Source organism: Hoplias malabaricus, chromosome 7, assembly GCF_029633855.1.
Source record: "Hoplias malabaricus isolate fHopMal1 chromosome 7, fHopMal1.hap1, whole genome shotgun sequence".
In the NCBI taxonomy this organism is placed as follows: domain Eukaryota; kingdom Metazoa; phylum Chordata; class Actinopteri; order Characiformes; family Erythrinidae; genus Hoplias; species Hoplias malabaricus.
This window is the reverse complement of record NC_089806.1, coordinates 2,152,829-2,413,063: the sequence shown is the minus strand read 5'-3', so window position 1 is coordinate 2,413,063 and position 260,235 is coordinate 2,152,829. Positions and strand designations below refer to the sequence as shown.

Below are 260,235 nucleotides of genomic sequence, written 5' to 3'. Positions count from 1 at the left end.
TTTGGATCTTTTCACCAAGTCTGTCATTTCCTACGCCATGTTCCTTGACGGTGACCAACAGGAGGACAGCGCACTGTCTGGTGCGCATCTGTAAATACAGTGAAGTGAAGGGGGGAGGGTCTGCTGCAGCTGACAGGTGGAAAATCCAAACTGAGGAAATGCTCTTGACATTAACACATTACCTCAAGTTCTCTTTGTAGGAGACAGTGTATTCTCTCCTCCTCGAAACACACAGGGACGGGTTCACAATGGTGTTTTCTTCTTCTTCTTTTTGGAACACAAAACAACCAGCAGCACACACAGTGCTTCTCTAGCCATGACTAACCATTTCTTGACACGCCTCACAGAGAAAATCTGAACTACCACAATGATGTGAACGAAGAATTGTCCGTGTCAAACGTGTAGTGTCATCAGTCTCCCAAAGAAACGGCACGAATTTATAGAATCTGACATAGTGAACATTGTGAAAAACAAAAATATCATGTAGTCTGATCTAGGCATTAGGATTTATTTGGAAACAAAGCCAAATAATGGTGAAATGAGCTCCAATAGACAACCAATTCAAGGAGTGCAAACGTGCCTACAAAACGTTAACAACAAAGCTAATGACGGGATATCAGTGCCATCACCAGTAACCCTAGGTAAAACCTCTTAGAAGAAATTAGTAAAATGACTTATTATCACTTGTTACCCCATGACTTTGCAAGGGGTAACAAGTGATGTTACTGCTATAAAATCAACAACTACTGAACTAGTTCAGATTTTTTTGATTGTGATTGTACATTTTTAACCTGTCTAGATCCACACGGCAGGGTTGACCTTTAAGTCTATTTTTGTTTACTCATGCCTTGAAACCACTTGTAATTAAAATCAGAGAGGATACAGGAATTGAGGGTGTGAATGCTGGTGGGAGGGAGCAAAGGCTTCTTCTGTATGCAGACGACATATTATTAATAGTTAGAGATCCTGCCAGTTCATTACAATTACTCCTCCAAACTATAGATGTGTACTCTAATCTAGGGGGATATAAAATAAACTGGCATAAATCAGAGGCTATGCCCATATCTAAATGTTGTTTTCGTAGCTCGGTTAGTGTTTTCAGTTTTAAATGTATACCTGGTGGTAAGAAGTATTTAGGAATACGACTAAGGTCAAATTTACAAGTATTACGTCAATACAGTTTGAACTTATTACAAAAAACAAAGATTAAACTGGAGATCTAAATTGGCAATTGACCGGCGCCCCTCCAGGGTGTATTCCCGCCTTGCGCCCAATGATTCCAGGTAGGCGCTGGACCCACCGTGACCCTGAACTAGATAAGAGTTACCGATAATGAATGAATGAATGAAAAATTGGCAATTATAAACATGGGGAAGAATGGGAAGACCTTTGTAAAAAGCTCGTTGTGGGAAAGGAAGCAACACCCACCCCCCTCAAATATTCATTTTTCTCTTGTTATTCTTTGTAAGTTAGATTAGTAAACCATTTTAATCGAGCACACTTTTTTAAAACATTTTCAGCATAATTATTTTATATGAGGCCTACTCATTATTACCCATCATAGTAATACCTTGTTCCAAGAGGTCTGATGGTGGACCAGCAGTGGCCCACATTCAGTGGGGTACAGACCTTTTTAAAACAAGTGGACTGATTTTTGCTGTCTAATGTTATATATATATACATATATAGGCTCTCTGTTGTGTGACATCTGTTTTGACACAGTAACTAGATCTATTTCTTCGTTGTGTGACTTTTATTTTGACACAGTGAGTGGCTCAGCCGGTCCTGTTTGTTGTTGTGGAGGAGCAGAAGGAGAGCTGTGAGCTGGAGATAAATCAGGAGGTGTTTTACTGAAGGTAAAGATCTGTGTAAGACTTTTCCACACTGTTTACACTGGGTTTGAACTCACTCTCACAGAAACGGGGGACACATGTTCTCTCTCTGAAAAGGAAGATGGAGAATGGGGGAAATGTGGGAGCTGCTCCACACTCAGCTCAGGAGGCTAATGCTAGCTCTTAGCTGGGACTGTGGAGTGGTCGGGTGTCCTCATACTTTTGACCTCATTGTGTAAAGCTCTACTTCTGAAAATACACTGGGTTTATGAGGTAAAAAGGTTGTTGTCCACCATCACTGCTCAGACTCATTGTAAAGAACACAGTTCCACTGCTCCACAGCCCAATACTGAGGGGTTTATACCTCTCTAGCTCACACTTAGCATTGGGCATGGGACTCTTACCCTCATGTGTGTCTCCTCCAGAGCGTCCCATTGGAGCGGCTGTGCTATGGACCCCTGCAGTTCCAGTGGGAACTTCTGAAATGTCTCAGAGAGCTTCATTTTTCTCAGTCCATTCACAGCTGTTGTAGTTCCTGTGTGCTGTTCCACCATTTGATGGACCTCCATCTTCCTCCACCTCAAGTACTTCTTTTAAAAATGAGGTCTGAGATGATCTCACCCTGAGGAATCTGTCTGGACTCACAGAGGATTTACTAGGGTCTCATCAATGGGTGGCATTTGGGGAAATCAGGTGGGAAACAAAATAAAAAATCTCTCTGGCTGAAATGAAGAATTGGACATAGAAATATTTTATTTGTTATATTTATTGAATTAAATAAATAGGGAGATATTTAAATCTGTTTATATTTATATATTACATTTATTAATTAAATTTAATATATTAATCTTATAAAATACCTGTACATTTCTCTGTATAAATACTTATCCATTAAAATTATACTGTATAACAATAATAATTAAGTAATATAAATAATAATAAAAATATAAATAATAATAATTAGGGTTGTCAATCAATTAAAAAAGAATGACTGGCTGTAATCAATAGTGGTTAATCACATTTTCTATTTCAGAAACTGAACATTTTAATAATAGGTATTTAAGTGTAAAATAATTTTATCGATATAAGGTCCATGATGTCATCACAAAAAAAGTCATTTTTAAACTTAATTCTCTTTCTCTGAGTTTTGAAGATTTCTGAATTAGAATCTCAAATCAAATAATTTTCTTGGTCACGTAGCCATACCCTGTACAACTAGCAGTCAAATTATTTAGTGACTGCTCATTCACATGAAAAGAAAAGAAAGTCAAATAAAGATCTGTAAGACAAGGAAATTCAATATATTTAAGGTATAAAAATGTTATGGTATAAAAAACATAAAATAGAGATATAAACAATATATTAAAAATAAAATGATAATGTACAACAGTATGTTAACAGTAGTGTGTAATACAGAGGTGGATTGTAGACTGTAGTGATAATGTGCAAGAATGTCTCTGTCTGTGTGTGTGTTTGTGTGCGGAGGCTGATTTGGGTGCAGTCCTACTTTTTTTGTCCTGATTTTAGAGCATGGGTGGCTATTTCTTAATTTGCTGAGTAAAAGTTTCAGGGAGAGCTTTAGCATTGGACATAGAAGCCTTAGCTGAGAAAACTAATGCTACAGCGCAGCTCCTGGCTCTAAGAAAAAACACCTTCAATGTCCAGCTTTAGTGCAGGGATTAAGCCAGGTAGAAGATGAAACAGGAGCTGTGTGTGTGAGACAGAGAGAGAGAGAGAAAGAACGAAGAGGAAGAAAGTAAGAGTGAGTTGCCCAGCTAACAAGTTTTGGTTCCTAGAAAGTTATGAGAACATTCATTTTTGGTTCCTGAAATGATTTGAGAATGGATTGGTTCTCCAGGAAAATTTTGTTTACAGAAATGGTATATTCTCTTTTGTTTGTGCAGTATGATACTGGGAATTATTGAGAGAAGATTAGTCTCAAAATACTTTACAAATGTGCAAATGTTAATCCACAAATTAAACACAAGTCGAATATGTTTCACTGTTCACAACTGAATACATCACACTGTGTCTCACAGTCTGCAATTTGTACAAATACAGTTACATTCATAAATACATGTTTGCTTTTCATAGATATATCATCATCATAAAAATATAGACAGCATCTCAAAATGAGGTTTGTATTTATGGTGTGTCAAATTTCTGGTTTGTATCTTTTAAGGATGCAGCTAAAATGTTAATTTGCATTTAAGAGCGCCACAGGGAGGGGGCGCTTTTGGAGCGCAATGACTGCTGATGTCATAGTCTGAAAATGGGTGCAGAAAAGCACAAGCCCTGTAGCCCACCGCAGTTGTAGGTTTAGCAGTGAGTTTGGGTTAAAAGAGAGAGGAAGAGACAAAATACTCAAAAATCCTTCACTCACTTTGTGCTCACAGGTATATAGCTTTATGCTCTAAATATGTGTGTTTTGAGTATTAGTTCGCGGAAAAATCTGCTGTGATGTGCTAAATCACAAGTGTCTGTTAGCACCAGCTGTGCTTCTAAACAGTGTACACCGTCTTATTTCACTTATGTTCAAACTTTTCCGTTCCTTCAGCACCAGTTGCTGAAATTTGCTCTCTCAGAAACAGGTTTTTATCGTCAACACATGTGTCGGCGTGCACTATCGGGCTGTGTTTAGCTAAATTCACTTGACCTTGTGCTCACAGATATAAGGCTCAGCACAGCCCAACATAGCACCCAGTCCCCATGGTGATAATGTATACCATGATAATATTTTGAGACGGTATGACGATATGAAAAATATGGATACTGCCCATCCCTAGCCACATGAAGGGTTGTGGTGATAGTATTGTCTGTGGGGCAGTTGGGATAGTATGCAATTTGAAGGTGGTACAGTGAAGGCACCATCTGTGCCTCAATACAAGTTTCTCAAAGCACTTCATGGTAGTAATGGAGGCAGGACTCTTTCCACTTCTTTGGCATAGGGACGATAGTGATGGCCTTGAACCATACTGGGAGAGTGCTACTGTTCAAGAGATGTTGAAGATGTCTGTGAGAACATCTGATAGTTGGTCTGTACATTTCCTGAGCACTCGGCCTGTAATGTTGTCAGGTCCAGCAGTTTTCTGTGAGTTCATAGAAATTCCATTCATAGAAATCATTCAGGGCACCAGGAAGGGAGACGTCAGGATTACAGCATGGTAGGAATATGATTTCTAGAACGTCATCACTGACAACACCTCTCTGTCTGAGGCAGAAGTAGATCATCTCCAATCAAGCGAAATAATTCAGTCACAGAGGTTTACACTACAAATACAGTGTCTGGCTTTGTTGGGCACTTCAGACATATGCAGCCTAGTCAAATAGTGTTACAACCTCACAGCTTCTTAAATTTGACTTCTTTTTATTTATTTATTTATTTTCTTTTTTGCTTACAGGCAAGAAAAACATCCCTCTGAGTCTCCTCCTCCTACTGTCCAAGAAGTACTCACTTCCACAAACACACCAGGAAATATCTCCAAGAGGAACATATCACAATGTTGAAATCAGGAGAGTTTAAATGTGACGATACGATGAGTGGAAGCTCCAGATCTCCAGAAACATCCTTGTCTGCTCTGCAAACAAACACGTCTGCTGAAAAAACACAGAAAACTACAGACAAACAGAGATCATACGACTGCTCACAGTGTGGAAAGAGTTTTAGTTACCTGAGTAATCTTCGAAAACACCATCTCATTCACACAGGAGAGAAACCGTATCACTGCTTGGAGTGTGGGAAGAGTTTTAATCAGCTGCACCATCTCCAAAGACACCAGCGCACTCACACAGGAGAGAAACCGTATTCCTGTTCAGAGTGTGGGAACAGGTTTAATCAACAAAGTTCTCTAAAAGAGCATCAAGGCATTCACACAGGAGAGAGACCCTATCAGTGCTCAGAGTGTGGGAAGAGTTTTTATAAACCAAGCCGTCTCAGATTACACCAGCACTGTCACACGGGCCAGAAACCGTACTCCTGTTCAGAGTGTGGCAAGAGTTATTCCCAACAAAGAAATCTGAAAGATCACCAGCGCATTCACACAGGAGAGAGACCGTATTCCTGTTCAGAGTGTGATATGAATTTTATTAGACTCCTGAATCTTCAAATCCACCAACGCACTCACACAGGAGAGAAACCGTATCTGTGCTCAGATTGTGGAAAGAGTTTTCATTGTCTGTCTCATCTCCAAAGACACCATCGCACTCACACAGGAGAGAAACCGTATCAGTGTTCAGAGTGTGGGAAGTGTTATGCTGAACAGAGTACGCTAAAAAGACACCTGTGCACTCCTGTCTAGAGTGTTGAAGTATTTTATTTCAATAGTTTTCTAAAGTAAACTCTCAGTGTTCTGAGTGTGGGAAGAGTTTCCATTAACTGAGTTATATACAGCATTGCACCCACCCAGGAGAGAGACCTGGTCAGTTCTCAGTGTGGGAAGACTTTTACTGAACAGATGGAGTTCACCCTTCACCCAGAATAAGATTAAGAATAACTTCATTATACCTCAAGGGTAAAATTTTCTTGGGCCACCCACAAAAACTGCATTACATAGGAATATTAGAAGCAGGACCACTGCACTGATTAAGGGATTGCTGATCATGTGATTCTGTATGGGTGTTATTAGTGATTTTTAGACATTGCTCTTTTAAAAACTAATGTGGTATTACACACTATTTTTACTTAAAGCTGAAATTTGGGGATTTGGAGACCAATGTGATGGAACATTTGAAACATGAACATGTGAAAGAACAACTTGTACCATGGGTTCTTTAGACTTTTCCCCAAGCAGATGTGTCTGATGACTCTGAATGAACCTGGTGATGATTAATTACCCTGAGGACTATAGAAGAAATAACGATTTCTATCTGACGATTGTGGATGAACCTAATGTTTGCGGATGTATCCTATGATTGTGGATTAATCTGATGAAAACACCTGTGTACATATGCACTAGTGAGCCACTGCAGGCTGTTAGGGTACTGCCCTCACTGGATACATTCTTATTTTTAGTATGATTATATTATCACTATAAAATAACTTGTAACACATGAAATAAACTTCCTTTATTTAAAGAGCTTCCTTTATCCTTTTTTGTTGCTACAGGGAAGTGTTTCTCTGTTAGCCGTGTTTCTATCACTGGGTGATATTTCTAAATCCCAGGGATGGCAGCTCCACCGACAATTGCTAATAGTTTGAGACAAAATGTGCACATAGCAATATACATTTAGCCTCTGACTCTTCAGAGGTGCTTCAATCTTCAACCCAATCAGAATCATTTAGTGGTGGAGTAAGGCACCTTTAGGTTATTGCCAATTGTTATGTGCCTTGGTATGTTCTTTCTGTGTGTGTCTATGTACGTGCGTGTGTTTTGTTTTGTTTGTTCCGCTTGTCCCTGCTTCACTTCGTTTTCCTTCCAGTGCCCTATGCCGTGCTTTGGTTCTTCAAACGTTCAAAATGGTGCTGCTTTGGAACTTAACCTCAGGAAAGAAATCCTCGAATTTGTAGCTTGTGCTTATTTTTGTGTGTCATGTCGTCTACCTGACTTTATCTTGTTTCTATGACGCTGATTTACCTGTTCCTTTTTATTTGTTTGCTGATTGTACATATTTTACACGTATGAAGTGTGAGGTGAAGGGACTGGCTTCTGTTTAGATTGGGAACAAGGATTTTCTCTGTTTATATGCAAGTCAGGGAGTTAGGGAAGTACATTTGTCTTCACTGCTAAGTAAGGTATTTATTTATTTGTTTGTGTGTTAGTTTAGCTGAGTTTTTGTTTATTATTTTGGCCTGGGTCACTCCTGAAATTAGTCTTGTCCATTTATATGAAAATTAATACAATCACTTTCATTGTCGTTTTAAGTATTTTTTAATTTTCCATTTAATCTCATCATATATTTACTGTCAGTTAATCACCTTCTACACTGTCATGAACCCTTTCTCCTAGACGAGGTCCTAAAACAGTGGTGGATGTGATTACACAGGGCACAGGTTTACACACACACACACACACACACACACACACCACACAGGTTTATTTGTATCTGAACCAAGTATGATCCAGTACTGTGAGTGATGTACTAGAACTCTAGTCTGAGGTGTTGAGTACAAAGGACACCTACCACTGGAGGTATACCAGGCATGGACAGGCACGGACACTGTTAAGCTTTGATTCGACTCTCACATTTGATACCCACATATCCAATACAGTAAAAACCGCCTTCTTCCACCTAAGCAATATTGGCAAAATTCGGCATATTTTAACCTTAAAAGATTTGGATAAATTAGTGCATGCTTTTATAACTTCACGTCTAGACTACTGCAATGCACTCCTGGCAGGGAGCTCGTGCAAAGCTTTACACAAGCTTCAGTTAGTTCAAAATGCAGCAGCCAGGGTGCTCACTAGAGCCAGAAAATTCAACCATATCACCCCAGTTCTCTCGTCCCTACACTGGCTACCCGTAAAATTTCACATTGATTATAAAATACTCCTCTTAGCTTATAAATCTCTAAATGGTTTAGGCCCGCAGTATCTTACTGAACTTCTCATACCTTATCGCCCGTCACGTACACTTCGTTCACAGGATGCCCATCTACTCTTTGTTCCTCGCATTAAGAAAAACACAGCAGGAGGAAGAGCCTTTTCTCACAAAGCTCCTCAACTCTGGAATAGCCTCCGGTTACTGTTCGGGGCTCAGACACACTCTCAATCTTTAAATCTAGAATAAAAACCTACCTTTTCAAACAAGCTTTTGGTTAATCACTCACTTTCAGGTTACTCCTCTATTGGTGTTCGAGGTGGTTTTCATATTATCACTGTTCTGTATTAACCATGCTACAATAACTTGGGGTGACCAGATCTGAGATGGTGAAAAAGAGGACATGTCTCAGGGGGGTCATGAGCTCTCTCCCCTTGCTGCCGTTGTATGCTTAGCTGAACCTATGTGTGCTTTTAGGTCCTTTACACCTTTATTTGCTACACAAAACATGGGAATTACTTTTTTAATTCACCCGAGAACTTACATTTACGTTTCGGCACAGCTGCTCGAGATGAGGGTGGGTACATGAGCTTTGCCTGACGTAAACAAGGACTACTGACGTACAGACTGACCAATTAAATGTTTACAGAGAAGGTTATCGACTAATAACGGTAGCGCTACAGTCAGACCGTCCAATCAGAAGATTTTAGGCTACTTCACCACGCCCACTTCTCACTCAAGCGAACCAATCGGAGTAGGGGAGGGCGGGACTAGTTTGTGAACGAAACGCTTCTAGAAATTCTATGTAAGCTCTAGAAAAACAACATCCTGGACGTTTGTGGAATTTCGCCTGGACATTTTTTTTTAATATAAAAAAGAGGACCCTAACATAGACACAGCTTTTTTAGTAACCGCCAACACGCTGTCGCTGGGTTCTCTTGCCTGACCCGTGGAAGCTTTTTTCGCAGGACAATTTTGCCCGTTCTTTACCATGACCTTACTAATCTCTGTATTTTTATTTGTTCCCTTTGTCTGGTTTTGTTTCTCCTGTCTCTCTCATGCTTTGAGATGTCCTGCTGCTCTCCAGGTGTTGCCCTGATCCAGCCCCTATGAGCAAGCCAGGGGCAACAGTGATTTTAACAAGAGTTAAAAGTAGGTGCAGAGATAATTTGAGAGAAAACAGCATGGCCAAGCATGATAGTGTAGATGAGACAAGGCCAGGATCTTGTACAAAATCACTGTTGCCCCAGGCTTGCTCATAGGAGGCTTGGACCCGGATCTCTGTAAAGCTGCTTTGTGACGACTTTTTGTTGTGAAAAGCGCTATATAAATAAAATTTGATTGATTGATTGATTTACGTCACATATTGTAAACTCGTGTATCATCTAGAATCCCGAGTTTACCAGTTGTAAATACGACTTGTTTTATTTTTTGACACTGTGTGTGGCTCAGACCAGTGTCACTTTTGTGAGACGTCTATTTTGAAAATGTTCATGGCTCAACAGCTCCTATTACTTGTTTTTGGGGACTTTTATTGTATGTTGCTGGGTGCTGCAGGCCAATGAGAGCGTAGGGGGAGGTGCTGTGGGCGGGGACTCTGAGTGAGGAGCAGAAGGAGAGCTGTGAGCTGGAGCTAAATCAGGAGGTGTTTTACTGAAGGTAAAGATCTGTGTAAGACTTTTCCACACTGTTTACACTGGGTTTGAACTCACTCTCACAGAAACGGGGGACACATGTTCTCTCTCTGTAAAGGAAGATGGAGAATGGGGGAAATGTGGGAGCTGCTCCACACTCAGCTCAGGAGGCTAATGCTAGCTCTTAGCTGGGACTGTGGGGTTGTCGGGTGTGGAATAAAATAGTTTGAGCTTGAGAAAATAATGCATACACGATTCTGAAAGCGTAAACGTTAGTATAACGTTATATATTCTCAGAAATCCGAGTTTGTGAATGTGTAATAAAGATTTGCAGATGTAGATATTTTGTGAATATGTAAAAACGTTTTGTGCTAAATGTGCTAACTTGAACAAATTCAGCACTTGATGATGTTTTCATCTACACTTCACTCCTAATCTTAACATAAAACAGACCACCTTCCACCTCAAACTCTTTTTAAAAATAAAGTCTAAGATTATTTCACCCTGGGAGTCTGTCTGAACTCACAGAGGCTTTAATTGGATCTCATCTTTCGCTGGGCATTTGAAGTATTTGGGCGGAGAACATCAGTAATGTAGTTCTCTCTCTGTCCCTTTTGGAGTACTATGTGAATGTGGACAAAGAAGATGTTTTCACTGAGAGTTTATAAAGGTAGTTTATACGTCATAAGCATAAGATAATCACTCTAAGTTTCTGCAAGCTTAGTTTCCTTAGAGACGTCCCGGTTTCATAAACAAGATGAGGAACAGAATGTGTGTTCTGATAAAGCACTGACCTCGAACTGACCTGACATTCACTTAGTTTGTGGGTTCTGTTGACGGTTAGAAATGAATATACAGACAAAACAAGCAGACAGGGTCTTTCATCAGAGACATATAAAAATTACCATTACACTTTTAAAGTTCACACTTTTACTTTTCTGTAGTTCTTGATTCAACAAAGTACGTGACTGTTCTGATCATTTGAAGAAGGGGTCCTCAAACTTTTAATCAAAAGTCCAGCTCACAGTTTTTCAGTCTTTCGAAGGGCCAGACTGGATCCATGGAAGAACACATCTAGAAAAAAACATGTAAAGTCACTGTGGAGTATGGGATGGCAGGTGGTTCAGCTTGAACATCTTCATTGAGTTTTACAGCAACTGAGTGTGAGCACAACGTGAAAATTTCTCACTGAAAAGGACATTCTCACATATCAGGGAGAAATGGCAAAGCCAGTTGTGTTAGTGGTGAGAGTTCGGGAGGCGGCACTCGGAGTAGAAAATGAGATCTTAACTGTTTGTATGAAATACATTGACTAGACACCGACGGAGCATTGTAATGTATGTGAAGCTGCTTTGTGACAACGTCAGTTGTAAAAGGCGCTATATAAATAAATTTGATTAGATTTGATGATGTAGTTGTCACCCAAAATGATTGCGAGGGACAATTCAGAAGTCTCTGGATTCGTTTAGAGACAGCCATTCTGTCACGCCCCAGATCTATGCCCTTGGCCAGACATTCTTTGCTGCTGTAGTTAAAGGAGCCAGTCAAATGAAAGCAGCGGCCTGAATGTGGGCCACAAGCCGTAGTTTGAAGACCTTTGATTTAAAGTGACCACATGTTAGAAAAATTCAAACCTAAACCAGTTCAGCGACCACTTTCTGAATGTAGTCATGGTAAGAATTGTCCTGCAACCCCCAGCAAAGTCTAATACAGTTACCCCTTTACAACTTTAACTGAATTTGATTTTAACTGATTTATTTTTCTTCTAGAACAGAACAAAGTCCCTTTGGTGTCATCCTCTGTCACTAGTGTCCAAGACATCCCAGCCAAACTCCCACAGACAGACCTGAGGTCCTCACAGAGAGGACTATATCACAATGTTGAAATCAGGAGAGATTAAATTAGAGGACACGGTGTGTGAAATCTCCATTTCTCCAGAAATAGCATCAACTCCTGTCCACAATGACACGCCTGTTGGAAAAACTCAGAACACTACAGACAAACGAAAAACCTTCGACTGCCCAGTGTGTGGAAAGAGTTTTAATCAACGGAGTAATTTCCGAAAACACCATCGCATTCACACAGGAGAGAAACCTTACTGCTGCTCAGAGTGTGGAAAACGTTTTAATCAGCAGACTCATCTCCAAAGTCATCTGCGCACTCACACAGGAGAGAAACCATATTCCTGTTCAGAGTGTGGGAAGAGTTTTTCTCAAAACAAACATCTGAAAGATCACATGCGCATTCACACAGGAGAGAGGCCGTTTTCCTGTTCAGAGTGTGGGAAGAGTTTTTCCCAACACAAACATCTGAAAGATCACCAGCGCATTCACACAGGAGAGAGACCGTATCAGTGCTCAGAGTGTGGGAAATGTTTTAATCAGCAGACTCATCTCCAAACTCACCAGCGCACTCACACAGGAGAGAAACCGTACTCCTGCTCAGAGTGTGGAAAAAAGTTTTCCCACAACAAACATTTGAAAGATCACCAGAACATTCACACAGGAGAGAGGCCATATTCCTGTTCGAAGTGTGATATGAATTTTATGAGACTGCTGAATCTCCGAATCCACCAGCGAATTCACACAGGAGAGAAACCGTATCTGTGCTCCAAGTGTGGGAAGAGTTTTCATCGACTTTGTAATCTCCAAAGACACCATCGCACTCACACAGGGGAGAAACCCTATTCCTGTCCAGAGTGTGGGAAGTGTTTTACACAGCGCAGTTCTCTAAAGGAACACCAGAGCATCCACACAGGAGAGAGACCCTATCGGTGCTTAGTGTGTGGGAAGGGTTTTTTTATACCAAGCCGTCTTCAAATACACCAGCACATCCACACAGGAGAGAAACCGTATCAGTGTTCAATGTGTGGGAAGGGTTTTCAAGTACCAAGTCGTCTTCAAATACACCAGGGCGTTCACACAGGAGAGAAACCGTATCAGTGTGCCGAGTGTGAGAAGAGTTTTTCTCAACACAGTTCACTAAAGCAACACCAGGGTGTTCACACAGAAGAGAAACTGTATCAGTGCTCAGAGTGTGGAAAGAGTTTTCATGTACTGAGACTTTTCCAAATCCACCAGCGCATTCACACAGGAGAGAAACCATATCAGTGCTCAGAGTGTGGAATGAGTTTTTATAGTTTTTTTAATCTCCAAAGACACTATCGCACTCACACAGGAGAGAAACCATATAAGTGCTCAGAGTGTGGGAAAAGTTATGCTCAAATGGGTACTTTAAAAAAACACCAGCGCATTCACACAGGAGAAAAACCATATTCCTGTCAGGAGTGTGGGAAGTGTTTTTCACAACGCAGTTCACTAAAGGAACACCAGCGCACTCACACAGGAGAGAAACCGTATCTGTGCTCAGAGTGTGGGAAGGGTTTTCCTAAACCAAGTCTTCTCCAAATACACCAACGCATTCACACAGGAGAGAAACCGTATCAGTGCTCAGAGTGTGGGAAGAGTTTTACTGAAAAGAGACAACTCAAGAATCATCAGCGCCTTCACCCAGAACAGAAGCAGGACACCTGCAGCGAGTGTGGGATTACCTTCAGTCATGTGGAGTCAAAAATGCATAAATGCATTAAGAAAGAGGTGGAGACTTGGTGATAATGATGTGCCTTTGGCTGGGGAACTTTTGAGTTTCAGGTTTGACCATGTGATTTTTGTGATTAAAAAAACATTAATATTGCTCTGTCAAATACGAAGATGTGGTACATCATTCGAATGGTTATTTTTCGTTAAAGATGTGTTGTGTAACATTTGGGCATTTGGAGACAAATGTGGTGAAACAATGTCTTTTTCTTAAACGTGAAAATACTAAGGTTTATTGATTTTTAGACTTTCCCCAAGCAGATGGATCTGATGACTACACGAACCTGATGTTCACCAATGAACCTTAGGACTTTGGAAGAATTGTCACTTGCATCTGTATCTGATGATTGTGGATGAATCTGATGACTGTGAATTTAACAGACAGTTGGGACAAATCTGATGATTGTCGGTGAACTTGATGATAATGGATATATCAAATGATTGTGGAAGAATAGGACAAGTGAGAATATTTTTTATGGAAACAGCTGTGTACTTATACGATAGGCAGCCACTGCTGGCCTACAGAGGGCAATCACGGAATAATTACTTTTTTGAAGTATGATTGTTGCCACTGTAAAATAACATGTAATGTATTAAATACATTTGGGGAAAAAAAGGAGCTTAATTTAAATCTATGTTGCAAAAGGGCAATGTTCCCATTGGCTGCGTTTCTATCACTGGGTGATATGTCCCAGTGACGGCACCAGCTCAGTTAACTGCTAACCACTGCTGAGACATTCTCACACACACACAAATCTAGCCCATTGGCATCCTCATATCTGATGTCTCAGAAGTGCTTCACCCCAGCTGGTGTCAGTGGTGGAGTAAGGACCCTCCTCTGTTTATTAATTATCCTGAATGCGACTACACAAGGCATATGATTACACACACACACTGAGAGGGGGAAAAGTTTTATTTGTAAATAGATACAGCATGATCTAGTAATTATACAGCACTCTGCATATTCCTTTTGTCTTATTAGTGTTTTTTCTAATGTTTCTTGGTGTTTCTGAATCAGTCTGTAATGTAACGACTCATATTGTACCTCCTACATGAGCATATTACTGCTGAAATTTATAATCATCCTGAGAACTGTTAATCTGCTTAATTGTTTTTAATGTCAATAAATGTCATTGATTTTAACAGAGCTTTGGTTCCATGCAGTTTGTGTTAAATTTTATTAGGATAATTACCCTGTGTTTCACCTGTAAAAAAAAGTTTTTCATAAGACGTAGGCCTGTATGTAGTGATATTTTGTAGCAAGCAGTGCTCAGAGTGTGGGAAGTGTTTCACTGAAAAGAGACAACTCAAGGATCATCACTGCTGCTGTTGATTTATCGCCCTCACAAAACCTCTGTCAACAACTTTCTCTGATTTGAGCAAACTACTCCCTAATGATTTATCAATGTCATCTGTAATTATATTGTTGGGTGATTTCAATATTAATGTTGATTCAAACACTGCATTCTCCACTAAACATTGCAATTTTTTCAAAGTTTTTGAATGTTTTGGATTGTTGACTTTTCTACACATGCTCATGGACAATACAGTTGACTTGCTTTGCACTCATGGTCTAAACAATGTCTCAGTCTCTGGTTCTGTTGTCAGTTTTCCCGAACATAAACTCATTGAGTCTGCTCTAGGTTTACCCTCTCCTAAAACCTATGTAAAATCTCTAGTTTCCTTTTGAAGTCTTTCCTCTGTTTCCACCCAAACTTATTCTAATCTTCTTCTTATCCTTCTAATTTGTCCTCTCCTGAAGATTTAGCCATAAACTACATTAGCACTGTTTCTGAAACACAGTTCTGAGTTAACAATTCCATTTGAGGATGCAGTAGATGAAGCATTCGAAAGGAAGAAGCTGAAGTACGCGGACTTGGCGGCTGAGGTGAGGATACGTGGGTGGCAGGCACATGTAAGACTGGTGAAGATAGCCAAGTCTGCCACATCCATGCTTGTGCAGTTCAGCATCAGGGGTTGGGCAGCTGTGAAGGAGTCATCAGAAACAGCTGAAAGGTTTAGTCAGTGGTTATGGATAAGGAGAACACAGACTAGTTGGGGAAATGCAGTGTAGAGATGCTATTGTGATTGTTAGTGAGGTAGCATGTGAGGTTCACAGGGAACTGGAGTGACTGAGCATACATTGCTCATGGGCTGGCTAACCATATGAGTACTACAAGTAACTGTAGATGTTAAGGATAGCTGGTTGCTGATTGGATCATAAACGGCCACAACAACCTTAGTGCTGAAGTGCAGGATTCAACAGGAATTTTGGTGGCTACAGGTAGGAATATTCTTAGTTCTGAAGTGCACAAAGCTCTTATGCAACTAGGTGCAAATAAATCAGCAGGATTTTTCCTTAGATATATTATTGTTCCTGTGTAGAGTCCATGATAATACCAAGATTATGGACCTGATTCACAGAGGATATGATGAAACCCGGGATAGATAAAATAGGTTTGGGAGTGGAAGTGTATGCTATGAGAATGGCTTCAGATGTTTTGCTATTTAGTTGTAGGAAATTCAGAGCTATCCAGCTTTTAATATCAGTCAGGCAGCTGATAAGTGATTCAGGGGGTAGTGTATCAGAGGGTCTTGCGCAGATGTAGATTTGAGCATCCTCTGCATAACAGTGAAACTGAGACCATGCTGTCAGATACTGTCAGTAAGTGGGAACAAGTAGATTATGAATAGAAGGGGACCAAGAACTGAACCCTGGGCTTGGCAGAGGGTCTAAAATACAGCTAGTTGCTTTAGGACCATTCATAAGCTTAGTTACAAAACTGCTATCAACTGGGTGTAAAGTGAATAAGTGATTAAAAAGAAAGCAAGAAAAAAGTGAAAGAGAATTTTAATCAATTTTGCTAAGAAAGCCAAGAAGTCATTACAGAGGGCTGTTGAAGGAGTTAAAGTGAAACTGCAGTCTGTAGCAATGTATTAATTACAGTAAACAGGGCTCTTGGATTACCAGAGCAGTTAGTAATATTAGTGAAGTGAAAATGAGCAAATATTTTTATCTCTGGTATTTGTTTTTACCTTTTAATTTCTTTATGTTGATTCCTATTTCATCGAAGGAGTAGTTATCAAAGAGTTTCACTGGTAGTTATACCATGTATGATTATGTATGTGACAAAATAAACCTTTACTTGTTTTGGTTTGAACATGCCCACACTACAGCGAAATATTTTTTTCTCAATCTGTTCATTTTTCTGCTCTGTTTTTATGTTCTTGAGCAGTAGGCTACAGGATCATCCCCATCAATCTGTAACATCTGACATTATATATGGGCTTCTGCACATTGTAGTTGTAGTTGACTGAGGCTGGTTTTGAACTTTGTCAAACACTTGTCTCAGGTGGGCTTTAGCCTTGAATAATATGTAAATCAGTTTCCAGGTTCTTGTAATCGCCTGCTTGGCCCTTGCCTTATACTAGAACGCCATACATTAAAACCACATCACCGCCATGGCTTTTTAGTAGGTTACTCATTTCCCTGTGGAAAATGTTGGGTGCTGAGGTAAATCAGAAAACCTGGTCCTTTTACCTGGAACCATGTTCTTTTTTTAGGCCCTGCTCGTGCCTGGTACAAAGCGAGTCGACTGAGTACTACTTGATTTTCCACTGCGTGGGATCAGATCAACTCGGCACAGCTTTCTACATGGTCGCTTTTCCACTAGGACATCTCCCCCAGTCAGAATTCTGCAGTTTACACGTCAGATTCAGTACCTACTCGGCTCACATCTTACCAGATGCAAGCAGGCACTAAAGTATCCGGTTCCAGTGACCAGGTACCAGATTTGACTAGTGGGAAAGTAAATGAACTGAGCCTGATCGATTCAAGTAGGTTCCTTGCAGTGGTAAAGCAACATAAATGTGACGTGTAAACATTATAGAGCTCTTATTGGCCAAAGAGCCCTGTCAATCATCATGAAATGCAGACCTCCAGCACAAACTCCTACTTGTAAAATCTCTCAAGTCACAGTAGGTTTCATATTGTTTTTTTCCCAACTCACAACAGCAGTTTGTAACATTACCCCGTGAATAGGTTCAAATGCTCCTTGGGTCGGTGACCAACAAAACACGCCAGTGAAAGCCAGACGTGCAACAAGGAAAATCTGCTGATCAGTGAGAGCTGAGGCAAGGAGACAAGTTCAGTACAAAAAGCCAAAAACAACAACCAAACACACAAGTAAATATCGGCTAATGTTAACCCTGCCATTGTGGATTTTCAGACCCACAGTTCCCATTCGTGGCGGGGTTTTGCAATGTCACCTGCTCCATTTCATGGGGGAGCTGTGCTAGTGGAAAAGTGACCAAGTGCACTGAGCCGTATCAAGTTGTGTCGAGCAACTTACCTCAGTGGCAAGCTTCACCTCAGCATTTCAGCACAATGAATTCCACTCTTCCTGTTTTTATCATGCCGTTAATTATTTTTGCTCTGGGAGAAGGGTGAATTGGACAGGAGTTGTGCTTACGTTGCACCATGGGGTTGCCCTCACAGCTGGGTCATGGTTCGATGCTGCATTAAAATTTTTAGATTAAGGAAACTTCTAGGCAGCATAATGAGGTGTCTATGATATAATGTCCATCATTATATTATCATTATGATATCGAAGTCAGGTTTGATGCTGCCTTAGTTTAAGGTACCTCAGAAGGCAGCAGTGGGTCGACCTTTTCTGAATGCATACTCCACTCTGTTTAGATTAATAAATATTGGCCATATCAGGATAGATTTTAATCATTTATTGTTCCTGGCAAATTTTATCTTCCTTTCAATTAGCACTGCACTTCGACACATCCTTCTAGGTGCAACTGCTTTTTTTATGTTGAATGTATGAATTAAACCTGTTAGGATACTCTCAAACCCAACCTGGTATCTTAGTGAAAATGTATTAATATGCTGTTTCCTGTATTCATTAAAAGAGACATGAATACCTGACAACCCCAAGTGAAAAAGCAGCCTTAACTCTTGGGCTAACACTAACTCTAAACCAATCCCTAACTCAATGGCACTGTAACTGGATCATTTTACTGCCCTTTTCCTAGTACAAAAGGCACTTTAATTTTGACAGAGAATATTGAGTTTGGACACTTTTGAAAAAAATAAGTGAATTAGATTAAATTTATTTCTTATTTAAATTACTTTTAGTTTGACACAGTGAGAGGCTCAGCTGATCCTGTTACTTGATGGAGGGGACTTTTATTTTATACTTTAGTGATACTGAGGCCCAATCAGAGCACTGCTGTGGGGAGATGCACCCAATGACAGCATAGAGGGAGGTGCTGTGGGCAGGGACTGTGTGAGTGAGGAGCAGAAGGAGCGCTGTGAGCTGGAGATAAATCAGGAGGTGTTTTACTGAAGGTAAAGATCTGTGTAAGACTTTTCCACACTGTTTACACTGGGTTTGAACTCACTCTCACAGAAACGGGGGACACATGTTCTCTCTCTGTAAAGGAAGATGGAGAATGAGGGAAATGTGGGAGCTGCTCCACACTCAGCTCAGGAGGCTAATGCTAGCTCTTAGCTGGGACTGTGGGGTGGTAGGCTGTCCTCATACTTTTGACCTCATTCTGTAAATCTCTGTTTCTGAAAATACACTGGGTTTATGAGGTAAAAAGGTGGTCCTCCACCAGCACTGCTCAGACTCATTGTAAAGAACACAGTTCCACTGCTCCACAGCCCAATGCTGAGGGTTTTATTCCTCTCTAGCCCACACTTAGCATTGAGCATGGGGCCCTTATCCTCATGTGTGTCTCCTCCAGAGCGATCCCACTGGAAATGAAATGGGAATGTGAATATTGTAGGATTTCTTCCTGATTGCGATCAGTGCTCTGAGCTTTTGTCTTTAGTACATTCACTGTGGGGCTGGAGCTTCCAGATGTTCTGATAGTACTGCTCCAGCAAGTCCAGGTGCTGCTGTAATTCTCGGGGTCCAGGTCATCTACGTAGAGCAGGAACCTCACCTCCATATCCTGCAGAGCAAGACCAGGGGCTGCAGACTGCTCCAGCTGTGCCACTAACTCGTTAATGTAGATGTTAGGTGGGAATACACCCTGCAGGGGGCGCCAGTCCTTTACAGGGCCACACACACTCACACATTCACACCTACGGACACTTTTGAGTCGCCAATCCACCTACCAACGTGTGTTTTTGGGCCGTGGGAGGAAACCCACGCGGATATGGGGAGAACACAAAACTATTCCATAATTCCCTAAACTAATTTGTTTAATAGAATTTTAAATTTCTCTGAGTTTTGTTAGTATAGTTTAGTTTTCATGTGGACTGATCATTTATATTGTTTTAGGATTTTAAAGTATATTTTTCTTAACTCTGGATTGTTTTGTGTTTGAGGTTTGACAGTTTTCTAACTTTTTTTCAGAGAGATTTTCATTCATTATCCAACCATTTCTCTTTCCCCAAAGTTTTTGGATTTATTTATTTTATTTATTTATTTTTTTGTTGTACTTTGAAGGTCAGCCATGTGTGCTGCTTTCTGGAAGATTTTTGTGACTGCTCAGTTAACACTGATCTTGCTTTTTTTTCAAAGTTGGTGTTAGTGCCTGTGTGATTTATTTTAATTTTTTTAATTCTCCTGGCTGATGGTGTCCATCTGTACGTCCTGTGGAGCGAGTACTGTTTACTGGATTCTCTTGCTGTTGGTTTGTGGTGGTTTGATAGTTTTAGGGGTAAAGTGTATGATGTCATCAAATCGATGTATATCTGAACCCACTGCAACCCCGAACTGTAGAAGGGTTATAGATAATGAATAAATAAATATTTAAACTGGAATCTCACCAGCCCTGAGTTCAATCTAATTTGAAAATAGATGGCTACTATCTATTTGTGTGTCATTAAATCGTACACACAATGATGTCCACTCTCTGTATGTGGATGATTTTCCATGGTGTTTAAAAACATAAAACATCTCACAGTGCACTGTTATTAACTAGTATCACTAACAATTTTAACAGGGGCATAATGTTTTCTGAAAGTTTAACTGGAACATGGTCAGCTCTAACATCTTACGATGTAAATGGAAAGCAGCATTAATAAGAATAAGGTGAATTTCCAGCGCTGGACTGTGTGATTAAAACATAGAGAAATAATGGTTTCTCCTGCATTGAGCACAAATAGTAAGAATTTATCTAACAATTTTTTCCTCCTAAACAACCAATCAGAGACTAGACATTCACATCCCAAGGAACACGTGCACAGAGCTTGTTTTCTGTGAAGATCTGTTCTACTTTGTTTACAGGGAATTGGAGGGAAAGATGCTCTCACTGGGGCCTGAGTTTATTTCCTCATTCTGAAGTGTGTCTTTGGAATAAAAAGCATGTTTGGAACGACACAATTTGGAAACAGAGACACCATTTTATGTGGAAATGAATAAACAAGTAATTATATCAACATTGGAAAATGGATAAACATCATTGTGGAAATTATTTATTGCAATTGTAAATTTAAATATCATAGCATTGTGAAATACACTGGTATTAATTTCATTCTAGTTATAAATATGTAAAAATCCTTTGTACTGCTAACTATCCCTAGCTTAGAGTACTTTTACTTTGTATCTTATTGTTGATTACTCTTATTGATTACACTAAGAACACGACTATTCTGATCAGTTTAATGTGACACATGTTAGAATCATCCCCAACCTGCACCAGTCCAGTGACAGGTCTCTGTATTTTCTGGAATGTAGTCACTGAATAGAACTGTCCATCTGAGGTAGAAGTAGATCATCTCCCCTCAGGTGAAATAATTCAGTCACAGACCAGTGTTTACACTTCCACCCAACCCTACCCCGTCTTCACTGGGCTTTTAAAACACAGTAGTGTCAAAGTCATATTTGCAGCACAGTCTACTACTGTTACCCCTTTATAACTTTTGTTACATTTGACATTGTAAATTTTCCTTTTTCTTTTTCACTTCCAGAAAAAAACATCACTTTTGGTGTGGTCTCCTGCTCCTGGTGTCTAAGAAATTCCCACCTATCTTCCACAAACTCATCCAAAGGATTATAACACAATGTGGAAATCAGAGGAGATTACATCTGAAAATACGGAGTGTGAAAGTGCTATTTCTCCAGAAACCACGTCAAGTACTCTCCACAGGGACACATCTGCTGGAACAACAAAGAAAGCTACAAACAAACGTAAAACATACAAATGCTCATTGTGTGGAAAGGGGTTTCATTTGCCGAGTCATCTCCAAATGCACCAGCGCATTCACACAGGAGAGAAACCATATCAGTGCTCACTGTGTGGAAAGAGTTTTAATCAACAGATTCACTTTCAAATACACCAGCGCATTCACACAGGAGTGAAACCATATCAGTGCTCAGAGTGTGAAAAGAGTTTTATTCAACAGAGTCACCTCCAATCACACTATCGCACTCACACAGGCGAGAAACCATATCAATGCTCAGAGTGTGGAAAGAGTTTTTCTCAAAGTGGGTCTCTGAAAGAACACCGGAGAATTCACACAGGAGAGAAACCGTATCAGTGCTCAGAGTGTGGGAAGGGTTTTAATCAACAGAGTCACCTTCGAATACACCAGCGCACTCACACAGGAGAGAAACCGTATTACTGTTCAGAGTGTGGGAAAAGTTTCACTCACCTGAGTAGTCTAAAATGTCACCAGCGCACTCACACAGGAGAGAAACCATATCAGTGCTCAGAGTGTGGGAAGAGTTTTACTGAACAGAATTCTCTAAAATGTCACAAACGCATCCACACAGGAGAAAAACCATTTCAGTGCCCAGAGTGTGGGAAGAGTTTTACTGAACAGAGTTCTCTAAAATACCACAAGCGCACTCACACAGGAGAGAAACCTTATCAGTGCTCAGAGTGTGGCAAGAGTTATACTCACTTGAGTACTCTAAAAAGCCACCAGCGCATTCACACAGGACAGAAACCTTTTTCCTGTTCAGAGTGTGGGAAGAAGTGTGGGAGTACCTTGAGCCATCAAGATTATAAAATTCATGAATGCGTTAAGAAGGAGGTGGAGACATGCTGATATTGTCATACTGCTGGTTGGGGAACTTTGAGTTTCAGAACTAATTAATTGTTTTACTGGTTTATAAACATTGATATTCATTTATTCATTGTCTGTAAGCGTTTATCCATTTCAGGGTCATGGTGAGTTTGGATTCTACTTGGAAGTAGAATTAGTCAATCTCAATGTGACACACACATTCACCCACGGACACTTGAGTATCCAATCCACGGTTTTTGGACATGTGAGGAATCCTGCGCCCCCAAAGGAAACCCACACAGACACGGAACATTAATTTTGCTCTGTTAGTTACTACATTCACTGTTTAATTATTTCTTCAATGTGTGAAGAAAATAAAGTGTTATGGAAGAATTGTTGCATCTGATGCAGATGAACCTGATGTTTGTGGATAAATTAGACGGTTGAGGTTAATTCTTAGGAAAATAGCTGTGTACATAGGCACTAGGCCACTGCTGGCCTATAGAGGGCAATAAGGCACTGTCCTCTCTGAATAACTACCTACTTGAAGTATGATTATGTAATGTCTTTAATGTAATGATTCATCCTGTACCTTCAATCTGAGAACATTAAAGCTGCACTTTATGATCATTTTGATAAATGTTTATCTGCTGAATTGTTTTTAATATCAATTAAAAATTTACTGATTTTCACAGATATTTGGTGTGCTGCAGTTTGTATTCAATTATTTGGATGATTCTTTTCCACTTTCAGCTCCTGTTTCTCACAATCTCTGAAATCCACCATCAGGAATTCTGAATATTTGTTCCCCCCTTCAAGAAGAACATTGGAGGGAGCTCTTATGTGAAACACACTTTATAAAATAGAGGAACTTTATATTAATTTTAAATATTTTAAATTAAAATTCTGCTCTAAATCAGAATGATGTAATGAAACAAAGCAAAGTATTCTCTTGTAAAATAACATTTAAATGTACAGTTCCATGAATCAATTCTCAGAGAATTTACAGAGGCCTATCAAGCCTTTATTGTCATCAAAATGTAGCTGTTTCTTGCATCTTCAGTAAGGCCAGTTCATGGTTAATGAGAGTATGCTGCAGCCTAATAAAGTGCCCTAAGCTGTTGTGAGCATTTATGCATGGATGTGTGTTGTTCTGCAATTACACTGTGGAAACACAAGGGCTGAATTATAAATATCTTCATCCACCATGTGTTGTGCGTAATATAATGGAATAGTAGTAATACTTTTATAATGTGTGAGGGGAACTATGTAGGGAGTATGGCACTACTTGAAGTATATATTGGAATAATACACAGGTGCTGGTCATAAAAAACATGAAAAAGTTGATTTATTTAATTAATTCCATTCAAAAAGTGACACTTATATAATATACTCTTTCATTACACACAAACTGATATATTTCAAGTGTTTATTTCTTTTAATTTGATGATTATAACTGACAACTAATGAAAACCCCAAATTCAGTATCTCAGAAAATTAGAATATTGTAAAAAGGTTCAATATTGAAGACACCTGGTGCCACACTCTTATCAGCTAATTAACTCAAAAAACCTGCAAATGCCTTTAAATGGTCTCGCAGTCTAGTTCTGTAGGCTTCACAATCATGGAGGAGTCCCCTGTCTTGACAGTTGTCCGACCATTATCACCTTACACAAGCAGGGCAAGACACAAAAGGTAATTGCTAAACAGGCTGGCTGTTAAGAAAGCTCTGTGTCCAAGCTCATTAATAGAGAGGCAAAGGAAATAAAAAGATGTGGTAGAAAAAGTGTACAAGCAATAGGGATAACCACACTCTGGAGAGGATTGTGAAACAAAACCCATTCAAAAATGTGGGGGGGATTCATAAAGACTGCAGCTGGAGTCAGTGCTTCAAGAACCACCACACACAGACGTATACAAGACATGGGTTTCAGCGTCGCATTCCTTGTGTCAAGCCACTCTTGAACAAGAGACAGCGTCAGAAGCGTCTCGCCTGGGCTAAAGACAAAAAGGACTGCACTGCTGCTGCGTGGTCCACGGTTATGTCTCTGATGAAAGTATATTTTGCATTTCCTTTGAAAATCAAGGTCCCAGAGTCTGGAGGAAGAGAGCAGAGGCACAGAATCCACATTGCTTGAGGTCCAGTGTAAAGCTTCCACAGTCAGTGATGGTTTGGGGTGCCATGTCATCTGCTGGTGTTGGTCCGCTTTGTTTTCTGAGGTCCAAGGTAAACTATGCCGTCTACCAGGAAGTTTTAGAGCACTTCATGCTTCCTGCTCCTGACCAACTTTATGGAGATGGAGATTTCATTTTCCAACAGGTCTTGGCACCTGCACACAGTGCCAAAGCTACCAGTACCTGGTTTAAGGACCATGGTCTCCCTGTTCTTAATTTGCCAGCAGACTCGCCTGACCTTAACCCCATAGAAAATCTATGGGTTGTTGTGAAGAGAAAGATGCAATACGCCAGACCCAACAGTGCAGAAGAGCTGAAGGCCACTAACAAAGCATTCTGGGCTCTCATAACACCTGAGCAGTGCCACAGACTGATCGACTCCATGTCACACTGCATTGCTGCAGTAATTCAGGCAAAAGGAACCCCAACTAAGTATTGAGTGCTGTACATGCTCATACTTTTCATGTTCATACTTTTCAGTTGGTCAGCATTTCTAAAAATCCTTATTTTGTATTGGTAATTAAGTAATATTCCAATTTTCTCAGATACTGAAATTGGGGTTTTCATTAATTGTCAGTTATAACAAACAAATAAATAAATAAATAAAAACTTGAAATATATCAGGCTATGCACTCAGGGAGTCAGAGGTAAATGCAGGGAGGATACTTTATTATAACTAAGGAAACCAACAACTAGAAAACAAGGAATTAACAAACAAAAACTTAAAGACCAAACACTAAACCTGAACAGAACTACCCAGAAAACTAAAGAGTAAGCTAAGGCTAAACCAAATCAAGGAGCTAATGCTAAACACAGAACTAACGCTGAACCTAAATACTGAGCTACAAAGAAACAGAGGGACCTGGAGTGACAGATATCAAGACACAAAGGGATACGTCGAATGCAATGGTCGACATAAACTGAGAGTTAAGACAGGGCTTATAAACTAGAGGACAACATAAAACACCTGGGAACAACAATCACAAGAGGAGACACTGATGTGAAGGTGGAGCTACAAACCAAAGAGGGGCTAAGGAGGAGACAAGGGAGACAGGAACAAAACAAAACAAAGAGCCATGTGCTAAGTAAGCACATGATGGGAACAACAGGCCAGGCCAGGATGTGACAGTAATGAATGAGTATAATATCCCTCCTGTTGTGTTTAACCTCCCGCCCCTTACTTTAGTGTTCCCGGTCAAAATTGACCGGTCTGTTTTAGCACAAAAATTTTTATTCAGCTTTCTTTTTAGCTGTGATGTGAACAATGTCTCAAAGTAGTGTTTAACATGAATTTATAGAATTAGACATAAAATAACTGCAGTGAAATTACAAATAGGCAGTGAAAATGTACTATAAAATGAACATGTAATGTGGGCGGCATGGTGGAGCAGCATGTAGTGTCTCTGTCACAGCTCCAGGGTCCTGGAGGTTGTGGGTTTGAGTCCCGCTCCGGGTGACTGCCTGTCAGGAGTTTGGTGTGTTCTCCCTGTGTCTGTGTGGGTTTCCTCGGGGTGCTCCTGTTTCCTCCCATGTTCCAAACTCACATTGGTAGGTGGATTGGCGACTCTAAAGTGTCCATAGGTGTGAGTGTTTGAGTGAATGTGTGTGTGTTACCCTGTGAAGTACTGGCGCCCCCTCCAGGGTGTGTTCCTGCCTTGCCCCCAATGACTCCGGGTGGACTCCGGACCCATCGCAACCCTGAACTGGATGAGGATTACAGTCTACATATGTGTTGTCTCTAGGGACACAGAGCTCACAGCGCTTCCTTTTCTGCCTATGTCCTTTTTGGGGGAGAGCAGCCAGGGCAGCGGCTGGGGCTTTGGCTTGCACACTCCTAACCAGACTGGCAGAGGCTGGTGTGTGGGGAATTTGCTGGTGCTGTTGAATAAGAGGAGTCACCAAAGCTTTTCCCAGCTCTGCTATGAACCTCTTGGAACTCTTCCCGGTCAATGTCTGTCCACACCACATATGGGTTGAAAGCATCAAGGATATTGTGGAACAGTGCCACAGGCCAGGTCTTCCACTTCCGAGACATCCTCCTCTATCTTAGCGCCCTCTTCATCATGTCTAAAAACCTGGGCCAGAACCTCTTCGATAGATAACCGCTTGGTCAGTCATCTACTCATTGTTCTCAGAGTAAAAGGAGTGCAAGGCAAACATCAAGCTATATATATGAGGTCTGTGTGAAGATGATACACTGATTAATTTGGAAGTTGTGGAAGGGGGCACAAAAGCATGGGAAACATCTGTACCCGCAGCAAAAGACATTGTTCAGTCTGATATGTGTGTGTGTGTGAGTGAGTGAGTGAGTGTGTGAGTGAGTGAGAGAGAGAGTGATTTGGAGTGGTGTGTATGGGATGTTTTCTATCTGATGGATGAATATAGTCTGGATACCCATTCATTTCCTATGGCAGTTAGTTTTGACCAGGAACACCACGGGTGTTACAACGTTGATTAAAACACTCAAAATTCAATGAAAGAGGTGATCATCACTTTTATATGTTCAATTGCATAGTGTGGAGGATCTCATAAGGCCTTGAGGCAATCAGATGTAAAACACAATATTTATGAGTGTTTTAAGTTGTAAATCGGTCAGATTTGACCTGAACATGACAGGGGGGATATACAAGTTTCATGTTTTGAATGGAATTACTGAAATAAATAAACGTTTTCATTGATATTTTCCATATTGCTGTCTCCAATTTTATTAATCTTTCTCTTATTCTGGCCATGTTCTTAGTACTGTGAAAATGGCTTCACACCTGTTCTTAAAAAAAAGGCCTTGATTGTACAGTAATGGGAAATTTTTAGACCAATTTCTATGCCGTTCATGCCATTCATTTATAAAGTTCTACAAAAGGTTGTTCACAATTTCAAAATGATCTGGGTACCAATAACCTTTGGAAGTGTTGCAGTCTTTCTGCCATCATTGCAGAGAGAAAGTGCTTGTTCGTGTCTTTAATGATTTACTTCTGTCCTCAGACTCTGTGCTGTGCTTCTCTTTTCCTTCTACTAGATCTAACTGCTGCGTTTGATACAGTCAGTCATAATGTGCCCATTTCTTGTCCCTCCTCTTTTGGTATTTCTGGTGTTGTGCTATATTGTTTCACATCCTACTTGACAGAGAGATCACAGTTTGTGTCTATTCAAGTACTGTTCCAGTCACTTAGGGAGTTCCCCAGGGCTCTGTCCTTGGTCCCTTGCTATTTAACATTTACATATTGCCTATTGGTAAATTTTGTGGCATGGTGTCATAGAAACAACTGAAGATAAACACTTCCAAGACAAATGAGATGGTGGTGGACATTCTCAGGGTTGCTCCAACCCCACAGCCAGTCTCTATTGAGGGTGTTGTACTGGAGGTTGTTAGGTCTTACAAGTATCCCAGGCTGCAGACAAACTGGACTGATCTGAGAACACAGACATCCTTTACAGGAAGGGGCAGAGCTGGCTGTATTTTGTAAGAAGGCTGGGGTTCTTCAACATCTGTAGGAAGCTACTACAGATATTCTATAAGTCTGTGGTTGCCAGCTGTCCTTTTTATGCTGTTGGGTGCTGTGGAGGCAGTATAAACAAAAAAGACAAGAGGCATATGGACAAGCTGGTCAGGCAAGTGGGATCAGTGGTCAGATTGGAGCTGGACCCTGTGGTAACGGTGGCTGAGAGAAGGACATTACACAAAGTGCTCTTCATCATGGGTGTTGATGGTCTTCCACTACACACCTTCATCACAGGGAAGAGGAGCAAGTTCTACTCTACGGACAAGACTCCAGTGCTCAACTCATATTACCACATTAAATTCTTCCAAAAACTTATTAACTCTATAAAAATGTATACCCCATCAGTATATCACAGTAATGAATCTTTAGCATCATAATGAATAGGCAAAATTTAGTGCACAAGCTACAAATATTGGTAGATCTGGTGTAGCACAAGGTTGGACATTGCTGGTGGATGTAGGAAAAAAGCTGCAGGTCCCAGAGTGCATTGTGGTAACTACACTGAGGCCAGATACAGTGCTGTACTCTGAAAGTAAACGGATAGTTTATTTCATAGAGTTAAAAGTTCCATTTGAGGATGTAGTAGATGAAGGATTTATAGCCAAATGAGCCACATCCCTGCTTGTGCAGTTCAGTATCAGGGGCCAGAAACTAAGGGCAGCTGTGAAGAAGTTATCAGAAACAGCTAAAAAGTCTAGTCAGTGGTTGTGGATAAGGAGAGCACAGACAACTTGGGGAAATGCACTGTAGAGGTGCTGTTTTGGTGGTTGGTGATGGAACTGATGGCACTGAGCATCCATTAACGGTGCCAGTGGGCCTAGGTACAGTTTTAATCACCAGGGAGGCCAGTATAATAATTACATTTAATACATCTTCTAATCTATTATAATAATATTGTTATTATGTATATTCATTAAGGTCAAATGCCTGTAATTATCAATATTAAATTTATCAACTTTTTTCTGCAAAAGTGTGAGTACTCATTCATAGAAGAAATCATGCAAACATCATTTTTGAAGTCCTTCATTATATACCTGTGTTAATATTGGAGAAATTTCTTTAATAAATAAGTTAAATAAGATTCTGTCAGCAGACCGACAGAATCTAAAATGTCTCAAAAATTTCACCTTCCAAACAATTGAAGGTTACAATATTTGGGGTTTGCACACTTTTATTATCAACTCATCAATGATTCATTCTTTATCTGTTTCTTCACATAAAGTTCTAATTGTTTTTTTATTTATGTCATTAGGATTTTTTATAATTTCTTTCCTAATTTGATAGACTCTATTTGTGACATTTGTTTTCTCTTTGAAAACAGTCATCATAGGGTTCAACATAGGGTTGATGAAGATATTTGTAATTCAGCCCTTGTGTTTCCACAGTGTAATTGCAGAACAACACAGACACCCATGCATAAATACTCACAACAGCATAGGGCACTTTAGTAGTGTGATGAGGTCAGTGAATTGGACCCATCACCAAGTCTGGAATATACATTAAGGAATGTATATTGGTATTATTGCTTACCTTGTTTCAGTTCCTGTCCTAGGGGAATGGCAGCGAATTTCCTGTCTCTCATTGTGCTAGCCGAAGGGCCCACAGTGAGGTATAGAGAGGGGGAGGGAAGAGCTGGATTGTGAAAGGGAAAAAGCAAATGAGTAAAACTATTAAACTATGTACATTGATAAATACTCACCAGTGAAGCTGGAATGAGATGTGCGGGGGATGTCTGTTAATGGTCATATTGAAGGGAATAAATATCTTCCTGGGAGCAACTTTCTTACCCCTTTGCTAGAGTTGGGTTAGTCCAATTAAGAGAGGGGTGGGGCTAAGTTCCTAAAAGGAGGGGGATTTGGCTGCAGTAGGAGGTAAAGGTAGAGGGAACTGCAGTATGGACAAACTTTGTCTGTTTAGTTCCAACGTGCTCTTTTTATTTTCTTTTCATTTCTTTTCTTTTCTTTTCATTTCTCTTCGGGTACCTCTCTTCTTGTGACGTCATCACGTGTGCTTCGTTTGAATAAATTCTCACGGAAAGAGTTATTTTGAGTCCTGCCTACTCCTTGCTGAGTGAACCCACATTTCTTCATCCGTACCCTCCACACTACAATTTTAACATCCATCCCACAAGTAGGCTAACAGCATACACTCATAACCATAAACTGGCCTTACTGCATATGCAAGAATCAGCTAAATATCTGAGTCAATGAGACTATACATACCTCTGTAAATTCTCTGAAAATTGATTCATGAAACTGTACATTTAAGAATTGTTTTACAAGAGAATACTTTGTTTTTTTGTCCATTACATCATTCTGATTTAGAGCAGAATTTTAAAATTTAAATTAAAAATATTTTAAATGAATATACAATTTCCATATTTAATGTGGGGTTCCCATATGAGCTTCCTCAAGTGTTCCTCCTGAAGGTGGGAACAAATAATTAGAATTCCTCACGGTTGATTACATAGATTTAGCAACTGGATCTAAAAGTGGAAAAGTATGTACGTTATAGTCTACACTTATTTGTAACTTTTTTTAGTCTAAACACCCTCCCCTTCACATTCTTAATGTGTAGGGTGACCAGACGTCCTCTTTTTTAGATGTAAAAAAATGCCCGTGCGGAATTTCACAAACGTCCGGGATTTTGTTTTTCTAGAGCTTACATAGAATTTCGAGAAGCGTTTCGTTCACAAACTAGTCCCGCCCTCCCCTACTCCGTTTGGTTCGCTTGAGTGAGAAGGGGGAGTGGTGAAGTAGCCTAAAATCTTCGGATTGGACGGTCTGACTGTAGAGCTACCGTACCCCCCCCAAACAAATATTGTTGTATGTGGAACAATATTTGAACATATATATAGTCCCAAGTTTTCAGTGCTTACTTGTCTGGTGTTGTGAGTACAGGTTTACTTACAGGTTTTGTTTTCTGTCTCTCCTGCTCGTGTTTATTTTCAGATTGTACTTTATTATGAATGATAAAACCAATGTAAATTTTAAACAGTAGAGGGCCAAGAAATGATCCTTGTGGAACACCTCATGTCAATGATGTTTAGTTTTGATTTGACATGATTGACTTTCTATCCTCCAGATATGATCTTAACAGGCTGAGGACTGTTCCTGAAAGCCCCGCATTGTTCTGTAGTCTGTTTAAAAGGATGCTGTGATTGACAGTATCAAATGCAGCACTAAGATCAAGACCATTGACAAGCTGGAGTGGTCTTGTTACGTTCCTCAGGGTGAAATAGCTAGGGATAATGAGGAGGCAACACCTATAAATTAACCTGTGTATGGCGAGCATGAGGGAAAAAAACACCACAGCAGTAAATGAATATAAAGAAACCACTAGTTCACTTAATTACAGGAAGTCACCAAATGCTGCATGCTTGCATTGAAATATATTTTTAAACAGGGCGGCTATTCCAACACCTTTTCGTTTTTCTCTACATACACTACAAAAACTGTAGCCTGGGGGAGCGGATTCTAAAAAGACAGCAGCATTGGTGTTGTTTTCTAGACAGGTTTCTATTAAAAGTAAAATCGTCTAAATTGTGTGTGATAAGTTCACTGTCTAAAATAATTTATTTTAAATTACCTGATATTATAGGCCAGCAGTGGCTGCCTAATGCCTATGTACACAGCTGTTTTCCTAAGAGTAATCCTCAACTGTCAAACCGTGAATGTCAACAATCATCAGATACATCCGCAAACATTAGGTTCATCCCAGATGCAACCAACACTTCTTCCATAAATTCACCCGTAACCATCAGATACATCTGTTTGGGAAAAATATAAAGAACAATTCATGTAACTGTAACATGGGAACTATATTTGAAATATTTATAATTAATTATGATTATTTATTATTAACCCTCTAGTGGCTGGGATTTTCAGATCTTTTATGAGTAAATTTAAAAACTCAACACATTGAAATCATAAAGGATTATTTATTTGGATAAACAATGGTCACTCATCACCATAGTACAATTATTAAAGCGTCATAGGCAGGTTAACACATGTGAAACCCCTCTTATGAGTCTTAATAATAATAATATTAACGTGATATACAGGGGGTCTTCGACTTCGTCGCGTCGTAAACCAATTTTTGGTGTAAGTCGGAACATACGTACATACTGTATGTAAATAAAATACTGTAAGCACTGATCCTATCCTAACACCTATCCTCCTCGGTCCCGAGCCGCGTAGTGTATTCTTCCACCGTGCACACCAAACACGAAGTTCACGTTACACCGTTTACGACGCAAAACCACTTAAGTCGAAACAAGGCTTTATACAGTAAATGGGAGATGTGTTTTAACCACAAAACATCGTAACTAGGGACTGACGTAACCTGAGGACCTCCTGTATGGTTTATTTGACAAAATGTAATCTTACTCCAAGGCAGGTTAACCTATAACTAAAGTTTAAATTATATCAAAGGGACTATTAGGCATCAAAGTCCGTTGTCCCATCCAACTGAAGGACACCACTTGTCTGCATTGGTTGAAAAAGTGGGTCCAGGCTGGGCCTTGCCACTCTGCACTGGCAGTTGCATCCATTGGGTTGTTCAGGTGTTCTCCAAGCAGGAGTGAAAGGGTCAGGGTTTCCACACCCAGATGAGCAAACAATGTGGCAGTTCTGGCTTTGAGGATAGACCGAAGCCAGCAAATGGCTGATAATGGCCTCTTTGACTAATTTCAGAATTGATACCAAATGTCCGTTTATTCCTCTCTAATCTGTTGACTAGTCTCAGACCTGACTTGACTTATTCGAGCCAAAAATAAGTTTCATATGCTTTAAACAGCAAATGATTCACTGGGAAATTAAGAACAAATAAACAAAACTTGCAACTAACTTTAACGACTTAACTTTCTGTAGAAGGCTTTAGCTTAACCCTCTGAGGTCGGCTATGCCGCCGGCGGGTTTTTGAAATTTTATTTCAATAAAATTGAAATTCCACATAAACACGTATATAACTCTGCGAGATTTTATCCTAAAAAAAAAATACAACATACCTCGGAAACCTTGAAGGGTCTACTTTCCAACTATATATAGGATGAAACGATATATATATTTATATTCTTGTGAGAGAAGCGTAAACAACAACCGGCACATTTTTGAGGCACAAGCTTTTTTGTTCCGCCCATAGACGCGTTCTGCCATTCATATGTTAACACTATGGTAATTCGGCAGCTACTAGTGGAGGATCATTGGCTGATAATTTGCATGAAAACGCCCAAACACAGAGCCACATGTCGCGGAATTGTTTACGTGGAGCTTCGTCATGTCGCACTCACGGGAGCTGGAGCCACTGCGGAGGAGAGCTTTGTTCTGGAAAATGAAGAGGATTTCAGCTCATCTGACGAAAGCGGGGAGGACAGTGACGAAGAAAGATTTATTTTGAGATGCGGATTGATCCGAAGGAGGATTTTTGTGAAGGGTAAGTGAAATATTTCCTTTCAAATGAAACAAACCCACGCTTCGCGCTCACTGTGTACACTCCGCGAATTCCGGATAAATTAAAATAAAGAATAAATTAAATAAGTATTCCTTTGTATATGAAAGCATAAATTAATGTAAAAAAAACCTGCTGTTGTGTAAACGGGACATTCAAGTGTAGCCTGTTGCTAATCTGAGTGCATGCTGAGAGTGCTAACATTAGCATGCGAGGCTCCAGTACCATAAGTGTGGCTTATGGCTGTATATGTTTAGCCTAGTGTGGTAATGTCATGTGTAAATGGCCTGTGTGAATGTAATAGTGTCATCCTATGTAGCTTGTTATGCTATGTACTGCTATACATAGGTCATATACAAGTACTGTATTTGAAATACAAGAAATTATTAGTTGTAGTGACTGTTGGCATGAATAGCTAATCTTTGTAACTGCTCAGAAGCTCACATTTCTTATTATTTTTCTTTCAGAAATGTGGAAAATACTCCACCTCCAAGCAAAGACGACGGCGTCAACCAAGTCTGCAACCACCAACGTGTAAACACATGGTCCTTCCACATCTGCTCTGTAAGTTTAGCATTTTGCAGTACACAACTCAGCACAAAACTTTGAAGTGGTACAGAAAACTGTTTCTTCACTTCTTGGACATTGCTGCTACCAATGCCTACATTCTCCACAACAACTTATGCAACAGGACAGCCTGACCCACAAGGCATTCATGGAAGAGCTTGTTGAACAGCTGTGTGGTATGCAAAAACCCCATGGAAATGTGAACAGGGTGATGTCTACCTTTGCATGCAGCCAGACAGAAACTGTTTTAGAGACTGGCATCTTTTGTTGAACTGACTCAAATATATATACACACACAAGGATATACAGTATGACTATCTTTAGTATATTATCACTATGTTTACATGTGAACACATTTTCCATTTATTTTAATTCATGCCAGTTATTTATTTTTTTGTTTTTATTGCTTGTTTAGTTCTCTTTTTTTGAAATAAACTGTGATAAACTCTGCCTCTGGTCTCTTCTCTTTTGACAGCTGTGGCAGTGACAGCTAATGGGCCATTCATTAGGCAGTGGGGTGGGGACCTCGCACCTCGGTTTTCGCACCTATCTTCATACATATGCAATGTAGGAGCCAGTGACTGAGAAAAACAGAGTGTCACCTCACATTTGTTATGTCCTAAGTATAAAATTACATACAATTTATGAAAAGTAGAATCAGCAGTGTGTTGCCAAGACCCGTGTTCACAAAGTTTTGACCTCAAAGGTCCCGGTGAGAAATGTTTAGAAGGTGTTTTTTCACAGTATATCAGCACTTCTGAAAACAGGTTTTTGGAAAGTCTAAGTTTAGAGTAAATTTAATCAAAATGTAGATGTATGACACTCTTACTGATTCAACATTGTTGTTGCAGAGATAGTTCTGAAAAATGCATGTGTAACACTTTGAGAAAAAATAATTTCAGATGCGTACAATTTGTAAAACAATCAAGGCATGTCAGACTACACCAGAGTGTCTGAAAACCCCTCAGACTCCAGACTATACATAGAGCTCAGTATTGCTAAATTGTTGCTATTCAGCTTTGAGTCTCTGGGTTGCACAGTTTATCAACACTCTGTGTGCTGTTTCCACAACATAGTTTTCTCCTTTTCTTTGAAAACTTGCTCTTTTTTTCCTATTTCTTCTATCCCTTTTGGAACTCCTGCACTGGCATCTTATGGGCAGTTCTTTCTCCACCTCTATGAGAAGGATTTGATGTTCTGGTTGTACCTTGGGCTTGGAAGGAACATTACATCCCTCGTCATTGGCCAAAGGCATTGTTAGAGCAGGATTCTCAACACAAAGAAATTACTAATTTGACATGTGACTATCCTGTGATTAGGGTCCTGACCTCAACGTGAATTTCTTAATTTACGTAATTTAACTTGGGATGATAATTGTGACAAAACGAATTTCTTTTTCTTTTCCTAGATGACTCACTGCAGTGTGTTAGTGTACGTATACTGATGACATCCAAGATTAGTATAAATGAAATATATGAGGGTTAAACAAGATCATACATATTTAAATTGAGGAATGAATCCCTTCCTGGTTACAAGCACACACTCATGCATATATATCTTATATGAGAGTATATAAACAAAATAAAAACAATAAAAATTGTGGTAGTGTGGTGTCATCCTTCTGCGTGTCTACTTGAGAGCGCTGATGGTGTGTGCTCGTTCCTTCAATTCTCAGTTTTAAACCATTGACTTCATTAAGCTAAGGATCCTTACCCACAAGTATGATATGAGTCTGTTGTTACACACAGTTCTGTTGTTTGGTGGATGTGTTTGTTTAATGCTATCAGTAGGAAGCAAGAATTTTAATATAGAAATCTTCTAAAAGCCTCTCTTTAGACTTTGGGGTGAGAAAGAGGTCAGCCCGTATGGAGAGAGATTAATCTCAAAATACTTTACAAATGTGTAAATGTTAATCCACAAATTAAACAAAAGTCACAAATATGTTTCACTGTTCGCAAATGAACACATCCCAATCTTTGTCTCACTAATTTGTACAAATACAGTCACATTCATAAATGTTTTTGGTTTTCATAGATATATCTATTTTATGCGAAAATAAATACATTTGTTTAAATTTACATTACAAATTGTTGTAAAGTCAAAGTTCCAAATTTAAATGTATTTCTAAATCACTCAATCTGCGTTTGTGGGTCAAGTCACTCGCCTGTTTTCCGTGACGTGCATTTGTTCATTTCCTCTCACGGGTTTTTGGATTTTGAGACTTTCCTTTCACATTTCACGGGATGATTTTAACGTATTTTATTTGACAACCCTAGTTTGTAGAGAAATTAGGTAAGTTCCTCTGGACTTTAACATCGTTAACTTTAGGGCACCTTCAAAAGTATTCCACAGTGATCACCTGCTCCTAACTGTTTTTGATATGAAGCTGAATTCAGCAGCGTTTTGTTTGAACTTCCACATTAAATGTTGAGCAAATGCGTCTCCATTTAAAGTTGGCCCCACACGTCCTAACACAAATGTGACCCCTAGCGGTGGCTTGTTCGCCTGCTGGCCACATTTGTGGATCAGGCTGCATTTGTTTTTGGATCGGGTGAAATGCGAAAGGAAGGTCTCAAAATCCAAAAACCCGTGAGAGGAAATGAACAAATGCACGTCACGGAAAACACGTGAGTGACTTGATCCACAAACGCAGATTCAACAATTTACAAATACATTTTAAATATGAGACTTAGATTTTACAAATATATACAATGTACATTTAAACAAATGTATTTATCTTTGCATAAAATTATGATATAGATGTGAAACCCAAACAAATGTATTTATGAATGTAACTGTATTTGTACAAATCGTAGTCTGTGAGACACAGATTGGGATGTATTCATTTGTGAACAGTGAAACATATTTGTGATTGTGTTTGATTTGTGGATTAACATTTACGCATTTGTCAAGTATTTTGAGACTAATCTCTTTCCATAAGCCTGGACCTAGCTTGGCAGCTAGGAATGAGCCATCTGCTGATTCCCAAAGACTAGGCCTGACCTTTAGGATGATGGACAGCTCCTGTTAAATACGTTATGGGATTATAAGAGCCATTGTTTTTAAGAATCTGGGGTGATTGCCCACAGAGTAGATGGGGGTATTTATCTGTAGTCATATTCCATGGTCCGAGGCAAGAGGTTGTTTTATGACTGCCCATCCTCCAAAACTGGTAACTATGAAAATTCAGCATGAGGTTAGAGAGAGTTTCAGATCCTATTTCACCCATCGGAGTTGGATTAATCCAAAATCATAAAAATAATCTGCCTATTACATCCTTACAGCACTACATTACCATGTTTTTTCACACATTGGAGAAAATTACGTTTCCACTGCAGTGATCTCCAGATCCAAAAATGTTAAACAATAATATAAAAATAAAAATTTTTAATAAAATTGTTCTTTGAAAGATGTGCCACAACTTAGTAACTAACAGAACAATATCAATATCCCGTGTTCACGTGGCTTTCCTCTGTTATCTTGGAATTCTTTGCATGGTGAAAAACACACGTGGATAGACTCCTCAATAGTGAGTGTGTGTGTGTTGGACTGGTGCCCCTCCAGGGTGTGTTCCCACCTTGCGTCAAGTAATTCCAGACCCACTACGACCCTGAACAGGATACACGGCTACAGATAATGAACTAATGAATATTAACACTTGGTCATTTCTGAAGCTCAAAGTTCCCCAGACATCAGTATGACAATAACAGCAGGCATCCGGCTCTTTCTTAATGTATTTATGAATATTTGAATCCAGCTGTCCCAAGATACTCCCACACTAGGTACAGTGGTCCTGCTTCGGTTCTGGGTGAAGGCACTGATGTTGTTTTAGAGAACTGTGTCGAGAAAAACTCTTGCCACACTCTGAACAGGAATAAGGTTTCTTTCCTGTGTGACTGCGATGGTGTCTTTGGACATTAGACAGACTACTAAAACTTCTCCCACACTCTGAACACTTATACGGTTTCTCTCCTGTGTGAACGCGCTGGTGTTTTTGGAGAAGGCTCTGTGAATGAAAACTCTTGCCACACTCTGAGCACTCATATGGTTTCTCTCCTGTGTGAATGTGCCGATGACTTTTTAGAGAATTCAAATGACTATAACACTTTCCACACTCCGAGCACTGATATGGCTTCTCTCCTGTGTGAATGCGCTGGTGTTGATTTAGAGAACTATGTTCATAAAAACTCTTCCCACACTCTGAACAGGAATAAGTTTTTTCTCCTGTGTGAGTGAGATGGTGTCTTTGAACACTAGACAGTCTATTAAAACTTTTCCCACACTCAGAGCAGTAATACGGTTTCTCTCCTGTGTGAATGCGCTGGTGTTTTTTGAGAAGACTTGGTCCATGAAAACCTTTCCCACACACTGAGCACTGATACGGTTTCTCTCCTGTGTGAATGCGCTGGTGCACTTCGAGACGACTCTGTCCATGAAAACCTTTCCCACACACTGAGCACTGATAAGGTTTCTCTCCTGTGTGAGTGCTCTGGTGTTCCTTTAGAGAACTGGGTTGAGAAAAACTCTTCCCACACTCTGAACAGGAATAAGGTTTCTCTCCTGTGTGAGTGTGCTGGTGATATTTTAGATGACTCAGTTTAATAAAACTCTTCCCACATTCTGAACAGGAAAAAGGTTTCTCTCCTGTGTGAGTGTGCTGGTGACTTTTTAGAGAACTCATTTCAATAAAACTCTTTCCACACTCAGAGCACTGATACGGTTTCTCTCCTGTGTGAAGGAGTTGGTGTCTTTGGACATTAGACAAACTATTAAAACTTTTCCCACACTCTGAGCACTGATACAGTTTCACACCTGTGTGAATGTGTTGGTGTCTGTGGAGATGAGACAGACTATTAAAACTTTTTTCACACTCTGAGCACTGATATGGTTTCTCTCCTGTGTGAATGCGCCGGTGACTTTTTAGAGAACGCATTTCAGTAAAACGTTTTCCACACTCTGAGCACTGATATGGTTTGTCTTCTGTGTGAGTAAATCTGTGTCTTTGGACACTAGACAATCTATTAAAACTTTTCCCACACTCTGAGCACTGAAACAGTTTCTCTCCTGTGTGAATGCTCTGGTGTTCTTGGAGGTGACTCTTTTGAAAAAAACTCTTTCCACACTCTGAGCACTGATATGGTTTCTCTCCTGTGTGAATGCTCTGGTGTTTTTGGAGATTACTCTTTTGATTAAAACTCTTTCCACACAGTGAGCAGTCATATGTTTTCTGTTTGTCTGTAGTTTTCTCTGTTGTTCCAGCAGATGTATCACTACGGAGAGTAGATGTTGTTGTTTCTGGAGAAATGGTGCCTCCACACTCTGTATTTTCACATGTAATCTCTCCCGATTTCCACATTGTGTTATATTCATTTGATGAGTTTTTGGAAGATAGGTAGGAATGTCTTAGACACCAGGAGCAGGAGACCACACCAAAAGAGATGTTTTTCTTTTCTGGAAGTGAATAAGGAAAAGGAAAATTAAAAATCAAATTCAACAAAAGTTATAAAGTGGTAACAGTAGTAGACTGTGCTGCAAATATGATTTTGACACTCCAGTGTTTTAAAAGCCCAGTGAAGACAGGGTGGGGGTGGGTGGAAGTGTAAACACTGGTCTGTGACTGAATTATTTCACCTGAGGGGAGATGATCTACTTCTATCTCAGATGGACAGTTCTAATCAGTGACTACATTCCAGAAAATACAGAGACCTGTCACTGGACTGGTGCAGGTTGGGGATATTTCTCACGTGTGTCACATTAACTGATCAGAATAGTCGTGTTCTTAGTGTAATCAACAAGAATAAGCAATAATAAGATAAAAAGGTACCCTAAGCTGGGGATAGTTAGCAGTAGAAAGGGTGTTTGCATATGTATAACTATTGTAGGAGCCTAACTACATTTATTTGTATTATTTTGTTTTTTGAGGGGTGGGGGGGGTAAATACACTTGTGAAAGACAAACTCACGAGAGCTCACAAGAAAGAGATTTGGTAGAAGGAGAGTTGGAGTGATAGGTGTTTGATCTCAAGCTTTTTTTTAATGGAAACTCTGTAAAAAGCTGTATTTCTCTTCTTGTATCAATGATCCTTGAAGAGAGGTAAATTGTTAAAAGCTTAATGATCACTTCTGCAGATATTCTTTCTCAAATCTTTTATTGTAGAAGTGAATTAAAAGACAAAAAGAGTGTTTAGAGCATCAAAAAAAGGCTTTATACTCAGTGAAAACATATATTAAAGTCAAAAACCTGCTCTGCATGGATTAAATTCTACAGTACTGTAATTTTTTTACTTAAAGTGGGGAAATTATACTAGATATGGAACTCAACAAAGTGAAAAATGGATATCAAAAAATGTGTTCACTTCAATCATTTGCACAAAGAATTTTCTGACTTGAATTTTATATATGTCTGAGAAAGAATTTTTGGATGATCAAAGAAGTTGGTTTGATTCCAAAAATAAATCAATCATTTTATGAAATGTTTTGAGCAGGCTGAAGAGTGTGATAGACAAATAACACATGGATAGAAGGTCGACGTTATCAGAATGAGAGGTTTGCCATAGAAAAGGAAGAAGCTGATTGGTATGTACACAAAAGACTAAGGGCTGAAAGAGTTTTTTGCCTATGACTACAACATAGCTGAAGCTTACATAAAGGAGGCTTTGGACTGGCAGATTTTAAGCTCGAATTTAAGCCAGAGGATGGACTACAACCTTTCACATTATTTCTTACTGTTTGTTCCAGTAAGCCCTGTATTTATTGCAAGGGTGAACAACGTGGACTCGTAGTTTACAGAAAACCTAAGAGCAAGTCACATAATGAAAAGATTGAATTTCTGAGAAACACAGGTCTGTGTTTTGCATGTTTGAAACATGGTCACGTGAGTAGTAGCTGCAGAGAAAATGTTCAATACCAAGAATGCTCTCGCATGCATCCCACACTGCTGCACATGAAAACTAGAACTACGAAGGATGAAGCTGCAGCGGAAGGCAGTGAGCAGCAAAAGTGGAGTCAGAGGTAAAGGGTATAATATCATCAAATCAGTGTATTTAGAAAAAAAAATGTGCTATAAAAATTGCTGGAAAATGTATTTTCACTCAGAAAAGGAGTAAGGCAGGGCTGCAGCCTGATTCCAACACTGTTTCACATCTACATTAATGAGTTAGTGGCACAGCTGGAGCAGTCTGCAGCTCCCGGTCTTGCTCTGCAGGATATGGTGGTGAAGTTCCTGCTCATTCCCATCTCATTCTGGTGTAAATTATTTGTGAAAGGCATCTGCATATTTGTGAGAAGCCCTGCATGCTGAATTCTGTAGATTAATCCAGATTATCTCTGACAGTAAAAAAGTAGCTCAAACTGGAACTGCAGGGGTCCATAGCACAGCTGCTCCAATGGGACGCTCGGGAAGAGACACACATGAGGGTAAGGGCCCCACGCCCAGTGCTAAGTGTGGGCCAAAGAAGTATAAACCCCTCAGCATTGGGCTGTGGAGCAGTGGAACTGTGTTCTTTACAATAAGTCTCAGCAATGCTGGTGGAGGACCACCTTTTTACCTCATAAACCCAGTGTATTTTTTAAGATAAAAACAAAATGGCGCCAACGATAGTGGCAGCATCTTGAGGTAGCTCCGTCTCTTTGTATTTTTGTATAAGTCTTTGTTTACTTTTTTTTTATCTTGCAACTTTTTAGTTACACACCTTGAGGAGTGTTTTATTCTATCCTATGGATATAATGGACAGCAAACTTGTGTACACAAGGAATCAGCTGATCGCACTACGGAAGAATGCTGGTAGACTTGCCGTGCGGGAATAAAAGTGAAGACAAGGCGGTGGGAGAAGAAGTGGAGATACAGTTCCTTCGATGGTGATGGGAAACATGAACTCTCTGGCTAACAAGTCTGATGAACTGGCTGCCTTGGTAAGAAACCAGAAGTTATACAGAGAGTGTAGCCTGCTATGCTTTACGGAGACATGTCTAACTAGCCAAATCCCCACTGTTAACGTTGAGCTGCCCGGCTTCAGTGTAGCTTGCTTGGACAGACTGTAAACTTTCTGGCAAGAAGAAAGGAAGTGGACTGGTGATGTACATTAACAACAGATGGTGCAATCCCGGACATGTTACAGTGAAGGAGACTGTATGCTGTAAGGATGTGGAGTTACTGGCGGTCAGTCTTCGACCGTACTACATGCCGAGAGAATTCTCGCACGCCATTGTGGTGTGTGTTTATGTTCCGCCACGTGCTCTTCCGGACAGAGCGTGTGACGTCATCTACTCAACAATCGCAAGGCGGTAAACTCAACACACTGATGCCTTTTTTGCGATCTCGGGCAATTTTAATCACATAACATTGGACTCCACTCTCACAAATTTCTACCAGTCTGTCAACTGCCCTACTAGAAAAAACAGAACAATAGACCTCATGTATCCAAACTTGAGGGATGCATACAGAGCCACGCCCCTCCCCCCGCTAAAAAGTCTCTAAAAAGTCAGACCACAACCTCATTCATCTACAGCCAGTGTACCAGCCCAAAGTACAGAAGCTACCAGCCACCACACGCACTTTCAGGAAATGGACACCTGAAACAGGTGAGGCTCTGAGAGACTGCTTCGGACCCACAGACTGGAGCGTGTTACAGAGTGGTGAGGACCTAGAGGAGGTCACACATTGCACTACTGACTACCTGAACTTCTGTATGGACATTGTTGTTCCCACGAGAACTGTACGCTGCTTTCCCAACAACAAGCCTTGGATAACCAATATGTCGATTTTGATATTTGTTTTAGGTTATAAATTATTTTTAGCATTTAGTATTTTAGTATCATGTTCTATCTTCTACTGTCTCTTATGCACAGTGGAATTTTTTTGCTTTATAGTAGTCCATTGCTGTTAGTGCTTGTTGTATGTGATGTCTGTAAGCTACTGAGACTTTGAATTTCCCCTGGGGATCAATAAAGTATCTATCTATCTATCTATTTTCAGAAACAGAGATTTACACAACGAGGACAAATAGTATGATGACAGTCGACCACCCCACAGTCCCAGCTAAGAGCTAGCATTAGCCTCCTGAGCTGAGTGTGGAGCAGCTCCCACATTTCCCCCATTCTCCATCTTCCTTTTCAGAGAGAGAACATGTGTCCCCCGTTTCTGTGAGAGTGAGTTCAAACCCAGTGTAAACAGTGTGGAAAAGTCTTACAGAGATCTTTACCTTCAATAAAACACCTCCTGATTTATCTCCAGCTCACAGCTCTCCTTCTGCTCCTCACTCACACAGTCCCCGCCCACAGCACTGCCCCCTACGCTCTCATTAGCTACAGCTCCACATAGCAGTGCTCTGATTGGCCCTCAGCACCACTACAATATAAAATAAAAGTCCCCTCCAACAAGTAACAGGACTGGCTGAGCCAGTCACGGTGTCAAACTAAAAGTCATTTAGGAATAAATCTCATCTGATTCACTCGTTTTTTCAAACGTGTCCAAACTCTGACAATATTTTTGTCACAATAATGTTAGGCCAAGAGTTAAGGCTGCTTTTTTACTTGGAATTGCTAGATATTCATGTGTACATACATTTCTTTATATGCCTAAGGTATGTGGGAAAAAATAAGTTCCCCTTCTATTCTATGTATTCTATATTCTATGGTCTGAGTGTCAACAGTTTCTCTTGGGTTCTTGATTTTAAGCTTAATTAAATACTCTGAGCAAATAGCAGTTGTCAATTTCATGTTTTTGCTGGATGTCCACCAAAGCTTTGAGCAACATCACTTAATTACGGGTGTTAAATTAATAATTGATAGGACATATGTTTAACCATCTGGAGTCTGCACTCCTGGCTGTGTTAATCATAAAAATTCAGAGAAAATCTGTAACAATTGTTTGTTGCAATGTATTTAATTAACATTTCTGTAAATGTTTAATCTTTATTTGAAATAGAATATTTTACCTTAATGCAAGTTTCAGTGACTTGGACATTTTTTTTACTAGTGCATATACATATATATCATGTTTTATGTAATATATATAGTAACTGTACAGTATCATACATGTTGTAATGTAAAATATTACCTAAAAACCCGCCAGAATAGGGTGTCAGACATTCATTTCTCATTGTAAAACAAGCTACAAACATGTTTCATATCAAAACCATATGTCCTCACATATAATTATATAAGGTTTACCCAAAGGTTTTATAGTTTTCTTATAGGAGTTCCTTATATGTCATGATTTTTTTTCTTTTGTACAAATGTGGCCATAATCATACACAAAATAAATCTGACTTATAGGGAACATATATAATGTGTGCCTTATAAGAAACAGTGATTTTTTAAATATGGGCAGTCTGTCTTTCAGAAATATCATTTTACTTAAACAGATCTGCTTCTTCTGACTGACAAAGTTACCTCTGCACTTGAAGACAATACATTTGCTTGTAGTATTTTTATAGACTTTCAAATGATTTTAATACCTTTAATGATCATAAATTTACATTAATTTAGTCTTCATGATTTAACGAATAACTTATTAGAAGGTATTTTTCAAATAAAAGGCAGTTTGGCTCCATTAAGGTTTGTTATTCTAATAAACCTAGATTTCTTTGTGGGGTCCCACAGGGATCTATTTTTGGACCAGTATTATTCTATATTTATATTAAAGATTTGTCTTATATTTTAAGTATTCTGTTTCCAATAATGTCTGCAGATTACACCACTCTATTTCTTTCACATTCAAATTTCAATTTCCTGATTAAGAACGTAAATTTTAGATTCCCTTCCTGGATCCGAGTAGAATCCAGACCCAACACGACCCTGAACTGGATAAACTCTTACAGACAATGAATGAATATTAATGTTTATTAACCTGTAAAAACTCAGAAAAAAAATCTGAAACCCAATAAAGTTTCCCAAAGTTTCCCAATATCAGTGTCTTCACCTTTTTCTTAATGCATTTATGAGTCTTTGAATGCTGATGTCTCAAGGTAATCCCACACCCTGTGCAGGTTTCCTGCCTTTGTTATGGGTGAAGACGCTGATGTTTCTTGAGGCTCTTCTGTTTAGTGAAACTCTTCCCACACACTGAGCACTGATCTGCTTTCTTTCCTGCGTGAATGCGCTGGTGTTTTCGGACATTAGACAGAACATTAAAACTTTTCCCACACTCTGAGCACTGATACGGTTTCTCTCCTGTGTGAAGGCTCCAGTGTTCTTTTAGAGACTTGTGGTGAGTAAAACTCTTTACACACAGCAGCATGACAATATCAGTGTGTCTTCGCCACTTTCTTAATGCATTTATGAGTCTTTGAACCCTGATGTCTCAAGGTAATCCCACATTCGTTGCAGGTTTTCTGCTTCTGTTTTGGGTGAAGGCGCTGATGTTTCTTGAGGCTCCTCTGTTTAGAAAAAGTCTTCCCACACTCTGAATTGGAACAGGATTTTTGTCTTGTGTGAGTGTGCTGGTGAGTTTGGGCATAAGACAGACTACTAAAATTATTCCCACACTCAGAGCAATAATATGGTTTCTCGCCTGTGTGAATGCACTGGTGTACTTTTGGAGAACTGTGTAGAGAAAAACTCCTCCCACAATCTGAACAGGAATAAGGTTTTTCTCCTGTGTGAACGCATTTGTGTATTCGGAGATTACTCTTTCGAATAAAATCCTTTCCACACTTTGAGCACTGAAACGGTTTCTCTCCTGTGTGAATGCGATGGTGTATTTGGAGGTGACTCTGTTGAATAAAACTATTCCCACACAGTGAGCAGTCATATGTTCTCCTTTTGTCTGTAGTTTGCTCTGTTTTTCCAGCAGATTTATCACTGTGGAGAGTAGTTGTTGTTTCTGGAGTAATGGCACTTCCATACTCCGTATTTTCATATTTAATCTCCTCTGATTTCCACATGGGGTGCCATGGTGGCGCAGCAGGTAGTGTCACAGTCACACAGCTCCAGGGACCTGGAGGTTGTGGGTTCGTTTCCCGCTCCGGGTGACTGTCTGTGAGGAGTTGGTGTGTTCTCCTCGTGGCCACGTGGGTTTCCTCCGGGTGCTCCGGTTTCCTCCCACAGTCCAAAAACACACGTTGGTAGGTGGATTGGTGACTCCAATGTGTCCGTGTGAGTGAATGTGTGTGTGTGTCTGTGTTGCCCTGTGAAGGACTGGCGCCCCCTCCAGGGTGTGTTCCCGCCTTGCGCCCAATGATTCCAGGTAGGCTCTGGATCCACAGCAACCCTGAACTGGTTAAGGGTTACAGATAATGAATAAATTAATGAATGACACCAGGAGCAGGAGTCAACACCAAAAGTGATGGGTTTCTTCTCTGGAAGGGAAAAAGAAAAAAGAAAATTAAAAATGAAACATCAAATTCAACAAAAGTTATAAAGTGGTAACAGTAGTAGACTGTGCTGCAAATATGACTTTGACACTACTGTGTTTTAAAAGCCCAGTGAAGACAGGGTGGGGTTGGGTGGAAGTGTAAACACTGGTCTGTGACTGAATTATTTCACCTGAGGGGAGATGATCTACTTCTACCTCAGATGGACAGTTCTAATCAGTGACTACATTCCAGAAAATACAGAGACCTGTCAATGGACTGGTGCAGGTTGGGGATGATTCTAACATGTGTCACATTAACTGATCAGAATAGTCAGGTTCTTAGTGTAATCAATAATAAGATAAAATGTAAAGACACTCTGAGCTGAGGATAGATAGCAGTACAAAGGGTGTTTACATATTTATAACTGTATTGAAATAAATACCAGTGGATTTCACAATGCTATGATAATTACATTTTACAATTTCAACAAATCTTTTCCAGAATGATGTTTATCCATTTTCCAATATTGACATAATTACTTGTTTATTCACTTCCACATTAAACGGTGGCTATGTTTCCAAATTGTGTTTATACACATGCTTTATATTCCAAAGACACACTTCAGAATGAGTAAATAAACTCAGGACCCAGTGAGAGCATCTTTCCCTCCAGTTCCCTGTAAACAAAGTAGAAAAGATCTTCACAGAAAACAAGCTCTGTGCACGTGTTCTGTGGGATGTGAATGTCTAGTCTCTGATTGGTTGTTTATGAGGATACAAATTGTAAGATAAATTCTTACTATCCGTGTTCAATGCAGGAGAAACCATTATTTCTCTATGTTTTAATCAAACAGTCCAGCGCTGGAAATTCACCCTATTCTTATTAATGCTGCTTTCCATTTACATCGTGCTGGGAGCTGGGAATGACATCACACCAAAGTTGACCATATTCCAGTTAAATTTCAGAAAACACTATGCCTCTGTTAGAATGCTAGTTGGTAACAGCGCATTGTGAGATGTTTTATGTTTTTAAACACCATGGAAAATCATTCACACACAGAGAGTGGACATCATCGTGTGTACGATTTAAAGACACAAAGCGATAGTAGCCATCCTTTTTTAAATTAGATTGAATTCAGGGCTTGTAAATCTCCAATTTAAATATCCTACTTGTAACTCAGAAAATCTGAAATCCGAGAGAGAGAGAGAGAGAGAGAGAGAGAGAGAGAGAGAAATTGTTGTTTCCCACCTGAATTCCACAAATGCACACCCAGTGATGAGATACTAATAAAGCCTCTGTGAGTTCAGACAGATTGTTCAGGGTGAGATCATCTCAGACTTCATTTTTAAAAGAAGTACTTGAGGTGGAGCTCCATCAAACGGTGGAACACCACACAGGTATGGCAAGCTGTTTTAGACTAAAATGATGCCTGCGTCCTAACTCCATTTTTACTGTTAAGAACTCTAATTCAAGATCTCTCTACATATCCATTATTAAATTCAGACTAGTCACATTGCCAGGACATATCTTTAATGTAATTCTGACTAGCCATATTTCTGTATTGACTTACATTGAATTCCACCCTTTCATATCTGTAATTACATGTTTACTAGTAAAAAATACTAGTCCACATATCCATAATTGAATTCTGACTAGTAAAAATGCTAATTCAATATCTCTCTAATTTAGTTTTTACTAGTAAAAATATGCATTAGAAATAGAGATCACGTATGGAGAGTGTCAGTTCAGAAGGATGTCTGGGGAGGAACTTTCTGACACTTTCAGCAGGTTTCTAAATAAACAAGTATATTTTTACTAGTAAAAACTCAATTAGTATTTGTATCACTGGTGTAACTTGTATGTTACGGTATGATAAGCTGTTTTAGCCCAAAATGACACCAGTGATACAAGTCCTTTTTACTAGTAGAATTCTAAGTAGAGGTATCTGCAATTATATTTGTACTAGCAAAAAATGTTATTTCAGATATCTACAATGCAATTCTTACTGGTAAAAAGTCCTGGTCCACATATCCATAATTAAATACAGACTAGTAAAAATGCTAATGCAAGAGCTCTCCGATTAAGTTTTTACGAGTAAAAATATACATTAGAGACATGTAAGAGTTCAGATCTGTAAAATATTATTTTAGATATCTACAATTCAGTTTTGACTAGTAAGAATTACATTATTGATATCTTTAAAAATATAGTATTTTTGTAAGGTAAGGTATGAATCACATATAAAATATTACACCTGGGCTAATATGTCATAAAACAACAAAAAACTAAACCTATTCAGAAATTTCAGTATTTAAACATACGATAATACTGTTTGCATTTAAGTTGAATATAAATTGAATTAATATGCAAATTTTGATTCTGATTACCAATATACATATATTTTATGTTCAAGAAAATACGTAGAGACATCACAACAGGCAAACTGAAGTCCTGCAGGATGTATCTTCATATGTACCTTAAATTTTCCTTACGTTTGAAGAGCCAATTATCAGAGAGTATCTCAATTTTTGATGAAAATCATGTAAATGTTTAGCTAAATCAAAACTGATTTATTGGTCAGTGTATCATTTCATTAAATCATTACAATGTCATACAATGTATTATTTGTAATGTAACAAGCAACATGCTTTACGTTTTTGAAAACAGACAGAGGCTATAATAGAAAGAATTTATGAAGTCACACATTGGGACAGAGCCGACCTAAACAGAACATCTTACATTTTCGAGGTTTTAACACTTGAGGTAAGACATCTGTGATGGGAAAATGCAATCTAACATTGTAACGAGATAATAATGATGGTAATCCACCAATATACCCTATTAATGTCACACACCGATACATCATGATTGAAGTGTGGAAGTATAGAACTTGTTGTGCTTTAGCTCATGACCATAAAGTACTTTTAGTACATAAATGTACTCAGGACATGACCCTGGAGTGGGGAGGGAAAGTGCTTAACATTGCATTTCTGTATTTAAATTAGAGAGGTAAAATATCTAGATAGATGAGAGAAGTCTAATAAATATGTTCAAGAACATCCTGAGTGGAAAGCTTGACCTAGCCGTCTGCAAACATTATGCTGATGAGAGAAAACAAGATAACAGAAATTTGTATAGCACAAGATGCCAGTTTGGGAGTGTCTGGGATTTGAGCAATGAGAGATGATGTAATAATGAAAATTGGTGTACGTGCAACAAATGTTTGAATAAACTAGAGATTGGAGTGAACAATTGACTATGTGTCTTTATTCCTCTGATTTCTCCTCGGGCCTGAGAATCATTTTAAAACTTGGTCTTCTTTCCTGGTGGCGCTTGGGCAATTGCCATAACAACATCTATTTTAAAATTGTTTCAGTACATATATACACTGAAGAGCCACAAAAACAAAATGTTTGATTTAATTTAGCATCTTTTTATGTGTCATGCAGATAGCCATCTTGATCCTACAGAAGACAGAGGGCTTCAACAGGTTCCAGGCCCAAATGGCCTTTATTACAAAGGGAAATTTAGAATAATGATTTCCCAACAGTGTAATAAGTCTCTTCCATTTACACTTTATTCAATATTTTACACTCCCTTTTTTACACCTATTTTTATAATTGGAGATTTTAGATCACTTTTATCATACATTGTCACGATTCTCAGGGCAGACTGACGGAGGCGGACGCACTTCCTAAAACACAGTGAACTTTATTTAGGAAAGAATAACAAAACAGAGAGATAACCTAGACATAGCCAAAAGGAGCTAAGCGAACTAAACTAGGAGGTAAAGTAAAATAGACGAAGCCTAAACACGGAGTACTAAACAGACTAAATCTAAACACTGAGTGCTAAACAGACAGAGAAACAGACTCAACATAGACATATAACTAAATAGACAAACCTGGACACAGAGCTTAAACAGAGACCTAAACCTGAACACGGAGAGCTAAACAAGAGGAAGTTATACAAGGGGACTTAAATACTTAACACAGACGAGACACACCTGAGACAGATAACGAGGGGGCGGAAGAAAGGCGGGACATGGGCAGAGACATGAACAACAACAAACAGATCCATGTGCTGAGAGAGCACATGGCAGGTAAAACACATGACAGGACGAAGGCGTGACATACATTTACAATTTATATACATATATTTTACGCTATTTCACATTTGATTGGAAGTTTTAGAACAACCTTTCATATATATTTCATATATAAATGTTCCCAAAACACCAATACATCATTTTATAAATTAATTATTTTATAAATAATCACAATCTCTTTTTCTTTATAATTTCACCACAATAAATACAATTTATTAATTTAAATATATATTTTGTGTCTTTCAAACAATCCCAAAACAAGAAATAAAGCAAAAACACAGAATTCTTAGCAGAAATTGCTCATCCGGGTTTACGTTGGTACAACCACACCACGCATCTCAAACAGATAACAAGAATTTTCTGTGGACAGGATGGAAACAAATATTACATACAGGAACATTTCATGGACTTTAATTTTGACAGAGAATATAGTCAGATTTTGGAAACTTTTGAAAAAAATATATTATTTTTAGATGAGGTTTATTTCTTATTTAAACGACTTTTAGTTTGACACAGAGTAGCTCAGCTGGTCCTGTTACGTGTTGAAGGGGACTTTTATTGTATGTTGTGGTGGTTCTGTGGGCCAATCAGAGCACTACTGTGTGGCGCTTCAGCCAATGACAGCGTAGGAGGCGGTGCTGTGGGCGGGGACTGTATGTGAGTGAAGAGAAGGAGAGCTGTGAGCTGAAGCTAAATCAGGAGGTGTTTTACTGAAGGTAAAGGTCTGTGTAAGACATTTCCACACTGTTTACACTGGGTTTGAACTCACTCTCACAGAAACGGGGGACACATGTTCTCTCTCTGAAAAGGAAGATGGAGAATGGGGGAAATGTGGGAGCTGCTCCACACTCAGCTCAGGGGACTAATGCTCATAGCTGGGACTGTGTGGTGGTTGGGTGTCCTCATACTTTTGACCTCGTTGTGTAAATCTCTGTTTCTGAAAATACACTGGGTTTATGAGGTAAAAGATGGTCCTCCACCAGCACTGCTCAGACTCATTATAAAGAACACAGTTCCACAGCCCGATACTAAGCTTCGTTGTTCTCAGTTATAGTGAGAGGCAGCAGTAAAATGAAATGGCATATTAGGTACGGGTGCCAGTGGTATATACCAAAGGCATTACATTTTTTTTTGTATTTGTGAGAGTGACATAAAGTAGTGTGAAAAACTGTTTGCTCCCTTCATAATTTTTTTATTCATTTATTTTTCATGTTTGTCATTCTTAAATGTTCCAGTTCATCAAACAAATTTAAGCATCAGTCACGGCCAACACAAGTAAATACAAAATGCAGTTTTTAAATGATGGATTTTATCATTAAGGGAGAAAAAAAAATCCCAACCTTCATGACCCTTTGTGAAAAAGTGCCCCTAAACCTAATAACTGGTTGGGCCAGCTTTAGCAGCAACAACTGCAATCAAGCGTATATGGTAACTGAGTCTTTCACAGCGCTGTGGAGGAATTTTCTTTGCAGAATTGTTGTAATTCAGACACATTGGAGGGTTTTTGAGCACGAACCGCCTTTTTAAAGTCATGCCACAGCATCTCAATAGGATTCAGGTCAGGACTTTGAGTAGGTCACTCCAAAGTCTTCACTTTGTTTTTCTTCAGCCATTCAGAGGTGATTTTGCTGGTGTGTTTTAGATCATTGTCCTACTGCAGAACCCAAGTTCATTTCAGCATGAGGTCACGAACAGATGGCCAGACATTCTCCTTCAGGATTTTTGTGGTAAACCGTGGAATTCATGGTTCCATTTATCACAGAAAGTTTTTCCCAAAACCTTTTTTTTCCATTTTTCACTGAAAGTATTTTCCCAAAATGTTGGTGATCATTAAGCTGTTTTCTGGCAAAATTGAGATGAGCCTTAATGTTCTTTTTGCGCGGCAGTGGTTTTCATCCATGCAGGCCATTTTTGCCCAGTCTCTTTCTTCTGGTAGAGTCAGTTGCTGACCTTAACTGAAGCAAGTGAGGCCTGCAGATCTTTGGATGTTGTTGTGGGGTTTCCTGTGACTTTTGGATGAGTCCTCACTGCGCTCAAGTTAATTTTTGTGGCCGGCCACTCCTGGGCGAAGGTACACCACTGTTCCATGTTTTCACCATTTGTGGATAATGGCCCTCACTGTGGTTCACTGGAGTCCCAAAACTTTAGAAATAGCTTTATAACCTTTTCCAGATTGATAGAGCTCAATTACTTTCTTTCTCATTTGTTCCTGAAATTCTCTGGATCTTAGCATGATGTCTAGTTTTTGAGGATCTTTTTTTCTACTTTGCATTGTTAGGCAGGTCCTATTTAAGTGATTTCTTGATTGAGAACAGGTGTGGCAGAAATCTCAGGTGTGATAAACCACAGTTATGTTTTTCCTTTTTTTCATGTTTAACACTTTTTCACACAGGGCCATGGATTTAGGTTTGGATTTTTTTTCTCCCTTAATAATAAATACCTTCATTTAAAAACTGCATTTTGTGTTTGCTTGCATTGCCTTTCACAAATATTTAAATTTATTTGATGATCTGAAACATTTAAGAGTGATAAACATGCAAAAAAAATAATCAAGGGGGCAAACATTTTTTCACATCACTGTATATTCCATTGTGGAACATCTGCCAGTAGCCTACATTTAACAAGCACTTTGATGTTTAAATAGACACTTAGCTAACAGTTGGTGCCAAATCCATATTACTAGTAAATATGTATCAATGGTGTCATTTTAGTCTAAAACAGCTTGCAATACCTGTGTGGCATTCCGCCGTTTGATGAAGCTGCACCTCAAGTACTTATTTTAAAAATGAGGTCTGAGATGATCTCACCCTGAGGAATCTGTCTGAACTCCAAGAGGCTCATATACTAACACTGTAGTGCTGGTTTCAGTTGAACTCGGATGTCAGGTTTTCCGAGTTACCAGTAAAATATTTAAACTGGAATCTCACCAGCCCCTGAATTCAATCAAATTTGAAAATAGATGGCTACTATCTATTTGTGTCTTTAAATCGTACACACAATGATGTCCACTCTCTGTATCTGGACGATTTTCCATGGTGTTTAAAAACATAAAACATCTCACAATACACTGTTATCAACTAGCATCTCTAACAGTTCTAACAGGAGCATAGTGTTTTCTGAAATTTAACTGGAATATGGTCAACTTTGGTGTGATGTCATTCCCAGTTCCAGCATCTTACGATGTAAATGGAAAGCAGCATTAATAAGAATAGGGTGAATTTCCAGCGCTGGACTGTGTGATTAAAACATAGAGAAATAATGGTTTCTCCTGCATTGAATATGAACAGTAAGAATTTATCTAACAATTTTTTTCCTCATAAACAACCAATCAGAGGCTAGACATTCACATCCCACGGAACACGTGCACAGAGCTTGTTTTCTGTGAAGATCTGTTCTACTTTGTTTACAGGGAATTGGAGGGAAAGATGCTCTCACTGGGTCCTGAGTTTATTTCCTCATTCTGAAGTGTGTCTTTGGAATATAAAGCATGTTTGGAACGACACAATTTGGAAACACAGACACCGTTTAATGTGGAAATGAATAAACAAGTAATTATATCAACATTGGAAAATGGGTAAACATCATTCTGGAAAAGATTTGTTGAAATTGTAAAATGTAATTATCATAGCATTGTGAAATACACTGGTATTTATTTCAGAAGTACAGAATACTTTTACTACTTTATACCTTTTGTTGAAATTGACATTTCATTTTTTTCATTATTCGTTTACACTTCCAGAAAAAAAACATCACTTTTGGTGTTGTCTCCTGCTCCTGGTGTCTAATTTCTACCTATCTTCCTCAATCCCACCAAAAGAAATATAATACAATGTGGAAATCAGAGGAGATTAAATGTGAAAATACAGAGTGTGGAAGCGTCATTTCTCCAGAATCTACGTCAACTACTCTCTACAGTGACACGTCTGCTGTAAAAACAGAAAGAACCACTGGCAAATGGAAAACATATGACTGCGCACTGTGTGGAAAGAGTTTTATTCAACAGCTTCACCTCCAAATACACCATCGCATTCACACAGGAGAGAAACCCTATTCCTGTCCAGAGTGTGGAAAGAGATTTAATCAAAAGAGTAATCTCAATATGCACCAACGCATTCACACAGGAGAGAAACCGTTTCGGTGCTTAAAGTGTGGAAAGGATTTTATTCAAAAGGGTAATCTCCAAATACACAAACGCGTTCACACAGGAGAAAAACCTTATTCCTGTTCAGACTGTGGGAAGAGATTTGCTCGAAACAGTTATCTAAAAGAACACCGGAGAGTTCACACAGAAGAGAAACCATATCACTGTCCAGAGTGTGGGAAAAGTTTTTATAAACAAGGTCATTTCCAATTGCACCAGCGCGTTCACACAGGAGAGAGACCGTATTACTGCGCTGAGTGTGGGAAAAGTTTTACTTGTCTATCTAATGCCCGAATACACCAGCGCACTCACACAAGACAAAAATCCTGTTCCAGTTCAGAGAGTGGGAAGAGTATTTCTAAACAGAAGAGCCTCAAGAAACAGCAGCACCTTCAACCAAAACAGAAGCAGAAAACCTGCACCAAGTGTGGGATTACCTTGAGACCTAAGGATTCAAAGACTCATAAATGCATCAAGAAAGAGAAGAAGAAACGCTGATATTGTCCTGCTGATGGCTGGGGAACTGTATTGAGTTTCAGAATTGACCAAGTGTTTTACTGGTTCATAAACATTTATATTCATTCATTCATTCATTTATTGTCTGTAACTGTTTATCTAGTTCAGGGTTGTGGTGGTTCTGGATTCTACTTGGAATCAGTTGGCACAAAGTGGGAACAAACCCTGGAAAGGGCGCCAGTCCATCATAGTCACACATTGACTCACACTCACACCTATGGACGCTTTTGAGTAGCCAATCCACATGCGTTTGTGGACCTTGAGAGGTATTCTAACAAACCCACGCAGACACAGATAACATTAATATTGCTCTGTTAGTCACTAAGTTGTGGCACATCATTTAAAGAACAATTCTATTTAAAACAGCATTGTTTAACATTTTCAGATCTGGAGATCACTGCTGTGGAAACGTCATTTTCTTCAATGTGTGAAAGAACATACTGTAACACGGGCTGTTCTTTAGACTTTTCCCCAAGTGGAAGGATCTGATGGTTACAGATGAACCCGAGTGTTTTGGAAGAAGAGGCAGATGAATCTGTTGTTCGTGGATGTATCTGGTGATTGTGGATAAAATTGACAATTGAGGATAATTCTTAGGAAAATAGCTGTGTATATATACATTAGGCAGCCACTGCTGGCCTATAGAAGGCAATAGGGCACTGTCCTCCCTGAATAACTACCTACTTAAAGTATGATTATGTAATGATTCATCCTGTACCTTCAATCTGAGAACATTAAAGCCAGTTATCTGCTGAAATATTAAATTGTTTTTAATATCGATTAAAAATTACTGATTTTCACAGAGATTTAGTGTGCTGCAGTTTGTATTCAGTTATTGGGATGGTTCTTTTAAGTGGAAGTGTGGTACAAACAGCCCCACAGCCACCACTGGTACTAAGCCTTTATGCAGTACTATTTTCTTGTGTAGTGATCGGTGGAGTTATCAAGGACTGTACTCAATTACAGTAATTATTCCTGTAAAACAAACCTTACACAAGAATTAACATTTAGCTTTGAAGTATCAAAGCAATGTTTGCTGTTGTGTTTCTTGTGCTTTTATATTGACCCTCTCTAGCACACTGTTCAGTTGCTGGAAAGATTGTGTTGAGTTTTAGTGACTTTATGTTCAAACATTGTTCCATCTTAAGCATTTGGAGGGGAGGGTGTTTAGAGTAAAAATAGTTACAAATAGGTGAAGACTGTAAAGTACAAAGTTTTTGTTTTCCACTTTCAGCTCCTTTTGCTCACAATCTCTTCAATCAACCATCAGGAATTCTGAATATTTGTTCCCACCTTCAGGAGGAACATTGCAGGAAGCTCATATGTGAACCCCACATTATAAAATATGTGAACTGTATATTAATTTAAAAATTTTTAAATGAAAGTTCAACTTTAAATCTGACAGATGAAATGGATGCATGGGTGTGTGTGTTGTTCTGCAGTTACACCGTGGGAACACAAGGGCTGAATTACAAATATCTTCATTAACCCTGTGTAGTGCATAATATAGTGGTGTAGTAATACTATTAAAATCTGAGAGGGGCAGTATGTAGGGAGTAGGGCACTAATTGGAGTATATATATATATATATATATATATATATATACTACATTACAATGTACTAATATATATATTATATATATATATATATATATATATATATATATATATATATATATTAGTACATTGTAATGTAGTTTACATGTGGTGCCAGGAAGAGAGACACAAATACAGAGCAGACACCATTTATCCCACCTGTGTCCCCATGCCTCAACATTTTTTTTTTGTTTTCCTCAGAGTATATTTCAGTAATGTGAGTTTTTTTCTGTCCCTGTTCCTGTCTTTTTTCTTTTGTGTAGGTACTTAAGAAAGGTAGGAAGGTAGTTCTAAGGCTCGTCTCTGTTGTGATGAGAGAATTGGGTCATTTTGCCCCTGGATGTAGTCTTCACTCTTGGATGTAACTAGATTCTGCTGATGTTATTGGAAGAGCAACTGTTCTCTGAACAGGTGAAGGGTTTATAGGTATGCAGATATTCTCCTGCTGATGCGGCAAGTGATCTGTTCCTTGTTCATGTTCCAGCACTTCTGAAGGAAATGACTGTAGGCTCTGTGTCATTGGATCTCCAACTTCCTGCCAGACAGACCACAAACAGTGCGGTCACAAGCAATGTGGATTACCAGATGATGATAAGGTGGCCTACCTGGAGAAGATCAAATTGGTGTCAGGAAAATAATCTCATCCTTAACATCAGCAAAACAAAGAGGCTGATAAAGGACTGAGGTAAGGAGCTGCAGAACTTCTACACCTGTACCATATAATCATCCTCACAGTGAACATCACAGAGAGGAGGGCTCTCCAGAAGGTGGTGTGTTCAGATGAGCATATTGGAATTCCTCACCTGTAGCCCATTTACAACAGTTGGTGCTGGACCAAGGCCAGGAGGTCATGAAGGACCTTAGATATCCCAACAATGGACTATTTTCTCTGTTGCAGCCAGAGGACTGCTTTCACTCTCCTAAGGAATATACCCAGAGGATGGTAAATCAGTATGGAGGCCTCTGGAAACTGAATCTGTCTCTAGGATTAATTCATATGGTGAAAGTATCACCCTTGGGATTTAACCAAATTTACCATAATCCAAAGCAAGCATTGAGGGTTAAGAACAAACTAGCCCCAGCCAGCTATGGTGTTATATCCTCTAATGACACTTTTCCACTGCATGGAACCTACTTGACTCAGCTTGGTTTGGATATTTTGCTTTTCCACTAGCCAAATCTGGTCCTGTTCCCCAGAACCAGGAACCTACTGACTTGAGTAGTTTCATTTTTGCAGAGTGCTGATTGACCAGAGAGACCTGTCAATCACCACAAACTTCAGACCAACACAAACTAGGCACTTGTAAAATCTCCAATGATCTGCAATGTGTTTACAGCATTACAGTATGTAATAAACACAGCCCATGAGAATTTTAAACGGTATATTGAATGAACCATTAAACTGCCCATCACTAAATGATCTGGTGGCACCTTGAAATAATTAAGAAAACCTCTGACAAACAGATACCTACATGGAGAGTTGCAGAAAGAGTAAATACCTTAACAAGACATTGTAGAAAAGCAGAACAAAATTGGAGAAAACATCTTCCTGTCCATTACCACATTTAGAGTCAAGTATTATAATCTACGGATGAAAATGTTAGACAATTTGCCAGTGTAATTCACATAATTGGTGGCACTATGACAATATATGTAGTGCTGAGGTGTAATTTGTTTACAAAGCCACTTTAATACACAAACTGATACTCTTTTAAAAGACACAAATGAATACCTTTATGGCCAGAAGATCTTATTCATTTTCGATATTTGGCACTAAAATAGTAATGTAAAATGTAGATAAATAATGAAACTACTTTAGCTTGTCAGTCCCTGGCAGTTTATGATTATTGAAAACTTTTTAATTACAGTTAATACCAAGCTAAAAAACTGAAATTAAATGAAGAAATAAAACTCCTGATCTTGACTGAAACAGATGAAATTAACAGAGTAACTGTGAAATTGAGTGTTTTTAAAAACAAGAACCTGTATATTTTTTTTCAATTAGAAGTAACATATACTTCATAAATAAACAGAGCATTAGTTATGTATAAATACTTACATTTCTATATAAAGATTTGACTGATAAAGCCCTGTGTAATGTAATACACAGCCTTGTTTACAGTGAGTAATTCAGCACAGAGATGAATGGTTCATTGTCACACGTCACATGTCCAGAAGGCCTGGTGTCATGGCATGCAGGCTAATTTCGTACAATGCTTGATTACCTTTGGTCTTCGTTACAGGCTCTTGGACATCCCAACGTTACGTTAATGAGGCCCTGCCACCAGTGGCTCAAGCTTTTCTGAATGCACACTCCACTCTGTGTAGATTAATAAATATTGACCCTATCAGGAAACACTTTAAGTAAGTAATTGTTCCTGGCAAATTTGATCTTTTTTCAAATATCATTGCACTCCAGTTTTTATGTTGTATGAATTAAACCTGTTAGAATATTCTCAAATACAAACTGGTATCTTTGTGAAAGAATACCTGGAAACCCCAAGTGAAAAAGCAGCCTTAACACTTGACTAATTCAAACTCAGACTTAATGGCACCTTAATTGGATCATTTTACTGCAGATTTCTTATTTAAAAGGGACTTTAATTTTCACAGAGAATATAATCAGAGTTTGAACACTTTTGAAAAAGTGAGTGAATTACATGAGACAACTTTTATTTTGACACAGTGAGTGGCTCAGCCAGTCCTATTACTTGTTGGAGGGGACTTTTATTGTATGTTGTTGCTATGCCACAGGCCAATCAGAGCGCTGCTGTGTGGAGCTGCAGCCAATGAAATCACAGGGGGTGGTGCTTTGGGTGAGGACTCTGTGAGGGAGGAGCAGAAGGAGAGCTTTGAGCTGGAGATAAATCAGGAGGTGTTTTATTGAAGGTAAAGATCTGTGTAAGACTTTTCCACACTGTTTACACTGGGTTTGAACTCACTCAGAAACGGGGGACACATGTTCTCTCTCTGAAAAGGAAGATGGAGAATGGGGGAAATGTAGGAGCTGCTCCACACTCAGCTCAGGAGGCTAATGCTAGCTCTTAGCTTGGACTGTGGGGTTGTCAGGTGTCCTCATACTTTTGACCTCAGTGTGTAAATCTGTTTCTGAATATACACTGGGTTTATGAGGTAAAAAGGTGGTCCTCCACCAACACTGCTCAGACTCATTGTAAAGAACACAGTTCCACTGCTCCACAGCCCAATGCTGAGGGGTTTATTCCTCTCTAGCCCACACTTAGCATTAAACATGGGGCCCTTGCCCTTATGTTTCTCTCCTCCAGAGCGTCCCATTGGAGCGGCTGTGTTAGGGGCCCCTGCAGTTCCAGTGTGAACTTCTGAAATGTCTCAGAGAGAACTTCATTGTTCTCAGTCCATTCACAGCAGTTGTAGTTCCTGTGTGCTGTTCCACCATTTGATGGACCTCCATCTTCCTCCACCTCAAGTACTTCTTTTAAAAAGGAGGTCTGAGGTGAGCTCACCCTGAGGAATCTGTCTGAACTCCAAGAGGCTCATACACCAACACTGTAATGATGGTTCAAGTTGAACTCGGATGTCAGTGTTACAAGTAAAATGTTTAAACTGGAGTCTCACCAGCCCTGAATTCAATCTAATTTGAAAATACATGGCTACTATCTATTTGTGTGTCATTAAATCGTACACACAATGATGTCCACTCTCTGTATGTGGATGATTTTCCATGATGTTTAAAAATGTAAACATCTCACAGTGCACTGTTTTCAACTAGCATCTCTAATAATGCTAATAACTGCATAGCATTTTCTGAACATTTAACTGGAACGTGGTAAACGAAAAGCAGCATTAATCAGTATAGGGTGACTTTCCAGCGCTGGACTGTGTGATTAAAACATAGAGAAATAATGGTTTCTTCTGCATTGAACATGAACAGTAAGAATTGATTCAACAATTTTTATGCTCATCAACAACTAATCAGAAACTAGACATTCACATCCCACGGAACAAGTGCACAGAGCTTGTTTTCTGTGAAGATATTTTCTGATTTGTTTACAAGGATAATATGCTCTCTCTGTGGCCTGAGTTTATTTAGAGTACATTACCACAGTGCAAGGAACCTAACTGTAATTGTTAAGATTATTATTATTCCTCCTGAAAATGTTTCTGCTTTAAAATGAATTGCACAGCCCAAACTGTAAGGCCTACAGACTTGATACTTGATCAACAGGTAGTAGTCAATGGAGAAAGATTAGTCTCAAAATACTTGACAAATGCATAAACGTTAATCTACAAATTACACACATGTCACATTTATTTCACTATTCACAATTAAAGTTCCTAATTTAAACTATAAAGTGTTGAATCTGCATTTGTGGATCAAGTAACTCACCTTTCCCAAGACATATCTATGTTCATTTTCTTTCAAGGGGTTTTTGGATTTTGAGACTGTCCATTTGCATTTCACTTGATCCAAATCCATATGGTCATGTAAAGCATATAACTTCATCCAAGTATGAATATGCAATTTCTCTAGGTTAAAAGGTGAGTTCTTGGACCTGGGTTTACACTTGACCTTTATGACCTTTATAAAAACACAGAACACTTGTATAATATAGAAAAGTTATTTATTTGGATAGCAATAAATTTCACAACATGGAATTAATTATTAAAGATTCATAGGCAGGCTAATTAGTGAACCAACCCCTTTCATGGCGTTCAATAATGTGCGTTGAAAGGAAATGAATATGTATAGTGTGTTAACTGAGACTATTAAATTAATTATCACTGTTAACTAAAGGAGGTGTTTAGTCGTTAAAGTTAAATTGGATTTGGCATTCACCCTGAGAGCAAGTATGAAAGCATACCGGACCACCAAAGAACTTTTCACAGCGGTTTGCTTCAGATGAAGTGCCGGTCTGAAGTTGGGATCCCGGCGTTACCGACCTTCTGCTGTGTAGTCAGGGAATCTGAGAGCTGTCTCTGGTGGGGCCCTGGGAAGCGGTGACTCCTGGTTGGAGGTCTCAAGCCTTTTCGAGTACGCCAGCAGTTCTTGATCTGGGGTGGCTGGTTCTTCTGCACTCTGGACGGCGGATTCGGCGGCTCGGTGAAGCAATTCGTCCTGCGTGAATGCCGACATCTGGGGATTATACTTCTATTCTATAAACTAATCTCAGACGTGCTCACTTCTTTGGCCAAACCAAGCTTTTGTGGAGCAATAAAGAATGAGTAAAGGAAACAAAAGAAACAAGTATTTTATTAACAGTTAAATATAATTAATAATTAAATATATTACCTTTCTGCAGAAGGATTGATACTTAAAATGGAGTCAGTTCTTTTCGAAGATGTTCTTGGGGTATTCAGGTATTTCTGGGAGGATTGCTGTTGTAGATCGATAATGCTTTGTTGAGGTTATGCCTTTGTAGTTGCTCTCTCGCTCGCTGATCTCACTGATTCAAAGTAGGAACTTGACTCGACTTCCGACTGTGACTCCGACTTTGTCTCTTACACTGACTGTAACTCTCACTGTAACTGACCTACTCCATCCACACACGGGCTTTTCACGGGTTACTTAGCTCCCTTCTCAGGGGAGGAGCCTGTGCTCTGATTGGACTCTGAGGGTTTGGCAGAGCCACAGTGTTTCAGTCAGTTTAGTCCTGAGGCTCCACCTTCTGGATTTAGCAGGAGTGGAGACAAAGGACCTTAGACCAAGTCACTAAGATTTGTGGATAAAACGATTTTAGTAGCTTGATATATAGTCTGTCGATGTGTTATTACACAGAGCATTATACATAACATATACACAAAACAGCAATGTAATTTTCATTTCTCAATAGTAGCCATAACAGAACAATGGAACAGACATAAAAAATAGATTATAAATCACTCATTAGCACTGTGTATTGTCATGGCAATGCAAAATGAAAAAATTAACTACATTAACATACTGAGATGTTGGGGTTTTTTTGGCTCGGACTGCCTAAGAGTCCTGACTTTGCTGAGTTATGCTTGGATCTGGTACATGACAGTCACACTTATATATTTTTCTTTTTCACTTCCAGAAAAGAAAAACATCACTTTTGGTGTTGTCTCCTGCTCCTGGTGTCTAAGAAATTCCTACATAACTTTCTCAAACTCACCAAAAGGAATATAACATGATGTGGAGATCAGGAGAGATTAAATGTGAAAATACAGAGTGTGGAAGCGCCATTTCTCCAGAAACAACATCATCTACCCTCCACAGTGACACATCTGCTGGAAGAACAGAGAAAATAACAGATAAACAGAAAACATACGACTGCTCATTGTGTGGAAAGAGTTTTAATCAAAAGAGTAATCTCAGAGCACACCATCACATTCACACAGGAGAGAAACCATATCAGTGCTCAGAGTGTGGAAAGAGTTTTATCCAGCAGAGTAATTTTCACAGACACCAGCGCATTCACACAGGAGAGAAACCTTATTCCTGTTCAGAGTGTGGGAAAAGTTTTTCTCGACACAGGTCTCTAAAAGAACACCGGAGCATTCACACAGGAGAGAAACCATATCAGTGCTCAGAGTGTGGCAAGAGTTTTCATGTACCAAGTCATCTCCTAATGCACAAGAACATTCACACAGGAGAGAAACCATATTACTGCTCTGAGTGTGGGAAAAGTTTCAACAGTCTGTCTAGTGTTCAAAGACACAATCTCACTCACACAGGAGAGAAACCACATCAGTGCTCAGAGTGTGGAAAGAGTTTTACTCAGTTGAGTTCTCTAAAAAGCCACAAGATAATTCACACAGGAGAAAAACCTTATACCTGCTCAGAGTGTGGGAAGAGTTTTGCTCGACGCAGTTCTCTAAAAGAACACCGGAGAATTCACACAGGAGCGAAACCGTATCAGTGCTCAGAGTGTGGGAAGGGTTTTCATGTACTGAGTCATCTCCAAATGCACCAGCGCATTCACACAGGAGAGAAACCATATCAGTGCTCAGAGTGTGGGAAAGGTTTTCACAGACAGAGACTTCTCCAAAAACACCAGCGCATTCACACAGGAGAGAAACCGTATCAGTGCTCAGACTGTGGGAAGAGTTTTAATAGACCATGTCATCTCCAAAGACACCATCTCACTCACACAGGAGAGAAAGCACATCAGTGCTCAGAGTGTGGTAAAAGTTTTACAGACTTGAGTACTCTAAAATGTCACCAGCGCACTCACACAGGAGAAAAACCTTATTCCTGTTCAGAGTGTGGGAAGAGTTTTTCTCAACACAGTTCTCTAAAGCAACACCAGCGCATTCACACAGGAGAGAAACCGTATCAGTGCTCAGAATGTGGGAAGGGTTTTCACAGACGGAGTCATCTCCAAGAACACCAGCACATTCACACAGGAGAAAAAATGTATCAGTGCTCAGAGTGTGGGAAAAGTTTTAATAGACTGTCTCATCTCCAAAAGCACGAGCGCACTCACACAGGAGAGAAACCGTATCAGTGCTCAGAGTGTGGGAAGAGTTTTACTGTATTGGGTACTCTAAAATGTCACCAGCGCACTCACACAGGAGAAAAACCTTATTCTTGTTCAGAGTGTGGGAAGAGTTTTTCTCTACGCAAGTCTCTAAAGCAACACCAGCACACTCACACAGGAGAGAAACCGTATCAGTGCTCATTGTGTGGGAAAAGTTTTAATAGACTGTCAAATGTCCAAAGACACCATCGCACTCACACAGGAGAAAAGCCGCATCAGTGCTCAGAGTGTGGGAAAAGTTTTACTGAACAGAGTAGCCTCAAGAAACATCAATGCCTTCACCCAGATCAGAAGCAGGACCACTGCACCTAGTGTGGGAGTACCTTCTGACATCAGGATTCAAAGATTCATAAATGCATTAAGGAAGAGGTGGAGATTTGCTGATATGGTCATGCTTCTGGCTGGGGAACTTTATTGAGTTTCATAGCTGAACAAGTGTTTTTACTGGTTTATAAACATTAAATATGCATTGTTTTCTTTCATTGTCTGTAAGTGCTTATCCAGTTCAGGCAGTAAGGATTCTACCTGGAATTGCTGGGGGCAAAGGACATCCTGGAGGGGGCGCAAGTCCATCTTAATGTGACACACTCTCACACACACATTCACACACTTATAGACACTTTTGAGTAGCCAATCCACATGGGTTTTTGGACCGTGGGAGGAATCTCGAGAATCCGGAAGAAACCCACATGGACACATTAATGTTTCTCTGACTTTCACCAAGTTCTGGCACATAATCTAAAGAACAATTGTAATTAAAACAGCAATGTTTAACACAATGATTCCTAAAGCTTTTCTGCCATGCCCCCCATTTGAAGATGAGAATACCTCCCCCCATATTGACATATGTACACATCTTTTACTTCCATGTTCCATTGGAGTTTATTTATACATTCATACACAACTGCAACTACAGGGTGGGCTATTTATATGGATACACCTTAATAAAATGGGAATGGTTGATGATATTAGCTTCCTGTTTGTGGCACATTAATATATGGGAGGGGGAAAACTTTTCAAAATGGGTACAAGAGCTTCTTTTTTAGTAGTTCTATATCAGTTTTCTATTATTCATGCCGGTATGAAGTTGCATAAATGTGGCTCATGAATATATTAAACTTATTATGTCATCTAATTCTCTTTGGAGGCTTAATGTTCCTGAGAGTGAAAGTTGCGCTTAGAGTGAAAGAAAAATCCATTCATGTTTTAATATTCTTTACAGTCTTTATGTTTTTATCATAGACCTAATTTGGAATAATGGAATGGGAGGTTTTGTGATTATAGCACTGCAGTAAAGCACCAGACAGGACACATTCCTTCAGTTAAAAAAATGAAAGTGCTGAATGAAACTGACAATTCCTTCTGGGCAGCATATGAAGCATTGTTCTTAGCACGTGCGGGTCAGTTCAGGAGTGCAATCTGTTCGGATTTATGTCAGATATAGGTCATATTATATAGTATGAAGAGCAGGAAAAAAACTGATTTGGTTCAATTTTACCTGTTGTGTGAACGCAGCCTAAAAAACTCGCCTGAGAGCCTCTGGAAGAATCTGTTGATGCCATTGTCTTCCTAAGTTCGGCGAACAGGGGTGGTGGATCTGCAGATGAGGCACCTATGACCACCACCATTTTTTAGGAAATTTGAATTTTCTGACGAGTTGTGCTACCTTGTTGAAATGTGCCACATAGTGTACTTTTAAACTTAGAGTTGCTTAAATAAAACATAAATGTAGTGTATCGAAATGCTGTTAAGAGAATTATAAGCAAGAGATATGCATAGCCTAAATCTCCTTACACTATTTGTCTCAACTTATTTGTTTAAAAAAATACACGTAATTAAAAAAAAAATTTTGTTGGATTTGAAATAAAGATAATAATCCTGATCACATGATCACGACAAGTCTAGCTTAGAGTGCTAAAATTAGGTGATTTTCCATATTCAAAAAAAAAAAAATTTAACCAAGCAATAAATGTTTAACATGATTTCTAGCTATGTTTACATAAAGAGACACAACTTCACTCACCTTTTAAACTACACAGATTGTCGCTGCTTTCAAAGTGCTCTAGCTATCCCAGAGACGTTATAAACACTGCCTACGAGACTTCTCCCCTCAGAGAAAAATTACCTCATGAAATGGGCCTGGATGGTCCACAAATCAGTGATGTAAACAGTTTTAGTTCAGCAGTATCACGTATCAGAACAGCTGATAAACCCACCCTGAAGAAAAGACAATTACCATCCAACCCTACATCCCGACTGACTGTGTACCCTGACCCATCTCATTTGTGTTTTATTTTGTAATCTGAACCAAAATTATTGATATTGATTGAAGTCCAGCGCCAGGTTACTGACCACAGTTCACAGGATATCAACATCTATGTTACTACTGAGGAGAATAGCAACACAAGTGTACAGGAGGGTGAATCTGATGTTAACCAGAGGAATGGTAGTTTAGGTATAGCTATGAATATGGAATGGCATGGTTTGGTGGGTTGCAGAAGAAGCAAAGGGGACAAGATATAGTGAAGTGAAGACGGCAAGTAGAAATAAATAAACTAATACAGGAGTTGAAGGGCTCTTAGGTGAGTAGGGGAAAAGGAAAGAGGGCATTAAGATACTACAGAAAGAGCTTAAGGGTAGGCAAGCAGTGTTGAGAAGAGCAGAGAATTGAGGAAAAAGAAGGACCATCTTAGGGCAGCATTCTTAAGGAATCTTTTTAATTTTGTGAAGACCTTATTTGGTTAAGAGACATCTGTGAGTTTAAAAGTTGGAAAGAGGGAATTAGAGGAGCATTTGAATGAAGAAAGGGATCATTCCAAAAGAGTAGGCAGTATCCTTATCCATAAGGAGAAAGATGCTGTGGGTATAGAAAAGTTTCAGCCCATAAGTCTTCTTAATGTGGAGGGTAAGATTTTCTTTAAGGCAAGGCAAGTTTATTTATAGAGCACCTTTCATACAAGAGCAATTCAAAGAGCTTTACAGAAAATCTGTTAAATTAAAAGCAAGAATAAAATTTATAAAAGTCCATTAAAACAATTTAAATAGTGCAATAAAAGGAAATGCATAAAAACATGATGAAATTATTCAAACAATTTAAAATGATACAATAAAAGAAAAGAACTAAAGTGCTGTTACAGAATAAAAAGTGAAGAGTATTTTAAACTGAAATGTAAGCCTGCTCAAACAGGAAGGTCTTGATTTAAAAGTAAGTAAAGTCAGGGATCTTCTAATGTTCTCAATCAGCTGGTTCCATTTAAGAGCAGCACAGGAGCTAAACGCTGGTTCTCCCTGTTTAGTTTTCACCTGACACAGGACTAACTGATTAGTTCCTAAAGATCTAAGAGCTCTGCTCGGTTCATATATCTGTAGCAAATCTAACAAATATGCTGGTCCTACAACATTAAGACATTTATAGACCAGTAACAACACCTTAAAGTCTATTCTGTAACTGATTTTGCATCCAGTGTAAGCAATTAAGAACAGGGGTGATGTGATATCTTATTTTGCTCCTTGGACGCTGGCAGCTGTTATTTGAATCCACTGAAGCTGTTTAATTGTTTTTTTTTTGGAAGTCCAGTTAAGAAATCATTACAGTAATCAATCCTGCTAGAAATAAAGGAACGGATAAGTCTCTCCAGGTCTGTTTTAGTCAGAAAATCTCAATCTTACTGATGTTCTTAAGATGTCAAAATGCTGACCTAGTAACCACTTTAGCATGAGACTAAAATGGAGATCTGAGTCCATTAATACACCAAGGTTGCGAGCCAGTTCTTTAGATTTGAGGGCTCTCGAGCCCAGATAAGCAGCCAATCTGTGTCTTTCATTGCTGTTCCCAAATAGTATAATCTTAGTTTTATCTTTATTCAACTGCAGAAAGTTGAGTTAGTGATGTTAGTCACATAGTTAGTCTATGTTCAAAGCACTTGCATAATGAGTCAACTGGAGTCATTTGGGGACAGGGCAAAGTAAATCTGAGTATAATCTGCATGTGATAGGACAGCCTATGGGCTGACACATATATGACTCTCTGACACAGACCTTCAGGCACAAATTTGGGGCCAGTTCTTTCTGAAAAACTTCTCAAATTCCAATCTTGGCTTGGTGTGGCTTGGGGATGTCTCTGAAAACCAGCTAAAGTTTGGGTATTTAAAATCACATCTCAGAACGTCAAATTTCTTATTAGGAATTAATACACATTCATCATATCACACTACAGATCCCCCTTTTTGGTTTGATGTTTTCCCCCAGAAAACATCGGACCAACAAATATGAAGATGAATGGTGATGTAAGGTCAGTGGAGACATTCATTCATACACTCAGGGTTGATACCTTTCTGGGATCATTTAATATGGCAATAAACCTTTATTGGACTTGATCCAATATGCTGGTATAAGTGTTCACCTTACTTTAAAAATGTCTGTTAACTAGAAAATATTATTGTTATCAAAAGAAATTTTCAGGGGTAGTTACCCATGCAAATGCTTTAAAAAAAAATCCTGAAGCTGAAGTATGAGGCTGAGCTGAGGGAACGCAGGTGACAGGCATATATATGACTGGTGGAGATAGGTGTTAGGGAATTTGTAGCCAAGTCTGCCACATCCCTGCTTTTGCAGTTCAGCATCAGGAGCCAGAAACTAAGGTCAGCTGTGAAGGAGTTATCAGAAACAGCTGAAAAGTCTAGTCAGTGGTTTCTGTATAAGGAGAACACAGACTACTTGGGGAAATGCACTGTAGAGGTGCTGTTGTGGTGGTTGGTGATGTAGCACTTAAAGATCACATGAAACTGGTGGCACTGAGCATGCATTAACAGTGCCAGTGGGGCTCAGTACAGCCTTAGTCACCAGGGAGGTCAGTGTGGATTTACTTTTGTTGATACTTAAGGGTAAGGTAGGACTGCACAACTAGCTTGGAGGGATGGTGGGTCTGGAATGCCAGAGATATGGGATGCCAAACTAGAGTAATGGAGAGATGAATAGAGAGATGAATGGAATTGTCTGATTCTCTCCCAGCCCTTATGGCTGGTAAGATGCTGTTCTTTTTAGAAATAAAAATGTATTTAAAACTCTAGACAGTGTCTGGCAGAGATTTGTCTTCTCAACACAACACAACGGAAGAAAGAACACAACACCAGACTTCACTGTTGAGCCTTGTGGAGATTTTGGGGGCTTAATTCAGCGAAACACTGACAAGGGGAGGTGCCTATCTGATGACCCCTGTGAAGAGCTAGTGATGCAATGAGTGGTTTGTGTCATGTGATGGGTTGCTGATTGAATCTTAAATGATTACAGCAACCGTAGGGTGTAGCTGTAGTACTGGACCAATAGAATTTTTTTGAAGCTCTAATAACTTGGCATAGAATATTTTACATCTTATCTTATGATTATATTCCTGATTTGAAACTGCAACAATCAGCACTTCCTCCATGTTGGCTCAGGCAGAAAAGAGACAGTAATTATTAGAGCTACATATTACAGCTGCACAACTACAGTGCAATTTTTATGTTGTTAAGATGTCCAGTTACTAGACTAAATTGGACCAACCATTTTTCAACCAATTCTGAACGCCTGTGGACGTCTGAAATAGAGCCCGACTGACTGACCTGATATCAACTAGTATTGAAAGTCTGTGGACATTGCTTGCTCACTGGGTAATTTTGTACAATGCCACGTCATGTTTTTTCTTCATTACAGGCAGTCGGACAGTCCAACATTCCATTAACCCTCCTGTTAATGGAATATTATATAATAAATAATAATCCCAAACAGTGTTTCTCCAAATATTCTGACTATATTCTCGGAATTATACTGATTTTTAAATCAGTTATTCTGAGATTTTTCTCAGAATAATTCAGAAATTATTCATCAGAATTCTGAATTTATTTTCGGAATCTTGGGTTTATTTGTTTTTCAATGCGATGGCAAGTTTTTATTTTATTTTATTGTGTTGTTTCATCTCACTAGTCCTTATTTGTATATTCTAATAAATTATCTTTAATAATTAACAATATTCTAGTGGTTTTCATATACTCCCTGGAAAACTGGTTACACATGAAATGAGAAAAGCTCTGCTTGTCACGCTCTTGTGTCCTCACCTCTGTTTTCCCCGGTCATGTGCTCTTTTAAGCACATGGCTATGTTTTGTTTATGTTCTTGTCTCCGCCCTTGTCCCGCCTTTGTTCCGCCTCCTCGTCTGTCATTTGTTAACCCGTCCTCCTCGTTATCTGTCCAGGTGTGTCTCGTTTATGTCTTGTATTTTAGTTCCCTTGTGTCTCTCCTGTTTGTCGAACATTTTACCTTGTTCTATGTCAAGTCGGTCATGTTTTCTGTCTGTCTCCGAAGTTTCCCCCGTCGTCGTTTCATTTCCTTTGTCGTCCGTCTGACCCATTTACCCTGTTTATTTCTTTGTGTCCAGTCTAGCTTGTTTACCTTCTGTCAAAAGTCTCTTTGTTTTGTTATTTTTCCTTTAATAAACGTTTATTGTGTTTTAGCGAATGCGTCCGCCCTCAGTCAGTCCGCTCCGTATTCCTGACACTGCTGATCTGTGAGAACTGATGCACGGAGCCAAGTTGAGTCCAAAAAACATTTATCTATTTTTCTTCATGTTAGTGATTTTCATATAAAATTCCTATGGACTGCAGTCTCTGCAGCTCCTCCTCAATCTATTCCATAAGTGAAAATGGCATTTTACATTATATACCTAAGGTTTTTCCCAAACTTAGTGAGCTGGCTAAGTAGAAAACAGAAAAGGCAAGAGTAGGTACTGAGTACGTAGACGGCTGTTTAGTCAGCAGCATTCTAATGGATGTCTGTCCTCATGAGACAGATTCCTGAGAGTGATTGTTTTATAGCTTGTTCCCACCCAGTGCACACAACTGGTGTTTACTTACCTCAGTGGAAAGCGTCACCTTAGCATTTCAGACTTCAATCTTCCCATTTTTATCATGGTTTTACATATATTTTCTCTGGGATAAGAATGATATAGTTGTGCTTGCGATGCATCATGAGATTGCCCTGGCAAATGAATCACAGTTTGATGCTGCCTTAAAATTTTAAGATTAAGGTACCTCAGTAGGCAGCATAATGAGTTGTCTAACAATTAGGACTGATCTATATGTAGACTGGTCACTAGACAGTATGGCTCCACAATAGATTTTAATTTTCACAGGGCTGCAATTCAGAATACCTACTTCTCCTTGAACACTGACTTGGTAGGACACTTGTATCTTTCTTGCTTAGATGACAATAGGTATATGGTCACCAATGGCCATTATCTTCACTATTTCACCACTTTTGTATAATTAATAAAAATGCATTTAAACTAAACCATGACCAGTTAAACCAACATTTACTTTCTTAATCAAAAAATGTAACTTTGAATGTTAAAGAAATAGAGTGGTGCCATCTGCAGACATTACTGGAAAAAAGAATATGTGAAACATTAGACAAATCATTGATATAAATAAATAATACTGGTCCAAATACTGATACATGTAGGACCCCGTGAAATAATTTAGGTTTATTGGAATAACAAACCCTAATGCAGCCAAACTGCCTTTTATTTGAAAAATAGCTTTAAGTAAATTATACATAGTATTATGAAAACCATATTAATGTAAACGTATGATGATTAACTTTATCAAAAGCATTTGAAAGTCTATAAAAATACTACACGCAATGTATTGTCTTCAAGTTCAGAGGTAACTTTGTCAGTCAGATGAAGCATATCTGAATAAGTAGAATGAGGTTTTCAATGAGGTGTCTCTGTTAGACATTATTTGGGTTTTCATGACATGTAAATAAGCCCACACATAATAGGGGTCATAAACTCTTAAATAATAGCAAGAATATCAGTATTTAGAGCAGGCTGTGTCAGATCATTTTTGTATTCTATTTGATATTCAGTTATTTGCAGAAACAATTAGTGTGTATTAAAAAGAGATATTTTAATGACAGCAATAAAGATAAATTCACAAACGCCTTGTGCTCTTTGCCAAACTTGGAATTGATGTCTCTATACACGCTTTTAGAAAGCTTCAATAACTGGATCAGAAATATAATTACTCCTAGGGCTGGGCAGTATGGCCACAAATATGTATCACAGTATTTTTTTTAAACTCTTGTGGTTTCATGAGAGTAGTAAGCAGAGGGAGCTGAATTTAATGCAACTTTATAATTAACCATGTGATCAGAGTAGGCCAGGGAGTGCACATTTAAACAAGTTTTTTTAGTAGAGACACTCAAAACATTTACAAGTAGAAGGCACAATCCTGGTCGTAAGAGGAGCTAAACGATCAAGGACAGCAGAGATAGACTAGTTATAAAGGGAAAGTATCATCAATAGTGGACAGCATGCAAACTGAAGAATTTTCTGTATGCACACTCCACTCTGTGTAGATTAATAAATATTGGTCACATAAAGATACATTTTTAATCATTTATTGTTCCTGGGAATCTTTATCTTTCTTTCAAATATCATTGCACTCCAACGCATCTTTCTGGGTGCAACAAATTTTTTAACATTGAATGTATGAATTAAGCCTGTTACTCTCAAACCCAATGTGGTATCATAGTAAAAATTTACTAAACTGCAGTTTCCACTGTTCATAAAAAGAAATGAATGAATGACATGAGTATCCTAAATATGACATGAATATACCCAAGTGAAAAAGCAGCTTAACCCTAATCCTAAACCGAACCCTACCTTAATTGCATTGTAACTGGATCATTTAACTACCTTTTACTTAGGAAAAATGGACTTTAATTTGGACAAAGAATATAGTCAGAGTTTGGAGACTTTTGAAAGAGAAAGTGAATTAGATGGGATTTATTTTTTTATTTACACGACTTTTAGTTTGACACCGATAGCCAGTCCTGTTACTTGTTGAAGAGGACTTTTATTGTATGTTGTGGTGGTGCTGTGGGCCAATCAGAGCACTGCTGTGTGGAGCTGCAGTCAATGTGAGCACAGGGGGCGGTGCTGTGGGAGGAGACTGTGTGTCGGCGAGGAGCATAAAGACTGGAGCAGGAGATAAATCAGGAGGTGTTTTGCTGAAGGTAAAGATCTCTGTAAGACTTTTACACACTGTTTACACTGGGTTTGAACTCACTCTCACAGAAACGGGGGACACATGTTCTCTCTCTGAAAAGGAAGATGGAGAATGGGGGAAATGTGGGAGCTGCTCCACACTCAGCTCAGGAGGCTAATGCTAGCTCTTAGCTGGGACTGTGGGGTGGTCGGGTGTCCTCATACATTTGACCTCGATGTGTAAATCTCTGTTTCTGAAAATACACTTTGTTTATGAGGTAAAAAGGTGGTCCTCCACCAGCACCGCTCAGACTCGTTTTAAAGAACACAGTTATCGCTCCACAGCCCGATGCTACGCTTCATTGTTCTCAGTCTATTCACAGCAGTAATAACATGAAGTGGCTTAGGCATCTTACATATGAGTGACGGTGGCATAGGCCGATGTGTTTGCCCATTTCATGATTCCTTATTTTTTTGCATGTTTGTCACTCTTAAATGTTTCAGATAATCAAATAAATGTAAATATTTGGCAACACAAGTCAACTCAAAATGCAGTTTTTAAATTAAGGTTATTATTATCTATTATCATCAAATCCACACCTACATGGCCCTGTGTTAAAAGTGTTTGCCCCTAAAACTAATAGTTGGTTGGGCCAGCTTTAGCAGCAACAACTGCAATCAAACATTTGCAGCTCATTGCAAGCAGTAACTTGTAATGAGTCTTTCACAGTGCATTGGATAAATTGTGCCCCACTCATCTTTGCAGAATTATTGTAATTCAGCCACATTGGAGGGTTTTTGAGCATGAACCGCCTTTTTAAGGACGTGCCACAGCATCTCAATAGGATTCAGGTCAGGACTGTGACTATGTCACTCCAAAGTCTTAGTTTTTCTTCAGCCATGCAGAGGTGCACTTGCTGGTGTGTTTTGGATCATAGTCTTGCTGCAGAACACAAGTTAGTTTCCGCTTGAGGTCACAACCATATGTTTGGATATTCTCCTTCAGGATTTTTGTGGAATTCATGGTTCCATTTATCACAGCAAGTCCTCCAGGTCCTGAAGCATCAAAACAGCCCCAGACCATCACACTACCACAACCATATTTTGCTGTAGATATGATGCTCTTTTTCTGAAATTCTGTGTTACTTTTACGCCAGATGTAATGAAAAACACACATCAGAGTATTTTCACAAAAGTCTTGGTGCCAGCGTCACCTGAAAGTAAGGAGCCAAAGCCTTTCCATGTTATTACCGCTACAGCTTGTAGCGCTGGTTCCTGTGTATGGCAAGCCGTTTTAGTTTTTACTAGTAAAAATATGCTTGTTACTATTCATTCATTATCTGTAACAGCTTATCCAATTCAGGGTTGCGGTGGGTCCAGAGCCTACCTGGAATCATTGGGTGCAAGGCGGGGAATACAGCCTGGAGGGGGTGCCAGTCCTTCACAGGGCAACACAGACACACACACACACATTCACTCACACACTCGCACCTACGGACACTTTGGAGTCACCAATCCACCTACCAACAGGTGTTTTAGACCGTGGGAGGAAACCGGAGAATCCGGAGGAAACCCACACACACGGGGAGAACACACCGACTCTTCACAGGCAGTCACTCGGAGCGGGAATCAAACCCACAACCTCCAGGTCCCTGGAGCTGTGTGACTGCGACACTACCTGCTGCGCCACCGTGCCGCCTATACTTGTTACTAATAAAAATTAAATTCTGACTAGTAAAAATGAAAATTACAGATTTCTATAGTTCAGTTCTCTCTAGTAAAAATTGTATTTTCACTAGTAAAAAGATATTTTTACTAGTAATAATTGAATTAGAGAGTTCTCTAATGTAATTAGAGATATAAAAAAGACATTCTTACTAGTAAAAATTAACATTATGATTATGAAATCGCATCGTTTAAAAATAATTATTACTAGTAAAAATCATGTTGTGACAAGTAATAAATGTAGTTTGAGAGCTCTACAACTCAATTCTTACCAGTAAAAACTCATATTCAACACATGCTAATTTACACCGGCTAGCATGCTTCTTCATCCTATCAGGCACTTTCCTTAGAGTACATTTCAATTCAAGAGTTGCTCACGGTGTGCCTAAAATTTAGTACGCAGCATGTACTGGCTCAGTTTTTAAAATTATTTTTGTATTATATAGTTTAGTTTCTGAGCTGCTCTGTGTAGCAGCCTGTTGCTGCATCAGCCTGTTGCTGCATCAGTATTAACTTTCTTGGCACTGACAAAAAAGTTCCCAGAGCATTCTAGCCATTCTCGTACAACAGTAAAAGCATTTAGAAACCTGCCGGAAGGGTCAGAAATTTCCTCCCCATAGATCCTTCTAAACTGACACTCTCCATCCATGATCTTTCACCCTGTACTTGTCTCACACGGACACCACCTGCCTTTAACTATGCGTAAGATGCAAATACATAATGAATCCTCCATGAATAGAGAGCTCTAAAACATAATACTGACTAGTAAGAATCCAAATTGTAGACTAAACTATATTTTAGAGCTTCTTAAAATAGAGATATCTGTAAAACTATTATGACTAGTCAGAAATATAACTGTATCACAATCTAAATGATTAATTCTATTTAAATTTTTACTAGTAGGAATATAATTACAGACATCTGCAATTTCATTTTTACTAGTACAGATGGCATTTCAGATATCTAGAATGTAATTCTTACTAGTAAGTATTCTAGTTTTAGAAATCAGTAATGTAATTCTTACTATTCAAAACTGAACTGTAGATACATATAGATTCATATCTCTAATGCATATTTTTACTAATAAATTTTATGAGTGAATTTCAAATGTAAGTCAATGGAGAATTGTATTCTTACTATCAAAAATCGTAATTGATATCTGAAATTGCTGTTACCGGTAAAAACTACATTAGGAAGCTCTTGAATCAGAGTTCAGTAAAAATGGAGTTAGGACTTGTATCGCCAGTGTCATTTTAGTCTAAAACAGCTTGCCATACCTGTGTGGTGTTCCGCCGTTTGATGGAGCTCCACCTCAAGTACTTCTTTTAAAAATGAAGTCTGTGATGATCTCACCCTGAACAATCTGTCTGAACTTTATTAGTATCTTATCACTGGGTGGGCATTTGTGGAATTCAGGTGGGAAACAACATTCTATCTCTCTCTCTCTCTCTCTCTCTCTTTCTCTCGTGCTACTTTCCAGTTAAACTCAGATGTCATATTTTCCGAGTTACAAGTAAAATATTTAAACTGGAGTCTCACCAGCCCTGAATTCAATCTAATTTGAAAATAGATGGCTACTATCTATTTGTGTGTCATTAAATCGTACACACAATGATGTCCACTCTCTGTATGTGGATGATTTTCCATGGTGCTTAAAAACATAAAACATCTCACAATGCGCTGTTATTAACTAGCATCTCTAATAATGCTAATAGCTGCATATTGTTTTCTGAAAGTTTAACTGGAATATGGTCAGCTTTGGTGTGATGTCATTCCCAGCTCCCAGCACGATGTAAATGGAAAGCAGCATTAATCAGTATAGGGTGAATTTCCAGTGCTGGACTGTGTGATTAAAACATAGAGAAATAATGGTTTCTCCTGCATTGAGCACAAATAGTAAGAATTTATCTAACAATTTTTATCCTCCTAAACAACCAATCAGAGACTAGACATTCACATCCTACAGAACACGTGCACAGAGCTTGTTTTCTGTGAAGATCTGTTCTGCTTTGTTTACAGGGAATTGGAGGGAAAGATGCTCTCACTGGGGCCTGGGTTTATTTCCTCATTCTGAAATGTGTCTTTGGAATATAAAGCATATTTGGAACGACACAATTTGGAAACATAGCCACCGTTTAATGTGGAAATCAATAAACAAGTAATTATATCAACATTGGAAAATGGATAAACATCATTCTGGAAGAGATTTATTGAAATTGTAAAATGTAATTATCATAGTATTGTGAAATCCACTGGTATTAATTTCAATACAGTTATAAATCTGTAAACACTCATTGTACTGCTAACTATCCCCAGCTCAGAGTGCCTTTACTTTTTATCTTATTATTGATTACTCTTATTGATTACACTAAGAACCTGACTATTCTGATCAGTTTAATGTGACACGTGTTAGAATCATCCCCAACCTGCACCAGTCCAGTGACAGGTCTCTGTATTTTCTGGAATGTAGTCACTGAATAGAACTGTCCATCAGAGGTAGAAGTAGATCATCTCCCCTCAGGTGAAATAATTCAGTCACAGACCAGTGTTTACACTGCCACCCACCCCCACCCTGTCTTCACTGGGCTTTTAAAACACAGTAGTGTCAAAGTCATATTTGCAGCACAGTCTACTACTGTTACCACTTTATAACTTTTGATGTTTTTTATTTTTATTTTCCTTTTTTTTTCTTCCAGAAAAGAAAAACATCACATTTGGTGTTGTCTCCTGCTCCTGGTGTCTAAGACATTCCTACCTATCTTCCACAAACTCACCCAAAGGAATATAACACAATGTGGAAATCAGAGGAGATTAAATGTGAAAATACGGAGTGTGGAAGTGCCATTTCTCCAGAAACATCATCAACTACTCTCCACAGTGATACATCTGCTGTAAAAACAGAGACAACCACAAAGAGACAGAAAACTTACGACTGCTCATTTTGTGGAAAGAGTTTTATTCAACAGCTTCACCTCCAGATACACCATCGCATTCACACAGGAGAGAAACCGTATCAGTGCTCAGAGTGTGGAAAGAGATTTAATCATAAGAGTAATCTCAATATGCACAAACGCATTCACACAGGAGAGAAACCGTTTCAGTGCTCAAAGTGTGGAAAGGGTTTTATTCGAAGGAGTAATCTCCGAATACACAAACGCGTTCACACAGGAGAAAAACCTTATTCCTGTTCAGACTGTGGGAGGAGTTTTTCTCGACTCGGTTCTCTAAAAGAACACCGGAGCATTCACACAGGAGAGAAACCGCATCAGTGCTCAGAGTGTGGGAGGAGGTTTTTTTTACATAGTCGTCTTCAAATGCACCAGCGCGTTCACACAGGAGAGAAACAGCATCACTGCTCTGAGTGTGGGAAAAGTTTTTTTAAACAAAGTCTACTCCTTGTGCACCAGCGCGTTCACACAGGAGAGAGACCGTATTACTGCGCTGAGTGTGGGAAAAGTTTTACTTGTCTGTCTAATGCCCGAACACACCAGCGCACTCACACAGGAGAAAAATCCTGTTCCAGTTCAGAGAGTGGGAAGAGTATTTCTAAACAGAAGAGCCTCAAGAAACATCAGCGCCTTCAACCAAAACAGAAGCAGAAAACCTGCACCAAGTGTGGGATTACCTTGAGACCTAAGTATTCAAAGACTCATAAATGCATCAAGAAAGAGAAGAAGATATGCTGATATTGTCGTGCTGCTGGCTGGGGAACTTTATTGAGGTTCAGAATTTACCAGGGGTTTTTACTGATTTATAAACATTAATATTTATTCATTCATACACTGTAAGCCAATCCAAGTGTGTTTTTGAACCATGCGAGAAACCCACACAGACACACAGAACATTATAATTGGCCTGTTAGTCACTAAGTTGTGGCACATTATTTAAAGAACAATTTTACTTAAAACAGCATTGTTTAACATTTTCTGATCTGGAGATCACAGCTGTGGAAATGTAATTTTCTTCAATGTTTGAAAAAACATACTGTAACATGGGATGTTCTTTAGACTTTTCCCAAGTGGAAGGATCTGATGATGAACCTGGATTATGGAAAAATTGTTGGTTGCATCTGATGCAGATGAAACTATTTTTTTGTGGCTGTATCTAATGATTATTGAATAAATTTGACAGTTGAGGATACAGTGGTATGAAAAATTTGGGCATGATTATTATGATTTTCTTTTATAAATCATTGGTTGTTCGGATCAGCAATTTCAGTTAAATATATCATATAGCAAATGAACACAGTGATGTTCAAGAAATAAAATGAAGTTTATAGAATTGAAAGAAAACATGCACTAATTATCTAAACAAAATCAGACAGGTGCATACATTTGGGCACCCTTGTCATTTTATTGATCTGAATATGTCTAGCACTAATTATTGGAACACAAATGAGAGCCTCAAAACAACTCTCAAATGACCTGAAAACAAAGATTGTTCAACATCATGGTTTTGGGGAAGGATGCAAAAAACTGTCTCAGAGATTTCAGCTGTCAGTTTCCACTGTGAGGAACATAATGAGGAAATGGAAGACTGTAGGCACAGATATAGTTAAGGCCCGAAGTGGCAGGCCAAGAAAAATCTCAGATAAGCAGAGTCAAAGTATCGTGAGAACAGTCATAATCAATCCACAGACCAGCTCCAAAGACCTACAACATCACCTTGCTGCAGATGGTGTCACTGTGCATAGTTCAACTATTCAGTGCACTTTGCACAAGGAGAGTCTGTATGGGAGAGTAATGCAGAAGAAGCCTTTTCAGCGCACACGCCACAGAGTAGCTTGAGATAGGCTAAGCCAGCTTCATTTTGGAATAGGTTGCTGTGGACTTATGAAACTAAAATTGAGTTATTTGAACATAACAAGGGGTGGTATTCACGGCGGAAAAAGAACACAACATTCCAAGACAAACACATGCTACTCACAGTAAAATTTGGTGGTGGTTCCATCGTGCCGTGGCGCTGCGTGGCCAGTGCAGGTACTGGGAATTTTGTTAAAGTTGAGGGTTGCATGGATTCCAGTCAATATCAGTAGATTCTTGAGAACAATGTTCAAGAATCAGTGACAAGAGTGGTTCAAAATACCTTCAACCAGAATCCAGACTCACATTGGAAGCTATAGAAAGTGTTTAGAGGCTGTTATTTCTACGAAGGGAGGATCTACAAAATACTGATGTAATTTTTCTGTTGGGGTGCCCACATTTATGCACCTGTCTAATTTTGTTTAAATAATTATTGCACTTTCTGCAAATCTTATAAACTTAATTTCACTTCTTAAATATCACTGTGTTTGTCTGCTATATGATATATTTAACTGAAATTGCTGATCCAAACAACCAATGGATAATTTCCGTTACAAAGGAAAATCCTGAAAATTACCAGGGGTGCCCAAATTTTTAAATACCATTGTAAATCTTATGAACATAGCTGGCTTATAGAGGGCGATAGGGCACTGTTCTCGCTGAATAACTACCTACTTGAAGTATGATTATGTAATATATTGATTCATATTGTACCGTCTATCAGAGAACATTAAAGCTGCAGTTTATGATTATTTTGATAACTGTTTATCTGCTGAATTCTTTTTAAAATCAATTACAGATGACTGATTTTCACAGAGATTTGATGTGCTGCAGTTTGTATTCAATTATTGGGATGGTTATTTTAAGTGAAAATGTGGTACAAATAGCCACACAAGCCACCACTTGTACTAAGCCTTTATGCAGTACTATTTTCTTGTGTAGTTTTCAACTCAGAAGGAAGGGAATCATTATTAGGAGCAGACAATATTTCAGAGAATTGCTGGTGAAAACTCAGATACTGAGTTGTCTGATGAGGAAGGTCCAGATTCAGTGTTTGAGACAGAGGACTTAGAGCTCAGAAGATGAAACTGAGATAGGGCAAACAGGAGTAAAAAATCAGAGCAAGCAAAACCACCCACATCCAATCCCTGTCCACTCTGTGGACCAACGATAACAGTAAGTCAACGGGCAGCCTTCTAATTTCATTATTATATGTAGGTGGATAGGGACAATGTACAAAAATGAAAGACAGTCACACTTTTTAAAATTATATTATTTTGTCTGTGCATCAGAATGAATGTTGCTTAAGATTTATTTCTTTGATGGAGTGGTGGAGTATAAATGTTTTTTTGTTAATGCGTTATTGGATTTATTTAATGTGTTAATAGGTTGAAAACTCAAAATGAGTCCTTAGGGCAATTTTTTGGAAGTGTGCATAAAAGCTGCAGTTGCACAACTGAACAGATCAATGCATAGTGTATGTGACTTGCATCTTCGAACTCCCAACTGGAAGAGTTGAAGAGCCAGAATAGCTCTGGGGAAAAAAAGGATCTCCTGAGTCTGTCCACAGGGCAGCTCTGTGATAACAGCCTGCCACCGAACTTGCTCCTCTTCCCTGTGATGATGATGTTTAATAGATAACCATCATCATCCATGATGAAGAGCAGTTTCTACATTGTCCTTCTCAACCACTGTAACCACAGAGTCCAGCTCCACTCTGATCACCAATTCCGCTTGGCTGACCAGCTTGTCCAGAAACCTCTCGTCTCTCTTCTTCATACTGCATCTCCACCACACAACAGCATAAAAAGGACAGCTGGCAACCACGGACTGATAGAACATCTGTAGTAGCTTCCTAAAAATGATGAAGGACACTGCCTTTTATTTGAAAAAAGCTATTATTAAATTATACATAGTATTATGAAAACCATATTAATGTAAACTTATGATGATTGAATGTATCAAAAGCTTTGGAAAGTCTATAAAAATACTACAAGCATGTTTACTGTCTTCAAGTTCAGAGGCAACTTTGTTAGTCAGATGAATCATATCTGAATAAGTAGAATGATATTTTGAAAATCCTGACTGGTGTTATTAAAGAATTTGATTGCTCTGTTAGACATTGTTCTCAAAAGATGTAAATAATCCCACACATAATATGGGTCATAAACTTAGAGCAGTTTATGTTAAATTAGAGCAGGCTGTGTCAGATCATTTTTGTGTCATTTTGTAATTGGAACGTCAACGTACTTGATGAGTCACCGTCTCAGTGGCAGAGAAATGCCAACGCACTGAGGTTGGTGCAACAAGTATTCTATGATATCTGACTTTCTCAAATCTATACTTTCCATCCCTGTGTGTTCTCAATGATAGGCGGAGCAAAAACACATCAGAGCATTTGGATTGTACTTGGGTAGATGTGGACTTTTAAACAGAACAGGACCTTTAGCCTGGTGAAATGGGAGTGGCTTATTGTAAGGCCAGCAATCTGAGGTAGAAGTAGATCATCTCCCCTCAGGTGAAATAATTCAGTCACAGACCAGTGTTTACACTGCCACCCACCCCCACCCTGTCTTTACTGAGCTTTTAAACACTGTAGTGTCAAAGTCATATTTGCAGCACAGTCTACTACTGTTACCACTTCATAACTTTTGTTGAATTTATGTTTAATTTTTAATATTTATTTTTATCTTTTACTTCACAGAAAAAACATCACTTTTGGTGTTGTCTCCTGCTCCTGGTGTCTAAGAAATTCCTACCTATCTTCCACAAACTCACCAAAAGGAATATAACACAATGTGGAAATCAGGAGATATTACATGTGAAAATACACATGTGGAAGTGCCATTTCTCCACAAAAAAAACATCATCTACTCTACACAGTGATACATCTGCTGGAACAACAGAGAAAACTACAGACAAAGGAAGAACATATGACTGCTCACTGTGTGGAAAGAGTTTTATTCAACAGCTTCAACTCCAAATACACCATCACATTCACACAGGAGAGAAACCCTATTCCTGTTCCCAGTATGGGAAGAGTTTTTCTCGTCACAGTTCTCTAAAAGAACACCGGAGCATTCACACGGAGAAACCATATCAGGGCTCGGAGTGTGGGAAACCTTATTCCTGTTCAGAGTGTGGAAAGAGTTTTTCTGAACAAAGTTCTCCAAAGCAACACCAGCACATTCACACAGGAGAGAAACCGTATCAGTGCTCAGAGTGTGGGAAGTTTTTTACTGAACAGAGGAACCTCAAGAAACATCAGTGCCTTCATCCAGAACAGAAGCAGGACCACTGCACCTAGTGTGGGAGTACCTTGAGAAATCAGGATTCAAAGTTTCTTAAATGCATTAAGAAAGAGATGGAGATAGCATGACAATATCAGACTGCTGGCTGGGAGCTTTATTGAGTTTCAGAAATTTTCTTGAAGTGTTTTTACTGTTTTATAAACATCAATATTCTTTCATTCATTGTCTGTAACTGTTTGTCCAGTTCAGGGTTGTGTTGGGTCTGGATTTTACCAGGAATCACTGGGCACAAGGTGAGAACATACCCACCCAGACAGCGAGCATTTGTCGGTCCACTGGCATAAAAAAGCTGGCACACCACTGACTGTAGACCACTTCTGTTCCACCATCGGACCAATCAGATTACTGTCCTGTACAGGATATAACTCATTTATAATCCTCAAACAGATTCTACATTAACAGAGACTTTTATTCTGGAAAACAAACTAATATAAATATTACCAACAACTATGAGAGATATAATAATGAGTATAAGGCTGATATAAAATGATTAAATGCTAAGAATGTTAACACTGCTGATTAAAATTATTTACTAATCTTATTGATAAAGAATAACAAAAAGAATCTAATGAAGGAAAAAAGGTAAATTGGACTGTGAATGGAAAAGTGCTAAAATGTGGCATTTTATCATTCACAGTCACACACTCTCACACCTATGGACACTTTTTCAGAATTCAATCCATGTGTTTTTGGACATTGTGAGGAATCCAGAGAAACCAGAGGAAACCCACGCAGACACATGGAACATTACTATTGCTCTGTTAGTCACTAAGTTGTGGCACATCATTTAAAGAACAATTTTACTTAAAATAGCATCATTTAACATTTTCGGATCTGGAGATCACTGCAGTGAAAGTTGAAGTGAAGGCGTGAAAGAACATACTGTAACTGGTTTTTCTTTAGAGTTTTCCCAAGTGGAAGGATCTGATGGTTACATCTGAACCTCAGTGTTATGGAAAAATTATTGATTGCATCTGATGCAGATGAATCTATTGTTTGTAGATATATCTGTTTCTTAGGACAATAGCTGTGTACATAGGCACTAGGCAGCCACTAGCCTGTAGAGGGCAATGGGGCACTGTCCTCCCTGAATAACTAACTACCTACTTGAAGTATGAATATGTAATAGTCTGTAATGTAATGATTCATACTGTACCTTCAATCTGAGAACATTAAAGCTGCAGTTTAAGATCATTTTGATAAATTGATTTGCTGAACTCTTTTTGATATCAATAAAAATTGACTGATTTTCACAGATATTTGGTGTGCTGAAGTTTGTATTGAATTATTGGGATGGTTCTTTTAAGTGGAAGTGTGGTACCAAAAGCCCCACAACCACCACTGGTACTAAGATTTTATGTAGTACTATTTTCTTGTGTAGTTTTCAACTCAAAATGAAGGGATTCATTGTTAGGAGCAGACAATATTTCTGCGAATTGCTGGTGAAAGCTCAGATATTGAGTTGTCGGATGAGGAAGGTCCAGAGGACTGACCACATGTGCTGTCCACATCCAGTCGGTGTCAAGCATTCATTGTAGTCTTATCCAATTCAGGATCACGGTGGGTTTGGAGCCTACCTGGAGTCACTGGGTGCAAAGCAGTAATACACCCTGCAGGGGGCACCAGTACTTCACAGGACAGCACACACATTCACGCACACACACACCTACTGACACAGTTTTGAGTCACCAACGTGTGTTTTTGGACCATGGGAGGAAACCATATCACCCGGAGGAAACCCAAGTGAACACAGGGAGAACACACCAAACTCCTCACAGACAGTCACCTGGAGCGGGACTCGAACCCATAATCTCCAGGTCCCTGGAGCTATGTGACTGTGACACTACTTGTTGCATCACTGTGATGCCTGCACTGTAAAACGGGACAAAAAAAAACTTGATAAGTTATTTGTAATAATAATAAAAAAACAATCATTAACCTTAATTTTTGTGTCATTTTTACTAATTTGTAATTTTAAGTTTACAGTGCTGAACTGCTTTAACTTATGACAATGAACTCAAACACCAGCACGTTATTGCTCCTCTTCTACCAAGTCTGTGGGAGTTCACCACGTGTAAGCTGCCTGACTCTGAGGAGATTATGTGGAGAAATGTTTGGATTTTGTGAACAATTTAGTGTTATTTTGAAGGTATTGCAGAAAGGGCTACGTTTTTCTGCTCATAATTTCTCTGTGGGGCTGCCTGTGGAAATATCAAATCAATTAAATCAAATTTATTTGTATAGCGCTTTTTACAACTGATGAAAAGATTTGTGAGACGAAACACACTGTGGCATGGAGCTTTTCCCCAAACCTGCTAACATTCACCATGCTGCTCACCTGCTGTGTAGACTTTCTTTGGGTGCTCTCCTCTGGTGAGTTATTTTTATTTCCCACCTTTCACTGTTGTGTTATATTGTTGTGTTTTCTGTATCGTGTATATTAATTGATTTAGCAGTTGCTGTATTTTATTCATTTGAAAAATGAATGTGATTTGAAAATGTTTTATCTGCATTACTAAATGTCCAAACTGATTGATTAGTTGAATTAAATGTTTAATTCAATGTTTTTTCTTTGAATTATTTGTGCATACGTTAAAAGGTTTCTGGTAATTTAAAAAGTTTGTATACTTCCATGCTTCCAGAGTGTAATGTTAACATTAAATGTAATGGAAAACTAAAATTACAACAAGTTTTTTCATGTTTATGAAATCGTGAAAAGAAAATGTTTTTATATACAGGTGCTGGTCATAAAATTTGAATATCATGAAAAAGTTTATTTATTTCAGTAATTCCAATCAAAATGTGAAACTTGTATATTATACTCATTCATTACACACCGACTGATATATTTCAAGTGTTTATTTCTTTTAATTTGATGATAGCTGAAAACTAATGAAAACTCCAAATGTAGTATCTCAGAAAATTAGAATATTACTAATGCAAAATAGAATTTTTAGAATCACTGGCCGACTCAAAAGTATGAACATGAATAGTATGAGCATATACAGCACTCAATACTTAGTTGGGGCTCCTTTTGTGTGAATTACTGCAGCAAAGCGGCGTGGCATGGAGGCAATCAGTCTGCGGTACTGCTTGGGTGTTATGAGAGCCCAGGTTGCTCTGATAGTGGCCTTCAGCTCCTCTGCACTGTTGGTTCTGGTGTATTGCTTCTTATTCTTCACAATATCCAATAGATTTTCTATGGGGTTAAGGTCAGGTGAATGTGCTGGCCAATTTAGAAGAGGGATACCATGGTCCTTAAACCAGGTACTGGTAGCTCTGGCACTATGTGCAGGTGCTAAGTCCAGTTGGAAAATGAAATCTGCATCTCCATAAAGTTGGTCAGCAGCTAGATGGCTGTGTTGACCTTGGACCACAGAAAACACAGTGGACCAACACCAGCAGATGACATGGCACCACAAACCATCACTGACTGCGGAATCTTTACAGTGGACCTCAAGCAACGCGGATTCTGTGCCTCTCCTCTCTTCCTCCAGACTCATGGAGGAATGCAAAATGCAAAATTTATTTTCATCAAAGAAACTTGCTGTGGACCACTCAGCAGCAGTCCAGTGCTTTTTGGAAACAAGATGCTTCTGACACTGTCTCTTGTTCAAGAGTGGCTCGACACAAGGAATGTGACAGCTGAAACTCTTGTCTTGGGTTTTGTTTCACAGTCCTCTCCAGGGTGCAGTTATCGCTTGTACACTTTTTTGCACCACATCTTTTCCTTCCCTTCGTCTCTCTATTAATGTGCTTGGACACAGAGCTTTGTGAACAGCCAGCCTCTTTAGCAATGACCTTTTGTATCTTGCCCTGCTTGTGTAAGGTGTCAATGGTCGTCTTTTGGACAACTGTCAAGTCAGCAGTCTTCCCCATGATTGTGGAGCCTACAGAATCAGACTGAGAAACCATTTAAAGGCCTTTCAGGTGTTTTGAGTTAATTTGCTGATTAGTGTGGCACCAGGTGTCTTCAATATTGAACCTTTTCACAATATAACACTGTCCTGAACAAAGCTTGGGTTCCACTGACACAAATTTGAACTCAACCCATTTAATCCACACAGCAACAGGAAAAAAACACTTATTACTAGGATCAATGACTAATGTAGAAAAATGACCTAATCCGGCCTAACCCTGGCTCGCTGCTCAGTAACTCTCAAAAACCTGATTTTAGCTCTTTCCTAAACAAAACGTATCATTGACCATACAGGTGCACTCTGTTATACTGAAGTGCTTCTATTATTGTGTTGGTCACCCTCTTGTCCTTTATTTGTGTTCACATGACCTTGCCCACAGGACGTTATTGATTGGATATTTTGGTACTATTCTGTGTTTAAAAAAAACTCCAGCAGCACTGCTGTGTCTGATCCACTTGTACCAGCACAACACACACTTAACACACCACCACCACATCAGTGTCAACATAGTGCTGAGAATGATCCATCACCAAGAGTACCTGCTCTGTGGCGGACTTGACTTGGTTTTGTTTTGGGGGCCACATATACACATACACATACTCTGGCTTATATGCTTGACTCATACACTTCTTTCATATTTGTGCAGATCTGTGCCAAGTTTCATAGAATTATAAACATCAACCTGTAGAACCTTTGCTGTGTTGGGCCAATAATCTCAGCTTGTTTAGTATGAAAGCTCATCGTATAGTGAAAATGTCAGAGGTTCCAAATAAAATCCTCAGGATTTATGAACTCCAGGTTTGTTGGTTGCACTTCTGCATGCATGATAACGATACTACAGTGAATTTTGGATTATCATAGGTTGAACTCTGTTCATAAAGATGAGATAGAGGGTGTGGTGGACAAAATAAGTACAAGTGTTAAGAATTGAAATCTAACAGAGCTTTTGCAATCAGGAAGTAGTTTATTTAACCTTAAGGTGGTCAACACACAATAGCACAGAGCACTATGTGAATGTGGACAAAGAAGATGTTTTCACAGAGAGTTTATAAAGGTAGTTTATACGTAATAAGCATAAGATAATCGCTCTAAGTTTCTGCAAGCTTAGTTTCCTTAGAGACGTCCCGGTTTGATAAACAAGATGAGGAACAGAATGTGTGTTCTGATAAAGCACTGACCTCAAACTGACCTGACATTCACTTAGTTTGTGGGTTCTGTTGATGGTTAGAATTGAATATACAGACAAAACTAGCAGATAGGGTCTTTAAGAGAGACATATAAAAGTTTCCATTACAGAAGGATGCATATTATTGTGTAACTTGCTGCAAAACTGAAAAATAAATGAAGAAAGAAAACTCCTGATCATGAAATTAATGAGATTAAATTTAGTGGGTTTTTTTCTACATAAAGATTTGACTGATAAAGCCCTATGTAATGTAATAAACAGCCTTGTTTACAGTGAGTAATTCAGCACAGAGATGAATGGTTCATTGTCAAACGTTACATGTCCAGAAGGCCTGGTGTCATGGTGAGGGAGACTAATTCGTACGATGCCAGATAACCTTTGGTCTTCATTACAGGCACTTGGACAGCCCAACGTTACTTTAACGAGGCCCTGCTGCCAGTGGCTCGACCTTTTCTGAATTCAAACTCCACTCTGTGTAGATTAATAAATACTGACCCTATCAGGATACATTTGTAATAATTTATTGTTCCTTGCAATCTTTATCTTCCTTTCAAATACCACTGCCCTCTCTCCTTCTTTTTTTCTTTTTTTTTTATGTTGAATGTATGAATTGAAAATGTACTAAAATGCCGTTCCCAGTATTCATAAAAAGAGACATGAATATCTGGCAACCTCAAGTGAAAAAGCAACCTTAACTTTTGGACTATCCCTAACCATAAACATAACTTTAAACCAAACCCCAAATTAATGGCACTGTAACTGGATAATTGTACTGCCTTTTACTTGATAAAAAATGGACTTTAATTTTTACACAGCAAATTGTCAGATTTTGGACATTTTTGAAACAGTGAATCAATTAGATTGAATTCATTCATTCACTGTCTGGAAATGCTTATCCAATTCAGGATCGCAGTGAGTCCGGACCCTACCCAGAATCATTGGGCGCAAGGCAGGAACACACCCTGGAGGGAACGCCGGTTATTCTGGATGAGATTTATTCCTTATTTAAATTACTTTTAGTTTGACAGAGTGAGTGGCTCAGCCGGTTCTGTTTCTTTTTGGAGAGGACTTTTATTGTATGTTGTTGTGGTGTTCCGGGCCAATCAGAGCGCTGCTGTGTGGAGAGCTGCAGCCAATGAGAGCACAGGGAGCTGTGCTGTGGGAGGGGACTGGAGCAGAAAGAGCGCTGTGAGCGGGAGATAAATCGGGAAGTGTTTTACCGGAGGTAAAGGTCTGTGTAAGACTTTTCCACACTGTTTACACTGGGTTTGAACTCACTCTCACAGAAACGGGGGACACACGTTCTCTCTCTGAAAAGAAGAATGGGGGAAATGTGGGAGCTGCTCCACACTTAGCTCAGGACGCTAATGCTCTTAGCTGGGTTTCCGCGGAGGTCTGGTGTCCTCATACTTTTGACCTCGGTGTGTAAATCTCTGTTTCTGAAAATACACTGTGTTTAAAGGTAAAAAGTTGGTCCTCCACCAACGGATCAAACCGGCATTCTTCCAGTATTGAGCCGGGTCCCCTAACCATTAGGCCAAGGCTGCCTCCAGGCTGTTTACAGTTAAACTCGGATGTTAGATTTTCAGAGTTACGTGTAGGATATATTCACTGGTACCTGACCAGACCTAAGTTCAATCCAATTTGAAAACAGATGGCTACTATTTGTGTGTCCTTAAATCGTACACACAATGATGTCCACCTTCTGTATGTGATGATTTTCCATGGTGCTTAAAAACATAAAACATCTCACAATGCGCTGTTATTAACTAGCATCTCTAATAATGCTAATAGCTGCATATTGTTTTCTGAAAGTTTAACTGGAACGTGGTCAGCTTTGGTGTGATGTCATTCCCAGCTCCAACATCTTACGATGTAAATGGAAAGCAGCATTAATAAGAATAGGGTGAATTTCCAGCGCTGGACTGTGTGATTAAAACATAGAGAAATAATGGTTTCTCCTGCATTGAGCACAAATAGTAAGAATGTATCTTACAATTTTTATCCTCCTAAACAACCAATCAGAGACTAGACATTCACATCCTACAGAACACGTGCACAGAGCTTGTTTTCTGTGAAGATCTGTTCTACTTTGTTTACAGGGAATTGGAGGGAAAGAGGCTCTCACTGGGGCCTGGGTTTATTTCCTCATTCTGAAGTGTGTCTTTGGAATATAAAGCATATTTGGAACGACACAATTTGGAAACATAGCCACCGTTTAATGTGGAAATCAATAAACAAGTAATTATATCAACATTGGAAAATGGATAAACATCATTGTGGAAATTATTTATTGAAATTGTAAAATGTAATTATCATAGTATTGTGAAATCCACTGGTATTAATTTCAATACAGTTATAAATATGTAAACACCCTTTGTACTGCTAACTATCCTCAGCTCAGAGTGCCTTTACTTTTTATCTTATTATTGATTACTCTTATTGATTACACTAAGAACACGACTATTCTGATCAGTTTAATGTGACACATGTTAGAATCATCCCCAACCTGCACCAGTCCAGTGACAGGTCTCTGTATTTTCTGGAATGTAGTCACTGATTAGAACTGTCCATCTGAGGTAGAAGTAGATCATCTCCCCTCAGGTGAAATAATTCAGTCACAGACCAGTGTTTACACTGCCACCCTCCCCCACCCTGTCTTCACTGGGCTTTTAAAACACAGTAGTGTCAAAGTCATATTTACAGCACAGTCTACTACTGTTACCACTTTATAACTTTTGATGAATTTGATGTTTCATTTTTAATTTTCTTTTTCCCTTCCAGAGAAGAAACCCATCACTTTTGGTGTTGTCTCCTGCTCCTGGTGTCTAAGAAATTCTCACCTATCTTCCACAAACTCATCAAAAGGAATATAACACAATGTGGAAATCAGAGGAGATTAAATGTGAAAATACGGAGTATGGAAGTGCCATTTCTTCAGAAACAACAACTACTCTCCACAGTGATAAATCTGCTGGAAAAACAGAGCAAACTACAGACAAAAGGAGAACATATGACTGCTCACTTTGTGGAAAGAATTTTAATGAACAGCTTCACCTCCAAATACACCAGCGCATTCACACAGGAGGGAAGCCATATCAATGCTCAGAGTGTGGGAAGAGTTACACTCAACACAGATCTCTAAAAGAACACCGGACCATTCACACAGGAGACGAGCCATATCAATGCTCACATTGTGGAAAGGGTATTACTCGCTTGAGTACTCTAAAAAGTCACCTGCGCATTCACACAGGAGAAAAACCTTATTCCTGTTCAGAGTGTGGGAAGAGTTTTTCTGAACACAATTCTCTAAAAAAACACCAGCGCACTCACACGGGAGAGAAACCATATCAATGCTCAGATTGTGGAAAGGGTTTTACTTTACGGAGTACTCTAAAGAATCACCAGCGCATTCACACAGGAGAAAAACCTTTTTCCTGTTCAGAGTGTGGGAAGAGTTTTTCTCAACACAGTTCTCTAAAAGAACACCAGTCCATTCACACGGGAGAGAAACCGTATCAGTGCTCACATTGTGGAAAGGGTTTTACTTTACGGAGTACTCTAAGAAGTCACCAGCGCATTCACACGGGAGAAAAACCTTATTCCTGTTCAGAGTGTGGGAAGAGTTTTTCTCAACCCAGATCTCTAAAAGAACACCAGCACATTCACACAGGAGAGAAACCGTATCAGTGCTCAGTGTGTGGGAAAGGTTTTCATGGACAGGGTGGTCTCAAAATACACCAGCACACTCACACAGGAGAGAAACCGTATCAGTGCTCAGAGTGTGGAAAGGGTTTTCATTTACAGAGTCTTCTCCGAAAACACCTGCGCATTCACACAGGAGAGAAACCGTATCACTGCTCAGAGTGTGGGAAGAGTTTTAATATTCTGTCTAATGTCCTAAGACACTATCTCACTCACACAGGAATTAAACGACATCAGTGCTTGGAGTGTGGGAAGAGATATGCTCAAATGGCGGCTCTAAAAATTCATCAGCGCACTCACACAGGAGAGAAACCTTTTTCATGTTCAGAGTGTGGGAAAAGGTTTTCTCGACAGAGTTCTCTAAAACAACACCAGAGCATTCACACAGGAGAGAAACCATATTGGTGTTCAGAGTGTGGAAAGGGTTTTAGTAGTCTGTCTAATGTCCAAAGACACCAGCTCATTCACACAGGAGAGAAACCGCATCAGTGTTTGGAGTGTGGGAAGAGATTTAATCAAATGGTTTCTTTAAGAAGTCATCAGCGCACTCACATAAGAGAGAAACCTTTTTCATGTTCAGAGTGTGGGAAGAGGTTTTCTCAACACAGTTCTCTAAAAGAACACCAGAACATTCACACACAAGAAAAAACTTATCAGTGCTCAGAGTGTGGGAAAAGTTTTAATATTCTGTCTAATTTCCAAAGACACCAGCTCATTCACACAGGAGAAAAACCTTATTCCTGTTCAAAGTGTGGGAAAAGTTTTAATAGACTGTCTCATGTGAAAAGACACAATCTCACTCATAAAGCTGAGACACCGTATCAGTGCGCGGAGTGTGGGAAGAGTTTTACTGAACAGAGGAACCTCAAGAAACATCGGTGCATTCACCCAGAACAGAAGCAGGACTACTGCACCTAATGTGGGAGTACCTTCAGACATTGGCATTCAAAGATTCATAAATGCATTAAGAAAGCGGTGAAGACATGCTGTTGGCTGGGGGGCTTTATTGTGTTTTGAAGCATTTTTACTAGTTTATAAAATGTAATGTTCATTCATTCATTGGGTCTCGTTCATGAACGCGAGCAGAAGGAATTTGTGTGTAAATCACTTTTTATGTAAATATCCCGGTTCGTAAAAAATCTTCGTAGGTACGTAGGTATGTTCATAGAAGGAGCTTGTTTCAAGAATTATTGGCTTTTTACTTCTGTTCAGCTTCCCCCATCCCAAGTAAACATGCAGCAATTTGCAAATATCTTAAGCCCCTAAAATAATTATCATCTAAAACAATTGTATCTTCTAAATATGTGTGATGCATGTATATAATTATATACAATGTTAAATAAAAAAGGATTTCCATATATACAGTAAAAGGGTTTTCTTTTCTAAACATACATGTGAGCAAGTGTTCTCCTTAATCAAATGGATTTGTTAAATCAACAGCACACTTCATTTAATGAAGTACAGTGGTGTGAAAAAATGTTGGCCCACTTCATGATGTCTTATTTTTTGTATATTTGTCACTCTTAAATGTTTCCAATCATAAAACAGTTTTAAATATTAGTCAAAGACAACACAAGTAAACACAAAATGCAGTTTTAAAATGAAGGTTTTTATTATTAAGGGGAATAAAATCCTAACCTACATGTCTCTGTGTGAAAATGTGTTTGCCTCCCCAGTAAAAACATAACCTGTGGTTTATTAGAGTTCAATTTCTTTAGCCTCACTTAGGCCTGATTACTGCCACACCTGTTCTCAATCAAGAAATCACTGAAATAGGACCTGCATAACAACGCAAATTAGACAAAAAAGATCCTCAAAAACTAGACAGCATGCTAAGATCCAGAGAATTTCAGGAACAAATGAGAAAGAAAGTAGTTGAGCTCTATCAGTCTGGAAAAGGTTATAAAGCTATTTCTAAAGTTTTGGGAATCCAGTAAACCACAGTGAGGGCCATTATCCACAAATGGTGAAAACATGGAACAGTGGTGTACCTTCGCCCAGGAGTGGACAACTGACCAAAATTACCCCAAGAGTCACAAAAAAACCCACAACATCCAAAGAACTGCAGGCCTCACTTGCTTCAGTTAAGGTCAGCGTTCATGATTCCACCATAAGAAGTAGATTGGGCAAAAATGGCCTGCATGGCAGAGTGCCAAGATGAAAACCACCGCTGAGCAAAAAGAACATTTAAAGCTCGCCTCAATTTTGCCAGAAAATATCTTGATGATTCCCAAAACTTTTGGGAAAATACTGTGGACTGACAAGAAAAAAGTTGAACTTTTGGGAAGGTGTTCCATTACATCTGGTGTAAAAGTAACAGAGCATCTCGTGTTGCCTTTGACTAATATTTAAATTTGTTTGATCTGAAACATTTAAGAGTGACAAACATGCAAAAATAAGACATCATGAAGGGGGCAAACATTTCTTCACACCACTGCATACTGAACAACAGTACTTTATAGTTTTTACTTTTATTTTTCATGAGCTGACTTCAAAGATCTAAGTAAATATACTTTCTATGTAAACAAGTACATTTTCTCTCAAATATTGTTCACAAATTTGTCTAAATCTGTGTTAGTGAGTTTTTACGCTGGATACCCTTCCTGATGCAACCCTCTCTATATATCCAGGCTTTGGACACTGCAACATGATGCATTCCAATGGCTAGTTACACACTCAGAATTAAGCACAATCTTCTGAGTCATCAATCCACCCAGAGGGAACACACACTGGGAGAACACAACAAACTCCTAGGTATTGGGTATTGGATAATAGCCTGAAATAATACTGGACTGGCTCTGGTTTCCTCCCACAGTCCAAAAACACAGGTTGGTAGGTGGATTGGCGACTCAAAAGTGTCTGTAGGTGTCAAACAACGTTGACACTTCAACCATATATATCAGCTTAATTTAAAATTTGCTAATTTTCATTAAATGCAAAACATACTTCTGTGAACTAGTCCATATATTTTGACCCAAGATTCTAGATGTTGGGGTCAAAATGTTCACAGAAACCTGATGTTGAATTTTTATCCCAAAATTTTTTAAATATGTTAACATAAAGGCCCCATATGCAAATAAACCTGTCCCTTGGTTTGCATATTTTACATAAACACATAACTTTTGCATATCTTACTCAAAATAAATGAAACAAAGTTTTGTTACAGTATGGATTTTGAGGTAGCAAGTCAGAAATGGCACACAAAGTCCTATAGGGGGTGCGGTAATAGCTAGGTAGATATTTCTCAGCATTCCTAGGTCAAATAAAGTAGTCGTCTTGCATGCTGCTTCTGTGGGTGATGCTACAATTGGGAATGTCACAATACACCCAAAATTGTTAACGTCATTGGCCCATCAGATTTCAGAAGCTGTTTGACAGGCTTAATATTAGCCAGTTATTAACTTTGAATGGTATGTCCATGGAGGCACGTCCTATGTACCTACAAGTTTCGATTTGATAGCCACTAGTGGCGCAATTTAGATATCCATCCATCCATTATCTGTAACCGCTTATCCAATTTAGGGTCGCGGGGGGTCCAGAGCCTACCTGGAATCATTGGGCGCAAGGCGGGAATACACCCTGGAGGGGACGCCAGTCCTTCACAGGGCAACACAGACACACACACATTCACTCACACCTATGGACACTTTCGAGTCGCCAATCCACCTGCAACGTGTGTTTTTGGACTGTGGGAGGAAACCGGAGCACCCGGAGGAAACCCACGCGGACACGGGGAGAACACACCAACTCCTCACAGACAGTCACCCGGAGCGGGAATCGAACCCACAACCTCCAGGCCCCTGGAGCTGTGTGACTGCGACACTACCTGCTGCACCACCGTGCCGCCCGCAATTTAGATATCTATCATTAAAATATGGAATATCTCAGCAAAATATAACCATATGGAGATGGAATTTGGATTATAATATACATATATATAAATTGAGCACAATTGAAACCAAAGCAAGACATGAATATCTAGCAACCCCAAATGAAAAAGCAGCCTTAATTAACTCTTGGCCTAACCGTAAACTATAAACCTAACTCTAAACCAAACCAAAATTTGATTACAGAATTATATTGCTGGTTTTTGTAGTTAAAAGGGACTTTAATTTTAACAAAGCACATTGTCAGATTCTGGAATTACTAAAAAAGAGAGACAATTAGATGAGATTTAAAGGACTTTTATTTTGACACAATTGCTCTGCCGATCTTGTTTCTAGTTGGAGGGGACTTTTATTGTATGTTGTTGGGGTGTTGCAGGCAAATCAGAGCGCTGCTGTGTGGAGCTGCAGCCAATGAGAGCACAGGGGGCGGTACAGTTGGAGCGGACTGAGAGGAGCAGAAGGAGAGCTGTGAGCTGGAGATAAATCAGGAGGTGTTTTACTGAAGGTAAAGATCTGTGTAAGACTTTTCCACACTGTTTACACTGGGTTTGAACACACTCTCACAGAAACGGGGGACACGTGTTCTCTCTCTGAAAAAGAAGATGAAGAATGGGGGAAATGTGGGAGCTGCTCCACACTCAGCTCAGGAGGCTAATGCTAGCTCTTAGCTGGTACTGTGGGGTGGTTGGGTGTCCTCATACTTTTGACCTCGTTGTGTAAATCTCTTTTTCTGAAAATACACTGGGTTTATGAGGTAAAAAGGTTGTTGTCCACCATCACTGCTCAGACTCATTGTAAATAATGCAGTTCCACTGCTCCACAGCCCAATGCTGAGGGGTTTATGCTTCTCTAGCCCACACTTAGCATAAGGCATCGGGCCCTTACCCTCATGTGTGTCTCCTCCAGAGCGTCCCATTGGAGCGGCGGTGTTATGGACCCCTGCAGTTCCAGTGTGAACTTCTGAAATGTCTCAGAGAGAGCTTCATTGTTATCAGTCCATTCACAGCAGTTGTAGTTCCTGTGTGGTGTTCCTCCGTTTGATGGACCTCCACCTTCCTCCACATCAAGTACTTCTCTTAAAAATGAAGTCTGAGATGATCTCACCCTGAGGAATCTGTCTGGACTCACAGAGGATTTACCAGGGTCTCATTATTGGGTGGGCATTTGGGGAATTCAGAAACAACATTGTCTCCCCCCCCCCCCCAAAATATTAGAAGATGGATAAACATCATTCTGGAAATCTGATTTATTTAAATTGTGAAATGTAATTATCTACCCCTGCTGCTGCTCTATGACTCCTACTTTCCAGCTCACACCCCATCTACAGGTTGCTGTTGCGGGCCTGCCTCCTGCCTGGCGCTCTGGGCATTCTATGCAGTCTCCTTGCTGCACAGCTTCCTCACCCTAGATTCGCTCTCATCTGATCGTCTCATTCTCCCAGCCTCTACATCAGCAGCTTGCATACTTCATGGATGCTCATCACAACCTCTTCTATTTGCGGCCGCGCCATACCCTGCCTCTAACATTACAATTCTCATTTTTCTATTTAGGTGCTGCTGCAGACCCTCATCCTGACTCCTCTGTTGATGTGCTTCTCCCACCCTCCGGCTTCCAGTTTATACCCTCTTTTCAGATGCTGCTGTGGACTATCGTACTGCACCCTCCTCTGTGCTGCCTTGCTGAGATGATCTCACCCTGAGGAATCTGTCTGGACTCACAGAGGATTTACCAGGGTCTCATTATTGGGTGGGCATTTGGGGAATTCAGAAACAACATTGTCCCCCCCCCCCCCCTCCAAAATATTAGAAGATGGATAAACATCATTCTGGAAATCTGATTTATTTAATTTGTGAAATGTAATTATCATAGCAGTGTGAAATGCACTGGTGTTTTTTTCAATTTAGTTATAAATATGTAAAAAGGTAGAAGTAGATCATCTCCCCTCAGGTGAAATAATTCAGTCACAGACCAGTGTTTACACTGCCACCCACCCCCACCCTGTCTTCACTGGGCATTTAAAACACTGTAGTGTCAAAGTCATATTTGCAGCACAGTCTACTACTGTTACCACTTTATAACTTTTGTTGAATTTGATGTTTAATTTAAACTTTTCTTTGTTCTTTTTCCCTTTCAGGGAAGAAACCCATCACTTTTGGTGTTGTCTCCTGCTCCTGGTGTCTAAGAAATTCCTACCCATCTTCCTCAATCCCACCAAAAGGAATATAACGCAATGTGGAAATCAGAAGAAATTAAATGTGAAAATACGGAGTGTGGAAGTGCCATTTCTCCAGAAACCACAACAACTACTCTCCCCAGTGATACATCTGCTGGAACAACAGAGAAAACTACAGACAAACAGAAAACACATGACTGCTCACTGTGTGGAAAGAGTTTTAATTGTCAAAGTAGTCTTCACAGACATCAGCGCATTCACACGGGAGAGAAACCATATCAGTGCTCACAGTGTGGGAAAAGTTTTAATCAACAGAGTAACTTTCACAGACACCAGTACATTCACACAGGAGAGAAACTGTATCAGTGCTCAGAGTGTGGGAAGGGTTTTCATTTACAGAGTCATCTCCAAATGCACCAGCGCATTCACACAGGAGAGAAGCTGTATCAGTGCTCAGAGTGTGGGAAGGGTTTTCTCAGACCGAGTCTTCTCCAAATGCACCAGCGCATTCACACAGGAGAGAAACCATATTACTGCTCTGAGTGTGGGAAAAGTTTTAATAAACTTAGTAACATTCGAATACACCTTCTCACTCACACAGGAGAGAAACCATATCAGTGCTCAGAGTGTGGGAAGAGTTACACTCAACTGAGTACTCTAAAAACTCACCAGCGCACTCACACAGGAGAGAAACCTTATTCCTGTTCAGAGTGTGGGAAGAGTTATACAGAACACAGTTCCCTAAAAAGTCACAAGCGGACTCATACAGGAGAACAGCCGTATCAGTGCTCAGAGTGTGGGAAGGGTTTTCATAAATCAGATCTTCTCCAAAAACACCAGCGCATTCACATAGCAGAGAAACTGTATCAGTGCTCAGAGTGTGGGAAGGGTTTTAATAGTCTGTCTCATCTCCAAATACATCATCGCACTCACACAGGAGAGAAACCGTATCAGTGCTCAGAGTGTGGGAAGAGTTTTACTCAACTGAGATCTTTAAAAAGTCATCAGCACACTCACAGAGGAGAGAAACCTTTTTCCTGTTCAGAGTGTGGGAAGAGTTTTTCTCAACACAGTTCTCTCAAGAAACACCAACGCACTCACACAGGAGAGAAACCGTATCAGTGCTCAGAGTGTGGAAAGGGTTATACTGAACTGAGTTCTCTAAGAAGTCATCAGCGCACTCACACCGGAGAGAAACCATTTTCCTGTTCAGAGTGTGGGAAGAGTTTTTCTCAACACAGTTCTCTAAAACAACACCAGCGCATTCACACAGGAGAGAAACCTTATGAGTGCACAGATTGTGGGAAGAGTTTTCATGTACCCAGTCGTCTCCAAATGCACCAACGCATTCACACAGGAGAGAAACCATATCAGTGCTCAGAGTGTGGGAAGGGTTTTCATCAACAGAGTAATTTTCACAGACACCAGCGCATTCACACAGGAGAGAAACCTTATCAGTGCTCAGTGTGTGGGAAGGGTTTTTATTTGCCAAGTCTTCTCCAAAGACACCATCGCACACACACAGGAGAGAAACCCTATTCCTGTTCAGAGTGTGGAAAGAGTTTTTCTCAGTCCAAGTCTCTAAAGCAACACCAGCACATTCACACAGGAGAGAAACCATATCAGTGCTCAGAATGTGGAAAGCGTTTTACTGAACAGAGGAAGCTGAAGACACATCAGCACCTTCACCCAGAACAGAAGTAGGACCACTGCACCTAATGGGGGAATACTGTCACAGTAAAAATTCAAACATGAAGAAATCAAACAAAAATCAATTTCCTTAGTAATGAGAATAGAACTTTTACTCTGTAGATTGTCTTGCTATAGGGAGAGCTGCAAACAGACATCGGCTCACTCTCCCTGTATCAGTGGCTCTTTCATGTGTATATAGTCTCTCAAAGTCAATTTGTACTTTTCCTGTTTTGTATGTGCAGTTTGTGAGGTCCTCTCCATGAAACTGATAATTCCTACTATATGTCACATACATTAAAGTCATGCATTTGAAATGGTTGTAAATGCGTAGTGTCTTTGGAACCCCTGAAGCTATATCAAACACTATCACAGACTGAAGTACAGCTGTTTCTTGTTAATCACTAATATAATGGTAAACATACAAAGCCCATAAAACAGTTTTAAACACAATACAGTAAAATAAAGCATTTCCTTGGAGAATATTGTCATGCTGCTGGCGGGGGAACTTTATTGAGTTTCAGAATTGACCAAGTGTTTTACTGGTACATAAACATTAATATTCATTCATTTATTGACTGAACGCTTATTCAGTTGAGGTGGGTCCGAATTTTACCTGGGATCACTGGGCGCAAGGTAGGAACACACCCTGGAGAGGGCACCAGTCCATCGCAATGTGACATACACTCTAACATTTACCATTTACTCTCTCTCTCACACACACAACTATGGACACTTTTGAGTTGCCAATCCACAATTTTTGGAAATATTGAGGAATCCCAAGAACCAAGAGGAAACCCATGCAGAGACACAGGAAACTAATATTGCTCTGTTAGTCACTAAGTTGTGACCATCATTCAAAGAATAATTTTATTTAAAACAGCATTGTTTGACATTTTCTGATTTAGAGATTATTGCTATGGAAACGTCATTTTCTTCAATGTGTGAAAGAACATACTGTAAAACGGGTTGCTCTCTAGACTTTTCCCAAGCAGAAGGAACCGATGGTTACAGATGAACCTGATTGTTATGGATGAATTGTTGATTGCACTTGAACCTAATATTTGTGGATGTATCAGACAGTTGTGAATAAATTTGATGGTAGAGGATAATTCTTAGGAAAATAACTGTGTACATAGGCAGCCACTGCTGGCCTATAGAGGGCAATAGGGCACTGTCCTCCCTAAAGAACTACCTACTTGAGGTATGATTATGTAATGGTCTTTAATGTAATGATTCGAACTGTGCGTTCAATTTAAGAACATTAAAGCTGCAGTTTATGATCATTTTGATAATTGTTTGTCTGCTGAATTTCTTTGAATATCAAGTAAAAATGATATTGGGATGGTTCTTTTAAGTGGAAGTGTGGTACAAACAGCCCCACAGGCACCAGTGGTACTAAGCCTTTATGCAGTACTATTTCCTTGTGTAGTGATTGGTAGAGTTATCAAGAACTGGACTCAATTACAGTAATTATTTCTGTAAAACAAACCTTACAAAAGAGTTAACAGTCAGCTTTGAAGTTGTGATGGAAAAAGGCAGATTGACACAAATGAGTAATGGTTAATAATAACTAATGATTTATATTAATTCATCTTGATTCTGTTGTTATTGCATTATGTAGGCCTTAGTGAGCTTGTGTGAGCAGAAGGGACATTGTATTGTGTTACTGTGACCCAGGAGATAGCGGAAACTGTGGGAAGTGCTGAAAGAGCAATTCTGAGGGAGTAGGGGAGACTAAATAGAGTGGAAGAAGGGGGTCAACAATCTGAACACCCTCACCTGCAACTTTGAACCCCTACGTTCACTCATCTAAAGAGAGAAACCTGTCCGCCGGTAAGGAGCCCCTGCAGCAATGCGATGACGTCACAACCTTCTATCTCCGACTCAACGCCCCCTGCTGGAGCATTCTTAGTCTTCCTGTTACCCTTTCTGGTTGTGTCTAAGCTGGAGACATTAGCCTCAATGTCTTATAGTATTTGCTGTCTCACAGGTTGGTGCCTTAGAGGGCTGTTTTGATAATAATATAATTATCTGAGCTGAATTGGATAATGGCTTAGAATCTGCAATATTTATGCACATCTCCAGGGCAGTAGTTTACCTACACTGCTTGCCAAGATGGTCCTATCTGAAATGTTGGAAAAGAAAGCAGGCAGCATGTTTAAGCCTCCATTTCAAATCGGCTCCATCTGAACATTGCCTTGATTGACAGCATTGCACCCATTTAGACACATCCCTCCAAGTTTGTTTCATTCTCTCTTATCCTCTCTATGCATCATCCCACCCCTCCCCTTTTTCTTCCCCTACATCTGTCTCTATGCATCATCCCACCCCTCCCTTTATCATCCCACCCCTCACCCATTTTCTTCCTCTACATCTATCTCTATGCATCATCCCACCCCTCCCTTTATCATCCCAGCCCTCCCCTATTTCTTCCTCTACATCTGTCTCTGCGCATCATCCCACCCCTCCCTTTATCATCCCAGCCCTTCCCTTTTTCTTCCTCTACATCTGTTTCTGCGCATCATCCCACCCCTCCCCTTTTTCTTCCTCTACATCTGTCTCTACGCATCATCCCACCCCTCCCTTTATCATCCAACCCCTCCCCTTTTTCTTCCTCTACATCTATCTCTATGCATCATCCCACCCCTCCCTTCATCATCCCACCTCTTCCCCCGTTGGAGCCGCAGCTGCATGCCTCAGACATTCTAGCTTGCACCCCTCTATAGGTGCTACAGCAGGCCTGTCTCCTGTCCAGCGCTCTGAGCACTCGACATGGTCTACTCTACGTAGGTCTACTCTACGCATCATCCCACCCCTCCCTTCATCATCACACTTCTTCCCCCATTGCAGCCGCAGCTGTATGCCTTAGACCTTCTAGCCCACACCCCTCTATAGATGCCCCGGCGACCTGTCTCCTGTCCAGCGCTCTGGGCACTTGACGTGGTCTATTCTACGACCTACACTACGCATCATCCCACCGCTCCCTTCATCATCCCACCTCTTCCTCCATTTCAGCCGCAGCTGCATGCCTCAGACCTTCCAGCCTGTACCCCTCTATAGGTGCTGTGGCAGGCCTGTCTTCTGTCCAGTGCTCTGGGCACTCGATGCGGTCTTCTCACTGCATGGCTTCCTCATTGCTGATTCATTTTCTTTCCACCCTCTACCCCTGCTGCTGCTCTATGACTCCTACTTTCCAGCTCACACCCCATCTACAGGTTGCTGTTGCGGGCCTGCCTCCTGCCTGGCGCTCTGGGCATTCTATGCAGTCTCCTTGCTGCACAGCTTCCTCACCCTAGATTCGCTCTCATCTGATCGTCTCATTCTCCCAGCCTCTACATCAGCAGCTTGCATACTTCATGGATGCTCATCACAACCTCTTCTATTTGCGGCCGCGCCATACCCTGCCTCTAACATTACAATTCTCATTTTTCTATTTAGGTGCTGCTGCAGACCCTCATCCTGACTCCTCTGTTGATGTGCTTCTCCCACCCTCCGGCTTCCAGTTTATACCCTCTTTTCAGATGCTGCTGTGGACTATCGTACTGCACCCTCCTCTGCGCTGCCTTGCTGCTCACACTCTACAGCTTCTAGCTCCTGCACTGTTTTCAGGTGCTTCGGTGGACCTTCATCCCCCACTTCTTGCTGCTGCACTACTCTGAATCTCTGACTTTCCAGCTCATCGTCTTCCCGGGTGCCGTTACAGGCCATGTCCTAATACTCTCCTTTGTGGCAGTCCCGCACCCCGCCTCTTCCTTTACAGCACACCCTCTCTCCTGATGTGGACCTTCATCCTAATCCCCTTCCCCTCGTGGTTTCGCTACATCCTGCCTCTTCCTTTACAGCCCTCCTCTCTCATGCCACAGACCTTCATCCCAACCCCATAGCTTTGCGGCCGCACCGCCCACCTCCAACTTCTCAGCTTGCACTCTCTCCTCAGAAACTGCTGTGTACGCTCATCCCTATGCCTTCCCCTCACAAACAAACTGTGCCCTGTGTCCACTGTACGGCTTGCACTCTCTCATGCTGGATCTTACCTTCTGCTTGCAGCTAAGCTTCTCCTAGCGACTGCACCTCGCACTGCCTCTTATGATACTGTTCGTACTAATTCTTCCAGCAGCTGCGGGCTTTCAACCTGACCTCTCCTCTTCGTGATCATGCCGCTCCAAGCCCCTAAGTTCCAGCTTATGCTCTCTTCTCAGGCGTGGCCTTGGACCAGCCCCCCTACGCAGCACTCAGGCCCTTGATGCCACCTCAAATTCAATTTACCCTCTCACATGCAGCCTTGTCACTCTCAGCTTATAACTTTCTAGCTTGTGCCAACGAGGACCTTACTCTTTCATCTCTCGCTAGCAACAGCACCTCACCCTGCCTCCTATGGTACTGTTCGCACTGATTCCTTCAGGCGCTGTGGACCTTCAACCTGTCCTTCTATCTTTACAACCACGCTGCTATCTAGCCCCTAAGTTCCAGCTTATGCTCTCTCCCCAGGTTACCTTGGACCAGCCCTCAGGCACTTGACGCCACCTCTGGCACCTGTTTTTTCAAAACCCTCTAGGCGTCTTCGCTTGAGCTCCTCATCACCTTTTGGATTTTTCTCTTTCAGAGTTTTCTCCCGTGTGACAAAATGCCTTCTCTCTATCTCGCTTTTGCTGTGGTGCTGACCTTTTTGGGCTTTTTAACTGGCCTCATCTGTCATCCCTCTAGATCACCATTTCGTTCTCAATTCCCTCTATGCCATTGGAAAGGCACCACCAGGGCACACCTGCCAACGAAGCATATCTTGTTTTATTAACATTGCCCCTCTGTAGTACTTTACTTCAAGGCTGCTACTAATCCACTTTCCACCTATTGTTGCCAGCCTCAGACCCCTCATTATTACCCAATCACCATCAATTACACTGAAGTAGAAATTGGACTTAGCAACACCCTGTCCAGTGCATCGAGCCTGGTGCACTATCATGGTGGCCCCAGATTAACATCACTATTATAGTTACACCGTAGCTTAATGAGATTTAACTGGTGATACTTTAAAATTCTTTTATTAGTTGATCAATTTGATTTCTGCCGATGCGATGATCTTGCCCATCTTAAGACCAAGTCTGACTCTATATCACTTTTCGCAATCATCACCCCTTTACCTCTGCGGCATCTGAATACTCGAATTACCAGTCACGCTAGAATTTCCATTATCATAATCAATAAAGGACATTCAGCTTACTCATGCTATTTCTCTACCGTCTCACACTCAGTCATGCACCAGTTTATTTAAGGTAGTTCATTCAAAGACTCACTAACCCCTTCATTCACCTACACACAATTAGGACACCAATCAAACCCTTGACCAGAGTACCTGAACCTATCCACTCTGCAGCACTTAATGACCAGCATTCCTGTACATTTTTGGGGGTCTAGCTTCATACGCATTCATAAGCCACCCTGAACTCTTCCCCAAAAGACTTCTGAGTTCACCTCCCCGTTTCAGCCTCTAGGGGTGTGGTCCGTACTAGCAAAGTGAAGTTATGTAATAACATAATTTTGGGAGTAGGACCACGCCCGAACTCCTCCTCTCAGCCCTATATATTCCCTGCAAATTCACATCATTTCCGCGTCGGACAAACTCGCCTCATTTAGTTCAGGAGATGGATCTCGACTCGACTGCTTCGCGACGTCAGCTCGCTCCTCCACGCTGGGTCATTCCTGCTGATCCCCATATTCGGAGCCATGTTCGGCCTTTATCAAGCCCACTGAGCCTCCTGTTTTAAAGTCGCTCCTGCCTCCACCCCTTTTCCCTTTTCTCATATTCATTTATCCAACGGGGGTGTCTGGCTTCATACGTATTCATAAGCCGCCCTGAACTCTTCCCCAAAAGACTTCTGAGTTCACCTCCCCATTTCCACCTCTACGGGCGTGGTCCGTACTAGCAAAGTGCCTAATAGAGAAATGATCCCCGTGACAGCCCGTTTCAACCCCAATGCTCCCCATTTGCCAAAATAGAAATTAAACCTAAGTTTAAAAGTAAGGAAATGGCATGATAATTGGAACTTCCTGAGCACCCATAATGCACATAACATGATAAATTTTTGGCTGTAGTAACAGCATATTTAGCTTTTTTATGCCAAAAATTTATACCTGATCGTATGGCGTCACTGGGATAGCCTGAACCTTGAAATGACCTAGTCAATGCTGGTGCCAACAACATCAACCAAAAGATAAAGATTAACAGTTGGAAAACATTTATTCTTGCTCCACGGCATCACTGTCGTCCCTCTGTAAGGTTGGTGCCTTTTTGCAGTGCATCACGTGGATCCTCAGCCTTCACAGCAGTTTCAGTAGTCAGCCGGACTTGGAAGGGCCCCAACCACCGCTGTTCACCACCCAGTCTCCTGTTTCAAGGAGACTTCCCCTCCAATGGTTTAGGCAAGGCCTGTGAGTGAACAGAACGCAAGTTTGTTAGTAATTTCTTACAATAAGACAACATGTGGTCTTCCAAGAGTCCCACATCGTTCACGTGGCCTGGTGGATCCAAACCCCATTTTGGTGGCCTGCCAAACAAAATTTCAAAAGGTGCTAAACTAGTTTTGGTTCTGGCTTGCATACGTATATACATCAAAACCAGTGGTAGTGCTTGCACCCAATTGAGCCCTGTTTCTACACAACATTTCTGAAGCTTGCTTATGATTGTTGCATTCTCTCTCTTGATTGCTCCTGCACTCTGTGGATGATATACACAGTGTAATTTCACATCAATGCCCAATTTCTCTTCTAGCTGAATGAGTGCTGTGCTGATAAAAGCTGGTCCATTGTCACTCCCAATGCGCCCCAACGAGGAATAATGTGCTGGATCTTTGGAACTTGTCTGGAACTTTGGCCACTGCCTGAGCGTCTTGTTTGCTGGTAGGGAAACACTCAACCCATTTAGAAAACATATCCACGACCACCAGACAATACCTTTTCCACTCTCACTGGTTGAGTTCAATGAAATCCATCCGCAAATGTTCAAATGGCTAATTGGGTGGAGGATGTGCCCCTGGTGTTATTTTAATGCCTCGAGCTGCATTGTGCTGGGCGCATATGATACATTTTTCACAAAACCTTTCGCAAAAATAGTGAACCCTCTTGGGTACCAAATACGCTGTACTGCAGATACAATAGCCCCTTTGGATGCATGATTTCTCCCATGAGACAATTTTGCAAAAAATAAGCAGAGGGTAGGCAAGGCAATTGGACAAGTAATTGGAAAATAAGCAGAGGGTAGGCAAGGCCTGCCATCTAAAGCTTGCCACATTCCATTCCATATTGAAAATACAGTCTGCTTTGCGCGCCTGCAATGTTAATTCTGTGTGTGAGAGGGTGGAGCTCCGGAACACAGGATTCCTGAAAAAGAGAAAACATTGGATCCGTTCTTTTTTTCCTGCTGCTTTATCTGCAAAATGTGTGATGTGCAATGTGTTTCCCTGTGGATGTCAGACAAATTCCTGTAGGACCATATCATTCAAAATCAAACTGCAAAATCAATATGCATTTGGAGTCTGTCCAAATATTCATTCTTACCCTCAGCCAGTTTGCATGCTTCTGTGAGAGCCACCGATTTAGCTGCTTGAGCTGAGAATGACCCTGGCAACCTGCCAGAACACAATCACTCATGCAGAGTGACACAACAGCCAACTTAGTTCTTTCCACAAGTGTCATGGGACGCTAACCCATCAACAAACAAATTAAAATCAGTGTTAGGAATTGGAATATCCTTTAAAACAGATCTCCAAGAGCTGACCTGAGAGATGGCTGTCAAAAATCATGAGGCTCTCAATCATCCTGTGTAATGAGCAAATTTTAGAACTGTGTAACCCTGAATAGTAACATTCAGAAGTTAAAGCAACAATGGCAACAAGTAACCAGCATGCAGCTGACAAATTGCATGTTTCTTGTTCTAACAAAAATAATTAATACCTCATGTTGAACCACCAACATCAGAATTTTTTTTAACACCATGATATCTCTAGAAGCTAGGATCGCCAGTTTTGCTGGAGAAGTATGCACCTGTGCATATTAATATTAATTATAAATAACCCCATGAGAACGCAACAATGCAACATTATCTTCATGACATGTTTCAGCATCAGACAAACACACCAATAATCTTTGTACTGAAGACGTGCACTGCCTCCTGAAGAAAATAAATCCTCAAATCAGCCTTAAGCGCTGCATTAAAAATGATCAGTGTTTCTGCATAACCCTGAGGCAATCGGGTCCATGTCCGCAATTTACCCTTTAATAAAAATGCCAACCAGTACTGGATTTCTGGGTGCATCAGAATGCTGAATTAACTAAATTAACTAAATTAATCACACACAAAAAAAAAGCTGTTAACAGGTTTAACAGGTACCTGGGATAAGACTATGTGCTGATTTGGAACTTCTGGGGAGGGTGGATGAATCTCAGGATTAATCTCAGAATTTACTGCCTGCAGGTCTTACACAAATCTCCACTCTCCAGATTCCCCTGACGCACTACATTTTATTATTCTTCAACAAATAAATTAGGGTATGAACCACTGAATTAGGGCAGAGAACAATCACACCAGCAGCGACGAGCGAATTGAACACTGATGTGATGCCCTCAATAGTGATGCGCTTGAGCGGCTTTTTCGGTTGGTAGTCCCTTTTAGGATTAACTACTACAGGTTGGGCGCATATCATCCCCAACTCTGGTTTGTGTTTGTGTTCATGTCAATTGAGGAAAAAGAAACCACAGCTGTGTATTAGATGCGGAACACCAGAATTTTTCACCCTTTTTTTACACCTCCTCTATGATCCTGCCAATCATTCAAGGAGGTGCACTTGCACTGCCATGGACCCAGATCTCTCCACCCATCCTCAAGAAGTTTAGACAGTGATATATGAGGCTCAAAATACAAAAATATAATTCTCTTTTGAACAAACAGTTTAAACAATTGCTTTTGTGAGGGTGAGAGGATGATCTGAGCCATGAAGTGACAATTTTCCCCACTAGAGATAAACAAGCTTTAGCTTTTCACTTAAAACCCATCAAAATTTTCATCAGGCCCTTCATGCATGGGCACAGTCCTCTACTGACATGACATTGACTCAGTCTGTAAGGAGGTCAGTGGATTGCAGAAATTTAGACTTAACAGTGGACAGTATATCTGCTGATAAAGTCAAGCTTTCCCAGCTTCCACTCATATGTATAACAGCAAGCCACGTGCCTGCTTCACCACGACATACACCACTGTATCCTCCACACAGACCTCGATGCCCCGATTAATTGGGCGAAACTTAGAAAACAAAAATGCATTTTTTTTCAGTCTGCATGGAACATCCCAAAGACTCTGTTACTTGCCTTGTCTCTGGTCTCTGTGTCTGTTGCACACCACGTCGCCGTAGAGGGAAAATGCAAGTGCGAATTCTGAAGTCGTCAGGAGTTTGGAAGCTCTGTGCTCTGAAGTCTTCAATGAGAGGGTAACGTCCAATAACATTCAACCTTTGGAAGCCCTGAATCATGGCACTGGAGCCCTATGTACCACCCCCTGATCCGCCCCATGTCACCTTGTTCTATGACACGGGAGTGATTTAGCATACTTTGATTTGTTTGAATCCGAACTAATGAATACTGAATGGACCATTGAGCCCAATAGTATTGGAATGTGGGGCCTGAGGAGGTGGCATCATTGGTTACACTCTCAACAGATCAGTATAAGTGGTTTAAAATGTCTGAGACATCTGTACCGCACATCTCATTAGCATTACACCCCAAACATACAGCTAAGCAATTGGGCCCCATGACTAAGAGAGCTGCGGAGACCACAGACTGGGTTCAGACTCAACTGCCTAATGTGATCTGCCTGCCGTCTAGTAAAATTTATTATATTAAGCTGCTGCTCTGACACCGTTACATTGACTCATGACATCTTAGCTAGACATCATGGGAGGGAAGATGTTGATCACCCCGACACGTGAAAGGTTCTGAGTAGTCTACCTAATACACTGTGGTCAGCAGGATCAGATGACGTAGGACATGTTAAACAGACACCAGTTGTGTTTCAAATGTCAACACCTGATCCCATATGGATTCCATAGTACAGACATAAGCCAGAAGCCATATCATCATTAGACAAGACATTAAAAGCATTGGTGACCCCAGGCGTCCTGGAACCATGCTGTTCCCAATGGAATAGTCCCATATTACCGGTTCCCAAAAAGGAACCGGGTCAGTATAGGATGGCGCATGATCTCAGAGCAATAAATTCAGCATTGCCACACAGACTATCATCATCATCATCATCATTTTCTTCTCCGCTTCTCCATTTCAGGGTCGCGGTGCACACAGACTATTCCTGTCCCCAATCCATACACGGCACTTTCGTATCTAAGCCCAGACGTGAAATGGTTTACATGCATTGATCTGGCAAATGCATTCTTTTGTGTGCATGAAGAGACATATGTGCTTTCACGCACAGGGGCCAGCAGTACAGGTATACTAGACTCCCACAGGGGTTTGCGTTATCCCCGGGACTCTTCAATCAGGCTTTAAGATGAAGTCTAGAGGATTGCCAGTTATCCATGGGTTCTATTCTTATCCAATATGTAGATGATTTTCTGATTGCTGCAGACATCACGGAGACCTGTCTAACAGCCACCCATGCTGTCCTTGAATGTTTGGCAGCCGCTGGGTATAAGGTCTCTAGGTCAAAATTTCAGTGTTGTAGATCCAGAGTTACTTTTCTAGGCCGTATTGTCACACAAGGATTGACAGGTATATCAGCTACACATAGGTCAACTATTTTATTGCATACATAACCACTGACAGTCAAATATATGTTATCCTTCTTAGGGCTAGCAGGCAATATGTTCCTGACTATGCGGGAAAAACACAACCTCTCAGAGACATGGTAAAAGAATTAGGTATGAGAAATTTGACTGGGAAATTGACATGGACTTCCGACACAGAACAGGCATTCATCTCCTTGAAACAGGCCCTATCACATGCGGCTGACCTTGCCAAACCAGATTATTCAAGACCATTCTACTTGGATGTTTCTGAAACGAAAACAATTATTAATGGGGTTCTGTTTCAGAAAAAGGGGGATGGAGGCAGAGCAGTTTTGATGTACCTAAGTATTCCTCTAGATTTCACTGAGAAACGACAACCACACTGCATCAGACATGTAGCAGGATTGGCCAAGCTAGTTCAAAAAACAGCACACACAGTCACAGGACATCCATTACACATACTCACAACACATGGAGTGGTAGCATTTATAAATTCAGAAATGTTTACACTCACCCCACTGAGACAGAGACGCATACACAAGGTTCTTACAGCTCGTAACATCCTATAAACACACGAGGGCATAAACATGGCAGATGAGATGTTGGAAGGCACACCACACGAATGTGCAGAGAATGTGGTCAGGCAAAGTAAGGTAAGACCAGACCTATTAGCCACACCCATTCCAGGCTCATGGAACCTGTGGACGGATGGATGTGGCTACAGAGCACCCACGGGAGAGGTAAGGGCAGGATATGCAGTAGTGTAGGAGAGAAGAGGTGAGGTGGATGAATTTTGGACGGTAGTGTCAAAAGAGATAAAACAACACCCATCAGCACAGAAGTCAGAATTGATGGCATTAATAGCAGCCTTAGAATTGGCACAAGACAGGGAAGTTACAATTTACAGCGATTCGGCATACGCAGTGGGAGCAGAACACGTAGAACTGCCGCAATGGAAACAGACAGGATTTCTCATGAGTGGAGGAAAGCCAGTAAGACACTTAGAGGAACTGAGATGGCTAGAAGCAGCCATACATAAGCCCAAGCGAGTTGCCATTGTAAAGTGCAGAGGTCACCAAAAGGGGGACACATTGGTAAGTAGGGGAAATGAAGCAGCAGATAAGGCAGCGAAAAAAGCAGCAGTGTATACAGAACCCAACACTATGATGGTACTAGATTCTAGTGCCCCATGGGAACCTATTCCCACGGGAACACAACTCAGACAAATACAGGATCGGGCTAGCCCAGAAGAAAAATCAATGTGGGTAAAACGGGGAGCACGTAGAGTGGAAGGAGTATGGATGAGGAAGGACAATCAGTATGTGTTACCCATGTCCTTAGCTAGAAGATTGTTGGAAGAAGCACACACCATGTCACATGTAGGAAGAAGACAAATGATGGAAAATCTTAAACAGTGGTGACATCCATTTATGCAAGCATTAGTGTCTGATTTCCTAGCTAACTGCAACATTTGCCTCATTTATAACAAGGCATACAAACTAACACAGGGAAGGTTTCCACGGCCATTAACCCACGGGGAAGAAATTTAGATTGATTATACAGATATGATCGATCCAGTATGCAAATACCTTCTAGTGGTAGTGGATAGGTATTCAGGATGGGTCGAGGCAATCCCCACTATTAGAGAGGACACCAAATCAGTCTGCAAAATATTGATCAAGCACTGGATCCCTCAACATGGGTTTCCAAAAAAGATTCACTCCGATAATGGAACTCATTTTACTAGTAAGGCACTGCAGTGGGTAGAACAATCGTTAGGATTGAAACATAGCTATGGATGTGTGTATCACCCTGCCTCACAAGGACAGGTGGAGAGGATGAATCAAACCTTGAAAACCAAATTAGCAAAAATCAAATTGGGCATGGGCATGAATTGGCTAGATGCCCTTCCAATTGCTCTGATCAGTGTCAGAAGTTCAGTGAACAGAAATACAGGGTTCACTCCTTTTGAATTAGTGAGGGGCATGCCCTTTCCAGGCCCGTCCACCACGCTTGCACCCCCTATATATGAAGCTATATGAAGAACTAAAAGCTGTTTGTAAAGATTTCTCTATACAGGTGCAGGAAAAGAGAGAAGGAGAAGGATCCAGAAGTGGCAGTCTCACCCAGGGTGCTCCTGAAGGTCATTAAGCGGAAGTAGTGTGAACCTCACTGGACAGGGCCTTACCAGGTGACGGAGAGAACCAGCTGCGCAGTCCGGCTGAGGGTTAAAGGTTCACAGTGGTACCACCTCACACAGTGCAGAGCTGCACCGGCACCCAATATCAAACATTCACTGAAGGAAAACAACACTTCAGAAGAGGCAGATCAGGTAGCCTCAAACCAACATAGTGGCAGAATAATCCCCTGAGGCAGGAGCACAACAAGGGCAGTCTACCCTTGCTCCCAACGCAGACCTGCTCACCATAAGAAGACAGAAGACTTTACACCTTTACACATACACACATAGGGTAATAAAACCATTTAGAAAAGGAGTGGTGTGTAGGACTGAGGTTGCCTCTCCCCTAAAAAGGGGGTGGTGTAAATGCCCGCTATCACCACTGATTCACACATTTATGTTTATATTTACATTTTACACACGTTTATATGTTATATTTTATAAACATTTTATATTTTACATTTTATATTTTCCCTTCCTGGATCAGGGCCTTGTCATGGCGGAAGGGCTTGTGTGGTCTCATGACCTCCAGGGCTATGTTGTCGGGAGCTGTTAGCTCCCAGTAGGGTCTCCCATGGTGAACAGGTCTGGAGTGAAGATCCAGACAAACATGATCCAAAATCATTTCTATGAGTACACCCATTAAAATTCAGTGTACCCTGCCCGGGAGAGGGTTACCGGGACTCACCCCTGGAGCCAGGCCTGGGGGTAGTGTCCGACGGCAAGCGCCTGGTGGCTGGGCAGCCCACGTAACCAGGGTAGGGGTGCGGTGCAATGCCCATCGGGCACAGAGCGGGAGCGAAGGGGCCCCTGTCATCATGGAACTTGTCAGCGGAAACTGGTTCTTGGTACGTGAAACATGGAACCTAACCTCACTGGGGGGGAAAGAGCCAGAGCTGGTACGTGAGGTTGAGAGATACCAGCTAGATATAGTTGGGCTCACCTCTACACACAGTATAGGCTCTCGAACCAAACTCCTCGATAGGGGTTGGTCTCTCTCCTACTCAGGAGTTGCACAAGGTGAGAGGCGCCGGGCGGGTGTGGAGATATTCACAAGTCCCCGGCTGGTGCCTGTACAGCTGGAGTTTGTCCCAGTAAATGAGAGGGTCACCTCAATGCGGCCCTGGCTTGCAGGGAGGAAAACTTTGACTGTTGTGTGTGAGTATGCACCGAACAGCAGCTCAGAGTATTCTGCATTCTTGGAGGCAGTGAGGGGAGTTCTAGAGGGGATTCCATGCACTGACTCTATTGTTTTACTGGGGGACTTCAATGCTCACGTTAGCAATGACTGGGAAACCTGGAGAGGAGTGATTGGGAGGAACAGACTGCCTGATCTAAACCCGAGTGGTGTGATGTTGTTGGACTTCTGTGCTAGCCATGGTTTGTCCATAACGAACACCATGTTCGAACATAAGATTGCTCATAAGTGTACTTGGTACCAGAGCACTCTGGGCCAAAGGTCAATGATCGACTTTGTGGTTGTGTCTTCTGACCTGAGGCCATATGTTTTGGACACTCGGGTAAAGAGAGGGGCTGAGCTGTCAACCGATCACCATCTGGTGGTGAGTTGGATCAGATGGCGGGGAAAGCTGCCGGACAGATCTGGTAAACCCAAACGTATAGTGAGGGTGTGCTGGGAAAAGCTGGCAGATGACTGTCCGGATGGATTTCAACTCTCATGTCCGAGAGAACTTCTCACATGTTCCGGAGGAGGTAGGGGGAATGGAGTCTGAATGGACACTGTTCCGGACCTCCATCAAGGAAGCGGCTGCATGTAGCTGTGGTCAAAAGCTTGTTGGTGCCTGTTATGGCAGCAACCCGAGAAACCGTTGGTGGACACCGGGGGTGATGGAAGCTGTCAAGCGGAAGAAGGAGGCTTTTCGAGATTGGCTAGCTCAGGGAACTTCCGGTTCTGCGGATGGGTACCGGCAGGCGAAAAAAAAAGGCTGCAGCTGTGGCAGTTGCTGAAGCAAAACCCAGAGCATGGGAGGAGTTTGGAGAGGCCACGGAGAATGACTTCAGGGCGGCCTCAAAAAGGTCCTTGTACTCTCAGAGTTTGAGTTGTGTTCGCATCCTTGGTAGTAAGTCAAGTTTGTTCATTGTGGGCATTAGACTCTGTCAGGGCTGTGCCTTATCTCCACTCCTGTTCCTGATATTCATGGACAGGGTGGCGCGGTGTAGCCTGGGGCAGAAGGGCTTCCGTCAAGGAGCTCAGGAGGTGGCATCTCTGCTTTTTGCAGACAAATTTGTTCTTCTGGCTTCTTCGCACAGAGGCCTCCAGCGTTCACTTGAGCAGTTTGCAGCCGAGTGTGAAGCGGTCAGTATGCGGATCAGCACCTCCAAGTCTGAGGCCATGGTTATCTCCCGGAAACAGATGGCATGCTCCCTTCAGATAAGGGGTGAGAACCTGCCCCAAGTGAAGGAGTTCAAGTATCTCGGGTTCTTGTTCATGAGTGATGGGAAGAGGGATGGTGAGATTGACCGTAGGATAGGTGCAGCGTCTGCAGTGATGTTTTTCTGAGAATGTGTGCTTGTCTGGCTATGTCTGCATTCTGTTTTGTAAGGTGCTCATTGATTCTTTGCCTGTCTTCGTAGCTCAGTTTTATGTTTCCTATTGAAACCAAACTGAATCACTTTTGGTTTTCACATATTGGTTTTGCATGGTAGTGTTATTGACTACATGACTTCCTTGGCCACATATTCTGTTGGTCTGTGATATGTTACTTTTTGTCTATATATATCAGCTTAAACCCCATACAGCTTTTTAAGAGTATCTATAGCATAGTGTTTTTTTTCCTTAGTGCATTTTTGTAATTAATTGAAATAAAATTTGTATTGAGACTTGGCATTCTGATTAATACACGTGTTATTGGCCCTCACACTCATTCGGTTGAGTGGCCTAGCAAGGGGTCACCTTTTCCATATTATAGGGGTGGCGTTGTCGATGTATTGAATACCGTGGTTGTACACAGTGTTAGCCTTGGGGATTCCAGGGTGTGGTGCCCCACCATCACATAGCCTGGAGCCGGCCCTGGCACACATGTTTGTTCTTGCACTCAAAAACTGAATAACTTGCCTTTCTAGAGTATTCTGCTCCTCTGAGACCTCGTCGCCATGTTTACGTCCAGCTGCACTACTGTAGGATCTATGTTTAGTTTCAAGTCTACTTATAATTAAGTCCTCCATCCTCATATTGTTCAAGATCATCAATTCTTTGTTCTAATCCACCAACAATGTCTTTTTCTTTAACTAAAATCTTCAGTTGTTTAACTTCTTCCATTAAGTCCAGTAGCATATTCTGTTTTTTAACCACTTTGCTCAGGTCTTCTGACAAAGTTCAGAAATTATTTTCTTTTCTCCATCTTCATCCATTTTTTGGTGGCATTTTGATCGCTTGGTTTTTCTTCTCTTAACGTGAATAGTGAACAGCATATTTTGACACAGCCTTGTAACAGTGTGAATAGCGTAGCGGCCCAGTCACACTATTCAGCTCACCAGTGGTTTATAATGTAGCAGCGCCCCTGTCACCCCGTGTAACTGCTTGTGTAAAGAATTGAATTGCACTGTAAGACTTTTTTTGGGTTCTCATAACATGTAAATAAGCCCACACACAAAGGTCATAACTCTACTTAATTACATCAATATTTAGACCAGGTTTTATCAGATACTTTTTGTATCCTATTTGATATTCAGTTATTTTCATAGGTGCAGAAACAACTAGTGTATATTTTAAAAAAGAGGTTTTTGAATGACAATCTTGTGTTATTTCCCAAACTTGGAATTAATGCCTCTAAACACAATTTTAGAAAGCTTCAATACCTGGCTCAGACATATAATTGATCTTAGTAGTAGTGTCGCAGTCACACAGCTCCAGGGACCTGGAGGTTGTGGGTTCGATTCCCGCTCCGGGTGACTGTCTGTGAGGAGTTGGTGTGTTCTCCCCGTGTCCGCATGGGTTTCCTCCGGGTGCTCCGGTTTCCTTCCACAGTCCAAGTACACACGTTGGTAGGTGGATTGGTGACTCAAAAGTGTCCGTGTGTGTCTGTGTTGCCCTGTGAGGGACTGGCGCACCCTTCCAGGGTGTATTCCCGCCTTGCGCCCGGTGGTTCCGGGTGGGCTCTGGATCCCCGCGACCCTGAATTGGATAAGCGGTTACAGATAATGAATGAATGATTGTTTCATGCTGTATCACTGTATTTTTAATTTGTTACATTTTGAGGGAGGGGGCCTTTATGTTTGCTGTTTATTCTTGTGTCAATGTTACATAGGATATTAAAATAATTGGATATCATCTTTTACATAATTAAGGCTTTAATTACAACAGGGTTTGCCAGGCCACACAATGTTAACATCTGAAGGGATTTTTGGCCTCTTTTTCACTACAGTTTTTAACGATTTTGACCATTCCAATAACATTTCCACATGGAAACAGGTCAGCACGGTTAGCAAACCTTAGTCAGCACTACAGAACTGCTCTGTGGGAGTGGCTTAAATGATATAGGGATCCGCTGATTGGCTTTTTAATACCTTTGATGCTGAAACATCAAATTATTCTGCAACATTATTCTGCAAATATACAATTATTCTTATAGTTAAATGAATAAAAAAAATAAAGAAACTCATTCACACAAGAAAACTCCTGATCATGACTGAAACTGACAAGATTAACAGTGTTTCTAAAAGCAAACATCTTTACATTTTATCAGTTAGAAGTAATATACTTCATAAAGAAACAGGTCATCACTGCGAACCAGAGAGTTATGCATATATACTTACATTTCTACATAAATATTTGACTGATAAAGCCCTATGTAATGTAATGCAATGCACAGCCTTGTTTACAGTGAGTAATTCAGCACAGAGATGAATGGTTCATTGTCACATGTCCAGAAGGCCTGGTGTCATGGTGTGGGGGCCAAATTTGTACGATGGCCTTTGGTACGATTACCTTTGGTCTTCATTACAGGCTCTTGCACAGCCCAACATTACGTTAATGAAGCCCTGCCACCAGTCTCATGATATTTTCTGAATACACACTCCACTCTGTGTAGATTAATAGACATTGATACTATTAGGATACATTTTTAATAATTTATTGTTCCTCAGAATCTAAATCTACCTTTCGAATATCATTTCACTCTGAAACATCCTTCTGAGAGCAACTATTTTTTTTGATGAAAGATGATATTTACTGCCTTTTTCTTAGTCAAAAGGGAATTTAATTTGGAGTCAGAGTTTGGACACTTTTGAAAAAATGAGTGAATTAGATGAGATTTATTTCTTATTTAAGGGACTTTTAGTTTGGCACTATGAGTGGCTCAGTCTGTCCTGTTACTTGTTGGAGAGGACTTTTATTGTATGTTGTTGTGGTGCTATGGGACAATCAGAGCACTGCTGTGTGGAACTGCAGCCAATGCGAGTGCAAGGGTGGTGTTGTGGGTGGGAACTGTGTGTGATTCAGGAACAGAAGGAGAGCTGTGAGCTGGAGATAAATCTAGTGTTTTACTGAAGGTAAAGATCCATGCAAGTCTTTTCCATGCTGTTTACACTGGGTTTGAACTCACTCTCACAGAAACGGGGGACACATGTTCTCTCTCTGAAAAGGAAGATGGAGAATGGGGGAAATGTGGGAGCTGCTCCACACTCAGCTCAGGAGGCTAATGCTAGCTCTTAGCTGGGACTGTGGGGTGGTTGGGTGTCCTCATACTTTTGACCTTGTTGTGTAAATCTCTGATTTTCTGAGTTTCTGAAAATACACTGGGGTTATGAGGTAAAAAGCTGGTCCTCCACCAACACTGCTCAGACTCGTTGTAAACAACACAGTTCCACTGCTCATGTGTCTCCCCTAATTACAAACAGTAGTGAATAAAGTTATTTTAGATAGTTTTTGCAACATTCACAAAAAACACAAAAATACATACTTATGCTTCATATATGTAGCAGGTAGTATCTCTGTCACACAGCCTCAGGGTCCTGGGGTTGTGGGATCAGGTCCCGCTCCAGGTGACTGTCAGAAGATATTATTGTCCAGTCTAGGGCTGGGTGATATGACCTCAGTATCACAATTAACTGAATGTTTCCTTGATTACGATTACTGGATGATTTTTTTTTTTTTTTTTTTTTTCTTCCTAGTTTACTAACACAGATTACGCTAAATTAGAAAAAAACATCTCAGCTTTAATAACGAAAATGGAAGGAAACGCACATACACATTTTTTGTTTTTTACACTACACTATTTATGGTGATTTATTGAATATTTTGAACAACTAATCAAATCAAAGCACACATTACTTAAAGGCCTAATGTAAAAGGTCACATTTTAGTTTAATGTAAAGAGAAAGTTATCAGAAATGTAAAAAAGAAATAACTTGCATTTCTTGCAAACAAAAAAGCTTTTAGAAAATACCCTAATCTCCTTAAACAAATATTATTTTAAATAATATCATGTCAAAAGTAGAAAATAACTTGCAATTTTTGTAAACTTGTGCCAAATTTAATTTCCTGTCTGTTACTGGCATATTCGGGATACCATCAGTGAGAACAGCTGCTTGCTGTGGTGTGCAGATCTTCAAAACATAGTCAGCAATGCTGGGCTGTTTTTATCTGAGGTGAGAGAGAAAGTGTAGATATGAACATACACCTTTTTTTAAGTTAATAACTACTGATCTAAAATACAGACAACAATGCAGGCAAATTGAAATTACATAAATGGATATTAAGTGATGCTGCCATGTGCTGAGAATAAAAGGGAAATTCAACTAACACATGATCAGATATTGTACAGATACAATACAACTTGTAGCCTCATATGCAGTTTCGAGTTTCAGTGACAATTTAACTTTAACACATGGAAAATTTTCCGTTACAATTAGAACCGTCCATCTGAAGTAGAAGTAGATTATCTCCCTTTGGGTGAGATAATTCAGTCCCAGACCAGTATTTACACTACCATTCACCCCCATCCCATCTTCACTGGGCATTTTAAACACTGTAGTGTCAAAGTCATATTTGCAGCACAGTCTACTACTGTTACCACTTTATAACTTTTGTTGAATTTGATGTTTCATTTAAAATGTTCTTTTTTTTCTCTTTCATTTTCAGAAAAGAATAACATCACTTTTGTTGTGTTGTCTTCTGCTCCTAGTGTCTAAGAAAGTCCTACCTATCTTCCACAACCTCAGCGAAAGGAATATAACACAATGTGGGAATCAGGAGAGATTACATGTCAAAATACTGAGCGTGGAACACCCATTTCTCCAGAAACAACATCATCTGTTCTCCACAGTGGTGCATCTGCTGGAAAAACTGAGAGAACAACAGACAAACGGAAAACACATGACTGTTCACTGTGTGGAAAGAGTTTTAATCAAAAGAGTCACCTCCTAAAACACCAGCGTATTCACACAGGAGAGAAACCGTATCACTGCTCAGAGTGTGGAAAGAGTTTTAATCAAAAGAGCAATTTTCACAGACACCAGCGCATTCACACAGGAGAGAAACCATATAAATGCTCAGAGTGTGGGAAGGGTTTTCATGACCAGGGTTCTCACCAAAATCATAAGTGCATTCACACAGGAGAGAAACCGTATCAGTGCTCAGAGTGTGGGAAAAGTTTTCATGTACAGAGTCGTCTGCAAATGCACCAGCGCCTTCACACAGCAGAGAAACCATATTACTGCTCTGAGTGTGGGAAAAGATTTAAATCTCTGTCTAATGTCAAAATGCACCAGCAGACTCACACAGGAGAGAAACCGTATCAGTGTTCAGAGTGTGGACACAGTTTTACTATATTGAGTTCTCTAAAACGTCACCAGCGTATTCACACAGGAGAAAAACCTTATTTCTGTGTGGAGTGTGGGAAGAGTTATTCTCGGCACAGTTCTCTAAAAGAACACCAGCACGTTCACACAGGAGAGAAACCGTATCAGTGCTCAGAATGTGGGAAATGTTTTCATAAACCAAGTCTTCTCCAATACCACCAGAGCAATCATACAAGAGAGAAACAGTGTGGGAAGACTTTTTCTCAAGTGGGTGCTCTGAAAAGTCACCAGCCCATTCACACAGGAGAAAAACTGCATCAATGTCCAGAGTGTGGGAAAAGTTTTAATACACGGTCTCATCTCCAAAGACACAATCGCACTCACACAGGAGAAAAACCTTATTCATGCTCAGAGTGTGGGAAGAGTTTTTCTCGCCACACTTCTCTAAAGCAACACCAGCACGTTCACACAGGAGAGAAACCGTATCAGTGCTCAGAGTGTGGGAAGAATTTTAAAAGACTATCTCATGTCCAACGACACCGAATCACTCATGCAAGACAGAAACAGCATCAGTGTTCAGAATGTGGACAAAGTTTTACTGAACAGAGTAGCCTTAAGAAACATCAGCGCCTTCACCCAGAACAGAAGCAGGACAACTGCACCTAGTGTGGGAGTACCTTCAGACATCAGGGTTCAAAGACACAAAAACATCAATATTCATCTATTGTCTGTAATAGTTTAAGTTCAGGGACATGGCGGGTCTGGATTCTACCCAAAATCAGTGGGCACAAGGCGGGAACACACCCTGGAGGAAACCCGTGTGTTTCCACACAGGGAATATTAATATTGCTCTATTAGTCACTAAGTTGTAGCACATCATTTAAAAAACAATTGTACTTTTAAACAGCATTGTTTAATTTTTTTTCTTCAATGTGTGAAAGAACATACTGTAATATGGGTTGTAATACTTTATGACTTTTCCCAAGTGGAAGGATCTTTTGGTTATTGATTGGTTATGATTATGGAAGAATTGTTGATTGCGATTGCATCTGATGCTGATGAACCTGATGTTCGTGGATAAATTTGATGGTTGAGGATGCATCTTATGAAAATAACTGTACATAGGCATTAGGCAGCCACTGCTGACCTATAGAGGACAATGCATTATCCTCCCTGAATAACTACCTACTTAAAGTTTAAGTTAAAATGATTATGTAATTGTCTGTAATGTAAATATTCATAATGTACCTTCTATCTGAGAACATTAAAGCTGCAGTCTGATAATTTTGATAATTATTTATCTGTTGAATTTAGGCAAATCTTAGAGAACATACAAGTCTTTATTTTCACCAAAATTTTGCTGTTTCTTGCATCTTCAGTCAGGCCAATTCTTGGTTTACGAGAGTATGCTGTAGCCTACTAAAGTACCCTTTGCTGTTGTGAGCATTCATGCATGGGTGTCTGTTCTGGCTGATTACAAATAACTTCACCAACCCTGTGTAGTGCATAGTATAGTGGTGTAGTAGCACTTATTTTATAATCTGTGAGGGGCACTATGTAGGGAGTAAGGCACTACTTGGAGTATATATTATTATAATGGAATGTAGTTTACATATGATGCCATGAAAGACACAAATACAAAGCAGGGTACATTTATCCCAACTGTGTCCCCATACCTCATAACGTTTTTTTTTTCTCCCAGAGGTATCAGTATATTTCCTGTATACTTAAGTAATGTGAGTTTTTTCTGTTCCTCTCTTTTTTTCTTTGGTGTGTTTACTAAAGAAATGTAGGTCTGACGGTTGTCTCTGTTGTGAGCAGAGTTTTATAATTTTTCCCCTGGATATAGTCTTCACTCTTGGATGTAACTAGATCCTGCTGATATTACTAGAAGAGCAAATGTTGTCTGAAGAGGTGAAGGGTTTATAGGTATGCAGACATTCTCCTGCTGATGCAGTAAATGATCTGTTCCTTATTCATGATCCAACACTTCTGAAGGAGTGTAGGTTGCGATGATTATGCCACAGAATTGCTGGTGTTTGTACCAGATAAAAACCTTTCCTGTGTTCTGCCTCTCGACCATGGTTTGTAATGGCATAGGGGAGCTTACAATTTGAGCTCCAGGGCTAGAAGGAGCAGTTAACTTTCAATCTGCTTTGGGATAATACCCAAAAGCTCAATATGTTTCCACCAACAAAGACGAGCTGGACCCGGGTGGCTTTAAAATACTGAGGGTTTATCTCAGACCATTTTAGGCAGAGACGGGATAAACACAGTGGCTAAAATAAAACAAAAGAGAGAGGCTCCATGTGGCTCCCTGCAGCAGCTCTAGCAACTGCAACTCACCTCACTACAATTACCATAATTTTATATGTTCCAATACCTTTACCCCTTACACACTCAACAACAGACATTATCACTTGGGTGGAGATCTGGAGTATGCCTCCAGTCATAGAAATATTTTGCTAGTACAGACCACGCCCGTAGAGGCTGAAATGGGGAGGTGAACTCAGAAGTCTTTCGGGGAAGAGTTCAGGGTGGCTTATGAATGTGTATGAAGCCGGACCCCCCCCGTTGGATAAATTAATATGAGGCGGGAGCAAGTTTAAAACAGGAGGCTCAGTGGGCTTGATAAACGCCGAATATGGGGATCAGCAGGAATGACCCAGCGCGGAGGAGCGAGCTGACGTTGTGAAAGCAGTCGAGTCGAGATCCATCTCCTGAACAGAAAGAGGCGACACGGAAATGACGTGAATTTGCAGGGTATATATAGGGCTGAGAGGACGAGTTTGGGCGTGGTCCTACTCCCAAAATTATGTTATTACATAACTTCACTTATTGGCAGCTTTGGATTTTCTGTCAGGTCTGGCCACTTCTTGTGTTTTGATCTTGGTCTGCTGTGTCTGATTCACTCGTACTGGCATGATACACACATCAGTTCTTAGAATACCGTTTGTTGACTACAGTTTAGCATTTGGTATGATTACAATCTGGGAATTCATCTATTTCTGTGTCACTGGATCTCCAACTTCCTGCTGGACAGACCCAGTCTGGTTTGAGAACAGCACCAAACAAGAGAGGAGGGTGGTGTGTTCAGCTGAGCACATTTTGTAATTCTGCATCTGTAGCCCATTTACAGCAATTTGTGCTGGACCAAGGCCAGGAGGTTTGTGAAGGACCTTAACCATCCCAACAAATGAACTCTGTTGCAACTAGAGGACCACTTTCACTCGAATAAGGCATATACCAAGTAATTATGAAAGAGCTTGTTCCCTGGACATTATTAATGCATAAATTACTCCTGCTCTGTTCACTATTTTTTACAATGTGTTTTGCACTCTGCACATGGAACTATTCACCACTGCACAAGTCTGATATCCAATTTTTGCACATTTTCTGTAGTTATTGCCTATGTAATTATCTTTACATTATTCTATATTTATTTTTGTCTTATAAATATATTAGTATATTTTATGTTAATTTTTAGACCTTACATTTTTCCTTAGCTGTATTTTGTCTATTTCTAATTCTATTTCTAATCTTTATTTTTATGATTATTTTTAATCTCTGTTATATTTTAACCATTTAATTTAAGTTGATTTTGTTTTCATGGAAGGAGTAGTTACAAAAGCATTTCACTGACAGTTGCACCAAATATGATTGTACGTGTCAAATAATCTTTTACTTGATTTGGTTTGAACATTCAAGACTCATGCGCACACTACGGCCAAATATTCGTTTTCAATCTGTTTATTTTTCTGCTCTGTCTTTGTTCTTGAGTAGTAGGCTACAAGCTTATCCCTATCTGTAACAGCTGACATTATGTTGGGCTTCTGGACATTGTAGTTGACTGAGGCTGGTCCTGAACTTTGTCAAACACTTGTCACAGTTGGACTTTAGCCTTGATTCATCTGTAGAACAGCTTCCATGTTCTTGTAATGCTCTGCTTGGCCCTTGCCATATACCAGAGTGCAATACATTACAACCTCATAACCTTCGTGGATTTTTAACAGGTTACACATTTCGTTGTGGAAAATATTTGGTGCTGAGCAAAATCAGTATGGCAGCCACTGGAAACAGAATCTGCCTCTAGGATTAATGAATATGGTCAAAGTATCACTCTTGGGATCTAACAAAACTTACCATAATCCCCATTCACAATTCCTCATCCAGCTATGACACTATCCAAGATAAGAGATCAAAGATGGCGGCGCGTGCACACGCAGCGGCTTCTCTCTCTCCCGAGTTTACAATGGGTTCTTCGCTCAGGTTGAGGCACTAAACCACACCCTGGCACATAAATCCACCCCCCCTCCTGTAGACCAGGTGCTCACACTGTCCTCAGACAAGGTGAGGAGTGTATTCAGCAGGATCAATGCTCGGAAAGCTCCTGGACCTGACAGCATACCTGGTCATGTGCTGAAAGACTGTGCTGGCGAACTTGCAGAGGTGTATTCTGACATATTCAACACCTCACTGAGTCAGGCTGTGATCCCTGTATGCTTCAAAGCCACCACTATAATCCCTGTCCCAAAGAAGTCATCACCTTCCTGTTTCAATGACTACTGCCCGGTTGCACTTATGAAGTGCTTCAAGCGACTCGTCATGCAACAAATCAGGTCTCCCCCCTTTTCTGAGTCCCCTTCTGTTACTCTGCTAACCCACAACTGCTCTCCATCACACACCTCCAACCTCTTCATCAAGTTTGCGGATGACACAACTGTGGTAGGCCACGTCAGCAACAACAATGAATCACACTACAGGAGTGAGGTGAGCCGGCTGGCCCCTTGGTGCAAACACAACAATCTCTCTCTGAACACTGAGAAGACCAAGGAGATTGTTGTGGACTTCAGGAGAACCCACACACAACATGCCCCTATATCCATCAACGGGGCTGCTGTGGAGAGGGTGAGCAGCACCTGTTCTTGGGTGTGCACGTCACAGAGGATCTCTCCTGGACCATCAACACAGCATCACTGGCCAAGAAGGCTCACCAACGGCTCTACTTTCTCCGCAAGCTAAGAAAAGCAAGAGCTACCACCCCCATCATGATCACCTTGTACAGTAGGGCCCTCGAGAGTATCTGAACGAGCTGTTTCACTGCGTGGTACGGGGCCTGCACAGCATCCTGCCACAGAACCCTCCAGTGTATTGTGAGAACTGCTGAGAAGATTATTGGTACCTCTCTCACCTGCCTTCAGGACTTATACAGCTCCCGTCTCCTACGAAAAGCCCTCTGCTTGACAGGTGATCCCACCCACTCGCTTTACAGCTTCTTCAGCCTGCTGCCATCAGGGCGGAGACTGCGTAGTCTCAGGGCTAGGACCAGCAGACTGAGGGATAGCTCCATCCATCAGGCTGTGAGAATGCTGAACTCTCTCCCTGCCCCCCCCCCCCCCCCCCCCTTCTGCCTCCCACACACACTACTCAGCAACCTCATCAATTACCACCAATACCCTGTGGTATAATCTGTGACTTTGAAAATCAGGCAGGCACTCAATCACTTTAACCAGCTTCCAGGCTTCATATCCCTGTATTTGCATTACTGTTGACACCGGGTCTGTTTATATTGGTACTGTCACTTAAGCTCCTCATCAGACCTAACTGTGACTTTTTCAATAGGTATGCACTTGTTCACTTTATTTAGTTGTTATACGATCATCTTGCACGATTGTCTACTCTGCCCTGTACATCCAGTATCCTACCTCCTTCTATTACAATTTTTTGGCACTATTGTTTACACTGCCTTGTACATCCATTATCCTACCTTCAAATCAGGTTATTGTCTTCAGTCAGTGTCCCATTGACTCATGTATGTCTATCAGCTGCTGGTATCATATGTCCTGCACTTGTCTTCTGTTTGTTCACTTTCATATATTTATATACTTAGCTTAGTTGAATTAGTTCAAAAATTTGAACATTTTTGTTAAATGTTACTGCGTCTTGGAGAGGAGAGTAACGTAATTTCAATTATTTGTATGTCCTGTACATATGCAGAATTGACAATAAAACTCTCTTGACTTGACATGACTTGATATCCTCTGATGGCATGTATCTACTGCATAGGACCTACTTGATTCGGCTTGGCTTGGCTCTATTCTATTCCACTAGCCAAACCTGGTCCTGGCACATGGAACAGTGTTCTTTTATTAGGCCCTGCTTGTGCCTGGTACAAAGCAATTTGATTGGGTACTAAATGTTCTTGCCTATACACTGCATGGGATTGACTGGACTTGATTCTCTTTTACCTGGTCTCTTTTCCACTAGCACAGCTCCCCTAGTCAGAGCTCTGTAGAATTTACACATCAGATTCAGTACCTGATCGGCCCAGGTCTTACCAGACATAGGCAGGGACTGTGAAAGTAAATGAGCTGAGCTCATGTTGAGTAGGTTACATGCAGTGGAAAAGCACATTAAATGTGATGTGTATACATTACAGAGCTCTGGTTGGCCAGGGAGACCTGTCAGTCACCATGAAAAGCAGACCTCCAGCACAAATTAGCCACTTATAAAATCTCTCAAGTTACAGCAGGTTTCATGTTTGTTTTTATCTGACACACAACAGCTAACACTGCTAACACAACAGCAAAACATCTGACAGCTTGTAACATTAACCTGTGGTGTTTGAAAAGGTTCAAATGTGCCTCGGATGTGTGGTCGACATAATTTTCCAGTCAAAGCTAGACATGCAACAAGGAAAACTCTGCTGATCTGTGAGAACTGTGGCATGGAGCCAAGTTTAGTCCAAAAAAACAAAAGCAACATGTGAATACACAATGAGTGTAAACAGTGCCTAATGTTACCGCTGCTGTCATGGATTTTCAATCTCACAGTTCTCATTAAAGGTGGGGTATTGCGATTTCACCTGCTTCATTTCATTTCATGGGGGAGCTATGCTAGCAGAAAAGTGACCAGGTAAAAAGCCATACTTAGCTGTGTCGAGCAGATCCCATGGAATGGAAAAGCAGCATCAGGTAGGAAGCATTAAGTTATCTTGCTTAACTAAATTTTATGTGCTTTAGACCTATACAAGTTTTTTTTTCTTCAGCTTAGTAACTTTCACATAAAATTCCTATGGACTGCATTCTGTACAGGTGCTCATACTTCTTTTCCAGACCTTAGGTATACATGGTATACCTAAGGTCTGTCCCAAAACCTAGTGAGCTGCCAGAAAAGAGAAAAGGTGAGAGTATGCAGTGACTACTTAAACAGCTGTTTATGTCAGCAGCATTCTAACGGAACTCTGTCCTCGTAAAGCAGATTATTGATACACAAGTTAGAGAGAGATTGGTTCATGGGTTGTTCCCACCCACCGCACACAACCAGTGTTAACTTACCTCAGTGGCAAGCTTTTCCTCAGTGTTTCAGCATGATGGACTTTGCACGTCCTGTTTTTATCATTATTAATATTTTTTGCTCTGGGAGAATAGCAATATAGATGGTAATTGTTGTTGCGTTGCTGCCTTAAAATTTATCCAGATTAAGTAGGCAGCATAGTGAGGAGTATAAGAATTGGAACAGCCTACGTATCACACTATGACATAAAATGCCCTTCATGTAGAGAGGTCACTAGACTGTGTGGCTCCACAATGGGGTTTAACTCAAATTTTCACAGGGCTGTATTTCAGAAGGCCTACTTTTCCTTGAGCACTGACTTGGTAAACCATTTGTATCATTCTTGCTTAGATGATCATGGGTATCTGGTCATTGGCCAATGGCCATTATCTTCACTGCTACACTTTGTTTTTATAATTAAGAAAAATGTATTTCAACTAAACCATAGGCAGTTAAACTAACATTTGCATTCTTAATAATAAAATTGATATTGGAATATGAAAGAAATTGAGTGGTATCATTTGCAGACATTACTGGAAACAGAATATCTGAAACATTAGAAAAAACATTAACATATTGTAAAGACCCTTAGCAGCCCATCCTTCAATACTGGATCCAGCCTATAAATTGTGCTTTTTTTTGTGAACAGTAGAATGCATCACTTTTAGCCTGTCAAGCTCCCTTGGAATGCCTGGTTTTGAATAAAGCGTATAATTGCCTTTTTGTCCCTGCCAAGATCTTTTAGGGATATGCCTTGATCACCAAGTGTTGACCTGAAGACTTACAGCGGAGTCTGTCGCTGAGAATGTGTTTTAACATCAGGGGCAAGTTGTTTCCTTTTGGCTGCCATTGCTAACAAACTGTCTCCAAGCTTTTGAAACCAAGCAACAACTTTCAATAACCTGGTCCTGTCGTGTCTGTTTTCCCTGCCATGTGCTCACATAGCACAGGGCTCTGCTTGTTATTGTTCATGTCTCCACCCTAGTCCCGCCTTAGTCCTGCCTCTGTCCCGTCATTGTCTACAGGTGTTCCTCGTTTGTCTTGTCCTGATATGCCCCTGTAGTTTGAGTGCTCCTTTGTCTGGTGTTGTGTACGTAGATGTATGTTTCTCAGTCCTTCTGTTTACATGTGTCTACCCCAGTTCATGGCTTTTCTCTGTCTGTCCTAGTTTAACTATGTTTAGTTTAGTGTTGTCTTTATTACCATCTGTATTTATTACCCATGTTTATTTTGATTCTGACTTTGTCCGTCTCCTCGTCCTCCCTGCGCAGCCATGACAGGTCCAGTCTGAGAAAAAAAGAGAGAAGCTTACAGGTAGGATTTGAGACATCTTGAATTACAATGTTGTACACAACATGGCAACCTTTTACCTCTGGTTCCTCAGGAGATAAAATTTAAAGATTGACAGTTTCCACTGCCCAATTATGCTGTTGCTGCCAAAGGAAGTCTGGGCCATGGAACCATTGCCTATTCTCAAGGAATATAAGCCCACATTGTCCCTCCGAGGCATCATCTGCTGGATTCAGCTTGCTGTTGATGTATCTCCACTGCTGGATCTTCGTGTTTTCCCTAGTGCCAGAGATTCTATTTGCAACATAAGTGTGGAATCTTATGCTTTCATTGGCAATGTATTTTTGTACAGCCTCACTATCTTTCAAAAACAAGGAATTGTTTAGGGGAACACACAGCTCTGACCTGAGCATTTTGTCTACTTTCACAGATAACACAGCACCTGCTAGTTCAAGTCTAGGTATTGTCATTTACTTTTAAAGGAGCAACTCTTGACTTTCCAATTATGAAAGACGCATGAATCTGATTCTGATGATTGGTCATACTAAGGTAGCTAAATGTTCCATACCCCATCTCACTGGCATCAGCAAAATGACGCAACTGACAGGTAAGTGGCTGTCCAAAGTAATTGGGTCTGATACAGCATGAAGCATTGAAATATTTTAGTTTGGGAAGATTGTGAATCCAGCTAATCCACTGCCTAGCCTGAGCTGTTGGTATTGGCTTATCCCATCCATTGCCTTGCCTGCAGAGGTGTTGCAACTGTTTGGCTGCGAGAATGAAAGGTGCTAGGATGACAAATGGGTCATATACAGAGCTTACTGTTGACAGAATTCCTCTTCATGTGTAAGGCTTTTAATTGACTCTGATGTCAAACCTGAAGGTATTGTCATCCACATTCCACTGAAGACCCAGTGCACGGTCAATTGGCAGTTGGTCCTTGTTTAGATCCAAAGATTAGATGTCTTTCCCTCTGACCTCCTCTTTGATGGTATAGAGCACAGCTCTGTTATTGCTTACCCACTTGGTGGGCTGGAATCCTATTTTGCTACACAGTTTTATCCAGTCTGATGTCAGCTCTCTTACACTGTGGGTATAAATGTTAGACAGTCATCCACATAGAAATTCTTGATTACTGTGTTTATTACCTTTGGGTTATTGTGGATATTGTCATCAGCAGTTCTTCGCAAGGCAAAGCTGGCACAGCTTGGGGAAGAAACAACCCCAAACGTGTACCAGCATGCGGTGGTCCATTGGAATCTGCTCACTGTCTCCATCAATATCTTTAAGTGTTAATTTGAACACTTTTGGAGTGTTTATATAATTCTCACTGTCTGGTGTTAATTTAACACTTGTCAGTGTTAGAAATTTAACTCTGTTATAGTGCTGATCTAGTTACTTTATTAGTGTTGAAAGAAAAACTCGGAGTGTTAACTAGTGTTAAATGTATCTTGTCTAGAGTTAAATGAAAACACTACAGAGTGTTATTTTAACACTTAAAAGTAGTATGTTCACAATTGTAATCAAAAAGCAATTTTTTATAAAATTCAGATGTTTCCTCACCATTTGCCACCTCTCGACAGAGGCATCTGTAGTATTTTAGACAACGTGGTGAACTCCAATTGTTGAAAAGCTAACTGCATTACAGAAAGTGCTACAGCTAATAGCTTGAGTTACAAAAGAATTCTGTGGTAATTCAAACGGTGAATAAAAACTTTGACAATCTAGTTACACTTCAGCCACGTACAAACAACCTCAAACACACTGTTCCACATTAAAAACAGAGCTTCAGCATATAAAGAAACCAGTGAGCTGTTTCCCCACCACCATAGTTAGAGTTGACATTCCCTCTTACTACTGTTAACTATATCTTGTATCTGAAGTGTCATTTTACACCAACTGCATGTCATAATTTTTGACAGGTACCAGAACTAAACTCTACACTTTTAAAAAAAGATGTAATGGATCAAAATTAAATCAATTAATGATCATAATAGGCAAAACAGTTGAATATAATGTCCATTGTTTTATTAACTGGATGCTCTGCAGTAGAAAAATTCACACACACAAATAAGTGATGACCTGAAAGTGAGGTAAGTGCAGCAAGTTTAACACTTGTCAGATTTACACATTGAAAACCTGAAAATACTTGTGTGAAGATCTTATGTTAATAGCACTATCAAATATTAACTTCAACTAAACCTGCTTTTATAAGATCATACAGGCTAGAACAAACAATGGGATGGCACCACATGCATGCCAATATCTGGTCCATAAGCACACTGAACATCAAATGGCTTGTAAAAGTACAAACTATTAACTTTAACAACAGTTTCTTTATCCTCTCCATTATACACCCAAGGCATGGTAATGTTCACTGAAGTATTCTGTAACCAGTGTATCAGCTGGTTGGTCATTATCAAAAAGTTTGGAACCTCATGCTTCATCTCTCTGCAAACAATAAGCCCTACTCTGTATTCTGTGCCATCAATTCTAACCCAGTTAATGGAATAGATATTTTCATCTACTGGAATTTCAAGTGAGCTGGCTAGTTCTTCACCGCAATTATAATTCAAAAGAGAAAAAAAAGACGGTCCACACTCTCTACACTTTTAATTTTAAAGTGTCCCAGTGATATCCAATGGTGTTTTCTGGCAAGAGATTTTGTGACATTCTTAAAGTTTTTCAATGTATTCTTAAAAAAATTATGCTTTGCCTCAAACCTCATACTCCATGTGTGTAAAAGAGGGCCAATCTTCCTAATACATGAAGGGTAGTGTACCATAAAATGATGCTTTGGTATTAAATTTCAATCAGGGTGCCACAGTGTAAAAAGCTGGTGTTGCTCAAAAATTAAGTGTTTAAGTGCTACAGTCATGCTGTAAGTCAGACTTGGTGAAAAAATAAGGTTCATTATTTGCAATAAGAGAAGCTGAAGGTTCCAGTTTTGATTATCAGGTGGTACCAAATCCCCAAAAAGTGAAGGAGTGTTTCTAACAAGGCACAGACTTTGAACTGAATTCAGTCCCAAACCGTTTCCACTGTTCTCTAAATTCACATTTGTTGGGTGGTTTTTATGTTCCAATTATCCATAATCAAATGAATAGATTCGTGAAAGCAGATCTTGCTTTGAGATAAAATTCTCAGCCAAATACCCAAACAACAATTTAAGTTCATATTGAGCCGCTCCTTCAAGAAGGTCATGCATAATGTCAAATGAAATATTGTTGCACACATGAAAAAATTGCAGGGTGTTCAATGAAGAATACCTTTTGATGCCATACACAGACTTAAGTTGAGAGTCTGACTGAAGGGTTTGACAATGCATTTCAAAACTTGTCTTTTCACGCATTATTACTCTATGGTCATCCTCACAAAAAACATTTTGGGCTTAAGTCTTATTGATTAAACACAAACGGCAGAAATATTGTTAAAAAGGGACATTTTAATGACAGCACTAAAGGTAAATTCACAAAGGCCTTGTGCTCTTTGCCAAACTTTGAATTGATGCCACTAAACCCACTTTTAGAAAGCTTCACCTGGATCAAAAAAATAATTGATGGTAGGTCTGTGCAGTATGGCCACCAAATGTGTTTCAGTATTTTTTTAAAAACTCTGGTTTTTATGCTATATCACTATACTTTATTTAATTACATATTTTGGGGGTAGGAAGCACGGAGTTCTTACAGACTGAGGTGAGTCCAGTTTTCTCAGCAAGTTTAGTGAACCATACTCAGAACCACAGAAATACACTGTGGGAGACAATTAATTGACATAGGAAACCGCTGATTGGCTCTTTAAGCCTTTTGATGCTTGTTACATGCTAGAAAGGCTTTCTGTTTTTTTTTCCCTCTCCACACCCCTTTTTCCTTGCTCTCTTAATCCTGTCCTATTACAGGTAATCAACAACAGTCCTTGTATCTGACCAATGAAAGGAGCTGTTTCTGGAGTGAAGGCGGGGCTTCTGGTTTAAAGGTGGCCCATGCGGGAAGAAAGGATAGAGAGCTGGGGAGAGGAGGCTATGTTGTTTTTTTGTTTGTGGTGAACTTGCTTGTTTGTGGCCAAGCTGCTTGTTATTGCTTGTGGAGTTAATGTTATGTAAGCAAATGTGACTATGTGCTAACCTTCAGTTCTTTACTCTCAGTGTGGACAGGCTAGTAAACCACCCAACCATACTGAGAGTTAATTGTTGTATACACTAGGTAAGGAGCGAGTGCCACATGTACTTTTTTTCCTTCTTCTTAGGGAAGTTAGTAGGATAGGCAGGCAAGTTCTTTTCTTTTCTTTGGCACCATCTGTAGTCCACCTGAGTGTGTTGGTTATGTGAATTAACTCACCTTTGTACCTCTTTGTGGACTCTAAATGTAGCTTCACTTGTCAAGTCATCTTGCGCTCTTTCTTTTTCCATGTTTTTTTTTTTTTTTTTTTGTATTGTTACATGTGTCAAATTAAATCTAATTAAGAGCAGCAGCTGTGTGGATTGTCTTAACTGTCATCAATAGTACCTGATTTTATGTCCTCTCTTACCCCTGGTCATTAAAAACAAGCATAGAGAGAGGACGGTAACAATGCTCAACCATAAAGTTATTCTGCAACGGAACATTTTTAGTTGAGTAAAAAGTACATCTGTCCCTCTATATTTCTAAAATTTTAATACATGACATGTTCATAGCTAAAACACACCTTCACCACACAAGTCCTACTGCCACATCTTAAGGTAAGCACCTTCTTGCATCTGCCTTCCTTTGCGGTAGTTTCACACAGTGTAACATTTGTCCTGCTTTGCATACAAAAAAATATATGAAATATAATCTAAAACCATCATAGTTCTCCATTTATTTAGCATGTAAACTCGCATAAATGTTATGAGAAACTTTGCACTTCCTGCTCCTGATATAACAATGGAAAAAGAAACCATAACCAGGCCAATGGGTCCACAATAGCACTGCAATGAAACAAAGGTAATTGTGATTTAAACAACTGCAGAATGTAAACAGTGTTCATTGTGAAAACTGCATGGTAGCATGCGTCTGGGTGGTGTTGGTTAAAAACCTCGGATGTAATATCATAATTGTGAGTTGGCATCTACAATTATAGTAGACGTGTTAATTTTAAATCATGTGAGGTGAAATGTGTGCGGGTCTTTAATGCACTTGTGCTAGCTTAGGATCATTAGCACCTGGAGTACTGAGAATTCATGCTTTTTGAGCAGCGTCTAAGTTAAGCAGAGCAAAAGTCTTGTTTACAGTGAATAATTCAGCATGAGATTAATGTTTTAATATCGCATATCACATGTCCAGAAGGCCTGGTGTGGGGACCAAATTCGTATGATGCCAGATCACCTTTGGTCTTCATTACAAGCTCTTGGACAGCCCAACGTTATGTTAATGAAGCCCTGCCACCAGTGTCCTGACCTTTTATGAATGTACATGTGTAGATTAATAAATATTATCCCTATCAGGATACATTTTAAATCATTTATTGTTCCTGGGATTCTTTATCTTCCTTTTGAATATCATTGCTCTCTGACACATCTTTCTGGGTGCAACTAATTTTTGACATTGAATGTATGAATTAAACCTGTTAGAATACTCTCAAACCCAATGTGGTATCTTAGTGAAAATTTACTAAAATGTTGTTCCCAGTATTCATGAAAGAAACATGAATATCTGGCAACACCAAGTGAAAAAGCAACCTTAACTCTTGGCCTAACCATAAACCTAACTCTAACACTGTAACTGGACATTTTACTGCCTTTTCTTAGTATAAAACTGACTTTAATTTTGACAGAGAATATAGTGAGATTCTGGACATTTTTTAAAAGTGAGGCAATTAGGTGACATTTATTTCTTATTTTTATAAATATGTCTTTTAGTTATACTTACTTGTTGGAGGGGACTCTTAATGTATGTTGTTGTGCTTCTGGCGGCCAATCAGAGCGCTGCTGTGTGGAGCTGTAGCCAGTGAGAGCACAGGGGGCAGTGCTGTGGGAGGGGGCTGTGTGTGAGTGAGGAGCAGAAGGAGAGCTGTGTGCTGGAGATAAATGTGTTTTACTGAAGGTAAAGATCTATGAACGACTTTTCCACACTGTTTACACTGGGTTAGATCTTACTCTCACAGAAACGGGGGACACATGTTCTCTCTCTGAAAAGGAAGATGGAGAATGGGGGAAATGTGGGAGCTACTCCACACTCAGCTCAGGAGGCTAATGCTAGCTCATAGTTGGGACTGTGGGGTGGTCAGGTGTACTCATACTTTTGACCTTATTTTGTAAATCTTTCTGAAAATACACTGGGTTTATGAGGTAAAGTGGTGGCCCTCCACCAGCACTGCTCAGACTCATTGTAAAAAATGCAGTTCCACTCCTCCAGAGCGTGCCACCGGAGAGGCTGTGATATGGACCCCTGCAGTTCCAGTGTGCGCTTCTGAAACATCTCAGAGAGAACTTCATTGTTCTCAGTCCATTCACAGCATTTTAGTTCCTGTGTGGTGTTCCACAGTTTTGATGGACCTCCATCTTCCTCCACCTCAAGTACTGCTTTTAAAAATGAGGTATCTGTCTGGATTTAGAGGCTTTACTAGGGTCTCATTACAGGCTGGGCATTTGGGGCCGGCTCCAACATTTTATGAGGTAAATGGAAGGCAGCAGTAATCAATATAGGGCAGTGGTCACCAACCAGTCAATCATGATCCACAGGTCGATCTCCAAGACAATGCAAGTCGATCTCGATAAACCATGGCTGCTTCAGTTTTAGCTGCGTCATTCTGTACCCTCAGTGATTCACAAGCTACTTAAACAGGGATACAAAGCTGCGGTCACTCAGGGTTTGTGTCCGCAAATACTGATATTTTAATTTGCGTCCCTGACCAATAGTGCTGTGGCTCTGTTTCTGCCCTGTCTGAGCTGACGCGAAGGGATATATGACACAAATATTTCATGTGGATTACAAATGACAGCACAAGTGAGTGTAACACTAAACCCCTGTGTTCTGACAAGGTATTCTACCGCATGGAAATGTGCAAACATAGAGTATTTTCATAAGTACAGCCACCTAAATAAAAGTTAGGGCATTTGGATAGGCAAGAAGTATAAGCAAGAGACATGCACAGCCTAAATCCCCTTATGATGGTAAAGATAAGGTAAATAAAGGTAACTATATTGATAATACATTGTCTATATGTTTTTAATTCTTTTAACATTTGCTTCAGCATGTACAGTTTTGGAATGCTGAAACAAATAACAATAACCTAAGATTGTATAATGCACCGGAGGAAAACGTATCCCATGAAAACATAAAAAATTGTGGGGCATGTGCAGGTCTGCTGTAGGATAGTTATCAATAGCACAACATGTCAGAACACCTGTTTCCTCAGGCACTAAGTACCACAGCCAACCCTCAGCTTTACATTAATGAAGTAAGTAAACAGTTTAAGTTTGTTATTGGAGGCAATGGGGACATACACAGCTTTGTTTAAAAGTAGCCTAAGCCCGGCTTTTGTGTTGGTAGATATTTCATTTGTTCAGATTTCAAAGAGTGACCTTTTACATAAAAAAGGTTGGTGAACACTGATATAAGGTGACTTTCCAGTGCTGGACTGTGCTATTTAATCATAGAGAAATAAAGGTTTCTCCTGAATTGAACACAAAGTGTAAGAATTTATCTAACAGTTTTAATCCTCATGAATAACCAGTCAGAGACTAGACATTCACATCCCATGGAACAGTTGCACAAAACTTGTTTTCTGTGAAGATCTGTTCTGCTTTGGTTACAGGGAATTGGGGCCTGACTTTATTTCCTCATTCTGAAGTGTGTCTTTGGAATTTAAAGCATGTTTGGAACACCACAATTTGGAAACACAGCCACTGTTTTAATGTGGACGTGAATAAACAAGTAATTATATCAATATTGGAAAATGGATAAGCATCATATTGAAATTGTAAAATGTAAATATCATAGCACTGTGAGATACACTGGCATTTATTTCAATATAGTTATAGATATGTAAACAACCTTTGTACTGCTAACTATATGCTTATATGCTATATGCTTTTACTTTTTATCTTGTCATTGATTACTCTTATTGATTAACCTAAGAACATGACTGTTCTAAGCAGTTAATGTGGCACATGTTAGAAACAGCCCAAACCTGCACCAGTCCAGTGACAGGTCTCTGTATTTTCTGGAATGTAGTCACTGATTAGAACTGTCCATCTGAGGTAGAAGTAGAGCATCTCCACTCAGGCGAGGCAATTCTGTCACAGATTGAAATAGAGAATCTATCAAATCTGTTGTTACATGAGACCATCTTTGATCACCATCTAATCATACATGAAATTGCTCTAAACCATGATATCCATTCACAGCTACGCTATATTCGAAAGTGCACTATACTCGACCTCAACTGATCAAGTGATTTTTATCAATAACCTTCCAGAGCTTACCAAAATTTATTTCCCAAATCACCCTAATGACCTCATGCTCATTACAAACCTACAGACTGCACTGTGTAGATTCCTTTTTAGCACTTTGTCAAATCTAATTGGCAACAAAAATAAATCAACACCCCACCAGCCCTGAGGTGCAATTAGACTACTTCAATCCTGTCAATGAATATGACTTGCTTAGTTTAATTAGCCCATTTAATCATCTTCATGTTTATTTGATCCTATACCAACATAGTGATTTAAACAAATCTTACCTCTAAAGTCTAAACTCGTTAGACCATTGCTTATAAATAATAAACTCATCACTCAACATTGGATATGTACCTAAATCTCTGAAACTAGCAGTAATCAAACCAATTATTAAAATCCCAATCTTCACCCTCTTGAGCTCGTATAATTCAGGCCAATATCAAAAGATTCTAGAAAAAGTCATGTCAAAGCAGTTGTGCTCTCACCTACAAAACAATGACATCCATTAATGTGTTCAGTCTGGATTTAGACCAAATCACAGCACAGAAACAGCTGTAACAAGAGTAACTAATTACTTACTCCATTCACTTGATAAGGGCTGTATTCTGGTGCTGCTTGACCTTAGTGCAGCGTTTGACACCATAGATCGTGTGATGCTACTTGATAGGCTGGAAAATCTGGCAGGAATAAAAGGATCTGCCCTCTCTTGGTTCAGACCCTATTTGTCTGATCGTTATCAATTTATTTATCTGAATAATAAATCCTGAAATCATACTTTAGTTAAATATGATGTTCAACAAGGGTCAGTGCTTGGCTCTCTATTATTCACACTCTACATGCTGCCACTTGGTAGACTAATCCATAAGCATAGTATTCAATTCCACTGTTATGCTGATGACACACAACTGTATATATCAGGCAAACCTAATGATATTGCTTGTCTACATAAAATAACAAAATATCTAATTGGAATTAAAGACAAATTTTTCATGTTAAATTCTGATAAAACTCTGAAAAAATCTTGTTACTAGGTACAGATACTCAGAAATGTTCACTCAGAAATACTGCTAATAATAAATTGGTAAACCAGCAGTAATACACAGTACCATCATTAAAAACATAGGGGTAGCTTTTGATTCAACTCACATTTGATACCCACATATCCAATACAGTCAAAACTGCCTTCTTCCACTTAAACAGTATTGCCAAAATTCAGCATATCTTATCCTTAAAAGATGCTGATAAACTAGTTCATACATTTATAACTTCATGTCTAGACTACTGCAATGCACTTCTGGCAGGGAGCCTGTGCAAAGCTTTACACAAGCTTCAGTTAGCTCAAAATTCAGCAGCCAGAGTGCTCACTAGAGCTAGAAAATTCGACCATATCACCCCAGTTCTCTCGTCCCTACACTGGCTACCTGTAAAATTTCACATTAACTATAAAATACTCCTCTTAGCTTATAAATCTCTGAATGGTTTAGGCCCGCAGTTTCTTACTGAACTTGTCATACCTTATCGCCCGTCACATTCACTTCATTCACAGGATGCCAATCTACTCTTAGTTCCACACACACACATATATATATATATATATATATATATATATATATATATATATATATATATATATATATATATATATGTGTATATATATATATATATGTGTATGATTGATTGATTGATAGCCCGATTGATTGAAGCCCGTCTTCACAAACAGTCTAATACTGTTACCACATTATAACATTTGTTGAATTTGACTTTCAATTTTTTTATTTTCCTTTTTCTTTTTCATTTCCAGAAAAGAATAACATCACTTTTGGCATTGTCTCCTGCTGCTGGTGTCTAAGAAATTCCTACATTTCTTCCACAAACTCACCAAAAGAAATATAACACAATGTGGAAATCAGGACAGATTACATGTGAAAATATGTGTGGAAGTGCCATTTCTCCAGAAACAACATCAACTATTCTCAACAGTGATACATCTGCTGGAAAAACTGGGAGAACTACAGACAAACAGAAAACACATGAGTGCTCACTGTGTGGAAAGAGTTTTAATTGTCAGAGTAGTCTTCACAGACATCAGCGCATTCACACAGGAGAGAAACCATATCAGTGCTCAGAGTGCGGAAAGAGTTTTAATCAACAGAGTAATTTTCACAGACACAAGCGCATTCACACAGGAGAGAAACCATATCATTGCTCAGAGTGTGGGAAGGGTTTTCATTTAACGGGACATCTCCAAATCCACCAGCGTATTCACACAGGAGAGAAGCTGTATCAGTGCTCAGAGTGTGGGAAGAGTTTTCTCAGACCGAGTCTTCTCCAAATGCACCAGCGCATTCACACAGGAGAGAAACCATATTACTGCTCTGAGTGTGGGAAAAGTTTTAATAAACTTAGTAATGTTCAAAAACACCAGCGCATTCACATAAGAGAGGAACTTTATCAGTGCGCAGAGAGTGGAAAGGGTTTTCATGAATCAGATCTTCTCCAAAAACACCAGCATGTGGGAGAAAAAACGTATTTGTGCTCAGAGTGTGGGAAAAGTTTTAATTGCCCTTCTCATCTACAAAGACATCATCGCATTCACACGGGAGAAAAACCATATCAGTGCTCAGAGTGTGGGAAAAGTTTTAATTGCCCTTCTCATCTCCAAAGACACCATCGCACTCACACAGGAAAGAAACCGTATCAGTGCTCGGGGTGTGGTAAGAGTTTTACTCGATTGAGTACTCTAAAATGTCATCAGCACACTCACACTGGACAGAAACTTTTTTCCTGTTCAGAGTGTGGGAAGAGTTTTTCTCATCACAGTTCTCTGAAGAAACACCATCTCACTCACACAGGAGAGAAACCGTATCAGTGCTCAGAGTGTGGGAAAGGGTACACTGAACTGAGTTCTCTGAAAATTCACCAGCGCGCTCACACCGGAGAGAAACCATTTTCCTGTTCAGAGTGTGGGAAGAGTTTTTCTCAACACAGTTCTCTAAAACAACACCAGCGCATTCACACAGGAGAGAAACCTTATGAGTGCACAGATTGTGGGAAGGGTTTTCATGTACCAAGTCGTCTCCAAATGCACCAACGCATTCACACAGGAGAGAAACCATATCAGTGCTCAGTGTGTGGGAAGGGTTTTCATCAACAGAGTAATTTTCACAGACACCAGCGCATTCACACAGGAGAGAAACCTTATCAGTGCTCAGTGTGTGGGAAGGGTTTTTATTTGCCAAGTCTTCTCCAACGACACCATCGCACACACACAGGAGAGAAACCCTATTCCTGTTCAGAGTGTGGAAAGAGTTTTTCTCAACGCAAGTCTCTAAAGCAACACCAGCACATTCACACAGGAGAGAAACCGTATCAGTGCTCAGAATGTGGAAAGTGTTTTGCTGAACAGAGGAAGCTGAAAACACATCAGCACCTTCACCCAGAACAGAAGTAGGACCACTGCACCTAATGGGGGAATACTGTCGAAGTGAAAATTCTAACATGAACAAATCACCAAATATCAGTTGCCTTAGGAATGAGAATGGAACTTTTATTCTGCAGATTGTATCACTAGCATGAAGGCTGCAAAAGCACATCGGCTCACTCTCCCCGTATCAATGACACTTTTATATAGTTTCTCAAAGTCAGTTTGTTTCCTGTGTCATACCTGTAGTTTGTGATGTATGTCTTCTCCATGAAATTGAAAATGCATCAATCATGTGGGGTTACTATACGTCCTATACATTGAAGTCATACAAATTTTGTAAACACACGGTGTTTCCGGACCCCCTGTAGGTATATCAAGCACTATCACAGACCAAAGTACAGTTTTTTCTCGATAATCACTAACATAATTGTAAACACACAGAGCACATACAAACCGAATTCCAAAAAAGTTGGGACACTAAACAAATTGTGAATAAAAACTGAATGCAATGATGTGGAGATGGCAAATGTCAATATTTTATTCAGAATAGAACATAGATGACAGATCAAAAGTTAAATCTGAGTAAATGTAACATTTTAAAGGAAAAATATCTTGATTCAAAATTTCACAGTGTCAACAAATCCCAAAAAAGTTGGGACAAGTAGCAATAAGTGGCTGGAAAAAGAAAATTGAGCATATAACGAACAGCTGAAAGACCAATTAACACTAATTAGGTCAATTGACAACATGACTGGGTATAAAAAGAGCTTCTCAGAGTGTCAGTATCTCTCTGAAGCCAAGAAGGTAAGAGGATCACCAATTCCAACATTGTTGCGCAGAAAGATAGTGCAGCAATACCAGAATGGTGTTACCCAGCGTAAAATAGCAAAGACTTTTAAGTTATCAGAATCAACCTTGCATAACTTCATCAAACGATTCATAGAATCTGGAACAATTGTGCGTAAGGGTCAAGGCCGTAAAATTCTACTGGATGCTCGTGATCTCCGGGCCCTTAAACGTCACTGCACCTCAAACAGGAATGCCACTGTCAAGGAGATAACAGAATGGGCTCAGGAGTACTTCCAGAAAGCATTGTCAGTGAACACAATCCACCGTGCCATCCGCTGTTGCCAGCTGAAACTCTACAGTGCAAAGAGGAAGCCATTTCTAAGCAAGCTCCACAAGCTCAGACGTTTGCACTGGGCCAAGGTTCTTTCAAAATGGAGTGTGGCAAAATGGAAGACTGTTCTGTGGTCAGATGAGTCACGATTTGAAGTTCTTTATGGAAAACTTGGACGCCATGTCATCTGGACCAGAGAGGACAAGGATAACCCAAGTTGTTATCAATGCTCCGTTCAGGAGCCTGCATCACTGATGGTATGGGGTTGCATGAGTGCTTGTGGCATGGGCAGCTTGCATGCCTGGAAAGGCACCATTAATGCAGAGAACTATGTTCAGGTTCTAGAACAGCATATGCTCGCATCTAGACGTCATCTCTTTCAGGGAAGACCCTGTATTGTTTAACAAGATAATGCCAGACCACATTCTGCAGCAATCACAACATCATGGCAACGTAGGAGAAGGATCCGGGGACTGAAATGGCAGCCTGCAGTCCAGATCTTTCACCTACAGAGAACATTTGACGCATCATAAAGAGGAAGGTTCGACCAAGAAGGCCCAAGACGATTGAACATTTAGAGGCCTGTATTAGACATGAATGGGAGAGCATTCCTATTTCTAAACTTGAGAAACTGGCCTCCTCTGTCCCAAGACATCTGTTGAGTGTTGTAAGAAGGGGTGATGCCACACAGTGGTAAAATATGGCCTTGTCCCAGCTTTTTTGGGATTTGTTGATGCCATGAAATTTTGAAACAACATATTTTCCCCTTAAAATGATACATTCTCTCAGTTTAAACTTTTTGCTGCTGGCTGGGGAATTTGATTGAGTTTCAGAATTGACCAAGGTTTTTTTTTACTGGTATATAAACATTAATATTTTACGGTTGAGGATAAACCTTAGGAAAATAGCTGTGTACATGGGCACTGGGCAACCACTGCTGGCCTGCAGAGAACAATAGGGCACTGTCCTCCCTGACTTGAAGTATAACTACCTACTTGAAGTATGATTATGTAATGGTCTGCAATGTAATGTTTTATACTGTACCTTCTATCAGAGAACATTAAGGCTGCAGTTCATGATCATTTTCATAACTGATTATCTGCTGAATTATTTTAATATGAATTAAAAATGACTGATTTTCACAGAGATTTGGTGTGCTGCAGTTTGTATTCAATTATTGGGATGATTCTTTTAAGTGGAAGTGTGGTACAAACAGCCCCACAGCCACCACTGGTACTAAGCCTTTATGCAGTACTATCTGCTTGTGTAGTGATTGGTAGAGTTATCAAGAACTGTAAATTACAGTAATTTTTTGGTAAAACAATTTTTTGGTTACTCAAGAGTTAACATTCAGCTTTGAAGTATCAAAGCAATGTTTGCTGTTGTTCCTTGTGCTTTTATATTGGTCCTCTCTAGCACACTGTACTGAAGTTTCTTGAAGGATTCCAATGCTTGAAAGATTGTGTTGAGTTTTAGTGACTTTCTTTTCAAACATTGTTCCACATTAAACATGTGGAGGGGAGGGTATTTAGAGTAAAAATAGCTACAAATTGGTGAAGACTGTGAAGTACATAGTTTTACACTTTCAGCTCCTGTTGCTCACAATCTCTGTAATCAACTGTCAGGAATTCTGAATATTTGTTCCCACCTTCTGGAGGAACACTGGAGAATGCTCATATGCGTAACCCACATTATAAAATAGGAGAACTCTATAAATTAAAATTCCTCTTTAAACCTGACAGATATATTTTAACAAAATTAAGTATTCTCTTGTAAAATAACTGTACAGTTTCATGATTCAAAATTGCTGTGGCCTACAAAGTCTTTACTGACTTTAGCTGTCTCTTGTATCTTCAGTAAGGCCAGTTTATGGTAAATGAGTGTATGCTGTAGCCTACTACAGTGCCCTATGCTGTTGTGAGCATTGATGAATGGGTTTGTGTTGTTCTGCAATTACACTGGAAACACAAGGGCTGAATTACAAATATCTTCATCAACCCTATGTAGTGCATATTATAGTTTATTATGATGTAGTAGAAATACTTTTATTATCTGTGAAGTGCACTATGTAGGAAGTAGGGCACTAGTTGCAGTGTATATATAGGAATAATGTATATTGAGATATATATTACTGTAATATATATTGGAGTATATTTGAATGTAGCTTACATACAATTCCAGGAAAGAGACGAAAACAGAGCAGGCACAATTTATCCCACCTGTGTCCCCATTCCTCATAATTTTTTTTTTGCTTGCTTGTTTTCCCTGAAGGTTTTCCCAGGAGTATATTTCAGTAACATTTTTGTCACTGCAGATAAGCAGATATTCTCCTGCTGATGCAGTATAGGTGCTGGTCATAAAATTAGAAAATCATGAAAAAGTTGATTTATTTCAGTAATTCAATTCAAAATGTGAAACTTGTATATTATACTCATTCGTTACAAACAGACTGATATATTTCAAGTGTTTATTTCTTTTAATTTGATGATTATAACTGAAAACTAATGAAAATTCAGTATTCCAATATTCAGAATTCAGTATAATCCAACACTTCTGAAGGAATTGACTGTAGGCTCAGTGTCACTGGATCTCCAAATTCCTGCTAGACAGACCACAACAGTGTGGTCACAAGCAATATTGATATACCAGATTATGATAAGGGAGTGTAGTGGACTCAGGCCCTGAATTTTTTATTTTTATTAAATCTCTCTCAAGTTAATCAAGATGTCTCTAGGATCTATTGTTTATTCCAGGATCACAAATGGATCATTTGATTAAGTCATTGTTTGCTCCCCCAGAGGTCGAGAGTGATCAAAGCCTAAGGGGGGGACATTCTCCCAACCTGAATGGAACCAATCTATATTCATGGGCAATGAACTGTTCTCTACCCACCTTGAGACACAGCCAAGATTTCAATCTCATCAGTTGAAATGGCCAGGATGTCTGGTAGATGGCCCACACACATGCAAAAGCCATACCAAGCAACATCTGTCTCCTTAAAGTGAATCAAACCAAGTTCCATACTTTCTAATATTAAAGGAAAGAAATCTATATTTATTTGTTCATTATGGTATGGATACTACAACCAGACACCGAGACTTCATGTGACGATTAAACTGATTCCAGAAATGATACATAAAAACCAAAAGTAGATTCAATTCCTGACAAAATGCCACGCAACATCAGAGAAGTCCATTGTTCTGGCATCTTCGACAATCCCTTCGTACAATTTAATCTTCTCAATCCATGTGACAAAATATTACAAACATACTTATGTTCTTGAAACCCCTTATATAATATACCCTGGAATTGTAAAAATGAATGTTTTATTTCCATAAATAATTTGTGACTTAGTCTAAGTTCTTTGCCCTTTACTCTGTTCCTGCCTAATCCAGAAGACGGAGCATTAGGACTAAGCCATGACTGAAACACTGTGGACCAACCACCAGCGGCTGCCAAACCCTCAGGGTCCAATCGGAGTGCAGGCTTCTTCCTTGAGGAGGGAGCTAAGTAACCCTAGAAAAGCCCACACACAGAAAGAGCCTGCCAGTAACAGATACAGTCAGAGTGAGCAAGAGGAAAGTCAGAGTGTAGTCGAGAGTCGAGTGAAGAACAGAACAACAACAGCAATGGCCAATCTTCAACAAACAGAATCAACTCCAAGATCTACAACAGCAATCTTCCCAAATACTTGACTCCACCAAGAAAGCCTCTGAAAAGAACTGACTTTGACAGATTCTTAACATACTGGATTTGAAAAACTGGTGCTTTGCTTCATCTCCTCCTTTGATCACCACCTTAACGTGGTGGAGGGGTTTGCGTGCCTGCGTGAGCCTAGGAGCTATGTTGTCAGGGGCAATAGCCCCTGGTAGGGTCTCCCAAGGAAAATTGGTCCTAGGTGATGGGCCAGACAAAGAGTGATCCATAAAGACAAGGATGAATAAGTCAAGAACACGGACACAGCCTCCCTTGCCCAGAGTAGGGTTACCAGGGCCTCACCCTGGAGCCAGGCCTGGGGAAGGGGCTCCTTGGCGAGCGCCTGGTGGCCGGACTTTCACTTATGGGGTCCGGCCGGGCTTAGCCCGAAGGAGTTACATGGGTCCACTCTCCCATGGGCCCACCACCTGTGGGAGAGGTAGTAATCAGGGTCTGGTGCATTGTGGATCGGGTGGCGGTCGGGGTCAGGGGCCCTGGCATTCTGATCCTCGGTTACTGAAACTGGCTTTTGGAACATGGAACGTAACCTCTCTGGTGGGAAAAGAGCCTGGGCTGGTGCGCAAGGTTGAGAGGTACCGGCTAGATATAGTTGGGCTCACCTCGACACACAGTATGGGCTCTGGATGCTCTTTCACTCTGGAGTTGCCCAGGGTGAGAGGCGTAAGGCAGGAGTGGGCAAAAACTCAGGTGTGGGAGGAGTTTGGTGAGAACATGGAAAACGACTTTTGGTCGGCTCCGAGAAGTTTCTGGCAAACCATCAGGCAACTCAGGACCAGCTCTTTACCCTCGCTAGGATCCTGGAGGGTGCATGGGAGTTTGCTCAACCAGTCTACATGTGTTTTGTGGATCTGGAGAAGGCATTTGACCATGTCCCTCAGGGTATTTTTGGGGGGCGCTCGGGGAGTATGGGGTACTGGGCTCTTTGCTACGAGCTATCCAGTCCCTGTACAAACAGAGCAGGAGTCTTGTTCGTATGGCTGGCAGTAAGTCCGGAGTTGGACTCCGTCAGGGCTGCCCGTTGTCACCGGTTCTGTTCATAATTTTTATGGACAGAATTTCTCGGCATAGCCAAGTGGCGGAGGGTGTCCGGTTTGGTGGTTTCAGGATTCCATGTCTGCTGTTTGCGGATGATGTGCACTTGTTGGCTTCATCGAGCCAGGACCTCCAGCTCTTGCTGGACCAGTTTGCAGCCGAGTGTGAAGCAGTAGGGATGAGGATCAGCACCTCCAAGTCCGAGTCCAAGGTACTCAGAAAAGGGTGGAGTGCTCTCTCCAGGTTGGAAGTGAGATCCTGCCTCAAGTGGAGGAGTTTAAATACATCGGGGTCTTGTTCACGAGTGAGGGAAAGATGGAGCGTGAGATTGACATGCGGATCGGTGCAGCGTCAGCAGTAATGAGGGCTCTGTACCGGTCCGTTGTGGTGAAAAGAGAGCTGAGCAGAAAAGCAAAGCTCTCGATTTAACGTTCAATCTACATCCCAACCCTCACCTATGGTCACGAGCTTTGGGTAGTGACCGAAAGAACAAGATCACGGGTACAAGCGGCTGAAAGGAGTTTTCTCCGCAGGGTGTCTGGACTCTCCCTTAGAGACAGGGTTAGGAGCTCGGACATCCGGGAGAGACTCGAAGTGGAGCCGCTGCTCCTCCACGTTGAGAGGAGCCAGTTGAGGTGGTTCGGGCATCTGGTCCAGATGCCTCCTGGACGCCTTCCTGGTGAGGTGTTCCGGGCATGTCCAACGGGGAGGAGGCCCCGGGGCAGACCAAGACTACGCTGGAGAGACTACATGTCTCGACTGGCCTGGGAACGCCTCGGTATACCCCCGGAGGACCTGGAGGCGGTGGCTGGGGAAAGGGAGGTCTGGGTTTCTCTGCTTCCCCCGCGACCCGGGCCCGGATAAGCGGTGGATAATGGATGGATGCTTTGCTTCATACCTCATAGTCGAACCATGTACCAATGGACCAATCTGGCAAATACATTCATTATAATGAATCATGTGATGTTTTGGGATCAAATTATTTGATGTGCTCATCTGGGCTCGTGCAAGACTACAAATATAAATAAAATCAGAGACATTCTTTGAATCAAGATGAACGTCTGAGTCTCAATGTATGGTTCATCATCAACAACAAGAACAAAAGGTAGTAAATATGTGCCACACTTTATGAAACATGACAAGATGGTCCACAGCCTGGCACACACTGATCCTCTGGGCGTTTTTCCTGCCAGGAGAATGGGGTGGCAAAAGGTACAACAAAAGAAAGAGTGATGCCATATCGCTGTCCCACTCTGTAGAAGAGAAAGGGTATAAAGATAAGTAATGCCAAATTTAAAGGAAATTTCCACCAAATATATTTTTTAAAGGTCAGATCTGGTTTGATGTGCAATACCATATTCTATAGATACATACAATTAATTTTTACAGTATTTTTTTCCATCCTTAACAAGGCACATAAAGTTATTATATAAAACAGACATACCTATACTGCCTGAGCCAATGTCACAAAGCCAAAGACATTGTATTAGGATTATTTTTGGTATTGGCATTCATGGTGGAAAGATAAAAGGAATTTTACTGGTCATTTTAGATAGAAAATAAAACATTTGCATAGCAGACACTAAAACCAATGGTTGCCATCATCTGTGAAAAGGGCACATTATCAAGTAAACCACATCTTGTGTGACTATGCATTACACGTGTTCAAATTACTGACAAGTGAAAAAAAACTGCACAAACACAGCCAGCGTGCAAAGAACTTATTTCACATACCTGGAGAGTCATGTGTTGATTGCTCATCTTGCTGGTCCCTGGCTGATCTCAGCAGCCACTATAATAGGGGTCTGGATGTGAGGGTCTCTGCTTCTTTGACCGCCTTAGTGTTATAAGATATATGCCACTTCTCCAGTAATCTAGTTGCTGTTTCAGTGCCAAGTAGAAGGCTCAAATCTGTAAGTACCTAAAACACATTACCACAAAAAAGCTAATTTTGTGACCCAAAACTTGATTCATTCATAATATTTCACACCTGAAATATTTTATGAAATTACCAATACTTGTGTATCCAACATTCGGGGGAATACAGAGACAGCAGAAGATGTCTCAGGGTTATGGATAAGCCGTTGCCTGTATTCACGTTTCATGCATTTTCAGCAGTATGTTCTCTTTGCCACTGGTATGGTTTGGAGTCCTTGGTATGGAATCCTTTGCAGGACTCTTCTGGTAGCTGGTTGTCAAGGTGGGTAATGTTTCTCCCAACTTTTGGACCTCAAGTGGTTTCTAGTTTCAGATCATCTGACTTCTCAGCAAGCTTTGTCTCTGAATGGCTTTCATACGCCATGCCAGAAAGCCAGACCCACTCTGACCATCATAGAAATGTTCCTGATAAACATTAGAAAGCACAATTTGATTATTAGATGTAAAACACATGCTATTACTGCAGGCATCCAACATAAATTCATAACTTATGGAGAAAGTGGATCTTTAAAGACAGGAAACAATTTAATTATTCCAAGAGCACACTTCTTCTTTGTAAGTCGTCGTGTGGTTCTCCTGAAAAACAACAATCCAAAAAACTTAAAATTTATCATTACAACATGCGTCTGTGTTTCTGTCATTTGAGCAGCAAGAATGTTAACCATCTGCCTTCTTGAGCTAATAGTTCTCAAATAGTTCCTGTATCCTCATATTCTTTAAGCACAGCAGTACCTCCAGGTTTGATAAGAATAATCTCATTAATCAGCTGAACAGATTTAAAAACAACACAAAAAACTGAAACAGTTAAACAGCTTCTTTAATGACAGATGGCTACAGACAACATCCAAATAGAAAATCTTATTCTGGAGAGGTTAAACATGGCCTTAAATCCTTGGCTTCTGGACTTTGCAACATTTCTTCTTCTTGTCTAATTTGTTTAAGTGTGTAGCCACCCACCATTTTTGCTTGAGATAGACTGGGATATAGTATCAGTCAAGCTGGGCAAGGACAGGCATCAGAGGCTGTGAAAACAATCGTTTTGTGAGATCCTTACAAAAAACCTATTAAGAAAATGCATATTTAGTCATCTATGCAACAGAAAATCACATAAAATTACAGTCATCCTGGATAACAAAGCAGATGTCCTTTGAAGTTGTGAGATCAGCAAATACATCTTGATCCACCTCTGTCCCAGTCTCATCTGTCACTTTCAAGATTGTGCCAAGGGGTATAGAAAATTTCTCTGTCACTATAGGAAATAAAAGTGAAAAACAATTGTCCAAAAATCACTATAGCTCAACAAATGTTAGCTCAAAATGTAGTTTGGATTTTTTTTTAAACATAACCTACCTTCTGTGATGAAATCTTCGAAACAGGGCTCTGCAATCTTGATAAACTTTTCTTTTGTAAAAACTGCACTTTTAATGTCATTTTGCTGCAGAAAATGCCTATAATGGGTAAATCTTAAAAAAAAAGATAATTCAATAAGAGAACTGCAGGAAAAAACCCTCTAAACACTAACATCTTAAACAAGATGTGGGTATACATTATAAAGACTAAAAATATTTTAGAGAACACTTTTAGAACTGACAATACAGGTAATATAAGACTACAAATGCTATTTGTGAAACAAAAAGAAAACAAAATCTAGAAAACACACTTTTTAAAATGTATTAATTAGTAATAGAAATTGATATCACGTACTACAGACCAAGTGGAATACTGGTACACTGGTATAAGTTTATCAATTTCACTGACGCTAGAATGGCACTCATGCGAGGAACATTAAAGTAAGCCAGTAACATTATTAATGTAAAGATAACTGCGGCATTTAATACGGACTATGTAGATAGACCTGAATACTGTTCCTGTTTAAATAATTCAAATATACTGTTCATATCAAAATACTAAAACAGTGAATACAGCACCTAAATAAGGACAATTATAACAAATACTCACCGTCTTTGCAGCTTCTTTGCACCACAAAAAATAGCGTCACATAAGAAATTTTCAGGTAGTGATTCAAATGTCCTGGATGAAGAAATTAACACTCTGGAGTGTTGGACATTGTGAACACTGTAGTATTACACCATGCTAGATATCATACTTACACCAAGCTGTGTAAACCCAAACAAATTTAACACCAGAACATCAACACTAACTCTAAAACCTGTAACACTGTGATTTCAACACTAGCCAATTTGCTGTGTACACAGCCTGGTCCCAGCATCCCTCCCCAGGGCCCACAGACCCCTCAAGAATAGCAAATGAACTGTGGAGCATTCCCACCAGGAAACAGGTCAGTAAATGTCTCTTTCATTATTTATAATAAGAGTTTCAGCCACCTTTTGTCTCTCCATTTTATCTCCATGCATCATCACTGAAAATTGACTAAAATGTTATCATAGTATTCGTAAAAAGAGACATGAATATCTGGCAACCCCTAATGAAAAGGCAACCTTAACTCTTAACGCTTTACCCTAACCCTAAACCAAACCCTAACTTAAGAAGAGGGACGCAGGGCAACTCGACAGACTGGTAAGCAAAGCTGGTTCTGTGCTGGGAACAGAACTGGAGTCCATAACATCAGTGGCAGAGAAAATGGCCCTCAGCAAACTGCTAACCATTATAGAAAATACTGACCACCCTCTGCACAGTGCCGTCATCAGGCAGAGGAGTTTTTTCAACGTAAGACTGTTGTCCCAGTCCTGTTCCACGGACAGATTCAGGAAGTCTTTTGTCCCTCAAGCCATTAGACTATTCAACTCATCTCAGCACAGCAAATAATAATTCTGTGACTGTGCTATACACCGGACAATTGAATAGTCTTATACCACTATATATTTGCAAATGTTGCATATTTTGTTGCAAATGTTGCATTACAACTGCACAACTTTATTGTACCCTACTGGTTTACACTGGCTAATTGCACTACCTCCATCACACTGTGAAATTTTTCTATTTCTATTTTATAGATTTTATACTCTATTTTGTATTTTATATTATACTTTTACTTGCCATTTTATTTTTTTATTTTATAGTCTATATTTTAGTTCTACACACACTTCTATATTCTATATTCAGTTCTATATTGTGTATTCAGCTCCATTTTGCTATTTTGTTGCCATTATCGTATTTTTTTACATACTGTATATTCAGTCCTTATATTTCTTCTTTTGTATATTTCTATTTTTTTTTTTTACTGTTCTCTATTTTGTTTTTATATTTTATTCTTGTATGTGGAACAGCTACTGGATGCTTCGAATGTCCCTCTGGGATCAATAAAGTATCTATCTATCTATCTTTTAATTTATTTAATAGCATGGTAACTGGATTATTTTTGACAGAGAATATACTCAGAGTTTGGACACTTGAAAGAGTGAGTGAATTAGATGAGATTTATTTCTTACTTAAATGACTTTTAGTTTGACACAGTGAGTGGCTCAGTTGGTCCTGTTACATGATGGAAGGCACTTTTATTTTATATTGTAGTGCTGCTGCTGGCCAATCAGAGCGCAGCTGTGTAGAGCTGCAGCCAATGAGAGCACAGCAGGACGGTGCTGTGGGAGAGGACTGTGTGAGTGAGGAGCAGGAGAGCTGTGAGCTGGAGATAAATCAGGAGGTGTTTTACTGAAGGTAAAGATCTGTGTAAGACTTTTCCACACTGTTTACACTGGGTTTGAACTCTCACAGAAACGGGGGACACATGTTCTCTCTCTGAAAAGGAAGAAGGAGAATGGGGGAAATGTGGGAGCTGCTCCACACTCAGCTCAGGAGGCTAATGCTAGCTCTTAGCTGGTACTGTGGGGTGGTCGGGTGTCCTCATACTTTTGACCTCGTTGGGTAAATGAGGTAAATGGTTTATGAGGTAAAAAGGTGGTCCTCCACCAACACTAACCAGACTCATTAAAAAGAACACAGTTCCACTGCTCCACAGCCCAATGCTGAGGGGCTTTATACCTCTCTAGCTCCCACTTAACATTGGTAATGGGTAGAGGTTGGCGGATTGATCCAAATATTGATAATATTGATACCAAAGCTGGTTTTGGTATTGATCAATACTTATGTAAAATATTGATACTTAAGCTTTTTTTTCTCTCCTGCTAAAGTTTCTATTTATGTGCCATTAATTGATTCAGGAAATCAGATCAGAATACAGTGGTATTTATTTCAATACAGTTATAAATATGCAAACACCCTTTGTACTGCTATCTATCCTCAGCTTAGAGTACCTTTTTACTTTTTATTGTATAATTGATTACTCTTATTGATTACACTAAGAACCTGACTATTCTGATCAGTTAAATGTGACACATGTTAGAAACATCCCCAACCTGCACCAGTCCAGTGACAGGTCTCTGTATTTTCTGGAATGTAGTCACTGAATAGAACTGTCCATCTGAGGTAGAAGTAGATCATCTCCCCTCAGGTGAAATAATTCAGTCACAGACCAGTGTTTACACTTCCACCCAACCCCACCCTGTCTTCACTGGGCATTTAAAACACTGGAGTGTCAAAGTCATATTTGCAGCACAGTCTACTACTGTTACCACTTTATAACATTTGTTACATTTGACTTTACATTTTTTTTCTCTTTCATTTTCAGAAAAGAAAAACATCACTTTTGGTGTTGTCTCCTGCTCCTGGTGTCTAAGAAATTCCTACCTATCTTCCACAAACTCACCAAAAGGAATATAACACAAAGTGGATTAAATGTGAAAATGCAGAGTGTGGATGCGCGGTTTCTCTCTACTCTCCACAGTGACACATCTGCTGGAAAAACAGAGAAAACTACAGACAAACGGAGAACATACGACTGCTCACTGTGTGGAAAGAGTTTTAAGAAACGGAATAACCTCCAAAAACACCAGCGCATTCACACAGGAGAGAAACCGTATCAGTGCTCGGAGTGTGGGAAGAGTTTTATTCAACATTGTCATCTTCAGAGACACCAGCGCATTCACACAGGAGAGAAACCATACCAATGTTCAGAGTGTGGGAAGGGCTTTCATGACCAGGGTTCTCACCATAAACACCAGCGCATTCACACAGGAGAAAAACCGTATCAGTGCTCAGAGTGTGGGAAGCGTTTTATTCAACAGAATCATTTTCAGAGTCACCAGCGAATTCACACAGGAGAGAAACCATACCAATGTTCAGAGTGTGGGAAAAGTTATTCTCAACACAGATCTCTAAAAGAACACCAGCGCACTCACACAGGAGAGAAACCATATCAGTGCTCAGAGTGTGGGAAAGGTTTTCATAAACCAAGTCTTCTCCAAAATCACCAGCGCATTCACACAGGAGAGAAACCGTATTTCTGCTCAGAGTGTGGAAAGGGTTTTAATAGTTTGTCTAAGGCCAAAAGACACCATCTCACTCACACAGGAGAGACACCGTATCAGTGCTCCAAGTGTGGGAAGGGTTTTCATTTACAGTGTCATCTCCAAACGCACCAGTGCACTCACACAGGAGAGAAACAGTACCGGTGTTCAGAGTGTGGGAAGAGTTTTAATAGACCAAGTCTTCTCCAAAATCACCAGCGCGTTCACACAGGAGAGAAACCATATTACTGCTCAGAGTGTGGGAAGAGTTTTACTAAACTATCTAGTGTTCAAAGACACCATCTCACTCACACAGGAGAGAAACCGTATCAGTGCTCGGAGTGTGGGAAGAGTTACACTCAGTTGAATACTCTAAAAATTCACCAGCGCACTCACACAGGAGAGAAACCATATTCCTGTTCAGTGTGTGACAGGCGTTTTCCTCATCTCAGTACTCTAAAAAAACACCAGCGCATTCACACAGGAGAGAAATCGTATTCCTGTTCAGAGTGTGGGAAGAGATTTACTGACTCGAGTACTCTAAAACGTCACCAGCGCACTCACACAGGAGAGAAACCTTATAGATGTTCTGAGTGCGGCAAGAGTTTTTCTTACCTCGGTTCTCTAAAGCAACACCAGTGCATTCACACAGGAGAGAAACCTTATCAGTGCTCAGAGTGTGGGAAAGGTTTTCATAAACCAAGTCATCTCCAAAATCACCAGCGCATTCACACAGGAGAGAAACCGTATCAGTGCTTAGAGTGTGGGAAAAGTTTTAATGAACAGAGTAGGCTCGAGAAACATCAGCGCATTCACCCAGGACAGAAGCAGGACCGCTGCACCTAGTGTGGGAGTATCTTCAGATATCGGGATGTAAAGATTCATTAATGCATTAAAGGGTTTACGATTGTAATAAGAAATGCAATTGCTGCTCCCTAGTCTGTTTGCATGCTGAAAACCAGTGTCTGTAAATGAGTGAAAAGATGAATTGGCTCGGTCTGGTATGCTACAGTTTCTCTCTCTCTCTCTCTGCTTATGTCAGAGGCATTTGCAGTATTTTTAGAAAATGGACAGAACTGAGGATATTACTCATGACTGCTCCATAGGTGGGAAATATAGGCATATTTTTGCTGTTTCTGATCACTTAAGGTGTAAATGTCTCCAAACTCAGGAGACACCTAACTACATTGCAGAAAGTGTTAACACTAAACAACTCGTGTTACAAGAGTTTCTGCAGTAATTCAAATACTTATATACAAGTTATACTTCAGCTACCACTCAAACGCACCTCTTCACCTTGAAGACGCTTAGTTTTGGAATGGAAATAACCAGAGAGAGCTGTGATTGCCCATATTTGTAGAAATTCCTTTTAAGAAAGATGGAGACACTGATATTGTCATGCTGTTGGCTGTGGAACTTTACAATTGACAATTGAAGTTTCACAATTGACCAAGGCTTTTTACTTGTTAATAAACATCAATATTGATTGACTCATTCATTGTCTGTAACAGTTTATCTTGCTTAGGGTCATGGTGGGTCTGGATTCTACCTGGAATCACTGGGCACAATGTAGGAACACACCCTGGAGGGGGCAGCAGTCCATTGCATAGTCACACACACACACACACACATCTATGGACACTCTTGAGTAGCCAATCCACGTGTATTTGGACCGTGAGAGACATCCCGAACATCCCGAAACCCATGTGGACACGGAACATTAATATTGCTCTGTTAGTCACTAGGTTTTGGCACTCAAAAAACGGCATTGTTTTACATTTTCATATATAGTGATCACTGCTTTGGAAAAGTCATTTTCTTCAATGTGTGAAAGAACATACTGTAACAAGGATTCAAGGAAACACTATTGTCATTCGCATCACATGTGGTACATAGGGTGGAACAAAACTGTGATCACCCAAAGAGTTATAATACTTAATGAATAAAATAAAAAAAAAGAAATAATATAATTATTTTTATATAAAGCAGAGGAATATTGGTATGCACAAAATAAATATGAATATAGAAGGTAAGAATGAATGAATAGCCGTAACAAAGAGCCCTAAGTGTAGATAAAGTGTTGAGTGAGTAAAGTTACTAAGTGTCCTCGAAAGTGTCATTTCCATGCGTTTGTGTAATGCTAGGTGGTGGAGTTTACAAGTCTTACAGCTTCTGGAATTAAGCTGTTTCTCAGTCTGTTCGTTCTACACTTTATACTCCGTAGCCTCCTGCCTGAGGGGAGCGGGACAAAAAGTGAGTGTCCTTGTGCAGGTGATGCAGGTGGCCCTCTTCCTGCATCTGGAGGTGTAGATGTCTGTGGTGGTGGGGAGGCTGACACCGACAGATTGCCTTCAACATCTGCAGTGCTTTCCTGCCTGCAGCTGTGCCACACATTGATGCAGGAGCACAGGACGCTCTCCACCACGCACCTGTAGAAAGAGGTGAGGACTGAGCTCCCGAGTCCAGCTCGCCTCAGCCATGCAGTTTGTTATAATTTTTGATAACTGTTTATCTGCTGAATTATTTTAATATAAATGTCAAATTACTGATTTTCACAGAGATTTGGTGTGCTGCAGTTTGTAGTCAATTATTGGGATAGTTCTTTTAAGTGGAATTGTGGTACAAACAGCCCCACATCTACCACAGCACAACCAGCACAACACACACTAACGCACCATCACATCAGTGTCACTGCTGCACTGAGAATGATCCACCACACAAATAATATCTGCTCTGTGGTGGTCCTGAGGGGGTCCTGACCACTAAAGAACAGGATGAAAAGGAGATAGCAAGGTATGCAGAGAAACAAATTGACCTCAGTGTGTAATTGTACAACTACAAAGTGCTCTTATATAGAAATTGGAACTATTAAAATAGACAGTGAGTGTAGATACAAGGAAATTGTGTTAATGAAAAGGAGATCAGTGTTTATAATGCAAATAAAAATAAACTACCTTCACACTATCTAGCAACATTTTAAAATAAATTTATTTTGTGGGATGGAAAGGGTAATTAAATACTTTACATTTATTGGCCATTGCTGGACTATTGTCTTCTGATTATAAAAATGTTTTACTTATATAAGGAACGGGTGGGTTCCGGAAATACATTTCATTTAGTGAAAATACCATATTTAGTTTTGTTGAATACATTTGACAATGAAAATCCTGTCCTGTAGGATCAGTGGCAAGCTAATGGTAGACTTTTTGTTCTTGTATATTTGTTTTCCTATTGCAGGGCTGCTGTCCAATATGCAAACAAGAGATGTCTTTTGATGTTTTGTCAAGTTGATGCCAGTGCATGTGAAGAAAGGAATGCAAGCACAATTTAATTATTTTTGCGAAAGCAACAAGCACCATCTCAGCTGAAGTTACATACATGGATAATGGTAACAGCATTGTGCTGACTTGAACACTATTTGAATGTCTTTTGAAAAGGGAGTACATTTTAAGATTAGTCACTTATCATATTGTGTGAGCATGATAATAATGACCAGTATATTGCTGTTGACAATCATGAGATCACATTTTGTTTTTCACATTAAGATTTGAAAAGGAACAGGTGAATTCATTTGTAATTTTTATTTAGATTGGTTCCATCCTGACCCAAATATAGCTGCACCTTTTTACACTCGTGTACAACTTCATGTGACAAAGAAGCCTCTTCTTGTGTACATGGAGTTGAGAACAAGCTCTGAAAAGCAGGAGGGGTAGCTAATCAGATTCTACAAGCAGCCAAATGTGAACTGGGCATGCCCTGTTTGATGCAATCTTCGATCTTACACACTCATATACTCACACACCAGGACAGTTATCAGAGAAGCCAATTCACCTACCCTCCATGTTTTTGGACTGTGGGGAACTGGAAACCCCAGAGGAAACCCACGCAGACATGGGGAGAACATGGAAACTCCACCCAGATAAGACTTGAACCCAAGATCCCAGCGCTGGGCGGCGAACGTGATAACCTCCTCTCGTGCCTGGTGCTCTTCCCAAACCAGACTGTGATGTTCCCTGTGAGGATTATTTAGATGGTACAGGTGTAGAAGCTTGAAGGACAGTCTGAAGTCCCTTAGATGTCTGAGGTAGAGGACCCTTCTTTTCTGGAGTCCATGTGGTATGACTATGGCTGGACCAGCGAGATATAAACTCCAGGGTATTTCAAACTGTCCACACTTCCACCACAACTCAGTTGATGTAAACATAGTGGCAGTTTCTCTCTCTGCTTCTTATTGCAGTCCACTATCAGCTTCTTCATCTTGTTGATATTAAGGAGGAGATTATTATCCTGGCACCAGTTCTTCAAGTGTTTGATCTTCTCCAGGTAGGCCCCCCTATCATCATCTGGTGATCAACATTGCTTGTGAGTACACTGCCTGTAGTCTGTCCAGCAGGAGGTTGGAGATCCAGTGATACAGAGCCTACAGTCAGTTCCTTCAGAAGTGTTGGAACATGAAAAAGGGGACAGATCACTTACTGCATCAGCAGAAGAATGTCTGCATACCTATAAACCCTTCACCTGTTCAGAGAACAGTTGCTCTTCCAGTAATATCAGCAGGATCCAGTTACATCCAAGAGTGAAGACTACATCCAGGGGCTAAATAATCAAATTCTCTGCTCACAACAGAGACGAGGCTCAGACCTACCTTTCTTTAGGTAAAAAGGAAACAGGAGAAAATCTCACATTACTGAAATATACCTAGACCCTATACCTGGGGGCGGGGGTTAATGAGGTGTGGGAACACAGGTGGGATAAAGCGTGCATTCTCTGTATTTGTGCCTTTATTTGCACTGTATGTAAACTACATTCCAACATACTAATATAAAGTCCAATATAGACTCCAAGTATAAATGGACAATATATTATCACAATTTATTTTTTTATTTATTTTATTTTATTTTTCATGCTGGTTTTTAACCTCTAAACACTCCTGGTTTTTTTTTCCATCTGAAATTACATACTCAAATCTTGAGGCAGTGAATAAACTAGAGGCATATTTTTTTTCTTCATAATTTTTTAAAGATATTGAAATAACCTTCGTTTATCAAAATATGGTCAAAACAATAGAACATTTCAGGCACTTTTCTAAATTTAATTTGGAATCTTCCTTTAGAATCTTCAAAGTCCCCAACATTTTTGATTGCAATTGCCACATAAAACTGTCTGCATTGTCTCTTGCGATGCGCGTCTGTTAGGCGCCGAAGCTTGGTTGCTTTCCTTCTTCCTTGGTTGAGCAATGCCTCTGATTGATCTACAGATGTAATGGATGTGTTGTTAAACCTGAGAGCCCAATCTACACGGCCATCGTGGAGATCCACATTTTTTTTATTTTTTTGTACTTTATTTTACATATTTACACAAACATAAGGATTGGTAACTAGTGGATTGACTGAAATTTGGTCTTGTTTTGAAGGGGACCACTTTTCTTGAGGAAGAGATCTCATGTATGGAATAACAAATTCTTTTGGTTTTAGTTCAGTAGTCATACATTTTAGAGTAGTGTCTTACATTATCAGTGTCCCGAGAGTCTGCCCATTCGATTGATGTGTCATATGTACACAGACCATAAACAACTTAAAAGAATTACAACGGATTGAATGTGCATTAGCAAGATCCAACGCTAGAGCAACACACTTTTGTAGGCTATAGCATGTACTCATTAACCATAAACTGGCCTTACTGAAGATGCAAGAAACAGCTAATTATTGGAGTCGATAAAGACTTTATAGGCCTCTGCAAACTCTCTGAGAATTGATTCATAAAACAGTACATTTAAGAGTTATTTTACAAGAGAATATTTAATGTTTTGCTGCATTTCATCTGTCAGGTTAAAAACAGAACTTTAACTTAAAATATTTAAAATTAATATACGGTTCCCCTATTTTATAATGTGCATTTCACATATGAGCTTCCTCCAATGTTCCTCCTGAAGGTGTAAACAAATATTCAGAATTCCTGATGGTTGATTACAGAGTTTGTGAGCGACTGGAGTTGAAAGTGGAAAACTATGTACTTCAGTCTTCAAGAAAACAGTACTGCTATTCACAGACTTAGTACCAGTGGTGCCTGTGGGGCTGTTTGTGCCACACTTCCACTTGAAAGAACCATCCTGATAATTGAATACAAACTGCAGCACACTAAATCTCTGTGAAAATCAGTCCATTTTTAATTGATATTAAAACAATTCAGCAGATAAACAAATATCAAAATGATCATAAACTGCAGCTTTAATGTTCTCAGATTGAAGGTACAGTATGAATCTTTACATTACCCTCTATAGGCCAGCAGGGACTGCCTAGTGCCTATGTACACAGTTATTTCCCTAAGATTTATCCTCAGTGTTATATCTGGAGATGTGATCATTTATTTTTTATTTTTCTCCTTTCTCTTGCTCATTTTGTCCCTCATTTACATCCATTCCCTCACTCTTCTCTCCCTAAATAATCCACAGGTGTGTGGATTCCAGGGATGTGGTGGAGTTCTGTGATAGGTTGGTCTGGTGCAGGGGTATGGCTTATAAGCCCGAAGACCAGCTACCGTTAGGCTTCTCTGTTTTCTTTCTATTTTCCAACCGGCCAGACCATGCATGCACTGTTTAGAGTAGTTTGGGCCTACTGTTGCTAGTTTCTTTTGTTCCACCTACATTAATCTGTGGTGGTATGTGAAACCTGGTGTTAAAATACCCATATATTAAGCCTGGAAGTGGTAGGTTGTGTAGCCTATATTTGTTTGGAGATTGTCTTTTTTTTGAGAAAGAGAGTTAGGTCATGTTTATGTATTTTTGTTTTATGTATTTTTTTTTTCTTTTGGACTAGGATCACACCTGAAGTTACCTTCCAGAGATTTTAGATTATACCTGAGACTATTTCCACTCTTGTCTTAGCTTCTCTGATCTGCAATAAAATGTCTGAAACTGGTATATTTGTGTGTGGATGGTCTGACTGATTGGTAGGGGGAAGGTTGGGGAAGACATTTATGTTGCTGTCTACCCTAAACAGGTCGTAACACTCAACCATTATATTTATCCACAATCATCAGATACACCCACAAACATTAGTGTTATTCACTCATCTGCATCAAATGCAACCAACAATTCTTCCGTAGTCCTCAGATTCATCTGTAACCATCATATCCTATACAGTATGTTCTTTCACATATTGAAGTAAATAACATTTCCACTGCAGTGATCTCCAGATCCGAAAATGTTAAACAATGCTGTTTAATAAAATTGTTATTTAAATGATGTGCCATAACTTAGTGACTAACAGAGGAATATTGATGTTCCCTGTGTCCGCGTGGGTTTTCACCCATCACGACCCTGAACTGGATAAGCGCTTACAGACAATGACTGAATGAATGAATGAATATTGATGTTTATAAACCAGTAAAACACTTGGTCAATTCTGAAACTCATAGGTCCCCATCCATCAGCATGACAATATCAGGAAGTCTCCACCACTTTTTTTAATTCATTTATGTGTTTTGAATGCTGATGTCTCAGGATATTCCAACACTAGGTGCAGTGGTCCTGCTTCTGTTCTGGGTGAAGGTGCTGATGTTTCTTGAGGCTGTTCTGTTTAGAAAAACTCTTCCCACACACTGAACCAGAATAAGGTTTCTCTCCTCTGTGAGTGCGCTGGTGATTTTTTAGAGAACTCAGTTGAGTAAAAATCTTCCCACACTTTGAGCACTGATGCGGCTTCTCTCCTGTGTGAGTGCGATGGTGTCTTTGGACATTACCCAGTCTATTAAAGCTCTTCCCACACTCTGAACAGGAATAAGGTTTCTCTCCTGTGTGAATGCGCTGGTGATTCTTTAGAGTACTCAGATGAGTAAAACTCTTCCCACACTCTGAGCACAGATGCCGTTTCTCGGCTGTGTGAGTGAGATGGTGTCTTTGGACATTACACAGTCTATTAAAACTCTTCCCACACTCTGAGCAGTGATATGGTTTCTCTCCTGTATGAATGCGCTGGTGGTTCTGGAGAAGACTCGGTTTATGAAAACCCTTCCCACAGTCTGAGCACTGATACGGTTTTTCTCCTGTGTGAATGCGCTGGTGCATTTGGAGATGACCCGGTTTATGAAAACCCTTCCCACAATCAGAGCACTGATACGGTTTCTCTCCTGTGTGAATGCGTTGGTGACTTTTTAGAGAACTGTGATGAGAAAAACTCTTCCCACACTCTGAACAGGAATAAGGTTTCTCTCCCGTGTGAGTGCGCTGGTGAGTTTTTAGAGTACCTAGTTGAGCAAAACTGCTCCCACAATCTGAACAGGAATACAGTTTCTCTCCTGTGTGAGTGCGCTGGTGACTTTTTAGAGCACCTGGGTGAGTATAACTCTTCCCACACTCTGAGCACTGATGCAGTTTCTCTCCTGTGTGAGTGAGATGGTGGCTTTGGACATGAGACAGTCTATTAAAACTTTTCCCACACTCTGAGCAGTAATAAGGTTTCCCTCCTGTGTGAATGCGCTGGTGTTTTTGGAGAAGAGTACTTCTGTGAAAACCCTTCCCACACTCTGAGCACTGATATGGTTTCACTCCTGTGTGAATGCGCTGGTGCATTTGGAGAAGACTTGGTCTGTGAAAACCCTTCCCACACTCTGAGCACTGATACAGCTTCTCTCCTGTGTGAGCGCGCTGGTGTTCTTTCAGAGACCTGTGTTGAGAAAAACTCTTTCCACACTCTGAACATTGATATGGTTTCTCTCCTGTGTGAATGTTCCGATGTTCTTTCAGAGACCTGTGTTGAGAAAAACTCTTCCCACACTCTGAGCATTGATATGGTTTCTCTCCTGTGTGAATGCACTGGTGTATTTGGAGGTGAAGCCTTTGATTAAAACTCTTTCCACACAGTGAGCAGTCGTATGTTCTCCGTTTGTCTGTAGTTTTCTCTGTTTTTCCAGCAGATGTATCACTGTATAGAGTAGTTGATGATGTTTCTGGAGAAATAGTGCTTCCACACATATTTTCACATGTAATCTCTCCTGATTTCCACATTATGTTATATTCCTTGCGGTGAGTTTGTGGAAGATAGGTAGGAATTTCTTAGACACCTGGAGCAGGAGACAACACCAAAAGTGATGTTTTTTTTTTCTAGAAGCGAAAAATAAAAATAAAAACATAAACATCAAATTCAACAAAACTTATAAAGTGGTAACAGTAGTAGACTGTGCTGTAAATATGACTTTGACACTACTGTGTTTTAAAAGCCCAGTGAAGACAGGGTGGGGGAGGGTGGAAGTGTAAACACTGGTCTGTGACTGAATTATTTCACCTGAGGGGAGATGATCTACTTCTACCTCAGATGGACAGTTCTATTCAGTGACTACATTCCAGAAAATACAGAGACCTGTCACTGGACTGGTGCAGGTTGGGGATGATTCTAACATGTGTCACATTAAACTGATCAGAATAGTCGTGTTCTTAGTGTAATCAATAAGAGTAATCAATAATAAGATAAAAAGTAAAGGTATTCTAAGCTGGGGATAATTAAATGTACAACGGATGTTTACATATTTATAACTGTATTGAAATAAATACCAGTGTATTTCACAATGCAATGATATTTAAATTTTACGATTTCAATAAATCTGATTTAAAGATTGATGTTTACCCATTTTCCAATGTTGATATAATTATTTATTCATTTCCACATTAAACGGTGGCTGTGTTTCCAAATTGTGTCGTTCCAAATATGCTTTATATTCCAAAGACACACTTCAGAATGAGGAAATAAACCCAGGCCCCAGTGAGAGCATCTTTCCCTCCAATTCCCTGTAAACAAAGCAGAACAGATCTTCACAGAAAACAAGCTCTGTGCACGTGTTCTGTAGGATGTGAATGTCTAGTCTCTGATTGGTTGTTTATGAGGATAAAAATTGTTAGATAAATTCTTTTAAAATTGTTTGATAAATTCCATTATTTCTCTATGTTTTATTCACACAGTCCAGCGCTGGAAAGTCAACTTATATTGATTAATGCTGCTTTCCATTTACATTGTAAGATGTTGGAGCTGGGAATGACATCACACCAAAGCTGACCATGTTCCAGTTAAACTTTCAGAAAACATTATGCCCCTGTTAGCATTGTTAGTGAAACTAGTTAATAACTTGTGAGATGTGAGATGTTTTATGTTTTTAAGCACCATGGAAAATCATCCACATACAGAGAGTGGACATCATTGTGTGTACGATTTAATGACACACAAATAGATAGTAGCCATGTATTTTCAAATTAGATTGAATTCAGGGGCTGGTGAGACTCCTGTTTAAATTATTTACTTCTAACTCAACTGGAACCAGCACTACAGTATTGGTGTACGAGTCTCGAGTTCAAACATATTCCTCAGGGTGAGATAATTTCAGACTTCATTTTTAAAAGCAGTACTTGAGGTGGAGGAAGGTGGAGGTCAATCAAATGACGGAAAACCACACAAGAACTAAAACTGTGTGAATGGACTGAGAACAATGAATCTCTCTCTGAGACATTTCAGAAGTTCACACTGTAACTGCAGGGGTCCATAGCACAGTCTGGAGGAGACACACATAAGGGTAAGGGCCCCATGCCCAATGCTAAGTGTGGGCTAGAGAGGTATAAAACCCTCAAAATTGAGCTGTGGAGCAGTGGAACTGTGTTCTTTACAAAGAGTTTGAGGTCAAAAGTATGAGGACATCCAACCATCCCACAGTCCCAGCTAACAGCTAGCATTAGCCTCCTGAGCTGAGTGTGGAGCAGCTCCCACATTTCCCCCATTCTCCATCTTCCTTTTCAGAGAGAGAACATGTGTCCCCCGTTTCTGTGAGAGTGAGTTCAAACCCAGTGTAAACAGTGTAGAAAAGTCTTACACAGATCTTTACCTTCAGTAAAACACCTCCTCATTTATCTCCAGCTCACAGCTCTCCTTCTGCTCCTCCCTCACACAGAGCCCCCTCCCACAGCACTGCCCTCTGTGCTCTCATTGGCTGAGGCTCCACATAACAGCGCTCTGATTGGCCTGCAGCACCACAACAACACACAATAAAAGTCCCCTCCAACAATAACAGGACCAGCTGTGCCCCTTACTGTGTCAAACTAAAAGTTGCATAGGAAATAAAGCTCATTTAATTCACTCATTTTTATCAAAAGTGTCCAAACTCTGACAATGTGCTATGTCAAAATTAAAGTCCCATTTTTAATAAGAAATAGGAAGTAAAATGATCCACTTACAGTGCCATTATTTTGGGGGTTGTTTTAGCATTAGGTTTATGGTTAGGGTTAGGCCAAGAGTTAAGGCTGCTTTTTCACTAGGGGTTACCAGATATTCATCCCTTTTTATGAATACTGGGAACAGCATCTTAGTAAATTTTCACTAAGACACCAGGTTGGGTTTGAGAGTATACTAACAGGTTTACATACATAAAGCATCATAAAATTGGAGTGCAATGATATTTGAAAGGAAGATAAAATTTGCCAGGAACAATAAATAATTAAAAATGTATCCTGATATGGCCAATATATATTAATCTAAACAGAGTGGAGTGTGCATTCAGAAAACGTCGGGCCACTGGTGGCAGGTAGGGCTGTGAATCTTTGGGAATCCCACTATTCGATTCAGAATCAATTCTTGGGGTCACGATTCGATAATTTTTTGTCAGATTCTTTCAAATCCAAACAATTCGTTTAAAAAACGATTATTTTCCGATTAAAAAATGATTCTCGATTCAAAACGATTCTCAGGATCTACTCCAGTCTGCTGGCATGAAAGCAGAGTACATTTATAAAGATTTTATAATTGTAAAGGTTTTATCAACATATTGCAATAATGTAAACACACAAAGACAACATTCATTCATTCATTCATTCATTCATTATATGTAACCGCTTATCCAGTTCAGGGTCGCGTTGGGTCCAGAGCCTACCTGGAATCATTGGGCGCAAGGTGGGAATACACCCTGGAGAGGGCTCAAGACAACATGTTTGATTTATTTATGCTTTTTTAAACTTGTACAAACACATCACAATATCTTTGAGGCTGACACCTAAGCTACTTGAACGTCTCACAGTTATCAGAACACTACATTAAAGTATTAAAACTGTAGTAAAATAAATAGAATTGGTAGGATTAGGCTAGCTGCCAGAACTTGCCACTACTCAAAACTTAAATTATACAAAAATACTGCTCTTTCTGTAAAAACAACAAATTGCTTTGTCCAAGAACCAGGCTTAGGCTAGCTGCCTATTTCTGAGAACATGCCACTTCCAGAAATAAAATTACACTTCCTTAACAAATCAAAAAAATTACAAATATATGAAAGTGCTTCCAAAAATAAACATTAATAAAATGGGTAGGCACCGCGACCCTGAACTGGATAAGCGGTTACAGATAATGAATGAATGAAAATGGGTAGGCTTAGGTTAGCTGCCAGAAATTCCACTTCACAGATTAAATAAAACAAAAAATACTGTAACCCTTTTGTGTAAAAACTAGAAAACAAAAGGTTTATAGCAGCCTCTCTAAACAAATAGGCATTGCCTTTAGATTTCACTACATCTCCAGCAGTGGAGAATACACTCTCTGCTGCCACACTTGTACCAGGGATACATAGATAGCATTTAGCTAATCTCGCTAGTAGAGAGAAATCTCTCTCATTGGACATTCCCCAGTGAAGGGAGTCTTCTGAGAGAGAAAGTGCAGGTACAGCCAGATACTTGTTCAGCTCCTCCTCAGCCCTGGTGCTGGCTGATTTGGGTGCAGCTCTGACCTCAGTGAATGTCTTGCCCAGCAGATTCACCAAAGCAGCAGGTGTTGTTCTCCTTTTAGGGACAGGACCTTCTTCTGGGCTTGCCTCTGGCTCCACAGGACTGCTGTCAGCCTCCCCAGGCTTCCCCTGATCCTGTAGGACAAAAGATATGTTGTTTTAGTTTTGTAACAAGGTCCCTAAGATTATTCTGCTATTTGCCTGTTTTATTTGTATTCTAAAATAGTTTTAATTAATTAAAAATACTATTAACATTAATAATATAATTTGATATATTATTCATTGTATTATGTTCTATTCTCTTAAGTATTTATGAAAAAATAACTTATAACATCTTATCAATGTGTTTTACACTTGCTTTGTCTAAAGCACTTGGTTTGATGAAATATCTATATACTATTTATAATCAATGAAATCACATATTTTAAATTATAAATATAATATACTGTTGTGTATACACACAGGTATGTTTTTAAAGGGTATTAATAAATTGTAGGTTAATGTAATTTTACCTCAAGCGCTGCCTCTTTTATCACATCTACATGGATGTCCAGCTGTTGTTCTCTGGCAAGGAAAGGCAGTGCTTTAAACCTGGGGTCGAGAGTGGCACATATGGCAGGCTGCTGCTCCAGAAACCTATCGACCATCTCGTATGCGCTATTCCATCTGGTCACAACGTCGATTTGCAGCTTGTGATCTTCCCATCCAAGAGCCTTCTGACTCACTTTCAGGGCCTCACATGCCATGGTGCTCCGATGGAAATAACCAGTAATTTGCTTAATCCTCCCTAGCACCTGTGACACAGTATTGGGCTTCAGAGCTCGCTGAGCTGCGAGGTTAAGTGTGTGTGCAAAACAAGATACATGTTAGGTTCTCCTCAAGCTGCATAGCAGCAACCATGTTAGATGCGTTGTCTGTAACAATCACCAAGTCTGCGAGCGTTAGCTTCTATTCCTTTGCGACTGAGTGAAAAGTTGCATGAATGTTTTGAGCAGTGTGGCTTTCATGCATCACCCTAGTTTGCAGGACTTGAGAGAGAAAGTGGACCAGCACATCAAAGAAACATCTATGCAAAATGCTGACTTCACTCTTTTCACTGACCATTCTGTGCTGGATTGTGAGTGACATCAGAAGTGGATATCCTGGCAAAAGATCAAATGCCACCAGGAACATCACCTCAAGAAGCTGAATTGAAAGCTCTGATTTAAACCTCTGAAGCATGTAAACTGGTGAAAAAGACCACACTGCCAACAGTGTGGTTTTGTTGTTGTCCATGATTGATGGTCAAATGTGGAAACAGCATGATTTTATAACTGCTGCAGGAATGCAGGTGAAAAATGGACAATTGTTCCAAGAATTTTTGGAAGCATTAAGACTGCCCAAAGAAGTCACTGCCAGACAGGGAGATGCTAACAATGAGCATGCCGGCAATGACAATGAAAACACGGACAAAGACAACACCAAAGTCTGTCTGTCTTGAACTCAACGAAGACAAGGGAGTTCGAGCCATTTCTGACATCAAACAGATGCAACAGGATGCTCCAAGACAGGAAGTTTGGTGCTGAATGGAGAATGGTGCCAAGATGGCATCTGGCAGCACAGTATATGCATAGTGGCTCCAGAATGTCTGCTTCCCTACCTAGCGACTCAGATTCACTCGCTGGGACATGTGGGGGTTGACAAAATGACTCAACATTTCAATCAAGTCTGGTGGAACCTGAAGTTTAGAGAACAAGCACGTCATTGTGCTTCAAAGCGTTGCGGCATCTGAGAAAAACAATCCTGGCACAAGAGTGAAAACTCCTGCTGTGGGGTCACACGCAGGTCCATTCAGACATCTTCAAATGGATTACATCACTCTGCCAAAATGTGAAATGTTTCAAGATGTCTAAGTGGTTCTTGACAAATTCTCAAGGTATATGGAATGTTTTCCAACAGAATGGGGAAAGGCATCCCACACAGCGATGGTGCTTGTGAAAGACATCATTTGCATCTGCAACCCATCCGCGGAATCAGGAAATCCCTTCTGCTTGACAATTTCCCTCACTGTCACGCCCTCCTCTCGTCATGTCTGTTTTCCCTGGCCTCTTTTAGCACATGGCTATGTTTGTTGTTGATCTATTCCCGCCTTTGTTCCGCCTCCTTGTCTGTGTCATTTGTTACCCTGCCCCCTTGTTATCTGTCTCAGGTGCGTCTCTTCTGTGTTTTGTATTTAAGTCCCCTTCCTGCACGTCCTGTTTGTTGGTCATTTGTTCTTTGTATCGTGTCTAGTCGGTTGTGTTCTCAAGTCTGTCTGTCTCCGCTGTTTCTAGTTCATTGTTTTTCACGTCCTTGTTTTGTTTTCATTGTTTTCATTTGTTTTTCAGTCGTCGTGTTTCCTTTCTGTTGTAGTCTGTTCTGTATTATTCTGTTTTGTTTGATTAAAAGTTTGTGTTTTAGCAAGTGCGTCTGCCCCCTTCAGTCCACCCCTCGTTCCTGACATTCACCACCATAACAGACACCAACAAGCATTTGACTTGCTATATACAGCTGATTCCACAATGGAAGTCTGGAATAGGGTCCATTCAGACTCCATTCCCCCTACCTCCTCCAGAACATGTGAGAAGTTCTCTCGGAGGTGAGAGTTGAAATCCATTCTGACAGAGTTCTCTGCCAAGTTTCCCAGCACACCCTCACTATGTTTGGGCTTACCAGACCTGTCCAGCAGCTTTCCCCACCATCAGATCCAACTCACCACCAGATGGTGATCATTTGATAGCTCAGCCCCTCTCTTTACCCGAGTGTCCAAAACATATGGTCTCAAGACATGACCACAAATTCGATCATTGACATTTGGCCCAGGGTGCTCTGTGTTATGGCAATTGTCTAAGTGCAACCAGGAAGGAAGAACGATTCTCAGGCCTGAGGAGAAATCAGAGGAACAAAGACACAGAGTCAAGTATTCACTCCAATCTCTAGTTTATTCCAACATTTGTTGCAGTGTATATATAGGACCCCAGTCACGTACACCCTACTGTCATGTGCCCCTTCTGCACGTACACCAAGCATCATGTGTACCGTTCGGACATTATTACTCTATGTCTCATTTCGCAAACCCAGACATTCCCTTAATGGGCATGTTTCTGTTATCTTCTATTTCACTTCTGTCAGCAAAATGATTGCAGACACTTAGGTCAAGTTTAAATCTATCTAGAGACCCACTTCCTTATTCTAATCTCTCTGTTCCCCTCTCTCCTGGGTCGTGCCCTGAGGACACAATGTAATAAGCCCTTTAAGGTCACAAGCTTAAGCACAATATGTTCTATACCTCAATCAGGATGTATGTGTCTATAACAAGTATATTGGTGGATTATTATCATTATTAGCTCATTACATTTTCCAATCACACTCTGGTACCAAGTACACTTATGAGCAGCCTTATGTTTGAACACAGTGTTCATTATGGACAAACCATGACTAGCACAAACATCCAATAACATCACACTGCTCGGGTTCAGATCATGTAGTGCCTCCCAATCACTCCTCTCCGGGTTTCCCAGTCATTGCCAACGTGAGCATTGAAGTTCCTTAGCAAAACAATAGAGTCAGTGCATGGAATCCTCTCTAGAACTCCACTCACTACCTCCAAGAAGGCTGAATACTCTGAGCTGCTGTTCGGTGCATATGCACACACAACAGTAAAAGCTTTCCTCTTTGCAAGCAGAAGCTACATTGAGGTGACCCTCTCATTTATCAAGACAAATTCCAAATGTACAGCTGCAAGATGGGGACTTTATCCCCACACCCACTCGGCACCTCTTACCCTATAAAACTCCTGAGTAGGAGAGAGACCAACCCATATTGAGGAGTTTGGTTCCAGAGCCCACACTGTTTGTAGAGAAAACCTCACGCACCGGCTATGGCTTCTTCCCCCCAGTGAGGTTAGGTTCCATGTGCCAAGAACCCATCTCTTCTGCCAAGCTCCATGATACCCGGGGCTCCTTCTGACCCACTCTGTGCCCAATGGCCATTGCACTGCACCCCTACTCTGGATCTTCTGGGTGGTGGGCCCACATGATCTTCCCAAGTTGCCTTTTCGGGCTGAGCCCGGCCAGGTCACGTGGAAGGCACTTGCTGTCGGACACTACTCCAAGTCCTGGCTCCAGGGGTAGGTCCCTGTAACCCTCTTAAGAGCTCCTGACGACATAGCCTTAGAAGTCATTAGACCACACAAGCCCTTCCACCACAACAAAGCCCAGATCTAGGAAGGGAACATACATTCAGTCAACCCTAAATACTGCAGCGTGTAATGTATGAACTTTTTAACTTTTTTCTTTAACTTTGAACTTTTCCGGCAGGCTTCCTTTACCTTCATCAATAATCAGGTTTCCTCTGCTGCATAATGCTATTTCAACTAGTGCATCAGCCCAACCTTATATTACACCAGTGGCTCAACCTTTTTTGAATGCACACTCCACTCTGTGTAGATTAATAAATATTGGCCCTATCAGGGTACATTTTTAATAAATGTACATTTTATTGTTCCTGGCACATTTTATTTTCCTTTCGAATATCACTGCACTCTGACACATCATTTTGGGTGCAACTAATTTTTTGACGTTGAATGTATGACGTTGAAAGCAGTCTTAACTCTTGGCCTAACCATCACCATAAACCTAACTCTAAACCAAACCCTAACTGGATAAGTTTACTCTCTTTTTCTTAGTTAAATGGGACATTTTAGAAAAAAAGTGAGTGAATTAGATTTATTCCTTATTTAAATGACTTTAATTTGACACACAGTGGCTCAGCTGGTCCTTTTACTTATTGGAGGGGGCTTTTATTGTATGTTGTTTTGGTGCTGCGGATGTTCAACCAAATCGCACAACAGAGGCCAGGTGGTGCCTGTACCCACCCCCCCCCCCCCCCCTCCCCCCTCAGAGCTAGTGTGGCTGTGATGAAATCAGAGGGCTGGATTTAACTGAGGTAAAGATCTGTGTAAGACTTTTCCACACTGTTTACACTGGGTTTGAACTCACTCAGAAACGGGGGACACATGTTCTCTCTCTGAAAAGGAAGATGGAGAATGGGGGAAATGTGGGAGCTGCTCCACACTCAGCTCAGGAGGCTAATGCTAGCTCTTAGCTGGGACTGTGAGGTGGTCGGGTGTCCTCATATTTGATCTAATTGTGTATATCTCGGTTTCTGAAAATACACTGGGTTTATGAGGTAAAAAAAAAGGTGGTTCTGGACCAACACTGCTCAAAATCACCGGAGTCTCACTAGCCCTGATTTCAATCTTATTTGAAAATAGATATTAGATGGCTACTATCTATTTGTGTGTCATTAAATCATACACACAATGATGTTTGGAGTTTCCATGTTCTCCCCGTGTCTGCGTGGGCTTCCTCCGGGGGCTCCGGTTTCCTCCCACAGTCCAAAAACATGGAGGGTAGGTGAATTGGCTTCTCTAATAACTGTCCTGGTGTGTGAATGAATGTCTGTATGTGTGAGCCCAGATATGGATTGGCGCTCTGTCCTGGGTTAAACCCTAGTGCCCGATGCAGTCCTCCAGGTGGACGGTCGTTTCTGGTTGAGAGTACGCTGTGCGCGTTTGGCTGCCGCTTCTCGCCAGTGTGTGTGAATTGAGTGTTCTGAGCAGTGTAGATTGTAAAGCGTCCTTGGGTGTCTAGAAAGGCGCTATATAAGTGTAACAATAATAATAATAATAATAATAATGTCCACACTCAGTATGTGGATAATTTTCCTTGGTGTTTCAATGCATAAAACATCTCACAATATGCTGTCATCAGTTAGCATCACTAACAAAGCTAACAGGGACCTGCGTTTATTTAGAGTACATTAACACAGTGCAAGGAACCTTATTGTAATTGTTAGGATTATTATCTATTAACTATTATCCAGAAAATGTTCTGCCTTAAAATGAATTACACAGCACAAACTATAAGGTATACAGACTTGATAGCTGATCAACAACTCAACTCAGCTTTATTTGTAATGCAGATGCAGATGGAGGAGCTCATAGAGGTAAGGCGGGGCGAGTCCATTTAAGGATTTAAAAACAAATAAGAGAATCTTAAAACAAACTCTAAAATGCACCGGCAGCCAGTGGAGGGAGGCCACAATGGGAGTTATGTGCTCCCTCTTATGTAACCCCGGCAGCAGCGTTCTGCACCAACTGGAGGCGTTTGAGGGAGGACTGGCTGACTCCAAATTAAAGTGCATTACAGTAATCCAGCCGAGATTTAATGAAGGCATGGATTACTGTTTCAAAGTGCTCATGTGCTAAAATGGACTTCACCTTCGCCACCTGCCTTAGGTGATAAAAGCAGGACCTCACTACTGCGCCAATCTGACCATCCAGTTTAAAATCACTGTCCATTTTAAAACCCAAGTTAGAGATTACTGTCCTCTCATACTGCTTAAGGGGGCCCAATTCAGCAGATGGGTGGGCTCCACAGAAACCACGGGGACCAAACACCATCATTTCTGTTTTATCTTCATTAAAATTTAAAAAGCTTACAGACATCCAGGCTTTAATGTCCTCGAGACATAACAGAAGAGGTTTCATAGAAAAGGCATCTTTCTTCTTCAACGGGACATACATCTGGGTGTCATCAGCATAACAATGGAAGGCGATGCCATGTTTTCTTAAAATGGAACCCAGTGGAAGCAGATAGAGAGGTCCCCATATGGCAGAGGAGCAGAGGAGGATTTTGAATTCGCAAGTTTCACACACAGGGATCTGTCTGTCAAATATGACTTAAACCATTCCAAAGCCCCCCCACAAATGCCCACTAAATGCTGCAACTTGGAAAATAAAATGCTGCAGTGAGATCTAACAACAGAAGCATCAAATAATCACCAGAGTCATTGGACAGGAGGATATCATCAAAAACCCCAATAAGCACTGATTCTGTACTATGACGGATTTTAAGACCAGACTGAAAAACCTCCAGGATATTTTGTTCATCCAAATAAGATTTCAGCTGGGCATAGACAAATTTTTCCAATATTTTTTAAATAAAAGGCAGCTTGGAAATGGGCCTGTAATTAGCCAGAACTATGGGATCAAGACCAGGCTTTTTAAGCAGGGGATGCACTACTGCATGTTTAAAACTCATGGGAACAACACCAGAGGACAAACTGCTGTTGATAATGGTTAAAACCTGCTGCCCTATACTGGGAAAAACCTCTTTAAAAAAGTGAGGAGGCACAGCATCATATGGCTCATCAATGCCTTGTTTGGTCTAATTTGCCTATGCTCCCTGAGGCATTATTGTGCTGATGCTGGCTTCAGCTGACACATCATTGACTCATGATCCTAGTGTAAACACAGGTGATTTAATTGTTTGGGATGTGTTTAATGTCCGTGTGAAAATTTTCGCATTATGGTAAAAGACCAATAACACAGCAATATCATGAAATAATATGCTTTTACATTTCTCTTTTCTCAGTAATAGCCATAACAGAACAAAGGAACAGACTTAATAAATAGTTTATAAATAACTCATCAGCACTGTGTGATCACCACAAAAATGAAAGTACATAAACATACTGAGATGTGGGTTTTGTTGGCTCAGACTGCCTAAGAGTCCTGACTTTGCTGAGATACGCTTAGATCTGGTATATGACAGTCACATCTATATTTTTCATTCTTTATTTTTCACTTCCAGAAAAAACATCACTTTTGGTGTTGTCTCCTGCTCCTGGTGTCTAAGAAATTCCTACCTAACTTCCTCAAACTCACCAAAAGGAATATAACACAATGTGGAAATCAGAGGAAATTAAATGTGAAAATACAGAGTGTGGAACCGGCATTTCTCCAGAAACAACCACTACTCTCCACAGTGATGCATCTCCTGGAAAAACAGAGAAAACTACAGACAAACAAAGAACATACGACTGCTCGCTGTGTGGAAAGAGTTTTAATCAAAAGAGTAATCTCCGAACACACCATCACATTCACACAGGAGAGAAACCGTATCAGTGCTCAGAGTGTGGAAAGAGTTTTATTCAGCAGAGTAATTTTCAGAGACACCAGCGCATTCACACAGGAGAGAAACCTTATTCCTGTTCAGAGTGTGGGAAAAGTTTTTCTCGACACAGGTCTCTAAAAGAACACCGGAGCATTCACACAGGAGAGAAACCGTATCAGTGCTCAGAGTGTGGCAAGAGTTTTCATGTACCAAGTCATCTCCTAATGCACAAGAACATTCACACAGGAGAGAAACCATATTACTGCTCTGAGTGTGGGAAAAGTTTCAACAGTCTGTCTAGTGTTCAAAGACACAATCTCACTCACACAGGAGAGAAACCACATCAGTGCTCAGAGTGTGGAAAGAGTTTTACTGATTTGAGGACTCTAAAAAGTCACCGGCGCACTCACACAGGAGAAAAACCTTATTCCTGTTCAGAGTGTTGGAAGAGTTTTTCTCAGCACAGTTCTCTAAAGCAACACCAGCGCACTCACACAGGAGAAAAACCGTATCAGTGCTCAGAGTGTGGAAAGGGTTTTCACAGACGGAGTCATCTCCAAGAACACCAGCGCATTCACACAGGAGAAAAAACATTTCAGTGCTCAGAGTGTGGAAAAAGTTTTAATAGACAGTCTCATCTCCAAAAGCACCAGCGCACTCACACAGGAGAGAAACCGTATCAGTGCTCGGAGTGTGGGAAGAGTTTTACTGTACTGAGTACTCTAAAATGTCACCAGCGCACTCACACAGGAGAAAAACCTTATTCCTGTTCAGAGTGTGGGAAGAGTTTTTCTCTACGTAAGTCTCTAAAGCAACACCAGCGCACTCACACAGGAGAGAAACCGTATCATTGCTCAATGTGTGGGAAAAGCTTTAATATACTCTCTAATGTCCAAAGACACCATCGCATTCACACAGGAGAAAAACATTATTCCTGTTCAGAGTGTGGGAAGAGTTTTTCTGAACACAGTTCTCTAAAACAACACCAGCGCACTCACACAGGAGAGAAACCGCATCAGTGTTCAGAGTGTGGACAAAGTTTTACTGAACAGAGTAGCCTCAAGAAACATCAGCGCCTTCACCTGGAACCGAAGCAGGACCACTGCACCTAGTGTGGGAATATCCTGAGACATCAGGATTCAAAGGTTCATAAATGCATAAGGGAAGAGGTGGAGACTTGCTGATATTGTCATGCTGCTGGCTGGGGAACTTTGAGTTTCAGAACTAATCAAGTGTTTTTACTGGTTTATAAACATCTATTTTGATTCACTCATTGTCTGTAAGTGCTAATTCAGTTCAGGGTCGTGGTGGGTCTGGATTCTACCCGGAATTACTGGTTGCTTGGTTCACTAAGTTGTGGCACATTGTTCAAAGAACAAATTTAGTTAAAACAATATTGTCTTACACAGTGATTCCCAAGCCTTTTCTGCCGTGCACCACTTTTTTACTTGTGAATAACCAACAACACCCTCCAATTGACACATGTATACATCTTTTACAAACCAGATTCCAAAAAAGTTGGGACACTAAACAAATTGTGAATAGAAACTGAATGCAATTATGTGGAGGTGCCAGCTTCTAATATTTTATTCAGAATAGAACACAAATCACAGATCTAAAGTTTAAACTGAGAGAATGTATCATTTTAAGGGAAAAATGTTGATTCAGAATTTCATGGCGTCAACAAATCCCAAAAAAGTTGGGACAAGGCCATTTTTACCACTGTATGGCATCCCCCCTTCTTCTTACAACACTCAACAGACGTCTGGGGACAGAGGAGACCAGTTTCTCAAGTTTAGAAATAGGAATGCTCTCCCATTCGTGTCTAATACAGGCCTCTAACTGTTCAATCGTCTAGGGCCTTTGTTGCACCTTCCTCTTTATGATGCGCCAAATGTTCTCTGTAGGTGAAAGATCTGGACTGCAGGCTGCCATTTCAGTACCCGGATCCTTCTCCTACGTAGCCATGATGTTGTGATTGCTGCAGAATGTGGTCTGGTATTATCTTGTTGAAAAATGCAGGGTCTTCCCTGAAAGAGATGACGTCTAGATGGGAGCATATGTTGTTCTAGAACCTGAACATAGTTATCTACATTAATGGTGCCTTTCCAGACATGCAAGCTGCCCGTGCCACAAGCACTCATGCAACCCCATACCATCAGTGATGCAGGCTTCTGAACGGAGCGTTGATAACAACTTGGGTTATCCTTGTCCTCTCTGGTCCGGATGACATGGCGTCCCAGTGTTCCATAAAGAACTTCAAATCGTGACTCATCTGACCACAGAACAGTCTTCCATTGTGCCACACTCCATTTTGAAAGACCCCTGGCCCAGTGCAAACGTCTGAGCTTGTGGAACTTGCTTAGAAATGGCTTCCTCTTTGCACTGTAGAGTTTCAGCAACGGCGGATGGCACGGTGGATTGTGTTCACTGACAATGCTTTCTGGAAGTATTCCCGAGCCCATTCTGTTATTTCCTTGACAGTGGCATTCCTGTTTGAGGTGCAGTGACGTTTAAGGGCCCGGAGATCATGAGCATCCAGTAGAGTTTTACGGACTTGACCCTTATGCACAGCAATTGTTCCAGATTCTCTGAATCTTTTGATGATGTTATGCACGGTTGATGATGATAACTTAAAAGTCTTTGCTATTTTACGCTGGGTAACACCATTCTGGTATTGCTGCACTATCTTTCTGCGCAACAATGGTGGAATTGGTGATCCTCTTACCATCTTGGCTTCAGAGAGACGCTGACACTCTGAGAAGTGCTTTTTATACCCAATCATGTTGTCAATTCACCTAATTAGTGTTAATTGGTCTTCCAGCTGTTCGTTATATGCTCAATTTCCTTTTTCCAGCCACTTATTGCTACTTGTCCCAACTTTTTTGAGATTTGTTGACACTGTGAAATTTTGAATCAACATATTTTTCCTTTAAAATGTTACATTTACTCAGATTAAACTTTTGATCTGTCATCTATGTTCTATTATGAATAAAATATTGACATTTGCCATCTCTACATCATTGCATTCAGTTTTTATTCACAATTTGTTTAGTGTCCCAACTTTTTTGGAATCTTTTTTGGTTTGTACTTCCAAGCTCCACTGGGATTGTTTATACAGTCATACAAAACTGCAACTACTTATGGAGGAAAAACAAAATAAAGTGATTATGCTTGTCATTGACAAACATTTGCTTCTAATTGTTTTCCTGCACAAAAATAATAATGATAATACATCTTCCTGAGAGAAAAAGCCCCAAACCTGCATATATTTTGCTCTGCAAAAATGACACATTTAATCCCCACATCCCTTCAATGACTGGAACCTCTGGTTTAACATGTTCAGTTCTAGAGATCACTGCTGTGGAAAGGTCATTTTCTTCAATGTGAAAGAACATACTGTAAAATGGGTTGTTCTATAGACTTTTAACAAGGGGATGGATGTGATGGTTACAGATGAACCTGAGGATTATGGAAGAATTGTTGGTTGCATCTGATGCAGATGAACCTAATGTTTGTGGATGTATCTGATTGTGGATAAATTTGATGGTTGAGTGTTTTGGCCTGTCTGGGGTAGACTGCAACATTGTATTCCCCAACCTTCCTTGTGACAACCAGCCAGACCATCCACACAAACACAAATGTACCAGTTTTAGATGTTTTACTGCAGATCAGAGAAGCTAAGACAAGAGTGGAAATAGTCTCAGGTATAATCTAAATCTCTGGGAGGTAACTTCAGGTGTGATCTTAGCCCAAATAATCAAAGACAGGTCTACTCCCCACAACTAACTTACAACTAAGTTCTTTTTTCTTGTGTAGTGACTGGTAGAGTTATCAAGAACTGTACTCAGTTACAGTGATTATTCCTGTAAAACAAACCTTACACAAGTGTTAACAGTCAGCTTTGAAATATCAAGGCACTGTTTGCTGTGCTGAATTTAAAAAAAAAAGGGGGGGGGGGTAAATTGCAACAAGAGAATTATTCTTATTTTAACGACTTTAAGTTTGACACAGTGAGAGGCTTTTACTTGTTGGAGGGGACTTTTATTGTATGTTGTTGTGGTGCTGTGGGCCAATCAGAGCACTGCTGTGTGGAACTGCAGCCAATAAGAATGCAGGGGGTGGTACTGAGGGAGGGGACTCTGTGTGAGGGAGGAGCAGAATGAGAGCTGTGAGCTGGAGATAAATCAGGAGGTGTTTTACTGAAGGTAAAGATCTGTGTAAGACTTTTCCACACTGTTTACACTGGGTTTGAACTCTCACAGAAACGGGGGACACATGTTCTCTCTCTGAAAAGGAAGATGGAGAATGGGGGAAATGTGGGAGCTGCTCCACACTCAGCTCTGGAGGCTAATGCTAGCTCTGCTCAGACTCACTGTAAAGAACGTAGTCCCACTGCTCCACAGCCCAGTGCTGAGGGGCTTTATACTTCTCTAGCCCACACTTAGCATTGGGCATGGGGCCCTTACCCTCATGTGTGTCTCCTCCAGAGTGTCCCATTTCAGTGACTTTTTTTCAGTTTTCTGATTCATTTTCAACATAAATATATTTAAATGCAGCAACATAAAGCAGCAACTCCAACCTAATACTGAATAAAAAAAACATTATATTTTGTATTTAGGTTTCATGCACAATGTTGTTAATATAAATCCTTCACCATTAGTTACTAAGGAACCATTTAAAGGGGACTTTAAAGGGTTTGCTCCGTTTCCTCCCACACTCCAAAACACATGTTGGTAGGTGGATTGGTGATTCAGAAGTGTCTATAGGTGTGAGTGTGTTTGTGTCACCCTGGGAAGCACAGGCACCCCCTCCAGTGTGTATTCCTGCCTTGCACCCAGTGATTCCAGGTAGGCTCTGGACCCACCTCCACCCTGAACTGGATAAGGGTGTACATACAATGTATGAGGCTTAACTTGTCTGTTTTTATTCACTGTTTGAATTACCACAGAAACTCATTTGTAACTTGTGTTTAGTTCTGTAGCACTTTCGGTATTGTAGTTGGCCATCTCTCGTATTTGGATATGTTCCACTTTAAGTGATCGGAAACAGCAAATATAAGTCAACATCACTCACCTATGGAGCAGGAATAGAGCAATATTCTCATGATGTTTTATGATTTTCAATTATTGGAGTTTTATCTGTTGTCTAAAAAACTCCAGATGCCTTTTCTCTGTCATGGGGAGAGAGAGAGAGAGAGAGAGAAAGAAAGAAACGGAGAGGAAAAGTCTAGTATACCAGACCAAGACATGTTGATTTTTTATTTATTTATTTTTGACCCATTTGCAGACACTGGAGCATCAGTAAACACATTAAATTACGAGAAACTGTGTTTGTTTTTTTTATTAAAATCCTTAATGTCACCTTTACGACTGTTTCGATGAGGATGTCCTAATTTTAAACTTTCTTTATTAACAAATTTCACTGCAATCATCTGTGAAAAATTGTCTGTATGAAGTAGGTCACCTCCCATAAATTGAGAAAATTCCATCACAGACCAGTATTTACACTACAGTCTATGTTCACACAGCAGGTAAACATGGCCCAAATGTTTTTTTTTTTTTTAAATGCTGTTCACATGGTCTGTATAATGTGACCTATATCTGACATCAGTCTGAACAGCTCATCTTCTGACCAGAAGAAAATGCCCATCTGTTTCATACAAAGCACTTTCATTTTTGAAATGAAGAAATGGGATCGGACTGCAGCGCTGTATCCCAATACCTCCCATTTCTTAAATCTATATGAGCTCTATGTCAAAAACTATTAATTAAGACTATAAAGAATACTAAAACATGATTATGATAATCCATACTAACACAGCTTCATACGGACATGAACCATATAAAACTGATATAGAAAAAAAATACCTTTACACAAATGCTCACGTGTTTTATCTTCTCATAAATGAGAGACAGAAACTTGGATTCACATGTTTTTCGTTTCCTAATACTTTTAACAAAACGAAAATGCTTTGACCAGTCCATTTCCACATCCTAAACACCTCAAATTATGATGAAAGTGCTTTGGACCGTGATCATTCTCAATGGCCAGAGTGATGTTAAAGAAATCTGATCTGGCCGTACAGACAAGAGTCACATTGCCACAGATTCAATATGGATCAGATCGCAATACCACATACAAGGGTGGCCCAAATCAGACTTTAAATAATCAGATTCAATGTGATTTGTGCTGTTCACACAGCCACAAAAATGACACATCTATGTCACATGACGAAGCAAATCAGCTTTGGGACACTTTTACCTTATGTGTGAACGTAGCCATATTTACAATCTAGTCTAATAGTGATTTTCCACTGCATGGCAACTGCCTACGTGATTCTACTTTGCTCTACTTCTTACTTTTGAATTTGCCATTTTCCAGTTTTTGTTGAATCTTGGGACGCATTTTATGCCTGTGGCTAATCTCTGGCACTCTCTGTATTGCTGATTTTGTTTATCCTTTGATGTTGTTTTTTCTGTTTTGTAACCTCTTTGGGTTCCTGAAAAAGTGCTTTATAAATCAAATGCAGTATTATTATTTTTGTTATTATTGTTATAATATATTTGATACTTATTACTTCCTTTTTGCTTCCAGAAAAGAAAAAACACCACTTTGGTGTAACCTCCTGTTCACAGTTTCCGAAACTTTCCTTCCTAATTTCCACAAGGAAGCTCGCCAAATGGAATCTGTTACAATAGTGAAAATGAGAGATTAATTGTGAAATGGCATGTGGAAGCTCCATTTCTCGAGAATCATCCTTGACTAATCTCCACAGCAACATGTCTGCTGGAAAAGCAGAGAAAACCCAAGAAAAAATGTATGACTGCTCTGAATGTGGAAAAAGTTATAATAGGCCATGTTATCTTCAAGTACATCAGCGCATTCACACAGGAGAAAAACCATATCGGTGCTTAGAGTGTGGAAAGTGTTTTATCAAACAGGATAATCTCCAAGTACATCAGCGCATACACACAGGGGAGAAACCATATCGGTGCTTAGAGTGTGGAAAGTGTTTTAATCAGCAGAGTCATCTCTACAGTCACCATCGCATTCACACAGGAGAGAAACGATATTCTTGTTCAGAGTGTGGGAAGAAATTTAAACAAAATTGTTCACTAAAAGAGCACCAGCGCACTCACACAGGAGAAAAACCGTACTCCTGTTCAGAGTGTGGGAAGAGTTTTTCCCAAAACAGACATCTGAAATATCACCAGCACACTCACACAGGAGAGAGACCATATTCCTGCTCAGATTGTGGAAAGAGTTTCGTGAGATTGAAGAATCTCCAAATCCACCAGCGCATTCACACAGGAGAGAAACCATATTACTGTTCAGATTGTGGAAAGAGTTTTAACCGTCTGTATCATCTCCAAAGACACCATCTCACTCACACAGGCGAGAGTCCCTATCAGTGCTCAGAGTGTGGGATGATATTTACTGAACAGAGGAAACTCAATAAACATCAATGCCTTCACCCAGAACAGAAGCGGGACATCTGCAGCGAGTGTGGGATTACCTTTAGTCATCTGGAGTCAAAAATGCATAAATGCATTAAGAATGAGGTGGAGGCTTGCTGTTGCTGAGGTTGTGCCTCTGGCTGGGGAACGTCATGTAGTTTAAAATTTTACTAGTGATTAATAAACATTAATATGGCTTTGTTAAATAATTGTTTGCAGCTTTTTTTTTAATTTAAGGCTGTATTGAGCATTTGGAGACTACTGCAGTAAAAATAACTTCTTCAAACTATCAAAAAACATATTGTTATATGGTGTGTGATTGTGTTTCAAGTGTTATTCTTCACACACACATCACCATACACAGTGTAACATGCAGTGAAATGCTTACATGACTCTGTTACCAAGGAATGAAATACAATGAGCAAAATACAATATAATACACAGAGAAAAGTAAAATAAATACAAATTAAAAGTATTAAAAATACAAGTATACAACAGATATTTGGATTTACAAGGTCAGAAATATTAGATATAATAACAATAGCGTGTTATCTATCTGTATACATTTGGATGGATACAGCCATGTGTGCATCTGTGTATGTGTGTAAACGAGCAGGAGGTAGTGTTCTGGGACATTATACTAATGACTGTAATAGTAATATGATAATGATAGGCAGTGTTTTCCAATCCATATAGCATGTGGTTAAATTCAGTTAACTGGTTATGTAATAATGCATGTACAGAGTTCATACTGTAAGAATATAATAAAAGTCCAAGTGTATGTCCTGGTTCAACATCCTAATGGTTTGTGGGAAGAAACTTCTTGTTCTTTCTGTTCTAGTCTAGTGTTGTATTGTTTTCCAGACCAGAACAGCAAGAACAGACCATTGGTTGGATGGCTGAGGTACTTCATTGTCTTCCTGGCTTTGGTCAAGCACCTTTTACTGTAGATTGTCTGCAGGTTAGGGAGCTCAGTGTGGATGATGTGTTCAGCAGAACACACCACCCTCTGGGGAGCCTTCCTATCCTTCTTCATGCTATTTCCAAACCAGGATGTTGTTTCCCATCGGGATGCTTATGACTGTACACATGTAACTGTTCTTTAGTATGCTGGGGGGGCAGTCTGAAGTCTCTGAGGTATCTAAAATGGTACAGTGGTGAGGCCCACTTATCAAAGAACATGCAGTAGTGATCTGACAACGCGACATTTTTCACAGTCACTGATATGTTGAGACTCTTTGAGATAACAGAGTGTGACCATGACAATGTGTACTCCCTGTAACATGCTGTAAAAGACCAAAAGAGTCCAATATGGCGTGTAGTTCCTTGACAAAACAGTCCTTGGGATTGTCGATATGTTAAAGTCACCAGCAATAACAGAATGGTCAAAGTCTGTAGAAATAAAAGACAGTATCTCTGTAAATTCATCAATAAAATTAGCACTGTACTTCAGAGGCCTGTAGACAGTTACTAGTGATATCTGTGGTGTCCCTTTCAGAACTACACAGAGATTCTCAAATGTTGTGAAATCAGCAATTGATCACTGCTTGACCTGAAAAGAACCATGGAACAGAGCAGCTAGATCTCCACCTTTTCTACTAGCACGAGATACATTTAAAAAATGAAAATCCGGAGGAGCCAACTCCATTAAAACAGTTGCAGCACTACATTCATTTAGCCAAGTCCCTGTTCTGGTTCTGAGTTGTGTTCTCTCAGCAGCAGTGATAGGTTTAGTAGCTGAATTTCCTGGATCAGCTGAGATACCAGGAGTAGAAGACAAGACTACAGAGTTATACACAGCATGGCGCTTGGGTCTAGCTTCAATCTGCACCCATTGCCCATCTCTAGATGTACTCACGGCAGTGTTGCCATCCACACGATCCTCTGGTCTGGATCTGTGTGTCTCCACTGTCCGCTGCTTTGTTAAGTCCTCAGCCCGCTGTCTGCTGCCTGTCCTCCCACTCACTATTACTCCTCGCACAGCTCCGAAATGCCAGTCCTTAAACTCTGATAGCAGGTTCCGAAAATCCCTGTCCAAAGCTGACATTCTCTGTAGAAGCCCGTAACAATTCTGACAGCACGTGTTGAACAAAATGATGAGGCATTTCACAAGTTTCTTCTGCTGTAGGCTGTTGAAACTGTCCTGGTTGTTGGAACAGTCCTGGTTCCTGGAGCACTACTTTAAAAAGTATCAAAAGCAAAAAATATCCAGTTTTGGCTTCGTAGTGCTGCTGAATTGTGTATATTAAAAAGCTCAGATACTCTATCACAGAAAAACAAGTAGGTTTTGAAAAAATAAAAGGAAAGAAATAGAAGATAGCAGAGCTAAGCAGCAAAGCGTCTGAACGGCAAGGAAGCAGTAAGTAAAGTATGATATTAAGACATCATATTTGAGGTTTCTTTGGGGCCCGGACCATAATGGATTGTTTAAAGCACGCAGGAACTATGGGTTGTGCCAGGGATTGGTTGAATCTGAGGATCCTCCCGGAAATATTGTCTGGCCCCTCTGCCCTTCTGATGTTCATTCTCTTAAAATCCCTCCTTACCTTGTGTTTTGTGATGGTGAACATGATCTCTGAACTGTTGAGCCCCGCGTTCATTCTGATAATAGTACGAGTGTTAGCGTTTCAAGAGTCCAGTTTGTCCCACAGAGACACATCCACGTTCACCAAGCTGGTGGGCCAAGCTGGTAGCACCACTCTGTTAGATATGTAGTTCTAGTTTTCTCCCATGGCATCATTTCACCTCATTAACTGTTCACCTGTTAACTGTTCTTCTGAGGTTGTATGATGCAATCTTGTACTGGACCACATTACCGGTGGTGAGCCCCATGTTGTAGACAACAGTACGGCATAACAGAACATCATGGATTGTCTTATCTAACCATGCTTTCTGATTTGAAAAGTTCTGATCTTATATTGATGGACAGTATCTTCCATCTTCATGCCATCCAAACACAGGCACTGGTATCTATTATTAATTTTGGGCCTTGTCTTTTGCATTTAGAGATTTCTCCATTTCAATAGTGTTAGATAATATAAATGATGGACTTGGCAAGTTATTTAGGATTTTATGTTGAGTAATGTGATATTTTAGTTGTTTCACTATTTAGCCATGCTGTCATTCAGAGTGGTGAACCGCTCCCAATACTTTTCAAGTTTCTCATTCACTGATTTTTATACTGCAGCATTACACTAGTTTATAACTCCCTTATTGGCATGTCCCACCTGCCTCTGGTCTCTGGCTGGAATGGAAGGGAATGTAGGTCTTTTGTCCATGTTTTTTCTACCATCATTGTGCTCAGATTATGGTACTGTGTCTTGTTTTGTGAGAATTGTGTTTGGATTTACTGATGGGATGTCTGTTGCTTGGTTAAAGAAGCTTTTATTTTGACACAGTGAATGGCTCAGCTGATCCTGTTTCTTTTATGTTGTTGGGGTGCTTTGGGCCAATCAGAGTGCTGCTGTGTGGAGCTGCAGCCAATGAGAGTATAGGGGCAGTACTGTGTATGAGTGAGGAGCAGAAGGAGAGCTGTGAGCTGGAGATAAATCAGGAGGTGTTTTACTGAAGGTAAAGATCTGTGTAAGACTTTTTGACATTTACACTCAGTTTGAACTCACACTCACAGAAATGGGGGAAATATGTTCTCTCAGGAGGCTAATGCTATCTGGGACTGTAGGGTGGTCGTGTGTCCCCATACTTTTGACCTCATTGTGTAAATCTGTATCTGAAAACACACTGGGTTTATGAGTTAAAAATGCAGTCCTGGACCGCCAACACTGCTCATACTCTTTGTTCCATAGCCCAGTTCCGGGGGGGTTTATACCTCTCTAGCCCACACATAAAGTATTTGTGCTGACAACAACATGTTTTCTCTCTTTTGCTGAAGTTGACAGTGGTGCTTTTTTTTTGCTTGTTCATTTAATTAGTTAACATTTGTATGGAATATGAAAAATATATTTTTATGTTTTGCTTTGAATTAATGAAGTAATAAAATGGACAGTTTACAATTTCACTCATATTCCCTCATCTTCAAGCACGTGGGGCTAAAAATGTTCACAGTCAGGGTCACACTCTGCTCTGAAAGTGTTAAAAGTAGCCGGAAATCATTATTGTTTTGTGTGAGCTATCAGTGCAATGCAAAGAAAACCTTCAACTGCAGAAAACTTCACACAAATTAGCTGTGAGCCCAACAGCCAGAGGCTAGACTTTCTTTCCAGTGGAACATGCACACAGAGATTGGTTTCTGTGAAGATGAAAGTTACTGCTTTTTCCTATTTATCCTCCGTGGCTCAGAAACTGATTTTGTGACATTGTTATGCTATTTGTCCAAATACAGGGGGGAGACCAAAAAGCCACTTAAAATCCACACTGAAAGCCCAGAGTACACTGCCCAGGATGTCTTTTAAGACTAGAATGGCCAGGATTCTGTAACTACTAGAACGAGCACATGGTCATTTTGACCGTCTAATATTTGCATGCTTATTGATGATATCATACAGTATAAATAAATTAATTTAGTTACAATACGTCATGAAATGTCAGAAAGACAATAATAAATTGCATAAATGATTAGTTATTGATTATATTTAATGTGCAGTACTAGTTATACTATTGCAATATATGGATATATGTTTTACATCATATATTGATTTACTGTGAAATAAAAACTAAAAACAAAAATCATTAAAAAAATTACTTGCAAATATAAAGAACAATAATACTTAAATATGGTTTCACAAGATGAAAGCTTTTTATATACATAATGCCTAAATGGTGGAGTGAAATGCTGGCACATTCTTTGTGTTGTGATTCACACAAAGTGATCCACTCTCTTTTAAAGCTAATTCAACAGTGCAAAGTTTTTACAGGATGCTTTCTTTCCGAGGTAAACAGTAGATGTGTTGTCAAGGCAATGACTGACACAATGGAAGAGCAATAAAAACAGCTGGCTTGGGCAGGCGAGAGATCTTTCATAATGTAAATAATCAACACGATTACGTGGTCAGAATTGTCGTATATGTGCTGGCTCTCTGCAGCAACTGTGATTGGCTCAGGAATATTAGAGCTGTACTGAAGGCGAGCGTTGAGATGGGCTCAGTTCTTCTGTATCAGCTTCATATTTGAAAGGGATCAGTTCTGTCCACGTGTCCTCATTTTTAAAAGTATGGTTTTGAAATATTGAACATTCTGATAAACACAATTTTGAAACACAGCCACCATTACAAAAATAACATTTCATTGTTGGAAAGTGGAAACACATTCAAATTGTAAAATGTAAACATATTTTGAAATGCACTGGTATTTTACAGTGAGATTAAGAGTTTGTTTCCCCCTTGAATTATTTTTATACAAAATTATAAATATATAAACACTCTTTGTTCTGCTAATCGTTTCCAGCACAGATTACTTTTACTTTTTACCTTATTATTAATTAAAGAGATACTATTTTAGGCGGCTGATAACAATGTGTTTGTGTATGTATGATGGATACCTTATATACCCTGTGTCCATTTGGTGCGTACATTGTGCACATTCTCAGAAAACAAGTGCTAGGCATCTTTCTCTGGTCTTCTTACTAGTGGAAGCCTCCAGGTACAAGCGTAGCATAAGTAAGAATGTGAACAATAACGTTCACAATGCAGACAGTTGTGTACATGCACCCATGGCCAAATAGCAAGTATATCTCTAGCCTTAATGTGACCACAGGTTAGAATCATTCCTAACCTTGATCAGTCCAGCGACAAGTCCCAAATAAGAGCTGTCCATCTGAGGTAGACGTAGAGCTTCTCCCCTCAAGCAAGAGAATTCAGTCACAGACCAATTTTCACACTATCCCCCCTGTTCAAAACCCCCTCTCTTCACTGGGCACTTTGATACACAGCTGTGTCAAAGTTTAATACCTTTACCACTTCCAAATTTGATGTTTAATTTTCTATTTTCCTTCTTCTTTTTTAACTTCCAGAAAAGAAAATGTAACATTGGTGTCATCTCTGGCTCCTGTTGTCCAAGACATTCCTACCTAACTTCCACAAACACACCAGGAAACATCACCAAAAGGAATACATCACAATGTTTAAATCCGAAGACATTAAATGTGAAGATACAGAGTGGGGAAGCTCCCGATCTCCAGAAACATCATCAGCTACACTCCACAGTTACGCATTTGCTGAACAATCACAGAAAACTACAGACAAACTGAAAACCTATGACTGCTCAGATTGTGGAAAGAGTTTTAATAGGCAGAGTAACCTCCACAGACACCAGCGCATTCACACAGGAGATAAACCACATTGCTGCTCAGAATGTGGAAAGAGTTTTAATCAAAAGAGTAACCTCCGAATACACCAGCGCATTCACACAGGAGAGAAACCGTATCGGTGCTCAACATGTGGAAAGAGTTTTAACCAACAGAATAATCTCCGAATACACCTGCGCATTCACACAGAAGAGAAACCATATCACTATTCAGAGTGTGGGAACAGTTTTAATCAACAGGATAATCTCAAAATAAACCAGTGCATTCACACAGGAGAGAAATCCTATCGCTGCTCAAAGTGTGGGAAGAGTTTTAACAGACAGAGTGATCTTCAAAGACATCTGCGCATTCACACAGGAGAGAACCCCTATCGGTGCTCAGCCTGTGGAAAGAGTTTTAACCAGCAGAGTAATTTTCACAGACACCAGCGCATTCACACAGGAGAGAAACCTTATCAATGCTCGGAGTGTGGAAAGAGATTTATTGACCAGGGTTCTTACCGAAATCACAAGCGCATTCACACAGGAGAGAAACCATATTCCTGTGCAGAATGCGGCAAGAGCTTTTCTCATCACAGTTCTTTAAAAGAACACCATCACATTCACACAGGAGAGAAACCGTATCAGTGCTCAGAGTGTGGGAAGTGTTTTTCTCATCACAGTTCTCTAAAAGAACACCAGCGCATTCACACAGGAGAAAAACCATATTCCTGTTCAGAGTGTGGGAAGAGTTTTTCCCAACACAGATATCTGAAAGATCACCAGCGCATTCACACAGGAGAGAAACCATATTCCTGTTCAGAGTGTGATAAACACTTTAAGAGATTGCCAAATCTTCAAACCCACCAGCGCATTCACACAGGAGAGAAACCGTATTACTGCTCAGACTGTGGGAAAAGTTTTACCAGTCTGTCTCATCTCCAAAGACACCATCGTTCTCACACAGGAGAGAAACCGTATCAGTGCATCATCTGTGGGAAGAGTTATATTGACCAGAGTTCTCTAAAAAAACACCAGCGCATTCACACAGGAGAGAAACTGTATCAGTGCTCTGAGTGTGGGCCAAGTTTTACTAGACAGAGGAGCCTCAAAAAACACCAGTGCCTTCACCGGGAACAGAAACAGGGCACCTGCAGTGAATGTGGTATTACCTTAAGTCATTTGGAGTCAAAGGTTCATAAATGCATTAAGAAAGAGGTGGAGACTTGCTGCTGATGATGATGTACATCTGGCTGGGGAACTGTGTGTTTCAGTTTTTACCAAGTGCTTTGTTAAATAATACTTTGTGGCACTTTTTACTTAATTCTGCATCGAGCAAGAATGGGGGATTTGAAGACCACTGCGGTAGAAAATCTTCTTTAACCTGTGAAAAAACATTGTAACATGGTTTGTTCTTTAGAGAGATGGATCTGATGATGACCAATGAGCCTGAGGTTTACAGAAGTATTGCAGTTTGAATCTGTAGCTGATGATTGAGGACAAATCTTATCAAATACCTGTGTACGTACACAATAGGGGGGGCACTGTTGGCCAACAGAGAGCAACAGGACTGTGCTCTCCCTGACCAATTAATTAAAGAGTGTATAGTGCTTAAGGAGTGGGGCTGTCTGTCAGTGTGTATTATCAGAATGTGTGTGGTTTTTTATTTAGCGCAGACTGTGTAGTGTGGGGACACTGAGGACTAATGACTATCAAGCACAGACAAATCTGTGAAAAATCAGTTTCAACATTGGTTAGGATTTTTAAAACCCAGTAGTGTGGACTGGCATTACTTGAATATGACTTTTACCACTGTAAAATAACATGAATATATATGTACACACAATATATGCCACTCTAAAAATGTATAATAATGTCCTGTTAATGTTTTTTCTAATATGGACTGGTCTGTAAAGTAATGATTTATTGTGTACCTTGTATCTGAGCATGTTACAGCTGCAATTCACAATTATTTTGTTAACTGTCAGTCTGCTGAATTGCTTATAACATCAATTAAAAATGAAAGATTTTCACAGGTTTTGTATCTTGCAATGTGTGTTCAACAGCACCTCATATGATATTTCCCCTGCTGCCACTGGCATCAGTCCTGTATGTAGTATTATTTCCTTGTGTAGTGACTGATTTATCATGAACTGTACTCCAGTAACAGTAATATTATTGACAAGCAATAATTGCAGAAGAGTAATCATAGTTGGTTAAAAGTATTACTGTTTGTTATTATGTTTCTTCATTTGAGGAAAGGACCCCAGACTATCCACAAGTTAAGTCACCCACTTTATGGCAATGGTAAATAGTTGAAGATTGCGAACCATCAGGAATTATGAACCTTTCAACAACAGTTGAAACAGGAACAACAGTGGAGGAAGTTCATATGCAAACCTCTCATTATTTAATGGAGGGACTGTAGATTAAATTTAATGAAATAAAATTTAGCTTTAAACCTAAGAGGTGAAATTTAATTCTAAAAATACACCTTGCAGATGAAAGACCATTCAGGTCACAATGTAGACATGCCCCACCAACCTATTATCAGAAGCTGCGGGTGGTATTTAATGACATAGAAATTGAGCACTTATTAAGAAATCAACTAGTGAGGTTGCTTTTCCTCTTGTTTCATGTTGGAAAACTAAAGATGACTTTTGCATTTGAGCTGTCATTCATTGACATAACTCCAGAACAGTGAAAGGTGCCCAGTCTCTGTCACACCAGAGTGGGAATATGTATATGGCTTTTACCACACCAGTTTTACTATGAGTACAACAGACTCCCTCAAGGGTTATGCAACTCAGCTTCTAGTTTCATGAGGATGGTGACAGAATTATTTTTCATCTCTGTTATGGCTCTGGTACTGTTCAAATTCCTTTCTCTGCAGCAAGCGAGATGTCCCAAGCGAGAATCTGGCATTAATCTGAAACTTTCAACAACAACAACCAAAAAAAAAGCCTTTTACTCCAATGTTAAGTGCAACTTCTTTGGCATGTCATCAATGAAATAGGAATATCCACTGACCCGTCCAAGGTTAGTACTATACAATCATTCTGTGCCCAGATGCTGTTTGGCAAATACAATTCACTCATTTTTAGGACTCGTACCATTTTAAACACTGGTACCAGTGATTCATTGACAACAAGGCAGAAGTAGTACTAACACCAAAGTAAACTGCAGCCCCTGAGCACACTCTGAGCTTGACCTAAATGTGCTTCTGTAAGAAAGGTCAAAAATTCCCATATACACACCCCTAAAGCTTGTGGAACAACCTTCCCAGAGGAGTTCAAGATGTTATAGCTGCAAATGGCGGGCTGACATCATATTAAATCCTATGAATTAAGAACTGTATATCGCTCAATTTCATTTGTATGCAAAGGCAACCCAGTGAATACGTTTGGCAACATAGTGTAGCTTTTGGTACTATCTTTCTATTTATGTGTATTAGATCTTTATTTTTCATTTTATATATTTAAATGTCATTTAATCTTTCTTTTTTTTTCCATGCGAGTGAGCCGTCACCAACATTTACAAAAAAAGATTTTATTGAAATACAGTCATGTATTTATACAATTTAAATACAATTACATACAGTATATAGTATATTGTATATAGTGATTCCGGGTGGGCTCCGGACACACCGCCACCCTGAACAGGATAAGGGTTACAGACAATGAATGAATGAATGAACTATTTACAAGAATAAGCCCTTAGTAGGTAAAAACTATATCTGACATTTTCTGTATGTGTTTGACATTTTATATTTATATATATATATATATATATATATATATATATATAGAGAGAGAGAGAGAGAGAGAGAGAGAGAGAGAGAGAAACAGCTAAAATCAATAAAGAAAGCCTAATGTATATTGTTATGTGTTCAGTTTGAATAGAAGTTTCTGTGTCTCTGAAATTCTAAACGCTAAATGCTACAGCTGGGGCAAAACATTGATACAGCATTCCTGCTTCATCATAAGAAGTACATAAAGGCTTTGGTTGTATTGAGTCGGTGTGTCTGTGAGTTTGCTAACTGGTGATGAAAAGTGGAATTCATTCATTCATTCATTCATTGTCTGTAACCCTTATGCAGTTCAGGGTTGCAGTGGGTCCGTAGCCTACAGGCCAAAACAGCCAATGCTGGTTTTGGTTTTTGTCGTTTGCATGTTGAGATTCCAGATTCTCTAAACATGTTAATGATATTATGTAGTGTAGATTAGGAATCACCTTCTCATCCTTACTTCTGAAAAACTGTGATTTTAACACAATCATGTCACTGACCTTTAGCCTTTATTAATTTTTAATTTATTTATTTATTTATTTAGATAATTAGTTTGGTAGTTAGTTAGTGTCATTACACAACCTCACTCTTTTTTGCCAATTTCATATTAATATATTTGTCAGTAAGAAATAACATTTCTGCTTTATCATTTGAAATAATGTCTTTGTATTAGTTTCAATATAATGACAAACAGGAGGAAAATCCATTCTGGTTCTGTGTTGACAATATGACAGTCTGAGATTCTCTTTTAAAATATTGTGGGTCAATCCAAAATTGAAGGCATGTCTGAATCTGCCTCTGGCCTCTGATCTTCTATTTTCTGGTCATCTATTTCCCACAATCTGGCATCAATTGAACATTTGGATGGAAGGAAATGTCACACTGCCCATGTTTTCTACAATTATTTGGATTCAGATTACTGTACCATTTCGCTTATATGACACTTCTGTTTTGTTAAACTGAGAGGATGACTGTACGTCTGATCTGATGAGTATTGATGCTTTGTTAAAAAGGCTTTTATTCTGACAAAGTGAATAGCTCAGAAAGTCCTGTTTCTTGTTTCTGGGGGCTTTTATTGTATGTTGTTGTGTTGCTGCGGACCAATCAGGGCGTCGCTGAGTGGAGCTGCAGCCAATGAGAGCACAGGGGGTGGTGCTGTGGGCGGGGACTGTGTGAGTGAGGAGCAGAAGGAGAGCTGTGAGCTGGAGATAAATCAGGAGGTGTTTTACTGAAGGTAAATATCTGTGTAAGACTTTTCCACACTGTTTACACTGTGTTTGAACTCACTCTCACAGAAACGGGGGACACATGTTCTCTCTCTGAAAAGGAAGATGGAGAATGGGCCAAATATGGAAGCTGCACCACACTCAGCTCAGGAGGCTAATGCTAGCTCTTAGCTGGGACTGTGGGGTGGTAGGCTGTCCTCATACTTTTGACCTTGTTGTGTAAATCTCTATTTCTGAAAATACACTGGGGTTATGAGGTAAAAAGGTGGTCCTCCACCAACACTGCTCAGGCTCAATGTAAAGTACACAGTTCCACTGCTCCACAGCCCAATGCTGAGGGGCTTTATACCTCTCTAGCCCACACTTTGCATTGGGCACATCACCTGCATGTGAAAATGATATAAAAACTCCAGGGGAACATATGCACAGGACTTGTTTTGTGTAAGAATCTTTTCTCCATTCTTTACAGGGAAACAGGAAGCAGTGTCTGATTCTGTACAAAATGGCTCCCTATACAATATTCCTCATAGTACTCACCATACAGTGCACTAATATAATCAACAGAATTTAGGAACAATTCTGGATAATACCTCTTGTGTGATTTTTACCAAACTGTCAGTGCATTTTGGGTATTCTTTCCTCAGTTATGTCAGCTAGTGTACTTGTTTTGTACACTAACATTTGTGGTGCATTGTGGGATTGTTTGAATGCATTTAAAATCATCCACTGTTTTTTCAGACAGTACTACAAAATGGTGGAACCCCAAAATCGTGCAATATATAGTGTGCAGGACACAGCTTTGGACACAAGTCCCAATTTTGACAATTGTGACTTTGAAATAGAAAACATGTTTGAAGAAACACCATTCAGAAATATAGTTGGAAGGAAAGGAATAAATGTGTGTGTGAGAGAGAGACACAGAACAGGATTAGAAACACCTAGCTTGTATCTATGCTTACTGACCTTTTTTGTATTTTAGCTCCACTGAACACACAGTAGCACTGTAGTTATACAATTACATGGGAAATGTCTAAACCCTGCACGCTCACTCATTTTTAAAGGAAACCTAGTCAAACCACAATAATTTAAAATAGATGTATACATGGTTGATGAAGATTATCAATGGTATGAAATTAAATGGTGTGAAGATTGCTGTGATGGCAGCTTTTTTATTATTTGATATTACCTTCAGAGTTTGCTGTTTTACTGTGTATTTCTCTTTCTAACATGTTTTAATGCATGTTACATTGTGTGCATTTACTGCCAAGTAAAAAGCATAGAAACACATTACGAACATTGGTGGATAGTTCTGGCCACAGGGTCCAATCAAGTTTACATCCTGATAGAAATATTACATAAGGGAACCATTAGACAAAGTTATAAACCAGAAGAAATGCTAATGGAAAAATTCTTAAATCTTATGAAATTTGTTTGAATATAGTTATTGACAAACATCAGACCAACCCCTTCATGTATTTCCTCACAAGCAAAATAATAAGCCACAATCCGGCATTGCAGTACAAATCCCCCTTTGGTTTTTATTGTGCACCTGTAACACAGTAGTGTCAAAGTCATATTTGCAGCCCAGATTATTACCTTTACCACTTTTTGTTGATTTTGACAATTAATCTTTATTTTTCTCTTTTCTAGAAAGGAAACAAATCCATTCTTGCTCCTAGTGACCAAGGCATTCCTGCCTACCTTTCATAAATTCATCAAGAGGAATAAATCACAATGTTGGAATCAGGGGAAATTAAATGTGAGGATACGGAGTGTGGAGGTTCCCGCTCTTCAGAAGCATCCTTGACTGCTCTCTGCAGTAAGACACCTGCTGGAAAAAAAGAGAAAACTAAAGACCAACAGAAAACATATGACTGCTTGGAGTGTGGAAAGGGTTTCAGTTATCAGAGTAATCTTCTAAGACACCAGCGTATCCACACAGGAGAAAAACCGCATCAATGCACAGAGTGTGGGAAGAGTTTTAACAGAAACAATCATCTCCAAGAACACCAGCGTATTCACAGAGGAGAGAAACTGCATCAGTGCTCAGAGTGTGGAAAGGGTTTTATTAGACGGAGTACTATGCTAAGGCACGAGCGCATTCACACAGGAGAGAAACCATATCAGTGCTCGGAGTGTGGAAAGAGTTTTAGAAGAGAGAGTCATCTCCAAGATCACCATCGTATTCACACAGGAGAGAAACCATATTACTGCTCTCAGTGTGGGAAGGGTTTTAATAAACAGAGTCATGTCCAAAGACACATTCACATTCATGCAGCCGAGAAACAATATTCTTGTTCAGAGTGTGATATCAGTTTCAAGAGACTGAGAAGTCTCCAGAGTCACCAGCGCATTCACACAGGAAAGAAACTGTATCACTGCTCAGAGTGTGGGAAGGGATTTACTCAACTTCAAAATCTCCAAACGCACCTTCTCAGTCACACAGTAAAGAAACCATATTCCTGTCTGGAGTGTGGGAAGTGTTTTTCTCATCCCAGTTATATGAAAGAACACCAGCGCATTCACACAGGAGAGAAACGACATCAGTGCTCAGAGTGTGGGAAGGGTTTTAATAGACGGAGTGATGTCCAAACACACTTACGCATTCACACAGGAGAGAAACCATATTCTTGCTCAGATTGTGATATGAATTTTAATAGATTGAGCACTCTCAGAATACACCAACGCATTCACACAGGAGAGAAACCGTATCAGTGCTCGGAGTGTGGAAAGACTTTTAGTAGACAAAGTTATCTCCAAGATCACCGGCGTATTCACACTGGGGAGAAACCACATCACTGCTCCAAGTGTGGAAAGAATTTTAAAAGACAAAGCCATCTACAAGAACACCAGCGCATTCACACAGGAGAGAAAGTGTATCAGTGTTCGGAGTGTGGAAAGAATTTTAATAGACAGAGTAATCTGCTAAGACACCAGCACATTCACACAGGAGAGAAACCGTATCAGTGCTCGCAGTGTGGGAAAAGTTTTAGTAGATATGGTCATCTCCAAGAACACCAGCGCATTCACACAGGAGAGAAACCGTTTTGGTGCTCAGAGTGTGGGAAGGGCTTTTATAAACAGAGTCATGTCCAAAGACACATTCACATTCACACAGGAGAGAAACCGTATTCTTGCTCATATTGTGATAAGAATTTTCAGAGGCTGAGTAATCTCAAAATTCACCAACGCATTCACACAGGAGAGAAACCCTACTCCTGCTTAGATTGTGAGAAGAGTTTTACTACAAAGAGTTCTCTACAAAAACATAAGCAGCTTCACACCAGAGAGAACCCCTATTTTTGTTCAAAGTGTGGGAAAAGTTATAATGAACTGAAAAAGCTCCAAAAACATCAGCTACTTCACCCAGAACAGAAGCAGGGGCACTGCACCGAGTCATCAGTAGACCTTCAGTCTTCTGGAGTCAAAAGTAAATAAGTGCATTAAGAAGGAAAGAAGTGGAGACTTCCTGATGAATCTGTCCCTATGACTGGTGAATATTACTGAGTTTCAGGTTTGACTGAGTGTTTCAGTGATTTATAAATGTGAAAATTATTTTGTGTGTTATTGTGTTGTGTCATTCAAAGAGTTTATTTTTCTTAACGCTACATTATGTTTTGGGGATTTGGAAGATGTAGGATGTGAAAGAACATGTTTTAATATGCATTGCTCTTCAGATAATTTTCCAGTTGGATCTGATTAATACTGAAGAACCTGATGATAACAGATAAAGCTGATGATTGCATTTGTATCTTTTGATTGTGTACATATATATTTGATGATTGTGTATTAATCTGTTGATTATGGTGGTATCTTTTGACTACAGATAAATCAGATTGTTGCTGTAGAATCTGATGAAATTGCCTGTGTTCCTGTAGACTGAATATATATCTGCCAAGAAATTCTTTCTCAAGTAATATTGATTTACTTTAAAACAACAACTACTCAAGTAGAGTTAACAGTAGTCAGGTATTTAATTTTTTTTTTTTTTTTTGTAGAAATAAAGTGTTGTGTTATGTTTTTATAGGACTCTGGTGTGATGGAAAATATAAGCAGGTCTTTTGTGCCCTGGGCGACTCCAGGTGCTTGTTTTTTCTCCACTGAATACAAAACTCAAATGGACAAAAGTACACATCCTTCATGTTTGTTTTTCTGGTGAGGGGCTGTGGGTGTCATTACTAAGAGGGGAGAGAGGAGGTTAGAGATATTTGCCCACCCGTGTTGCCTGTGGTCTGTCAATCAAGAAGTTGGAGTGCCAGTGATTCTGGGATGGGTGAAATCACAAATCGTTCTACTTGGTGGTGAGTTTGGAGGGAACAATGTCTTTAAATGCTGAGCTGTAGTATAAAAATACCACCATACTTAGCGTCCAGGTGAGCATCAGGGGTGAGTTCAGTGGTTGGGGCTGACGGTATACAAACTGTATTACTTTGGATTTTCCTTTTAATGAATTAGAAGCCTTATGGTTGCAAATTCAACTATCTCACATACAACCCGCTGCTATAGATCACCTAGTGCTTGACAGGTAGGAGTAAAAACCTCAACATGCCTTGACCACATTTACACCAATGCAAAAAATGTGTTCTGATGCTATCTCAGTACGAGTTGTCATTAGTGATCATAACTTGGTAATAATAAGGAAAACCTTTACAGTGAATTTACAGACACTTCATATTAGACAAATATATTGAAGATGTAAAACCTATACATATACAAACAGAAGAACACAGATGCATCTCTGGACATATTCATGAAATTGCTTATACCAGTAGTAGATAAACATGCAAAAGTTCATAGTGAAAAAGGCCCCATGGATGGATGAAGAATTTAAAAATATAGTCAAAAGAAACAAGGTAAATTTTGGAAGGAATACTGTAAATTGAGAAATTATGTGTGTAAACTTAATACAAAAGAAGTAAAAGGGATTGGGGCTTCAATTAACAATGGAAAGGAGCTCTGTGAGAAGACTGAATAGTATATCGGGTAGGAAGGGTAGTTTGGTGCCATTTTCCATGTTGATAGATGAGTCCCTTATAAAAAGGCCAGAATCAATTTCTAACTTTTAAGGATTATTTTATTAACAAAACACAAATCCTTCTTAGTAAGATGAGTAAACATAATGGCAAACAATCTTCTTCTAGAAACACACTGCTGGGCATGTCACTTATGTTTCTTCCCATTGCACTCCTTTGACTCCCAACCGCCTTGCGCACTTTGTAGGATGCTGACTTGTATTCATCCATTTACCCACTGAGAGGTCAATGTGAGAGGTCACAGATGGTCTTACCCACATGGCTTCTGAAAAGCTCTGATTGTGGTTTTCTGGATAGCATTGGATGCATTGCAGGGAGCCATTGAATGGTTTGACCAGAATGTGACCTCCTTCCAAACAAGAAGTTCCCATTTAAGAGAGAGAAAATGTAAGAGAGAGAAGGTGTAAGAGGGAGAATAGTCAGACTTTCCAAACAATGAATGAGGCTGGGTGTAATAACTGTCCTTGAAAGGGGTGTGGCAATAGTCCAGTGTACTGGTGCCCCTAGTGGGACATGTGATATGTTGAAAAAGGTTAGGTACTGCACATGATGTTGGTTCTGTTAAAACAACAATCAGCGAAGAATCCTGAAGGTGTGTCTGACAGCTTGTGAGAGTCCTGTGAAGTTCACACGGTGTCATGCCAGTGTCAGCCTGTGGCAGTGCTGATAATAGTTGAAGTAAACTCCAGAGGAAGGTGGAAAAGATTAAGCTTAAGAGAGGACAGCCGCAGGTGGGGGGCAAGAGCTTGCGCAAGTAACAAAGATGGATTTGTGACACCAGTCTCTGTCCACCATAACTCATACTTCATCTCCCCATGTCTTCCCCAACTCCACTGTCCTGTCCATGCTGTAAACGGTGAAGAACATGGCCAACTGGATGGTCTAGTACTGCTGGGCTCAGCCATGACTCTGAAAAAGAGAAGGTTGCAGTCCCAAATATCTCTTGTCCTTGACCCTGACTGTAGGTATTTGAGTTTGTTTTCCAGAGGTATGTGGAAGAGGATGCTAGGCTGGGGAGCTCTGTATGCCTGAGCACTCAGCCTTTTCCTGACCAATGTGTGTATTTTAATACACGAAGAAAGAGAGTCACCTTTATTTTTATTCTCTGCATTTAACCCATACATGGTAATAAACACACAATCACATTAGTGAGCAATTCTTCAGACACTAGGAAAGTGAACACACACACACATCCGGAGCAGTGGTCTGCCACTCACCTCTGTGCCTGGGGATCAGTTTGGGGTTAGGTGCCATGCTCAACAGTGGTGGATTAATTTTTTCATTCTCTCTCCTAACCCACCAAATGCAGAAATCCAGTCATGATCTCTTGTATCTACTGATCTGACCTTAGCCTGTGAGCTAACCATTAACAGTTAACATTTGTGTATTACATCTAACAATTCCCCCGCTCACTGAGGACTCACCTGAAACACCGCTCTGCTGTTCACCAGGCGATGGTGCAGACTCTGATGAAGTTGAACCACTTTCACACCTCTTAAAAAACGTTCTTATGTCCATGTGTACTATCCACCACTGCTTGTTGAAGCTTGCTTACTGAGGTGAGCGACAGAGTGTTGCCAGGTCTAGCGTTTGACATAACTCCACTGAATTGTTTCTGGATTTTAAAAAAGGGGACCAGAGAATGTGTGCCAATTATCGTGGTGTTACACTTCTCAGCCTTCTTGGGAAAGTCTATGCCAAGGTGTTGGAAAGGAGAATCAGTCTGATAGTTGAACCTAGGGTTTTGGAGGACCAATGCAGATTTCCTCCTGGCTGTGGAACTATGGACCAACTCTTTTCCACATATGATTGATGGGGCATGAGAGTTTGCTACTCCAGTCTACACGTGCCTTATGGATTTGGAAAAGGGATATGACCGTGTTCCCTGAGAGATTCTGTGGGAGGTGCTTTGTGAGTTTGGGGTGCCTTGAGATTTTGAGTTGTGTGTGCACCCTTGGCAGTAAGTCAAGCTTGTTCAATGTGGACATTGGACTCTGTCAGGGCTGTGTCTTATCTCCACTCCTGTTCCTGATATTCATGGACAGGGTGGTGAGGCATAGCCTGGGACATGAAGGCTTCCATCAAGAGGCTTGGGAGGTGGCATCTCTGCTTTTTGCGAACAATGTTGTTCTTCTGGCTTCTTCACACGGAGGCCTCCAGTGTTCCCTTGAACAGTTTGCAGTCGAGTGTGAAGTGGTCAGTATGCGGATCAGTGCCTCCAAGTCTGAGGCCATGTCTATCTCCCGGGATCAGATGGCATGCTCGCTACAGGTCTAGGGTGAGAACCTACCCCAAGTGAAGGAGTTCAAGTATCTTGGGTTCTTGTTCACAGGTGATGGGAAGAGGGATAGTGAGACTGACTGTAGTTTAGGTGCAGAGCCATAAAGCTCTCAGTTTTCAGGTCAGTCTATGTCCCTGCTCTCACTTATGGTCATGAGTTCTGGTTAATGACCGAAAGAACGAGATTGTGGATACAAGTGGCCGAAATGAGCTTTCTCTGTTGGGTTGCTGGACGTATTCTCTGTGATCACGTGAGGAGTTCAGTGATTTGGGAGGAGCTCAAAGTAGAATGACTGCTCCTTCACATTGAGAGGAGTCAGTTGAGCTGGTTCAGGCATCTGATGAAGATGCCTCCTGGACGCCTCCCACTGGAGGTATACCAGGCACATCCAAGAGGGAAGACCTGGGAATGCCTGGGGATCTCTCAGGAGGAGCTGGTGGAAGTTGCAGGGGACAGAGACGTCTGGGCTTCCTTGCTTACCCTGTTGCCACAGCGACCCTGAAATGGATAAGCAGAAAAGGTGATGATGATTATCTAATGTGTATGTAATATGTTAAATGTATATGAATGTGTTTTCTTGCTGATAATAATTTTCTTGACTTATCTTTTCTTCATCACTGTCTTCATAAACAGATGTTTGTTTCTTTTTATTCTAACATGTAAGTAATAATATCATGCTCACTAATAGCACAACATTTTATTTATCATTTTAATTATTCATTCATTGTCTGTAAACACTTATCCAGTTCAGAGTAGCGGTGGGTCCAGAGCCTAGCACATGGCAGGAACACACCCTGGAGGGGGCGCCAGTCATTCGCAGGGCGACACATACTCACACATTCACACACATTATATACACTTTTAAGTTGGCAATCTACCTACCAACATGTGTTTTTGGACTGTGGGAAAAAACTGGAGGAAACACACACGGATATGGGGAACACACCAAAGACAGTCACCCGGAGCGGGATTGTAATTATGATACATTTTATGTCATAATCATCATGTAATATAATGAAATACTAGGAGATCTGCCATAGCTCACGTGGGGTGTTGGTGTCTATTGTCTGACATGACAGACCTTTTCTAACTTAATCCCCCAACTGCAGCACCTATTTGACCACCAAAAACCACATTTAATCTCCATCAAGCCTTCTGACACAGAGAGAGAAGTAGATTTGACTTTTGTATCATAGTTAAAGGGACCTTTATTTTGACAGTGAGAGGCTCAGCCGATCCTGTTTTTTGTTTCTGCGGACATTTATTGTATGTTGTTGTGGTGCTGCGGGCCAATCAGAGCGCTGCTGTGTGTAGCTGCAGCCAATGAGAGCGCAGGGGGCGGCGCTGTGGGAGGGGACTGTGTGTGAGGGAGGAGCAGAAGGAGAGCTGTGAGCTGGAGCTAAATCAGGAGGTGTTTTACTGAAGGTAATTTTATTTTATTTAAAGCTTCGCGGGGCAATAATTAAGATGTTTTAAAGATAAATATATATATAATGAATCATCATTCTTGCAAATGCAGACTAAAGTGTTAAAATGTGATGAAAAACGTTTGATTTGTATGAATTCGTGATTTTGCATTCCTCAGTGTCGTCTGGTAAAGCGCGTGTCCTCATCTGTCTTCATTAGCGACATTCTCCACACAGAGGGTTAAGAAATAAACTCGGCTCGTTTGAAGAACTCGCTCGTGTTGAGCCAAAACACATACACACCTTACTCTCCCGGTTTAAGGACGGGTTTGGGCCCTGTCCCCACGTCTACGGACACATTTAAACACAGATGTTTGTCTGAGTGTGTCCTCCGTTCACTCGAAACCTGAACGGCGCTGTGATCGATGGTTTTGGGAAACCCTCAACGGGGTGATTTTGTAAAAATCCGTTGACGTTATTGAGGTTTTAGAGAAAAATCGGGGTTTTCTAAACAGCTGACGTCACATTCATCCACACAGGACTGTTTCCGTTTACATCAGCAGAGCGAATTCACAATGAAGTGTCTCAGGACCATGGATAACTCTGTGTTTATGTCTGTCTGTGTGTATGTGTGTGTGTGTGAGAGAGAGAGTCTGTCTGTGTATGTCTTTTTGTGTGTGTGTGTGTGTGAGAGGTGTCCATTAGCCTAGTTTCTACATTTTTCGTCTTATTACTTAACTACTGTCTGTGTCTGTGGATCATATATGAATGAGAAAGAGAGACCGTTAAAAGCTTGTCTGCAGTGAGAGAAAGAATTTTAGAAAGGAGTGTACAGAGTAGGATATTGCTTGATTTGTCAGGAGCTGGGGACTGCGAGTCATGTTTTAATGCACTGTAAAAGCTATTAACATGAGAGTAAACAGCACAAATTAACAAGTTAATCTGAGTTTGGCTGTCTTGTGTTGTCACCCACAGAGGTGTGTGTGTGTGTTGGGTTTGTATTTTTAAAAGAGTATAGTCTTATTCAGCAGGATATAAGCAAATAATAGAAATTCTGTCCAGTACTTCACAATGTTTGTTGCTTTTGCATCTTAGCGACTGTAGCCAACTGGCAGACAGAGGGCGCTGATGCAGTGAAACATCACAAAGTAACACAGGAATACTGAGACACCAAGACTAAATGTGTGTTGCTAATATTTTCTTTGGACCAGGAGCATTATAGTGATTCTCCGAAACGTCCTTAGGAGAAAAATTATGAGACATGAGACTCACATTCTTCAGGCAAATCTGAGCACCCTGTGACATTACTGAGATCTTCACTAAAACTCATGGGGAGACATGTGAGATTACTGTGGTCTGAGTCTCAGGAGACTACTGCTAGTCTCATTTGTCTGTATATCTGCTCTCCTTGTTGTCTAGTGAAACTACTGAGATATTAAGGAGGTTTCATGTTTTGTTTTGGAAAGAAAAATAATATTGAGGGAAAGAAAATAGAGAGGTGTGCGTTCCCTTGTGAAAGTGGTGCAGCAGGTAGTGTCTCTGTCACAGCTCCAGGGTCCTGGAGGTTGTGGGTTTGAGTCCTGCTCCAGGTCTGTGAGAAGTGTGGTGTGTTCTCCCTGTGTCTGTGTGGGTTTCCTGCGGGTGACTGTCTGTGAGGAGTATGGTGTGTTCTTTCTGTGTCTGCGTAAGTTTCCTCCAGATGACTATCTGTGAGGAGTGTGGTGTGTTTTCCCTGTGTCTGCATGGGTTTCCTCCGGGTGACTGTCTGTGAGGAATGTGGTGTGTTCTCCCTGTGTCTGCGTGGGTTTCCTCCGGGTGACTGTCTGTGAGGAGTGTGGTGTGTTCTCCCTGTGTCTGCGTGGGTTTCCTCCGGGTGAACATACAAAAAAATGATGTATGGTTACCTTTTTATTATTTAAATTTTGGAAATATATTCAGATTGCATGATTAATAAGATTATTGAAGGATTATTAGGATGTTCAAAAAGGTGACTACTGAGCTGTACAGCTGAGGGAGAAGTAGAGCATCTCCCCTCAAGTGAAATAATTCACATAACATTTACACTCCAAATCCCACTTTAGCTTCATTGTGCACTTGAAACATATTTGTGTCAAACTCATGTTTTCAGTCCATTAGAGCTTTCCAACTTTTGTTGGATTTGACAGCAACATTGTTTGATTTCCTTTTTCTTTTTCTCTTCTAGAAAAGAAAAACGTTTGTTGGTTTCATCTCCAGCTCCTAGAGTCAATCTTCCACACCAACGTCAGGAAATATCACCAGAAAGGATATATCACAATGCTGAAATTAGGAGAGATTAAATGTGAGGATACAGAGTCGGGAAGTGTCATTTCTCCAGAAACATCCTCTGCTACTATTCACAGCGACACACCTGCTGAACAAACACAGAATTCTTTAGACAAAGAGAAAACCTATGACTGCTCAGAATGTGGAAAGAGTTTTAATGATCAGAGTCACCTCCAAAATCATGAGTGCACTCACACAGGAGTGAAACCGTATTCTTGCCCAGAGTGTGAAAAGAGTTTTTCCCATTACAGTTCTCTGAAAGAACACCAGCGCATTCACACAGGTGAGAAACCGTATCAGTGCTCAGAGTGTGGAAAGAGTTTTATTTATCAGAGAAATCTTCTAAGACACCAGCACATCCACAGAGGAGAGAAACCATATTCGTGTTCAGACTGTGGAAATAGTTTTTCCCATTACAGTTCTCTGAAAGACCACCAGCAAATTCACACAGGAGAGAAACCCCATCAGTGCTCGGAGTGTGGGAAGAGATTTCATAGACGGAGTCTTCTCCAAAGACACCAGCGCATTCACACAGGAGAGAAACCATACAAGTGTTCAGAGTGTGGGAAGGGTTTTAAACAACTGCCACATCTCCAATCCCACATTCCCATTCACACAGGAGAAAAACCATATTCTTGTTCAGAGTGTGATATGAGTTTCATGAGATTGAGGGGTCTCCAAATCCACCAGCGTACTCACACGGGAGAGAAACCGTACTACTGCTCGGAGTGTGGAAAGAGTTTTTCCCAGCTGCAGTATTTCCAAACACACCTTCTCATTCACACAGGAGAGAAACCGTATTCCTGTCCAGAGTGTGGGAAAAGATTTTCCCGTCACAGTTCTCTTAAAGAACACCGGAGCATTCACACCGGAGACAGACCGTATCAGTGCTCAGAGTGTGGCAAGAGTTTTACTAGAGAAAGTTTTCTCCAAGCACACATTCGCATTCACACAGGAGAGAAACCGTATCAGTGCTCGGAGTGTGGGAAGAGTTTTAATTATCAGAGGCTTCTCGAAGCACACTTTCGCATTCACACAGGAGAGAAACCATATTCATGTTCAGACTGTGATATGACTTTTATGAGACTGAATCATCTCCAAATCCATCAGCGCACTCACACAGGAGAGGAACCGTATCGGTGTTCAGATTGTGGGAAGAGCTTTACTACAAAGAATTCTCTGCAAAGACACCAGCGCATTCACACTGGAGAGAAACCGTATTCCTGTTCAGTGTGCGGAAAGAGCTTTAATCAGCTGAGTTCTCTCACAGTTCACCAGCGCATTCACACAGGAGAGAAACCGTATCAGTGCTTCATGTGTGGGAAGGGTTGTACCGATCTGAGTTCTCTAAAAAAACACATGCGCGTTCACACAGGAGAGAAACCGTATCAGTGCTCAGAGTGTGGTAAGAGTTTTACTGAACTGTGGAAGCTCAAGAAACATCAGTGCATTCAACCAGAACAGATGCAGGTACAAGTGTGGGAGTTTCTTCAGACATCTGGAGTAAAAGATGCTGAAATACATTAAAAAAAGATGTGGAGAATTGCTGAAATGTCTGGCTGGATTTGACAATATTTTTTGTGTTTTTAAACATTACTATTGCTCTCTTAATTAAAAAGTTGTGGCACCTTTGTGATGGAAATGTGTAGTTTTCTTCACCCTATGCCCAGTCCAGGGTGTTTCCTGCCTTGCCCCCAGTGATTCCAGGTAGCCATCGCAAACCTGAACTTGATAAGCAGTTACAAACAATGAATGAATGCGTAAGAACACATTGTAACAAGTTGTTCTTTGGTCATTGACTGATCTGGTGACTATGGATGATATATTGATGTATTAAGAGAGGTCAGCCTCAAAATACTTGACAAATGCGTAAACACGAGTCACAAATATGTTTCACTGTTCACAAATGATTACATCCCAATCTGTGTGTCTCACTCTGCAATTTGTACAAATACAGTCACATTCTTTAAAACATGTGTTTGGGTTTCAGAGATGCATCATTTTTGTGAAAATACATTGTTTAATATATCTATGAAACCCAAAAACACATATTTATGAATGTAACTGTATTTGTACAAACTGCAGACTGTGAGACACAGAGTGTGATGTATTCATTTGTGAACAGTGAAACATATTTGTGACTCGTGTTTAATTTGTAGATTAACATTTACGCATTTGTCAAGTATTTTGAGACTAATCTCTCTCCATATTCACTAGTCAGGATCTGTGTTGAATCTGATGTAAATACCTTTGTAGATGTCGACTTAGCCTGAATATAGTATTGTTTCTTGTGTAGCGATTGGTAGAGTTGCTATGAACTGTAGCCAAGTAGCAGTAAAATCACTTTAAAACAGTAATTATTTAAGTAGAATTGAGTAGTAAGGTATGTGTTTATTTAAAAATGTAATGAAGTATTGTTTGCTGATGTTTGGCCTCCCTTGCACATCATACAGAAGAGTCTTGCAGGCTGCCAAAGCTGGAAAGGTTTTAAATTTGTAATTTATGTGCTTTTCACCATGACAAACATTTCTTCTAGACTCTTATTATAACAAAGCAGTAGAATTGACTTGAGAATTTTTATTTCTTCTTTTTTATTTACAGGGGTTGAACAATGAAAGTGAAACACCTGGTTTTAGACCACAATAATTTATTAGTATGGTGTAGGGCCTCCTTTTGCGGCCGATACAGCGTCAAATTGTCTTGGGAATGATATACACAAGTCCTGCACAGTGGTCAGAGGGATTTGAAGCCATTCTTCTTGCAGGATAGTGGCCAGGTCTCTACGTGATGCTAGTGGAGGAAAACATTTCCTGACTCGCTCCTCCAAAACACCCCAAAGTGGCTCAATACTATTTAGATCTGGTGACTGTGCAGGCCATGGGAGATGTTCAACTTCACTTTCATGTTCATCAAACCAGTCTTTCACCAGTCTTGCTGTGTGTATTGGTACATTGCCGTCCTGATACCTGGCACCGCCTTCAGGACACAATGTTTGAACCATTGGATGCACATGGTCCTCCAGAATGGTTCAGTAGTCCTTGGCAGTGACACGCCCATCTAGTACAAGTATTGGGCCAAGGGAATGCCATGATATGGCAGCCCAAACCATCACTGATCCACCCTCATGCTTCACTCTGGGCATGCAACAGTCTGGTGGTACGCTTCTCTGGGGCTTCTCCACACCGTAACTCTCCCAGATGTGGGGAAAACAGTAAAGGTGGACTCATCAGAGAACAATACATGTTTCACATTGTCCATAGCCCAAGATCTGTGCTCCTTGCACCACTGAAACCGACGTTTGGCATTGGCATGAGTGACCAAAGGTTTGGCTACAGCAGCCCGGCCGTGTATATTGACCCTGTGGAGCTCCCAATGGACAGTTCTGGTGGAAACAGGAGAGTTGAGGTGCACATTTAATTCTGCCGTGATTTGGGCAGCCATGGTTTTATGTTTTTTTGATACAATCCGGGTCAGCACCCGAACATCCCTCTCAGACAGCGTCCACAGTGAATCCTGTTGGATGTGTTTCGTTCTTCTTGGTGGTATGCTGACATTACCCTGGATACCATGGCTCTTGATACATCACAAAGACTTGCTGTCTTGTTCACAGATGCGCCAGCAAGACGTGCACCAACAATTTGTCCTCTTTTGAACTCTGGTATGTCACCCATAATGTTGTGTGCATTGCAATATTTTGAGCAAAACTGTGCTCTTACTCTCTGCTAATTGAACCTTCACACCCTGCTAATAGTGGTGCAATTAATGAAGATTGGCCACCACTCTGGTCCAATTTAGCAATGAAACTTCCCACACTAAAATGACATGTGTTTCAGTTTCATTGTCCAACCCCTGTATTTTTCTTTTGAAACAACTGACTGTGCTGACTTTTTTTAATGTAGTTTTTTTGAGGCTGTATTTTGCCTCAAGTTAATTAAGTAAATTAATCAACTGAATAAAATGTATTTGTAACACTTATTTGATGCAAATTATTGTCATATGTTTCGTTATCTTTTTTATGATATTTTACACAGTGTGAGGATGAGCTGATTTCATTCTGTTATATGATTTTATTTATTAATATTTTTGGGATTGAGGGTTTGATTTAAAGTAAGTTAAATATATCTATATATAACTAAAATAAATAAATTAATTAAAATATGTGTTCTCAGTTGTTAAACTTCTATTTTGACACTATGAATGAATGAGCTGGTTATATTGTGATTTATGTTCTCTTTCTTAGATGGAGAAATTTTAGCCCAGATGACTTATCTTTACACAGTATGTGATCTGATGACTACAGTCTGTTTTCCGAGTACAGCTGGACGACATGACATTAAACCAATTTCATTATTCATTGATTTACTTCAATTGCAATTAATGAGCAATTATTTTATTTATTTATTTTTCATGTGCCTATGGTTCACTATGGTTCACTAACAAGGCTTGTGCTGTAAATATGCTGAAGTATTAAACCTGGGATATTGTTTTCTAATGGGTCTGGGAGCTTGCCCGTGTTTTTTTTTTTAAGCCATGCACTGTTCATATTTGATAATGTGATTTGAATTGGAAGTTGCATTAAGGGGTTGGGGAACTCACTTGGGCACAAAATGGTGAGGTAACATTTTATTCTGAATGTGTTTGATTTTAATTAGACTGACGGGGTCTTAGTTCCTTTCTAAAGTAAAATTTGATGCACATTTGGAGATTTTGGTTGCCGTAAAAACAGCCGAAACAGCATTATTAGTGTTTTTAATAATAATTATTTTGGCTGGAATGAGCAAGTTTTGGAAAAAAATGCCATATTATGGGCTTTTGAAGTTAGAAAACTCCTTTTGAAACTGTAGTATTAGGCTCTGCACAGTAGGAAGATTATCAAATTGGAATTTGTGAATTTTTCATAATTTATTAGCTATTTTGAATTACATTTACAGCGTTTAGCAGACGCTCTGATGCAGAGCAACTCATAAAAGTGCTTAGTGTTCAGACAGAGTGTGTATTCTAGCTAGTACAAATCGGTTAGTGTCCAAATTCCCTCTGAGCCGAAATGCGGCCAGAACAAGGGCCATACCTAGAAATAGCAAAACATAGTAAGTGCAAAACACAACGTAGTCAGTGCTCAAACCTAGTAAGAAGTTAAGCACAGTTTAAGAGCAGTGTAAGTGCAAAAACATGTTACGGTGGTGGGTGGCAAAGAGATGGGTCTTCAGTCTGTGTTTGATGACCTTATGAGAGTCGGCTGTTGGAAGCCAGTGGAACCGTCTGGGCGCCAAGACTGAGAAGAGTCTTGACACTAGTCATCCATGAACTACTTGAACAGAGTTCATTGGACATCCTTGAAATTCAGTGGAAAGAAAACTTCAGACACGTCATGATCAATAGAGAAGGACTCTCCAATGGGGAAATGATTTGGGGAAATGATTTGGGGAAATTAATATATTTGTGATGCAATATGACAAACTATTAAAGTTGTCATGATTAGGACATTGTTGCTTTGATAACTTTGGTTTGACCACAGCTGACATCATTACACATTAGACAACACTTTATTGATCCTGATGGCCCATCTGGAAGTCAGACATTTACTTAAGACACTATACCAAAACAGTAAGTGGATCTATCCTGGTGAGACTTAGACTTTGGGGGTTTATTGTGGCTAGAATGTCTTGAAATTGTACACTTGCATTTGCTCTAGGACAGCTTTAAATCTGATATTGCAATACATCAAAGGTGTGTCCCATGGATTCCACAAAGCCTCTTGTGTTTTGAATGCAAACTGAATGTCTGGGAAAGCTGTAAATCTCATTGTGTTTGGCAAATTTATTAAAGTTTGGCAAAAGTTACATGTCTTTAGTCACCTTCCTTTTAAATTAATTAATGTGCTTGGTTTGAGTCATAATTATATAAATGTGTCAAAGGTATTGTGCCCAATATATATAAGGACATATTTAATCAATCATAACCATTAATTTGTTTGTCATTTCAAATAATGTTACTATAATGTTAACTAAGACATTACATTTTAACAGCAATGTATAGAAGAGGTTTCAGGATGTCGTCAGGGTCATAGATAATGTTACCTGATAACAAAGGAAAAGCATTTGCACAGTAAAATTTGTATTTTTTTACGATCTGTATTTTTTTTTATACCTTTTTAGGCAAGATTAATCATTCTCAATGCTGTCGTGGTGTGTTATGTTGGCACAAGGCGATCAGATACAGCAATGCTACTGGATCTTCATATATTCAAAGTATTAGGCTTCAAATTCTTAAAAATTGTATTTCCAGAAAAGTGGGGAGATTTTGTAAAATGCACAAACAAGGATAATTAATTAATTAATTCATTCATTGTCTGTAACCCTTATCCAGCTCAGGGTCGTGGTGGGTCTGGAGTCTACATGGAATCGGTGGGTGCAAGGCAGGAACACACCCTGAAGGGGGCACCAGTCCTTCACAGGGCAACACACACACACACTTTTTGAGTCACCAATCCACCTACCAAAATGTGTTTTTGGAATGTGGGAGGAAACCGGAGCACACAGAGAAAACCCACACAGACATGGGGAGAACACACCAAACTCCTCACAGATAATTACCCGGAGTGGGACTTGTACCCACAACCTCCAGGTCCCTGGAGTTGTGTGTTTACAACAATACCTGCTATGCCACTTTGCTGCACCACAAACAAGAATCTGATTTTAAAGTCTCTTGAATATTTATTCAGTTGACAAAGAAAACATGTCCTGTGTTGTCAATCACCAACTTGTTAGTGTTTTTTAAATATAAACAAATATCAAATTTGATGTCTGCAAAACACCTCAAAAAATTGGGACAAGGGCCAAATACGTGGGAAATGTTTGAAAAAAAATCACATCATTTTGAAGCTTTATAATAACATGAATACAAGCAAGTAAATATAAAATCACAGATTTGCAAGTAAAAACAGGTTGTTGCTCATCGATGTATTCCAAAATAAATGAGAGAACTGTCAAATATTTGAAACATTTTTCAAGGCAAGATTATAAAGAATTGAATAATGACTAGTTTTATTCAAGAGCAGGAAGAGGGGGCAAGGTGCACAACAGCAGTGTCATAAGCAAAACAAGGCCAACGGCTTTGTCGGGAGAATCTAGAGGAATGGAAGATCACCAGGCAAGAGCTGTGGGTAATGGATGCAAGTCATATTAAGTTTTTGCTGGGAGCAACTCATGAGGTCCTTCCAACTCCACAAAATTTTGGAGAGTGGGTAAGTGAAGACCATTCTATCAACTTGTATGTTTAGTTTGTTGCAGGGTTCGTATACATAGGACTTAAGTCTGCACTTCCCTGCTTGTGCAGTTCGGGATTAGGAGCTGAAAATTAAGGGCAGCTGTGAAGGAGTTATCAGAAACAGCTAAAAGGTCTATTTAGTGGTTATGGATAAAGAGAGCACAGACTAGTTGGGGAAATACATTGTGGAGTTGCTGAGTTAGTTGCAGTTAGGGAGAGAGTGAAGAAAATTTTAAATTATACAGTAATATCTGGAGAAATAGCAGGCCATGTTTTGTAAGGCTGGATCACTGTGTTGAACTTAGTAAATGGTACTGAGTTAGTGGCGCAAGACCAGCAGGTGGCGCTCCTTACCAAGAAGAGGCTGGTGTGTTTAATACAAGCAGAGAAGAAATATGGATCTAAATGCTACAGCTGTATAACCCATGACTTCTCTTTTATAAAGGTATGAATACGGTGATTTATTTACAGATGCCCTTGTCTGGCTAGTTTTTATAAAGTATTTTTTACCTTGTGTTCTATCTTCTGAGCTGAGTGACTATCAATACTAGCAGAAGCCTAGCTCAGTTGCTACTGTATGTTGTGAATGGAGGCTGTTACTGTGTGTGATTTGTGTTATGGTGCTTTTTAAAGTGCATGTGAATCAATAGTTTGGCTGTGTTAATGTCAACAACGCTGTGATTGCATTTGGACTATATCTGAGTTTAGCGTTCCCTTTTTTTACTGAAGCTGTAATGTTTATTAGTGTGTTTGGGGTTTTATTGCATTGTTGATTTAAGGGATTCATCTATTTCAGGGCTGTATTTGTTTTCTTTCTTATATTTATTGTCAATTTTGTTTTTAGTTTTTTTAGTTTATTTTCCTGTTCTCTTTTTGTGTTTGTTCATGATTTCCAGTATTTCAGACTGCTTTTTATCCTTAAGTGTATTTAATTGAGAATGATTATCCACATTCTCGCTTTTTTAGCATTTTTATTAAGATTTCACACAGTGTAATTTCACCAGTAAAAACGCAAACAAACATGCAAAAAACAACAACAACAGCAGGCACAGCAGATCAAACATCCTAAAATAATTCAGAGACTGTAACTGGGAGGGAGAGACTACCTGTTGGCATAGACTGTTTTCACAATTTTCTTAATCATAATTTGGGCCTCTAGCACCTGTTCCTGCTCTGAACAAAGTTACTATTTCATTATTAACTAATTGAGTTAGCTTGTGTTTTTATTCTATTTTCTATTGTTTATATTTATATAAGTTCATGTGAATGTCTTCTCTTCCTTATTTATTCTTTTGTGTAATATTTTTAAGGAAATGTAATTATTAGGTAATACTGTTGTTTTTCAGTTTGTGTCAATTTCTTCTTGTAATTTTGTATAAATAAACCAAATACCAGAGCAATGCACACAATATGTTCTGCACCCATTTCCTCATCTTTAACTGAGGGAAGCAAGCTTTGTATGATTCCCAGGTTCCCCCTAGGCCTGAGGCCAGTAACATAAACATTATAAAAAGTTTATCACTAAACATTTTTGCATATCGCAGGTTCATTCGGTGTGAAATTAGCTTTTTAGAATATTTTTGCATATTATTTATTTTAATGTTCCTAAGTTATTTTTTAAAACAGTTTTCATAATTATGGTTCAATAGATTGAAACATTGGACTGCTTCGGTATTGTGTTAATTCATACATGAATGTCGGGAACAGTGTGCAGGCTTTATCCAAGATAAAGCTTCAAGGCCACTTTCAACACAGAAGTGTCAAAGTCATATTTGCCACCTGGTGTAATACCGTTACTGCTTTCAAACATTTGTTGACATTCACATATTTATTTCCTTTTTTCTTCCAGTAATTTGGTGCAGTCTACAACTTTGTGTCCATAACATTCCTAAGTAACTTCCACAAAAACATCAGGAAGCATCATCAAGAGGAATATCAGGATGTTGAAATCAGGAGAGATTAAATGTGAGGATACGGAGTGTGGAAGCACCATTTCTCCAGAAACAACATCAACTATTCTCCACAGTGACACATCTGCTGGAAAAACACAGAAAGCTAAAGACAAACGAAAAAAATATGACAGCTCAGACTGTGGAACAAATTTTAATCAACAGAGTAATCTCCAAGTTCACCAGCGCATTCACGCAGGAGAAAAACCATATTCCTGTCCAGAGTGTGGCAAGAGTTTTTCCCAACAAAGATATATGAAAAATCACCAGCACATTCACACAGGAGAGAAACCGTATCAGTGTTCAGAGTGTGGGAAGAGTTTTAATTGTCAGAAAAGCCTTCAAAGACACCTTCACACTCACACAGGAGAGAAACCGTATTCTTGTCAAGAGTGTGGCAAGAGTTTTTCTCAACAAAGATATCTAAAAGAACACCAGCGCATTCACACAGGTGTGAAACCGTATCAGTGCTCAGAGTGTGGGAAGAGTTTTAATTGTCAGAAAAGTCTTCGTAGACATGAGCGCACTCACACCGGAGAGAAACCATATTTATGTCCAGAGTGTGGCAAGAGTTTTTCTCGGCACAATTATCTAATAAAACACCAGCGCATTCACACACCAGAGGGAGAGTATCAGTGCTCAGAATGTGCAAAGAGATTTCATAGCCAGAGATGTCTCCAGAGACACAAGCGCACTCACACCGTCTCAATACCTTATCAGTGCTTGAAGTGTGGAAAGACTTTTACTAGAAAGAGTTTTCTCCAAACACACATTCGCATTCACACTGGAGAGAAACGGTTTCAGTGCTCTGAGTGTGGGAATTGTTTTACTGCATATAATTCTCTGAAAAGACATCAGCGCATCCACACTGGAGAGAAACCATATTCCTGTCCAGTGTGTGGGAAAAGCTTTAGTCAGCAGAATTCACTCACAGTTCACAAGCAGGTTCACACAGGAGAGAGGCCGTATCAGTGCTTCATGTGTGGGAAGGGTTGTACTGATCTGAGTTCTCTAAAAAGACACCTGCAGTCCCACACAGGAGAGAAACCGTATCAGTGCTCTGAGTGTGGGAAGGGTTGTACTGATACGAGTACTCTAAAAAAGCACATGCGCACTCACACAGGAGAGAAACGGTTTCAGTGCTCAGTGTGTTGGAAGAGTTTTAGTGAACTGTGGAAACTCAAAAAACATCAGCGCCTTCACCTCGAACAGAAGCAGGACCACTGCGCCAAGTGTGGGGTTACCTTCAGACATCTGGAGTCAAATATACATGAATGTGTTAAAAAAGAGGTGGCGCCTACCTGATGATTGTGTTCTATTTACTGGAGAACATTATTAAAGTTTCAGATTGGACAGTGTTTTCTAGTGATTAGTAAACATGAACTAATCTGCTGCACATTATTAGACAATATATGTTTACTTAAACCTCTGTGGTGAAATGTAATCCTCTTTAACATGTGGAAGAACAGCCCAATCCAGGGTGTGTTCCTGCTTTGTGCCCAGGGATTCAGGTTGGACTTCAGACCCACCACAAGCCTGAACTGGATAATCTGTTACAGACAATGAATGAAATAAATAATAAATTAATGAGTGAGCAAGAACATATTGTATTGAGTTGTTCTTTAGTTCTTTTCAGGAGTTGGGCTTGCTGCCTTAGTTCCAGTGAAAGGAACTTGTAATGCTTCAGCACACCAAGAGATTTTATACAATTTCATGCTCCCAACTTCATAGGAGGGCGGCATGGTGGTCACAAAACCTGGAGATTGTGGGTTTGAGTCCCGCTCCGGGTGACTGTCTGTGAGGAGTGTGGTGTGTTCTCCCTGTGTCTGCATGGGTTTCCTCCGGGTGACTGTCTGTGAGGAGTGTGGTGTGTTCTCCCTGTGTCTGCGTGGGTTTCCTCCGGGTGACTGTCTGTGAGGAGTTGGTGTGTTCTCCCTGTGTCTGCGTGGGTTTCCTCCGGGTGACTGTCTGTGAGGAGTGTGGTGTGTTCTCCCTGTGTCTGCGTGGGTTTCCTCCGGGTGACTGTCTGTGAGGAGTGTGGTGTGTTCTCCCTGTGTCTGCGTGGTTTCCTCCGGGTGACTGTCTGTGAGGAGTTGGTGTGTTCTCCCTGTGTCTGCGTGGGTTTCCTCCGGGTGACTGTCTGTGAGGAGTGTGGTGTGTTCTCTCTGTGTCTGCGTGGGTTTCCTCCGGGTGACTGTCTGTGAGGAGTTGGTGTGTTCTCCCTGTGTCTGCGTGGGTTTCCTCCGGGTGACTGTCTGTGAGGAGTGTGGTGTGTTCTCCCTGTGTCTGCGTGAGTTTCCTCCGTGTGACTGTCTGTGAAAAGGGTGGTGTGTTCTCCCCGTCTCTGCATGGGTTTCCTCCTTGTGCTCTGGTTTCCTCCCACAGTCCAAAAATACACATTGGTAGGTAAATTGGTGACTCAAAAGTGTGTGTGTGTGTGTGTCTGTGTTGCCCTGTGAAGGACTGGAACAGTTTGGATATGACCCCTTCCTGATCAAACTTGACCACACACCAGTGCACAAAGCAAGGTATATGAAGATAAGGATGAGCGAGTTTGGTTTGGAAGATCTTGACCGGCCCTGCACAGAGTCCTCACCTGAACCCCACAGGACACCTTTGTAATGAATTAGAGAAGAGACTGCGAGCCAGGCCTCATCCAACATCGGTGTGTGACCTCACAAAAACACTTCTGGAAGAATGGTCAAAAATTCCCATCAACCTTGTGGAAAGCCTTCCCAGAGGAGTCAAAGATGTTATAGCTCAAAATAGTTCTGAGTTAACCTCACAGGACCAACAGGGATTTAGGGTTAGGTTGCTAAGATTGTGCTGAATAAGGTGCATATAGCTCAGACACGGTTATTAAGGTTGTGCTGTGGTGCTTTTAGGTCATCTCCTAATCCAGCTGTGCATACAGAGTGAACCCTCACTTCTTCAGCCAGGCCTTCCACACTTCAATCCAAACATCCTTCCACAAACAAATCTTTAATTATTTAATTCTGGAAAGCAAACTAATAAAAATATTGCCAACAACTATGAGAGATATAATAATGAGTATAAGCCTGATATAAAATGTTTGTTTTAACAAAAAAAGGTGGTTTTCTGTGATTTTGTTGAAATAGAAACCTTAAAGCGACTGCTATAAACCAGGGAGTTTATGTGTGAGAGAAACTGATTAACTTCTGAAAATAACAGGGTTTTTGATAGTGTTTATTTATTTAATTAAAAACATGTATTTAGTAAATAATTCTACACTCTCAATGTATGTGTTAGTGACCATAGAGATTCATTTGGAGGGTTTGTTAGACTCCGACATCGACGCCCTATGCTCCAATCTCCAGCAAGTGGCGGTAACGCACTACATGCCACCGGCCATTAGCCCAGAGGAGGAGAAAGAGGAAGAAGAGTATATTCCGAATGTCTGAGCTATTTACTCCTTAACATCTCTTTTATAAAGGTGTGAATACGGTGTTTTATATACTCATGCATTTGTCTGAGTGGTTTTAGAAAGTATTTGTGCCTCGTGTTGCATCTCCTGAGTAGACGGAGTCGCGATAGCAACACTATTAGCATTACGTTAACATTAGCTTTAGCATTAGCCTAGCTCAGTTGCTATAGTGTGTTGTGAATGGAGTCTGTGACTGTGTGTGATTTGTGTTATGGCTTTTTAAAGGTGAATATATTCGTGTGAATACATCGTTCGGTTGAGTTAATATCTGTAAGTTTATCTTAACTGCGCATTGATTGCATTTGAACCCCTAAACTATGCGTTTAGTGTTGCCTTTCCACTGAAGCTGTGAAGTTTATTATTGTTACATATATGTGATTGGGGTTTTATTGCAGTGTTGGTTTAAGGATTTATAATGCATTATAAATGTATTATAAATATACCTCAGGGTTGTATTTTTTGCCTTGGTCTTTTATTATTATTTTTGTTATTTATTGTTTTTCTTTTATGTGTTTACAGGTTTGTTTAGAAGGGTTTGGTGTATTTATTTTCCTCTTTTATTTCTGTGATATGAGTTTGGTAGGATTAAGCAGTATGGAAAGTGTAGTCAGTTCTAACACCATCTTCCCCAAGTAGGTTATTAAATTAAATAAGCATCTGTAGGCCGTGTATAGGTCAGGATTCCAGAGTTAAACTGCATAGTAAACTACATTTCCATGGTTTTATAATACTCTATTTTTTATTCGATTTTTTATATAATATTTTATGGGTTTTTATTATTATTATTATAATTTAAGGACTATTTATAATAATAATAATTAAGGACAAATGTAAAGCTTTCTGTATAAATAACTGGTTATCAATTGTCCTTTTATCGAGTATATATTATTTAGTTAGTTCCTGTCAGGTTTCTCATGTAAAAAAAAAAAACTATCTTGTGTGTCATTTCAGTGCAGTGTAGTCTTCTGGTTTGTAATTTCTTACAGACAGCAAGGCTTTCCATGATCATATTTTGCCTGATATTTAGTATATAGGTTAATATCACTATTCCATGTTAAACAGGGCTTTCCCCTTCATTTCAGAATTTTAAAAACATGATATAAACCATGCAGGTCTTAAAAAAGTTAAAATACTCTAGTTATACTTGAGGGGTTAAAGTATCTCTATTTCCGAGGTGTCATGTTGTTGGCGTCTGAGGCATCATGGTGCTGTGCTTCACGAAAGTCGTCTGATGGGACATATGAGGGTTGGTGCCTCAAAAGCACTTGTTGAGGAAAATTAAAGTATTAGGATGTGGGGTGCAAGTGTGAGTATTAGAACAGGGAGTCTCCCTGTCTCTTTCTGTAGTGTACATTTAGACATGTTTTTTGTTTTTCTTTTCAAATTAATTGCATTACAATAAGGAAGTGATAAAATCTGTGTGTGTGTGTTTATTTTTTTATTTAATAAATAAATAATTGTACACAGGACAAGATGTAAAATATCCTATGCCAATCCATTAGAGCTTCATATAGGGCCCACCCCACTCTCTTCCTACCTGCAGCCTCACAATTATTATTGTTCCAATCCTATAGCTACACCCTAAGGTTGCTGTGGCCATTTATGATCTGATCAGCCAGCAGCGACCCTTAATGTCTACGGTTACTCATTGAGCCCATCACATGAGTACACAAACCACCCACTGCATCACTAGCTCTTCACTAGGGTCATCAGGTAGTCACCTACCCTCCTCAGTGTTTCACGGAATTAAGCCCACGACACCTCCAAAAGGCGTGTCCCAGACCCACCCCCCATCCAATCTAGTTTTACAGTCCTACCTTACCCTTTAACATCAACAACCGTAAATCCACACTGGCCTCCCTGGTGACTAAGGCTGTAACTAGCCCCACTGGCACCGTTAATGCATGCTCAGTGCCACCAGTTCCATGTGATCTTTACATGCGACATCACCATCCACCACAACATCACCTCTACAGTGCATTTACAATATGGCATTAATAAATTAAAAATATTTTATTCTTGTAAAATAACAGTACATTTCACAATGGGTATTGATCTATTAAAATTATATGTATAATAGTTTGAGGCCATGATGATTAATGAGCAAAATAAATAGCTAACAATGGGTAGTTAACAATTTTTACCCTGGACAGCTGGAAGTCATACTTTTTCTCTGAGAGTGAGCTTCGTAAGGTGAAAATAGACTTCAGCTCCGCTCAACTTTATGCAAATTAATTCAGAGGCTAGAATTTCACATCTTTTTGTGAAGATCTGTTCTTTTTTGTTCACAGGGAATTGAGGAAAGCTGTACTCTGAGTTTATGGCCTTTTTCATTATTTAAAGTTTTGATTTTCTTTTCTTTTCCAGAAAAGAAAAGTGTCGATTTGCTGTCACCTTTTGCTCCTAGTGTCCAAGAAATTCCTGCCCAACTTCTACAACAACTTATAGGAAATTTCAGAGAGAAGAAATCGCAATGTTGAAATTGGGAGAGATTAAATGTGAGATTATGGAGGGTGGAAGCTCCAGTTCTCCAGAAACCTCTTTGGCCTCTCTCCAAACTAACACATCTGCTGAAAAACCACAGAAAACTTTAGATGAAGAAAAGACATACGACTGCTCAGAGTGTGGGAAGAGTTTTAATCAGCAGCGCCATCTCCAACGTCACCAGCGCACTCACACAGGAGCGAAACCGTACTCCTGCCCAGAGTGTGAAAAGACTTTTTCCCATTACAGTTCTCTGAAAGAACACCAGCGCATTCACACAGGAGAGAAACCGTATCAGTGCTCAGAGTGTGGGAAGAGGTTTAATAGACAGAGTGTTCTCCAAAGACACCTTCTCATTCACACAGGAGAGAAACCATACTCATGTCCAGAGTGTGAAAAGAGTTTTTCCCAATACAGTTCTCTGAGGGAACACCAGCAGATTCACACAGGAGAGAAACCGTATTCCTGTTCAGAGTGTGGGAAACGTTTTTTCCATCAGAGTTCTCTAAAAGAGCACCAACTGATTCACACAGGAGAGCGGCAATATCAGTGCACAGAGTGTGGGAAAAATTTTACTAGAGAAAGTTTTCTCCAAGCACACATTCGCATTCACACAGGAGAGAAACCGTATCAGTGCTCGGAGTGTGGGAAGAGTTTTAATTATCAGAGGCTTCTAGAAGCACACTTTCGCATTCACACAGGAGAGAAACCATATTCATGTTCAGACTGTGATATGACTTTTATGAGATTGAATCATCTCCAAATCCATCAGCGCACTCACACAGGAGAGGAACCGTATCGGTGTTCAGATTGTGGGAAGAGCTTTACTACTAAGAGTTCTCTGCAAAGACACCAGCGCATTCACACTGGAGAGAAACCGTTTTCCTGTCCAGAATGTGGAAAGAGCTTTAATCAACTGGGTTCTCTCACAGTTCACCAGCGCATTCACACAGGAGAGAAACCGTATCAGTGCTTCATGTGTGGGAAGGGTTGTACCGATCTGAGTTCTTTAAAAAAACACATGCGCGTTCACACAGGAGAGAAACCGTATCAGTGCTCAGAGTGTGGTAAGAGTTTTACTGAAGTGGGGAAACTCAAGAAACATCAGTGCTTTCAACCAGAAGAGAAGCAGGGGCACTGCACCGAGTGTGGGACTACCTTCAGTCTTCTAGAGGCAAAGATTCATAAATGCATTAAGAAGGAGGTGGAGAATTGCTGATAACGATGTACCTCTGGCTGGAGAACCTACTTGTGTTTTGGTTTATTTGAATGTTTTCAGCTATAAAGAAACCTAAACTGGATGTGAGGTTACATGAATTTGGAAGAAAACTTTGCAGTGTTGTTCTCTAGAAATTATGGATCTTATGACTATGGGTGGAATTCTGAGTTGGTCGAACTTGATAACTTCAGATGTATTTGACAGTTGCTGTTGAATGTGATGCAAATATCTCTGCATGTGGACTAGGTTTGATTATAGTTCTTTTTTTGTGCAAAGATTGGTAAAGCTGCCAAGAACTGTACCCACATAAGTAACACATAATATTACTCTAAAATAGTAATTAATTTTGTTGAATTAAAAGTTGTCAGGCTTAGACTATGTTTATTTCAGTAAAAGAATGGTTTGCTGTTGTGCCTCTCTTGCACATCATTTCACATGGGGTTCAGATCTTAGAAAGTTTTTGACTCCATGGAATTTCTTAGATATTTACAATATCTTAGTGCATTTTATTATTATTTTTTTGTGTGTTCTTCCATGACTAAATGTTTCTTCTGGGGGGAGGGGTAAAAAAAAACAGTAAATGAAACTCATTCAAATATGTTCTTTTTGTGACACTTATTTTGATGCAGTGAATAATCAATACTCCTATGATGTTTCTTTTTCTTTTTTTTGGACAAGTTCTGACAGCTGAATTCAATCTGTGTGATGGGCTTTTAATACATTAAATATATCCACTAATTAAACTGACTGTGTTGTGAAACTTTTCTTTTGACACGAATGAACCAGATGTAATATTATGTATGACCTCTTTCATAGTTTTGGGGCTTAGGAAGGCATTCTATTCAATTGTGCACTTTATATTTACACGAGTGTATCAGGTGATTGTAGTCAGACTCTGGGCTCTGAGCCTTTTATTATGATACATCAACTGGATCTTTTACTGTTTTTAGTGAAAGGGACTTTCATTTATTTTTTCTACATTTGGAGTCATTTAAGAGGTTTCTCAACATGTTCTCAAGAATACAAACAGCAAGTATGTTTAAAGTTTCCAGGGTTTGTTCTCAATCTGCCCTAACCCAACCCTAATTCAAAATGACAAGGATGCATTGGTCCGTGATATTCCTGTTAGAAAACACTAAAAGTCCAGTTGTTCTTTGCACTGTGTCCTGAGTCACCTGCTATACATATATAAACTATATACATGTTGTACTATGACCTACCTATAAAAGGTAAATTTAAAAAGCCAAATTTAACAACGCAAATACCTTTTTTGCTATTTATTTTTCTAAGTCTGTGTGCAATTATAACAAAATTAAAATTGAAATCACTTAATTTGCAATAAAATGTTTCACTTAAGCGTGGGTCATCAATGACAAAAGTAAAATTCAGCGAATTGGGTGTAGAGTAGGACAGTGGGAACATTCTGAATCACTTAATGTGGTTTGATGTACAAACATTATGCTCTAGGATAATCTAATTTCCTATTTATTATTGCTCATAAGCACTCCACTGCTGAAATTATAGAGATATAATCCTAAAGGAATGTCCCCAGTGCCTGACTCTGCAGTCTCTTTCTTGCTATGGATGTGTTCCATGATTCACTGAGAGAAGGGACGATGGGAAGCTGAGTTTACGGTAACTATTATACAGCTTGTGTTTTAGAGTTTACTTCATACTCCATAAGAAGGGACTTTGCCTTTTTATTGTGCTTCAAAATGTTACTCCTCTTCCTCCTCAGCCATACGTAGCTCAAGAAATAAACAGACAGTGTTTGTCAGCACTCACTCATTTCAGTAACACATTGTGGCACAAATAAGTATACAGGTGCATCTAAATAACTTTGAATATAATCAAAAATGTAATTTATTTCAATGATTAAATTGAAAAAGTGACATAATTTCTTTACAAACAGACTGATCTATTTCAAACATTTATATCTTTTAATGTTGATTATTATTGCTTACAGCCAATGAAAATCAACACGAAATACATGCCAAGGTTTCCTAAGCCTTTAAAATGTTAGTCTGGTTGAGTTAGTCTCTTAGTCTGGTTCAGTAGGCTCCACAATCATGGGGAAGACTGCTGACTCGACAGATGTCCAGAAGGCAGTCCCTGACAACCTCCTGCTGTATCCAAGCATATTAATGAAAAGTTGAGTGGAAGGAAAAATTGTGGTAGAAAAAGGTACAAAAGCAACAGGGAAAACCTGTTGAAAGTAGCCTTGAAAGTATTGTCAAGAAAAGGCCATTCAAAAATTCACAAGGAGTGGACTGCTGCTGGAGTCAGTGCTTCAAGAGCCACCACACACGTGCCCAGGACATGGGCCACAACTGTTGAATTCCTTGTGCCAGGCCACTCATGACCCAGAGACAACTCCAGGAGCGTTTCACCTGGCCCCAGGAGAAAAAAGACTGGACTTGATTAGTGTCCAAAGTCTTATTTTCAGATAAAAGTAAACTTTGCATTTCATTTGGAAATTAAGGTCCCAGAGTCTGGAGAGGCACACAATCCAAGCTGCTTGAGTGTAGTGTGAAGTTTCCTCAGTCAGTAATGGTTTGGGGAGCCATGTGATCTGCTGATGTTGGTCCACTGTGTTATATCAAGTCCAAAGTCAGCTCAGCTGTCTACCAAGAAGTTTTTGAGCACTTCATGCTTCCCTCTGCTGACCAACTTAATTTTCCAGCAGTTACTTATATTTAGAAGGGCATAAATTATGTTGTTCACTATTATAAAACCATGCTGCATCTCTGTATTTAAAGCATGTGACAGGAGAGGTGAAAAACAAATCTTAGTACTGCTGTAGGAAAATATTTAAGTCTTCAGTACTTTTTAAATATAATACATGCAGTAACATACGTTACTGTGCTGTGGGTTCCTGTTATTAGACTTTTAGTTTGACACAGTGTCTTAGTCTGTATTATGTGGGTACTTTTATTGTATGTTGTTGTGATGCTGCTGTGTGGAGCTGCATCCAATGAGAGCACAGGGTGCGGTGCTGTGGGCGGGGACTGTGTGAGTGAGGAGCAGAAGGAGAGTTGTGAGCTGGAGATAAATCAGGAGGAGTTTTACTGAAGGTAAAGATCTGTGTAAGACTTTTTGCATGTGGACTAGGTAAGCAGTAATATTTCTGCAGCAGTAATTCCTCAAGTCGTATTAACAGATCTCATGAATATGCTGATTTCAGTAAAAGAATTGTTTGCTGTTGTTTTTCCCATCTTGCACACCATGCTGGAAAGGTTTATTTTGGAAACATATTTAAACATAGTAAAAATAAACAATGAAATGGTATATGTTCATTTTGGTTTTAATTATGATATTTTTTTTCTTTTGACCCAGCTGACTGATATGATTTGTGATCTGTTTTTGTTTTGTTTTGTTTTGTTGTTTTGATGTGGTGCTATATTTTGCTACAGTAGATGAATCAAATGATTAAATCATGTTCCTGGTTGTCATACTTTAATATGATGCAGTAAATAATCTGAATACTCTGTTGTGATAAAGGCCTTTTTCTTTGATGGTAGACATTAATTCTGACTGGTTGATTTTTCTTCTTGTTTTGAAAGTTTGTATATTTTAATTATATCAGCTAATAGTGCTTTTCCATTGCAATGTACCTACTTGGCTCAGCAAGGCTAGGAAATACGTGTGAGTCACATAAAAAAAATGTAATCTCTGCAAAAGCTTGGTGATAGCGCTCAAGTGATATTTACACTACCTGAGATTGCAACTGAGGCCTTCCCTACTATAGAGGATTTGTCTATTTTCCCAGCCTGTGTTCTTAATCGGGCACAAAAGAAAATGTTGTAGATGTAGTCCGGTTATATGGATCCTTTTTTAAATAAGGACAGTCTTTATAATGATTTCACAAACATCAAAACTATGACTCATTGTGAATTATTCTGTGACCAAAACAAATATGAAACCCTTTCAAACTAATCTTTTACCTTTTTTTCAGGAAGGGAACGCAAACCTCAAGATAAAGCCATTAAACAGACAGCAACCATTTTTCCAGACTTAGATATTGTAGGGTAGGCCTGATCAAATAGTTGTCTAACATAACAAGGATAAGTTAGATCCATCCTGGATCTAAATATATGGGAATAATAGAATAAATTTTACAAACATTATCATATGTCAGGCTCATTAAAAGATAAGATTAAGAATTAACAAATTAAATAAAATAAATGACATAATGCAAAGAAGTCACTTAAAAAAGAGACCAAAACCAATTTATTCGATTTAGCTTTAAGTGCATAAATAAATTAGTGGTCTTAGATATCCTAGAAGGTTATTTCAGAGTTTGGGTACATAATAAAACACTATCTTTCTGTATGTGTATAACTGCTGTGAGTACTGCTTTAGGAAACTATTTTCACATATTTAGCAGATTAATGTCCTGTGGATTTCTGTGATTATACCCTTATTTTGACACTGCCTCAGTCGGTCCTGTTTCCTGTTTATGGATACTTTCATTGTATGTTGTGGTGGTTCTTTGGGCCAATCAGAGCACAGCTGTGTAAAGATACAGCCAATTAGAGCGCAGGGGTGGGGAATGTGTGTGAAGTGCAGAAGGAGAGTTGTGAGCTGAAGATAAATCAGGAGGTGTTTTACTGAAGGTAAAGATCTATGTAAGTCTTTTCCACACTGTTTACACTGGGTTTGAACTCACTCTCACAGAAACGGGGGACACATGTTCTCTCTCTGAAAAGGAAGATGGAGAATGGGGGAAATGAGGAAGCTGCTCCACACTCAGCTCAGGAGGCTCTTAGCTGGGACTGTGGGGTGGTCTGGTGTTCTCATACTTTTGACCTCGTTGTGTAAATCTCTGTTTCTGAAAATACAATGGGTTTATGAGGTAAAAAGGTGGTCCTCCACCAACACTAACCAGACTCCCACTCAGTCTCTTTCTCTTTCTTTATATATATATATATATATATATATATATATATACACACACACACACACACACTAAAATTATTCAGTAACGATATTATTTTTAATCACATTCTATATACTTTATTTACAGCGTTGGTCACTGGCCAATGTTCTTTACATTACGCTGCTGTCATTTCATTGCATTTAATTTGAAAGGTAATTTAATACCATTAAAGGTGTTCTGGGTGTCTGCTACTCTTTTATGACTTAACAAGTGTGTTGTTGTTGCCTACAAGTCTCATGGTGATTTGGTGAGGTTCCATCTGGTTGTGAGGAACCCATTTGAAGTCAGCACTTTGCTGATCTTTATTCACATTCCTGAACAGAAGATGAATGGTGGGGGAAAGATTTAGGACCTAGTGTGTGTCTGACTCATGTGGCAGGAGTTTGTTTCTCACTTTTCATGGACTTTTGGGCCAGTTTAACTGAGTTGTACTTTTGCAACTTGTCCCCCCTTTTCAGCCTTTCATGGAACACATTTTGGCCATAACCATTTTTGCATCTCCTTTTTGCTCTTTTCCAGTCTCTGCTGGTTGACTGCAAATGCGGCTCTGAGGAATTTTGCAAGCTGCCCTTATCCTGTTGTGTGTTGTATATATTTTGCTGGGCTATGTGATGTTTCACTTTAGTCCCTTTTTGTCCTGCACTTGAGAATTCAATGGAATCAAAATCACATGGGAGGTTTTTGTGGTTACCCTGGTTTGTCAGGTCTTTTAATTTATCTCTTTCTGGAGGCCATTTGGGATCCAAATGGGTGTTAGCAAAAGGGACTGTTATTGTGTGGACATCATGAGCTGAGATTCTCTGGCTCATGGCATCCTTTGTCATTGTTGGAGTGTGAAAGGTGTTAGTAGTCTCTGTGGACCTGGTGTTTAGGTGACAGGACTGAGCTTCAAGGTGATGTGAGTGTAAGATGGGCAGGGGTTTGTGAACCTGGGCCCAGATTTTCAAACACTTGAAGTCAATCAGTGGATTAAGCCTGTTCAGCAGTTCCTTGCCAATAAGGAAGGGAATGTTTTCATTAGGAGACACATATACAGGGTGAACCAGACTTATGGGTCCTATTGTTATGAGCACTCTTGCCACAGACCTTATGTTGATACCAGTGTATGAATAAGGCACAATTTGGAGGAAACCAAATGTAACTCTAATCTCCGTGGGGCGTGGTCTGCTGCAGCCCACACTTCATCAAAGAGTGTGGATGACGTCAGAGTGATGTCTGATGGAGTGTCCAAGAGAGCTTCTTGTACAAGCTTCTTTTCCAGGATTGTGGTCAGGTTTAATCTACAAGCACCCCCTTTTCTGTTAAATGGCCCAGGAACTGTGGTGCAGGTGGATCATCTTGAACAACTGTGACATTATGAGGAGTCTGATTTTCACCCCCCTTATTAAATTGGTCAGACGTGCAAGTCTGAATTGCAGGGGTCCTTGGGACATGCTCAGTTTCACCTGAGGTGTCTGAGAAGGGGTCAGCTGTCTGACGCTCCTCGGCACATGTGCGAAAACACCTGTTCAGTGGTTACTGGAATTTCTGTGCTAATTCCAGATACTTCAGACTCATTCGCATCATCTGAACTTTCACACTGGTGCCAGTTCTCATCTCTGTTCTTGTTAGTCGAGTTAGGACAGGGGCTTTTGTCTAGGGTTTTGTCGCGTGTGTGAGAGTTTTGGGGCCATCCGTGGTCCAAAATATTTTCCTTGAGTGCTGGATTTTCATGCCTACTGGCGGGGAATTTATTCTGAGGGTGCCCTGACATTAACTGATTAACACAGAGGTTTGAGTGATGTTGAGTTTCACCTGACCAGTGAGGACTGGAGTGATTTGAAATCCAAGTCTTCTTCCATTCCCGGTTCATTTCGGGGCCCGAAATAAGCTTGTCTAAGGCGGTGATAGTACTGATGAGGTGACTCCTGCCTGTGTTGTTTAACTTGCAGTGCTGTCATCAGTCCTGCCTGTGACAGCTGATTGGAGAACTCCTTCTCCAAAGCTTTACAGAGCACATCATATTGTCTCCTGACATAGTTAGGTTGCCTTTCAATGAAACTGCTGACTTCCCTGCTGGATGTCATTCTGATCAGGTAGATTCTGTCATCTACCGTGGCTCCGGGGAACCTTTGCAAAAAGAAATCTATGTCTTTTAGGTACGAATAGATTTCATTTGAGCCATCCAGCTTTGGCTCGAAGCGTGTTATGTGGTGCGTGACTCTGTCCAGGCCCCTGCCTACATAGCTAAACCGAGAGAACCTTTGTTCGGCTGTGCTTGGGTTAGCCTCTGTTAGCCTCCAGTGGTGGAGCTGGTGTAGGGGATATTGGTGCTGGGATAGGTGACTCTGGGATACCTTTGGACTTTGAATTCTGTAGCTCCCTATGAGTGTGAGTATTTCTCTGTTGGTTGTTAAGTAGCTGTGAGCGTATCTTCTCTAGCTCTGCTTTAGCAACGTTTAGCTTGCTTTTTGTCTCTGACTGCAGGTGCTGAGGCAATTGGAGTTCATCATTGACTGCAGCAAGTTCTGCTGTTTTTGCATGCAGTGCCATTAAATGATCAGACTCTTTGCAAGCATTTCTGATGGTCTCCATTTCTGGGCTCATCATTTGTGTTTTTACTGCTTCTAATTCTATATCCTGGAAAGTGTGTTTAAGTTTTTCTATTGCTAGTGTAGCCAATAAAGGTGCACACACAAACAAATAACCAAGGATTGATTTTATCACACAACTAGTTCATTAATTGTAAAACAGAATCATGAATATTGATTATATATTCAAATAATATAATGGATTATCACGATACACGAGGGAACAGGTAGATTAATATATGAGGGAACTTCTCTATGATAATTATTATCCTAAGTTCTAAGAAAGGCTATTGTTTATCCCAGCAAACTTTCAGTACCAACCCATGAGCCATGAGACCATGTGACCTTAGGTATCCGGAGATGGGCAGGGAGCATGTCGCTGATGGTGCCTTCCGGCATGACTTCCTGGAGAATTGCAGATGCTGGCCTTGTAGGTTGCAAACGCGGGCGTACCTTTCCTCCCGAGGCTTTCAGATGCAGCTGTCGGAGTTAGTGGCGTTCCAAAGGTCTCTGTGGGGTCTCTTCGTCATCGCTGATATAGAGATATCGCACTTATCAAGTGAAAGGAGTAAGTCATTAGTTGTTAGAGCTGTTTCTGTGCTGTGATTTGGTCTAAATCCAGACTGAAAATGTCATGAATGTCGTTTTTTAGGTAAGAGCACAACTGCTGTGACATGACTTTCTCTAGAATCTTAGCAATAAAAGGGAGGTTTGATATTGACCTGTAGTTTGCAAGCACAAGAGAGTCAAGATTTGCTTTTTTAATAATTGGTTTGATTACCGCTAATTTCAGAGGTTTAGGTACATATCCAATGTTTTATGCCCTCCCTCATCCCTGGTTAATTTTATTGCCCAAAGTAGGCTTGCATAGGTTATAATACGATTAGGTTGACTTCTGGTTTTGTTGTTTAAAAATAATGCCACCACCAAGCATGTCTGTAACAGGTAATTGGATAACTGCTCTTTGGATTATATTTGGTTTAGAGCAACTTCATATATGATTAGATGGTGATCAGACAAGGTCTTATGTAGGGTGTGATTGGATAGATTTTCTGTCTCAATGCTCCATGTTAACACCAGGTCCAGTGTGTGTTTGCATCAATGAGTGGGCCTAGTAACTTTCTAAGTGAACCCTTGTGCATTCAACATGGATTCAAATGCAGTTATAATCGGTTCAGGATCCTTCTCAAAGGGAATGTAGAAATCACCAACAATTAAGGCCTTTTCTGAAGCAATACCTACACTTGAGAGAAGATCTACAAATTCACCAAGAAAGTCTATAAAAGGGTCTGGTGAAAATTTGATTGTGATGTAACTTGTAGGTGCTTGGGGACAAGAATCAACAAGGATAAATAAATATGGTCTATCATGATATCTGTGTCTCTTGCTGTCATGTACAATGTATTCCACGATTGTGCCAACTAGTGTTGTCAATTCTTACATTGTCTTCACAGAGTAAGTTTTTAAATGAGTAAAAATTTGGATGTTTAGTATATTATTATATTACGGAATAATACATGATAAATGATTAACTATATTTCACTGTTAAGAAGATAAGTTTTTGCTTAGTTAGGGCTAAATCTTTACTTGGACATGATTATGTTTGTTGATTTTAAGTCTTAATGGCCTTTAATATACATTAACCCATTATCCTTAAAGAAAATGTAATAAGTAAACAAAATGATACTGTAATAAGTCAAATAAGAATAGTAAAATTATGAGATATGGATCTAGATATATGGGGATAATTGAAGATAGTTTTAGAAACATTAACATAATGTGAGAGGCTCATTAACAGATTAAAATTAAGAAGTAACAAATTAAATGATAAATCGAAGAAACTGGTTTTTGTCTATTTTTTTAAATGCATAAATCATTGAGTGGTCTTAGATATTTTAGAAAGTTATTTCAGAGACTGGGTATAAAATAAAACACTTAATTTCTGTATGTGTATAACTGCTGTGAGTACTGCTGTAGGAAAATATTTCTTTTCCAATATTTCACATATTTAGCAGATTAATGTCCTGTGGATTCCTGTGATTATACTCTTATTTTGACAGTGCCTCAGTCGGTTCTGTTTCCTGTTTGTGGATACTTTTATTGTATGTTGTAGTCTTGCTGTGGGCCAATCAGAGCACAGCTGTGTGAAGCTACAGCCAATTAGAACGCAGGGGGCGGGGAATGTGTGTAAGGCAGAAGGAGAGCTGTGAGCTGGAGCTAAATCAGGAGGTGTTTTATTGAAGGTAAAAATCTGTGTAAGACTTTTCCACACTGTTTACACTGGGTTTGAACTCACTCTCACAGAAACGGGGGACACATGTTCTCTCTCTGAAAAGGAAGATGGAGAATGGGGGAAATGTGGGAGCTGCTCCACACTCAGCTCAGAAGGCTAATGCTAGCTCTTAGCTGGGACTGTGAGGTGGTCGTGTGTCCTCATACTTTTGACCTCGTTGTGCAAATCCCTGTTCTTAACAAAACCACGAGGTAAAAAAGATGGTCTTGGATCAACACTGCTCAGAACTCTCACTTGGGTTTCTATTTTTAGGGGTCCAAGCATTGCAAGTGCTGGAGCCCTATTGTTTTTGGTCTGTTTCCTCTTCTTCTTTTTTTTTCTCCGATGAAACGCGATGGGCAGCCCAAACCGTAGGTCCTACAGACTTGTCGTTTGGTCAACTGGTAGTAAACCCTCCCGCTACTCAGGCGCAAAGAATCAGCCCGATCAGCCTGATGGTGGCGCTATAGCGACGCGGAACGCATCTCTCCCTATATCTCCTACCCTGTGTAGCGTAGAGACGAAATTTTTTTTTCCCTGATTCCTCTGGTGAGACCCTACAAAAAAGCCTCAAGAACACATAAGCTCCGCCTACTTAGATTTTGAGCTAATTTGCATAATATGCAAAATCACACATTTTTGAGCGCGAACTAGTCTCTATTGGGTAATGTACCCAATATGGACATATGTGGTATCAGCAGAATCCTAAGAACCTGAACTTTAATAATTATTCAAAAAAAGTTGGAATTTCATCTCTGCTCGGCTTCCAGACTCCGCCCAAAAACAGGGGTTGAGCTCGCGTTCCAAAAATCACACAAATACAGCTATAACTCACAAACGCTTTCTCAGAATGTTACGATACTTCACATGCTTAATCCCTATAAGGGCTGGAAGCCATAAGTACTTGGCTGTGCAACTGCAAGCCTAGGGGGCGCTATAACAGCAAAAAAATAGTTATGATTCACAGGATTTTCCGATTGACATTCCGATGCATGTAGTGGGTGATGAGCTGACTTAGATTCTATGACGATGATGTCATATTCGAAAAAACATGGCCGCCATTGACCAATCAAATTTCAGCAGCTGTTTCATGACCTTAACAAGGTCCTATCATCATGACACTTGCATGGTATGTCCAGGGCAGCACTTCCTAAGCACATAACAATTTTCATTACGATAGCCACTAGGGGACTCAATTCAAATTTTCTACATGAAAATATGGAATATCTCAGCGAAATATAAACATATTGACAAGCAGTTTGCTTTATTTCATACTCTGCAAATTGCCTTACAACTTTGTAATTACAACTATTGTCAAAAAATGCATACTTTATCCACAATAGCCAGGTATATAAAAATTGAGCTTTTCGAACTCCTCCCTGGAAATTTGTCTTATCAATAAACAACTGGTATTTTTGCAATCTGTATAGACTGTAGGTCAATAATTATTTACAAAAGTTGGAACTTTTGACATGCTGTTGCGGCAGTAATTTAACAAATATGCATGGGTGGGGCTCCATGCACTCTTTGAGCTATAACTACAACAAACTTCACCTAAATCAAACACAACTTGGTGCACATATGTATGCCATTACTTTGACGTAATCTGCTAAATATGCGCGCATTGCACAGAAAGGGGGCGCTACAATTAGACAACAACTGGTTGCATAGGTTCATAATTGATTACACTGCCACCTAGAGATGCAGTACCAGCAAGATAAGACAGATATATTCCAAAGACCATGGGAAAGGAGCTTTTGCATTTTCATAACATATGACTAACGCATTTGTAAGTTATAGCTGTTTCTTATGCAGTGTTTCAAAGGCAAGCTGCACAGCTCTATTTAAGCAGAGGCTGCAATCACATAGTAATGAAAGTTCCACATTTTGTTGATAATTATTCAAATTCAGGTTCTTATGAATCTCATGATACCACATATGTCTATATTGGGTTTTGATCCAAGCACTAGTTCATGATCAAATATATGTGTTATATCTCATCCTGCAGATTCTCTCTATGCAGAATCCCCCCTCAGCCCCTCCTTCTCCTCCTCACACACAGACTGTCACCTCTCCCCCTCCCCTCCCCCTGCCAGTCAGAGAGGGCCAGAGGACACAGACATTTGAAAGCAGATCTAAACAAATCAACAATACCATCATGACCACCTCATTTTACTTTCAGTGTCCGTGTTTTCAGCTCCACTGTCCACAGGACCACTTTGTAGATCTAAAACTACAGAGAGGGTTGCACCTCTTGCTCTGCATACTTTCATTGCTCATTTTCACATGTTCTTCAATGGTCAGGACACCTACAAAGCAGATATGCCGAATATGTATGACCTACTGTCTCTGCCTTTTTTATCTATAATCTGGACAAACAGAGTATGTGTGTGTGACAGTGTAGACAGTGAGTGGACACAGGTTTTAAAATTATCCAGCAGCACTGCTCTTTCTGATCCACTCATAAGAGCACAATACAAACTGACATAGCACCACAATGTCAGTGTCACTACAGTGCTGAGAATGTATGAGCTACTGTCTGAATTTATGTCTATAAGTTTGACCAATAAAATATATGTATGTCAGTGTGGACAGCGAGTTGACACAGGTGTTAAAATCTCTAGCAGCACTGCTGTGTCTTATCCACTCATAAGAGCACTACACACACTGCCATATCACCACAATGTCAGTGTCACTGCAGTGCTGCGAATTATCCACCACCCAAATGATATCTCCTTTGTGGAGGTCCTGAACATTGGGTCAGAATCCAGGGTGAAATTCCAGATTCAGTTCTGTGATCTGGGCTGTCTCTGTAACCCAAGCCCCACGTTCACCTCTCTGCAGACCAGAAACTCACCCACTCATCTACTACCCCTTCTTCTTACAATCCAGAACACCAAGGATCACATTTTACAGCACTACTAAATCTATCTTAAAGTGTGCCTCCTGTATCAGGAAATGTCATATGCTACTTTCTTGCTCTGCAAAGACTGCTCACTTTCACCCTGCTCTTCAATGGTCAGGACACCCATACAGCAGGTATGACTCAGGTGTTGGAGTTTTAAATCCCTCAGCATCACTGCTGGACAGAAAATAGTCCACAACCAAACACAGCCAGCAGACAGTGTCCTGTGTCCACTGATGACAGACTCGAGTACAAGCAACTCCACATCATATCTGCTGTTTGGGGGTCCTGAACATTAAGGTGAGAAACCTGAGTGCAACTCCAGAGTGACTTCTGTGCTCTATGCTGTCTCAGTCATCCGCTACTCCTCCATTTCACGCTACACCTCCAGCATGGAACACCTTACAAACACTACACAAACTGCCTCAAAAGTCCCTGCTATCTCAGGACAGCTCATATGCTAGCGCATTGTTCTTCTACCAGCGAATACAAGCTTGGACCCTGGGAATTGTCGCTTGCGGCTATATTTCTTATTCTTCTCTGTCTCGCTTGCTGAAATTGATATTTTTACACTGGCTACATTTTTATTTGGTTCAATTTAGTAAATTTCTCAATATGAATATTTAGGGATGGACAATTATACACTATACACTCACACCCTATACATTTTTAACAAAATAATAAAAATGAATTTTTTTTATTTACAGCATTGGTCACTGGCTGATGTTTTCATTATGTTACGCTGCTGTTATTCACTGCACACATTTTTAATGGTAACTTAAAATATTTTGATGGTGATGTCATGTTTCATGTTTGTACTTAGCAGTTTTTTTGTGGTTTTGATGTTGTTCATAATGATACTGAAATAGTACTGATCAAAATTCAGAAATATATAGTGATATGAATTTTGGCCATGTTGTTCACCCCCACTAACTCAAATTCACATGGAGGGAGGCAAGGTGGTGCAGCAGGTAGTGTTGCGGTCACTCAGCTCCAGGTTCCTGAACATTGTGTATTTAAATCCCACTTCGGGTGACTGACTGTGAGGAGTTTGGTGTGTTCTCCCTGTGTCTGTGTGAGTTTCCTCTGGGTGCTCCGGTTTCCTCCCACAGTTCGAAAACACATTGTGTTGGCAACTCAAAAGTGTCTGTAAGGGTGTATGTGTGTGTGTGTGTGTTGCCCTGTTAAGGACTAAAGCCCCCTCCAGAGTTTGTTCCTGCCTTGCGCCCAGTGATTCCAGGTAGGCTCTGGACCCACCGCGACCCTGAACTGGATAAGCGTGGTGTGAGTACAGAGCCTTGGGTGCCAAGCATGAGTCGAGATGAATGTGGCAGGTGGATTAATGCGGATGTGTGAATGGGGACAAGAGTCACATTTGCAACACCGTCTAATACCGTTACAACTTTCCAGCTTTTGTAGAATTGGACATATAATAATTATATCTTCATTTTGTTTTTTTTTCCAGAAAAGAAAATCATCCCGTTGATGTTGTTGTTGTCTCCTGTCCCTAGTGTCAAAGACTTTCCATCTAATTTCTACAAATACTAGGAAACATCACAAGAGGAATATTTCACAATGTTGAAATCAGTAGAGATTAAACGTGAGGATACAGAGTGTGAAAACCCTATTTTGCCAGAAACATTCTTGATGACCATCCACAGTGACACATCTGCTGGAAAAAAACATAAAACCACAGAGAAACAGAAAACATACGACTGCTCACAGTGTGAAAAGAGTTTTAATCATCAAAGTAGTCTTCAAAGACACCAGCATGTTCACAGAGGAGAGAAACAATTCTCCTGTCTAGAGTGTGGGAGGAGTTTTAATTTTCCTGGTAGTCTTCGCAGACACCTGCACGTTCACAGTGGAGAGAAACCATATCCCTGTCCAGAGTGTGGGAAAGGTTTTAATATACTGAGTAGACTTCGCAGACACCAGCTCATTCACAGAGAAGAGAAACGTTATCCATGTCCAGAGTGTGGAAAGAGATTTAATTTTCAGAGTAGTCTTAACGTACACCAGCTCATTCACAAAGCAGAGAAACAGTTCTCCTGTCAAGAGTGTGGGAAGAGTTTTAATTTTCCAAACAGTCTTCGCAGACACCTGCGCATTCACAGAGGAGAGAAACCATACTCCTGTCGAGAATGTGGGAAGAGATTTACTGATATAAGTTCTCTGAAAAATCACCAGCACATTCACACAGGAGAGAGACCATATAAGTGCTCGGAGTGTGGAAAGGGCTTTAATGGACCGAGTCTTCTCCAAAGACACCAGCGCGTTCACACAGGAGAGAGACCCTATTTCTGTTCAGAGTGTGGAAAGAGTTATAAGCAACTGCAGAATCTCCAGGCCCACATCCCCATTCACACCGGAGAGAAACTATATTTTTGTTCAGAGTGTGGGAAGAGTTTTAAATATCAGCGTCATCTCCAAACACACCAGCGCATTCACACAGGAGAAAAACCGCATCAGTGCTCAGAGTGTGGGAAGAGTTTCAATTATCAGAGCCATCTCCAAATACACCAGCGCATTCACACCGGAGAGAAACCGTATCAGTGCTCAGAGTGTGGGAAGAGATTTAATTATCAGAATGCTCTCCAATCACACATTCGCATTCACACAGGAGAGCGACCATATTCCTGTCCAGATTGTGACCTGAGTTTTACAAGGCTGATTAGTCTTCAAATACACCAACGCATCCACACAGGAGAGGACCCGAATAAGTGCTCAGAGTGTGGAAAGAGTTTTACAACAAAGGGTTCTCTGCGAAGGCACCAACGCATTCACATTGGAGTCGAACGTTTGGCCCATTCACACAGAACAGATGCATGACCCAGTATGGGAATATCTTCAGACATCTGGGTTTAGAGAAGCATAAACTAATTGGAGTGTGTAATTCTCTTTAGCATGAGGGAGATCTGCCCCATACATGGTGTGTGATTCCCGGTAGGCTGCAAACCCACTGCATGCGTCAAATGGATAAGTAGTTACAGATAATGAACAAATGCAAATGTAAGAACATATTATAATTTTGGTTGTCCTTTTAAACATTTCTTTTCCAAGCAGATGGATCTGATGACAATGACCGAGTGTGTTTTTCTAGCTGTCCACGGACTTTTGTAATAAGTAAGGAAAAGATAATGGGTGGGGATCCCGAGTGAACTGGCTTGCAAAGACAATGAGATTCTTATTATATTACTACCTTAGTAAATTGCTGACTTAATTTTCCTGCTTCCTATTATGTATTGCGCTCTTTCCATGTGTTCCTTCTCATACCTGTTGTCCCAGGTCCACTGGCTGAAGTTTTCTCAGATTGTATTTACACAGAACCAGTTGGGGTGTGGGGTCCAAGTGTATGCGCTGCATTGGCTGTTGGACTCCAGGATAAAAGCAGGTATTCTTTGATAACGGGAATTTAAAGCCTAGGAGGTCTTTGACACACGTTTGATGAATTGCAAAGTCATAGCAAAAGATGCCCTAGAACAAATGCCAGTGTTTTGAGATGTTCTGGCCATCGTAAACCCCTAAAAAACTAAGCATTACCAGCATATATTCACCTTTGCGTTTGGTTCCAAACGTCTTATCTGTTGTTTGGTGGAGGGATTCATACCAATATTTGTGTGTGTAATGATGTCGGATATGTTCAAATCAAATGTATTATATTTCTGAACAACTGTTTTCATTTTGTATTTTGCATTTTGTCTAGTGTTGCATCTCAATATATTACCTGCCATTATTTCCCATTAAAGATATGCATTATTCTTTCACAATTTATCATGATGTGACTGAAGTTTATTTTCAGTGAACTTCAAGGAAGTCCAGTGAGCTAGGTTCAAGTTTGTAAAACATGAAAAATGCAGAAATTCCCATATGAACAACTTCGTATTCGATGGCGCTTAATACTACCCAATGGGTTATATGGCTGTCAGAGTGAGGGCATTGTTCCTACCAAAATTTCTGAGCATTGCACAAGGACTGTATCAACAATTCTTCAGAGGGAATCAAGAGAAAAACTGTGACACTTTGGACCATTTTTGTTCATCAGTTGTGACACTGGCTGATTGAATCCTTTTGTGGTGATGGCTCCAAAATGTCTGCTGCTTAGATGGCAGCAATGACCTTCAACTTTGAGTGAGTGCAAAATGTGTAGGGGTTTTAAAAAAACCTGTGTCCACATCATCAAACACTTGAAATCAGTCAGTGGCTCAAGCAGGTTCATCACGTTCATCACAATAAAACAAACATGAATGTTTTCAAGAGGGCACAAATGCACAGTGTGAACCAGACTCATGGACCCTATAGTTATGAGCACTTTCCCTAAGACTTTATTGTGATACCAATATAAGAAAAAAGCAGGATTTGGAGGGAACACTTTTTTGTAGCTGCAATTTCCATTTTGTCCTGCACCCTGTAACACTTAATCGAAGGGTGAGTGATATAGTGTTCAGGAGTACCTAATGTTTGAGGTTTTTTCCAGGACTGTGGTCAGGTGTTATTTAAGAGTCGCCAGTTTTCTTTTAAAATACCCAAAAGCTGTTGGAGAGGTGGCCTTGTGGTCAAACCATCTTTTGGGTCTAGATGGATGATCATGACATAACTGGGAGGAGTCTGATTTTTTTTACCTTCATGATTCAGTTGATCAGACATGATAGTCTGAGTTGCTAGGGTCTTTGGGGCGTGTTTAATTTCTACAGAGGTGGCTGAGATGAGGTCAGCTATCTTATTATCCTCTTCATTGATTTTGTTTTGAAATTACATCATTGTAGCTTTCACTTTGACACCAGTTTTCCCTTGTTCTTATTTGTCGATTTGGGACAAGAGATTTTATCTGGTTGTTCATCCTGTGTGTGGGAGTTTTGATAGGGACTTGGTAGTCCACCACGTTTTTATGTTTTTCACACTTTAAACTGAAACTAAACTGAACCACTAAACTCCCTATTACAGTAACTCTTCTCTAATGTAATTCTATTTGCACAGCTGTACGGATGTTTAATTTTTGTTCTGTAATATTCTGCATACAGTAGTTTTTCTATAAATGTTCCTACCGGCATTTTTACATATTCACACATCTCCTTAGGTCCTCTCCATGGCTCTTTACTATTATTGTTCTTTCTTTCTTTATTGTATTTTTGCTTTAGTTTAATTCTTGTTAATAGTCTGTGTGCTTGTCAAATCTGTTAGTATGTTATACATGTATGCTCTCACCAAAACAAATTCCTTGTATGTGTTACATACAGGGGTTGGACAATGAAAGTGAAACACCTGGTTTTAGAACACAATTTATTAGTATGGTGTAGGGCCTTCTTTTGCGGCCAATACAGTGTCAATTCGTCTTGGGAATGACATATACAAGTCCTGCACAGTGGTAAGAGGGATTTTAAGGCATTCTTCTTGCAGGATAGTGGCCAGGTCGCTACGTGATGCTGGTGGAGGACGTTTCTTGGCTCACTCCTCCAAAATACCCCAAAGTGGCTCAATAACATTTAGATCTGGTGACTGTGCAGGCCATGGGAGATGTTCAACTTCACTTTCATGTTCATCAAACCAGTCTTTCACCAGTCTTACTGTGTGTATTGGTGCATTGTCGTCCTGATACACGGCACCGTGTACAGGATACAATGTTTGAACCATTGGATGCACATGGTCCTCCAGAATGGTTCGGTAGTCCTTGGCAGTGATGCGCCCATCTAGCACAAGAATTGGACCAAGGGAATGCCATGATATGGCAGTCAAGCCCAGTGGCGATTGCTCTAAAACAGCAAGGGAAGCTCAGCTTCCCCTACAATGTCAAAAAAAAGTGATCAAATATATACTGTTGTGTGTACATGTCATTGAATAAATATGCACTACAACGCGATTAACTTTTGTTCAGAATCAGCTTCTTATAACGCGGCTTTCCTCTCAATCATTTGCGCAGATTCACAGTGACTTAAACAGTGCGGATGCTGAGCGTCCACAGAGCTCAATAGCGAAGCAGCGAAACGAGACGAGTCATTGGATAAATGCTGGCTTTCGTCCCGCCCATCGGACATCTCTGGGGGTCAATGGGGCAGTGGGTTGGCCTCGGCTGGCCCGGACGCTCAGCATCTGCATGATGATTGGATGATCTGTCTGAGGCTGACTCCCTTTTTGATTGACAGCGAAATGAGCGAATCAGCGATCCTTTGGTTTAAAGATCCGTGGGAGCATTACGTTTTCATTCTGTTCTGAGTTGAAGCAGACTTTCTTAAACCTCTTAGCGGCATTTTCTTTGTTAAAAACGACTAGTGACCAATCAAGCTTCTATTTCTGGTGGGTTTTTTTGTAGCTGCTTGTGTTTGGAGACTGACTTCTAACACTCTTTCTGACTTCTATAGGAGTTTCTAGCAGGTGCTGCTGAGCCCCTCCACCGTCACAAAGCACTCACAGGCGGACACACTTCACATGGACCAAGGCCGTTTAAGCAGCCTAGCTCTGCTGGCCATTGAGAGGACACTAGTCAATTCACTGGAAAAGACGCCTTGATGACGACAGGGTCACAGATCATTTTCTTGAAAAGGAACGGAGGGTAGATTTTACGTATAAATAAACCGACACGTTTTATGATGTAGGCCGAAATTGAGCTTCCCCTCTTTAAAAGACCAGCATCCGCCACTGTCCAAACCATCACTGATCCACCCCATACTTCACTCTGGGCATGCAACAGTCTGGGTGGTACGCTTCTTTGGGGCTTCTCCACACCGTAACTCTTCTGGATGTGGGGAAAACAGTAAAGGTGGCCTCAGCAGAGAACAATACATGTTTCACATTGTCCACAGCCCAAGATTTGCACGAATGAAACTGACGTTTGACATTGGCATGAGTGACCGAAGGTTTGGGTATAGCAGCCCGGCCATGTATATGGACCCTGTGGAGCTCCCGACTGACAGTTCTGGTGGAAACAGGAGAGTTGAGGTGCACGTTTAATTCTATCGTGATTTGGGCAGCCGTGGTTTTGTTTTTTGGATACAATCCAGGTCAGCACCCGAACATTGCTTTCAGACAGCTTCCTCTTGCGTCCACAGTTAATCCTGTTGGAAGTTTTTCGTCCTTCTTGGTGGTATGCTGACATTATCCTGGATACCGTGGCTCTTGATACATCACAAAGACTTGCTGTCTTGGTCACAGATGCACCAGCAAGACATGCACCAACAATTTGTCCTTTTTTTTATGTCACCCATAATGTTGTGTGCATTGCAATATTTTGAGCAAAACCTGTGCTCTTACCCTCTGCTAATTGAACCTTCACACTGCTCTTACTGGTGCAATATGTAATTAATGAAGATTGGCCACCAGGCTGGTCCAATTTACCCATAAAACACCCCAAACTAAAATGACAAGTGTTTCAGTTTAATTGTCCCACCCCTGTACATGTCGAATAAAGAGATTCTGGGTGTAGTGTTCACATACCAGCCGGCTTGAAATATTCTGGTAGTACCTGTGACGATGCTTTGCAAAACGTCTATAAACGACTTATAGCTTTGTGAAAAAGAAGGTGGATGCAGGTGGAAAACAGGAGGACTCCAGAGGATTCAGTGCAAACTATGATGAGAATTGATTAGGAAAAATACAAAAATATACAAACATAAACTTCAAGCAAGGAAAAGGTAAATGGTAGTAAAATCAAAAGCCTGACTTAAATTCAGAACAGGTAAGTATGGACCCCAAACTAGCTCTATTCCAGATCACTAGGCTCCCTCTCACCCTAAGGTGAGTTCTCTCAGTCAGTCTCCCTCTCATCTTATAGGATAGGACCCACCCCTGGACTGGACCATTGCACCTTTCATGGGGGTCACTTTAATGCTAACACACTTATTTAAAGTAAACATAACCAAACACCACACAAGGACTTAATGACATATATATCTGGTATACAAACTAATGCGCATATATATTAACATTTATTTTCCCTACAGGTCTTAACCGAAGACAGCCCCCTCCCATTAGCTTGCCATGGGCACAACGGCACACCCCATGGGTGAGCTCTGTCTACACGGCCCCCCTTTACTGTCTATGGAGAACAGCCAACAGGTAGGTATACAGGTAAGTATTGCATTCACACACAGTCTCTGGTGATGGGCAGTGCCTTTGCCTGATCACAGGGTCCTGACATGAATTGATTGACCCAGGGGTCTGATGTCAGGTTTTCCCTTCCCATAGTGGGTTGGAGTGATGGTAACCCCTACTGAATTGCAGAATTTGATTATGCTCCAGATTGTTTTCAACCATTGTATCTGAGAGTGTGAGGGAATTGAATACCTTGATTCCAACTTCTTGCTCGAGGAGCAGAGACTGCTGGGATTTTAGAAACCTAAATCATGGAGCTGATTTCTAGAAAAGGAGTGTGGACAAGCTGCAACACCCAGATTGTACTACTTTTCGGGATGGAGATTTTGGACAAACTGTGCCTTAAATTTTATGCCCTCCTTCATCCCTGGCTAATTTTGTTGCCCAAAATAGGTTTGGATAGGGTGGTTCTAATACAATTAGGTTGACTTCTAGCTATGTTGTTTAAAAATAATGCCACCACCAAGCATGTCTGTAACAGGTAATTGGATAACTCCTCCTTGGTTTATATTTGGTTTAGAGCAACTTCATATATGATTAGATGGTGATCAGAGAAGGTCTTATGTATGGTGTGATTGGATAGATTTTCTGTCTCAGTGCTCCAGGTTAATAATAGGTCCAGTATGTGTTTGCATCAATGAGCATTCAACACGGATTCAAATGTAATTCTAATCGGGGCGGGATCCTTCTCAAAATGAATATAGAAATCACCAACAATTAAGGCCTTTTCTGAAGCGATAACTATGCTTGAGAGAAGATCTGCAAATTCACAAAGAAAATCTGTAAAAGGTTTTGGTGAAAATTTGATTGTGATGTAACTTGTAGGTGCTTGGGGACAAGAATCAACAAGGATAAATAAATATGGTCTATCATGATATATGTGTCTCTTGCTGTCACGTACAATGTAATCCACTATTGTGCCTTTTTTTCAGTTGAATGAAGGCTTGAGAGTTAAAAGGTTTTGAATGCATGCCATTACTACTACATTAATTACACTGGGTAAGACTATGTAGTATGGAAATTTGTCAATTCTTACATTGTCTTCTCTGAGTAAGTTTTTAAATGAATACAAATTTGAATGTTTAGTATATTATTATATTACGGAATAATACATGATAAATGATTAACTATATTTCATTGTTAAGAAGATAGGTTTTTGCTTAGTTAGGGCTAAATCTTTACTTGGACATGATTATGTTTGTTGATTTTTAAGTCTTAATGGCCTTTAATATAATACATTTACCCATTATCATTGAAACCTTAAAGAAAATGTAATAAGTAAACAAAACTATACTGTAATAAGTCAAATAAGAATAGCAAAATTATGAGATATGGATCTAAATATATGGGAATAATAGAAGATTAGATATCAATATTAACATAATAATGTTAATTTTATCATTAACAGATAAAATTAAGAATTAACAACTCAAATGATAAATTTGTTTTTGTCTATTTTTTAAGTGCATAAATCAATTAATAGTCTTAGATATTCTGGAAGATTATTTCATAGATTGGGTATATAATAAAACACTTCATTTCTGTATGCGTATAATTGCTGTAGGAAAAAATTTCATCTTTTCTTCAATGCTTTTCCAATATTTCACATATTTAGCAGATTAATGTCCTGTGGGTTCCTGTGATTATACTCTTATTTTGACACTGCCTCAGTCGGTCCTGTTTCCTGTTTGTGGATACTTTGATTGTATGTTTTAGTCTTGCTGCGGGCCAATCAGAGCACAACTGTGTGAACCTACAGCCAATTGGAGTGCAGGGGGCGGGGAATGTGTGTCAGGCAGAAGGAGAGCTGTGAGCTGGAGCTAAATCAGGAGGTGTTTTACTGAAGGTAAAGATCTGTGTAAGACATTTCCACACTGTTTACACTGGGTTTGAACTCACTCTCACAGAAACGGGGGACACGTTCTCTATCTGAAAAGGAAGATGGAGAATGGGGGAAATGTGGGAGCTGCTCAGGCTAATGCTAGCTCTTAGCTGAGACTGTGGGGTGGTCAGGTGTCCTCATACTTTTGACGTTGTTGTGTAAATCCTTGTTCTTAACAAAACCTCACATGAGGTAAAAGGTAGTCCTGGATCAACACTGCTCAGAACTCTCACTTGGGTCTCTCTCCCTCTATTTATTTATTCTTCTCTGTCTCGCTTGCTGAAATTGATATTTTTACACTGGCTACTTTTTTATTTGGCTCAATTTAGTAAATTGCTCAATATGAATATTTAGGGCTGGGAAATTATACACTATACACTCACACCCTATAAAAGTATTTAACATAATAAAAATGACATTTTTTATTTACAGCACTGGTCACTGGCTGATGTTCATTATGTTACGCTGCTGTTATTTCATTGCACTCAATTTTAATGATAACTTAAAAATATTAATACTGACAAAGTTAAAATTGTTTGTTTATGTCATGTTTCATTTTGTACTTAGCAGATTTTTTGTGGTTTTGATGTTGTTCATATTGATACTGAAACAGTACTGATCGAAATTCAGAAATATATAGTGATATAAATTTTGGCCATGTTGTTCACCACAACTAACTCATATTCACATGGAGGGAGGCACGGTGGTGCAGCAGGTAGTGCCGCGGTCACTCAGCTCCAGGGACCTGGAGGTTGTAGATTCAAGTTCCGGGTGACTGTCTGTGAGGAATTTGGTGTTATCCCGCCGTGTCTGTGTGGATTTCCTCCGGGTGCTCTGGTTTACTCTCACGGTCCAAAAATATGTTGTGTTGGCAACTTAAAAGTGTCCAAATGTGTGTGTGTGTGAGTTGCCCTGTGAAGGACTGGAGCCCCCTCCAGGGTGTATTCCTGACTTGCACCCAATGATTCTGGGTAGGCTCTGGACCCAGCGCTACTGTGAACTGGATAAGCGTTAACAGAAAATGAATGAATAAATGAATATTCAGAGTCTGCACAGTCACGATGTATTTACACAAAGTCATCAGTACAAGGTAAAGAAAATTTTGTTCATTCATTGATCCATGGTCTGTAACCTTTTTCACAGTTTTCGGTTGGTGTGCATATGGAGCCTACCCTGAATCACTGGGTGCCAAGGAGGAACACCCTGTGCAGGGCACTAGTCCATCACAGAGAATCACACACACACACCTAAATTGACTCTGACTTTACCTGGTTTCTTTACCAGGGCACAAGGTGGTTAACATCTGAGACAATTGTTGCGGGTGCATTACTACTCGTGTAAAAGGGATAAGAGCCATATTTGCAACACAGTCTAATACTGTTACAACTTTCCAGCTTTTGTAGAATTGGATTTATATTTATTTTATCTTCATTCTTTTTTTTTTTTGTTCCAGAAAATAAAAGCATCCCGTTGATGTTGGCACCCATCCCTAGTGTCCAAGGCATATAATCTACAAACACTAGGAAACATCACAAGAGGAATATATCACAATGTTGAAATCAGGAGAGATTAAATGTGAGGATACAGAGTGTGAAAACCCTATTTTGCCAGAAACATTCTTGGTCACCCTAAACAGTGACACATCTGCTGGAAAAACCCATAAAACCACAGAGAAACAGAAAACATACGACTGCTCACAGTGTGAAAAGAGTTTAATCATCAAAGCAGTCTTCACAGACACCAGCATGTTCACAGAGGAGAGAAACAATTCTCCTGTCTAGAGTGTGGGAGGAGTTTTAATTTTCCTGGTAGTGGAGAGAAACCATATCCCTGTCCAGAGTGTGGGAAAAGTTTTAATATACAGAGTAGTCTCCGAAGACACCAGCTCATTCACAGAGGAGAAAAACCATATCCATGTCCAGAGTGTGGAAAGAGTTTTAATTTTCAGAGTAGTCTTCACAGACACCAGCTCATTCACAAAGGAGAGAAACAGTTCTCCTGTCAAGAGTGTGGGAAGAGTTTTAATTTTCCAAACAGTCTTCGCAGACACCAGAACATTCACAGAGAAGAGAAACCATATTCCTGTTCAGAGTGTGGGAAGAGATTTAATTTTCATACTAGTCTTCGCAGACACCTGCACATTCAGAGGAGAGAAACCGTACTCCTGTCGAGAATGTGGGAAGAGATTTACTGATTTTAGTTCTCTGAAAAATCACCAGTACATTCACACAGGAGAGAGACCATACAAGTGCTCGGAGTGTGGAAAGGGCTTAAAATGGCCTGAGTCTTCTCCAAAGACACCAGCACGTTCACACAGGAGAGAGACCCTATTCCTGTTCAGAGTGTGGAAAGAGTTATAAGCAACTGCAGAATCTTCAGGCCCACATCCCCATTCACACCGGAGAGAAACTACATTTTTGTTCAGAGTGTGCCATGAGTTTCATGAGATTGAGGAGTCTCCAAATCCACCAGCAGACTCATACAGGAGAGAAACCGTACTACTGCTCAGAGTGTGGGAGGAGTTTTTCCCGTCTCAGTTCTCTGAAAGAACAGCAGAGAATTCACACAGGAGATAGACCATATCAGTGCTCAGTGTGTGGGAAGAGTTTTACTAGAGTGAGTTTTCTTCAGGCACACCTTAATGTTCACACAGTAGGGAAATCGCATCAGTGCTCAGAGTGTGGGAAAGGTTTTAAATGTCAGCGTCATCTCCAAATACACCAGCGCGTTCACACAGGAGAGAAACCGTATCAGTGCTCAGAGTGTGGGAAGAGATTTAATTATCAGAATGCTCTTCAATCACACATTCGCATTCACACAGGAGAGCGACCATATTCCTGTCCAGATTTGACATGAGTTTTACAAGGCTGATTAGTCTCCAAATACACCAACGCATTCACACAGGAGAGGACCCGAATAAGTGCTCAGAGTGTGGAAATAGTTTTACAACAAAGGGTTCTCTGCGAAGGCACCAACGCACTCACATTGGAATCAAAAGTTTGGCCCATTCACACAGAGTTTCAGATTTATAGTTGCATTAAATAAAATATTGCATGTTTCTAGACATCTGCAACTGGAGTGTGCAATTCTCTTCAACATGTGGGGGAATGGCCCCATCCATGGTGTTCCCCATACATGGTCTGTGATTCTTGGTAGGCTGCAGACCCACTGCATCCTTGAAATGGTCAAATAGTCACAGACAATGAACAAATGCAAATGCAGGAACATATTATATTCTTAGTTGTTCTTTAAACATTTTTTCCAAGCAGATGGATCTGATGACAACGAATGAGGTTGTTTTTCTAACTGTCCACGGACTTTAGTAATAAGTAAGGAAAACATAACCGGTGGAGATACTGACTGAACTAGCTACCAAAGACAATGAGAGTTTTTTTTTTAATCAGTAATGTCCCAGAAAAAAGGATGGCAGAAAACTTAAACTGAGGAATATTTGTCCATTTCATGTATCTAAAAAGGGCGGCACGGTGGCGCAGCATCTAGTGTCACAGTCACACAGCTTCAGGGGCCTGGAGGTTGTGGGTTCGATTCCAGCTCCGGGTGACTGTCTGTGAGGAGTTGGAGTTTTCTCCCCGTGTCCGCGTGGGTTTCCTCCGGGTGCTCCGGTTTCCTCCCACAGTCCAAAAACCCAAGTTGGTAGGTGGATTGGTGACTCAAAAGTGTCCGTAGGTGTGAGTGAATGTGTGTGTGTGTGTCTGTGTTGCCCTGTGAAGGACTGGCGCCCCCTCCAGAGTGTATTCCCACCTTGCGCCCAATGATTCCAGGTAGGCTCTGGAAATACCGCGACCCTGAACTGGATAAGCAGTTACAGATAATGAATGAAAAAGTCATGACCAAAGAAAGGTTATATTTGCTAAAATGATTACATTTGCTAATTTTGTGAGATGCTAACATTGTGAGATTTCCAGCTTCCCAGGCTTTCAGCATGCATTTACAGCCTAGGGGGTCTTTCACACACGTTTGATAAATTGCAATGTCACATCCAAAGATGCCCTATGTTGGAAAGTGATTCATTTCTTATTAGTTCTATATTTTATTCTGATTCTGTCATACTTTGTTTTAGATCACTTTGAACACTTTCAGAGGTGTTTGTCTCTTCTCTGCCTGTGTATCATTGGTTTGTAACTTTGATGCTTGTGGGTGTGTGTGTGTGTGGGGGGGGGGGGGGTTGATTATGGAACAACTGAGGGTGATAACATTTTCTATAATATGCATTTGCTCCCACTGACGGTGGGAGAGAGTAACCAAGTTGCGACCAAAAAACATCTCTGTAAACTTTTCCATCTCTACTTTAAAATAAAACATCCTTACGCTCTTCTCACACGCATGAATCTGTTTAATTCATTCTCAACAACCTCAACCAACACCTCAATCCAACAATTGGCGAGCCAGCCAGAAGCCTTTACATCAAGAATCAAGAATCATCTTCTGAAAAAGTCCAGTCAAGGTAGAGCCGCAAGCGGTGCCGACTTCCACACCTGCTGTGCTGTGTGAGACGAAGGGCCCATAAACAGAAACATCCATCCAAACCACACAGTGGTGAGTTGAATGGTGCTATTGTAGTGGAAATAGTATGCACACGTTGCGGTGGCATAAGCACTACATAGCGGAGTCAATGATAATTAATTATTATTTTATAATAATTCATTTTGCTAAGCTCCATGTTTGGGAGCCATTAACTAATATGTAGGGTCTTTACCTGTTCTAATTTCAGCTTAGACAAGAAGGCCATCTTCACATATTATAAAGCAGAATTAGCTAGAATTAACTATTATTAATGAATTACGCTTATTGATCTGCCATGGGTTCTTGACTCTGAAATTGAATCTGAACTAGAAGTTATAATTCCATACAAGTAAAGTGCACACACAGACAAATCACATCTTCAGAAAGTCAAAATTTCTAATTAGAAATTAATACACATTCATCATATCCACTACATATCCCCCCTTTCAGATCATGCTTTCTTTCTAGAAGCATTGAGCTGATAATGCAGAGATGAATGTGAATAGCAAGGTCAGTGGAATCATTCATGCATACACTCAGTGTTGATACCTTTCTGGGATTATTTAATATGGGAATAAACCTTTATTGGACTTGATCCAATATGCTTGTATGAGTGTTCACCTTACTTTAAAAGTGTCTGTTAACTAGGAAATATTATTGTTATCAAAGGAAATTTTCAGGGGTAGTTATTCATGCAAATACTTAAAAGAAATCTTTGCCTTAATGATAATTACTGGATAAGCAAGGTGTTCCTCTATAGTTAAGCTAACTACTAAGTACTCTGATTTAACATGACTAGTGGGCATAAGCCTGTTATGCATTGAATGTGAGCGTTGTCATCTTAGATTACTGAAAAAAACAAAGAAAAATAAGTTTCCCAGAGGAAAAGATCTTTTAAACAGTACTGTGTGCTGACTGCGTCACCCCCCTTTTGAATAGTTCACCGTGGCTTAATGAATTAGCTGTACATAGCGACAGACGGCGATGCACGAGTTAGAATGGAATACAATGCTTGAAGTAGAATTTAGAATTTTTACTTCTAGATTGATATACCACGGATTACTTTAACAGACAGACGCAACATAAGTACAGATGAAAGGTGTTTTTTTTTTTAATATATATATTCGGTTGTGGGAGTTGACGATTAATACCATTAAAGGTGTTCTGGGTGTCTGCTACTCTTTTATGACTTAACAAGTGTGTTGTTGTTCCCTACAAGTCTCATGGTGATTTGGTGAGGTTCCATCTGGTTGTGAGGAACCCATTTGAAATCAACACTTTGCTGATCTTTATTCACATTCCTGAACAGAAGATGAATGGTGGGGGAAAGATTTAGGACCTAGTGTGGGTCTGACTCATGTGGCAGGAGTTTGTTTCTCACTTTTCATGGACTTTTGGGCCAGTTTATTTGAGTTGTACTTTTGCAACTTGTCCCCCCTTTTCAGCCTTTCATGGAACACATTTTGGCCATAACCATTTTTGCATCCCCTTTTTGCTCTTTTCCAGTCTCTGCTGGTTGACTGCAAATGCGGCTCTGAGGAATTTTGCAAGCTGCCCTTATCCTGTTTTGTGTTGTATATATTTTGCTGGGCTATGTGATGTTTCACTTTAGTCCATTTTTGTCCTGCACTTGAGAATTCAATGGAATCAAAATCACATGGGAGGTTTTTGTGGTTACCCTGGTTTGTCAGGTCTTTTAATTTATCTCTTTCTGGAGGCCATTTGGGATCCAAATGGGTGTTAGCAAAAGGGACTGTTATTATGTGGACATCATGAGCTGAGATTCTCTGGCTCATGGCATCCTTTGTCATTGTTGGAGTGTGAAAGGTGTTAGTAGTCTCTGTGGACCTGGTGTTTAGGTGACAGGACTGAGCTTCAAGGTGATGTGAGTGTGAGATGGGCAGGGGTTTGTGAACATGGGCCCAGATTTTCAAACACTTGAAGTCAATCAGTGGATTAAGCCTGTTCAGCAGTTCCTTGCCAATAAGGAAAGGAATGTTTTCATTAGGAGACACATATACAGGGTGAACCAGACATATGGGTCCTATTGTTATGAGCACTCTTGCCACAGACCTTTTGTTGATACCAGTGTATGAATAAGGCACAATTTGGAGGAAACCAAATGTAACTCTAATCTCCGTGGGGCATGGTCTGCTGCAGCCCACACTTCATCAAAGAGTGTGGATGACATCAGAGTGATGTCTGATGGAGTGTCCAAGAGAGCTTCTTGTACAAGCTTCTTTTCCAGGATTGTGGTCAGGTTTAATCTACAAGCACCCCCTTTTCTGTTAAATGGCCCAGGCACTGTGGTGCAGGTGGATCATCTTGAACAACCGTGACATTAAGAGGAGTCTGATTTTCACCCCCCTTATTAAATTGGTCAGACGTGCAAGTCTGAATTGCAGGGGTCCTTGGGACATGCTCAGTTTCACCTGAGGTGTCTGAGAAGGGGTCAGCTGTCTGACGCTCCTCTGCACATGTGCGAAAACACCTGTTCAGTGGTTACTGGAATTTCTGTGCTAATTCCAGATACTTCAGACTCATTCGCATCATCTGAGCTTTCACACTGGTGCCAGTTCTCATCTCTGTTCTCGTTAGTCAAGTTAGGACAGGGGCTTTTGTCTAGGGTTTTGTGTGTGTGAGAGTTTTGGGGCCATCCGTGGTCCAAAATATTTTCCTTGAGTGCTGGATTCTCATGCCTACTGGCGGGGAATTTATTCTGAGGGTGCCCTGACATTAACTGATTAACACAGGGGTTTGAGTGATGATGAGTTTCACCTGACCAGTGAGGACTGGAGTGATTTGAAATCCAAGTCTTCTTCCATTCCCGGTTCATTTCGGGACCCGAAATAAGCTTGTCTAAGGCGGTGATAGTACTGATGAGGTGACTCTTGCCTGTGTTGTTTAACTTGCAGTGCTGTCATCAGTCCTGCCTGTGACAGCTGATTGGAGAACTCCTTCTCCAAAGCTTTACAGAGCACATCATATTGACTCCTGACATAGTTAGGTTGCCTTTCAATGAAACTGCTGACTTCCCTGCTGGATGTCATTATGATCAGGTAGATTCTGTCATCTACCATGGCTCAGAGGAACCTTTGCAAAAAGAAATCTATGTCTTTTAGGTACGAATAGATTTCATTTGAGCCATCCAGCTTTGGCTCGAAGCGTGTTATGTGGTGCGTGATTCTGTCCAGGCCCCTGCCTACATAGCTAAACTGAGAGAACCTTTGTTCGGCTGTGCTTGGGTTAGCCTCTTTTAGCCTCCAGTTGTGGAGCTGGTGTAGGGGATATTGGTGCTGGGAAAGGTGACTCTGGGATACCTTTGGACTTTGGATTCTGTAGCTCCCTATGAGTGTGAGTATTTCTCTGTTGGTTGTTAAGTAGCTGTGAGCGTATCTTCTCTAGCTCTGCTTTAGCAATGTTTAGCTTGCTTTCAGTCTCTGACTGCAGGTGCTGAGGCAATTGGAGTTCATCTTTGACTGCAGCAAGTTCTGCTGTTTTTGCATGCAGTGCCATTAAATGATCAGACTCTTTGCAAGCATTTCTGATGGTCTCCATTTCTGGGCTCATCATTTGTGTTTTTACTGCTTCTAATTCTATATCCTGGAAAGTGTGTTTAAGTTTTTCTATTGCTAGTGTAGCCAATAAAGGTGCACACACAAACAAATAACCAAGGATTGATTTTATCACACAACTAGTTAATTAATTGTAAAACAGAATCATGAATATTGATTATATATTCAAATAATGAAATGGATTATCACGATACATGAGGGAACAGGTAGATTAATATATGCGGGAACTTCTCTATGATAATTATTACCCTAAGTTCTAAGAAAGGCTATTGTTTATCCCAGCAAACTTTCAGTACCAACCCATGAGACATGAGACCATGTGACCTTAGGTATCCGGAGATGGGTAGGGAGCATGTCGCTGATGGTGCCTTCCGGCATGACTTCCTGGAGAATTGCAGATGCTGGCCTTGTAGGTTGCAAACGCGGCCGTACCTTTCCTCCCGAGGCTTTCAGATGCAGCCGTCGGAGTTGGTGGCGTTCTGAAGGTCTCTGTGGGGTCTCTTCGTCATCGCTGATATGCCGCCTTGTGAGAGAGAGACACGTACATGCAGGTCTCTCCTGGGTAGGTTTCACCTCATCTCAGAAGGTCATTCTGAAGGTGCGTGTGGCCTTCTTTTGTCGTTGTTGGTCCGCAGGCATTGTCGTCCTTTTTAGGGTCAGAGGTCTAAGGTTTCCATGCTCTGGGTGTGGCGTTGAAATTTCGCTAGGGTTAAACTATAGCCTTTCTTAATCTATATTAATATCTATTCTAAATCTAAAAAGTTTCTATCTGGACAACATTAATATAGAAAAAACGGTTCTCTCTGGACCACGAGGAGCCCAAGACTGTTCAAGAGAGCCATGAGAGAGCCTACGTCTGCAGAGCAGGGGAGCTCTCTGACTACCCTATCTGAGAAGCATTGTCTGCTGGAAGCAGGAGAGAGATGTTCTTCAGAAAAACGTCTTCCTTTCCAAAGTTCTCAAAGAGTGTGTCTCAGAGGAGTGTTAAAAGAGAGTGAACTCAGTGTGGTGTGTGACTGGCTTTTACCCGAGTTTAGAAAACCTGCCCCGAATACCTGATTCGTCCTCAATGAGGGAGAATTGGAGCATTTCTTGCTCCTGATTGGCTGTTTCCTGTACCTTGCTAGTGGCATCACATAGAATTTATGACACTTGACAAGACAAAGACTTGACCATCCCTGGTGAGTGAATATCCCAGGATTCTGAATCATACTTTGCAATATAAAAGATTATGTTAACACAAAGTAATATCATTCAAACACAGCAAGTTTGACATAATTATTAACCAACTACACACATAGTATGTGGCTATCTTGGTTCTACATAAATTCATATAAAACAAAAATGACTTTAAACACATGTAAATTAGTTCCATCTATTTTGATTGTCAAAATGGAATTAATTTCAAACAGTTGTGCACATATGTAACTTCAAATTGTTTAAACCAATGGGAATTAAGGTTTGTGATTGTTTTGTTTAACAATCTTTCAAAATGTGTGAGAAAATAGTTTTAATCAAGTTTGAGTCTGTGTGTTCCTCTGCATTTTGCAAAGATTCTCCTCTTGACCCTGGGACCTTGGGTTGTAAACGTCCTGGAGTGAGGTTTTACGAGCCTGCTCTGGATGCTAATCTCAAATTCCAATCTTGGTTTGGAGATGTCTCTGAAAACTAGCGAAAGCTTAGGTATTTAAAATCACATCTTCAGAAAGTCAAAATTTCTTATTAGAAATTTCAACCATTGTATCTAAGAGTGTGAGGGAACTGGAGGCCTTAATTCCACCCTGGTGGCTACTTCTAGCTCGAGGGGCAGAGAGTGCTGAGATATTAGAAACCTAAATCATGGAGCTGATTACTAGAAAAGGAGTGTGTACAAGCTGCGACACCCAGATTTTACTGCTGTTGGGATGGAGATTTTGGACAAACTGTGCCTTAAATTTTTGTCAAATTAAACTTTATTTATATAGCGCTTTTCACAACAAAAAGTCATCACAAAGCAGCTTTACAGAGATCCGGGTCCAAGCCTCCTGTAAGCAAGCCAGGGGCAACAGTGGCAAGGAAACACTCAGTCAGCACGCGAGGAAGAAACCTTGGAAGGAACCAAGACTCATACGGTGAACCCATCCTCCTCGGGTCAACACCAGAAACACAGCAGAGAACAGAACAGAAGTAAAAGTGAACTGACGACAGATGAATGGGTTATAGTAATGTAAATGTAGAATATTAGTGATGTATGAGTCTGAGGAAGGAGGAGGTGATCAGTGATTCTGTGTGAGTTAAAAGTAGATGCAGAGTTAATTTGAGATAAGACAGCATGGCCAAGCATGATAGTGTAGATGCGACAAAGCCAGATAGGCAGGATACACGGGCTGGATCAGGGCAATATCTGGAGAGCAGCAGGACATCTCAAAGCATGAGAGATACAGGAGAAAGAAAACCAGACTAAGGGAACAAATAAAAATACAGAGGTTAGTAGGTTCATGGTAAAGAACGGGCAAAACTGTCCTGCGAAAAAAAACTTCCACGGGTCAGGCAAGAGAACCCAGCAACAGACAGCGTGTTGGCGGATACTAGAAAGCTAACTAAAAAATGCTGTGGCTATGGTAGTATGACAGGGTTAATACAGAGCAGTGATAATATGAAATCCAGCTCGAACAATAATAGAGAACGTGGGTGATTAACAAAAAGCTTGTTTGAAAAAGATTTAAAGATTGAGAGTGTGTCTGAGCCCCAAACAGTAACCGGAGGCTATTCCAGAGCTGAGGAGCATTGTGAGAAAACGCTCTTCCTCATGCAGTGTTTTTCTTAATGTGAGGAACCAAGAGTAGATGGGCATCCTGTGAATGAAGTGTACATGACAGGTGATAAAGTATGAAAAGTTCAGTAAGATACTGCGGGCCTAAACCATTTAGACATTTATAAGCTAAGAGGAGTATTTTATAGTCAATGCGAAATTTTATGGGTAGTGAGTGTAAGGACGAGAGAACTGGGGTTATATGGTTGAACTTTCTAGCTTTAATGAGCACCCTGGCTGCTGCATTTTGAACTAACTGAAACTTGTGTAATGCTTTGCATGAGCTCCCTGCCAGGAGCGCATTGCAGTAGTCTAGACGTGAAGTTATAAAAGCATGCACTTGTTGCTCTGCATCTTTTAAGGATAAAATATGCAGAATTTTGGCAATATTGTGTAGGTGGAAGAAGACGGTTTTGACTGTATTAGATAATGTGGGTATCAAATGTAAGAGCCGAATCAAAGGCTACCCCTAAGTTTTTAATGATGGTATTGTGTTTTACTGTTGAATTATAAGGATTAATAGTGGCATTTCTGAGTGAATGTTTCTGAGTATCTGCACCTAGTAACAAGACCTCGGTTTTATCAGAATATAACATGAGAAAATTTTGCATCATCCAGCCTTTAATTTCAGTTAGACATTCTGTTTTTTTACGTAGTCAAGCAACATCATTAGGTGTTCTGTTTTGAAACTGTGAGGCTGCTTTGTGACAACGTCAGTTGTAAAAGGCGCTATACAAATAAATTTGATTTGATTTGATTTGATTAGGTTTGGCTGATATATACAGTTTTGTGTCATCAGCATAACAGCGTAACATGTAACCATGCTTACGGATTAGTCTACCCAGTGGCAGCATGTAGAGTGTGAATAATACAGGGCCAAGCACTGACCCTTGTGGAACACCATATTTAACTAAAGTATGATCTGAGGATTTATTATTTAGATAAATAAATTGATAACAATCAGATAATTAGGATCTGAACCAAGAAAGGGCAGTAAAATTATGAGATATGGATCTAAATATATGGGGATAATTGAGATAGTTTTAGAAACATTAACATAATGTGAGAGGCTCATTAAAAGATAAAATTAAGAATAAACAAATTAAATGATAGATCGAAGAAATTGGTTTTTGTCTATTTTTTAAATGCATAAATCAATGAGTGGTCTTAGATATTTTAGAAAGTAATTTTGGAGACTGGGTATAAAATAAAACACTTCATTTCTGTATGTGTATAACTGCTGTAGGAAAATATTTCTTTTCCAATATTTCACATATTTAGCAGATTAATGTCCTGTGGATTCCTGTGATTATACTCTTATTTTGACAGTGCCTCAGTCGGTTCTGTTTCCTGTTTGTGGATACTTTTATTGTATGTTGTAGCATGCTGTGGGCCAATCAGAGCACAGCTGTGTGAAGCTACAGCCAATTAGAACGCAGGGGGCGGGGAATGTGTGCGAGGCGCAGAAAGAGAGCTGTGAGCTGGAGATAAATCAGGAGGTGTTTTATTGAAGGTAAAGATTTGTGTAAGTCTTTTCCACACTGTTTACACTGGGTTTGAACTCACTCTCACAGAAACAGGGGACACATGTTCTCTCTCTGAAAAAGAAGATGGAGAATGTTAGATAAATAAATTGATAACAATCAGATAATTAGGATCTGAACCAAGAAAGGGCAGATCCTTTTATTCCTACCAGATTTTCCAGCCTATCAAGAATCATAACATGATCTATGGTATCAAACGCTGCACTAAGGTCAAGCAGCACCAGAATAGAGATATAGCACTTATCAAGTGAAAGGAGTCATTAGTTGTTAGAGCTGTTTCTGTGCTGTGATTTGGTCTAAATCCAGACTGAAAATATCATGAATGTCATTTTTTAGGTAAGAGCACAACTGCTGTGACACGACTTTTTCTAGAAGCTTAGCAATAAAAGGGAGGTTTGATATTGGCCTGTAGTTTGCAAGCACAAGAGGGTCAATATTTGCTTTTTTAATAATTGGTTTGATTACCGCTAGTTTCAGAGGTTTAGGTACATATCCAATGTTTTATGCCCTCCCTCATCCCTGGTTAATTTTATTGCCCAAAGTAGGCTTGCATAGGGAGGTTATAATACGATTAGGTTGACTTCTGGTTTTGTTGTTTAAAAATAATGCCACCACCGAGCATGTCTGTAACAGGTAATTGGATAACTCCTCCTTGGTTTATATTTGGTTTAGAGCAACTTCATATATGATTAGATGGTGATCAGAGAAGGTCTTATGTAGGGTGTGATTGGATAGATTTTCTGTCTCAATGCTCCATGTTAACACTAGGTCCAGTGTGTGTTTGCATCAATGAGTGTGCCCAGTAATTTTCTAAGTGAACCCTTGTGCATTCAACATGGATTCAAATGCAGTTATAGTCGGATCAGGATCCTTCTCAAAGTGAATGTAGAAATCACCAACAATTAAGGCCTTTTCTGAAGCAATACCTACACTTGAGAGAAGATCTACAAATTCACCAAGAAAGTCTATAAAAGGGTCTGGTGAAAATTTGATTGTGATGTAACTTGTAGGTGCTTGGGGACAAGAATCAACAAGGATAAATAAATATGGTCTATCATGATATCTGTGTCTCTTGCTGTCATGTACAATGTATTCCACGATTGTGCCAACTAGTGTTGTCAATTCTTACATTGTCTTCACAGAGTAAGTTTTTAAATGAGTAAAAATTTGGATGTTTAGTATATTATTATATTACGGAATAATACATGATAAATGATTAACTATATTTCACTGTTAAGAAGATAAGTTTTTGCTTAGTTAGGGCTAAATCTTTACTTGGACATGATTATGTTTGTTGATTTTAAGTCTTAATGGCCTTTAATATACATTAACCCATTATCCTTAAAGAAAATGTAATAAGTAAACAAAATGATACTGTAATAAGTCAAATAAGAATAGTAAAATTATGAGATATGGATCTAGATATATGGGGATAATTGAAGATAGTTTTAGAAACATTAACATAATGTGAGAGGCTCATTAAAAGATAAAATTAAGAATAAACAAATTAAATGATAGATCGAAGAAATTGGTTTTTGTCTATTTTTTAAATGCATAAATCAATGAGTGGTCTTAGATATTTTAGAAAGTAATTTTGGAGACTGGGTATAAAATAAAACACTTCATTTCTGTATGTGTATAACTGCTGTAGGAAAATATTTCTTTTCCAATATTTCACATATTTAGCAGATTAATGTCCTGTGGATTCCTGTGATTATACTCTTATTTTGACAGTGCCTCAGTCGGTTCTGTTTCCTGTTTGTGGATACTTTTATTGTATGTTGTAGCATGCTGTGGGCCAATCAGAGCACAGCTGTGTGAAGCTACAGCCAATTAGAACGCAGGGGGCGGGGAATGTGTGCGAGGCGCAGAAAGAGAGCTGTGAGCTGGAGATAAATCAGGAGGTGTTTTATTGAAGGTAAAGATTTGTGTAAGTCTTTTCCACACTGTTTACACTGGGTTTGAACTCACTCTCACAGAAACAGGGGACACATGTTCTCTCTCTGAAAAAGAAGATGGAGAATGTTAGATAAATAAATTGATAACAATCAGATAATTAGGATCTGAACCAAGAAAGGGCAGATCCTTTTATTCCTACCAGATTTTCCAGCCTATCAAGAATCATAACATGATCTATGGTATCAAACGCTGCACTAAGGTCAAGCAGCACCAGAATAGAGATATAGCACTTATCAAGTGAAAGGAGTCATTAGTTGTTAGAGCTGTTTCTGTGCTGTGATTTGGTCTAAATCCAGACTGAAAATATCATGAATGTCATTTTTTAGGTAAGAGCACAACTGCTGTGACACGACTTTTTCTAGAAGCTTAGCAATAAAAGGGAGGTTTGATATTGGCCTGTAGTTTGCAAGCACAAGAGGGTCAATATTTGCTTTTTTAATAATTGGTTTGATTACCGCTAGTTTCAGAGGTTTAGGTACATATCCAATGTTTTATGCCCTCCCTCATCCCTGGTTAATTTTATTGCCCAAAGTAGGCTTGCATAGGGAGGTTATAATACGATTAGGTTGACTTCTGGTTTTGTTGTTTAAAAATAATGCCACCACCGAGCTTGTCTGTAACAGGTAATTGGATAACTCCTCCTTGGTTTATATTTGGTTTAGAGCAACTTCATATATGATTAGATGGTGATCAGAGAAGGTCTTATGTAGGGTGTGATTGGATAGATTTTCTGTCTCAATGCTCCATGTTAACACTAGGTCCAGTGTGTGTTTGCATCAATGAGTGTGCCCAGTAATTTTCTAAGTGAACCCTTGTGCATTCAACATGGATTCAAATGCAGTTATAGTCGGATCAGGATCCTTCTCAAAGTGAATGTAGAAATCACCAACAATTAAGGCCTTTTCTGAAGCAATACCTACACTTGAGAGAAGATCTACAAATTCACCAAGAAAGTCTATAAAAGGGTCTGGTGAAAATTTGATTGTGATGTAACTTGTAGGTGCTTGGGGACAAGAATCAACAAGGATAAATAAATATGGTCTATCATGATATCTGTGTCTCTTGCTGTCATGTACAATGTATTCCACGATTGTGCCAACTAGTGTTGTCAATTCTTACATTGTCTTCACAGAGTAAGTTTTTAAATGAGTAAAAATTTGGATGTTTAGTATATTATTATATTACGGAATAATACATGATAAATGATTAACTATATTTCACTGTTAAGAAGATAAGTTTTTGCTTAGTTAGGGCTAAATCTTTACTTGGACATGATTATGTTTGTTGATTTTAAGTCTTAATGGCCTTTAATATACATTAACCCATTATCCTTAAAGAAAATGTAATAAGTAAACAAAATGATACTGTAATAAGTCAAATAAGAATAGTAAAATTATGAGATATGGATCTAGATATATGGGGATAATTGAAGATAGTTTTAGAAACATTAACATAATGTGAGAGGCTCATTAACAGATAAAATTAAGAATTAACAAATTAAATGATAGATCGAAGAAATTGGTTTTTTTGTTTATTTTTTAAATGCATAAATGTGATTATACTCTTATTTTGACAGTGCCTCAGTCGGTTCTGTTTCCTGTTTGTGGATACTTTTATTGTATGTTGTAGTCTTGCTGTGGGCCAATCAGAGCACAGCTGTGTGAAGCTACAGCCAATTAGAACGCAGGGGGCGGGGAATGTGTGCGAGGCGCAGAAAGAGAGCTGTGAGCTGGAGATAAATCAGGAGGTGTTTTACTGAAGGTAAAGATTTGTGTAAGTCTTTTCCACACTGTTTACACTGGGTTTGAACTCACTCTCACAGAAACATGTTCTCTCTCTGAAAAGGAAGATGGAGAATGGGGGAAATGTGGGAGCTGCTCCACACTCAGCTCAGGAGGCTAATGCTAGCTCTTAGCTGAGGCTGTGAGGTGGTCGTGTGTCCTCATACTTTTGACCTCGTTGTGCAAATCCCTGTTCTTAACAAAACCTCACAAGGTAAAAAAGATGGTCTTGGATCAACACTGCTCAGAACTCTCACTTGGGTCTCTATTTTTCTTATTCTTCTTTGTCTCGCTTGCTGAAATTGATATTTTTACACTGGCTACATTTTTATTTGGTTCAATTTAGTAAATTTCTCAATATGAATATTTAGGGATGGACAATTATACACTATACACTCACACCCTATAAAAGTATTTAACATAATAAAAATTACTTTTTTTTATTTACAGCACTGGTCACTGGCTGATGTTTTTATTATGTTACGCTGCTGTTATT

General features: G+C 40.1%; 14 protein-coding genes and 1 pseudogene across 26 annotated transcripts in view; 12 read left to right on the top strand and 3 right to left on the bottom strand.

Moving 5' to 3' along the window:
• Nucleotides 1–1,590: 1,590 nt before the first annotated feature.
• On the top strand, nt 1,591–6,878 carry LOC136701650 (zinc finger protein 436-like). Of its 3 annotated transcripts, XM_066676290.1 has the most exons (3): nt 1,591–1,621; nt 1,768–1,856; nt 5,234–6,878. In XM_066676290.1, the coding sequence occupies exon 3, from the start codon at nt 5,333–5,335 to the stop codon at nt 6,128–6,130; it is 798 nt and encodes a 265-aa protein (XP_066532387.1). In that variant the 5' UTR covers nt 1,591–1,621; nt 1,768–1,856; nt 5,234–5,332; the 3' UTR covers nt 6,131–6,878. The 3 variants fall into 3 exon arrangements, with proteins under 3 accessions (XP_066532387.1, XP_066532388.1, XP_066532389.1); XM_066676291.1 differs by lacking the exon at nt 1,591–1,621 and having other exon boundaries at nt 1,749–1,856; XM_066676292.1 differs by lacking the exons at nt 1,591–1,621; nt 1,768–1,856 and adding an exon at nt 2,375–2,525.
• A 3,018-nt stretch (nt 6,879–9,896) lies between these two features.
• Nucleotides 9,897–23,163, top strand: LOC136701641 (zinc finger protein 850-like). Of its 3 annotated transcripts, XM_066676281.1 has the most exons (3): nt 9,897–9,968; nt 11,713–13,508; nt 21,745–23,163. In XM_066676281.1, the coding sequence occupies exons 2-3, from the start codon at nt 11,821–11,823 to the stop codon at nt 22,556–22,558; spliced, it is 2,502 nt and encodes an 833-aa protein (XP_066532378.1). In that variant the 5' UTR covers nt 9,897–9,968; nt 11,713–11,820; the 3' UTR covers nt 22,559–23,163. The 3 variants fall into 3 exon arrangements, with proteins under 3 accessions (XP_066532378.1, XP_066532377.1, XP_066532376.1); XM_066676280.1 differs by lacking the exon at nt 11,713–13,508 and having other exon boundaries at nt 9,900–9,968; nt 21,476–23,163; XM_066676279.1 differs by lacking the exons at nt 9,897–9,968; nt 11,713–13,508 and adding an exon at nt 18,825–18,898 and having other exon boundaries at nt 21,476–23,163.
• Nucleotides 23,164–37,610: 14,447 nt separating this feature from the next.
• Nucleotides 37,611–43,478, bottom strand: LOC136701609 (zinc finger protein 420-like). The gene is made up of 2 exons (XM_066676235.1): nt 43,406–43,478; nt 37,611–39,657 (listed from the first exon to the last, which is right to left on the bottom strand). Exon 2 carries the CDS (start codon nt 39,560–39,562, stop codon nt 37,985–37,987), a length of 1,578 nt encoding a protein of 525 aa, XP_066532332.1. The 5' UTR covers nt 39,563–39,657; nt 43,406–43,478; the 3' UTR covers nt 37,611–37,984.
• Nucleotides 43,479–45,207: 1,729 nt separating this feature from the next.
• LOC136701980 (zinc finger protein ZFP2-like) lies at nt 45,208–46,090 on the bottom strand. Its single transcript, XM_066676786.1, has 2 exons — nt 45,470–46,090; nt 45,208–45,426 (listed from the first exon to the last, which is right to left on the bottom strand). Exons 1-2 carry the CDS (start codon nt 46,088–46,090, stop codon nt 45,208–45,210), a joined length of 840 nt encoding a protein of 279 aa, XP_066532883.1.
• An 8,348-nt stretch (nt 46,091–54,438) lies between these two features.
• LOC136701979 (zinc finger protein 239-like) lies at nt 54,439–55,248 on the top strand. Its single transcript, XM_066676785.1, has one exon. The coding sequence runs from the start codon at nt 54,439–54,441 to the stop codon at nt 55,246–55,248; it is 810 nt and encodes a 269-aa protein (XP_066532882.1).
• Nucleotides 55,249–59,685: 4,437 nt separating this feature from the next.
• Nucleotides 59,686–65,362, top strand: LOC136701606 (zinc finger protein 420-like). Its single transcript, XM_066676228.1, has 2 exons — nt 59,686–59,751; nt 62,898–65,362. Exon 2 carries the CDS (start codon nt 62,991–62,993, stop codon nt 64,653–64,655), a length of 1,665 nt encoding a protein of 554 aa, XP_066532325.1. The 5' UTR covers nt 59,686–59,751; nt 62,898–62,990; the 3' UTR covers nt 64,656–65,362.
• A 12,422-nt stretch (nt 65,363–77,784) lies between these two features.
• On the top strand, nt 77,785–80,618 carry LOC136701648 (zinc finger protein 300-like). Its single transcript, XM_066676287.1, has one exon. It carries the CDS (start codon nt 77,886–77,888, stop codon nt 78,777–78,779), a length of 894 nt encoding a protein of 297 aa, XP_066532384.1. The 5' UTR covers nt 77,785–77,885; the 3' UTR covers nt 78,780–80,618.
• A 2,110-nt stretch (nt 80,619–82,728) lies between these two features.
• LOC136701977 (zinc finger protein 154-like) lies at nt 82,729–83,202 on the top strand. Its single transcript, XM_066676784.1, has one exon. The coding sequence runs from the start codon at nt 82,729–82,731 to the stop codon at nt 83,200–83,202; it is 474 nt and encodes a 157-aa protein (XP_066532881.1).
• Nucleotides 83,203–89,456: 6,254 nt separating this feature from the next.
• On the top strand, nt 89,457–141,333 carry LOC136701975 (uncharacterized). Its single transcript, XM_066676782.1, has 21 exons — nt 89,457–89,543; nt 91,097–92,933; nt 96,281–96,372; nt 97,455–97,518; nt 98,088–99,778; nt 99,905–99,960; nt 102,665–102,984; nt 103,208–103,378; nt 103,612–103,770; nt 103,969–104,146; nt 106,062–106,195; nt 110,244–110,258; nt 111,151–111,296; nt 113,527–113,943; nt 114,550–114,657; nt 119,888–121,161; nt 124,723–125,404; nt 125,565–125,649; nt 125,744–125,856; nt 126,764–126,827; nt 139,493–141,333. Exons 2-21 carry the CDS (start codon nt 91,193–91,195, stop codon nt 140,986–140,988), a joined length of 9,006 nt encoding a protein of 3,001 aa, XP_066532879.1. The 5' UTR covers nt 89,457–89,543; nt 91,097–91,192; the 3' UTR covers nt 140,989–141,333.
• Nucleotides 141,334–152,302: 10,969 nt separating this feature from the next.
• Nucleotides 152,303–190,383, top strand: LOC136701612 (zinc finger protein 850-like). Of its 3 annotated transcripts, XM_066676240.1 has the most exons (3): nt 152,303–152,404; nt 153,375–154,902; nt 174,800–176,031. In XM_066676240.1, exons 2-3 carry the CDS (start codon nt 153,490–153,492, stop codon nt 175,925–175,927), a joined length of 2,541 nt encoding a protein of 846 aa, XP_066532337.1. In that variant the 5' UTR covers nt 152,303–152,404; nt 153,375–153,489; the 3' UTR covers nt 175,928–176,031. The 3 variants fall into 3 exon arrangements, with proteins under 3 accessions (XP_066532337.1, XP_066532338.1, XP_066532336.1); XM_066676241.1 differs by lacking the exons at nt 152,303–152,404; nt 153,375–154,902 and adding an exon at nt 181,692–182,526 and having other exon boundaries at nt 174,520–175,883; XM_066676239.1 differs by lacking the exons at nt 152,303–152,404; nt 153,375–154,902; nt 174,800–176,031 and adding exons at nt 185,759–185,845; nt 188,241–190,383.
• LOC136701611 (zinc finger protein 135-like) lies at nt 160,310–165,075 on the bottom strand. Of its 2 annotated transcripts, none has more exons than XM_066676238.1 (2): nt 164,956–165,075; nt 160,310–163,152 (listed from the first exon to the last, which is right to left on the bottom strand). In XM_066676238.1, the coding sequence occupies exon 2, from the start codon at nt 163,094–163,096 to the stop codon at nt 161,606–161,608; it is 1,491 nt and encodes a 496-aa protein (XP_066532335.1). In that variant the 5' UTR covers nt 163,097–163,152; nt 164,956–165,075; the 3' UTR covers nt 160,310–161,605. The 2 variants fall into 2 exon arrangements, with proteins under 2 accessions (XP_066532335.1, XP_066532334.1); XM_066676237.1 differs by having other exon boundaries at nt 160,310–163,192; nt 164,956–165,006.
• A 3,029-nt stretch (nt 190,384–193,412) lies between the features above and the next one.
• On the top strand, nt 193,413–215,354 carry LOC136701973 (zinc finger protein 850-like). The gene is made up of 8 exons (XM_066676778.1): nt 193,413–193,533; nt 195,176–196,960; nt 199,524–199,546; nt 200,604–200,829; nt 201,152–201,384; nt 202,251–202,264; nt 204,449–206,071; nt 213,709–215,354. The coding sequence occupies exons 2-8, from the start codon at nt 195,260–195,262 to the stop codon at nt 215,067–215,069; spliced, it is 5,181 nt and encodes a 1,726-aa protein (XP_066532875.1). The 5' UTR covers nt 193,413–193,533; nt 195,176–195,259; the 3' UTR covers nt 215,070–215,354.
• A 1,729-nt stretch (nt 215,355–217,083) lies between these two features.
• On the top strand, nt 217,084–237,348 carry LOC136701627 (zinc finger protein 658B-like). 2 transcript variants are annotated; one of them, XM_066676260.1, is made up of 4 exons: nt 217,084–217,218; nt 219,577–220,766; nt 228,915–228,933; nt 235,689–237,348. In XM_066676260.1, the coding sequence occupies exons 2-4, from the start codon at nt 219,683–219,685 to the stop codon at nt 236,428–236,430; spliced, it is 1,845 nt and encodes a 614-aa protein (XP_066532357.1). In that variant the 5' UTR covers nt 217,084–217,218; nt 219,577–219,682; the 3' UTR covers nt 236,431–237,348. The 2 variants fall into 2 exon arrangements, with proteins under 2 accessions (XP_066532357.1, XP_066532356.1); XM_066676259.1 differs by lacking the exons at nt 217,084–217,218; nt 228,915–228,933; nt 235,689–237,348 and adding an exon at nt 218,433–218,515 and having other exon boundaries at nt 219,577–221,642.
• A 3,063-nt stretch (nt 237,349–240,411) lies between these two features.
• LOC136701970 (zinc finger protein 345-like) lies at nt 240,412–246,554 on the top strand (annotated as a pseudogene).
• An 11,227-nt stretch (nt 246,555–257,781) lies between these two features.
• The window catches only part of LOC136701608 (zinc finger protein 665-like), a 5,678-nt gene continuing 3,224 nt past the window's right edge, over nt 257,782–260,235 (top strand). Inside the window, exons 1-3 of one of the 5 annotated variants that reach the window (XM_066676229.1) lie at nt 257,782–257,917; nt 259,588–259,719; nt 259,808–259,953. The gene's annotated coding sequence lies outside the window, so the exon portion shown is untranslated. Of the gene's footprint in view, nt 257,918–259,587; nt 259,732–259,803; nt 259,954–260,235 lie in introns of all 5 variants that reach the window. The other 4 variants (XM_066676230.1, XM_066676232.1, XM_066676231.1 and 1 more) reach the window with 4 other exon arrangements.

Excerpts from the sequence above, each read along its gene's own strand:
- LOC136701627 (XM_066676260.1), top strand. The coding sequence starts at position 219,683 with ATGTTGAAATTGGGAGAGATTAAATGTGAGATTATGGAGGGTGGAAGC.
- LOC136701973 (XM_066676778.1), top strand. The coding sequence starts at position 195,260 with ATGTTGGAATCAGGGGAAATTAAATGTGAGGATACGGAGTGTGGAGGT. Across the intron at positions 200,830-201,151 it reads AGATGGCATGCTCGCTACAG|GAGTCAGTTGAGCTGGTTCA; the intron begins GTCTAGGGTGAG and ends TCACATTGAGAG. Across the intron at positions 206,072-213,708 it reads AGTAAAAGATGCTGAAATAC|TAACTTCCACAAAAACATCA; the intron begins ATTAAAAAAAGA and ends AACATTCCTAAG.
- LOC136701611 (XM_066676238.1), bottom strand. The coding sequence starts at position 163,096 with ATGTGGAAATCAGGAGAGATTACATGTGAAAATATGTGTGGAAGCACT.
- LOC136701641 (XM_066676281.1), top strand. The coding sequence starts at position 11,821 with ATGTTGAAATCAGGAGAGATTAAATTAGAGGACACGGTGTGTGAAATC. Across the intron at positions 13,509-21,744 it reads ATTACCTTCAGTCATGTGGA|TCATCTCCAAATGCACCAGC; the intron begins GTCAAAAATGCA and ends TCATTTGCCGAG.
- LOC136701650 (XM_066676290.1), top strand. The coding sequence starts at position 5,333 with ATGTTGAAATCAGGAGAGTTTAAATGTGACGATACGATGAGTGGAAGC.
- LOC136701980 (XM_066676786.1), bottom strand. The coding sequence starts at position 46,090 with ATGTGGAAATCAGAGGAGATTAAATATGAAAATACGGAGTATGGAAGT. Across the intron at positions 45,427-45,469 it reads CTCATAAATGCATTAAGAAA|AGTTTTACTCACCACAAGTC; the intron begins GTGGCGAAGACA and ends CTGTGTGTAAAG.
- LOC136701977 (XM_066676784.1), top strand. The coding sequence starts at position 82,729 with ATGTGGAAGTGCCATTTCTCCACAAAAAAAACATCATCTACTCTACAC.
- LOC136701975 (XM_066676782.1), top strand. The coding sequence starts at position 91,193 with ATGTGGAAATCAGAGGAGATTAAATGTGAAAATACGGAGTATGGAAGT. Across the intron at positions 97,519-98,087 it reads CTCCCACCCTCCGGCTTCCA|AAATTCCTACCCATCTTCCT; the intron begins GTTTATACCCTC and ends CTGGTGTCTAAG. Across the intron at positions 103,379-103,611 it reads AGCTCCTGCACTGTTTTCAG|CCCTCCTCTCTCATGCCACA; the intron begins GTGCTTCGGTGG and ends CTTCCTTTACAG.
- LOC136701648 (XM_066676287.1), top strand. The coding sequence starts at position 77,886 with ATGTGGAAATCAGAGGAGATTAAATGTGAAAATACGGAGTGTGGAAGT.
- LOC136701612 (XM_066676240.1), top strand. The coding sequence starts at position 153,490 with ATGCAGAGTGTGGATGCGCGGTTTCTCTCTACTCTCCACAGTGACACA. Across the intron at positions 154,903-174,799 it reads GGCTCGAGAAACATCAGCGC|ATTCACACAGGAGAGAAACC; the intron begins ATTCACCCAGGA and ends ACACACCATCAC.
- LOC136701979 (XM_066676785.1), top strand. The coding sequence starts at position 54,439 with ATGTGGAAATCAGAGGAGATTAAATGTGAAAATACAGAGTGTGGAAGC.
- LOC136701609 (XM_066676235.1), bottom strand. The coding sequence starts at position 39,562 with ATGTGGAAATCGGGAGAGATTACATGTGAAAATACAGAGTGTGGAGGC.
- LOC136701606 (XM_066676228.1), top strand. The coding sequence starts at position 62,991 with ATGATGTGGAGATCAGGAGAGATTAAATGTGAAAATACAGAGTGTGGA.